Source organism: Myotis nattereri (assembly GCF_964212035.1).
Source record: "Myotis nattereri genome assembly, chromosome: 13".
Lineage (NCBI taxonomy): Eukaryota > Metazoa > Chordata > Mammalia > Chiroptera > Vespertilionidae > Myotis > Myotis nattereri.
The window spans coordinates 42,589,800-42,828,856 of record NC_138088.1 but is presented as its reverse complement, the minus strand read 5'-3'; the positions used below and the strand labels follow the sequence as shown (position 1 = coordinate 42,828,856).

The window sequence follows — 239,057 nt, the reverse complement described above, 5'->3', positions numbered from 1 at the left end:
TTAGATTATTTAAGCCAGATGATTTAGGTGTTTTCACCTAAACATTTGACCAGGTAACTTTATTACCCACTTGGGATCTTGAGTCTAGATCTATTCTAGACCAATCTTTATTTTGGATTCTTTTTTTGTTTTAAATATATTTTTATTGATTTCAGAGAGGAAGGGAAAGTTAGAAATATCAATGATGAGAGAGAATCACTGGTCGGCTGCCTCCTGCACACTCCACACTGGGGATTGAGCCTGCAACCCAGGCATGTGCTCTGACCGGGAATCGAACCGTGATCTTCTGGTTCATAGGTAGATGCTCAACCACTGAGCCACTCTGGCAGGGCTATTTTGGAATCCTTATTGCAAGGTGAGCTTGGGCAGTTTTGAGTCCCACACAAACAACTTTAGGTCCTTCTCTCCCCCCACCCCAACTTTATTGAGGTATAATTGACAGATAAAAATTGTATATATGCTGAAGCCGGTTTAGCTCAGTGGATAGAGCGTCGGCCTGCGAACTGAAGGGTCCCAGGTTCGATTCCGGTCAAGGGCATGTACCTGGGTTGCGGGCACATCCCCAGTGGGAGATGTGCAGGAGGCAGCTGATCGATGTTTCTCTCTCATCGATGTTTCTAACTCTCTATCTCTCTCCCTTCCTCTCTGTAAAAATATCAATAAAATATATATATTTTTAAAAAATTGTATATACTTAAGGTGTATAACTTTGTTGTGAGAAGAATTAAGATCTAGTCTCTTAGCAACTTTGAAGTTTATCTAATCTTCTTAAGCGCCTCTCATCTTTTCCAAAATCTAGCTCTGCAGTTTCCTCTCCGTCTCCTCAAATCAAGGGTTCCATGTAAAAAGGAACTACTTTGCATTATTCCTCTAAAAATGAATTATATAACATTATTCAATAACTTTTAATATTATATATATTTGAAAAGAAGATGTTCATAGGTCTCCTGGAGTTTTGTACCAACAACTGATATATTGAAGCATTTATAATCAATTTTCTTAATCTTCTTTCTACCCTAGTTTATTTTCTGAAGATGTTTGCTTGATATTATTATTTTAGACCTAAAAATGTGGAAACCAAGGCACAGGGCAGAAAAGCAAGTACTGAATACTCTAAGTAATACTACTCTTTAAATTATTATTTCTCTCCTCTGCTATTTTGTTTAATCCTTATTTAAAACTTTGATGGCAGTATATAAACTTTTTCCTGAGAAAACATGGAAATGATCATTTGTCTGTGTATTTAACTGGCAAAAACTTAATGGCCTCTGATGTGTCAGACCCTGTGTAGGTCCCTGAATTGTGGGGATAGAGGAGGCTGTCACCACATTTATAGTCTTTTGGAAGACACAGACTAGTAAATGCTCAAAAGTGCTAAGAGAGAGAAAAGCCGGGATCACTATGAAAGCAGAGAGGCCATACTAGTACACCTAAAGGAACGAAAGAGAGGCAGAAAGGCTCCCTAAGATGCAAAGACATGGTTGAATCTTAAAACAACAACAACAACAACGAAAAACACAACCAAATGAGTTACCAGTAGTGACAGAGAGGAAGGGGGTTCCACATAGAAGAAATAACAGTAGGTTTTACAAATCTGTGAAGCAACAGGTATGTTTGGAGAACTATAATGTGTCTGTTATGGCTGGAATGTGTATGACATGGAGATAGAAGGAAGGCCCAAGAAATCAGGTGGGATGCCGGTAGGGTAGGGCCTGTGCTAGGGAGTTTGTATTTTATCATAAAGGCGGTTGGACACCATCAAAGGGGATTAAGCAGATATGTGACATAAAATTTATAGATCAGATTGGGGGTGGGAATTTTCTTTTCTTTTCTTTTCTTTTCTTTTTTTTTTTTTTTTTTTGGCAGTGATGAAAAATGGCTTAGATAAGACTACAGGTAGCGACCGGTTAGGGCCAGTTGCAGAAATCCAGGTGAGAAGATACAAAGGCTGCCCTATGGTAGTGAAAAAAAGAGGGTGGAATTAGATAGCTATTTAATATCACAGAGGCTGCCATGATAGAATATTTGCTCATTAAGTAGCCAATATTCAGTTGTTAATATTTACTCTATTGTTCTCCAAAGTATTTTTAAAAATCTATAATTAAAGTTGATCTGAGGACAATTAATATTTAGGTAAAAAAATCCTTTTATATTTAACCAGGTATCCCCTCCCCCACCCCCCAAAAAACACCACTCTAGAAACAAAATAAAAATATCAATAGAAATATTTGCAATATATATTTTAAAAAGTGAATTTCTTTAATATGTAAAGAGTTACTATAAACCATTAGGATGAAAAAAACAACCCTATTTTACAATGGCTAATTCATATGAATAAGCTCTTCAAAAATGAAGGAATAAAAATATCCATAAGCCCCAACTGGTTTGGCTCAGTGGATAGAGCATCAGCCTGTGGACTGAAGGGTCCCAGGTTTGATTCGGTCAAAGGCACATGCCCGGGTTGTGGACTTGATCCCCAGTAGGGGGTGTGCAGGAGGCAGCCAATCAATGATTCTCTCTCATCATTGATGTTTCTATCATTCTCTCCTCTCCCTTCCTCTCGGAAATCAATAAAAATATATTTTAAAAATCCATAAAAATATTCAGCTTTGCCTAGCTGGTGTGGCTTAGTTGGTTGTGCATTGTCCTATGCACTAAGAGGTCGCTGGTTCAATTCCCAGTCAGGTTACATGCCAGGGTTGTGGGCTCTATCCCCAGTAGGGGCGTGCAGGGGGAAGCCAATAGATGATTCTTTCTTTCTTTCTTTCTTTCTTTCTTTCTTTCTTTCTTTCTTTCTTTCTCTTTATTGTTGAGATTATTACAGATGTCCCTCTTCCCCCCCACCCCATTGCCTCCCTCCACCCGGTTTCTGCCCAGCCCCAGGCCTTCACCACCCTATTGTCTGTGTCCATAGGTAATGCATATATGCATATAAGATCTTTGTTTAATCTTTTTCTACCCCCCACCCCCTTCTCTCTGAGAATCATCAGTCAATTCCATTTCCTTGCCTCTGATTCTATTTTATTCAGTTTATTCTGTTCATTAGATTTCCTATTTGTTTATTTTGATTTTTAGATTCAATTGTTGATAGGTATGTATTTGTTGCCATTTTGTTAATATTTTTATCTTTTTCTTCTTCTTTCTCTTCTTAAAGAATACCTTTCAGCATTTCATATAATACTGGTTTGGTGGTGATGAACTCCTTTAGCTTTTTCTTGTCTATGAAGCTCTTTATCTGACCGTCAATTCTAAATGATAGCTTTGCTGGGTATAGTAATCTTGGTTGTAGGTCCTTGCTATTCATCACTTTGAATATTTCTTGCCACTCCCTTCTGGTCTGCAGAGTTTCTGTTGAGAAATCAGCTGACAGTCATAGGCATTCCCTTGTAGGTAACTAACTGCTTTTTCTCTTGCTGCTTTTAAGATTCTCTCTTTGTCTTTAGCCTTTGGCATTTTAATTATGGTGTGTCTTGGTGTGGCCCTCTTTGGGTTCCTCTTGTTTGGGACTTGCTATGCTTCCTGGACTTGTAAGTCTATTTCCTTCACCAGGTAGGGGAAGTTTTCTGTCATTATTTCTTCAATTAGGTTTTCAATATCTTGCTCTCTCTCCTCTTCTGGCACCCCGATAATATGAATGTTGGTATGCTTGAAGTTGTCCCAGAGGCTCCTTACACTATCTTCATATTTTTGATTTCTATTTCTTTTTGTTCTTCTGGTTGGGTGTTTTTTGCTTTCTTATATTTCACATCATTGATTTGATTCTCAGAATCCTCTACTCTACTATTGAATCCCTGTGTATTATTCTTTACTTCAGCCAGTGTTTGCTTAATTTCTGACTGGTCCTTTTCCATGTGTTTGGCCTTCTCACTAAGATCCTTAAAAGTCTTACTAAGTCCCTTGGAGGTTTCTAGAAGATTCTTGAGTAGCCTTATAACTGTGGTTTTGAACTCTATATCCAGTAGTTTGCTTTCTTCCATTTCTTTCATTTGTGACATGTTTCTTTGTCTCCACATTTTGGTTGCTTCCCTGTGTTTGTTTCTATGTATTGGGTAGAGCTGCTATGTCTCCTTGAGTCGGTAGAGTGGCCTTGTCTAGTGGGTGTCCTATAGAGCCCAGTGGCTCAGCCTCCCCAGTCACCTGAGCTTGGAACTCTAGGTGCACCCCTTTGTGGGTTGTGAGCACAGTTTTGTTATAGTTGAGACTTAATTACTGTTGGTGTCACTCGGAGGAATTGACCTCTAGGCCAATTTGCTCTGAGGACCAGCTACAACTACAGTGGGAGAGTTGCTGTGCAGGAGACACCCATATGGAGCAGGACTTGCTTCAGTGGGGCTTTGGTGCTCACTGAGTCTGCCCCTTGAATGTGTCGCTTATGGATATGTAGAGTTGTAATCTGGTATGGTCTGAGACTGGCCACTGAGTACACTGGCTCTTGGGTCTCCTAGGAGATACAAGGTCAGCCACTGCCTGGGTCCACCCAGCAGGAACTACAGAGAGATCTGCAGATTCCTCCTCTTTGTATTGGGTTTGAAAGTGCCCTGACAATGCCCAGCTATGAAGCAAGGCAGGCTGGTGCTGGTGCCAAGTCTTGGGCCTTTTATTGATAGATTTGGAGCTCCCTGCCCCAGCTGTAGCTTGTTTTAGATTTTCAAGGACAGGCCATTCATATGCAAAAGCCACTGCAGGCAGCTTGGGTGGGGTTGTAAATTGGATGAGGCAAGGTCTTAGGTAATCTCCGGGGGGGGGGCGGGGGGGGGGGAGCAAACAGAAATGGCTGCCAGTCAGCCCTGCACAGGAACAATGATCCCTGCAATTACCTCTGTCTGGGAGAAAGCCGCCCTCAAGTTCCTGCCCCAATGCCAGACAAATGTGTCCCCCAGAGCCTCACCCTGGTGCTAGAGCTCAGAGGAAGTAGGACCTTATAAGTTCAGTTTGTGGTGCTCACCTTTTAAGAGGAACAGCTGGGTCTCCAGCAGCCTCTGTATCATTGAGCTCCAATCTGCACTGGTTTTTACAGCCCATAGTTATGGGGACTTCTTTTCCCAGCTCTGGGACCCTGGGTTGGGGGTCTGGTATGGCGCTGGGACCCCTTGCTCCTCCGGGTGGCCTCCGCAGAGGCAATCTCCCTCCTGATTAAAAAAGTGGCACATGTGGGTGCCAGACCAGCCCCTTCCACTCTCCGCACCTCCTACCAGTCTCAGTGTACTTTCTTCTTTACTTCTCTAGTTGTAGGACTTCCATTCAGCCAGCTTTACAGTGGTTCTGGATGATGGTTGTTCTGTATTTTAGTTGTAATTTTGATGTGGTTGTGGGAGGCAGCGAGTACAGGCATTTACCTATGCCACCATCTTGGTTCCCCTTAGATGGTGTTTCTTGATGTTTCTATCTCTCTCTTCCTCTCCCTTCATCTCTCTAAAAAAATAAAAAACATTTAAAAAATATTCAGCTTTACTGATTATAAGAAAAAGGCAGGTTTAAGTAATGAGATACCACCTTTATTCATCAAATTGGCAAATGTGTAAAATAATGAGATCCAGTATTAATAAATGTGTTGTTTCATCAAATGGTCATTCTATCTAATAAAGAAGGAATATGCTAATTGACCCTCATGCTGTTGCAAAGATAGCGGCACCCACAGCCAACAAGGAGGGAATATGCTAATTGACTGTCACACCCTCAAAGATGGTGGCACCCATAGCCAGTAAGGAGGGAATATGCTAATTGACTGCTCTGCCCTCAAAGATGGCGGTGCCCACAGCCACAAGATGGCCGGCAGGGAAGGGCAGTTGTGGGTGATCAGGCCATCAGGGGAGGGCAGTTGGGGGGCAATCGGGCTGGCAGGGGAGTGGTTAGGGGCAATCAGGCAAGCAGGCAGACGAGCGGTTGGGAGCCAGCAGTCCCGATTGTGAGAGGGATGTCCGACTGCTGGTTTAGGCCTGATCCCACAGGGATTGGGTCTAAACCGGCAGTCGGACATCCCCCAAGGGGTCCCAGATTGGAGAGGGTGCAGGCTTGGCTGAGGGATCACCCTCTTCCCCCCCACCCCCATGCACGAATTTCGTGCACCAGGCCTCTAGTTTTATATACTGCTGGTAGGAATGCGAAATAATTCAACCTTTGGAGAGCAATTTGATAACATGAATTTAAAACTTTAATCATACTAGTAATATATTTTGACCCAATAACTCCACCTTTAGGAATTTATCCTAAGGAATTAATCAGGTAATGTTTATCAGAATGTATGTATAAGGATATTCATTAAATTAGTATAAATAATAGCTTTAGTAGAACACTTGGAGTGTCTACCCAGCTCATAATGACTGCTTTTATGGACTATCTTATCTCCGATGGGAACCCTCCAGCAGATTTTGACCCACAGAGCAGCATTCCATTCTACTGAGCCAATCAGGTTTCCTTCCCTAGGAATTTGATGAGAGGGATGAAAGAGAAAATAGTATCTCTGTCAAGTTAAGCTTCTCACTGTATCCTGAATATTCCTTTTTTCCCCCCCAAACAGAGATAGCATGGGATAGCACAATGCTTTCTAAAATAAGTGACTTAGAGAATCTAGAACAGGGGTCCTCAAACTTTTTAAACAGTTCACTGTCCCTCAGACCATTGGAGGGCCGGACTATAGTTTAAAAAAAAACTATGAACAAATTCCTATGCACACTGCACATATCTTATTTTGAAGTAAAAAACAAAACTTCAAAAAAATAGGCCCTCCTAACTTCAAAAAAGAAGGCCCTACTAACTGCAAAATAAAAAAAAAATAGACCTCCTAACCTCAGGCAGCAGCAGGCTCTGCACAGGCAAGCTCGTGACTCGTCTGATCACACCCGAGCCTGAGAGGAGGAGGGAAGTCTGAGAGTGCGGCGCACATTCCACACATGGGCCGGGATGAGTCAGCTGCTGAGCAACAGGCAGCTGCGGCAAAAACACCCGACAGGCGGGATAAATGTTTTCGGTGGGCCGCATGTGGCTCGCGGCCGGTAGTTTGAGGACCCCTGATCTAGAAGTTCTATAAAAGTGGGTGGAAGGGGCCAAAGTCTTTGTACAACCAAAAAGGACTACATCAACTTTAAAAAAGTGATATCTGGCTGTTTAATGTTGATGAGCAACTTGTGGCTATGATCCTCTTTCATGGTAAACGACCCCTACTCAGAATTCTCTCTCTTTGTAGAGAAAGTCTACACAGGAACTAAATAGTAACCCAGGGGTTCAGTTTAACCCATCCCATTTTACTTTACTGTTTCATTTCCATTGGTTTTTCAAGGATGCTTAAGAGTGGAAGAAATGTGCCAAGGCTGAGAAAGAAAAATTGATATAGAGAACTAATGTATATTAGTTTCCTGAGGCTGCTATAACAAAGTACCATAAACTGGGAGGCTTAAAACAGAAATGTATTCTCTCACAGTTCAGGAAACAAAAGTCCAAAATTAAGGTGTTGGCTGCATTGGTTCCTTCTTGGGGGCTCATAGGAAGAATCTGTTCCAAGCCTTTTGTTTGTTTGTTTCTGGGGCTGTCAGAAATCCCTGGCGTTCCTTAACGTGTAGACACATCACTTCAGTCTCTGCCTCTGTGCTCCGATGGTGCACTCCCTCAGCGTCTGTGTCTCTTCTCTTCTTTTAATGATGCCAATCATATTGGATTAAGAGCCCCCCCTACTCCAGTATGTCTTCATCTTAACTAATTACATCTGCAGTTACCCTATTTCCAAATAAGGTTACATTTTAAGGTACAGGGGGTTAGGATTTCAACATACCTTTTTGGAATCACAACAGAACCCATAACACATGGTATATGTAGCTTTAAACATGTAACTCCAACAAAACTTGTACTCTTACTCAGATGTTGTATAATCTCAGATTTTAACACTTCTTTAAAATATATTTTTTATAAATTTCAGAGAAGGGAGAAAGAGAGAAACATTATGATGAGGAAAAATCATTGATCTGCTACCTCTTGTATGCCCCACACTGGGGATTGAGCCCACAACCCACACATGTGCCCTGACCAGGAATTGAACCATGACCTCCTGGTTCATAGGTCAACACTTAACCACTAAGCAACACTGGCTGGGCAGATTTTACCACTCTGACCCTTTCACTTCGGTGATCAAATCCCACACATCAGATGTTGAAAAAAGTTCTATAATTCTAGAGCCTACATTTTGCATATTGGATGCTTTCTCATTGAGCCATTTGATTTATTTTGTAGGTGGAATCATTGAAGGTCTTTTTGAACAAAGGAATAACATGATTAAACACTTTTACCAAAAAAAAATAAATGTTAATTTGGTAAAGAATGAATCAAAGGGCAGAGATTCCGGAGATAAGAGAACCACTTATAAAATTCAACATTACCAGGCGAGAAGTAATATGGATTTAGACTAGGGTAGAGAAAAGGGAGTGGAATGGAAGGGACTGATGAGATGAGAAACAATTTGGGGGCAGACTCAATTAACAGAACTTACTAGTGGAACTGATTGAAATTAGTAAGTGGCATAGAAGAAGTGGTCAAAGGTTATTTCTGAGATTTTTGAATTTGGATGCAAGGATGCTGTTAAGGGGATATGGAGTACAGAAAAAGAGATCATTTGGGGCAAGAGGAGGTAGGATAGATTGGATAGATTTATTTTACAACAAGGTGAATTATATTGAACACATCTGAATCATACACTTAAAATGGTTGAGATGGTAAATTTTATGTTATGGGTGTGGGTTTTTTTTACCACAATTTTTAAAAAAAGAGGAAATAGAATAAAGGAAAGTAATAAAGGCAAGGTATTCTGTGTCAGCAACAGTGATCTGCTAAAGGACAGGATGGAAAGAAAGAAGAATGCCTTAGTTTGGTGAATTGTAGGGCAAGTCAGGGAGACAAATGGCAGCTATTCAGCCCAAGTCCTACAAGAGTGAAACATGATGTCTAGAAACCACACGAGCCTGTCCACAGGCCAGCCCTCCAGGGAACTCGGGGATCTCATTTTCCTCCGGACTCTTGAAGATGTATGTTTTATATTTTTTAAAAATGAGCATCAAGTAATACACAAAGTGTCTTTACCCTACTGTGCGAGGGGAGGGATGATTAAATTACGCCTCACCTCGCATTATAAATGGCTACTTGTCAGACCATTGCCTCTATTGTTGTGCCACCTAAGTTTTCTGAGCACCAGCCTGGATGGATCCCTTGAGGGTGTTTTATTGGTGTGCTTCCCACCATCGTGGCTGTCTCTTCCTCATCAGTCATTCCCTAGTCTTTTTATTTTCTTCACGTTATTTGAATTACAGTTGGCAAATATCATTGTAAGATATTTTACATATAAATCCTGATGATTTGATAATATGTATGCTTGTGAAAGGCTTTCTCCCATCTAGTTAATTAACACATCCATCACCCCACATATGTACCTTTTTGAGGGTGTGAGAACATTGGTAAGTTCTACTCTCTTAGCAAATTTGAATTATACAATACAGTGTTATCAACTTCTGCTCCTCTCCAGCTTCCCATCCTATTTTCCAAACAGCTACTGATCTGCTTTCTATCACTATAGTTTGCATTTTCTAGAATTTTGTGTAAATGGATTGTGCAGTATGTACTCCTTTTGTCTGGGTTATTTCACTCAGTTTAATGTTTTTGAGATTCTTCCATGTTGCTCACTTATCAATAGCCCAACTGTTGTTTTTTTTTTTTTTTTAAAGCGTATTTATTTATTTCAGAGAGGAAGGGAGAGGGAGAGATAGAGATGATAGAGAATCATTGATCAGCTGCCTCCTGAACAGGGAATCGAGCCTGCCACCCGGGCATGTGCCCTGACCAGGAATTGAACCGTGACCTCCTGGTTGATAGGTTGATGCTCAACCACTGATCCACGCCGCCTGCAGCCCAACTCTTTTTATTGCTGAGCAGTACTCCATTGTATGAATATACCACATTTTATTTACACGTTCACCTGTTGATGGTCATATGTATTGTTCCCAGGTTTTAGCTATTACAAAGAAAGCTGCCATGAACATTAGGTGTAAGTCTTTGTATGACATGCATTTTCCTTTATTTTGGGTAAATACTTAGGAATGGAATGGCAGTTCGTGTGGCAGATGTATTCTTAACATTTTAAGAAACTGCCAAACTTTCCCAAAGTGGTTATATCATTTTACATTTCCACCAGCTACCTGGGGCACTGACACCACCAAATGCTGGTGCTGGTGGACATGCAAAATGGTACAGCCTCTTTGGAAGACAATGTGCAGTTTCTTACAAAACTAAACATACTCTTACCATACAGCCCAGCAATCCTGCTTCTTAATATTCACCAAAGGAATTGAAAACTTGTGTTCATACAAAACCTGCGCATGGATGTTTATAGCAGCTTTATGCGTAATTGCCGAAACTTGGAAGGAACCAAGATGTCCTTCAGGAGGTGAATAGATAAACTTTAGTGCTTGCAGACAGGGAAATATTATTCAGCTATAAAAAGAAATGAGTAATCAAGCCATTAAAAGACATGAAGGAAACTTCAGTGCATATTACATACTGAAAAGGGTACAGACTGTATGATTCAAACTATATGACATTCTTCAAAAAGCAGAACTGTGGAGACTGAGATCAGTGGTTGCCAGGGGTTGGGAAGAGGGGCGAACAGGTAGAGTACACAGGATTTCAGGACAGTGAAACTACTCTAGATGGTCCTGCAATGATGGATAATGTCATTATACATGTGTCTAAATGCATAGAATGTACAACCCCAAGGGTGAACCCTAATGTAAACTCTGGATTTGGGGTGATTATCATGTGCCAATGTAGATTCATCAATTGTAACAAATGCACCCTGAGGGGGGGAATGTTGATAATGGAAGAGGCTATGCATGTGTTGAGACATAGTGTGTACGGGAAATCTCTGTACCTTTCTTGTAATTTTGTTGTTGTAAATCTAAGTGCTTTAAAACAATAGTCTTTTAAAACAAATAATCAGCCAAAGCCGGTTTGGCTCAGCGGATAAAGCGTCGGCCTGCGAACTGAAGGGTCCCAGGTTCGATTCCGGTCAAGGGCATGTACCTGGGTTGCGGGCACATCCCCAGTGGGGGATGTGCAGGAGGCAGCTGATCGATGTTTCTCTCTCATCGATGTTTCTAACTCTCTATCTCTCTCCTTTCCTCTCTGTAAAAAATCAATAAAATATATTTAAAAAACAAACAAACAAATAATCAAAATTAAAAACACTAGAAGATAGCCTATCCTGGTATTAGAAGACATGAGCAGAAATGGATTTTTTTTTAATGAGGGCTTCCCAAATTCTATAAGCTATAGGATCCATAAAAATCTGGATCAGACCAAGATATTGGGGATCCCAGCGATCCAAGGTGTGCTGGTCCACATGACTTTCCAGCAGAGTGTCCTTTTTTGTAACGAGTCAGGATACCGTCCCTAGGACAGGGAGATTAGTGAAACAACTACAATAGAATTGAATGAACTTTCAATCTTTTTCGATTTTAATTAAACTAAAAAGTTAAAAATTATTTAAAAATGTATGTCCCCAATATAGTTGGGGTCCTTCCCAGTTCAGTATTTGTCAGTTTCTGTTTAATCTGTTCGATTTCTTTATGGTTTTTAAATTTTCCTTTTTTACCCACCTTCTATTTCTTGTAAGGCGTTATCAGTTGTACTTACTGGACTTACCCTGGATACTTTTCTGTTGTTTGTTATGATGTGCTGTTGATTTTCCTGAAGTTTTAGGACACATGAGGTGGTGTTTTAAAAGATGGTGGCTTGCTTTCTGCAACTTCCTGCCATTGTTTCCCTCCCCCACTTAATCCAGACTTTCTCTTTCCTTGTCTCTGTTATCCTAATCCTGCTTAATTATGATTCTTACCCAGAAGTTTCTCCTCTGTGTGTGGCCATGCCCTGGAAGGGAGCCCAGGTTGGTCAGTTTCAAGAGTTTATAGGAAAAAAACAAAAAGTTTATAGGAGCTAGATTGCCCTAGCCACTTCAGATTTTAGCATGGGCCTGTGCATTCATCCACGAATGGGATTAGGCCAAACTCCTCCAGGTTAGTCTCTTGTTCTTAAATTGACTCGCCTCACTTTCCTTTTGGCTATTTGGGGTCTTTCCAGTTTGGGGGCCTGTCTGACGCCCTGTGGCTTCCTCTGCTTCCTCCCACTCAGGTGCTGAAATTATACAGATGTGGCGGTGGGTGATTGTTCTCTCCTGGTGCACGGGGTTCACCGAGATGCCTCGTCACCTGGTCCACAGATGTTGGTTTTGCTGTTTGTTGCTCTCTTGGTTTTTATGTGGGGATTCAAAGAGGTTAAATAGCTATACTGTCATCATGGCCAGCTGTCTGATATCTGTATTTTTTTTTAAAATGTACAAAAATTATCCATTCTAGCTGTTTTAAAAAATTTGGAGATATATAGAATGAGAATGTTCTCTTCTTCCAGTTCCATTCTTCAGCGGTATTTACTGTTAAGAGTATACACCTGCCATGCTGGTGTGGCTCTGTGATTGAGCATTGACCCAGGAACCAGGAGGTCACGGTTCAATTTCCAGTTGGTATACATGCCCGGGTTGTGAGTTCAGTCCCCATTAAGGAGTGTGCAGGAGGCAGCCGATCGATGATTCTCTCTCATCATTGATGTTTCTATCTCTATTTCTCTGTCTCTTCCTCTCTCTGAAATCTATAAAAACATATTTTTAAAAAAGAGGTATATATATGTATTTCCTTTCACTGTTTGTATACACACACACACAAACACACACACACTCTAGAGGCCCGGTGCACGAATTCGTACAGGTGGGGTCCCTGGGGGTGGCCTCCTGCGGGAATTGGGCCCCAGCTTGTGTCCCCAGCCTTGCAGCCCCACAGCCACACCTGGCACCCCACCTTGGCCTGGTGCCACCCCCTCACCTGCTCCACCATCCCACCTGTGGGGTGATCAGTTGGGGTTGGGGCCCCCCACCCCAGCTCCCTCAGCACCTGGAAGCCGGGCGGTGGCCCCACTCCACACTGCCGCCAGTGGTCGTCGTCTGCGGGGTAATCAGGCCCCCACTGGCACCTGCCTTGGCCTGACACCACCTGCACACCTGTTCATTGGGGCCCATCAGGGCCGGCAGTGCCTCCACGGCTGCCCACTGCTGCCCGCTGCCAGCGCCACCTTGCCGATGCCCACCATGTTCTGCGCCATCCCCTGGTGGTCAGTGCACATCATAGGGAGTGGTCGAACTCCCAGCTGGACAATTTGCATATTAGGTTTTTATTATATAGGAATATATTTATATATATATATATCCTAATAATAGACAAACATGGTAATTGACCATACCTTTGCTACACCTCCCATTGGCTAATCAGCATGATATGCAAATTAATTGCCAACAAAGATGGCAGCTAATTTGCATACCGAAGACAGGGCAGGACAGTGTGAGCCGCCATCCGGCCCCCGTGTGCCGCCAAGCCCCACCCCCAGCCGGGACCCCTGTGGGCAGTCCTGGGCGGGCGGGACCCCCGTGTGCGACCCTGGGCAGTGGGGCTTGGTGGCGCAATCGGCCCGGGGGAGCCCTATTCTTGCAGGGGCTGCTGGGGTCCGGATCAGAGACACAAACATGCAGGCCCGGCCCCCAGCAGCCCCAAGGCCCACCACCTGGGTGCTGGGGCCTGATTGAAGACACATATCCGCAGCCCCAGCACCCAGCACACCCAAGCCCTGCCATCAAGGTGCTGGGGCTGCTGGGGGATCAGAGACACAAACCCGCAGGCCCGGCACCCAGCAGACCCAAGGCCAGCCACCTCGGTGCTGGGGCTGCCGGAGGCCGGATCAAAGGCACAAACCTGCAGGGGGGCCCTGAACCCAGCAGCACCAAGCCCCGCCACCACAGTGCTGGGGCTGCTGGGGGCAGGATCAGAGACACAAACCCGCTGGAGGGAAGGGGGCGGCACCCAGCAGCCCCAAAGCCCACCACCTCGGCACTGGGGCTGCTGAGGGCAGGATCAGAGACACAAACCCTGCAAACCCTGCACAGGACGGGTGCTCTGCTCCAGGCAAAGTGCTTTCCCTCCAACCCAGCTCTCCCTGGGAGTCTGGCATGGAGGGCGCTCTCCCTGGGAACCCGGAAATCTGCCTCTGGGGCGACTGTGCAGCAGCCACGCCTGGCGAGCCACGGAGAGGGTGCCTACCCATGCGGATGTGTACGCTGGCGGAGGCCACGCAGCTGCCATAGTTGAAGTCGTCCTGATGGAGGAGCGGGGATAGCAGGGATCAGAGTGGGCCAGGTTGGCAATGGAACCCCAGCTCCCCACCGGGGATCAACCCGAAACCTAAGTAGGTGCCCTGGCAGAATGGAACCCAAACCTTTGCTGTAGCAGAGGAGCTCCCACCACAGCAGGGGCCAGGGCAGCTGGCGAGTGCCGCGGCGGTGGCGGGAGCCTTCGGCAGCACTAAGGAGCAGCAAGCTGAGCGGTAGGAAGCAGCAAGCAGGTGGGCAGTAAGGAGGGAAGGGTCCCGGGCTGCGAGAGGGCACAGGCCGGGCTAAGGGACCCCCACCCTTCCCCAGTGCATGCATTTCGTGCACCAGGCCTCTAGAGTGTGTGTGTGTGTGTGTGTGTGTATGTATGTATGTGTGTGTATGTATGCATATATATATAATCTTTCCTTTTCTCTAAATTTATCTTCATTGTTGGAAGTATTACAGATGTGCCCTTTGCTTTCTTTTCTCATTGACCCATTCCATCCCGCACCCCATGCCTTCACCATACTATGTCTGTGTCCAGGTTATGATGCATATCCTATATAATAAAAGGCTAATATGCAAATAGAAAGAACAGCAGAACAACCAAACAACTGAACAGCCAAACACCAGACAATCAGTCGCTATGACATGTGCTGACCACCGGGGGGCGTGTGCAGAACATGGCAGGCATTGGCCACGGTGGGATGGTGGAGCAGGTGAGCAGGAGCACCAGACCAAGGCAGGGTGCTGGTCGCTGTCATAGGGGCGAGCTCTGGTGGTTACTGAAAATTCTTTGCTCCTGTGCCCCGCGGTCCTGCCTGGCGCTCTCACCTGCTGCTGGTGCCTGGCGCCGGCCCTGATTGCTTGGCTCTGTCAGTGAGTGTGAGTGACGGCTGCTGGCCCCGATTGCCCCTCAGGGCATCTCCATCTCCCCCTGCTCCTGAGGGGCAAGCAGGGCCATCAGTCACCTCTCACCCCACTGCTGGCAACGGCCCAGCTTGCACCTGCTGCCTCCCACCCACCCTCCCCCACCTTCCCTCCACACACTGGGAAATTGCACTTGTAATGTGTGCTCCTGGGAGTTCTATTGCTCACCAAAGGCTGAAATCCACTAAAGTAATTCCGACTATATCGTCCTAACATTATAGATAGAGAGAGGGGTGGGGAAGGGAATTGAGGATTGATAAGTATATTTATTTTATCTACCTGCTATCATTCTGAGGAGGGAAGGACACTTTCCTTACTTTCTTTTCTTTTTATTTTTTATACAAGTGTCCTATCTTTTTGTAAAAAAAAAGATATTAATTTTTTTACAGAGAGGAATGGAGAAGGATAGAGAGTTAGAAACATTGATGAGAGAGAAACATCAATCAGCTGCTTCCTGCACTCCCTACTGGGGATGTGCCAGCAGCCAAGGTACATGCCCTTGACTGGAATCGAACCTGGGACCCTTCAGTCTGCAGGTCGACGCTCTATCCACTGAGCCAAACCGGTTAGGGCTCCTAACTTTATTTTCATTACAGGTTATTGGTGGCAAGGCCAAGCAGCAGGGCATTAGGACACAGAAGGACCTACGTATACAGTGAGTCATTGGATTACATCGGTCTTGGAGAGAAGTTCTAGAAGTCAAGGTATCAGGTTAATATTAATACTACTAATAACATTTTTTGAACACCATGTGCCAGGCAAGGAGCAAAGGACTTTAAATTGTCTAATTTGAGTCCTATAACAACCTTCAGAGGCACGTATGGCTATCTCCTATTATAAATAAAGGTTCAGAAAGGGTTAGATACTTTTTTAATGTCCCATAGTTGATGAGTTGTTGAGTAAAATTCAAATTCAGTTCAAAAAAATTGTCAGGTCACCCCTATTCCCTAACTGGGTTGATAAGTACATAGAAGGGAGACAGTGAGGTCTGGACTCGGGAATCATGAATCTATTGGGTCATATTCTTTGCCCAAATGGATGGAAGAAAACACTGAACACAGGTGTAATTAGTAAGTTCCTTAGAGTATAGATGGGCTTATTCAATAAATTGTGCTTTTATTTCCTAGAGAACTCACTGTAAAGAATAGATTCTCACTACATTTGTTGTTATTGAATTGAGAAATGGAAGCTGAGTTTGCTGAATCCTGCAAGAACTCAGTCCCTTTAGAACATTTTCCCCTTCCCATCATCTATAAAAGAGACACCAGTGATCTTCGGGAGAACTTAAAAAAAAAAGTTTTGTTTTTTTTAACTGATTTCAGAGAGAGGAAGGTAGAGATAGAAACACCAATGATAACAGAGAATCATGGATTGGCTGTCCACTGCACTCCCCCTACTGGGGATTGAGCCTGCAACCACCCGGGAATCCAAGGGTGACCTCCTGGTTTATAAGTTGACGCTCAACCACTGAGCATGGGAGAACTTTTTAAAAAGACAGATGACTGTGCTGAAACCGGTTTGGCTCAGTGGATAGAGCATCGGCCTGCGGACTGAAGGGTCCCAGGTTCGATTCTGGTCAAGGGCATGTACCTGGGTTGCGGGCATATCCCCAGTGGGAGATGTGCAGGAGGCAGCTGATCGATGTTTCTCTCTCATCGATGTTTCTAACTCTCTCTCTCCCTTCCTCTCTGTAAAAAATCAATAAAATATATTAAAAAAAAAAAAAAGACAGATGACTGGGCCTCTTTCAAATTTTGGAATCAGTCTCTTGGGGTAGACTCTATGAATCTGTATCTTTAAAACAGTTTCCTTAGTGATTTTGTGGGTCAACCAGGTTTGGGAACTATTGAATTAAATAATCCCAAATGAACGCTTGGATGAGGGGATAACCCAATTGCAATAGGTCTGATTTGGGTTGGTAGGGAAGCCCTATCGGGCCAAAAGAGCCTGCTTTCTTGTTTAACCTCTCCTTCCTCCTAATTCTTTTGTGCTCCCACCCTGTATATCTCTCCTTGCTGTCACGTCGTCTTTTTCATGCTAAACTGGCTGTAAACGACACTTAGAACAGCAGCGCCACCTTGTGGAGAGAAACAATATAGTGCTACAGAAAGTAGAGGACACTGTCCTAATACATCACGGGCGCTGCAGTTTCCACATTGTCCTGCAGAGGGCACCATTTCCCTGCATTTTTAAAACGAGGACTTTTTTTTTTTTTTTTTTTTTCCTTCCCTACCTGTATGATCTCAGGAAACACCTCCTGGGAGAAGGCATGGGGTGGAACATCCTTGCCAGATCAGAAATCAAAAACCAACACGTTGTGAAACTAGAATAAACGGGGAAAGGGGCCAAGTGCATAGCAGGCACAAGCCTTCTGCTGAAGTTAAAAGTCAGTCTCTGAGACAGTCCTCATGTCCTGCAACCCAGGTACATGCCCTTGACTGGAATCGAACCTGGGACCTTTCAGTCCACAGGCCGACGCTCTATCCACTGAGCCAAACCGGTTTCGGCTTTTTTCTTTTCTTTTCTTTTTTTTTTACATCTATATTTTTTAAAGTTTTATAATGGGGGATGATCTTCCTAACCAGGCCATTGACAACTGACTCCTTTCTCCCTGCCTCTTCAATAAACCTGTTCTCACACTTCAGTCCATAACTCTTTAAATGTCTTCTAAGCTTGGCTGTCGTCTCCTTAAAATGTCCTTTTCTCCTGGACACCTACCACTTTAAAAGTCTTCAGTCTTGCACTAACCAGTTTGGCTCAGTGGATAGAGCGTCAGCCTGCAGACTGGAGCGTCCCGGGTTCGATTCCGGTCAAGGGCACGTACCTTGGTTGCGGGCACATCCCCAGTGGAGGGTGTGCAGGAAGCGGCTGATTGATGTTTCTCTCTCATCATCGATGTTTCTAACTCTCTATCCCTCTCCATTCCTCTCTGTAAAAAATTAATAAAATATATATTTTTTAAAAAGTCTTCAGTCTGGCCCTGGCTGGTTAGAATGTGGGCCCCATACATGGAAGGATGTTGGGTTTGATTCCTGGTTAAGGGCACACTAGGTTGTAGGTTCAATCTCTCTCTCTCTCTCCCCCTCCCTTTCCCTCTCTCTCCATCTGTCCCTCCTTCCCTCCCTTCCATTCTCTCTCTTAAAAAAAAAAAATCAATGAAAAAAAATCCTCAAACAAAAAAAGTTTTCAGTCTGCTAAGGTCCTCTCCTCAAGTGTCTGCTCTGTCTGGGCATCTACACTTTTAAATCTCTTCTCTTACCTGTACCTTAAATGTCTACCTTATCCTGGGCCTTGGACCCTTTATTTTTTCAAATAAAACTCAGAATTTTATCACTTTACTTGTATCTATTTCTTACTTAAATAATTGCTTTTCTGTCTCTGAAGTGAGGGTTTTGATGGAAGCATTTTATATTGTTTGAGGGAGAGATAAACCATGGATTTTAGTAGTATACACGTGAAATGGCTGGGATGTGGATCCGTGACTTGGTCATGGTTGTAAAGAAGAATACATAAGCCTAAAAACAGTAAAATCTTGGAGCAGAGCACACTGGTTAATTGGGTTTCTTATTAACTGTGGGTTAATGAGGAGACACTTTGTGTTTGAAATCTCTCTAAGTCACCTCAGTGCATTTTCTTGCTTTAATAAGTAGTCTAATGAACATAATTAGATCTTCTCTCACTGAGTCAGCATTCTGCAATGCCTTGGGATCATTAATCTGAACATAATATATAATTCTATACTGTATTGTTGCTACAAAAGGTATAGGAGTTTAAGATGACTCCTGAACATTTCTATAGTTTTAAAAGTTAAATCTCTGTGACCTGTGCATTCCACTCTATGTAAATTTGCCTAAATTAATTAATAAGTCAATGCCTACCATAGACACATAGACTATTCAATTCAGAAGAGACTTTTGAGATTATGAAACTCAATGCCATTATTTAACAGATAAGAAAACGAAGACCCAGAAAATACCAAGCTCCACTACAATGCCTCTTGATTGAAAATCCAATGGCCCTTGGGCTCTCTATGCTGCAACTTCCAAAAGATTTGGGATTCTTGTCTTTTGTCTCCCTTCCTCCATAAAAGTGGAGTCCATTCTCAAAATTGGTTATTTGGAATGTTTGATTAAATGAATGTAAACTCCCTAGGGGCAATACATTTTATTTGTGTGATTCACTGATGTATTCACAACATCTAGAATAGAACTGTGCCTGCCTCTGAAAAGGCTCTCAGTAAATGTTTGTTTAATGAAAGAATGAATGAAATTAAAATATTTATTATACATAAGATAACTTGATTTCAAGTTCATGGGCTACATATGGCTCTATGTTTATCTACTCAGTATCCATCAAGTATCCAGATTACAGGTTAGAATTATTATGGTCAAAACTTTGGCTTCATAATTAGAAAATAAAAGTAAAAGGATAAATATTAAATACTGTTGTGGTAAACCATTGTGAATTTTTGTCTTACTTTGAGTATCTCAGTTTCTTTTTTTTTTTTTAAATATATTTTATTGATTTTTTACAGAGAGGAAGGGAGAGAGATAGAGAGTCAGAAACATCGATGAGAGAGAAACATCGACCAGCCGCCCCCTGCACATCCCCCACCGGGGAAGCGCCCGCAACCCAGGTACATGCCCCTGACCGGAATCGAACCCAGGACCCCTCAGTCCGCAGGCCGACGCTCTATCCACTGAGCCAAACCGGTTTCGGCTGAGTATCTCAGTTTCAAACACCAAGTATTTGAAGTGAGGAACCGAGATATTAAATTGTAAAAATACTCTTTAGATAGTCAAATGAATCAACAAAATAGAAAATGTCACCACTCAGCTTTGCAAAGCTGTTTGTTAAATATGAATTCTACATAATATTTAAATACACCTCTTCAAACAAGGCCAAAAAAAAAAGCCATCAAAACTAGAGAGAATAAAAAAGTCTGGGACACTGTACCCTGTATTTATTAATCCTCACCTGAAGATATTTTCCCAATGATTTTTTTATTGTTGTTGTTGAGAGAGTGGAAGGGAGGGGGAGAGAAGAGAGAGAGAGAAACAAAGATGTGAGCGAGACACCTTGATTGATTGCCTCTTGCATAACAAGCCTGCAAAGAAAGTGCGCCTGACTGGAATTGAACCCATAACCCTTTAGTCTGTGGGGCCAATGCTCTATCCACTGAGCAGAACCAGCTTGGGCTGTACCCTGTACTTATTATCAGACATGCCCTTTGACTCTCAAAATCAGGGGGGCGGGGGGGCGGGGACGGGGGCGAGGGGTTGCTTAAATCATCTGATAAGTGCTTTCCTATTAAGAAATATCTCAGAAACAAACCCAAGAAAAATGAATTGCAAAAGCCCTCTACTTAAGGACCAGTTTAAAATTTAACAGTGTAAACATCTCAGGTTATGCATACACAGGTGTATTTAGACTCGGAGTCATGGTTTCAAGAAGGCAAAATGAGAAGATGGTACTTATCTACAAAAGTAGAACCCGTGTCTTATTACCTTTTTATTCCAGAAAATGCTTTAAGTCACCAGAATTCTTTGAATTTCTTTTTTCTTGAAACACCACGGAACGATTAACTTCCTTGAAGTTGAGGATCAGGTCTAATTCACATTTGTATCTGCAGTGCTTGGCATAATGTTGGAAAATAAAAGGAACTTTAGCAGTATTAGTTGAATGAATGAAAGTTAGGGATGGACTTCTGGGCCCTCTCCTAAATTATAATGATAGATGGAAAACTTAACTAGAATTGAAGAGATGGGTAAAGATGACATGAAATAAAGACATCTTTTTGGAGCTCCAATCCCGAGTATTTCTGAGCTTGCCTTAATCTTCATTATCTTGAATGTCCACTGGGAGCAGAGCTTTGTAACACACACACACACACACACACACACACACACACACACACACACGTTTGCTGTTGCCTGAGTACATTGAAAGGACAGCTTTCCTACAACTTCTTTATTCCTAATTTTGCCTACTTCCCGAACTAGCCCTCCTAGTAATAGGAGTTTTCTGTGCCATGAAATATTGCTTTCTGGGTAGAAATTTGACTTTCTACACTCAGATTGCTATTCATCAACTCTAACCTCTTTTGAACAAGAAATTATATGGTAGGAGTGACCACGCGGTGGTGACAATGATTGGACATAGCGAATGCAGAGAAGAGGCGAGGCTTCCCCATCCCCTTAAGTTAGGAAGATAACAGCCTCCAGGACGCAACGGGCTCGTCCTCCAAAGTGGATGGAGTGTGCAGCCTCCTCGCTGACGCGCTCTTAGAGTCCAAGGTCCCTTGGAGGTCAGGGCTGCTGGGAGGGTCTGCTTTTCTGAACTTATGGCTTCAAGGGGCATTCTTCAGGCCAGTTTTTCCTGACCTTATAATTCTAGAAATTTCAAGATCAGGGATGGAACCTGTACTTTATCTTCCCGTGTTTCTAGTTAGCAGGTGGGCTGAATGTATAAGCCTCGAGGAGTAAATGTCAGTTTAGGTTAATGTTTAATGCGTTAGCCCTCAGGAAAGGAAGGGTCTTCTTGTATTTTAAGCGTTGATTTTAAGCCTGACAGTAGATCCTTTGACCTTCTTTGAAGCTGAGGACTAGGGATGAAGCCAGGCAAAATGATGAAATAATCAAAGTTATCTACCCTGATCTCCTCTCATTTCTCTTCGCCCCGGGGACCGCCTCCTTAGCCCTGAACCTTCGTCTTATTGCCTCATCAAGGGCTTGGCTGTACTCCTGCTCTGCTCCCTCTTTTTAAAAATAGTCAAGTTCTTTGTTTTGTCCTCTTTGGATCATCAATTGTTTTTAAGAATGACAGTTCCCTAATCTGATAAATGAATTAACGATGTGCTGACATTTGCTAAGTCCATTTTCTCTCTCCACTTTCTCCTTAATTCACTCTGGCTTTTGTCCACCACTGTGTTGAAATTAAACTGTGTTGCCTCCACTGTTTGAGTTAGAAGCATGGGACACTATCGATTCCTTCTTTCTGAAACATTCTCCCCTTAAACCTCATTCCATTTTCTTCGGGACTTCCTCCTACCCAGAACACTCTGGCTCCGTTCCTTTGTTGGCTGCCACTCCTCTGCGCAAGCCTCAACTGTTACCTCCTCCAAGCGCTCTCTGAGGGTCTCTTTCTTATGCTACACCAGTGGTTCTCAACCTGTGGGTCGCGGCCATCAGAAAACACATACAGCATATCAGATATTTACATTACGATTCATAACAGTAGCAGAATTACAGTTATGACGTAGCAACGAAAATAATTTTATGGTTGGGGGTCACCACAACATGAGGAACTGTATTAAAGGGTTGCGGCATGAGGAAGGTTGAGAACCTTCTAATGAGGCTATCTCATATATCCTATGGCTCTGACTGCTTTTCTTATGCCCACCTCTGTCTCCTGAGGTTGAGACTTGCATTTCTAATCACTTCCAGGACATTTCCCCTTGGATGTTTCACAGGTACCTGCAACTCAGCATTGTCAAAACGCATCCCTCAAACTTCTCCTTTCTCCTCCATGTTCTCAACTCAGTGAATGATTCCACCATGAACCCATTTGCTTGCAACCAAAAATATAATTTAACCAACAAATGGTTTTTAAGCACCTTTATGTGCCACACATTGTGTAGAGCATGTGCACAGGGAGAAAGTGTTGAATAAGATTGGCCCTCGCCCTTGGGTTGCATATAATCCCATGGGGAAGGCAGAAGTTAAATCAGTAATTACACAAACAACTAATTAGTTATAGTTGTTATAAGCGCCGCCAAAGAAAAGACAAGGAATCATCTTTGACTCTTCCTCATTACTACCTTGTATCACCTATCATTCTATCTGTCCTGTCAGTTCTAACTCCTAAATATGTCTCCAGTTTGTCCTCCTTTCTCCATGCCATGGCACTCATATGCCTCACTTGGACTATTGAGATAGCTTCCTGACAGGTTTCCTCCTGTCTACCCTTGCGCCCACAGTCTATGTACCACACTATATCCATAGTGAACTCTTAAAAATGCAGATCTGCATGTTTAAAACCCTTCAGTGGAATAAAGTCTATGCAATTGTTCCCCAGTATCCAGGGGGTATTGGTTCCAGGACACCCCATATCAAAATATGCAGATGCTCAAGTCCTTTATATAAAACTAGAGGCCCGGTGCACAAAATTTGTGCAGGGGGCAGGATTCCCTCAGCCCGGCCTGCACCCTCTCACAATCCAGGACCACTTTGGGGATGTCCGACTGCCAGTTTAGGCCCCTGCGGGATCAGGCCTAAACTGGTAGTCGGACAGCCCTCTTGTAATCCAGGACTGCTGGCTCCTAACCACTCTGCCTGCCTGCCTCATTGCCCCTAACCACTCGCCTGCCTGTCTCATCACCCCTAACTGCTTGCCTGTCTGCCTCATCACCCCTGACCACCTCTGCCTCGGCCCCCGCCTCCAAGACTTCATCCAGAAGGATGTCTGGAAGGTCGTTCGGCTGTCTGGTCTAATTAGCATATTATGCTTTTATTATTATAAATGGTGTGGTATTTGCATATAACCTATGTGTACCCTCCTATATACTTTAAATCATCTCTAGATTACTTACAATAACGTATACAATGAAATGCTAAGTAAATAGTTGTTATACTGTATTGTTTAGGGAATAATGACAATTTAAAAAAGTCTGTACCTGCTCAATACAGATACAGTCACTGTAGGCTAACTACACAGTATACATCAGCAACAACATAACTCCCCCCCCCCCCAATATTTTTGAATTTGTGGATGTGGAACTCATGGATACGGAGGGCCAACTGCAGGTCTTATGATGGTTTACAAGGTCCTTCCTTGCTTGTAAATTTACCTTATCTCTGGCCACCCTTCTTGCTCTCTCTTCCAAGAATACGCTACGTTTTTAGCCTTAGCACATTCCTTTTCCTCTGTCTAGGCACTATGCCCCCCCTCTTTCTTCTTCCACTAGCCTTTCACTTAATTCCTATTTTCTTCGCGTCTCCAGAAAGTTGATTCTGCTCTCCATATGACATCCTCTCCCAACCCCCTGTGGCTTCTGTTTTTGTGACATTCATCATATTTGTACTGTGATGTTCCATGAAGAGAAGGACTGTGTCTGTCTCATTCACTGCCAACTCTCCAGTGGTACCTGGCCCAAGGGGTGTAGTTGTTGAGCTGCACTTGTCTCATAAACCACAACTAGGAGATGTTTAAAGGACTCACTCTTTAAAGCCTGCTGTCTTTCAGGCAATAAATGTGGGTTTAAATAAAGACTTCCTGCCCAGCGGGTGTAGCTCAGTGGTTGAGCGTGGACCTATGAACCAGAGGCCATGGGGGATGCAATGAGAACACAGCATCAGCACTTTTGTGATACTCCTGCCAAAGGCCCATACCCTGAATTTAATCATGAGGAAGTAGTAGACAAACCCAAATTCAGGAACATTCGAAAAAGTATGTGACCTTTAATCTTCTAATGTGTCAAGATCGCAGAAGTCAAGAAAATATTGTTCTAGATGGGAGGAAACTAACTCTGCAATGCATGATTCCAGATTGGACTCTTGTGCTAAGAGTCCAGTTGGGACAATTGGATGGAGCCCGAGGGTTGCTGATTGCCATGTAGTTGTATAATGCCCTTGCATGTTGGAAATGGCACACTAAAAAAATATAGGGGTGATGGTGTATCAGACTGGCAACTTACTTTCAAATGTTTCAGAAAAAAAGGTTTTTTGTGCCATACTTGCAATTTTTGTAGAGTTTATGGTTATGTATATAAAGAAGATAATGTCACACCAGAAATAATATACGCGCCCCTATGTTCAGATGAGTGGATAAAAAAAGATGTGGCACCTGACCAGCATGGCTCAGTGGTTGAGTGTTGACCTATGAACCAGGTGGGCACGGTTCCATTCCCGGTCAGGGCACATGCCTGGGTTGTGGGCTTGATCCCCAGTAGGGGGTATGCAAGAGGAAGCCAAGCAATGATTCTCATTGATGTTTCTATCTCTCTCTCCCTCTCCCTTCCTCTCTGAAATCAATTTTATATAAAATACATTTACACCATGGAATACTATGCAGCTGTGGAAAAGAAGGGTCTCTCATCCTTTGAGACAGCATGAGGGACCCGGAGAGTACTATGCTAAGAGAAATAAGCCAGTCAGAGAAAGTCAAGATCTCACTCATATGTGGAATCTAATGAACAAGATAAACGGATGAACAAGATAGGTCCAGAGACATAGAAGCATGGAACAGATTGAAGAATCTCAGAGGGAAGGCAGGGGTGGGTGGTGGGGTGGGGAGAGATTAACCAAAGAACTTATATGCATAGATGCATAACCCATGGACACAGACAATAGTGTGGTGAAGGCAGGGAGGGGACAGGGTGGAGGGGTTAAATGCGGGAAAAAGGGGGACAACTATACTAAAATTATCAAGATAAATTTAAAAAAGATAATGTCTAAAGATCAATTAATAAGTAGAGGTGAAAACGTAATCTAAGATTATTGAGGGAAATGCTAGAAGTGGTTCAAAGAGGTTCCCCCTGAAAAATGGTTGCAAAGAGGGAAGAGAATCTTTACTATTTGATCTGCTGTATGTACATGTATTCTTTTAATAAAAATAAATGAAAAATATTGAAAGTTAGTATACACTTAGACCCAGGCCAGAGCAGCCCCTGCCCTGAGCCCCAAGTTTTAGGGCCCTTTTAATCCTCTTTTGACATGTGAAGGCATCCATGGGACCAAGGGGATAGGTCCACCCTGATCTGTGTTCACCCCCATCTAGACTAGTCTCTGGGGACCTGGAACCCCAGCATTTCTTGCCCAAATGGCCCCCGAGCCCACTTCCAGAGGCAGTGTGGGCCTCTTCCTGGGATCTGTCCTCTAAGGGTGGACGGTGCACCCTGTGCGCACATCGCCAGCCCCCAGGCGTGGCTGTTTGAAGGGTGTGTGGCTGCACTGAGACATATGAGTTAGCAAGTTCACCTGGCTGAGCATGAGGGGAGAGGAGGGCTGGAGCCGGGGGGCGGGAGCCAGCGTTTCCCACGCTCTCTAGTGTGGCACTCTGAGCCGTCCGGGAATTCTAGATCCAGATCTAGCCTTCGAGAATATAAAGGCATATGTGTCAATGCAGAAGGGAAGACTATATCTTTATCCTATGCTATTTGACAGCGTGTTCATTTTCAGTATTTAACGAGTATGTGGGCCTTCATGTGTGCTCTTGTCATAGCTCTGCAAACCTGTTGAAACCTTCCTGGTAACCTTTGTTTCTACCTTATCGTTTAAAAACACACAAAGCAACACAACAGGAGATTTGGTTTTAAAGCCTCTGAGCCTGTCTGCACGTTCCCCCCAGAGCCTGAGGCTGCTGTAAACGCCCCATCAGCCACGGTAGCTCGGGGATAACTCAGCTGTGGAAAAACCCCGCCAAGCAGCTGCTCCAGAGAACCCAAGGGTCAGCGAGGAGCCGGCCTGGCCCGGTTAGAGGAGCCGCAGCTCCCGCTAACATTTCAGGCCGGGCCTGTTGCTGTCCTAACTCTACTCAGGATGAACCGAACTGCTCTTGTCTGTAGCTTCCAGATGACTTACCTTGTTCTACAAAAACAAAGCTATGTTCACTCCACTGAAGGCTTGTATTTCCAAACTGGCCTCAGGCTGTATTTTTGTAAGAGAGTTTGAATTTGAAATGACTCTGATTCTCTCTTTTCTTTCCTTCTCTCCCTTTTCCCTGAAGAGGGGGTACCTAGACATTTGTTCCCAGAAAATAAGTTATTGTCAATTTCTTTTGTCCTAGAAAGAAAGCAAGCTTTTTATAGGGAAGAAAGCAGGCTCGGGACTTTGATTTTTCATCTCGATTCTCAGAGGGTCTCATCATGCACTCTTAAGCAAATTCTGTAGATCTTATTTTTTTTTTTTAAGCAATAATTGCGCCTCCAATAAATCTCATTGGCTACGACACTGCCACTGCGCCAGCTCGTAGCTCTTTCTTAACCTCCAGCCACACAGAGCTGACCCTTCTCTCCCTCTGCCCAAAGGAAGTGGCTATCTGCACCAACTGAATAAGGACAGAAAAGTACAGAACGTCATGTGAATATGTTTTATTCATGAGAAACAGTATGAAAGCTGAGTACAGTGAAGAAAGAACTGTTGGTCACAGAGAGTACTTTTCTCCAGCCACACCCACGTACTGACAACAATCTCGGCCAGTTGTGTTTTCTCTGATTACAAAGAGGTAAAGACAAAAAGCTCTGGCTGCGCCGAGTCCCACTTCACATAAAAGGGACATTTTTGGAGGCAAGACTCACGGGGAAGCAAGACTGAAGGGTAGCCACAAAGACAAAGGTCCCTTCCTGTTCTAAAATTCTAGGATTTTAAGTCTTTGGAGTGTTTGGGAGTAGGGATGCTCAGTGAAACAGGAGAACTTTTCTATGTTAGTGTCAAAATTCTGGCCTAGCCCAGTCAGTTTGAGGTTGAATTTGATACTTTATCTTAATCTGGGCTTACGTCAGTTCTGGCTTTACAGTATTACAAGTGTAGGATTTTAAAAAATGTATTAGTTAAGTACAAGAGATAGGGAGCTAAGAAAAAATGTGTGCTTGTCTAGTGCTGCTTTAAAGTGTTCTGAGTCTTAATTCCCCCCCCCCCCAAATAAATATCAATATAACCTCCTCCCCGCCCCCCAAAAAAGAGATAGGAATATATCTTTTACTGGAATTGAAAAAATGTGACAAACACTTTTTCCTTTTATTGGATCACTCATTTACCAAGATTAGCAAAAGAAATATAGATTTCCAAAACTAAAGATAATTGAAGGTAGGTCTTTCATTGTTATACCAAGAACATTTACCATGGGCTATGAGGGGTCCGGCTGGTACCTCTCTCTTCCCGGACAGAAGGTGGAGTGGGATAAATAGGCTAAGCACTGACAGAAGTTTATGTTCACAGAAGGGAAAGGAAGAAGGACACAGAAACAGAGGCAGCTCCATTCATTCCTGCCATAGTGGTCATTCTGCCCTCTAGTGGGCGCCAGCCTATCACCACTCAATCTTAGAGCCCATACCTGGCTGGAGAGACTCACCTTTATCCTCTTTATTCCACACTACAGCCTTATAAAGTCCCTTATTGAATAAAATGTGAAGAGGTTCCCTTTCTTCACACAAGCCCAGAAAGGGACAGCAGTGTTAAACTCATCTTGAAGTTTGGGAAAATATTTGTAGACTAGGGGCCCAGTGCATGAATTCGTGTACCTTGAAAGAAAGGAACTGTGGGTCTTGGTCCATCCTCTATGACCCCGCCAGGCCCCTCCCGCCAGGCCCGCAGGTCTCCTCTCTGTTGGCAGCCCCGCTCCCACTGCTGCCACTCCCACTGCCACCGCTCTCATGCGCTGCGCCAGCCCCACTTGCACCTGCTGACAGCGTGGAGCAATTGGGGCCAGCGCCAGCAGCTGGTGCGAGCGGGGCCAGCGCTGTCAGTGGGTGCGAGTGGTGACTGCTGCCCCAATTGCTTCTCAGGAGCAGGGGGAGGTGGAGAAGCCCGCAGGGGCAATCGGGGCTGGCAGCCACTGCTCATAACTGCTAACAGTGCCAAGTGATCAGGACTGGCGCTGGGCACTGGTAGCGGGTGTGAGCAGCGGTGTCAGTTGCGGGTGCAAGTGGCGGCTCCAGCACTGGCAGTGGCTGTGAGCGGAGCCGTCACTGGCAGCGGGTGTGAGCAGTGGCTGCCGGCCCCGATCGCCCCTCAGGAGCAGGGGGATGTAGAGAAGTCCTGAGGGGCGATCCGGGCCAGCAGCCACCGCTTGTACCCGCTGATGGTGCCGAGTGATCATGGCTGGTGCTGGGCGCCAGCAGCGGGTGCGAGCGCCAGGCAAGATTGGGTGCATGGGAGCAAAAAATTTTCAGTAACCACCAGAGGCTCTCCCCGATGACAGCGACCAGCGCCCCGCCTTGGTCTGGCGCCCTCACTCACCTGCTCCACCATCCCACTGGGGCTGATGCCCAACATGTTCGGTGCTCTGCCACCTGCTGCCACACCCACCATGTTCTGCACACGCTCCCTGGTGGTCAGCGCACATCATAGCAACCGATTGTTCAGTTGTTCTGCCATTTGGTCTATTTGCATATTAGGGATATATATATATATATATATATATATATATATATATATATATATATATATATATATATACACGTACACACACACACACACACTAGATGCCTGGTGCACAAAATTTGTGCATTGGAGGGGGAGGTACCTCAGCCCAACCTGTGTTTTCTCGCTGTCTGGGACCCCTCGCCCCTTACCGCCTGCCTGCTCACTGCTCCTTACTGCTTGGCTCACTGCTTCTTAGAGCTGCCGTGGAGGCTGGAGAGGCTCCCACCACTGCCGCTGTGCTCATCAGCCATGAGCCTGGCTTCTGGCTGAGCAGAGCTCCCCCTGTGAGAGCACACTGACCACCAAGGGGCAGCTCCTGTATTGAGCGTCTGCCCCCTGGTGGTCAGTGTGCATCATAGCGACCGGTTGTTCTGCTGTAACAGTCGCTTAGGCTTTTTTTTTTTTTTTTAATATTTTTATTGACTTTAGAGAGGAAGGGAGAGGGAGATATAGAAACATCAATGATGGGAGAGAATCATTGATGGGCCGCCTCCTGCACGCCCCCTACCTGGGATCAAGCCCACAACCCAAGCATGTGGCCCTTGACTGGAATCGAACCCGGGAACCTCCAATCTGCAGACTGACACTCTATCCACTGAGTCAAACCAGCTAGGGCAAGTCTTTTATTATATAGATAGATTATGCATGCAGGTCCTCCATCATCAGAATGAAATGAGGGAATTCCTATGTGTTTCCTGATCATTGTAGTAACTAAATCATTGCAAAAATAGCTCTTTCTGTGAAATGTTTATAAAAAAATAAAAGATATTGCAGTTGTTATTGCAAATGTCTTCATGAAAAGAATCTTTTCTTTGCTCCAATCTCCCATCTTGGTCCTCAGAATAAATACAAATCGATTTCTCTCATGAACAAAAACTAAGAATTTTTGCTATGATATGCAAGTACTCACCAATTATCTTCCTTAATGAAAGATCGCCATTTTCCATTGTGATTCTTCATAAAGTCTCCTAAGGTACACATGTTAGTAAATTTTCACGCAAAACCCAACTTCCACAGATATATCCACATGACTAGTGTGGCTTGGCTGGCAACAAAGAACTTAAGGGATATCTTTGGTGTCTGCTCTATCTCTCTGTCAACCTAAAATCTGGGAAGTTTGTAGGTTAGTTTTTAACAAAGAGGGTTTATAAGACAACAGGAAAATATTTTCACCTAAGTTTATATAGCTTTCTGATTTCATTTCTATAGATAGTATCATTAAGTGGATATGTATAAAAAGCTATGAATAAAAATTATTTCATACAGGTCTGTTTGAACTGCATCCAGCATGGCCAAGGGTGAACCTGAGGAGGGGGGGTGAAGGGTTAAAGAAGACAAACAAGAGAAAACAGTTGGAACCAGGTGGCTCACTGCCTGGAGGAAAAGTGACCCAACCTGCAGGCCAAAGCTTTATTTTATAGTCAGATCACACAAAGCAAAACAAGGGGAGTGGTCAACATGTTTACAATGTTCTTGTGAGTTTCAAACCTATTTCCTTACACAAGCCTTATTTTGGCAGCACTTGCTGCACCTCCCACAGCCCATTAGCTACCTAGGAACAAGGGAGGACTATAAGGTCAAGCTTAATTGTGCTAGGAGGGCTCTGCCCTCCAAGCTGGAACTTGTATGTGGCTCTGCCACAGGTCAGTCTGAGGCTTGACCCTATAGCCGCTCCCGACATCTGTTGTTTAACGGTTAGTATGCATTTCTCACAAAATCCTGGAGCAGAATAAACGCCCTACTTCAGTGTGGAGTGGGATCTCAGTTTGGAGAACAAAGAGGAAGACTCATTATATAGAGAGTATAAAAGCCACCCGCTTCCAAGCCCTGAATTCTCCTGACCCCGTTTCTTCATTGCTATACCAAAGAGATATGCCAATATTTTCCATTGTGCTGATGGGTACAGTGGTAATGAATTAATGTTGGCAAGATCTTTTGAAATGACAGTGTAGAGTTTATTAAAGAAGCAAGAAACAGAAAACCAGAGAAAGTCCTCTCGATTGGCCAGATTTTGTAACGTTACATAACATGTTTTTTACACCCCAAAAATAGGGCAGACGACCTTAAAGTTTTTTTTTTAAGTCTTCCTGTTACTTTGACAATAGCAAAAAGCAGTCTGATTTAGCAATTACTAAAAATGTTTGAAGGGTCAAGCATCTGGGAGAATGGGAGTCAAATGATATAGCCTTTGTTTTACTCTTTCATTCAGCAAGCATTTACTGAATGCACGGTGCGTGTCAGCAACATTCTAGGCTGTGTGGGAGATGTAAAGATGTCTAAGAGGGCAACACCTTCCACTGATGAGTTTATAATTTATCATATATATATATATATATATATATACACACACACACACACACACACACACACACAAATATCTATAATACAGGACAATGTAATTTAGGCTATAAGAAAAGTGAAAAGTACAGTGTTTTCCTGGGCTGAATGGGATATTTTGTGGGGAGTTGGCCTCTGAGCTGGCCGTGAATAGAATGAGATCTTCCAGGGACAGGTGACTGCCTGAGTGAAAACATGATCAAACCACCTCCTCTGTGAGGCTTTCTCTGCTCCTCCCCCACTCCCTTTCTCTCCCTGCCCAGAGGTAGATTTGTGTGCTCCTTGTGCCTCACTGAACACTGTAATCTGTACAGATTTTCCTTTTGACAATTATATTCTAGTTGTTGTTAGCGAGTCTGTCTCTCCAGGAAACTGTAAAGTCCTAAAGTCAGGACCATGTCTTTTCACGTTTGTTTTCCTCGCAGGTAATAGGGTTTCTGACATAGGACACCTGCTCAATAAATACACGAGGGAGAAGGGAAATTAATTCAGGGATCAGTGAGTACTACCATTTGACTGGAATCAAAGATTCATGAAGGATAGCAGTGGGAATTAAAGCTACAAAAGTAAGTTGGAGAATAGGTCTGACACTACCAAGCGTTGGTAAGGGGAGCCATGGAAACTCTTCCACGCTGCTTGTGAGACTGTAAGTTGGCACAACCATTTTTGGAGAACAGTTTATCAATGTCTAATAAAGTCAAAGATGCTCATATCTTATGACCCCAATATTCTAATTCTAGAGAAACTCTCATGTATACAAGGAGACAGATATAGAATATTCATAGCAAAAAGTTGGAACAAAATCAATGTCCATTAGGAGAATGGAGGGATTACTATAGATATATTAATAGTAATGAACAACGAACTGTGCTATTAGTTTATGTTTTCTATTAATATTATGTAATGAATAATAATAAATAACTATAGCTATATCGACATGGTGAATATTACAAATATAATATTGAATGGAATAGAAAAACCAAGAAGAATTCCTATGTTATCTTTTATATAAAGATTAAAATACTGTAAGATAGTATTATGTATTACTTAGGGATATATATGTACATATATTACATATATATATATATATATATATATATATCCTCCTATATAATAAAAGGGTAATATGCAAATTGACTGAACAGCAGAATGACCAGTCACTACGACGCACACTGACCATCAGGGGTCAGATGCTCAACGCAGGAGCTTCCCCCTGGTGGTCAGTGGGGAGGGCAGTTGGGGGTGATTGGACTGGCAGGGGAGGACAGTTAGGAGCAACCCGGCCGGCAAGGGTGGGCAGCTGGGGGTGACTAGGCCTGTAGGGGAGGGCATTTGGGGGAGATTGGGCTGGCAGGGGAGCAGTTAGGGGGTGATTAGGCAGGCAGGCAGAAGCAGTTAGGGGCAATCAGGCAGGCAGGCAGGCGAGCGGTTAGTCCAGGATTGTGAGAGGGATGTTCAATCCCTGTGGGATTGGGCCTAAACCAGCAGTCAAACATCCCCCAAGGGGTCCCAGATTGGAGAGGGTGCGGGCCAGGCTGAGGGACACCCCACCACCACCTGTGCACGAATTTTGTTCACTGGGCCTCTAGTATATACATATTATGTTTGGCTAGAATGAATACCAAATCCACTTCTCTGATCATACACTGTTCCCTTAAGTCTTTAATAATCCACTTTCTTTTTTTTTTTTAATCCTCACCGAAGATATTTTTCCATTGGTTTTTAGAGAGAGTGGAAGAGAGAGGGAAAGACAGAGAAAAATATTGATGTGAGAGAAACACATCAATTGGTTGCCTCCTGCAAGTGCCCAGACCAGGGCCTGGGCCAGGTAGGAGCCTGCAACCGAGGTATGTGCCCTTGACTGGAATCAAACCTGGGACCCTTCAGTCCACAGGCTGATGCTCTATCCACTGAGCCAAACCAGCTAGGGCTCTTAAAAAAAAAAAAAAAGTCTAAGTATTTTTAATTATCTGGTCCCAGGTTCTTCTGTCAACTATTGATATTCTTTTCTGTTTCATCTGTCCTTATAAAATCCTCTGAACACTCACGCTGTCCAGTTTTTCTATTCTTACCTCCTGACCATTTATTATGTTATTACTATGTTGGAATATCTCATTTCCATCCTTTAAAGTTCTCCTAAATTTACCTTTGCTAAAAAGCTTTCTTTTATTAAATCAAAACCTTCAGTTAAAAATTTCCAAGATACATGTGTTTGCAACACAGTCGAAAACAAAGAACAATATTTATCCTACAATAGTAGCGAACTAATACTTATTAAGCACTTAGTATGTGTCAGACATTGTTCTAAACACTTTAGATGTAAAGTGTTTACATGTAAACACTCTTTTAATCCTCATAACAAACCCAGGAGATGTGTGCTATTATCATCCTCATTTAACAGATAAACTGAAGCAAAGAGAAGTTAAATAACTTGCTCAAATGCTAGAGCTTGGAGTCAAACCCAGGCAGAGTGGCTCAAGAGCCCATACAATTGATGCCACCTCATCAAGCTGTTTCTCCAAAGTGGGAGGTAAATGTAGGCTGTCCCGTGGGTGAGAAGCTCTGGTCTCATTAAAAAGGGCAATTCTAGTAACTGTCGGAAAGTAGCCATTATCCCTTTCGCTTCCTCAGATTTCTCTGACTTTCCAGTGAGACTTCTGTTCTTTGAGGACAAGACCTGTGTATAAGTTATCTTTGTATTTCCCATGCCTGGCACAATGTCAGGCCTATTGCAGGCATTTTATTAGTATGGAGCAAATAAATCAATTCTATGCAATTAAGTAAACATAAGTAATAGTTATAATCCTGTTCTTCAGGAAGTGCTATTTAGCTGAAGACACTTCAACTCTATCATTATCAGGATCAAATAACAGATTTGTAAAGTTAAGCTGACGAAACCACTTAGAAAGCCAAGTGAAAGAAAAGGGCATGGAAAAATAAAATAAAAAGGTTAAAAAACATAGAGGATCAATTCTGGAGATTAGAGAGAGTGAGAGAGAACAAAGGAAACGAAGGCGAAGAAAGTAATTAATTAGTTCCCCCCATCACCACCACCACCTGGGATTCTCAGAACAAGCGTTTCTAGATTGAAAGAATCGAAATGACCTTAATACTGGATGAAAATGGATCCATCCCGAGGCACATCACCAGGAAATTTTGGGAAACTGAGGACAAAGAGAATATCTTAAAAGTAGTATTTCTAAAAATGAGACTAGTAGAGAATGGACTTCTTCTTTTTTTTAATTAATCCTCACCCAAGGATAATTTTCCATTTATTTTTAGAGAGAGTGGAAAGGAGGGGGAGTGACAGAGAGAGATACATTGATGTGAGATACATCAATTGGTTGCCTCCCACAAGCACTCCGACACGGGGATTGGGCCTATAACCAAGGCCCTTGACCAGATTCGAACCCAGAACCCTTCAGTCCTCAGGCTAACAGTCTATCCACTGAACCAAACTGGCTAGCAGGGAGAGGGGGGAACGGATTTCTTTAAAATAAGGAGAACCAAGAAAGAGGAACACAAAGCATCCAGGAGCAGGGAATCCAACCTAGGAGGGTGGAAAAGAGCTTGTTTGTTTGTTTATTTGTTTGTTTTTGAAAAGAGCATCTTTAGGATGATGTTGAAGAGAATTCCCAGGACAACAACTGGGCAGCAGGCTTCGCAATCATCATTCCAGGTTGGAGCAGTGAGAAGTCTCCAGGAGAGATTTCTTTAAGAAGATGAAATTGATAGAATACCCAGTGTGACCAAATGTATTGAAAAGAGATGCAGACAACTAGGAGATGAGTATACAGAAAACTTAAAAAAAAAAAAAAAAAGACATATGAGATCCAGAGAAAACAAAAAGTTGTGTAAGAGAGAAATCACTTATCTATTACATGTCTATGTGTGAACAATATTTGCATAGTGACAGTAATATAAACACTGAATAGTGATATGACTAAAAATTACAACACAACTCTATCGAGAGGTCAGGGAGAGCGAAGCATGCACACGCCCGTGTGAACGAGTGAGTACGTGGTGGTGGCAACGGTGGGAAAGGTGAAACGCTCGTCGTCCATGGTGGGCAGTCAATAAGCATAAACATTTTTAAAATCGGTTAAGTAGCCATATAAGCATGTCATTTAGAGATACAGATGTAAATGCCAAGAGTCAACGAAAAAGAGTTGAAAGTGATTACCTCTGTCCGACCGGCATGGCTCAGTGGTTGAGCATTGACCTATGAACCAGGAGGTCATGGTTTGATTCCGGGTCAAGACATATACCCGGGTGGCCAGCCGTCTCAATCCCCAGTGGGAGGTGTGCAGGAGGCAGCCGATCAATGATTCCCTCATCATTGATGTTTCCCTCTCTCTCTCTCTCTCCCCCCGCCTTCCTCTCTGTAATCAATACAAATATATAATTTTTTAAAAAAAGAAATAAAATCGCCCTAACCGGTTTGGCTCAGTGGATAGAGCATCGGCCTGCGGACTCAAGGGTCCCAGGTTCGATTCCGGTCAAGGGCATGTACCTTGGTTGCGGGCACATACCCAGTGGGGAGTGTGCAGGAGGCAGCTGATTGATGTTTCTCCCTCATCGATGTTTCTAACTCTCTATCCCTCTCCCTTCCTCTCTGTGAAAAAATCAATAAAATATTTAAAAAAGAAAAAGAAATAGAAATAAAATGGTTACCTCTGAGGGGCAGAAAATAGTGACAAGAGGTGAATTGGGTACTGTTTTCAAAACAAGCCTTATAAAAATATTTGACTCTTTTAACTATGTACAAGTATAACTTAGGTATAAAATAAACACAAAATGCAAAGAAACTGTCAGAGACTTTTCAAGTAAACAGACCCCATTAGGACACCGCTCCCACCCATCCAAATATCAAAACCAGATTGTCTCTCCTAATGTAATTCCTTTTTCTTACATTCCACTTAATATCTTGATTCCTAATGCAACTTCTACTACTTCTTTCTCTAGGTTCTCCTACTTTAGAAGCAGGACTGGTCTCAGGGTTCATCTGCTTTTGGCAGGTACTCACATTTGCCAAATCTTTAACACTTGGGTAACAGACTATTTTGTTACTCTTTCACCTCACAGGGTGAAACATCCACCTGCAGACCGAAGGGTTGCAGGTTCAATTCCTGGTCAAGGGCAGGTATCTCGGTTGCAGATTCCTCAGCCCAGGTAGGGATGAGTCAGGGAGGTAGCCAATTGATGTTTCTTTCTATCTCTCTTTCCCTTCTGCCTTCCACCCTTCCACTCGCTAGAAAACAATGGAAAAAATATCCTCGGGTGAGGATTTTTTAAAAAAAGTCAAAAGACAACCCACAAAATGAGAAAAATATTTGCAAATTATATGTCTGATAAGGGAGTATTATCCAGAATACACAAAGAACTCTTATAATTCAACAGTTTAAAAGAACAATTCAATTTTAAATGGACAAAGAATTTGAATATACATTTCTCCAAAGAAGATATGCAAATGGCCAGTAAACACATGAAAAGATGCTCAACATCATTTGTCATTAGGGAAATGCCAATGTGGGGGAGGAAGACATTGTCTTCTACCCTTCTAGGTTATCCAGGCCGGTCTGAGAATTAAACTGACATGAGAGTAATAAGAGAAAATAACCAAGTGGGATTATATACCCACATGTGGGTTCCCACAAACACGAGAGAGTCAGAGACCCCATATACAGGAGAGGTTCAAAACAGAAAGGTAAATGAAGGACATGTGACTTCCTGAGCTCAGGAGTGAGGTCAGGAGCCTGAGGCTTCGGAGGGAAAGAAGGTCATTTGCGGGACCATAAGAAGAGCAGATGTCCAGTAATTAGATGTTTTCCATGCCTTATAAATAGATTTTTTTAAAAAAGTATTTCTGGCCCTAGCCGGTTTTGCTCAGTGGATAGAGCATTGGCCTGCGGACTGAAGGGTCCCAGGTTCTATTCCCGTCAAGGGCACATGCCTGGGTTTCGGGCTTGATCCCCAGTAGGGGGCGTGCAGGAGGCAGCTGATCAATTTTTTATGAAGTATTTCTGGTGATAACTCTTATTATGGGCAATTTAAATTACTTAAGTGAGAGGTAAAAGTTTCTCTTGAGCCCGCAGGGCCTTGCTTGCCTTCAGCTCAAAATAATCCATGTGCCAAGTAACACAACTTGGAGAGGCGTGTTCTGAACTCCTTCACCAATCAAAATTGCCAAGTGGCAATCAAAACCATAATGAGATATCACTTGACACTCACAATTTAGTATTGCTGTAATGAAAAAGATACTAACTAATGTTGGTAAGGATGCAAAGAAATTGAAATCCTCATACACTGCCAGTAAAAATGTAAAATGTTGCTGCTGCATTTGAAAACTGCTTGGCAGTTTCTCAAAGGTTAAACATAGAGTTACCATATGACCGAGTAATTCCTCCAGATATATACCCAAGAGAACTGAAAATATATATAAACACAAAAACTAATACATAAACGTTGATATCAGTATGATTCACAATAGCCAAAAAAAGTAGAATCAACCCAAATATTTATCAGCTGGTGAATGGATAAACAAAATGTGGCGTATGAATACAATAGAATATTATTCAGCAACTAGAAAAATTAATATATGCTACAACATGGATGAACCTTGAAAACATTATGCAAAGCGAGAAAAGCTAGTCCGGAAGACTGCATATTGTAGGATTCCATTTATATGAGTAGGGAAATCTATAGAGAAAAAAAGTGAAATAGTGAGGGACTAGGAGGGGTGTCATTATAACGATATAAGGAGTAATTATTAATGGATAGGGGGTTCCTTTGGGGAAATGAAATGTCCTAAAATTGATTGTGCTAATAGTTGCACAAATTCTGAATAGCCTTCAAACCTTTGAACTACACACTTTATTTTTATTTTTATTTTTTTATTAATATATTTTATTGATTTTTTTACAGAGAGGAAGGGAGAGAGATAGAGAGTCAGAAACATCGATGAGAGAGAAACATCGATCAGCTGCCTCCTGCACATCTACTGGGGATGTGCCCGCAACCCAGGTACATGCCCTTGACCGGAATCGAACCTGGGACCTTTCAGTCCGCAGGCCAACACTCTATCCACTGAGCCAAACCGGTTTCGGCTGAACTACACACTTTAAATGGTTAAATTTTATGGTGTGTGAATTATATCTCAGTAAAGCTGTTATGAAAAAAATTTGAGGACCCTAAAGAGTTTTTGTTTATGTGGGTTATATCTATTAAACATTCACCACATTGGAAATTAGAACATAAACGTTTTAAGTATTTATTTGTTTGAAATAATAATAGACCTATTGGGATATAGTTAGATTGAAAACATTTATTCCACAGACTGGAAATAAAACTTAACTCCTATCACCTCCTGTTATAAAGGGCTTTCATGTACTTGAAATCGTAGTCTTAAAACAAGGGGAAACCTAAGAGGTAATCTAGTCCATTACCACACAGGAACCTCCTCACAGCACTGGGGACAGGTTGAACAATTCTGGTGAGGAATGCTGATCCTTCCCAAGGTAGCATAAAAGCTCAAGTTATTTTGACTTGAATGGGATCCTACCTTCCCTGTTCTCCATGGCCACTCTCATTTCCTCATTCTTTATTCAGCCCTCAGGAACAGTAGGAATAGGTCTAGTTCCTCTTCTATGGCATATTTTAAATCAGCGACCCAGCCCTCCTAAACTTTCCTTTTTCAGTCTAAAAGTCCTCAGTTCTTCACCTTTCTGTTTTGTATGGACCCCCTCCACTGATTTTTGTTTGTCTGGTTTGTTTTTATTTGGATGGGCAGGTGCTGTCTTTCCACCTCTTTCCCAGTCTTGCTTCCAGTCTCACCTGCTCCATGCAGTGGTCTGGGTCACCCTTCCCCACTGATTGAATTCTTCTTGTATACCAGGCACCGTACTCTCTAGTGTCATTTAATTCCCAGAAGAACCCTATGAAGTAGGTACCATTAACACCCCCAACCTTTTAAGGTGCTACAGTTTTAGGATGTGGGGTAATTGTATACAGTTAACTAATACCCCAACAAGGTTTACAATAGCTCCCTCACCCTAAAAGTTTCCTAATGCCTTTTTGCAGTCACATGTGATTTTTTAAAAATGGAACAATTCTGTACATACTGTTTTTAACCCGCATGCTTCTCTTAACAAGTGTTGAACATATTTAAATGGCAATTAATATATTTTTACAATATAATGCCCTGACCGGCTTGGCTCAGTGGATAGAGCGCCGGCCTGCGGACTGAAAGGTCCCAGGTTCGATTCCGGTCAAAGGCATGTACCTTCGTTGCAGGCACATCCCCAGTAGGGGGCGTGCAGGAGGCAGCTGATCAATGTTTCTAACTCTCTGTCCCTCTCCCTTCCTCTCTGTAAAAAATCAATAAAATATATTTAAAATATATATATATATATTTTTACAATATAATGTTAATGTCTATATAGTAGTCCATTAAATGAGTGTTTCATAATTTAACCAATATCCTTTTGTCAGATACCTTTTTTTTTAATAATGTCCTGCTCCCTGTTCCTGGAATGTTCTACTTTTATTATACTATTCTAGTGGTTTGCTTTTCATACCTGATACTTTTTAGTCTGTTGTGTTAACTCTGTGTCCTCTTTGTACCTGTCACGTGTTGGTACTTCCCAAGATTCTGTCTTTTAACTTCTTGCTTCTAGAATCCATTCCTAAGTGATAGATTTGCTGCCTAGTTTCACTTTAAACTCTTTGGATCTCATCTCTACCTTTCTGAACACCACAATCCTTATTCCCAACTGTCTACTGGGAATTATTTCCACGCGGATATTCTTCTTGCAACTCAAACTCCACATGTTAAAAATTGAACTATCCCACCCTACCAGCAATTAAACTATTCCCTTTCCAGAATCTACTTCTCATTATTTTTAAACTTTTACTACCTATTTGGGTTAGCAGAGGTGCTACCCTTCCAGTCACTCAGGCTAGAAACCTCTGTCATCTTTGACTCCTCTCCCTGCCGGGAGCCGGTCCATCCTTGCTGCTTGACACAGTCGCTGCAGTGAAGAAACATCTGCACAGCATATGTTTCCAGGGACCTGGCGTATATGACATACTGTACTTAATACGTTTGCTCCCCTTCTTGGCGCTATGTGTTTTAACCAAGGTCACCTCTCCGAGAAAGGTTGTTTCCCCAGGTAGGGATTTTTCCCTGAAGTTAGGGAGGGAATAAAACCCCTTAACTAAGTGCCAGGCGGGTAGTTAATCACTTTAACTACGAACAATCACACTTAAGCTACATAATCTTTACTCCCTGGAATGGAGATAAGAAACGCCCTAACCTTTGGAATAGAGATTGATAGGATTAAAATCAACTGGTGTAAATACAGATGTAACAAGACAATAAAACACAGAACCTGGCTGGAGATCCACCTAGACCAGCCGTGGGCAAACTACGGCCCGTTTGAAATGAATAGAACTAAAAAAAAAAAAAAGACCGTACCCTTTTATGTAATGATGTTTACTTTGAATTTATATTAGTTCACACAAACACTCCATCCATGCTTTTGTTCCGGCCCTCCGGTCCATTTTAAGAACCCATTGTGGCCCTCGAGTCAAAAAGTATGCCCACCCCTGACCTAGACAGAACTTGGCTGGAGATCCTGGCTAGAGATCCTGGCTAGGCTGCTGATCAACTGAACACTGTCTCCATGTCATTCCTTCTTTGCCAACTCCGTCCACACCTTTGGGAACCCCTGGACCTGCTGGGGCTGGACCCCAAGATGTCCCCACATCTCACATATCCAATCAATGAAGTGCTATGGCTTTTATTCCCAAATGCCGCTCAGCTGGTGCCCTTCCTTTGCACTTCTGCCATTGCCACCCTAGATTCTAGGTCCCAGGACCTCTTGACTCATCGTGTTGTAATGTACCCCGCGAATCACAGAAGGACGCCTCAAGAAGTTCAATTAAAGAGTCACATTTATTGCAATCCGGGACTATGAGGGGCCATTCCCCAAATCTCATAGTCACAAGATGGTCGCAGCTCCAGGGTTACATAGGCAAAAAAATCACAAAGGTATTGATTACATCTCAAGGTTTGGAATGAGGAACCTGGTTTGCAAAAAAGCAGTTTACAGAAGCAGAAGCAGCATGTTAATTATAGTTTTGGGTCTCGGGGTCACTGAATTGACAGAAACACATTATCTAGAGCCCTCGGGTCTGGAATGAGGAACCTGGGTTAAACTTAGGCATGTTATTTAAATTACAGTTTTGGGCCTTGAGCCCTCTGACCTTGGGATAACTGTTCTGTCCTCCCCAGGTGAAGGAAAAATGTGCTTTCTAAGACCAGTATGACCACTACAAATGGGATTTCACATTACAATTAATAGGGTATTTAATCGAATGGGATGATTTATATAATTCAGAAAATCAAAATAACCTGTCCATTGTTAAACAAAGCAAATAGGTACCATACTTCAATCTCCCGGTCCTATTCGGGTCCTCCTTTGATCCGCTCTTTATGTTGCAACCAGAGTTAACTCTCCAAAACATGGAAGAGAAAAAACTTTTTCCTCTCTTGCTTAAAAAATACGTGATGGCTCCCTATCGCTTACAGACGCAAGTCCAAACTTCCCAGGCAGGCTTTCAAGGCTTGCCCTCCACGGTCACTTTCCTGTTCGGGTTACATCAGCCACGAACGTTCCTGAACGCACGTTCCAGCTCCTGCCCTGCCTCGCGCCTACCCACGCTTGCTGGTCCTTTGCTCTCTCGCCTCTTCCCGGATAGATGTTTGCACTATTGCAGACAAAACAGAAAACCAGCCCTGCCTACTGGCCCGGCCTGGTTAGCAAGGTCTCACCTCAAAGGCAGCTGTGGATTAAGAGCCCATAGGGGTAATCCCGCGTTAGGGAGGGGCTCGGCAGTGAGGGAGGCTAAAATCTCTCTGTACATGTATTTCTTCATATAGTGCTCTCTGTTCCGGGGTAAAACTCGCCTCGAGTTCGATAGTGCAGATGGGTCTCCCCCGCAACCGGGCGGGAGCTATTTCCGCAGGCCCCCCCATTCTAGAGAATAGCACCGCGAGACAGATTTAGGAGGGAACCCTGAGTCAGGCTCCCCCCGCCCCCCCCCCCCCCCCCCCAGCAGAGGCGGCGGCGGACCTTTGATTCAAAGGGAGAGAGCGAGGCTGTCCGGATAGCACCTCCTGATTGGAGCCGCCGGAGTCAGACAAGCTGGGCGGCTGCTGATTGGCTGCGCCGGAGTCAGGCGCTGTCGGGCTGTTGTCAATGTAAATAGCGCTGTGACCGGCAGTAACCCCGGCGAGAAGGGTGGGGAGGGCGGCTCTGCCTCTCCATTCACGTTTGCTGCGCGAGCCAGGCCCAGACAGGCAAGCCCTTGAGCAGAGGGGGCTGGGCCGGACCAGGCGAGAGGTGGTGTCTTTGCTGATCTTAAGCTTGAGCCGAGAGTGAAACACCCACTCGTCGGCCTGAGCCAGGGCTGGCAGCTTCCACACACAGCTGCTTCCTTCCTGCACTTAGCTCTGACGATTTAAGAGGGTTTAATGGCATGTTCTGTGTGAGGACGGAGGTGCTGGAGGGTGCTCGGAGGGCGGTTTTATGGGCTAACAGTAATGGCTGTGGTGGGTGTGCCACAGGGAGATGGGGCCTGTCCTGCCTGTTCCCCGCCACGGAACCTATTTGTGGAAAAGGCAGGAGGGAGGCAGGGTGTGAGGCCAGAGGGTTCCTGCTGCTGCTTTCTACTGGAGGCGCCACTTCTATCCTCTACACCGAGGGCTGTGGAAGTAGGGAGGAGGAAAAGAACAAAAGGGTGCAAGTTAAAAATAAAGGATGACCTTCACCCACGGTTGGTGGGAATGCAGCAGCCACCGTAGAAAAGTTGGGTGGTTCCACAACAAGTTAAACATAGAATTGCCACATGACCCAGCAACCCCACTCCTAGCTATCCATCCACATGAATTGAAAACATACTCAAGTACACACCAGTGTTCATAGCAACACTATTCGTAATAGCCAAAAGGTGGAAACAACTCAAATATTCATCAACAGATGAAGAGAGAAACCAATCGTGTTATATGCATACAATAGAATATTATTCGGCAATAAAAGGGAAAGAAGCGCCCTGACCGGTTTGGCTCAGTGGATAGAGCGTCGGCCTGCAGACTGAAGGGTTCCGGGTCGATTCCAGGCAAGGGCATGTACCTTGGTTGCAGGCACATCCCCAGTAGGGAGTGTGCAGGAGGCAGTTGATGGATGTTTCTCTCTCATCGATGTTTCTAACTCTCTATCCCTCTCCCTTCCTCTCTGTAAAAAAATCAATAAAATATTTTTTTTTTAAAAGGGAAAGAAGTACTGATACATGCTAAAATGTGGATGAAGCTCCAAAGCATTATGTTGAGAAGAGGAAGCAGACACAGAAGGCCATGTGTTGTAGGGTTCATTTATATAAACTACCCCTGAATAGGTAAATCCATAGAGATAGAAAGCAGACTGGTGGTTGCCAGGGCCTGGGAGAAAAGTAGGAAATGGAGAGTGACTGTTTAACAAGTACAAAGTCTTCCTTTGGGGTAAGGAAAAGGTTTTGGAGCTAGATAGAGGTCATGGTTGCAGAACGTTGGTGAGTGAACTTAAATGTCACTTTAAAATGGTTAATTTTCTGTGATGTAAATTTTACTTCAATTTTTATATATAACACGAAAAGACCGAAGGGGGAGACCTTACCGCTGTCCAGAATTCTCTACAGTAATGAGAAATTCTGAGCCCTCCCCGGCCTTTCACTTTCACTTTCTTCTCATTGCTCATTTGCTGTCGTTGAGCACAAACTCTAAAGCCTGGCATGGCCCTGGCTGCTCACTGCTCCTATGGGAAATGGCCAGCGGGGAGAGGACCTCTCTGGCCCCTCTGAGGCCATCGCAGCCGGGCCCAGAACCGTGGTGAGTCAGCACAGCAGACACTTGGCCTTTGTGAGCTCACTCTGGCCGGGCCGGACTGGATGGGGGAGGGACAGGCCTGGGTCCTGAAAAGGGGCAGGCTCTGCCTCACAGCCCCACTACAGAACCTCCGCTCCTGGGAGCCTGCAATTAAGGCCTGTGGCATTTGCCCCAAAGTCAGTACACAAGAATCAGCTCTTTGCCTGCAGCATAGAAAGTTAACTACAGGTCACCTACCGCGCCCTGTGACATTTCGCACAGTTTGGCAGAGAGAATTTAAAACAAGAGATCTTTCAATAATTTTTATCAAGCACTGGTTGTTTAGATGCAGGAGACGTTTCTAAAGAAAAAGATGCCCTGAAGGATCTCTAAACCTGACAGCAGGGTGGAGTATTGTTTGGAAAAGTAGAGGAAATGTCAAGTATGGTTCTACGGTGTGAGAGGAGAGCCTAAAACTCAGGTGTGGTTGAATGTTAAAATGGGTAATCAGGTGGAGCGAGTTGGGTTCTTCCAGAACAGAGGCCACTTCTGAAGTTTAACCTTGCATAAATTAAGCTCCCTGCCATTACAACCAGGCTTTGCCTGAGTATAATTAAATATCACCAGGTATCTACCTGAATATATGAGGGATTATGCATACTGGGCTATCTAGTTTGTCATCTATCCCACACCCAATATAGAGTCCCTAAAGACAGTTCTCTCTCACGGCTTACTTTCTCTCCAAGTAAACTCAGTTATCTCACCAATAAAATTGGGTTAATACTATCACCTGCTTCTGATACAGTGCGATAAGGCACTGCCAAGCGCGCCGTACAATGCCTGGCTATGGTAGGTGTTACTGTCACTGTTTCCACAGGTCTGCTGCACTCAGAACTTGGATTTCTCTGCATTGAAAGGTTGTTAGCTCTGTGTTTATGCAGTGGCCTCAATCCCTTTAACTAATGTAGAATTTGGTAAAGAAAGACCATCATCCCAGACTCTCTAGTTTATAGCAGCGTGCCTCTTCTCATGTGGCCGATACCTGCCTCCTTGTAGTTTGAGAGTAGAAACCGCGTCACTATATAAGAAAACATGGAATGCTCCTTGATTAGATTGGGTTTGAATCTTAGCTATTTGCAATTAGTGGTAAAAAACATTAAACACATGGAATTTTTTCTCATACTTTTTATTGAGGTATATTTCATATCCCATAAAATTACCCTTTAAAGCAGGGGTGGGGAACCTCCGGCCCGCAGGGCATATAAGGCCTGCGAAATCATTTGGTCCGGCCCTGCCAAGACATTAGGGGTGAGTTAATTAAATGTTTGACCAAATATAGCAGGCTAATTTTTAAGCTGATAATTTAGTGTGGCCCAAGAATGATGCTATAAATATTCAATATACCATTCTTATGTACTTCTTTTATTAGATTTATTTCTATCCACCTATTCTTTTTGATGCTATAAATGGAATTCTTTTAACTTTATTTGCATAGTATTTATTTTTAGTTCATATAAATACAATTGATTTTTGTATATTGATCTTGTACCCTGCAACTTTATTGAACTTGTTCTAATAGTTTTAATAGTTTAATAGTTAGTTCCAATAGTTTTTTTGTGAGGATTCTCTAGGGTTTTTTAATATACAAAATCATGTCTTCTGCATGCAGTCATCGTTTTACTTCTTCCTTTTCAAACTGGATGTCTTTTATGTCTTTTCATGCCCTGGCAGTTTTTTTTTAGGAACTATCTTGGTTTTTCCTCTAGGAAAAACTGGTGGCCCTTGGGCATCAGAAATTTGATTCCCGTGCTCTTCCCCATTATTTTCTGACATTATTTTTGTTCTTTGTCCCATGATTAAATCTTGATTATTAAATAGAGCCTTAACCTCTTCATACACCCATACAGAACATGTCAAGAACAAGAATTCACTGCTTCGTCCCCACGTGCTATTTTACAATTCGCCCTTAAAGGTAAACTCATACTCATTTCTCTTTCCCTCTCAATCTTGAACTCAACTGAACATATTAATCAAGTTTTAAGAATTCTTCCCTTTTCTTCTTTCTTGGAACTTTTGCATATAGGGATAAAAAGACAGCTCCAGGGTGAAATAACAAACATGAGATACAGAATGTCTGAAGAAAGCGTAGCAGTCTGCTTAACCAGAGGGAGGACAGCCAGGTATAAAACAGGAGGAAATGAAAAGTAGCAGAGCTTCGTGAGGATAAATTATTTTAACTTGGATGCAGGTTAGTGGGAAATAAAAACACTTGGAAGGAACAGCGCAATTAGAGAACTGGAAAAAAAAAAAAAAAAAGTCCAGCCTGAAACATTTTAAGCAAAACAGGGAAAGGGGTGGAAAGCCAGATATTGATGAAGAAAACGCCACCATCAGCGTAAGGCCTGGCAAGACCTTAATGAATACAGATTTGATTTTGGATGCGTTGAATTAACCTGAGAGAATCTTGCAACCTTACATTAGAAAGGAGGAGGAGTTGGTTCTAGGAAACTCTTAGAAGCCTAAGTATTGGCTCCTGGTGGAGGATAGGGCTTCTTCCAATTGTAAAAAGTCAGCCTTCTCTTTTCCGCCCGAGGATTCAGATAAAGCAGTGAAAGTTAAAGCCTTTTCCACCGTGGGTTTGTCCCTTCTTCCTGCTGTTGTTAATCAGCACTTCCAGGAAGCCACTTTACTCCAGGGTTGACCACATTTTGGAGGAATGACCTGGACACCTAGGCTGCCTGATAAAAACCTGCTTTTCCAGTGTTTTTCCTGCAGCTAACTTCCTCTTGGGCCCATGTGACCATGTGACACACAAGAGGCCTGGCTAGGGCCAAATGCCGGGGCTAAAGTGTCAGCTGGTATTAATGTGGTTGGTTTAATGGCAGCAGACTCCTGGTTTCCTGCTGCCAAGACTGAATTTAACCTAAAGTTACCCTTAGGAAAGACAGGGCGGGTTACTGGGGTATGAGTCAGTCATTGTAGCTTTTCCTTCTGTATTATTCTTAAAGGTACAGGAACAGGATGGTGGACCATAGAGATAAGTCCCAGGAGACTTTGAATCACACCCAAAAAACTCCCAGACACAGTGCAATCAGATTCGTGAAATTTTTATTATGAACAAACACAATGTTAGATAATACAACTAACTTCAGAGTTATTAATAGAAATTATTCCAAAATTATTCTTAGGTCACAAATAACTACTATCCCACATTTTAAAAAAAAAAGGAAAAATCCCACCCAATCAAGGAACAGGTATCCCGTGTCTGTTTCCATGACAATGAGTTTATGCATTCTCAAATTTTGTCTGGCTAGTTATCTACCACTTATCCAATGGACTTATTCAATTTCTCAGAGAAAACCATATAGATTAATGATAGCATCTGGGACACATGGTTCATGGTGGACACAAGTTCATGGTGGATACTGCTACTATAAAAATACTCAGGACTTAAGAGAATTTCTCTGCTGAAGGGTCCCAAAATGCTTTATACAAAGCATTAGTCACACCTCAAAACTGCCCTTTGAGGTAGGTCAGTATTATTACCCCCATTTTAACAGAAGGGAAACTGAGGCACATTATTATTAAGTGACTTGCCCAGGGTCACATAGCAAGTCAGTGGCACAGTGGTAGGAGAGGCCTCGGCCTTAACCACCTGGGTAACGTTGGTATCTTGCTTTCTGTAACCTTTCATGCTGACCCATTTGAGCTAGACTTACAGAGAATACACTCAGGATACTAGAAAACCAAGGAGAAAAAGTTTCCATTTTAAATGCTACAAGCATCTTTTAATCTAAAACAAAAATTTTTAAAAAATCAAATACATTCAAATTACTTCCACCCTCCATCAAATGTGGGCACTTAAGAAACACAGACCTAAGAAGAGTTTCCAAAACGAAGCCCGGGGGGAATCCTGCACACAGCTAACTCTCCAGCCAGGCCCCCTTCCACCAGCCACTCTGCAGGCTCTCAGTGCAGAGGAGCTCCACCGAGGAGCGCGGAGGGAGGGAGAGCAGGCTCATAGGCAACACTGATTAGAAAACATGTAAGGCACCCAAAGAAGTTGTCAGCACACCCACAAAGCAAGGACTGTTAGAAATTCACACTTGATCAGATCCGGGTTTCTGGATCATTAATGCATTATTTGAATTCAGCTTTAGAGTCTTGAGAAGTGTTCCTTATTCAGCAGAGACGCCCCCGACCCCACCCACACACCCACACGTACACGGGGGCCCTCAGCCTGAGGACCCCGATCAGCCTTGTGCAGGTAGGGCCATGGTGTGGGATCAGATCCATGGAACGTGATTAGAATAGAAAGATAAAGTTGTTTTTGATCATAAATTATAAAGCAGGCATCTGGTGACCTGTGGAGTTAAAACTATCCAATAGACATTTCCCGGGGGTAGGGGCACAGGTCAGCAGATGGAAACTACAGTGATCTTCCACGAGATTCTTTTCTACTGAGAGGAACAGCTCAAAAGACAAAGATGCCTTTGGACCAGGCTTACCCCTGCAGCCTCTCTCTACTCAGTAAATACAAAAGGCAAGGTCCTCCTCCCTTCCACCATTCGGTTTCAGCAGTGCACTGAGCATTTGGTATCATACATTTCCAATCCTGACAGAGAAAAGCCAGGCTTCTGCGTTGACAAACGGAGGTACAGGGACAGGAGCGGTCCAAGGTTCTCAAAACACTGAAATTTTTACTTTTTCCAGACCTCTTCTACACTATTGTCTACCCTAGGCTGTGTTGTGGGGAACGCTGGTTAGCTTGCTGAACAGAGACGCTGTTCAGCAAAGTTCATGGCATCTCAGATCCCGCGTCCCAGCCAAAGCTCTGCAATGTACCCTGGCTCCAGGGAATGAACAGGGCCTTCTTTCAAGTGAGGCACTTTGGAACTTGCCTTTGTTTCTTGTGCTTCCCAGTGAAGACTAGGCTCCCTCCTACTTCTACCAGCGCTGCAGTCAGCTGGGAGCACGGACTAAAGCTGGGCAGGGTAAATAAGCAAGCAGGGGGCGTCCAGTATGTTCTCTGGTTCTGACCCAGACAGAGGAGACTGAAAACAAACTCTCTTTTGCTCCAGGGCTGGCTCCCTGGCATGATGCAAGCATTCGCCTTGGCTGCGCCTCATGAGAGAGCGCGCCTGCGCCAGGGATGTTTCTGGGAGGGTTTGCCAGCCTGGTCTTGAGTCATCAGTGTGGGTGGAGAGACTCTGGAGGCAGGTGGAAGTGGCAACGAGGGCAACCTTATAAAGAGGAACAGTGGTTCAGTGACCCTGAGCATCCTGTCTGCCTGGACAGCAACAGCCATCACTGCCTCTGAATACACAACGGCAGCTGCCTGTCCAGAGAAAAAAGAAAACATCAGGGGAGAGACAGAACCGGTAGGAGAAATGGACAGACTGGGTCGAGCCAGGAACCGATAATCAGGGTGAAGACTTCTACTTGCCCCCAGGCAGTCCTATACTTTAGGCTAGATCAGCGATTTTCAACCGTTGTGCCACAGCCATTTTTAAAACATGCAACACCTGCCTATGTAGTCAGGAGCACTGACCTCTTTTTCCTTAGATTGTCAAAAAAAAATGACAACAGCCAACACAACAGTAGCCGTCTGGTGTGAATCACTCAAAAGTATACCTTTTTTTTGTTGTTAGATTGGCAAAAAATATTTTTTGGTGTGCTGCAGAATTTTAGTCATTAGTTTATGTGTGCCATGAGATAAAAAAGATTGAAAATCACTGGGCTACCTGTTAACAGAAGAAATGAGTGAAATAGTCTGACACTATGGCGAAAAGCCTTCTAGTTTTTATTTATTCCAAGGAGAAATGGGAGTCAATGAATGAACCTAACAACTAACTTATTTGGATAACCAGCTTTCCTATTATGACACCCAGGAATTTACTTAGTAAGCTTCTGAATCCAAATCCCCAGATAATGCATTCTCAAAGTCCTTCTTCTGTAAAATAATCTCTCAGGAGCTGCCACAGACCCTGTTCTTCAACCTCTCCAACCCCTGTCCTCTTCTTCAAGCATCCCTCTTTCAGAGGGAAATACTCTGAGTGAATTATTTAATATTCTAAGCAAAGTATATCTGTATATATATGTATCTGTTTGACCTACCTTCTAAAATCCTTCCTTTTTGGAATGCTCACCATTATACCACCAATACATTCCTTTTTTGGATGTCTGGAAATGCTGCAGCTACCTCGTTACTGAGTAGAGCTGACCAATATCCCAAGGGTCAGAGGGCAAAGCAGAAAGATGAAGGAATTTTGATAATTCCATGAATTGCTGGATTCATCAATTCTGGAAACAACCAACCTCAAGACTTTCTGATATATGAAATAAGAAATTTTCCTGTTATTAAAGGAAAAAGAACTCCATTGAAGATCATTTGTATTACAAACTAAATGCTTCTTCTTTATCTCTAGCCTAGAGTCTACTGGGACCTAGGATTTGCTTCTGTGGTCTCGTATTGCCAAGCTCCATGGCCATTCCCTACTCACAGTCAGGAGAGAAAGGAAGCATGCTGGGTGGTGGGGCTCAGTGTCCGCAGGAGGCAGGCAGCTGTATGTTTGGTCACATCAGGAGCTTCTTCTTGCTTTGTTTCCCACCTTACGTACCATGCATGCTAACTCTCTCCCCTGACAATTTACCTGCTTTAGAAGCTTTGTGCTAAATAAAGTTGTTTTTCCATTCCATCTAGCAAAAGTCTGAAATGAAAATAACTAATAGGGTCTTCCCAGAAGATGTTGTCAAATCTCTAGCTTGGGCCACCTACCTTGAAGCTCAGAACATCTCAGGGAAAGAGTTATCTGGGGAAAAACCACTAGTTTTGGATGATAGAAAGGTTGTCTAGACTTCAGAAGCTAGACACCCACCAATGAATGCCTCACCAGCTGCTTGTCTGGGAGGCAATGAGGGAGAAGAGAAAGGAAGGTGACAGGAGAAAAGCAAAGAAAAGGACAATGGGTCTAGAAAACAGGGAAGAAAAGAGAAGAAAGAAGAATATCAGCTTAGCATCATGAAGGCAGAGTTGTTGGCTTTCAATACTTTTGAATTTTAAAAGAATACTGGAATGGGTTAACCTCATCTTTAGCATTCTGGTAGCATATTCAGTAGTTAATAAAAAGAACATTAAAACTCTGCCTGGCTGGCTTTTGGAAAGGAGAGCGGAGGACCCAAAACTCAGCCACTCTTGTAGCTTCCATCTCCAGTTCTTTTAATCTTGGCCAAGACGGCCGCCTTGGATACTTTCTTCCGGTCGTAAGCCAGACCAAGGGCAGCCATGCAATCGATGAAGAACGTGGTCAGGTTGATGTGCCAGCGGTACTCACTGGTGGAGTAGTCATAGGGAAAGGAGTGATGGTAGTTGTGGAAGCCCTCACCTGAAACAAAAAACAAAGAAAAAAGTTATGGCACTCTACGGTGAATAGCTGTCTTCCTGATCTTGGAACATCAGTTACCTAGCAGAGTACCTGAAACCTAGCAGATACTGGCTGTTGTTGAATGAATGAATGAAACTGGTCTCTTATACTCTGAACCAAAGAGATCCACTCAGAGGCTTCTTAAGAAACACATGGGGAGCCCTGGCCAGTGTTTCTCAGTGGTTAGAGCATCCATCCTCGCATCAAAGGGTCTCAGGTTCCATTCCCAGTCAAGGGCAAGTACCTGGATTGCAGGTTCGATCTCCCTGCTGCAGTGGGAGGCAACCAATCAATGTGTCTCTCTCACATCGATGTTTCTTTCTGTCTCTACCTCTCTTCCTCCTCCCCTCCCTTCCACTCTCTCTGAAATCAATGGGGAAATATCCTTGGTGAGGATTTAAAAAAAAAAGAAACAAATAGGGAGACCTCGGTCACCCATGGCTTTCTGGGAGCTATTGTGCGAGGACTGGCAGTTTCTCTCAGAGGATAAGATGACTAAACAGAGACTATCACTGGAAATGGATTTTAGAACGAAAAATCCCAGAGCTTCACTAAATACTGGTCTGAGATCTTCCAGGCTGTGTGTGTGTGTGTGTGTGTGTGTGTGTGTGTTAGGGTGGGAAGAGGAGAGAGTCTGGAATGAAGAACTTTTGCTGTGTTTCTTACAAAGGTGAGCAAGGGAGTACACCGGCACTGGAACTGCCTACACGCGTGTGAGAGAACAGAATTGGGCAGCAACAGCCGAAAGTCAGAAGAGAGGAGGCCCAGCCCAGGGGCTCGAGTGTCCTCGGCCACTCCTCGCTTAGGAGACTCTGACTTCGAATTCTTTGAGCTTTGACCCTGGTGTGGTGGTGATGCAGAGAAAACAGAAGCTCTCTGAGGGAGTCAGAGGCAAAATGCTTAGAAACTCCCTTTAACTTCTGAGATGAGATGGAGGAAAACCAAAATTCTGGATTCAGGGTAATTTCTGTAACAGATAAAACTTTGGAAACTCCACAGAGAGTTCTCCAACCATTGGCAGAACTCTTTTTTTCTGAGCCACATTCAACAATAACAACACTGACCCTTCTGAGGCTGGGGTAAAGCCGGGTAAGTAATAGCTAGTAAAAGAGCATATCGAGTCCTTTGAAGATAAAAGAACCTCAGTAGAGCCATAACGATATTAATAACGAGCAAGTAGAGAGTCCTGCAAAGTAAATGACACCATCCAAGGCATCTCCAGGTGTGTCCTCTGTGACATGGGCTCTCTGTGACAGTGTGACCTGAGTAGGAGGATGGAATGAGAGGATTTCTCATTTCCATAAATGGCTTTGCACCAGGCTCTATATAAAGCACTAACCAGGCCTACACTTATCAGATTGAAAACTGAATCAGACACACACATAGCCAAGTGGGGGGTGGGGGTGGGAAAAGAAGGAGAGTCAATAGGGAGAAGAAGGACAAGACTTTGCAACTGGGGCAGCAAGATACAGCCCAAGAAAGGCTCCAGGGAGGTCAGCTTTGGCAGAGAGAAAATGAGCATGTGACTGTGGGGGAGGTAATTCAAGAAGAAAAGATTAGAAAGGCAGGAAGCGAGCTAGAGAACAAAAGGGGAGATGATAAGGGAGGAGAGCAGCAGGTACGGAGAAATAAATAACTGAGACAAAATAAGATATTGGGAGCCACTTTGTTTTTTTTGTGGGGGTTGTTTGTTTGGTTGTTTTTTTGCACAAAGGAGCCACTTGGAACTAATGGTCAGAAAGAGGCTGCAGTTAGGGAAGCTCACTATAGACCCATCTGCAGTACAGGATAAATCTCATTCCAGAGACTTCCATTTCTATGAAAATCTCAGACTTATAGGGCCTAGGTGAATTATTTCAAATGTGGTCCAGAGTAAAAACATGCACAATGGTAGAAAACATGCACAATGGTGCCTAAAAGTTAAAAAGACTGAGGGAAAAAAATACTGTTTGAGTACAGACAGTACCTAGTGAAGATGGTCAGGGTTGAGACTATAAAGAGAAAAGGGTGAATTTAGGCCAGGATATGCATAAACACGTGGAACAGTGAGGTTGCCTAGTTATGTTGTGTAACCAATAGTACTGATCAACGGTGAGGAACAAGAGGCCACTGGGCTTCCTTAAGGAAGGCTAATTCAGGCCTCAGTGATGGTCTCTATTTAGCTGAAAACAGTGACAGAAAAAACAACACCTGGAGACAGATAGTAGAACTCTGGCTATTAGAACTCAAATGATAGAGAAGTAACTCCATGAATAGCAAGCCTTAGATCAGCCAGCAGGCACTTGTGATTAAACTAACTGCTTTCTCAGGGGTTCCCTAGGCCATTCTTAGCACAGAATAAAGCAGAAGAGAGAAAAATCAAGGACAGGAGACGAGAATGGTGGGTGGTGGAGAAGGGCCATCAACAGTTGCTTTGATGCCCTTCTGATTGGCATCACCAGGCAATCAGGCATGGCATACACTTAACGTATGGCCTATCTAAATATAGCAAAAAAGATATATAAAAGAGAAGCTTACTGAATTAAATTACAAGTATTAATTCTACATTGGATATGACATATAGACCACTAGGCATATTGGCCACCCTGAGGGCCCTATCCTATTTATATCGATTTATACATTCCCTCCAGTCCAGCCCTGGAAAAAGGAAAACCCAAAGAGGCTCATTATATATAACATTTGGGAATTGTTCAAGAACCTGGAGTCAAAGGCACTGTTATATTTTACCTCTCCTTTCTATAGAAGACTTGTTGCCTGGCTCTCAAGAGTTTGCTAATATATTTTCCCTTCGTTCTAGGGGGGAAAAACAGATAGAAAGTGGTCATAAAACAAGTTGATCGGGTTTTTCTGGTTCCCAGCCTAACACCCGAACAGCAGACCCCTAGATGTGGTCTGGCCGTGGACCGCTGACTTACCCACAGCTCCCAGTGAAACCAGGATGTTCTCCCGTGGGTTAATGTTCTTGTCGTAGGGGCGATATCCGTAGAGGTGGGCAGCGCTGTTCACCAGCCAGGTGGCATTGAGCACGATGGCGTACCGCAAGAAAGTGGCAACGTACAAGCTGTGCTTGAAGGTTTCACCCCAGAAATACCAGGGCACAAGCGTGGGCAGGACGAAGCACATCAGCAGGACAGCGGGCTTGTAATGCCTGCATTGAGAGACCAGACACCGAGTCAGCAGAGGACTTAGACCTACCTGATGTCTGTCATCGCTGGGTTGGGCTGTCTCTCTCCTTCCACAAAGTGAGGACAGCATGGCAGGGAACAGAGCAAGAGGAACGGGGTGGGAAATCCTGTGAGAAGGCAGTGTCATTATCTCACTTTTTAGATGAGTTAATGAGGGGTTTAATGACTTTTCTAGGATTGCACCACAAGGAACCAGTGGAGCAAGGATTGGAATGCTGATCTCCTGATTCAAAAGTCATTGCTCTCTTTTTTTTTTTTTTTTTACTATAGCATAATTTCATGTGGGTAAAATAGGCAAGGTCCAGATTACAAATGAATACACTGAGCTCTCCTGCCCAGGCTGTTTTTCCATTCTGTCTTTGGGCTCCTTTCTCTTTCCAGGCAATGTTCTTTGCAGAGTCCATGTTTAGTGTCTTACCTCCATTTCCTGCCAGCCATCCCCTAACCATTCCTCTTCTTTCCCCACAGGATCTTTGATGCCTCCAGGTCTCCACTCCTCTGAAGGTCCTGTCCCATTATTCAATCTCTCCTTGAAGGTAAGGAGACCTGGCCATTGACTTGATTTCCTGCGTCTCTTCTGCAGTCAAGCCTTATGCTCTGATATCACTGGTATTCCTGCACCAACTCCTTTCCATTCTTGCCACTGCTTCCCTAGCAAGGATCCTCACTGCCTCCTAACTTGTGGCCCTGCTTCTCACCTCTTTGGCTCAATGGTTTCTTCACCTGTCATGAAAGTGATCTTTCTGAAGCACACCTCCAACCATCACAGATTCCCAATCAAAAAACTTATAATGGTGTCCCATTGCCTATCAAATTAAATCCAAAGTCTGCTTGTAATGGCACCAGTATCCCTCTCTCTAGTCTTAATCCTACCACACCCTATACTTCAAGCAAAAGGGACTCTGTTGCTAGAACATACTTCAGGTTTAGATCATTCTGTTCTGTTTGTACTGTTTGTCCCTCTCCCCTGGCACCTGTGAAAATCTCTACCCATCAGTGGATTCCAAAGCTACTTTCCTCACAAACCGTTCCCTGATGCTCCCCACCATGCAGTCTCCCTCCCCTTTGTCTCTGACTGGTACAGAAAACATTTTGCCATGTATCGTACTTATCGGACACTTGCCTTATCCTTTCAGTCGCCAGTAGGCTACAAACTCCTCGAACGTAAGGACTATGACACAGTCATCTTTGTATCCATGACTTCCTAGGTCAGTAAATATTAGCCGAATTTTATTGGTTTAATTAAGAAGTTCAGAAAGAATAATATTCTATGGCTGTAGACTTGGGGACTATTAAAAATTAGGGTTTTAAATTATGATTTTAAAATATACAAACCCAGTAAATTTCTCAGCTTATGTTTGTAAGGCCTAGGAGAAAAGGGGGGGGGATTCCCCCTAAACACCAAGTGCTCAGCTCCACCCCCACTCCACTCACCTCCTCTGGAACATCAGCAGCTTCTCGGCTTTTAGGTCAGACAAGTCTAGCAAACTGCCCTTCTCTTTGACAGCCGGGTGTTTGCGCACAAGCAGCCAACCCACGTGGGAGAAGAAAAAGCCACGCCGGGCATTGTGGGGGTCAGCATCCGTCTCTGAAAACTTGTGGTGAACACGGTGATCTCGGGCCCATTCATAAGCATCATTCTGGAGGGACAGAGAAGAAGACTGTAGGCCTGAGAGATACCCTCTTAGGGGAATCCCAGTGGATGGACCTCTTCAAGAGCCCATAGCTCTCAGCCCAGCCTCACAAAATACCCAGGAGCCAGGGATCCAAAGGAGGCTCACGGAGTAGCCTCCTCTTTCCCCCCAACTTGCCACTGAAGCTTAATTGGAAAAGCAGCTTAAAGTCCCAGGACCACAGGAATAGGGCTGGTTGCTTCGTAAAGATTATAGTGGGCGGGATGGAGATAGATCCAACAATCTCATCAGGAGAGAACATTGCAATTCCTCCAGCAAGAAATGCCGGAAAAGGCTTTCCTGGGGTGCCTAATCCCTGGGCAGGGAGAACAAGGCAGACAGGCTTGCATCCTCGGGCCCTGGTCAGTGGATAAAGCTGCAGGGAGCTTCACTCTGAAGCCTTGGCAAGAGACCGCGCACAACTCAGCAACACCAGGCACATAAATCGCGAGCCTGGCCACATTCCCCAATGACCTCTGGGACTCTTTCCATCCCTTACGCAATGTGTCAATATCTCTTTCTTACCTTCGTCCCAATATCAGGAGCCCTCAAGGTATAAAGGAACATGGCACAGATGCTTATGTAACCACGGTAACTACCTGGAATATTGCCACGAAGAAGGGAACACGGTCGGTGGCTTCTTTTTTCCCCTCTGCTCCAAGCTAAGCCCCACATCACAACCGATCGGTTGCCCACTGCCACCACTGAATAGCTGTGCGTTCCCTTTCCCCCGTTTCCTTCATTCTCTCTCTGCTATAAACTTTCTGCCTCAACAAACCTCCATGCTTGACTTAGCCAGCCTGGCAGCCCAAGGCAGGGCCACATGGTTGGTCTCCCTAACCTCTCCGTGACATAATTTTCTTATCTAGAAAGTGGGAATAAGACTAGTACCCACCTCCGAAGAGAATTTAATGAGGGAATCTCTGCCAAGTGCTCAGAATAGTACCAGGCACATACTCAGCGCTGTCAAGTATTTGCTGTCATCGCCGGAAAACAACAGAATTCCTGAGCCTGTGAAACATCCACTTCAGTCCCCGCAAGGTGGAGTCCTAAGCTATTAACCTAACATGGTGAGTCTACTGTCCAGGGCCTGCCCAGGAAATCAGCCCCATAAACTAAGGCTCCTGCCTTGTAGACCCTGAGGATGAAGGACCCCAACAGCCAGACTGTGTGGTAACAGAGGAACCTGAGGAATAGACAGGAATAAGTATTTCCTAGTTATCTCCTCTTCCTCTTTTCTAGACTCAGAAATGTGCTCATGCTTTATGGACCTACGGACTGGGCCTGCACCTGAGGTGACCACCGGAGAGAGGAAAGTGAGGTGGTTGTCCAGGCGTTGCTCCTCTGCAGGCGCTGATCTCCTCCATCCGCCCCTGGTCCCTGACAGAGTGGAGGCAAGGGCTGAGCAGAGCCGGCTTCCTACCTGGAATGCCATTGTGTTGGCGATGATCAAGAAGACCCGCAGGGGCAGCCGAGCTTTGTAGCTCCGGTGGCTCCACAGGCGGTGGGCTCCCGCTGTTATACCCAGGGCACTGATGATGTAGTAGAAGAACCCTGCCAGGCGGACACAGTGAGAGGTCAATAATCTGGAAAAACATTCACACATGGATCTCTGTATGTTGGCTGTGTCTTCAGAGGCGTTGGTTGAGGATCTACTTTTCCCTGAAGTACAAACACACCTTGGCCTCTTAGGTCTCTCCCATTTTATTACTTGAAAAAAAAAACAACCATCACCCCTCACCCTCTCCACCTAGGCATTGGAATAAGCTAAGAAGTTTCAGGAACTTTATTGATTTCAGAGAGGAACGGAGAGGGAGAGATAGAAACATCTATGATGAGAGAGAATCACTGATCGGTTGCCTCCTGTGTGCCACACACTGGGGATCAAGCCCACAACCCGGGCATGTGCCCCACCCAGGAATCGAACCGTGACCTCCTGGTTCACAGATTGGCACTCAACCACTGAGCCACGCCGGCCGGGCTGTTTCAGGAACTTTAGGAAGGCAGGACAGAGGAGAGGGAGCTTGCTACCCGGCCACTGGTCACTCTCAGTCATGAGGACCGTTTTCTCAAGTCCCATCTCCTCTGAACTTCAGCTAAGCTTCCCCCAGTTTTTAAGGACCACAGACCACTCCTCCAGAGCTTAGGACCCATAGCAAGGGCGGTCTTCAACAGTTTAACAGTCAGTCCAGTCTGGGCGCTCATCAATCCCAGGGGCTCTGGCTTCTAGAGGACACTCAGGGGCTCAGAACTGTGGCTGCTGACCAACTGGTACAAAAGCATTAGCAGGCAGTGTGACCATATCAGGGGACATATCTGCCCTACTCATAAGTCACATCTGCACAGCTTAGCTAAGAATGTTATATTCTCTGATTTTCTGGATCCTTTGAATGGCCTTTAATAGCCTCACTTTGCAGTTGAAGAAAAAGGCGCTCAGAGAGGTTGTGTTTAACTAGGGTCACAAGGCCAGTAAGCAATGGGGCCCTAGTTTGAAACGAAAAGTTCTGTCAACAAGCATTCATGTTCCAACTATACCATCCCGCTCCCCAGGATATGCACATAGTTCCTGCGTCTCTCCTTTGCCACACCCCTCTGTCGGCTCCTACTCTCTCAGGCAAGGCTAATTTTAGATGATGGTGGGATAGGCTCAGAGCTGTTGGTGGAACACCCCGACGCTGTCCTCCCTCACCTTCCTGGAGGCCTGCCAGCTCAGGAGGTGCCAGCTATAATCTCTAACTGGGCAGTGGGTTGCTGGGTATACCCATCTTCCTCTGTTCAGTAGCTCTAGGAGGCAGGGGCCGAGTGAGGCCTTGGTAGAGCAGTTGACTGTTGACAATGTTTCATTCCCAGGGATACAGCTCAAAACAATGGGTCCTCAGTGGCCACAGAATTTAGCTGCAGTTGGAGACACCACACATTGTAACAAATTGTCCTGTGTTCTTCTCCAGGCACACACAGCCGTTTCCCAAACAGCCCCCCCCCCCTCCCCATCTTCCTCCACCCTATCCTATTCCTCCTACAGGATCCCATGGGAGAGCGTGGAGCCAGAGTCCATCCCAATGAAAGTTCTGTCTCTAATCCCTTTGCTACATGAGTTGCTGGCCTTAAGCCATGTGACTATATCCTCCCAGTTGCAAAATCTACCTGCATCGGCAGCTGGAAGAATGACAGTTGAGCCACAACCACACGAATCAACAAGGAAGAAGAGAAATGGCTTTGGGCAAGGAAACAGAAGAACTTGGCTCAGAATGAAGAAAGCTACTAGGGTTGTTTCATGCCACAGATGACCCTGTGAGTTCACTCAGAAAGCACGTAAGATCCCAGCGTTAACGGGGAACTGGGAAAAGAATCCAAGCACTCTAGTCTGGCGCCTTTTCTATCAGCAGCTCTCAGCCTGTCACCTAGAAGGAGACTCATTCTCTACTGGTGTCCAAATTGATGGTTAAGCAAAATCTCATAGCTTTGGCCCTAAGAGAAGGGAAATTTTGCCCCTCGGCCCTCAGTGTTGCCAGAGATATGCCTTCAGGCTGCCCCTGAGGGCCCTTGTGGGAGACTCTCTAAATTGCTCAGTCATGAGAAATGCTGTAATCACAACCAGTTGCTACTTTAAGGCTGAGGCCGAGCTCCTAACCCAGGGGTGGGCAAACTTTTTGACTCGAGGGCCACAATGGGTTCTTAAACTGGACCGGAGGGCCGGAACAAAAGCAGGATGGAGTGTTTGTGTGAACTAATATAAATTCAAAGTAAACATCATTACATAAAAGGGTACGGTCTTTTTTTTTTTTTTTTTTAGTTTTATTCATTTCAAACGGGCTGTAGTTTGCCCAGGGCTGTTAAACTCTAAAAGTGGGGCCCCTGAGGGTCCCTCTCTCTTTCTTGTTTCTTAAAACAGAGGAGTTCTGTCACCCCCATACCAGGATGGTTATCAGTCAGCTAAGCCATCCGCCACAAGGCCCAGGGAAAGGAGTACAAAAGGTGACCGTCCAGTCTCTGTGTGCCACATTTCTCTGCCCAAAGGCACATGGGCAGGGCACAGGAAGGTAGTGGGCACAGCCTTGGATTGGGGATCGCACTCTGCCCCCTGCTCCAGCAGCCAAGGGTGGGGGGCAAGCAGAAGCAGCCTGGCCAAACTCTGGCCTTATCCAGGCCTACAGGGAGTGCTGAGGCTGGAAGGGACTCCTCTTTTGGGTAGGAGGGCAGAGAGCTGAAGTTTGGCTGGGGTCTCAGAGGGGCTAGAGAACAGATGGGCCCCTCCCCCACAAAGAGAAGAGCCTTCTGGTCTGCAGAAGAACTGGTCCTGTGCCTGCGCAGCCTCAGCAATGAGACACCTGCAACCTAAGGAGCACTACCTTCCTGACCCTAAAAAAGTACTGTTGTCCCAGTTTGTACCCGGAAGGATGGAGATCCTGAGAGAAGGGGTCTACCCAGTTGCCTTTCACTGTCTGAGGCACTGAGAGGATTTCCCAACACGAAGCTCTAGGGATCCCATCAGCTAACACTTGGCAGACTAGCCCTTCTACCTAACTATCCGCCAAGAGTGCAGCTCTCAGCCAGCACCCCACAGCCGAGACTCCTCCGGAAACCCTAACCACCCTGGGAGAGTGGCCGTGTGGGGCCCCTGGGTCCTTAGAGTTCCCTAGTCTCCCCCCCTAACTCAGGCTTATGGTGGCAGAGGTGAAAATGCCTGCAAAGCGCATGTGTGTTGCCAGGGGGCAGGGCCCTGCTATCAGCTCATACCCATGGGTCCCTGAAAAAGCTGAGCTAAGGGCAGGTCAGGGACGGATTTGGGACCTGCCTCCCTCACTGCAGCAGCCTCAAGGCCGGGGCTGCTTGGGGCTCTTTTCTGGCCTGGCCTGGCCATCCAGGCAAGGGGCGACCTCCTGGCATCAGGGGCCAGGAGCTGAGCAGGCTAGGTGGGGAGTGGGACATGAAACGTTGCTCCCACCTTATTTCCATCAAAGGACTTTTTCCCCTGAGTGGTGCATACAGTGCCCGGGAGACCTGCGGGGAGGCGCAGAGCACCACACCTGTTTAACTTGGTTCCTACAGGAGCTTCATCTTTCTCTCTAACAAAAGAGGCTGGTGGGCCAAGGGTCAGGGCAAGCACTTTTGCGGGTAACCACCTCTCGGTTCCTCCCTCTCCCACTCTCTTCCTGAGCAGTTTCTCTCGCTGTCCCCACGACTGTGCTCAGCATATACCCCTGAAACCACTGGTCTCATCCCATGCTCCCAGCGAGGGGCCTTGATTCTTTGGTGGATGGCGGGGCTGGGACAAGCAGCCCAGCAAATGGCTTGAAACAGAAAAGCTCTTTCAGGGGAAGCTGCCTCTCTGGCACAGGTGTATCCACTTCAAAGCCTGCAGCACGTGGTCTCGGGGCTCCCTCCCCAGCACCCACGTGAAAAGACCCCCCCAGCCTGGCCACTCCGGCTGCCCAGTCCCCCTAGCCTCTGCTCCCAGTCCACTCAGCCTCTGGGAAACTGTAGGGGCCGGTCCTTTCCATCCAGGGAAGCTCCCATCTTATTAAAGGGAGGAGAGAACCTGGCGTCCCAGGTCAGGAGGTCAAGAAACACTCTTACCCCAGAGCCAGGTGTAGACCTTGCAGGTGGGGATCAGTACGATCCCATACAGGGCGCCCAAGTGCAGCAGAGACATCAGGATGATGTTCCGCCACACGTACTCCAGCTTGGGCCTCGGGCCCTCCTTGTCCTTGTAACTTGGGTCGTAGATGTCGTCTTTCATTTCGGGGCGGATGTCTTCCTCCGCGTGCAGGAGATGCTTCTCCGAGTTGCCTTCTCCATTCTGCACGATCCTGGCGGGAGGCTCCGTGATGGTGGTGGTGGTGGTGGTGGTGTAGGAGCTAGACATCTGGAAGGGAGAGGCAGCGGAGGGTCAGGAGAGCGGAGACGGCACGTGGAGGTAGCAGGGGCCACGTCACTCTCCAACCCAGCGGGAGGGAGAGGGAAGGATCGGCACGGACCCTGCCCCAACACCCAGGGTAGCGGAAGGCGGAGTCCACCCCAGATGGAAGAAAAGGAAGTTCCCGGGAACGATGCAGAGAGCCCGGGGAGGGGGTGAAGCCTCCAGGTGAAGGGGCTAGAGGAAGGAGTGAGACCCTTTCACCCAGTCGGACACACAAAGGAACTCCCGCAGGCACACAGACAGACGCAAGGGAGCCGGCACGACCCGGGTTTTCTTTTCAGCTTAAGAAACAAAAGTTCAGAAACCAAGTCCCCAAATGACAATGCAGATGCCCAACAAATGACGGCAGTTCAACTCGCAAAAGATGGCTCTGTCCCCGCGGGGATCTCAACTCCTCCATCCACGCGAGTCACCGAGGAGCCCGGCCAGCTCCGGCGACTCCGCGCTCCGGGAGCCCAGGAGCCAACGCCGGGCAACTCACCTCCTCCTGCAGCAAGTGGGCCGGCATCTGGGCTCTCGGGTGCCTGGGGTCGCTCTCCCCGGGCTGAGGCTGCGGCGTGGAGTGCGGGGCAGCCGGGGCTGCGGACAGATTTCGGTGGCTGAACCCGCGTTTGCGCTCGGATGGTGGCCGTGCGCGCTGGGTCGGTGCCGGTGCGCCCGCTGTGCGTGGAGCTCCCACGGCTGCGGATTTAAAGGCTGGAGCTGGCAGGGGGTGAGCGCGTCCCGTATTTCCTCAGACGCCTTTTATTCGCTGCCAACAGGGGCAAAGTGCGCAGAGCTGGCTCGCGGTGGGACCCCCGCATGGGCGGGGAGGGGAGGAGACAGAGGCGAGGCGTGCTAGGGGCCGGACCCGCAAAAACTGGATGCTGCAGACATACCGCGGCTCAGCCGCCGCAGCGCCAGCCCCCGGGGAAATGCTAATGGGCTTCTGTAGACTCTGGAGCGCCATTGGCCAAAGGGAATTTGGTGCCACCTCGTCCTGCCGTTGCCATTGGCTCGGCGCAATCTGCTGTTCCCTCTGCCGCGAGCTCCTCGCTCCCCCTCCCATCCCTTTCTTCTCCGCTTCTCTTCCTCCGGCCGCCCGGCCTCCCGGCCCGGCACCCCGCGGCCTCGGAGGCGCTGGGGAGCTTTCTCTCTGGAAAGGACCCCGTCCGGGAGCGGGGGGTGGGTACCCGCCCAGGCCTGGCCCCCCAGCACTTCGCGAACGGAGGGGCCCTGGGGAAGTTTCACAGGAATCAGTAGAGAAGCCGTGGGGGGGATCACTACGCACAGCTGCATCCTGCTCTCCCTCCCCTTCCCAGGGACGCGCGGGGAGAGAAGACGTGGCTTTAGACCTGGGGTTGGGGTCGCAGGAGGGAGGCCCGTGCAGCCCGCCCCTCCCTAGCGAGCGCGGGGGGGCCGGATCAGCCGCGGAACAGCGGCCCCGCCCCGCCCACCGGCTCGGGGAGGCTACCCCGGGGCCGCGGGACCCGCCGAGTCTGGGGCGGGCGGTGGAGCAGACGCTCGCCCATCCCCGTATGTGCGGACCTGCACGCGCGCACGAGGTTCCGCCGTCGGCACGCCCCGCAGGGTGGGTCACCGCCAGGCACCCGGGAGCCATCCCACCCCTAAGTCCACGCCTACGGACCGCGAGCGGGTCAGGTGGGGTGGGGTGGGGGTGGGGGATGTTTTGGAGATTCTTCAGATAGTCGGGGTGTAATTTCCTTACTGGGAAACAGGCAGGAAGCATAGACGTGTGCTTGCCCCCAAAGCAGGAGGAAGGGTTATGTGCAGCCAGAATAGCTAACAGGTCTGGGATCATTACCGCAAGCCAGTTCACAAGAGTCATTTTCTTTCATCCTCACTGTGACCCTATGAGGTGGCTAGTCCATATTCCCTTTTGCAGGTGAGAAAAGAGAGGCGGAGAGATTATAATGAGTTAGGAGCTGAGCCCAGAAGCGTGATGATGGAGTGCGAACTCTGTTTCCCTGTACAGAAGCCTGGGTTCTTGAGCTGCTCCGACCTCACTGACGCACATGCCCCTCATGTCTTTCCTAGGCTGGTGGGATCCTCAAGAGAAAGCTGTGCGTTCTTCCAGCCTCCTTCCAGGGCTGTGCCTCCCCAAACACTAGCCCAGGATCCTTCTGGGAAGAAGGGAAAGTAAGAACTTGTGTGCCAACAATGGCTTCTCAGGAAGATGAGCACCTGGGATTGCCTGGGAGGAGAACTGAGAAGCTTCTTGTTGGCCACTGGTCTCAGGGTTGTTGTCCCCTTATTTATGCATCATTGGTTGATTCTTGTACATGCCCTGACCAGGGATCGAACCCCAAACCTTGGCATATCAGGACAATCCTCTAACCAACTCAGCTACCCGGCCAGGGCCAGTGCAGGAGTGTTGAATGAGATAGATATGGACAGCTTGTCTTCTCATGGCTCAGAAATGTTTGGCATGTGGAAGAGAAATCTGCTCTTCAGACTTTCTCAGCATGTTTGATTTTGCCTAATTCCTCTACCAACGACAGAGTTACTCTTCTAGGGAGAAGATTCACTGTTTCTTTTGGGGTGTGCTTTTAACTGTGGCTGAAGGTGGCTTTGCCATAGAGACGAGCTTTCTTTCTCTTTAACTGCCTAAGTATATTTGACCTTGCTTCCTCCAGACCCTGAACTTCATCAGGGAACAATCTGAAAACCTCAAGGTTTCCTGGAAACTGCTCCCCTCGCCCTTAAACTCTGACAGATACTATGGCTGGTATTGCTTAGTGCTGCCGTTAGTACTTAAGCCAGGAGCTGGTAATAATCTAGTTTCTGCCAGAGAAAGGGGAGGCCTGCCAAGACAAAAATGCTGAAGTGGAGTATTTTATTCCTCTCTAAAGATAAGAGGCTATCCTGTGGGACAAACTTTGGGAGTCTAGAGAAGGTCTGCCTTGGGAAGAGAGTTTCAGGGGAAAATGGTCAGAGCCATCTCACTGTTGATAACTACGACAGAAAGGAGGTCACTGGTGTTCTAGGGTGTGTTCCTCCCCGAAGTTCATCCGGGGCATGTCACGTGGCTATGAATGTGCCACCCATTACTCTAAAACTCTCAGGAACTTGCTGTTGCCCACGGAATATGCTGCCCGGTACAAGTAATGTGGGGAAGCATGAGCCTTGATATCAAGAAGTATTAGGCCTGCCCTAGCTAGTTTGGCTCAGTGGATAAAGCGTCGGCCTGCGGACTGAAATCAATAAAAATGTATATATAGTCCAGCCAGCATGGCTCAGTGGTTGAGCATCGACATATGAACCAGGAGGTCAGGGTTTGATTCCTGGTTGAGGCATATGCCCGGGTTGTGGGCTGGATCCCCAGTGTGGGGCATGCAGGGGGCAGCCGATCAATGATTCTCTCTCATCATTGATGTTTCTTTCTATCTCTCTCTCGCTCCCCCTTCCTCTCTGAAATCAATAAAAATATATGTTTTAAAAAAGTAAAAATATGTAAAAAAGAAGTATTAGGCCAATGGCAAAGTGGAAGTTGTAAATAAGTGTGTGATCGATATTTGTGTGCCATAGAGTTTCCATATAAGAGGATAGACATTTTAATATATAAGTACAACTATGCTTGGGAGATGGAGATTGGAATGATAAACCTTCCTCTATGAAAAGAGGTACGAGGCACCATGGCAATTTTTAAACTTCATTTTGATTCTTGAACTCAAAAGAGCGTGAAGAAACAGAGCCCCTTTAGCCATCTTACGTGAATAAGGTGCCAACAGCAAGAAGTCACAGAAAGCCATCTCCCTGTTCATTCAGCCCGTCTCAAGTGTTTCTGGGCTTGGCTACTATAGGCAAGGGATGGCTCACCCTCAGGACAGGGCCAGAAATGCAAATCAGTGCTTGGGAAAGTTCTCTGGTTCACCCCGTTTCTCTGGGTCTCCTGGTGCTTTGAGCCTGAAAATGCCGAGGCCCTCCTGTCCGGCATAGCCAGGTAACGTAATGGACCCAGCCGGTATTTCACTGCATCCGTTTGCCAGAATGATAATGGTTTTTCAGCCATAGCTTTGGGAAATTGCCACTACTTCTTAACACGAACCTGATGAAAACATAATTTAGAGTGGAACGATACAGCGTTTGCATTTGTTTCAGCTACCACTCCCTTTTTCTTTATGAGTATAAAAAAAATGAGAAGTGCTTATGCTGAGGGGGACAGCTACCTCGCATTAATCATATGAGAATATTTCCACTGTTTCCTGACCTGGGAATCGTTTCTCCGTGGAGCAGCGGTCACTTCCACTCCTGCGGCCCTGGTCATACCATGGCTCTCAAGTGACAATGGCCAAACCCACACACTGACTTGTATTCTACGTCTTTTCTTGGTCAAAGGGAAGAAAATGAAACAAATTGTCCCAACAGTTATCACAACAAACAGCCATTATGTGTAACAGGCTCATGCAGACTGATAAACTTAGCCGAAACCCAGAATGATAAGGGGGCAAAGGGACCGAAAGGGCACTTCATAAGAGAAGACAGATAGATGGCAAACAAACACTTAAACTTTACTAATTATTCAGTACAAAGTAACAATGATATGTAACTCATCTTTGGTAGGAGGGTAAGTTGATTCACAAACATATTCACAACATTATTTACAATATTAAAATAATTACAATTTTTTAAAAAATAATTTACAATATTAAAATAATAAAATAAAACCCATAAACTGTGATACAGGTTTGTGCTTGTCTTAAATATATTTTTATTGATTTCAGAGAGAAGAGAGAAGGACAGAGAGAGAGACACTTCAGTGATGAGAGAGAATCATTAATTGGCTGCCTCCTGCTCTGGGATCGAGCCCACAACCCAGGCATGGGCCCTTGACTGGAATTGAACCTGGGATGCTTAAGCCTGCAGGCTGACGTTCTATCCACTAAGCTAGGGCTGTTTGTTTGTTTGTTTGTTTTTATTATTGGTAGTATTATAGATGTTTCCCATTTTCTCCCTTTTTGTCCCCCTCCACCCAAACCCTGCCCCAACCCAGCCTTTCCCACACTATTGTCTGTGTCCATGGGTTTGCTCGTATGCATATATGTTCTTTGGTTAATCTCTTTCTATCCCTTCCCACCCCACACCCTCACTGAGATCTGTTATTTTGTTCTATGCATCCATATCTCTGGATCTATTTTGCTCATCAGTTTATTTTGTTCCTTAGATTCCACATAAAAGTGAGATCATATAACATTTGTCTTTCTCTAACTGGCTTATTTCGCTTCGCATAATTGTCTCTAGGTCCATCCAGGCTGTCTCAAAGAATAAGAGCTCCTTTTTTACAGCCCCATAATATTCCATTGTGTAGATGTACCACAGCTTTTTTATCCACTCATCTACTGATGGGCACTAGGGCTGTTTCCAGATCTTAGCTATTGTAAATTGTGCTGCTATGAACATAGGGGTGCATATATCCTTTCTGATCGGTGTTTCTGATTTCTTGGGATATATTCCTAGAAGTGGGATTACTGGGTCAAATGGAAGTTCCATTTTTAATTTTTTGAGGAAACTCCACACTTTTTCCACAGTGGCTGCACCAGTCTGCATTCCCACCAGCAATGTACTAGGGTTTCTTTTTCTCCACATCCTCGCCAGCACTTGTAGTTTGTTGATTTATTGATGGCAACCATTCTAGCAGGTATGAGGTGATACCTCATTCTAGTTTTAATTTGCATCTCTTGGATGATTAATGACATGGAACTTTTTTTCATATGTCTATTGGCTATCTGTATGTCCTCTTTGGAGAAGTGCCTATTCTGGTCTTTTGCCCATTTATTAATTGGATTGTTTGTCTTCCTGGTGTTGAATTGTATGAATTCTTTGTGTATTTTGAAAATTAACCCCTTATCAGATGTATTATTGGCAAATATGTTCTCCTATACCAGGGGTGGGCAAACTTTTTGACTCGAGGGCCACAATGGGTTCTTAAACTGGACTGGAGGGCCGGAACAAAAGCATGGATGGAGTGTTTGTGTGAACTAATATAAATTCAAAGTAAACATCATTACATAAAAGGGTACAGTCTTTTCTTTTTTTAGTTTTATTCATTTCAAACGGGCCGAATCCGGCCCACGGGCCGTAGTTTGCCCACGGCTGGCCTATACAGTGGGCTCCCTTTTCATTGTGTTGATGGTTTCTTTTGCTGTGCAGAAGCTTTTTATTTTGATGTAGCCCCATTTATTTATTTTCCCCTTAGTTTCCTTTGCCCTAGGAGATATCCGTAAACCTTTTGCTACAAGAGATGCCTATGGTTTCTTCTAGGATTTTTATGGTTTCACATCTTACATTTAAGTATTTTATCCATTTTTAGTTTATTCTTGTGTATGGTGTAAGTTGGTGGTCTAGTTCCATTTTTTTCATGTACCTGTCCAGTTTTCCCAACACCATTTAAAAAAATATATATTTTTATTGATTTCAGAGAGGGAGAGAGAAACATCAATGATGAGAGAGGATCATTGATTGGCTGCCTCCTGCATGCCCCTCACTGGGGATTGAGCCCACAACCCAAGCATGTGCCTTTGACTGGAATCGAACCAGGACCCTTCAGTCCACAGGCCAATGCTCTATCCACTGAGCCAAACCAGCTAGGACCCCAACACCATTTATTGAAGAGACTGTCTTTACTCCATTGAGTAAACATACCATTGTATGCTCTTGCCTCCTTTGTCAAATATTAATTGAGCGTAATGGCTTGGGTTGATTTCTGGGGTCTCTGTTCCATTCCATTGATCTTTATGACTGTTCTTGTGCCAGTGCCAGGCTGTTTTGATTACACTGGCTTTGTAGTATAGTTTGATATCTGGTATTGTGATCCTTCCAACTTTGTTCTTCTTTCTCAAGATTCCTGTGGCTCTTCAGGATCTTTTTGGGTTCCATATAAATTTTCGGAATATTTGTTCTAGACCCGTTAAATACACCATTGGTGTTTTAATAGAGATTGCACTGAATCTGTAGATTGCTTTAGGTAGTATGGACATTTTGATGATGTTCATTCTACTAATCCATGAACACTATATTCTTCCACTTATTATATCTTCCTTTATCTCTTTGTTTCAATGTCCTGTAGTTTTCTGAGTACAGGTCTTTTATCTCCTTGGTTAAGTTTATTCCCAGGTATCTTATTTTTGTTGTTCTTGCAATGGTAAATGGGATTGCTTTTTTTAGTTTCTCTTTCTGAGAGTTTATTATTGGTGTATAAAAATGCTGTCGATGTCCACATGTTAATTTTGTATCCTGCTATGTTGCCAAATTTGTTGATTAAATCTAGCAGTTTTTTAAAAAAATATTTTTTTATTTATTTTAGAGAGAGAAGGAGGGAGAGAGAGAGAGAAACATTGATCAGTTGCCTCTCATATGTGCCCCAACCAGGGGACTGAACCTGAAACCTGGGAATTGAATTGGTGACCTTTTGGTGCATGGGATGACACTCAACCAACTGAGCCACACCAGCCAGGGCCTATGATACAGTTTTCTGCAGCCAACACCAATAAAAACATTGTGTAAGAAACATTTGTAATGACATGGGAAAATGTCCATGCCATAATGGTAACAAGGTAGGACAAAAACGTATATTTATGTGATCCCAACGATGTAAACAAACATTGTACAAGGGAGAAAATAAAGAATTATTAGGCTGAGATACTGGTCCTGAAAATTTACTGAGACACTCGCTAACCTTGGTCAATTTACGTTGTCCTGTGAGCTTCAGTTTCCTCATTTCGTAACGTGAGGATAATAATACTATTTGTTTTGCAAAACTGTTGTGAGAGCCACGGGGATGTAAAATACAGCCTAGGGAATATGGTCAACGATATTGTAATTATATATGGTGTCAGATGGGCGATCACTTTGTAAGTTACAGAAATATCTAATCATTATGTTGTGTACCTGAAACTAATATATTATTGCATGTTAACTGTAAATAAAATAAATTTTTTTAAAAAAGATCACCTCTAAAAAGAACCCAAAATTGTTCTGAATATTAAAAATGTATTAAGGTGCTTAATACACTATTAGGCACATAGTAAGTTGCTATTATAGTATTCAAAGTGCTCCTGTTTCAGCTTTAATTCTCACTACCTGCTTGGTATAACTTACACCAGTGATGGCGAACCTATGACATGCATGTCAGAGGTGACACGTGAACTCATTTTTTTGGTCGATTTTTCTTTGTTAAATGGCATTTAAATATATAAAATAAATATCAAAAATATGCATCTTTGTTTTACTATGGTTGCAAATATCAAAAAATTTCTGTATGTGACACGGCACCAGAGTTAAGTTAGGGTTTTTCGAAATGCTGACATGCCGAGCTCAAATGGTTTGCCATCACTGACTTAGACCTTCATCAAATTGCTCTTTTACTGATTTCTAAACATGCTCCAATCCCCAACTTTTTCTCCCCCTCAATTCTGCCTGTCAAAATATTACTCATTCTTGCCCTGGCTGGTGTGACTTAGATGGTTGGAGCATCATTCCGTGGACCAAAGGGTCTCAAGTTCAGTTCTCTGTGGAGGCACATGTCTGGGTCTCGGGTTCAGTCCCCTGACTGGAGCTGTGCGGGAGGCGGGGGTCAATGTTTCTCTCTCGCATCAGCATCTCTCTCTCTCTCTCTCTCTCTCTCTTTCCCTCCCTCCCTCCCTCCCTCCCTCCCTCTCTCACCTGGGGTCTCCAGAGAGCTAACTCCATTGTTCATTGTTTATGGTACTTCTTACACAGATTTAAAAATAATTACCTGCATGTATCTTATTTCTTCTATCGAACTTCAAGCTCCTAGAGACAAGGCCCTGCTGTCAAAATTTTTAAGTGAATTTAGAAAGCTCACGAATACAAAGTCAATACAAAAAATTGCTTTATTCTATATACTATTACAGAGCAATTAGAGAATGAAATTTAAAATATACTGTTTGCAATACATCAGAAATATCAATACAAAGGAATAAATCTAACAAAATATGTGGTATGCCTACTCTGAAAACTACGAAACATTGCTGAGAGAAATTTTTAAAGAAATGGAGACATAACATGTTCATGGATACGAGGACTCAGTGCTAATCTATAGATTAATTTAATCCCTATAAAAATCCAGCAGGGCCCTAGCCAGTTTTGCTCAGTGGATAGAGCATCAGCCTTCGGACTGAAGGGTCCCCGGTTCAATTCCGGCCAAGGGCACGTGCCCGGGTTGCAGGCTGGATCCCCAGGGTGGGGCGTGCAGGAGGCAGCCCATCAGTGATTTCTCTCATCATTGATGTTTCTATCTCTCTCTCTCTCTCCCTCTCCCTTCCTCTCTGAAATCAATGAAAATATAATTTAAAAAAATCCAGCAGGTTTCTTTGAGGAGACAGACAAGCTGATTCTAAAATTTAAGTGGAAATGTAAAGAGTCTGGAATAGCCAAAATAATCTTGAAAAAGAAAAACAAAGGTGGAGAGATTCAACTGTTTCACTTCAGGATGTACTATAAAGTTAAAATAGTCAAGATAGTGTGGTGTTAGCAAAAGTGAACACAAGTCGATTAATGAAACAGATTAGAAATTTCAGAAATATACCAACATATATATAGTTAACTGATTTTTTATAAAGTTCCTTTGTCAATACAATGTGGAGGGGAAATTCTATTTAACAAATATGTCTGGAAAAACTTTTACATATACAATAAATAAACCTCAACCTCTTGCTTATTCTATACACAAAGATTAATTGGAGAGGGGTCATAGAGGTAAATGTACAATCCACAACCATAAAGCGTCTATATTAAACCACAGGAAAATATCTTTGTGACCTTGGGGTAGGCAAAGATTTTTTGGTCAGGACACAAAAGCAATGACTACAATTTTTTAAATGGATAAATTAAACTTTATGAAAGTTCTAGTTTTCTGCTATCAAAAGGAACTATTCAGAAAATAAAAACACAAGCCAGAGAATGAGAACATATACCACAGCACATGAAAATATAAATGACTCAGTTAAAAATGGCAAATGATTTGAACAGACATTTCACAAAAATGAGATAGAAATGGCCAATAAGCACATGAAAAATTGTTCATCGTTTGTCTTACATGTGACGCCCAAAGCATAAGCAACAAGAAAAAAATAGACAGATTGGACTTCATCACAATTTAAAAATTTGTGCTTCAGAGGACATTATCAAGAAAGTAAAAAGATAACCCACAGAATGGGAGAAAATGTCTACATATCATATACCTGATAAGAGACATACCTAGAACATCTGAAGAACTCTCACAACTCAATTGTAAAAAGCCAATAATCCAATTAAAAATTGAATACACATTTCTCCAAAGAAGATTCACAAATGGCATATATATATATATATATATATATATATATATACACATATATATATATATCTCCGAACAACCAGTCACTATGATGTGCGCTGACCACCAGGGGGTGCATGTGGAACATGTTGGGTGTCGGCCACAGCGGAATGGTGGAGCAGGTGTGTGGGGGTGCCAGAACAAGGCAGGGTGCCGGTCGCTGTCATCAGGGCAAGCCTCTGGTGGTTACTGAAAATTATTTGCTTCCACGCACCACAGTCCCGCCAGGCACTTGTCCTGGCGCCGGCCCTGATTGCTCGGTGCCTTCAGTGGGTGCAAGGGGCGGTTGCTGGCTCTGACCACCCCTCAGGGTTTCTCCACCTCCCCCTGCTCCTGAGGGGCGATCAGGGCAGCAGCCGCTGCTTGCACCTGCTGCTAGCACTGGCCCCAATCGCTCTGCGCCATCAGCAGGTGTGAGCAGGGCCAGCGCCGTCAGCACGGGAGCAGGGCTGGCAGCATACAGGGGACTGAGGGCCATGATGGGAGGGGCTGGGCAGGGGCGCAGAGGATGGGCCAAGACCCACCCCGGTGCCCACTGTAGCCTCATGGCTCACAGTTCCTTTCAAGGTGCAAGAATTCATGCACTGGGCCCCTAGTAAGCACATGAAAGATGCTCAACATTGTTAATCATCAGGGAAATGCAAGTCAAAACCAAAATGAGATACTTCATACTCATCGGGATGGCTTTATTAAAAAAGATAGATAATAACAAGTGTTGGTGAGGATGTGGAGATATTAGAACATTCATCACTGCTGTGGGAATGTGAAATGGTGCAGCCACTTTTGAGAACAATTTGGCAGCACCTCCAAAGGTTAAACATGGAGCTACCATGTGACCCAACAATTCCACTCCCAGGTATATACTTAAGAGAAATGAAAACATATGTCCACACAAAAACTTGTACACACATATATAGCAGCATTATTTATAATAGCCAAAAAGCAGAAACAACCAAATGTCCATCAACTGACTAAGGGATAAATAAGATGTGGCATAATTTTACCAAAGAGTATTATTCAGCAATGAAAAAGAATGAAATATTGGTACATGCCACAACATAAATGAACCTTGAAAATATAATGCAAAGTGAAGGAAACAGGTCACAGAAGACCACATATTGTATGATTCCATTTATGTAAAACTAGAGGCCCGGTGCAGAAAATTCTTGCGGGGGGGGCGGGGGGGTTCCTCAGCTCGGCCTGCACCCTCTTGCAATCCAGGACCATTGGCTCCTAACTGCTCACCTGCCTGCCTGCCTGATCACCCCTAACCACTCGCCTGCCTGCCTGATCACCCCTAACTGCCTCTGCCTCGGCCCCTGCCTTTGCGGCTTCATCCGGAAGGACATCTGGAAGGTCGTTCGGCTGTCTGGTCTAATTAGCATATTGCGCTTTTATTATTATAGATGTCCAGGATAGGGAAATCTAAGAAATGGAAGGTAAATTAATGATTGCCTAAGCCTTAGAGGGAGTAGTGTGGAAAGTGTAGGGGGTGAAGAGTACAGGGTTTTCTTTTTGGGGTAATGAAAATGTTCTAACATTGATTGTGGCATTGATTGTTCTAACAACGATTGATGCACAATATACTAAAAGCCACTGAATTGTATAATTTAAATGGATAAATTTGTGTGGTCGGACAATTATATCACCATAAAGCTATTAAAACAAAAACTATGAGATACCCCTACACACTATACTGACTAATTTTGAAACGACAGAACCACTAAGTGTAGGTAGACATGTAGGACAATTGAAACTCTCCTACATCGCTGGTGGAACATAAGACGGTACAATTACTTTGGAAATAGTTTGGCAGTGTCTTGTAACATGAAACATTCATCTATGCTAAGATCCAGTGATTCTATTCCCAGAAATTGCCTTAAGTGAAATAAAAATGTATGCCCACAAAATGACTTGCCCTAGAAAATTCATTGCAGTGAAGATATATTATAGCCTCAAATGGGACACATCTCAAAACTTCACCAATAAAAATCAAATAAACAATTGATGGCATAGTCATACAATAGATATTCAGAATCAAAGAGAATGAATTACAAATACATGCACAACACGAGTGATTCTCAAAAAACGTGCTCACCAAGGATGTTAATCACCACAAGTACGTACTCACTGATTCCGTTTGTATGAAATGCAGTGGCAGGAAAAGCCAATCTGTAATGAGAGAAATCAGAACATGGTTACCTAGGATAGGATGATTTGATTTGGAAAGGGACCTGAGGAGGATTTTAGTGATTGAAATGTTCTATATTTTGTTTTGGATGCTGGTTATCTGACTATATTCAGTTGTCAAGATTCATAAAACTGAACACGTATGATCTGCACTTGTTTTATCTACACATTTTATTGTACGGTAATTATACCTCAACGTAACTAGAAGGGGTTGGGAACCGGAGTATGAGCCCGGGAAAGGGAGTCCTAACATTTGCTTCTTCATTGCAATAAATATTTACTGAGCCCCTACTATAGAGCAGGCACTGATCCGGGAGCGGGGACACGGCTCAATAAGCCCCAGGTTCTCGGAGCTTATATTCTGGTGGGACGGACATGAAAGTAAATAGATATATAAGGTGAAGAGAAGAAGAAAAAAAAGCATTTAAAGTAAAATGTTCTACTAAATGTAGAAACTGGAGGTTCTAGGCGTCAGCTTTGCTCAAGAGGAACCCCAAGTCCATTTGTGTGTGTTTTTAATTGCTGCCCACTTGCCCTACAAGCTTGGGGCTTCCGTGTTTGTGCCTAATCATTTTCCTAATAGTTCCCACTTGGCGGGATTCTTCTAGCTCCCCTTGGGCCACAAACATGGTAATCAGGACTTGCTCTCCCGCACGCACGCACGTTCCAGGGCTGGGCTGAGTGTCCCTCAGGTGGTTTCTAGAGTGTTCCTTACAGCAGGCATCACCAGAGAGGCCTGCCTGGTTTCACATTCCATCCTGACCTCTTCAAGGGGTGGGGGTCTTTCTGAGGAATTCTGTGGCCTAGCTCTTATTTCATTTTGCACCTGCGTGCTTGCATGGATCTGACCTTTGTCTCACAGAGACACCTGACTGGAGGGAGGTCGGTTTGAGCAGTTCTCCACCTCTTCCCACGGCTAAGGAGGCAACCATGCTGATTGTCCTGTCAAAATTTCCTTCTACCGACAGAGAAAACAGGTGACCCAAGCAGGTCACGCCAAGACAGGTGAGAGAGAGAGAGCTGTGCCTCTTGAATGTGGAGGCACTTCTCAGAGCGGCCTCAGCACTCTCCTCCCCCTGGGTGGAGGCCTCCGTTTAATGACCTCACTGCTCGGAGCATGGATTGGGCGTCCCACTCTAAGCACCCCAGCGGCAGTGCAGTGGGCTTCCTAGGAAGGAAGTAGGCCCTGACCCCTCGGAAGGGGAGTCGGCCAGGCATGGTGGGCGGGGCGGATGGCCCACTCCCAGAGCTTTCAGATGGAAGCAGGCTTGTGGGGCATTGTTGCTTCTCTCTTTCTCACTTCCTGTGGCTGTGAGTCATTGTGGCCTGTCAAATCATCTGCCATGTCTATTTATTAAGATGTTCCCTTTTATTGACCCTGCCCTGGCCTGGGCAAGGGTTTTGAAATGGATGGACAGACTCAGTTTATTAGGTCTCTCTGCTTTCTAGATTCATGTCGAAGGCCCCAGCATCCTGGGTATTATACTACAGATGCTGCATTGTTTTGTGGCTGACAAAACAATCAACACCCTTTGTAGGTTTTAGCTGTTTTCCCTATGTCACAGTAGGCAAGGGGTGACACAGTAGCCGACCGTGCTCAGAAAATAAGCTGACACTTGGGAGGATGGAAAATAACAAGACTCCGGAGCCTGTTCCTTTCTCTTCCGACTGTAGTCTCTGACTTGCTTTTTCAATGCTTTGACCCTCAGTTTCTCTTCTGTGAAATGGGGACAAGCGGACTTCAGGGATCACCCATTGCTCTCACAGGTGGGAAGTCAACCTATCTGGCTCCGGTACTGGGGGGCGGGGGGGGGAGCGGGGGGAAGACGGGCCCCCCTGTGCTAGACTTTCTGCACGTAAGTGATCTTTTCCCAGGAAATCATGGGGTTCTCATGAATGCCCACTTATGACGTCCAGGGCCAGCACTGGGCACAGTTTCGGCCCCACTTTTCTCTTTTCCTGACATGTTTGGGAAGAGGGGGCCTGGGGACACATGCCTGGGATTATGGCATGGAAGAGGGAGATGGAGTGATAGCCCAGTGGCGGGGGATGGTCTCTGCATAACATCTCCCTTCAAGGTCTGTGACTGTCTCCAGCCAGACGTCAAAAGGAGGGCAGGATGTTCACTGCCAGCCTGCTTACTAGTAACATGCCCTCCCTTTTGCCCTCTGGGCTTCCTGCAAGGCCAGGCCAGCAGCAACCATAGGGCTCTGAGCCCGGGGGGGGGCAAGGCTCACAGAAGGGCCTGCTGGGAGCCTCAGAGATGCTCAGGGACCCAGGACTGTCTCCTGCCCCAGCCGCCCTCCAAACTCTGTCCTTCTCACCTACTCTTTCCTCATCCTCTTACATTTTAAAACACAGATCTCAGCCAGACTTCGGGTGTCCATAAGTAAAGATAATACATGCCCTTGACCTACAAGGCCCTACCCCATGAGTCACAGAAACGAGGCAGTCTCCTCCCCCGTAACTGCAGGTATTGAAGAAAGCACTCTCCAAGCCACTCTCCCTGCGGTCCCTTCAGATCCCGAGATTAAAGTGCCACCTCGCTCAAATAAACAAGCATACTGAGACAAGCTGAGATCTACTCAGCCCACAGATCTGCCCATCCAGGCTGTCCCAGGCAGGGCAGTGTCAGGGTAAAAGGCCAGAGCTGTACAAACTGTCCTCACAGCCCCACCTCAGGCTTTCCCATGGAACAGAGGGCGGTGTGAACAAGGGACGGAAGCCAGCTCCTAAGTCTGGGCCAGCGCTTGTCCTGTGCCAAGTTAAAGGGGCAGGACCCTCCCTGGCTCTGGGCTCCTCCCTGTCTTATGGTCCAAGCTGAGTCGCAGGCAGGAAAGCTAGTGTGATTGAGCTCCCCTCCTCCTGCCCAGAGAGGGGATTAGGCTGGTCTGTTCTTCTGGATCCCATCTGGGCACCGCTGGCTTCTGGAGAAGATAGAGTGGAACGAAGGATGGGGCCCCCACATCTCCATGAGTAAATTGGTTCATTCATTCATTCAGTAACTGTTTATGGCACACCACGTGGACCAGGCACACCGGTAAGCGCTAAGGGGGTCCTGACCTTTGGCAGTTCAGCACAGCGATGCTGGATCATGAAACTTACTTAGCACAGAATGCTGTAGACTCCAGAGGAGAGGCATACAGGACCAGCTTCAGAGAGTCAGGGAAGACCTCCTGGAGGAGGTGGCAGTGCTAAATCCCTAGGGGCCATTGAGATGTAGATATGGAGCAGGGCAGTTGACGAGTTTAGAGGCCCAGAAGGAGGAAAGAGACTCTAAATTGATACGCCGCTGATTAGGGTCCTCGAATACGGCTCCTCCTGGACTCCGGGCCCGACAGAAGGTGTGACAGGTCTTCTGCCGAGTGACCCTGGTCAAGAAGAAGCCAGTGCACTTGTCCCACCAGCTCCCTGTGTTCCACACTGTCCAGAGAGCTATGACCTACCTCTCTCTCCAGCCTTTCTCCCCGAGGTGCTCCCCTGTCAAGCAGAGAATGTGTGCGTGTGGGGAGGCGGGGGGGTGGGGGGCCGGTGTGCACACGTGCACACACTTGCATGTGCTGGTGTATGTCGCAGGGGAGGAGCATCTACCAGGTTATTACTGCCGATATCTCAGACCTGGGTGTACGTCTGCAGGTCAGATAGTGCATGTGACTGGGAACAGTTCATATCTTGGGGCAGAGTATATGGTTGACAGTCTGGGAGGGTGAGACTTGGAGACAAAATCTCCAAGGGCCAGCTGGAGATTTCTGTGGTGGCTTGACCTCCCACAGGGAATCTTTCTCCAGCCTGGGAAGCCAGCCCCACACCACACCAGAGCGTTCCATCTAGGACGGACATACAGAGAGGACAAGCAGATACAGGCCCAGGGTCTTCAAGAAATAAATGAGCTGAAAGGAACCTCTTTCTTGCCCTGACTGCTTTGGAGCCAAAGTGGGGAGAGGGGAGGGGCTTGCCCCCGCCTTGCCTTTGTGGTCAGAGAGAGATAGACCCCATTTGCTTTCTGTAGTTGCTAAGTGTCCTGAGGGAGGTCACAACTGGCTTCCAGAAGTTCAAACCAGGGCCTGTTCTCTCCCATCTGTGAAAGGTATCAGACCTTAGCCAATTCCAGCTCTTCACCCCTCAGTCTGTTTCTTTCTTCCCCTCTTTCCCTCCCTACAAGCAGGCCCCTGCCAGAACTCTCCCCTCCCCCCAAGGCAACCTTTTCCCAGTCCTGTAGCCTCCTGCTCAGGGAGGTGCACGGTCAGCCAGCCCACTCGCCCCTTGCCTTCCCTTTGCCTGACAGTAACCTCTTCCCCCGCTGATGTCACCCCTGCTTTGCGCTAACACAGCAGCTGAGTGGGGCTCAGCGGGGTTGCAAGGTCCAGAGGGCAGCTGGCTGTGTTCAGAGCCAAGCTTCCTTCTGTGTCCCCCTCCCACCCCCACCCCTTCCCCAACTCCTCGAGCTTTTTCCGGCCAAGTGTCTGCTGCTCTTCCATTTGGTCTCTCTGAGCCAATGTATCCACCTGGGGATTGAGTGTTGACTGGGCCCTCCGAGCGCCCAGGGGAAAGTCAATTAATTCCCTCCCAACTCTGTGGGAGGGAGAATGGAGCCAGAGTTCTGGGCCCACCCCTGGGGAGCTCCCAGATCTCCAAGAGAAACAGGACAAAGCACAATAGCCAACTGAGCAGGGTAGTATCTGATGTCGGCAAAGGGTAAACATACCATATTAAGTAGGGTACAGTTTCTGGGAAGGGAGAGGGGCCCTTTCTTATAGAGGGGCCCCTAGAGTTAGTTAGGGGAAGAGAATGGGTTTGAAGCAGACTCGTTAGGAATTTTTTAAATGTCTACGTATGTGCACTTATGTGCTTTGAAAATCTATTGACATTTACCCACGTATTTATCCCTCTTTTACAAGGCTCAGGAAAGTTGTACCAGCCTAGGTTACTGGGGTGGGGGACTGGGGACCATGTGGTGGGGAGGTATCAGGTACATCTGTTAGGTGCGTTGTAGCTACTTCACAGATTTTCTTTGAAGGGCACAGAAATAAACATGTTGAACAGACAGGAGGAAGGAGATTTGCTGGGTCCTGATCCTCCTCTGTCCTCCCACCACCCACCACTGCCCCCATGGCCCCATCCATCCTCCATAAACCCTGGAACCTAGGGTCCTGGCCCCTGGGCAAGTTCCAGTCTGAAAGGCCTCTGGGCGTCATCTTCCTGAGACTCCATTCCCCACCTCCACCTTCCTTCTCCACCTCTCCCTGCCCAAGAGAGGAAAGGGAAAATCCCACACTTGCCCTTAGCTTTACCTAAGATGTAAAATAACTATGTCTAAGGTGTAAAGTGATGTCATCATGTGGGATTCCAGGCTATTTCTCTGCAGTTTCCACACCAGAGGTTGGCTAGATCCCCTTTTACAGCCCCGGGTTATTTCCTCCTATTTCCCCAGGAGACTGGGTTTGCAATGCTTTCTGGCCCGGACATGCTCTTGCAGAATCCTTGGTTTCCCCATGTCCTTTCAAGCAGCAGCCAAGAGAGCCAACTATATTCATCCCTTCCCTCCCAAGCCTGTCTTCCAGCTGAGAACTGGCCAGGTGGAAAGAGAGATAGCAGTGCCTTCAAAACATGAGGGAATCCCACAGAGGCTATTGGCCCAGTCAGTCCCTGTCATGCCAGGCACCCAGCAGTCTTCTCCCTTCCCCAGACAAATGCCAACTTCTTCTTCCTGACCCCCAAGAGCTACCAGGCTTTCTGGACCATCTGGCAAATGTGTGGCTGTCCTATCATGTAATGGGCTTTGACTGAGGCCATAACTTGGTGCCAAGGGAGGGTCATCGGAGATAGTGGGATTTTAGTAAAGGGATGGGGCCTGGTGCTGGCTAGCTTCCTGTCAGGGTAGGTGGGCCTGTGGGTCAGGACTGAAGCCACCACCCACCTGATCCCATTATCTCGTTCACATTTCAGGGTTTATAAGCAAGAAGGGGCCAAAAGCAGAGTTATGGAAAAGGTAGGACTTGCTTGGGAAGGTGCAAGTACCTGGGTGCATCCAGACAAGCAGAAACGGAGTCAGATGCAGGGGATGGAGGAACCCATTCTTTGTTCACTGGGAGAGGGCTGGGCAGAGGAGAGTGAAATCAGCACATGAAGGGAGAGGTGGGGATTCAGTTGTCCCCTCAGTGGTGGCGAACACAGAAGGCCCTTGGTAGAGTCTCCTGAAGGCTGATGCTATGAAGTTGTGGAGGCCATAAGAATGGGCCTCGTAGACCTCCCAGTGGAATAACTGACCAACAGCATTCACCTGGGCCACCCTTCCAGGCGAGCAGCCTGGGATCGTCCCTGTGCTAGGAGCAGCCCAACCAATAATTGAACTTGGCAGGGATACCAAGGTAGGCTTCTTCCTGGGAAACGCAGAATTCCCCTGATGGTTTGTTTTGGTTCCCTGAAGGTCTTGCAAACCTTTCTTAGGCTAACTACACTGCGGAAAGCCACCCAACCTTCCTACCCCCTCTCCTTCGATCAGACAGACGTTCATCATGGTCTGACAGTTCTCCCTGCCTTCCTTGGCTCCCTGCCTATTTCCTCCCACAGGTGTTTTCCCCACTAAAACCATTATTCAGTCTTGGTGTCTGCTTCTCAGAGGACGCATACTAACATAGAAGACAGCCAGGTATATCTCCAGAATAATAACTACCCACAGCTTAAGACCTGTTAGCAGGGCCAGACATGAACCGTTAAAAAATTTTTTAAAATATGTTTTTATTGATTTCAGATAGAGGAAGGGAGAGGGGGAGAGAGATATAAACACCAATAAGAGAGAATCATTGATCGGCTGTCTCCTGCTGCCCCTTAGTGGGGATCGAGCCTGCAACCGTGACCTCTTGGTTCATGGGTCTATGCTCAACCACCTAGTCATACCAGCAGGGTGACATGAATCTTTAGAGTTACCCAGAAGAAAATAATAAGTAACAGGAAGGAACTGGGAATAAAAAAAATGGTCCCTAGGTTGGGGATCCTCTGAACACACAGGCCCTCAAACTGGTTCATCTACTTTTTCACTGACAGACAGGACATGGGTCTTGCTGCCACCTAGTGGCCAGTATGGGAAAAGCAACCTAGGCTGCCATTCGGTTCTGTGATTCTGCTCGAGGGTGCGAGTGGAGAATTTGTTCCGGTGTTTGGGGTCTTCTCTCTCTCTCATTTACAGCATATATTATAGGAATTGATTCCAAACTTTACATCCAAAGCGTTTCTCCTTAAAATCAGCACCATCATTGCATATATCTGTGAATATACTAAAAACCACTGAATTGTACACTTTGATTGGTTAAATTGTATGGTATGTGAACTATCTATCTATATACAAGCCTAAGTGACCATTTGACCAGTCGACCGGTCGACCAGTCGCTATGACACGTACTTACCACCAGGGGGCAGATGCTCAACACACAGAATCAGGCTCCCTCCTGTCAGGATCTGGCCTGTGGGGATAGGGCTAAAACTGGCTATCTGACATCCCCCTAGGGGTCCTGCATTGTGAGAGGGTGCAGGCCAGGCTGAGGGATCCCACTGGTGCACAAATCTGTGTACCAGGGCTCTAGTATCTCAATAAAGCTGTTTTTAAAAATCAGCACCAAAAGAGAAATTGGAATGAAATGACACTTTTAGAGCATGAAGATGAGAATGGTTAGTTTTAGTTTCATGGGACGTCCCCAAAAGATATGTAAGAAAGTCATATGTTGGGTGTTCAATAAATAATAAATTACTTGTGCAGTTAAATGGAGCCACTTCTTTCATTTCCTCACTACACCCCTTTAACCTCTACACCCCCAGTTCTCCAAATCAAGCATCTATACCCTTCTCACTTTCCAAGGTCACCTGAAAGATTCTAGTCTAAACATCCAAAGGCTTTTATGAGAACTCTTGACCTTTTAGCACCACTTGATACTGTCAATTGCCACCCCCTTCTTAAAATACTCCTCTGATTTTGTGTCTTGAAAATCCTTGGTTCTCCTCTGATTATGACTCATTCTCTCCCTTTCTGGCTCCTCTTTCTTCCCCAAACTCCTTAAGCTCATTTCTGTCTTTATTTAACCCTTTGACAATCTCAACTGTTTCTGTGACTCTAATAAACACATGATCCCCACCTCACTCTCCCCAGTCTTCCTTATGCTCTCAAGCTCTAACTCATCTGAATGTCCTATTAACACTTTAGACTCCAAAATACCTAAATCTGAATTTATCACCTTCCTGCTGAAACCTGCTCCTTTTTATCCTTCTCCCCCACCTCCTTTCAATAGCATCACTATCCTTCCAGTCATCCAGGTTTGAGACCTTAGACCAGTGATGGTGAACCTTTTGAGCTCAGCGTGTCAGCATTTTGAAAAACCCTAACTTAACTCTGGTGCCATGTCACATATAGAAATTTTTTGATATTTGCAACCATAGTAAAACAAAGATGTATATTTTTGATATTTATTTTATATATTTAAATGCCTTTAACAAGTTGTCCCAGAGGCTCCTTACACTATCTTCATATTTTTGGATTCTTTTTGCTTTTTGCTTTTTTGGTTGGGTATTTTTTGTTTCTTCGTATTTCAAATCTTTGACTTGATTCTTGGGATCCTCTTGTCTGCTGTTGGATCTCTGTATATTATTCTTTATTTCAGTCAGTGTATGCTTAATTTCTAGTTGGTCTTTTTTCATATCCTCCAGGGTCTCACTAAATTTATCGGCAGTTTCTAGAAAATTCTTGAAAAACCTTATAAACGTGGTTTTGAACTCTATATCCAGTCATTTGCTTTCCTCCATTTCTGTCATTTGTGACCTGTTTCTTTGTCTCCGCATTTTTTATGCTTCCCTGTGTTGGTAGAGTGGTTTTCTGTGCTAAGTGTCCTCTAGGGCCCAGTGGCTCAGCCTCCCCAGTTACCTGAGGTGGACACTCTTGGTGCACTCCCTTGTGGGCTTTGTGCACAGTCTTGTTGTAGTTATGCCTTGATTGTTGTTGGTATCACTGGGAGGAATTGACCTCCAGGCCAATTGGCTGTGAGAATCAGCTGTGTCTGAAGTGGGAGAACTTCTGTGCTGGAGACACCCCTCCGGGGCAAGACTTGCTTCAATGGGCTTTGGTGCTCACTGAGTCTGCCCCCTGAGTGTGTCCCTTATGAATCTGAGGAGTTGTAATCTGGATGGTCCCACTCTGACCACTGCGTACACTGGCTCTTGGATCTAAGGAGGTGCTAATTTAGCCTCTGCCTGAGGTTACCCAGCAGGAGCTACGAAGAGATCTGCAGATTCCCCTTCCTTTTTTGGAGTTTGGAGGTGCCCAGATGAGGCCCAGCTGTGAAGCAATGCAAGCTGCTGTGGGGCCTTGGGCCTTCTCTTGGAAGTTCTGGGTCTGTCTGGCCCAGCTGCAATTTGTTAGGTAATTTTCAGGTTGCAAAGGGCCAGGGCATTCATATGCAAAAGCCTCTGCCGCAGCCTGGGTGGGGCGGGGTCTCAAGGAATCAACAGGGTGGAGCAAGCAGCTATGGTGGATCCTCAGCCCTCCCCTAAGGGCCCGTGTGTCTCAGTGTCCTGATAATTGCTGCAAGCACCTCTGAGGGAAAGCTGCCCTCAAGTTCCGAGTTCTGCCTGCTGCCAGACAGTCCAGTTTCTCCCCGTTTGAGTCCTGTTCCCCAGAGACTTCCTGGAACCGGAGTTCAGAGCAGTCAGGAGCTTGTGACTCCCTCCTGATTCAAAAAGACAGCCGCGCCCTCAGGTGCCAGCCCCTTTCCGCTCGCGCTTGAGCCTCCGTACCTCTGCACTTTACTTCCACAGCTCCTCTGAGTCTCAGTATGCTTTTCTCTTTCCTTCTAGTTGTAGAATTTCCACTCAGCCAGCCTTCCTGTAATTCTGGATGATGTCCGTTTTGTCTTTTCATTGTATTTTTGAAGTAGTTGTGGGAGGCAGCAATTTCCGGTGTTTACCTATGCCGCCATCTTGGTTTTCTCCTCTCTTACTAATTTCTATCTCGGTTCCAGGAGTTGAGGAGATAACCAACTTTAGGAGTGAAGATGTGGTTGGATTCCATGTCTTAATAAAGAATCTAATGCAAGAGTTCAAGCTCAGCTCAACTCGCATTCCAGTGACCATGAGGGATAATGATTACTTAAGTCTTAACATTTTTTGCAGTGTTGCCATTTTCTCCTTGTTTGGTCTTTTAACTCGGTCCGTTTCCTTGAGCATATTAGCAGTGAAACATTTCTTAATCTCAGAAAACCATGTTTGACGCAGGGACCAGAAGCGGGGAGAGAGGTGGACATCATTGTTTCGTTTCTCAGCCTCAGAAATGCAGGTTTCCTGCTGTGTATCCTCATAGCACCCTGTACTTCTCCCTGGCAGAACTTTTTATGGTTAGAAATGATTTGTGTAGTTGTTTAGTGCCTATCTTCTTCAACAGAATGTAAGTATCTGGTGGTTTAATTTACTGCTTCATCACTAGAGTTAAGCATTGTCCCTACCGTGTAGTTGGCACGCAGTAAGCATCTGTGGAATGAGAACTCGGGATGGGAAAATATGTGTCTCCTGTACTGGGGGCCTCAGAACTGGGTCAAGGAGGTGCCTTGGGTGATTGCGTTGAGTCCCTGACACGATGCTGGAAGAGTGAGCACCAGAGGGATCTGCCCTGGTGCTCCAGTCTCCCTCTTCACAGGGACATTCAGTCACCCAGGCCTCATGTGAAATTTGGTGAGTGGCTCTGAGGGAAAGAAGGATCGCATTCTCTCAGGTCCTCTTTCCCTAGACTCTCTGTCATACATCCCCTTTCCTCTCCTGCCTTTCTTTCTCCTCCCTTCCCCTTTCTTTCTAGCCTGGTGTCTCAAACTCCCATGGAGCTCTTTTCTTCCCCACGCCACCACCTCCAGCAGGTGGCCTGACTTAGCACTCCACATCATCTACAGACCTCTGATTGCCACAGCTGAAGTTTTGCTGATGGATTGCATCAGGACCACGTGAACACTCCATGTCTGGACTACACTCAGCAAGGAGATGTGGTCATGGTTTCAGACCCAAATTTCCAGGCAACTAAAGATTAACTTCCTCATTTTTGTTGATGGTATCATCTGCCTCCCATCACATGAGTTAGATTGGTTCCCTCTATCTGTCAATCTTCTGTAAGAAGGCATAGACCAGTGGTTCTCAACCTGTGGGTCGCGACCCCTTTGGCGGTCGAATGACCCTTTCACAGGAGTCGCCTAAGACCATCCTGCATATCAGATATTTACATTATGATTCATAACAGTAGCAACATTACAGTTATGAAGTAGCAACGAAAATAATTTTATGGTTGGGTCACAACATGCGGAACTGTATTTAAAGGGCCAGAAGGTTGAGAACCACTGGCATAGACAAATGGACTTGGATGTCCAGGAGGGTCTTCTAGAATGGGAGGAAAGCTGAGGGTCTCATTCAAAAATTTCTTTTATTAAAAGATGGCAGATGCAAATAGTATTCCAGCAGGACTTGTGAAATCGGGGAGGTGCTAGGAAGGAAGTAAAAGGCTAAAGTGGGTCATTTTTATGGGGTTACCTACAGCTTCTCTTTGAGGCCCCTGATGAAGTAGAACAAAATGCCATTTTCTTGGCTTCGAACAAAATGCCATTTTCTTGGCTTCTGAGCTGGGACAACTGCAGTAGAACTTCTTTACACCCAAACCTTCCAATGAATCTGGCTTGTCCATTCTGATGTTTTGAGAAGCTAGGGCTTGTAGAAGCCCCTGGTGCAGTGCAGTGGTGTTTGTTATATAAAGACAGGCAGGGGAGGACTCTCTGGGGCTTAGCCTACTCTGGTCTGCTTGCTTGGTCCAAACTCACACATTTGTTGTTGCTGAAAACTTGGGCTACTCAAATTTCAGAATTTTTGCTATGCAGATGACTCTGGTGGTATATTGGTGAAGGTTAAGCTCTTATAGATAAGTGATTTCCAATGTCTTCCATTGAGAATAATTGCCATAGCGAGATAGCACTACTTAGAGAGTGTATCCTATTGTTTACGTTTATTGGGGTGAAAAAGTTGAGAGTCACTATGTGGAATACGGAAGGTGGTTTGCAGCTTGCTTCTTCCTGTCGAATCTGGACTATAAATGATCCCCAAATTCCTTCCTCTAGAACAGCGGTTCTCAACCTGTGGGTCGCAACCCCTTTGGCGGTTGAACGACCCTTTCACAGGGTCGCCTAAATACATCTTGTATATCAGATATTTACATTATGATTCCTAACAGTAGCATAATTACAGTTATGAAGTAGCAACTAAAATAATGTTATGGTTGGGGGTCACCACAACATGAGGAACTGTATTAAAGGGTTGCGGCATTAAGAAGGTTGAGAACCACTGCTCTAGAACAAGCATGTCAAACTCGCGGCTGGTGGGCTGCATGTGTGACATGCTTGCTCTAGAATATGGGAGGTGACTTATTCCAGGGGAACTTATATGGAGAGTTTACAGGGAGGTGGACCACAAGTTTTTATCCTACAGACTTTGATGTCCCTAGGCTCTTTGTCAGGGCCCAGTAGATCCAAATAGCACAAAGAATCTGTCTGGGAGGGGAATTGTGTAAAAAGGGAGCACAGTGATGGTAGAAATGGGGTAATTCTCTTCTCAATGCCTGAACTAGGAGAGCATGTGACCAAAAAATTCATCCCAGTGAAGCAATGGGACCAATGCACCAAGTGGACTAAGGGGCATCATCATTCAGATGTCTTTGGAATTTGATGGGCAACAAGAAGGTGCTTTCATTCCAGGACTTTTATAATACCCTCACACTGAAATGACCTTATTCTGTCTCATTGGTGTCAGCTGAAATGGAATGGGAGTGGATGCAGAAAGTTCTGGGACTCTTGTGCCCCTGGGAAAACAGCTGCAGCGTCCTGGATGAAGGTATATGCCTTAAACCTGAACTGCTGTGCATGAGCGGAATGCGCAAGGATGGATGCTATGGTAAGATGCATGTGTTGTGTGCTTGACAGTACACTAAAAGACTTCATCTTCTACTGTTTTAATCCTATAACAGTCCTCAGGGTAGGCAGGCAGGCTTTATTATCAACACTTCGCAGAGTGGTAAACTACGTCTCAAAAGGGACGGAGCCAGAACCAGATGGTTAGTAAAGAGCTAAGCCAAGAATTACACCCGGGAGTTTTGGTTTCAAGTTCAAGCCTCTTGGGTTTTGCAGTCTGAGCCATGAGACTCCTCTGAAGTTGGTTGCCCTCTTTAATAGGGTCACACAAGAAAAGTCAAGTGTCAGTAGAAACTTGAGGACCTGGAGAACTGCTGGGCACAAAATCTTTAGGAGATCCCACTTGATTACAAGATCAGCAACTTCTTGAGTAAGACTAAATATGCTAGAAATAAAGAGCATTTTGGGAGGAAATTTCTCAAGCTGTTACATAACCTGCACTCTTAGGGGTACGAAGGGTTGATCCACACACATGGAGAGTGCTCAGGACTGAGCAGCAAAAGGCATTGTTCAGGTAGACGGCCATAAATAAAAGCAGTCCCGCTCTGGCCATAAGCTCTCAGGAGTATGGGGCCTGTCATATGATGGGTCTACCCAAAGCCCTGCTGATCAAAGACCTCCCTCAGGTTATAGAATTATCCCCAAAGAAATCCGAAACCATCTCCTGTTCCCCTCCCCACTACTGTGGCCTATACTGTGAGCTTCCTCACCCTGTTCATCACCCCTGTCCCAATGTTCAGTTTTGCAAGCCGGAATCCTTTTGCAATTGTTTGAAAGCTTGTGGGTAAGAAGCACAAAATCAGCTGATTTTACACAATATAGTCAAGGCTGGCACCGTTCCTTATTTTTTTGTCTTCCCAAAGAAACCGAGCACCTTGGAAGGTGTCTCACTAGCCAATAAAGTGGAGAGACGGGCACTCCATCTGGGAGGGCTTGCAGAGAGGCCTTCGCTCCGGGCCAGGCAGAGAGTCCGTTCCCTTAACAGTGTCTGGGCTGAAGCAGGAGTTCCATATAGCAGCCCCAGTGGTAGGACAGCTGCTGCTTACTCAGCCCTGCCGCAGATGCTGGGTTGCACTTATTGATCAAGGAGCTGGCCCCGCCCTGGGTTGTCTAAAGTCAGGATCTCTTTATGAGGACATTCAGGACTGGTGACGTCCACCAGGCTGATTGATGTTTTACTGAGTGTGAAACGGGGGCTTCGGGCCAGTGCAGCCATAGAGTAGCCCAGATAGAGAGCCAGGAATCGGAGGAAGGGTAGCCCCGACTCCAGCCATCAGGAGGAGGTAACTACCTGCACTCGTGGGGCCAGCCCCATTCTGGGCCACAGCACATGCCTATATATGAGCCAGGGCAGGTGGTCAGAGGCCAGATGTGGGCCTAGTCAGAGGTGCGCTTGAGGGCTCATGCCAGGGTTTACATTCAGAGACCTGAGATTGGAAGGAAAGCAGGTCAGCCCTGATCTCTCTCATATTTCCGTTTTGTGCTCACCATAGTTCCAGGTCCAGTAGAAGCAGAGCCATAGGTAAGGTTGTCAGCTGAGCTGGGCCCAGTAATACACTCCCCTTAAGGAGTCCCAGGCCACCCTGTCCCCTCCTATCCATCCTCCCAATCAGGGCTTAGCCTTTCCCCAGGTTGAGACCCACATCCTTAAGGGGCACCTTTCTATAGGTATAGCTCTCTCCAAGCCATGAGCACAGCTGAGAAATGAGAACTTTCTACCAGACCTCAGGGAAAAGGATACAACCTGAAACTCTGCAGACATTCTCCCTTCCTCATCAGCAGTCAGAGACCCTGTCGCTTAGGTATCTGCAAACTGGGGGTCCTCTCCCACTATCCTTTCCCCCTAGCTATGGGGTGAAGGGAGGGAGGGGAGCTCCCTCTCTGTATCCCACCAGGGGACAGCTCAAGGTCAGAGGGTAAAGCATCCCCAGACACCATTGGCTGAGCCTGTTAGGGAGGCAGCACTTTTCAGTCTCTCTTCCCTGGCTGTGGTGCCCCCCCCCCCCCTTCCCAAACTATGTCAGCCCTTGCAGGAGCTTTTAGTGGAAATGAGCTCAGACCCACAATGGAGTCTGCCAGCCTCCTGCTCTCCCAGCTCCTCCCATTGCTCTTTCATCACCTCTTCTGTCTCACTGGGCTCAGGACCATCCCTCCATCAGGCCCCATCTGCAATCAGCCCCCCCACCACCCCTCCGCACCCCCCCCCCCCGCCGCCGCCCAGCACTCGCCTCTTTCACCCCTCCTTCCTTCCACCCGAGTCTTCACATCTTCATTTTCCCTTTTCTCAAAAAAAGAGTTCGTCAAACCCCTGCCTCACAGATCCCTCCCACCCCTTTCTCCTTCTCCCCTGGGACCTGCAGCAGAAGGGAGAGAAAGCGAGCCCCTGACAGGATTGATGGTCTCCCCCCACCCCTCCCCTCGCCTCCTCTGTTCCCTCCCCCCAGAGGCCACAGATTTTCCGCTACAAAAGGCAGGAGGCAGAGGCTGTGCGAGACCAGCTGCTCTCAGACTCCCTCTGCCCTCTGCTGGCCTAGCTGGGCTGGCCTTTGCTCCCTCTTTCTCAGGTGAGAGTGGGTACCTGAGGTGTCAGGTCCCCACCTCATTCCCCATGAATGCGATCGAAAGTCCGGAGGGGCAGGAGCTGCAAAATCTGGGGAGCGAAGCCTGGGACAACCCCGCCTACAGCGGCCCTCCCTCCCCACATGGGCCGCTGAGGGTCTGCACTGTCTCCAGTGCGGTGCCCCCCCAGCCCCAGCCCCAGCCCACGAAGCCTGAAGACAGACCCCAGGAGAAGGCTCACAGGACCCTGGTGTCCACCTGCTGCCTCCAGATTCGTCGGGGCATCAGAGGTAGCTGGTGGGGGAGGGTTTTCCGAGGGTTCTGGAGTCAGGGGGAGGGGTCACCAAAAGCTTGATGGTGGGGAGAAGTGATCTGAAGAAGAGGTGGACTCTCATGCCTCGTTGAGGTTTGTGGATTGTCTGTGTTAGAACTGCAGGCCCTAGAACACAGGAGCCAGCCCATGTTCCCCGGAGGGGAAGCCTGGCACAGTCATCACCCGGGGCCCAGAAGGGTACATGGGAGCTAGTTTAAGGAAAGACATGGATGTGATGATGCGCTAGACCAGCGGTTCTCAACCTGTGGGTCGCAACCCCTTTGGCGGTCGAACCACCCTTTCACAGGGGTCGCCTAAGACCATCCTGCATATCAGATATTTACATGACGATTCATAACAGTAGCAACATGACAGTTGTGAAGTAGCCACGAAAATAATTTTATGCTTGGGGGTCACCACGACATGAGGAACTGTATTTAAAGGGCCAGAAGGTTGAGAACCACTGCTCTAGACGGCCCCACCTGGAACAAGTGGGTCTTTCCATGCCTTCATTTGGGGACTTTGCTGGAGGAGGATAGGCCTGGTTAGAGTAGCTAGATTCAGCCAAGGGATAAGATGATGGGTGAGGAAAGGGGCTGGGATGGAAATGGGAGTAACATACAGGAACTGATGTGTGGGGATCACTGGGAGGGACCCTGCTGTTGGGGATCCTGGGCATCTCTCCAATGCCTCGTAGGACTTTGGGGGACAGCCCTGACTGAGAATACAGCTGAGAACCGGGAACTTTATGTCAAGACCACCCTGCGGGAGCTTTTGGTGTACATCGTGTTCCTGGTGGACATCTGTCTCTGTGAGTAACATCTGTCTCTGTGTACAATAACATCTGTCTGTGAGAAGCATCTAAGTGTACAGCATCTGTGTACGTACTTCTGCAGGGAACATCTTGGGGGAAGCATCTATCTGTGTGAGCAGGCTGTGTCCTGGGATCTTGATATTAATAACAAAATTCTATTTATGACCTTTTCAGCTGAAGATATTATGCTTAAAAAGTTGCTGAGTTTGGGAGAAGTCAGATAGATAGTTTAAAAGCCATTAATAGAAGTTGCTTTGTCCAGAGTTACAAGGGGAACCCAGTTTTTAAATTCAAGTTCCTGAAACTACTCAGCAGCCACTGTTCTCTATTGGCAGGTGGAAGCTTTTACCCTTTTGTAAAGAGCGGAAGGCCACTCCTTTCTGTTTGGGAAATATACTTTGGTGGGTTTCACATAGTTATTATACTATGTCTGCTCCATGTTTCTTTAGAGGCAGGAAGAAAAAGATTTAGCAGGTCTCAGAGCTCAGATCCCTGAAGAAAAAAAAAAGGGTTGGAGATGCAAATGGTGTGGTGATGGTCGATGCAGTCTAGGTTCTCCCATACAAGAGACCACCAGGCCACAGGCGAGATGCGAAGCTCTAGCTATAGACACAACTGAGGAGATTTGGTTTTGAGGGAAGCAAGTGAAAAAATAAAATGGTGAATCACAAAGGGATAGAAGCAAAGAAATGTAGATAATAATAAAGTTGGGCCCAACAGATTCTGTAAAGCCTATAGATAAGGGTGCTTTGTACTCAGGTAATTCCTTCTTTAAAAACTTGCACAAGTGAGGTTTGGCTAATTTTATAGAAGTGTGTGTGTGTGTGTGTGTGTGTGTTGTGTGTGTGTGCATGTGTGTGTGTGTGTGTTGATTAAAGCTGCTCCTTGGTTTGTACATCTAAGGTATCGCCATCAATAGGTACCTTATGCCCCACAGAAGGCTCTGGTTTTTGTTGTTGTTTTTAGGCTGCATGACTCTTTTGAAAGTGGAATCTGAAGGTCTGATATCAGTGTTGACAGATAAATTTGTTATCGTTGTGAGCCACCACATTTGTGTGAGCCCTCTAGGAAGCTGAGCACCTGCATCTACCTGTACTTTGGGACTCACTCCATGGGGACAGAGGGGGCAATTCTGTTTGCCATGGACCCTCAGCACAGACTGAAAAGAGACAGTGCATGTGGGGAACAATGGTCAACCCTACAGTGTGCATTTTGTGGGGCTCATTTGATCGCTTTCAGCAAACAACTGTCAGAAACTCATTTGTTGACATACTGATTTTTGTTCTCACCATCTGCTAGGAAGGAGTGTTCCTCTTCTTTTCAGCTCCCATGACAGCAGTTGAAACCCACAGGCAGAGCCTTTCTCTGAGTAAATGATTTGAACGTCTGTTTTTCCAGATTAGCCTTTGGAGCAAGATTGAGAGGTTCCTAGCTCCCCAGAGTTACGGTGAGCCACGCTGACTCCTCTGGAAGTGTGGGTTCTGGAACCCATAAGTTCTTTCTACCCATGTTCTCCACTTTTTAAGACCTTAATACACTGCTGAATGCTAGGTGAGCTGTGACTTTCCAAAGTCTGAGTCGTAGACTCAGTCCAATAATTATAGGACGTGTGAGATTTAGAGGTCATCAAGTTTAAGGATGCAAAAATCCCCTCTCTGTGATCCCTCTGTGGCAGGGGTGGGCAAACTTTTTGACTCGAGGGCCACAATGGGTTCTTAAACTGGACCGGAGGGCCGGAACAAAAGCATGGATGGAGTGTTTGTGTGAACTAATATAAATTCAAAGTAAACATCATTACTTAAAAGGGTACGGTCTTTTTTTTTTTTTTTTAGTTTTATTCATTTCAAACGGGCCGGATCCGGCCCGCGGGCCGTAGTTTGCCCACGGCTGCTATATGGTGCTCTATCTAGTGTCAAACCAGCCCTATTGTGGGGAGTATCCATAGGGATCTCACTGTTTCATGGGGAACCCATTCTACTGCAGGGCAGCTCTATTTCCATCCATCCATGGAGCCCCATCCTCTGTGCCAGATTTTGGACTGAGGGATTAAGAGATGGCTGATTCTTGGGCCTTTCAGGGGTTTACCTTCTTCTCTTTAGAACTTTCTTCTCTTCAGCCATCTACTTCCATGTGACTCTCTGAAGCCCGAATGGGTTCAAGGTCTGGCACTTTCAATTATCAGCTGTGTGATCTGGGGCAAGTTTGCTAACCTCTGCTAGTCTTGGAGAATGATCATACCCGGCTGACAAGACTGTTGTAAAGGTTAAATAAAATGGCCCACTAATATGCTTAGTGCAGTGCCTAGCACATGATAAATAATACCTACTATTATTTTTAACTCACAACAGACATCATAAAACTATTCTGCAGTGTCCTGAATCCAACATGTAATGGAGGGTGATAGAGAATTAACCTGATACCTTTAAACCTCTGAAAACCTCCAGCTCCTATGGAGTTGGGTTCTTAGCAAAAGACCTCGAAACCATTAAACTACCTGAGGATGTGTCATTAACTGCCTTTGACTTTGAGAATTCCCTGTCCACAAAGTGCCAGCCACCTCAAGAACTTTCTTATGAAAAAGAAATTGGAGGCTTTCATATTCTGATGGTTCCTACAACATTCAGTAAAAGAGTACTAATACTAGTTTCCGAGCCCCCGTCCTCTCCAGGCCTCTTCATTTTTTTCAGGCAAATCTTCAGACACCATCCAGCCTTGGACATTAACCTCACCTCACTGACATCTCAACATCCTGTCAGCCTCCCTAAATCCTAAGGGGGTGCAAATAGTTTCTTCAAAGGCAAAATAACTTAAGTTTTATAATAGTTTTGGGCCCTCTGAAAGGGCCACCACACACAAGCAAATAAGAGTATACATGTGGTATTAAAAGTTAATTGGGGAGGGGTATGATTAAAAAGAAAATGTCTAAAGAGGCTCTCGGGTTGGGGAATAATGCAGAAAGGTTCAGAAGCACGTAACTAGACCCATCTAAGTTGGCTAGTAATGTTCTGACAAGGTATACTGACTAAACTCTGCTGCCTAAGAATAGGGATGCAGCCCTAACTGGTTTGGCTCAGTGGATAGAGAGTCTGTCTGCGGACTGAGGGGTCCCAGGTTCGATTCTGGCCAAGGGCATGTACGTTGGTTGCAGGCACATCCCCAGTAGGGGGTGTGCAGGAGGCAGTCGGTAGATGTTTCTCTCTCATCGATGTCTCTAACTCTCTATCCCTCTCCCTCCCTCTCTGTAAAAAATCAATAAAATATAAAAAAAATAAAAATAAAAAAATAGTAAACATTAAAAAAAAAGATAGGGATGCAGGTCTGCAGGGTGGCTGCTGCGTTGCTCTATCAGGATGCTGTCTTCTAAGAGCTGCAGCGCCATGTGGTTGGACATGCACCTTCACCAGTGTGCTTTGCTCTGTCAGCTCCTGTGATGGGCTCAGATGCTCCAGGGCCCGTGTTCGGTATTACGGTAAACACTGTGGCATAATGAAAAGATGTGAACATTGAAGTCAGACAAACTAGATTCAGATACCAGCTCTGCCATTTACTGGTTTTGTGACCGTAGGTAGTTCCTTTTTTGGTAGAACAAGGATAATAACACTTACATTATGGAGATTACATGTACAAAGACTTTAACACAATTACTGGTAGTAATCATCTTTGTATTACCTAATGAAATTTCAAAACACTAACTTGAGCTTCTAGATGGTTGTAAAAATACCTTTCAAGGAAGAAGCCAATCTGAAAAGGCTATGTACTGTATGACTCCAACTATATAACATTCTGGAAAAGGAAATACTATGGAGAAAGTGAAAGGATCAGCCATTGCCAGGGGTCCAGGAGAGGGAGAGATGAATAAATGGGGATTTTAGGGCAGTGAAACTACTTCTATGATATGATAATGATGGATACGTATTGAACTTTTGTCCAAACCCATAGAATGTGCAACATTAAGAGTGAATCCTGATGTTAACTATGGGCTTTGGATGATAGCGCTGTGCCATTGTAGGTTCGCTGATTGTAACAGATGTGCCACTCTGGTGTGGGATTTTGATAGTGGAGGAGGCTAGGCTATATAGGAGGAAGGAGTGTATAGGAAATCTTTGTACCCCCCACACAATTTTGCATTGAACCTAAAACTGCTTTAAAAGGTAAAGTCTACCCTCATTGGTTTGGCTCAGTGGATAGAGCATCAGCCTGTGGACTGAAAGGTCCCAGGTTCGATTCCGGTCGAGGGCATGTACCTTGGTTGTGGGCACATCCCCAGTAGGAGGTGTGCAGGAGGCAGCTGATCGATGTTTCTCTCTCATCGATGTTTTTAACTTTCTATCCCTCTCCCTTCCCCTCTGTAAAAAATCAATAAAATATATTTTAAAAAAAGGTAAAGTCTATTTTTAAATATCTGGTTTGTAGTTTGCTCCTCATATAGGGATCGTGTCATTTGAGCAGCATCCACTTCTGACATTAGACCTTTAAGTTAAGGCATTTTTCTCCAGAAGACCCTATTTTTTTCACCACCACCACGACCACCACCACCATCATCATTAACAGCACAAACAACAAGCCTTTATTGAATAATTTTTCAATGTGCCTAGCACTATGCTATCTACATTATCTCATTGATTGCTCCGGGTGAGCCCATGAAATTGGCTCTGTTATCACTCCCATTGTACATATCAGGAAAGGTTTAGATATGCGAAATAGTTTGTCAAAAGCCACACAGCAATTGAGTGGCAGAAGCAGGAATCCAATTCAGTGTCTGTTGGCCTGACTCAAATTCTGAGGCTGTTATCTGCTAGAGTCTACTCCAGTCTCTCTGAAGATGTGACACACATGAGTCTCAACACCCATCAACATCTTAGCAAGAACAGCTCCCTGCCCTACCATAACAGAAGCAGAATCTTGATAGAATTCTACTACCTGATTACTTTCCTTTCTTTGTATTGCTGTAGTTACAAACTGATATAGACTGGCCAGTGTCGCTCAGTGGTTTGAGGTCACAGTTTGATTTCCCATCAGGGCACATGCCCGGGTTTGGGGCTCAATTCCCAGTGTGAGGCATGCAGGAGGCAGCTGATCAATTATTCTCTCTCATCATTGATGTTTCTATCTCTCTCTCCCTCTTCCTTCCTCTCTAAAATCAATAAAAATATGTTAAAAGCTGACATAAACATTTAAAAAAATCTTAAAATACAATTCACCTATAATTCACCACCACAACACCAAAGATACTTTCATATTACCAGTCCTTATCCATATATTTACACATTTTACCTAGTTGTATCATATTTTGCACTTTCACTTACATTTATATCATAAACATTTCCTCATGTTTGTAAGTAGTTTTTATATTTTCATTTTAATGATTACAGTCATTCCACAATTAACTAAAGCATTTCACTTGTTATTTCAGTATTTGCCTATTATAGGTAAATATACCTATCCTTGCTGCTTTTTTTTACTTTTGTTGAATTATTTCCTTGGGAATTTCCAGGGAGAGATGTTACTAGGCCAAAAGATAGGAATATCTTCTCGGTGCTTTCTCTGTGTTGTCATTTTACCTCTGTAAGGGACCATACACATTTATTATGCTGCCAGTACCAATTTTGTCACAAGCTCACCGATATTGTATATTTTCATTTATAGTTTTAATTATTACATAAGCATCAAATGGTGCAATTTGCCTTATTTGTCCTGATCACTAGTGAGGACGGACACTTTTCTCATGTTTTAATTTTACTGTGTGCATTTATTTTTGTGTTAATTGCATTAGGAAGGTAAGTGTTAAGAGGGGCAACGAAGCAGTTGGGGGATGAAGTTTGGAGCATTAGACCGTAGGTGTGGGACCAACCACCAGGGGGCTCCTTTCCAGGATCTGGGTTCCTGGGGCTGCAAACAGCCAAGGAAGTTAGACATCACCGGCACAGCGATTTGGCCTGGGATGGGCCCTCGAAAATTATAATGGCCAGCCATACCGACCACATTTCTTCTCCCTCATGCTTTATTCTAGGAACTGGGCGGAACTAGACGCCAGGGCTATTTGGTATCTCATCTGGCTAAAGTGGAGCTATCTTTTTTAATGCAGGCAATGTGGGTGAACCATCAGTCTTCGCATAATAACCTTATCAGTATGCAACCCTTTAAACCTTACAAAGAGCTTTCACAACTCTTATCTCACTCGATCCTGACAACAGACCTGTAAGAAATAGGTATGATTATTTCTGTCCCACAGATTAGGAAGCTGTTATTATTGTCATCATCAGTAGTTGAGGAGTGATCCATAATTCAGAATGGCCCCTGACAGGTGGAGTTGGTCCATTTCCTGGGCAGGGGACGTGCTGGAGAATGGCCGTTCTGCCTCCACCCTCCCCTCCCACCATCAGGACATTCATGAAACGGCTTCCATTCCTTTGTCTTCTGGGCAGGAAGGCTGTAGCCTTTTGTTGTTGGAGGAAACACTGGAGGTCTTTGTGTGGAAACAATAGCTGTTTGTTTTAGGAGACAGGATTGTCATCTCAAAGGTGCACCTGGGACTGGCCCTGTATAGGAGTGGCTCTGGGCCAGGACAAGGCTGGGTCTGATCACCGTGGAGTTGGGGAGGAGGGCAGAGACCCTTGGCCTTTGTGACTTGTGACTACATGCCAGTTAACATCAATTGGATGCTCTTTATCCATCACGGGTTATAAGCAAATGCCTGCCTATTATCACTCTACTTTCTTTTTTTTTTTTTAAATATATTTTTATTGATTTCAGAGAGGAAAAGAGAGGGATAGAGATAAATATCAGTGATGGGAGAGAATCATTGATCATTGATCGCTGTTTCCTGCACACCCCACACTGGGGATTGAGCCACAATCCAGGCATGTGCCCCAAACAGGAATTGAACTGTGACCTCCTGGTTCATAAGTCGATACTCAACCCCTGAGCTACACTGGCCAGGCTCATTCTACTTTCTTTTAGTGGATTTTAAGGTTCTGTCCATCAATTGGTGGAATCTTGCATTAACAAAAGAGGTTGAACTAAGCTTGGAGATCGGGAAGAAGATGACTTTCTTTTCTTATTGAGATATAATTGACATCTAATATTGTATTAACTTTAGGTGTGCAATCTGGTTTGATATATGTATGTATTGCAAAATAATTAGCACAATAAATTAACATCCATCAACATGCATAGTTAAACTTTTTTTTTGTCATGAGAACTTTTAAGATTTACTCTCCTAGCAACTTTCAAATATGTAATACAGGATTATTAACTGTAGTCCCCATGCTGTACATTACATCCCCCGGACTTTTTTATCTTATAACTGGAAGTTTGTACCTTTTGACCACCTTCACTATTTCACCCACCCCCCTCACTTCCTGCCTCTGACAACCATAGATCTGTTCTCTGCATCTATGAGTTTGGTGTTTTGGGGTGGGTTTTTTTTTTTTTTTTTTAAGATTCCACATATAAGTAAAATCATACAGTATTTGTCTTTCTCAGTCTGACTTATTTTACTTAACATAATGCCCTCAAAGTCTATCCATGTTGTTGAAAATGGTAGGATTTCCTTTTCTGATGGCTGAATAATATTCCATTGTATTTATATACAGCACATTTTCTTTATCCATTTATCTGTTGATGAATATAAAAGTTGTTTCCATGCTTTGGCTATTGTAAATAATGCTGCAGTGAACATAGGGGTGTAGATATCTTTTCAAGACAGTGATTTCATTTTCTTTGGATAACTACCCAGAAGTGGAATTTCTAGATCATAAGATATAGTGGTTTTATATTTACTTTTTGAAGAACCTTCAGAAAAGCTCTTATTTGAAGTTATCTTTCTTGACTGAGCATCCTTAGAATTGACAAGGGGAGAAACAGAAGTATATTGGAGGTTCAGGAAATTGTAGTTGAGCTTCTATTTCGTATGTGGCACAGCTACATAATGATGGCAGAAAATAATTGGTCACATAGAACTATGACATTAATGAAGGCACAATGGTAATGGAGAGAGCATGGAAACTGGAGTAAGATGCCTTGGTTTATCTGATAGTACAACCTGTTAACTTGGTATTAGCCATGTCCTTTGGCAAGGTAGGTCAAGATACTTAAATCTCTGGAAGCCTTGATTTCCTTATATATCAAATGAGAATAATGTGAGCTTGGTGAAAAACAAATAAGGTGCTTTGTATAGTGCCTAGCATAAGTGAGCTTTCAATAAATATCAGTTGTCATTTCACATCAAGGCATAAATTCTAAAAATATTGAAAAGTAAAATTTAACCCTCTAGAAAACGGAGATCTGTTTGAAAGCATCAGAATAACGCTTATGAAGGATCAGAAAGGCTAGCCCTCTAGAAGTGGTCGCCAAAGATTAGGAATGGCCATAGGAGGAGGATTTCACACCTTTCCTAGCATATTCAGTTTCCATGGCCCATCCAGACACAGAGAGTTATAAAGTTCTTTTCATATGAAGGTGAAGTGATCTGAGCCAGCTCAACCTTAATAATAGGGATTTAGCCCAGCCAGAGTGGCTCAGTGGTTGAGCGTTGTCCTATGAACCAGAAGGTCATGGTTTGATTCCCAGTCAGGCACATGCAGGGGTTGCAGGAAACAGCTAATCAACAGTTCTTTCTCATCAGTGATGTTTCTATCTCGCTCTCCCTCTCCCTTCCTCTCTGAAATCAATACAAATATATTTTTTAAAAAAGAAAAAAAAAAAAAAGAGTTGACAACCAGTTCAGAGCAATGTTAATTCTGAGCAGTAACAGATTTGGAGAATTAGAGAAAAAGCTATGGCAACCAGTACCACCTAGTGGCCATTCTGAAGGCGCAACAATTTAATCAGCCTATTGTCATTAGGAAAAGTTCAGCTCACTGACCATCAGCTCTAACTGTGTAATGGAATGGGCTCTCAGGAGGCAGAAATTTGTTTTCCAGCCCATTTTCCAGATCCAGAAAATTGAGCCCGAGTCTTCCAGATACTTAGGATAGGTAATCACAGATATGGGTTAAAGAGAAGTAAAGTCATTTATTGGACTTCATTGAATGGAATGGGGAAATGTGAAGTAACAAGCTTCCTTCTTTGCTGATGTCCCCCTTGGAAAAGTATGATGTTGCTTGTGTCTCATCTGAGGCCATAGTGGCCCCTTTTCCCTCCAAGATTATGAACAAGCTCCAGTCCACCCCTTTCCAGATGGAGTGGTAGGAGAAAATGTAACCCAAGATTTGAAGAGGAAAATTCTTAAAAGGGAATTGCTCATTAGAGGCCAGTAAATCCTATTTAAACATTTTTATGTAATTACAGACTTAAAGAAAAGCTGTAAGAGTAATACAAAGTATTCTGAGCTCCATGCACCCAGATTTCTCAAATATGAACATGTTACCATGCTTGCTTTCCCTTTATCATTCTCTCTATATATCTAGCTACATACACATACAACTGTTTGAGAGTAAATTGCAGACAAAAATGTCCCATTACTCCTATACTTTAATGTATATTTTCTGAAAACAAGGACATTCTTTTATCAAAGTCAGAAAATTATCCACGAATCAATACTATCATCTAATGAATAGACCTCATTATACTTTCACCAATTATTCCACTAATAGCTTTCATAGCAAAAGAAAAAAATATGGTCCAGTATATAATCCTAACTAAATGCACACATTGCATTCAGTTGTCATGTTTCTTTACTTTCTTTTAATCTACAACTATTCTTGAATCTTTCTTTCTCTTTCATGACCTAGCTAAAATATTTAGCAACAAAATAAATCACAATATTAGCAAATTACACACTACAGGAAAAAAGAATCCATTAAGGGTCAATCTGTAAAATAAATGGCTATACTCTTCAAATTCTGCCTTTTAACCAGAAAACTTATACTTTCCCTTGACAGCCCTACTTTAGACTGGGTGTCTGTCTTAGGGTGGTTGGTGGAGATCCAGTCCTTCAGGGCAAAGGTCAGGTCCCTTTTTTTTTATTTTTTTTAATCTGGAGATGCTCTGAGTTCCTCTCTCAGGAGACAGCTGTGCCCATCAGGATGCAATGGGGCCAGAGGTGCCATGCTTACCTCTGACCCCCATGGCTGCAAACTGACTCCAGGGTCCAGGAGACCACATCTCCATTGTAAGGTGTTTGGCCAAGGCCTTGGAGTCCTCTAGAATTTTCAGGCACTTTCCCAAGGGCATAAATATAAGGCAAATAAAATGAAGCACTATCTGACGCAGAAGATGACATCTTCTTGGCTCCAGGAAGTGAGAACTAGGAAGGTAAGCTGGTTCAGGAAGAGAAACGTGAATTTTCAGAATGGCAATGTCAAGAGACCATTACTGAGTGGAGTTCAGTCTCTCTGAGGTAAGTTAGGAGGGAAGGAGGAGACCTTGTAGCCACAACCCTTCCTTAATGCAGCCCCTGGTTTCCCCAGTGCCACCATCAGCCTCCCCAGTCAACGCTAGGGGGTGGGTCTGATAGACTTCCATCTAGGTAGCATTGCTGGCCCAAGGGCAATGGGTTTTCCTGTGTTTTTTGTTTGTTGTTGTTGTTGTTTCTGGAGAATGGAGATGGGAACAGTGAGAAGGATGCCTTTTGGTTCGGTTCCTAGTGACCTATGGAATGACAAGCTCCAGTGCCTATTACTACACCAAAGTCATGTCTGAGCTCTTCTTACATACCCCATCAGACACCAGAGTCTCCTTCCAGGCCGTCAGCAGCATGGCAGACTTCTGGGATGTAAGTATGACATAACCTCTACACTTCCCTCTCCTTCTCAATGGCCTGAAGGATGAGGCCACATACAGGCCAGAGTTCAGGTATGTCAGACAATGGATGAGGCCATATCCAGAGACTAGTATCAGGCTGAATCAAAGAGTCATGAAAGGATTAATGGGTCAGATTAGAGTTAAGGTAGAGGTAGGTGAGAGATCAGGATGATGATCAGGGCATCAAGCCAGTAATTAGACTAATATTGGAAGTCAGAGGTAAGACTGAACTTCTAAATACATATTAAATAAAGAGGAAGGCCACATTAGGCCAAGATCTGATTAAGGTTCATGGGTCAGCTGAGGAGTGCAACAGAAGCAGACTGGAGACAAGGTGGGGGAACAGGGACTGAGGGCAAAGGTCATTCTAAGGGTAGAGGTCAGGATGAGGCTGGGTCAGACTCAACCCTGCTTGTGGTCTAGTTTGCCCAGGGCCCACTACTGGACAGTTTGTATTGGACCAAATGGTACAACAACCAGAGCCTGGACCGTGGCTCCCACTCCTTCATCTATTATGAGAACTTGCTGCTGGGGGTTCCAAGGCTGCGGCAGCTGAGGGTCCGCAATGACTCCTGTGTGGTACATGAGGACTTCCGAGAGGACATTGTGAGCTGCTATGACGTCTACTCTCCGGACAAAGAAGAGCAGCTCCCCTTTGGGCCCCTCAATGGCACAGCGTGAGTTCCCACACCAATATTATAGGGCTTGCCCCTCTGGGCCGGACACCATCCCAAGGTTTGGAAACCACTTCCACAGAGCCATAGGGAAAAGTAGAGGTAGAGCCTTGGGGTACTCAGAGAAATGGGGAGGGGGATTTCTCCGAGTCCCAACTTTGGCTGTTTGGAGACTTTGGTCTGAGTCATTCAGGAACAGAGAAGGTTCATTAGCAGACTGAGCCCTAGCCTCAGGACTTGTTTCCACATACAGGTCACAGTCACATTTGCCTTACTCTGGAGGCATTCCTGCCAGAGACAGCACTTTTTTCCTTGCCCAGAAGTCACTTGAGAATATGGAGAATTGACGAAGCATCGATACTGTCATATGAGTCAGTATCGATGCTTCAGGGTTGGCAGTCCGACCCTTGGAACTGATAGGGAGAGCAGCAAGGAATCAAGTATCGATGACAAATTAGGAGAGAAAGGGAGAAAGTATGGCTAGGACAGGAAAGAAAGGGGTCCAGGGTAGAAAGTTTGTAATCAGAACAGTCATGAGGTTACCCAGCTAGGTACATGACCACAAGAACAGAAAGAGACTCTTTTGTATTATATGGGCCTGGTGCTTCCTGTAAAGGGCCTACTCAGGGTGGGGTCAAAAGTGGGGCTTGGGTATGTGATCCCTAGTCTTGGGTGACATCATGAAAAATTAGGAGATTTACACTTGAGTTTCAGTTTGGCCACTAACTAGCTGGATCATCTCAGACACCTCTGAGGCTCGGTTTCCTCATTTGCAAAATGTGGATAATGTTTATCGTCAGTTCTAAAACCGATGCTAAACACCCAACAAGATCATGTATGTGAAATATACATTCAGAGTGTCCCAAAAATGTATACTTATTCATTTCAATGGGTTAAATCAGAAAAGAAAGACACATTGGAATTACTTATTCAAAGTGTGTGTGCATTTTTTGGGAGACCTTATATATGTGAATGTATATATAATACGTATGGAACTGTAAAGCCCAGATAATCATAAAGTATTGCCGTTGCCTTGAGAGATCAGCGTTAGGCTGACTCAGACATCTGCTTAGATGGCTTCTTCCTCGACAGGTGGACATACCACTCACAGGATGAGCTGGGGGGCTCCTCTCACTGGGGCCAGCTCACAAGCTACAGTGGAGGTGGCTACTACCTGGACCTTCCGGGATCCCGGCAGGGCAGTGCGGAGGCACTCCGGGACCTTCAGGAGAGCCTGTGGCTAGACAGGGGCACTCGGGTGGTCTTCATCGACTTCTCAGTCTACAATGCCAACGTCAATCTTTTCTGTGTTCTGAGGTGGGTCCCCTTTCCCTACTGTATCCCTCCATCCATGATTCCTGGTTCTTTTCTCTGCTCGAGGCCCTTCCCTAAGCATGTAACCTGTGCTGGGGATAGGGAGAGAAGGGAATGGGAGTAACTGTCCCTGCCCAGGCCCCACCAGACATCTCGCCTCCCACAGACTGGTGGTGGAGTTTCCAGCTACAGGAGGTGCCATCCCATCCTGGCAAATCCGCACAGTTAAGCTGATTCGCTATGTCAGCAACTGGGACTTCTTTATCGTTGGCTGTGAGATCATCTTCTGCATCTTCATCTTCTACTACGTGGTGGAGGAGATCCTGGAGCTCCACGTCCACCGACTTCGCTACCTCAGCAGCATCTGGAACATTCTGGACCTGGTGGTCATTTTGGTGAGGAAGAGATATCTTGGACTTGGGACATATTGGGAGGAGATGGGGGATCAACCCTGATAGGGGCTCCGAGTCATTCCTTTGAGAGTCCCAAGTCCTCCTTATGACTTCTGGTCAAATCCCTCTGTAACAGCTCTCTGAGCAAGAGGCTGATGTTTCCCTGACTCAGCCCTGGGAAAGCCTTGTCTCCCACATCCCTCCTCCCTCTAGTTTTTAATCCAGACCCTGCTCTTTTCTTTATGTACTTGACACTCTGTTCCTCATCTGTCTCTTGCCTTTATGATCCCCTTTGAAACTCCTGCCTTTTCTCTCATATTAAAATATCCTGCCTCTTCATCTTTGTCTAATTACTATTAATAAGACACATTAATTTCCTGACCAAGGCTGGGAAGTGGTGGGGGAAATAAACTTACTTGGCTCCAGTTCTCTATGGTCCTTTACAACCTAGGTATTTACCATTGGCCCCAGAACCTTCTCTTGGGCTTGAAGACGCTCCCCAATAATCCTATCCAGTTCCATTTGAACCTGGGATAGTCAAGAACTCAGCAATGAAGCGTGTTTTGTTTCCCACCTGTGTTACCCCTATGACTTCATCGCTGACCTTCCCTTGAGATCTCCTTGACTTTTCTGACCCCTCAACCCCTGTGGTGACAGCTCTCCATTGTAGCCGTGGGCTTTCACATATTCCGAACTCTTGAGGTGAACAGGCTGATGGGGAAGCTCCTGCAGCAGCCAAATATATATGCCGACTTCGAGTTCCTCGCCTTCTGGCAGACACAGTACAACAACATGAATGCCGTCAACCTCTTCTTTGCCTGGATCAAGGTACCCTGGGAGTCCTTACTCCCAGTTTCACCTCAGTGCACTCATTCTCCCTTCCTCAATACTTGCCTCATTTTCCTTGCCTGTTTTGGCAACTCCTGTGACCTCCATAGTCCCCTGAAGTGGATTGTTTAAAGATTTTCTCTTTTCTTTCTTAATTGCTTGGTTCAACATGGTCCTACCAGATATTCAAGTACATCAGCTTCAACAAAACCATGACCCAGCTCTCCTCCACGCTGGCCCGCTGTGCCAAAGACATCCTGGGCTTCGCTGTCATGTTCTTCATCGTATTTTTCGCCTATGCCCAGCTCGGCTACCTGCTTTTCGGGACCCAAGTGGAAAACTTTAGTACTTTCATCAAGTGCATGTGTGTGTCCTGTCCCCTTCCCTCTTCCCTGGCCCCTCATCCTCTAACTCCATGGGTGTATGTAGCCTTGGGGAAGCTGGGTATATTCACGTGGGCATGTCTGTGCTTAAAGCATCTGTGTGAGGGTCTCTGGAGGCCCAGATGCGTGCGCTCAAGTATCCGTGCATCCTGTCCTGTCTCCATCGGATTGGGCTGGAGGTGCAGTGAGGCGTCTGTCTGAGTCCACTAAAGAGCAGTTAGGAAAGTGGATGGGGTATGGGTTGGGATCAGGGTTATGGTTAGGCTCTGGGTAAAACCCAGAGCCTGGTCTCTCAGTTTCACTCAGTTCCGGATCATCCTTGGGGACTTTGACTACAATGCTATCGACAATGCCAACCGCATCCTGGGACCTGCCTACTTTGTCACCTATGTCTTTTTCGTCTTCTTTGTGCTTCTGGTGAGGGTCCTTCTGAGAACAGGGTGGGGATTTGGGACCTGAGGGGGGAGATGTAGAAGGCCTGCAGGGTGGGGTTTTGACATCCCCCCACCCTGTTCTGCATTCAGGATTACAATGGGTTTTTTAAATCAAAGATGGGGAGTGTGTTGTGGGGGTGGACTGGATCTTCTGAGAGCTGGCTAATATGATTGGTCAGTGTGGTCAGCATGGTCAGGTAGTTTACTCAGTATAAGGGCATCTGCAGGCTACCTCACTAACATCAAACCTGTATTCCCAAGGATGGAGAGAGAAAAATGCCTCATTAGAAGGGGCTTCACCTAAAAGCTTCCAAAACTCCCCTTCCTGTGGGGATCGCTAGCTGTTTTTACTTCCACTGTTGTGTAGTTCTTTCTTCCTGACAACCATGAAACATCTGGGTTTGATTTTTATTAACAAAGTAGCAGGTTTCTTTATTTGATCAATAGATAGGGATACAGACATGGATTGATGATAAAGAGATCACAATTATATTAACACCTTGGAAAGTTTCTGGCTTCAGTGCCTGGTGGGCCCTTACATGAAGGGGCTGTGGCATATGTTGGGGTATCTTTCTGGTCAGGTTACTGTAGCAATAGAGTGAGGTCACCACTCCATGACCCATCACTAACAGGACTGCTCAAAGGCTGGGCTCTGGGGACCTTGAGATTCAGGGGTTAGTGGGCTGCAGATCTGGTGTCAAAAGCATGGCCCCTTTAGAACATGTATAGATCATTAATAGGGCCAGTGGGCTCCCTGCTGTTAGTGGGTCTGGGCATGAGGACCCACATCCCTGCCTTACCCTTCAGAACATGTTTCTTGCCATCATCAATGACACATATTCAGAGGTCAAGGAGGAGTTGGCTGGACAGAAGGATGAGCTACAGATTTCTGACTTCCTGAAACAGGTAACTACTAAGTCTCCTTGAGCTGCATATCTACAACAGGGCCCATGTCCAAGGCTCTGTGTCCTGGTCTGTTCCTGACTGATGTAGGGGCCTGTGCTCTTGTGTCCGTTCAATCTGTCCCTGGAAGCCTGGAATCCTGTGGATGGGGGTGAGGGGAAGGGATGAGGAGGAGGCTGTGGGAACTGGTGCCTGTTTCCCTTTCCAGGGCTACAACAAGACCCTACTGAGGCTGCGTCTCAGGAAGAAACAGGTTTCAGATGTGCAGAAGGTCCTGCAGGGTGGGGAGCAGAAGATCCAGTTTGAGGATTTCACAAACACCTTGAGGGAGTGAGCAATCAGAGATCCAGCTTTCTCTGATATTGGTCTATAAATCCTTGACCCTCAACCATACATCCTTTGCCTATAAGCCTCTGATCTTGGCCTATGGGTCTCTGCCCTTGGCTAATAGGCTTTTGACCTTGGCCTATATGTCTCTGATCCTGTCCTTCAGAATTGTGCCCTTGGTTTGAAGGTCTATGACCATGTTCTATAATGTTGTGGACTTTGTTGAACCAACTCTTGGGAGTAATGTAATATAATTCCATGATCATTGTATACATCCCTCACTCCCACAAAACTCTGATCTTGGTTCCATGCTCCCCCACAAACACTGGTTTATTTCCTTAGCTATGCTCTCCCAGCTTCCCAGTTAAACATATTAACAAACACTAAAGAAATATATTGTAAGTACCAGCTGTAGGCCAGGCACTGAATAATAAGCAGTTGCTCATTGCTAAGGTATCCAGTGAAAGGTGGGACATAGCAGGAGGTGAGGCCATAGAAATGGGCAAGGACCACAGTGGGAAAAGCCTCAAACACTACTACTCTATCCAAAGGATAGGATGCTCAAGAGGCATTTTAAGCAGGGAAGGGGTATATTTAGACCCATACTTTAGAAAGATCAATTACCCTACTTGCATTATAGAGAATGGATTTCAAGTAGGGAGTAAAGGGGAGGCTGAGGAAATGGAGGGCAGGTTATTTAAGGCAAAGAGATTTTGCATTGTAGGAGATCACAAGGGCCTGAACCAGGAGACAGGAATGAAAGAAATAGACTCAAGTGATTTCTTGGGGGTAAAATTGCTAGACCTTGGAGATCCCGGCTTTCCTATGAGGTGGTCCCTTTCTTCCCTAGAGAATGAGACTCCTGCTAGAGTCTGGCTAAACGAGTAGGGAGTCCATAATCAAGAGATCACAGCTACAGTTTGTCAGAAGTTATTTCATCATCCTGTTCTCCTCAGACTGGGGCACAGAGAGCACGAGATCACTGAGCTCGCAGCTACCTTCACCAAGTTCGACCAAGATGGGAATCATGTCCTGGATGAGAAGGAGCAAAAACAAATGCAACAGGACCTGGAGGAGGAGAGGGTGAGCTCAGCTGCTTGGTGGAGAGGTAGTACAAGGAAATTGCTCACCCTCCCCTCCCTGTCAACTTGCCCAGAACACAAACCCAAACTGAAAACCTTCCAATAGATGAGCAGGAAAGAGCTTTCTAGAATAGTAGTTCTCAAATTGCTGCATTTTAGAATGCATGGGAGCCTTTAAAAGTCCTCATACTCAGCCCTGGCCAGGTGGTTTAGTTGGTTGGAGCATCATCCCATGCACCTAAAGGTTATGGGTTTGATATCTGGTCAGAGTGCATATAGTAGGCAGCCCATCGATATTTATCTCTCATTGATATTTCTCCCCCCCCCCCCCGCTTCCTCTCTCTCTCTAAAATCAATAAAAAACATATCTTTGGGTGAGGCTTTTAAAAAAATCTTTATACTTAGGCCACACCCTAGACCAGAATCACTGTGTGTGAAAGTTGGGGACCCCAGAAATCAGTACTTTTTAAAACTTCCCAGGTGATTCCAATGCATAGCCAAGGTTGAGAACTATTGCTCTAAAATAGTCTTTAGGGGGAAAGGTCCAATTGCTCAAGAATCCCTGATGATTCCTTCTTTTTGAGATTTTTCAAACTCTTATCCTTAGCTGTCAGTAGTATTCCTGCTTCATCCCTTTCTAGTGTAGACCAAAAAGTCAAGGGCAGGAGGGACAGTACGAGGAATTCTGGTATTGTCCCTCCTTTCCCAAACTGAGTTGGCCTCTAGTGAACACCTCATTAATCAAGGCCTCAAGGAGCTTGCGTTTTGTTTCTTTGGGTTGTGATTCCTTTCCAGAGGTTGGGCCAGCTTTGTGTCCAGGGCCACTACTCTGATTCCATTGTCTCCAGAGTTTGAGAGGGAAGGGGGGCATAGCAAGAACTATAGCCCAAGGCCTATTCCTGAAAGCAAATTAGAACAAGAGCTGATGGCTTCCCAGAGTCATCTTCTCCTCTCTGACCTCTGACTTCCTGATCAGGTGGCCCTCAATGCTGAAATTGAGAACCTGGGCTGGTCCATTGTGAGGAGTTCACCAGGCAAATTGGGTCCAGAGGCTACCGGAGCAGGTGACTGGGTTTCAGGAGAAGAATTCTACACGTACGTGCAGCCAGGGACTGAGAGCTGGCTGTGTTTAAATATCCTACCTTGAACTTCTTTCACAACCTTCTAATCCTCTGTCCTAGCCTAGGAAGAACTTCTTCCCCCATTTAATTCTCCCTAAAGGCTGGGTCTTACCTTCTTTTCTTCCAGCTAGACACACACCATTCTGTTCTCCTTCCCCTGCAGACACTCAATCCCCCAAGCACATATTTCTGCTTCCTTGGTCTCTCTCAAATCCTGAACAGGCTCACAAGGAGAGTTCTGCAGCTGGAGTCTGTCCTGGAAGGAGTCCTGGCCCAGGTTGATGCTGTGGGCTCAAAGCTAAGCATGCTGGAGAGGAAGGGGCAGCTGGCTCCCTCCCCAGGCATGGTGAGTGGCCCTTCACCCGAGTCCTCTTGGCTCCCCACAGTTGAACTCTACCATCTTCTCCACTCAGTGGGTGGAGGCAAAACATTTTTGAGAGGTCTGTTTTCAGGCTATTGGGGTGACATGTGCTTCACAGTAGTCAGTGCATAGGGGAGGTTAGGGGTGGGGGCAAGGCCTACAGGTGGTTGCTCTGGCCTGAGGGATGCGTTGGCCTCTAGGAGATGGTCTGGGATTGGAGAATCAGATCCAGATAAAAGGAAAGTGGGAGACAAAGTCCCCTTTCTAATGACCTGTCTGTTCCTTTTTCTTCTAACAGGGGGAGCAGGCATTTGGGAACACCTGTAGCCAGCCCCAGCTGTGATTCCAGCCCCCTGGGGAGTCGAGGGTGGGCAGGACAATGGTGGGGGAGGGCTCCAAAAGCATCAGACAGCAGGCTCCTCTCTCACTGCCTTCCCAGAGGCCCCCTCTGCACATTCCCTCTATTTCTAGGGCTACAGTTCCCACCATTGCCACCGCCAAGTCCTACCCTGTGTCTGGCCTTTGAAGCCCACGTTTCTGTGTGTAACCGAGCGTCATGCTTAGGCTTGTGACTCCGTGTTTCTGTGTGTGGCTCGGCAGCTCTGCATAGCTCTGTGAAATAGTATCTTCCACGGGGCCTCTCACACCCTGTGCTTCCCATCTCTGCTGTAGTGATTAAACAAACCATCAAAGAGGTCAGTAACAAACAGAATAAAGGAAGGGAGGGTAATGATTTCCCCAAGCATCTGGATAGTCATGATTTCTGAAAAATATAGCATCCAAGAGTAGCAATATCTAGATGTCTTCCTACTTACCAGTGAGTCTTACCCATTGGACATCTAGAGACCTTCTTCTAGAACCTATTGGGTTCTTGTCTTCCCCCATAGGACTTCCCTGTAGAAGAGAAGGGGAAGTCATATAGGTGAGGAGACTCTCATGTGGGGAGATGACAATGTCGCAGGGGAGCTGGAGTGATTACCTCCCCAACCTGAGGAGACAGTCCATGAACGCTCAGTGGAGGATCCTACTCCCAACCTCCTCCAGAACACGGAACTGAAGGGGCTGTAAACCAGGATGAAGTTGGAGCCTGAGGAAGATCAGGCAAAGAAATGACCCCAAGATTCAGTGATCTTTGGATTAAGATGTGCTAGGCTCTGACTCTATTCTTCCATTGGACAGTGTGGGTTTCCCTGGTGACTATCAATAAAAATCCTTAGGAAAATCAAGTCTGTGCACTTGCTTCTGGGACTGTAAGGGGAAGAAAAGAGTTGGAACTGAGAGTCAACTTTGTCCTTGGGGTGGGGACAGCTCATCCCTGCTGGGAGGTCTGGAGTGGAGGCAGTGGCAAGATGAAGGAGCTGGCTGCTCCGGGAGTCCTGAAATAAGATCTGGCTCATAGGAATGGTTTGAACTGGTGGGCACTATGATTGTACCATTAGAGACTGGAGACAGTCACCTAGGAGACTGGTCCTCAGAATGAAGGGAATAAGGTAGCCCCCTTACTTTGGGGTGTGTGTGTGTGGGGGGGGGTAGTTGGTAAGTGGGGGAGGGTGAGAGGGTGCAGATGGAAGATAACCAGGGATAAGACCAAAAACTTCTACACCAAGATTTTGGGTGCACAGGTCTGCATCTCAGGACTTCCTATCTATCTCCTTTCCCTTCCCCTGTGATCCTCATCCCTTCCTCATTTTGCACCTCCCATTGCTCCCCAGTCGCTTTTTCTTATCCATTTCCGTCACCCATCTCACCAAGTACACTCTGTACACCGAGGAGACTTGTGAAATAGCACCACGCAGTAAAGAACCACCGTCTATCCTCAGCCCTAAAAAAAGTTACGATCTAAGCCTTCTTATAGAAAGGCCTCATCAGCAAGAGAAGGAGGTGCCAGCCTGCAGTTTAAGAAAAAGGGGCCAAGGAGTGGGGGTTAATCCAGGACATTGAAAGGGAGAGTATTTCGGCGCGGGGATCAACGCCGGAAGGTTTCCCTAAGCCTGAGTCCAAAAGCACGGATTTTCCGCGCAGTCGTTGGCGACTAACAGCAGCCGGGGCGGAGTCTCCGGGGAGGGGTGACCGGTCTCCGGTGCCTTCGATCCTCAGACGGACCGGACGGGTCGCGAGTTTCACCAGACGGGTGACCCCTCTAGGACGAGCGCATCCTCAGTTCCAGACGTCGCGACTCTTGGCAGTGGATCCACTCACGATAGCCTTTCTTAGCTTCAATGGTGGCTTCACGCTTACATTTTGTTACTCAAACTTGAGCGGCAAGACTTGGCGGAGAGAGGGCAGGGCGAACCCAGGGCGAACCCAGGGCGAACCCAGGGCGAACCCAGGGCGAACCCAGGGCGAACCCAGGGCGAACCCAGGGCTCCCGGTGCGCACGCGCAGGCACGCCCCAACCGGAAGCGGCGCGGGGCCCAGCATGGCGGCGGCGGCGGCGGCAGCGGCGGCGGTTGCGGCGCCCGAAGGTGTCCCTGCGAGCCAACGGGAGGAGCCGGTTAGAGGTCCGCCGAGTGGAGGGGGATGAAGTGCCCGGAGGGAGGCCTGGGAATGTGGGCTGGGCCCGGATGCCGGGGTCACCTGGTCGGAGGGGCGGACCCGTGTGTGCAGGCGTGTCCTGTGCCGGGTCGGGGCGAGTGAGATGGTAGCGGCGGAGTCGGTGGGCGCTGAAGCCGCGCGAGGGAGCAGAGTTGATGTGTCAGGGCGGCCCGGACGGAGCGAGGGGCCTGAAAGTACGGCTCATGGGGAATTTAGCCGACTCGATTGAATGAGGGCCGGTGGAGGGCCGCGGGAGCGGATGCCGGGGCTGGGTGGGGACCGGCCGTGGGCAGGACACTCGGCCATTCATTCTCCTTTGATCCAGACGATGCCGCGGTGGAGACAGCGGAGGAGGCCAAGGAGCCCGCGGAGGCTGACATCACTGAGCTCTGCCGGGACATGTTCTCCAAGATGGCAACTTACCTGACGGGGGAACTGACCGGTGAGGCGGGGCACCCCTCGCCGGAGCTGCGGTTTATCGTGGGGGGGACCTGGGAGGTGCTTCCGCAGCCTCGGTCTGCGCCCCCCTCTCCCGAACCCCACCTGCCCAGAAACATGCCTGTTGGAAGTTTGGCGCCGTCATGAATGGGAAGGAAAGAGGTTCATTCCTTCCCTGGAGAAATTCACGAACTGCCTTCAAAAACACATAAGAAGCCCGGCCGGTGTGGTTCAGTGGATAGAGCGTTGGCCTGTGGACTGAAGGGTCCCAGGTGCGGTTCCGGTCATGGGGTCAGGGCACGTGCCCAGGTTGCAGGCTCGATCCCCAGTAGGGGGCGTGCAGGAGGCAGCTGGTCCATGATTCTCTCTCATCATGGATGTGTCTTTCTCCCTCTCCCTTCCTCTCTGAAGTCAATAAATATATATATATATATATTTTTAAAAACCACACACATAAGAATACTTAATACAACTGAACAGGCCTCCGTATTGCAGAATAACGCTGAGAAAACAAAAAAGAATCAAGAAGTGCCGCCTTGGCGGAAGGGCATTTTGAGCAGGTTGTGAAGGGAATGAATGATTGGCCCAAAAGGAGGACAACCAGTGCGTGTGTGTATAAGTGAGGAATGTGTTTGGCCAAAACAGTTGTATTTATTGGGGCAGAGAGAAAAGGGGGTTGGGGAATGGGGACCTGTTAGGTTGGCCAGAGGATTTGGTGACACCCTTGGGTGGTTAAGGTTTTGGTTCCTGGTGTATTTCCAGATGAACACATGATCTGTGTGCTGAGGAGGGTCCAAAAGGTGAAGTCTGGCCCAGTGTGACGGAGTGGCTGTAAAAGGAATGGAAAGGAAGGCATGGGTGCAAGAACATTATAGAAGTGGGATTTGTAGAACTTGTTAAGGTGGGTGTTGAGGGATTGGGAGCAGCCCAAGATGGATGTACTAGTATTTGAGCTATTAAGCCTGGGTGGCACCATCAACCAAAATAGGGAAGTTGGAAAGAGGAACTATGCTTAGTGTGAAAATAGTATTTTCAGTTTGGGCTTGGCTGATTTTAGATATTACCAGGACACTCAGTTGACTACTATTAAGACACTCAGGTGACTTGAACACATGAGTCCAGATCTCAAAGAATGGTCAGAGCAGGAGAAACAGATTTTACTCTCGGGGGGCACCTGCATAGTGCTGTGAGCTGAGGCTGTGCAGGATGAGATTGGCAAGGAAGAGCTTAGACGTAGATCAGAGCAGGGAATGCCGGCATAGGGCAGTTAATTTGCTTTTAATAACAGTATTTTAAGTACCTAGTTTTCAGATGATTGATTAAATTTTTTTAAATTTAAAATATATATTGATTTCAGAGAGGAAGGGAGAGGGAGAGAGAGAGAGAGAGAGAGAAAAGCATGATGAGAGAGGGAATCATTGATTGGCCGCCCCCTGCACGCCCCCTGCTGCAACCCCGGCATGTGCCCTTGGCCAGAATCAAACCTGGGACCCTTCAGTCAGCAGGCTGACTCTCTATCCACTGAGCCAAACCGGCTAGGGCTGATTGATTAATTTTAAGCAGATTGTAATTTCTCCCGATTGTCATTTTTACTTGAATAAATACTTTTTTGAGTTTGAAAGGAACTACCATGGGAATGTGCCACCCGTGTAAACGTCAGTTATGTGTCACAGTTGAGAAAAGTTGAGAACTGACTGTTAATGAGGTTGGTTTAAAAAGGATCTGGCATAGAAACCAGAACAGTTAGAAGGAGATTTAAAAATCATTGTAATACAGTATACAATTCTATAGCAGCCAAGGGAGAATTTCCTGAAGAGAGGGAGAGCATAGTGTCAGACACTATAGAGAGGTTCAGGAGAATTAGAACTATGAATTTCATGGTTAGGAGACTGGGGCATGTAATTTCCCAGGATGGTAGGGGCAGAGGCCAGACTGCAGGGGTTCACATGAGTGAATGGTGAGGACGAGGAAGCAGTGAGTGTAAACTCTTCTTTCAAAAGAGTTAGCAGTGAAGCTCCTTTGCTTTCTTGAGCAAATGAGTACTTTTGGGCTGGAGGAAGCCTGGATATATTTCTAATAGAGAGGAAGATCCAGGATGGAAAGAGTTTGGAAATGTAAGAGAAAGGAGATGATTGAAGAGAGGCCCTGAAGAGATAGAAGAGTTGGGGATCAAGAACACAGCAGGTGGAGTTGTCTTGGCAGGAATAAAGCACTTGTTCCTCTTGGGAAGATATTAAGGTACAGAGAAATTTCTAAGTGAGGCAAAAAGGCTGGGGCAGCTTGAGAAAATTGGAGTAGAAGCCATGTGCTTTGAGTAGGGATGGGGCAAAGAATTGAGAATATGAGAAGCAGTCAAATGGTTTGGAAAAGTCAGTGCATAAAATGCAGTGTAGAATCATCACATAGTAACAAGTGAGTTACTAAGAAGTGGTAAGGTCCTAGTTGACTGTATATACAAATAATATTTATGGTGCAGTTCCCCAGTTTACATGTTTTCACACTGTAGAAATACCAAGTCTATTTCACTTCCCTTTTCTTAGGACATATGTTTATCATATCCCTTTCTAACCCAGATCCTGAAGTTTATGGATCTTATTTGGTTTAAATAATTTGCTGATTGTTGCCTGAGTTTCTACTTAGACATTTAGAGTACACAGGCTGAGTATAAATGTCATAGGTCAAAAGTGGCTTGCTCCTTTGACATTCCCTAGATCCTGCCTTGAACTACCATTTGGCCTCTAATTCCACATTCCAATTATCCAAGACAAATATTAAAGGCATTATATCTTCTGTTTGTTTTAAAGCCACCAGCGAAGACTATAAGCTCCTGGAAAATATGAATAAATTAACCAGCCTGAAGTATCTTGAAATGAAAGATATTGCTATAAACATTAGTAGAAACTTAAAGGACTTAAACCAGAAGTGTAAGTAATAATTTTTATAATTACACCTTTGTAATAAATGTTCTGTTATGATTGGGGCCATGGAGAAGGAGATGGAACATGGCCTCTGTACTCAGGGAGCTCATTTTCTAAGTGAATTACAAAGTTAAGGTGCATTTCTTCCATTCTGAGGAGCAGCATGTTTTGGTGGTATGGTTATTTCTGCTTCTGAATCTTGATTTAATCAGTTTATACCTGAAAAGTGATGGGGAAAAGACAGGGTGGCCAGATTGTGATTTAACAATGAAATCAATGAATTGATTTAACAGTGGAATCCATAAAGGATTACTCTTACGAACAGAAAACCAGAACATCTATAAATGGAAAATGCTCATTTAGGCTGGTAGACTGTATTTTTTCCCTTAGCTTATATTTGTGTTCCCTGTCTCTTTCCTGGTCTGGGAGTACCCAAGATATGGAATCTGTAATGGAAAGATTGCTTATAGAATAAGGAATTTAAGAGACAAAGTTAATGGATGAGAGAGACTTGTTTTGTCTAGGTCACAGTCATGCCTGATCAGCTAGTTACTGTCTTCTAAAGCGTTTGTCATCCCACCTTGTGTGTCTTAGGCAGAGCTGGAGAGACACTAACACTCTTACATTTTCACTCTTTTCTATTCCACTTGTTGAAGCCATAGAAACATGTGGCCTGTCTTTGTTTTCAAAGATGCTGAACTACAGCCTTATCTGGATCAAATCAATGTAATTGAGGAGCAAGTAGCAGCTCTTGAACAGGCAGCCTACAAATTGGATGCATATTCCAAAAAACTGGGTAACCCTTTTTATTTCTGTTTTGCTTAATAAGAGTACCTGCTGTTATGACCTTAGTTAATATGATAGTTAATATTGATGAGGTGCTTACAATGGTCTTTTTTTCTTTTTAATGCTTACCCGAGGATATGTTGAGAGGGCAGGAGGGAGGGAGAGGGAGAGGGAGGGAGGGAGAGGGAGAGGGAGAGGGAGGGAGGGAGGGAGGGAGGGAGGGAGGGAGGGAGAGAGAGAGAGAGAGAGAGAGAGAGAGAGAGAGAGAGAGAGAGAAAGAAAGAAACATCGATATGAGAGAGAACATTGATCAGTTACCTCCCATAGGTGCCCTGACTGAGGATTGAACCTGCAACTGACATATGTGCTCTGACCGGGAATCAAACCTGTCACCTTTTGGTGCGCAGGACAACTCTCCAACCAACTGAGCCATCTGGGCAGGGCTACAATGATTTATTTTAATCTTCACAAAAACCTAGTGAGAATAATTTCTTAGTAGTACTAGTAATTAACATTTCCTGGGTATTTGATATATCAGGCACTGTTCTTAGTGCTTTATATATATTATGTTTTTTATCCTCTCAATAACCTATGAGATAAGTACATGATTTTTATCCTTATTTTATAGAGGAGGAAACTGGTTGAAGAGGATAAATAGCTTATAAGGATACAAAGCTAGTATGTGGAAGAGCTGTATTCCAAACCAGGTCTGATTGATTACAAAGCTCAAGCTCTTAATTGTGGTTCAGCAGACTAGAGCTAGAGCATCTTTAATAATGTAGATACATATGTCTAATAAACAGGATAGTTATGCAAGGGTTTTCTTCAGTAATTACTTTTTCTTTAAGGAGGAAACAGTACTTTTAGTGTTGATGGCTTACTAACTGTTTCTGGCTCTTATAACCATGACTAAAAATAACAAAGTTGTTTTTATCCTAGATATAATTTACAGATTATTTTATTTTTATCAGAAACAATTGTTGACTACTTCGAGAGAGTAGTTTGTAGCAGACTGAGATTTGATGTGGGTGGTGATTCACAGTTTCATTGTCTAAAATTAAATTTTCTGAATGGTGACCTTGAACCTAACTATATAGGTGGCATTGTACTAAGGTGCTTTTAAAGTTTTAAAGACAAAGGGAATCCACTCCATTAAAAAGCCTATTTGATGGTCTTTTAAATCTTTGTATCTTTCAAAATTGCTTTCTGGGGATAAGACAATAAAAGGTAAAACATACATTTATACTTCCTGAGAGTTCCAGTCTGGCTCCCAGAGGGTGCCTGGCACAGTGCCTGGAGAGGCAATTTCCTACGCTCCTAGTGGCTCAAGTGCCCGTAGATCTGCTTACTCCCTGTGGAGCCATCTGAGCAGGTGCTGTTGACAGGGTTAGAACATAGTGAACTTGTGTCGGGTTCTTTATTCTATGTGTGTGTTTGACTTCTTACCTTAAGCTGTGCCTATCAATAAAATTTAGATAGATATTCAAATATCTGTCCTTAGCTAATATGGTAGTTAACATTTATGGTGTGCCTACAATTTGGACAGCTGATGAGATTGGGGCTAGTAAATTTTTTAAAAATGTAATAAACATTTTTGAACTTGCTAGGAAATATTAATGAAGAAGTATCTTTTAGGAGCCAGTTTTAAATATAACTCTCACCCTCGCAGAAGCCAAGTACAAGAAGCTGGAGAAGCGATGAAAAACTTATTTCTGTGGAACAAAGTCTTTTTTTAATGTGGAAGAATGAGACCTGAATCCTGAGGCTGATGAATTGTCACAACTCCTCAAAAGGAAACCATGCTGGCCGTCCCAGAAACATCCCGCCATTGGAGTAAACTGGAGAACTGTGGCTACTCCTGAATTTCTCTTGGGGCAGCATACCTCAGCAACGCACACTTATCTCCCCTACCTTTTACTTGAATGCTTAATTATCCACTTAGGACACCAAGTCTCTCAAAGTTCAGGATAAACCTGGGCTTTTCAGTCGAATCAAATGAGAGGGCTTATTTTCTAAGTGGCTGGATTTTGAGTTACTGTGTAAATGTTTTTTGTTTTTTTTTATTGAGCTAATGTATTGCTAACAAGAATCTAAATTTAAAAAGGAAAATAAAACAAACTTCTTCAGTTTCTCATCTTGTGTAATTTACTTTTCTGTAAAAGTAAATAATAATAAATAAAAAAATCTTAAAATAATTTCAGGCCGAGTCTTTTAGACTGAGCAGAAACGGTGAAAGGAGTGTTGTGATAGTTTGGTGTATATCATGGGCCCTCCTGTCTCTTCTTTGTGTGAATCAGATGTCTCAGGATGGATGACGTCTTGACATGTATTCCCCTTTGGAAATGTGATAAAGACAAAGACAGAATGTGTATGCGTATGTATGTATGAGGTGGGGGTGGGGCAGGTGGGGCTGCCACTCATAAAAAAAAGCATTTTATAAAATATGTTCCTACTTTTGTTTGCAGGATGAGGGGGGCTCCTGGGGACCTGATCATCTTCCTCCCAGACCAAGGACATCAGTAGGTGGATAATATGACTGACCAGTGTCGTTTAGAAGACAGGCAAGCTTATCCATAGTTGGGTGTTAGCTAGGAAGGTGGGTGAGGTCCTCAATTCCATCTCCCAAAACAGTTCTTAACTTTGTTTCCATCATTTCCCACTATCTGTGTTCCAGACCACCACTGTTTATACTCTGCTCCTCTGGACTGTTTCTGTTATTCTGCTCTAATCTTAATTATTCCCTGTCTTCTAACTTCAGGCTTAGTTTACTCTTTTTCTAGTTCCTTTGAGGTGTAATGTTAGGTTGTTTATTTGAGATAGTGTCTCTTAATAAAGACATTTATAGCTATAAACTTTCCTCTTAGAACTGCTTTTGCTACATCCGTAAGTTTTGGTATGTTGTGTTTCCATTTTCATTTGTCTCAAGATATTCTTTTATATTCCTTTTGATTTCTTTTTTTGGTCCATTGGTTGTTTAGGAGTGTGTTGCTTAATTTCTACATATTCATCAATTTTCTAATTTTCCTCCTGTTACTGAATTCTAGTTTCACACCTTTGTGGCTGGAAAGATACTTGATATAATTTCTGTCTTCTTGAATTTGTTGGAACTTGTTTTGTGCCCTAACCTATTCTGGAGAATGTTCCAAGTGCACTTGGGAAGAATGTGTATTCGAAAGCCAAACTTGGCATGCATACAAGGCTCCTGTTTTTTTCCCTTTTTTAAAATTTCATATTTTGTTACACTTACATTGTGTTTAACTATCTTGATCCACCTTCATTCCCAAGGATGAGTTTTCTTTTCATAAACTTTCTACTTTAGAATATAGTTTTATTTTTTTTAATATTTTATTGATTTTTTACAGAGAGGAAGGGAGAGAGACAGAGAGTCAGAAACATCGATGAGAGAGAAACAGCTGCCTCCTGCACAGCTCCCACTGGGGACATGCCCGCAACCCAGGTACATGCCCTTGACCGGAATCGAACCCGGGACCCTTCAGTCCGCAGGCCGACGCTCTATCCACTGAGCCAAACCGGTTTCGGCTAGAATATAGTTTTAGATTTGCAAAAAAGTTTTGAAGACAATGCAGAATTCCATGGATGCGTTTTCATTTCTTACTGTTGTTTCCTTTCTGAAATTATTATCCGTCCATGTTTGGCAAACTTCTACTCTTCTTCAAAATTCAGTCGATCTCCATTCCTGGACCGTGCTGCATTACCCCGAAGTGGAAAAACACATGCTTAGTTTGCCAGCGAAGCTGGGGCATCAATATTTATGAGGCAGGGAACTTGATATTGCCCCAAAAAGCATTGCAGAAGTTGTAAGGAAAACCAGAACTTTGTTGTTCTTCCTTAAACTTACTTTACGTTTTAGTTAATTTTGAATTGTTTGGCTGCCCCTTGATGAGTTTTCCATGTCCTTCAATTGTCAGGATCTCTCTGACCTTTGTTTCCATGTCTTTAAACATTGCTATCTCCTACCAACTGGCCTGAACTCTCCAAAAAAGTCAATGCCATGAAAACCAAAACCAAAATGTAGGTGGGCTATGGGAGGTTAAAGGAGACTAGAGATATAATTGAATGTAAGTGTGAAACTTGATTGGATCCCGACCGAAAACAAATAAAGGTATAAAATAAATTGTGTGTGTGTGTGTGTGTGTGGAGCGTGGGGGACAAATGAAGAACTTTAAATATGGATGTACTAGGTGATATTGAGTTAATGTTAATTTTCTTAGGTGTTAATGGTGTTATGGTTATGTAGGAGAATGGTCCTTATTCTTGGGAAATGCATGCAGAGGTCTTCTTGATGTCTGGAATTTACTTTCAGATGATTCAGTGAGAATAAAAGTGATTGTGCGCCTTGAAGGCGATGGCCATTCTTTCAATTTTTCAAAAGGTTCGAAACCTATGAATAGCGGGTGTGGAGGGAGCGTCTTGCTCTCCAGCGTGATATGGTTAGGTTAGGGCCCAACATTGTGCTGGGAACTTTCTGGCAGCTCAGACACTTACTCCCATTGCCCGGAAATAGAAAATCACAGTGGGATCCCTTTATGCTCTTTCCCCTTTCTCCTCTTTACTCGCTCAATTCCTCCTTGAGGAGAATGCACCTGCAAGAGGCTTCTTGACCCTCGCCGCTCCCCGTAGGTCGGAGAGCCCTCATTGGCGGGGGTGCGCTGACGTCTTATTGTGCTGCGACCGCACTGCCCAGAGGACCGGGGTGCGAGTCTCGAGCTTTGGCGGTGCCCACCCGGGGTTTGGCACCGATGGCCCAGAAACCGCTGCGCCTGTGAGTGGCCCCGAATCGGAAGCCTCTGGGTGTGCGTGTGCGCTCACGTGGCTGCCTGCGGGGGTGGGGGGGTTCTCCCGACGGGAACGGGAGATCCAGAGGCGGGGATGGGAGCGAGGCCGCGGCGGGTGCGCTCCTGCCACGTCTCTGCGGGCGGGGAGCTCCGATCCCGTCTTTCCCCGGCGGGGCGGCTCTTTCCCCGGCGGCTTGGCTCCCGGCGGGAACGGCTGGCGATCCTCGCGAGAGAAGCGGAAGCGCCCAGCTCCCGCGGCCTTTCCGGGTTCGGCCCCTCCGACCTCCGATGCCTCACTGGCCCCTCTTTCCTCCCGCGCTCCGTTGACTAAGCCAGACTTCCTAGGTGTGCGGCGGCTGCAGGGTCCGGGCCGCGGCGGGTGGTGGGTGGGTCCTCCGCCCCGGCTCGCGGAGGGAGGGAGCTGGAGGGCCGGGCGGCCGGGGCCGCGAGGAGAGGACTTCCATTCACCCACTCGTTCAGCTCACGTTTCCGGGACAGTTCGCCGCGTGCCGGGCACTGCACTGGGACATGGAGTGGCCGCCTGGACGGAACTTGTAGTGAAGAGAGAATCAGAGACATGTGAAGCCACGGTGGTGATCAGTGCAGGAGGACACGGTTCGCAGTTCCGCGAGGGGGTATAATAGGAGTATTTGGCTTAACGTGAGGATTGAGCCTGCATAATTTTGTCTTTATCCTAAGGAAGTCATTGAAATGTTTAAGAACAGCTTGGCATGCTCACATTTTCATTTCGGAGAGTGATTCCAGTTGCTACGCGGGGAACAAATGAGAGCCAGAATGGAGGGCCGCAGCTAGGGTTAGACGGAGCGAGGGCGGAGCAGAGTGCAGGGATTCTGGCTTATTGAGGAGATGGTCACCGGGTTTGGAGGTGCTTCGGTTGTAAGAAGGAGTCAGCACTGTTGGGGTCCTAGGTTTTTTTCTTTCTTCAATGGGCTAGGAGACGCTGGAAAAGGGCTCACACGAGGAGACGGTGAATTTTGAGGTGTCCTGTGATGTACAAGCTGGACCATGGCTGTCCCAGGAGTAACTGTAATTCCATGTGACTTCTATGGTAGAGGAAGTGCGGGATCCTGTGGGAGCACCGAGAATTGGTAACTGATGGGGACCAGAGGGCTCCCTAGAAGAGGTGCTGTGCTGCTCAGAAGGTAAAAATGCTTTATAGGTTATTGCAGAGCTTGCTTTGGGTTTTCCGAAGTTTTGAGAGTGACTTCCTGACCTGGTCAGGAAGACTTGAGAGATGTGCCAGGATTTGAAGCATGAGAAAAATTCAGACCCAGGATGGCTAGGGTGGGACTGTTAGGAGAACTAACGACCCCAGGGAATGGCAGAGGGAGAGAGCGATCAGACTGACAGTCGGGAAGGGTTCTGTTAGGGAAACTGGAGAAGTCTCTAGGAAGAGAGATGAGGGGCGTGTGGAAGGCTGTGGCTCTGCACGCAGTGGAGTTCTCTTGATGTTTTTGAGGAATGAACGTTGTTGGCTTTTTGTAGGATGGATAGGAAGATCAGGCATTAGAAGAAATGTAGGCGTGTTCTCTACTTTGTATCCATATCACAGGACTCAGTGGCTCAGCCTTGCAGCTGTCCTCCATTCTTCTCCCCCATTTCCCATGCTACTTCTCCACTTCAAATTGTGTTTCGGCCCTCAGAATTCTAAATTTCCCATCTGTTTCTCTCTTCCCCATCTTCATTTGACATTGCCATTTACACTGATAATTTTCTCCAGACCATCTTGCACTCTGTTACTGAAAGGATCTTTCTAAAACAGATAGGCTTATGTCTCTACCCAGCTTGAAAATGTTTGGTGATGTGGACAGTAAAAGCACACCAGAAAGAGATAATGGCAAAACAATAAGAAATATATTTCAAGATATGTTAAGACATTCATAAAATATGAGAAGTGGGAAAACCATGTAAATCAGAATTATAAAAATTCAGAAATGATATGATAGAACAAGTTAGTTCACAACTTAGGGCCAGTCTGCTTTATGAACCTTAATCCTACCAGACCTGAGACCCTGAACCTAACTGTACCCTATACCTGGGCTCCTGAGCATTAAAGAGAAAAAACCAACATGATATAGAAAAATGTTAGTTACATGCAAACAAGTGGTTAGAATAAGATGGAACTTGGAGACATTGTAGAAAATGTCTACCTTTCATCTAGCGCCAATATTCCACCGTTGTGTGGAAATTACCGAAAAATCGGTACAGCAGTCTGGTAGGGTTAAGCTCTTGCCACTTTCTACCTCCCTGCCCCATAGCACTTTACACATACCTCCTATTGTAGTCTCCCCCCCTTTTTTTTCCCTCACCCAAGGATACATTTCTATAGATATTTAGAGAGAGAGAGAAATACCAATGTGAGAGATAAACATCAATCGGTTGCCTTCTGCACACATCCCAACCCAGGATTGAACCCCCAACCTGGGTATGTGCCCTGACTGGGAATCGAACCTGCTACCTTTTGGTGTATTTGATGATGCTCCAACCAACTGAGTCACACCAGCCAGGGCTGTTGAAGCCCTTTTTATATAGGCTGAGACAAATGTACGTTTACAGTTGTAAGTACGTGAAACAGTTTATTTTTGTATTATTATTTATTAATTATTGTAGTTTTCATGCAGACAACTGAAAGCCTACTTTTGATCCACTCTGTATAAATTTATGACTACAACAGTATCTTCCCTTCCCTGATTGTAAACTCTGAGGTTTGAACTGTCTTACCCCTCTTTGTACTCCTAATACGTTCTTAGCATAGGACTTGGTATATTGCATTTAGCATATTATAGGTGTTCAGTATGTATTTATTGAATGGATTGAAGCTCTGGACTAAGATAATGACAATGGAAATAAAAAGGACAGGATGGATGTGCAAGATGTTTTGAAAAAGGGATTGATGTCACTTGGGGATTGGAGGGGAGATTTTTGATTCTTAGTGACCAGGTTGGTGAATGGCCGATCCACAATATTTGGGAAGTGAGGAGAAGCTGGTTCAGTTTTGGAGGAAAAGATAAGGTAAACGTTAGGTAGGGTGAGTTGAAGGTGTTGGTGAGACGGGTGAAGTTGCCCCTGGTCAGTAATAGTTCACATGCACTGAACCTGTCAGGTAGCCTCAGGAAGACTTGATCTCACGTCTGCGTGATCCAGGGAGACCTGGCCGGCCTGTTCATGTTTCCTGAATTGCCTTAACGTTTATCTCTTGTTTGCAGCTTGGCTTGTGGAGATGTTGAAGGAAAGTTTGATGTTTTATTCAATAGAGTTCGAGCAATTCAGAAGAAAAGTGGAAACTTTGACGTAAGATGTTTCCTTTTTCTGATTTAATTTTACTGTCAACATACAAATATAAAGTTTGGGCTCCTTTATTCATTTCTTGATTTAACACATGCTCCTTTTTTTGTTGTTAGATTGGGTACCTTTTGTGAGCACAGGAACTTAGTAGCTTCAGAGCAGTGGGGGACGGAGACCTGTTTACCTTTTTATACTTTTAAAATTTCAGTCTCGTTACTTTATTAATGTACACAAATATGAAAACAGACTAGCAGAACATCCTTAAATCATTCTTTTTTCCTTTTTATTGAGTTTATTAACAGAATTATACAGATTTCAGGTATACAATTCCACAACACATCATCTGTACACTGTATTGTGTGTTCACCACCCCAAGTGAGGTCTGTATCCATCTCCATTTATCTCCCCTATACATTCCTCCTCCCCCACCTAAGTAATTCTGACCACTGGGTTGGGAAGCACAGATGTATTTCATGAGTATATGGTATAGATTAAGTCAGATAACTTGAGCAAGTGCTTCACAAACCAAAGAGCCTTAAATGTTATGTGTGGTTGCCAACTAGACTGTAAACTCCTAGAGTACAGGAGAGTATTCTAGGTTTGGGGATTATATGCTGATTGGGTTAAAGGCTGAGTAAAGACCACAGGCAGCACATGTGTTTTTTATGCCCTGTATTTCTCAAGGTATCTAATATTTAAAGTTTTATTTTTCACAGAGGATTCTTCAAGGTTGATTTCTCCATCTTTCTCTGAACCCCCTCTTCCCCATTCCCAACTTGAATTTGACAGTAAGACAAAATGTAGTAATTTATACAACTGTTACTAAACAATTATGTATTGAAATTCTGCAAGTTGATTAAGGAAAAAAAACCTGGTTTGAGACCATTACTTAGGATAATTAGCTGAGTAATGTTACTATTAATTATGTATCATTTGATATAAAAAAACTCATATATCTGTTTAAAAAACTCATTTTAGCTGCTGTTGTGTGTAGGAAATTTCTTTGGCTCAACTCCAGATGCTGAATGGGAGGAGTATAAAACTGGCATCAAAAAAGGTATAGAAATTCTTTTTATCAAATGATTTCTAACAAAGTTTTAAGACTACACAGTCTCTTTTGGGTTGTTTTCACAAATGTTAGTTATTTTAGAATTTCCCTTTGAGCTCTGCATTGAGCTGATTCACATTTTGAATTTGGTTGGAATTAGTTCCAGAAAAATCATTCTTTTTCAAGTAGGCCAGAATTGAATAAATGAAATCATATGTGTTCTTTCCTTTTTCCAGTATCAGTAGATGTGTTTTTTAAGCTTTTTAGGGACTGTTTTTTCCCAATTATACATTGACCATCCTCTTTAAGATTTCACTTCATCATCCTAGTGATACCATTTAATAATCAGGCCTCAAGGTTGGGCGTAGGATATGCTAACTGGTGATCATATTCCACATGTAGGAGTGCAGACTCGTTACTTTTGCTATGATGATTTTTCCTATGTGGAGGCATTGCTCAAGTTCCAAAGCAGATCTGGTAACTGCGGTGCCATGTCTGTTTCTCTCACCAGCTCCTATTCAGACATGTGTGCTAGGTGCCAATAACCAGGAAACAGTAAAACATTTCCCAGATGCTGATGGCTGTGAATTAGCTGAGAACATTACTTATCTGGGTAAGTTGATATTTTTTGTTTGTAGTGAACATAATAAAGTCTCCTAGGAAATTTGTGGCTGGATTCTTCTGCTATTACTGCCTGACAGAATGAGGGTCAGGGGGGTTCTTTCCCAAAGTCTGTGTCTATACCCTTAAGACTAAGACTATAGTAATTACAGGAATGTTGGGAGAGGTAAGGGTATTATCTAGCTCAGACCTTTGTGGCCTGTTCCACCTCCCTCAAATCTTTGTTCCCACAACCAAATACGTACTCTTTCAGCCAAACAGAGGAATGAATTACTTGACTATGTATAGAGAGTAAAGTATAAATTATGTTTAAAATAATCCATGTATGTGGTCTCAGCTTACTTCATAGATTCCTTACTAGCTATAGCTCTAGGTCTCACTGAGCTTCTTGAAACTGAAGCTTCTAGTGCCGATCCTTGGGTTTTTCACTTCCCTTGTCCTTTTTCTGGTTCCAGGTCCACTCCTTAGTTTCACCTTCAAGTTGTTTCCTCCCACCCCCCTGCATCTCATTTAGTGGCTTTTCAGTGTTGGGCTATTTGTTTTCTCTTCACTTGTTTTCACTCCAAAGCCTCTTGGATCATTCAGCTCATTTTTCCCCTCTCAAATAGCGCGACTGCTCTTCACATTTCCTCTTTCTTGGTCTCTCATTTCTCTTCTACATTTTCTTTGTTGTAAATGCCCTTCTCCCTCCCCACCATAATCCATTTGGCCTTTATTTGATTCCCTACATCTGACTATGACCGTCTTGTAAGCAATCTCATCTTGTTTCAATCATGAGAGATTCTTTTAGGCAAAAAATCGAGGGACAGATTTTTATTTATTGTTTTTAACCACCATTGTGAGAAATACATTTTGAGATCCTTTTGTTGTAGCTCTTACTTTGGGCCTGACTTATGGCAATTCTCACTGTAGTTATTAGATTTGGATTAAGGCCACTGCTGTAGATATTTATGACAGCCATTTTACCATATGAAGTTAGTGCCAAGAGTGGAAAGAGCAGCTGAGGTATTTAGGTTATTTCTGTGAAAGAGAATTTTTGAGATCCAGTAGGAGGAGCAAACAATGAACTTAATAGTGAACATGTGATACTGAGCTTGAAGTGCTGGCAGAACATCCAACTTATAGTGGGACGTGATCTTTCTAGAGTTTATAAATGAGGTCAGTGTTGGAGAGTATAGGTTTTGGGGAGCTGGTCCCACAAAGATGAGAAATAAAGCTGAGAAGAGGATCAAATTGTTAAGAAATATGAGAAGGGAAGCAGGCAGATGATAGTTTCTTGTGGTCATATATCTTCACTTAGAAGGCAGGCAGACAGAGGTGAAAGTAATTGCAGGTGTGTTGGGAGAGGTAAAGATAGTATCTTTCATAGAGTAAGTGAAGAGAGAATAGTTTCAGGAGCAGAGACGATTGGTGATTAGTGACCTTTAAGAGAATGGTGGGAGAGGGAAACTAGATTGCAGTCGGTTAAACAGCTAATTAAAAGGTAAAGCACTTAGGACGGACTGCTCTTTTGAAAAATGTGAAAATGAAGAGGAAAAGGTTTCTTTATCAGTTAGTATGTGTGTTTATTAATTAGTATGTGCCTTTATTAGTATGTATATTCATTAGTATGTGTAATATTCTAGTTCCTGAATGGAAAGAGCCAGTTGAGAAGAAGAGACTATGTAGATGAGAGGAAGTTGAAAACTGATGGAGCAAGGTCTTGAAGGCACAACCAAGGAATAAATTCAGAAGAGTTGCCAATTTTTCCCAAATAGCTGCTCTTTTGAAACGTTTTCCTTCAATTGGCAGCTGCTGCCTGCATGAAGAGTACATCTATTCTAGACTTTACCTTCCTCAGAACTGCAGATAGCTTTTTCTTTTCATCACCTGTCATTATGTCCAGGTGTCTGGCTTTCTTTTAATCTATGCAGAATCTCCTCTAGGAGGCAGGAAGCCTTTTGCTTCCCATCTCTTTTCATTAGCACCTGGGTAAACAGACTGACCAGTGGGCTCCAGCAGCTGCTCTTACTGAACAGGAGTACCTTGTAGCCGTCCGACACTGAGACCAGCAGCCAGAAGGGGCTCTAGGGCTTTTCAGTGGACACGGAAGGCAGGGAGGTAGCAGAATTGTGGCGTGGGGAGAGATTTATCCCCATAATGACATTTCATTTTGCAGTTGTGACTAACCTTGTCCATTTTTCTTTGAACCCAGGGCGGAAAGGTGTCTTCACTGGAACCTCGGGGCTGCAGATTGTGTACCTCAGTGGGACAGAGTCCTTGAATGAGCCAGTCCCAGGTTACAGTTTTAGTCCCAAGGATGTCTCTTCCCTGAGAACAATGCTGTGTTCGACCCCTCAGTTTAAGGGTGTTGATATCCTGCTCACATCCCCGTGGCCCAAGTATGTGGGGAACTTTGGGAATTCTTCTGTGAGTAATGCTTGTTCAGTTGGAATTTCTAAAAGCAAATGGCTTAATTTGGGCTTTTTCTGCTCTTTATATTAAGTGTTTTAACTCTTAATATAATTCCTAATTTTTTTGTGAATTTTTTTGAGGGTACTTAAAGCTATATTAATTGACCAAAGCAAAAGTCAGTCTTATGAAAGTTTGATTCACAGTTGAGATTGCTGAAATCTTAATTATAAATGAATGGTTCTTTAAATTATATTCTCTGTTTCAGGTGCCCTCTTTCAAGCTTCCTCTTAATATGTTTTGAGGGTTCACTAATTTTCAGTGAAAAGATTTACAACAAGTGGCAGCTCAGCAGTTGTATTTTCTTCCCTTCCATTCCAGGTTATAGCTTTTTGGCTATCAAAATATTTTTTTAGATGGACTCATTATGGGATCAGAGGTAGTGATCTAAAGACCTAAAGTTAGGAAAAGATATGTTGAAAACTTGGTGCTTCTCTCAAGTGAAAGCTTTTTAAAAACGTTATTTTATTTTATGTGAAAGCTTTAATGTTGGATGCACTGGAGCTCACCATAGCATTTTTATAAGCAATCTAAAAGAGTGTGTACATCAGGCTGGTGAATGACAGCTACCGGGAAATATTATATTGGTGGAAATCAGCCTAAGGAAGACCTGGAAGGTTGTGTGTGAGGACAGAAATCATCAGCTGAGCCTCAGTGAAGGGAAATGATCCAGAAAAGGGTCTTGTAGAGCACTCTCTGCCGCTTTAGCACAATGTGTCTATGACCAAAAAGCCAACAAGATACCAGGCATTGTCAGGAAGGATGCTGACGGCAAAAGGACAATGCTCTCTCCCTTCCACAAATCCAGGGTTATTCTTCACCTGGAACTCAAGGGGGGCAGTGCTGACTACAGCCTAGAGAAGATACAGAGAAGCTAGGGAGGATCCAGAGGACTATTAAGCTGATGATAGAAGGGAGAAAGACACGTGTGATGCTCTGTAAGGAAGGAGAAGAAAGAGGCTCCTTCATTTTTGGGGTGCTAAAAAAGATTTTGATTCAAGTTTATAAATAACCATACAAGATACTTATAGGGAAGAAAATATAGTTCACCAGTCCCTAAGATACCACAACTAACCTCAAGGCCAATTCCCTGCCCCTCAGTAGAAACCTGAAGGAGGCAAACATAAAACAAAAAGGAGTTCTTGCTTTACTTAGTGGAAAATTAACTTTGGTAATTGATTTCCAGCTAATATCTTTACATTATGGATGAGAGATCACATAATTTGTTGTTAATTGAAGGTAGGGATTTTCTGGGAATGCCCCTAACTTTTGGCAGACTTTATAACAATGGCATGATGTGCTCGTCCACAAACTACACCTTCCTTAACTGAAGCAAAATAAAGGATTGCATGCTTATATGATGAAGTCCTTGAATATTTCATCCGAAGTATTCTGTAGGTTCTAGGGACTCTGAAAGCTAGCTTTAGTTCTATTTTGTGCATTGACTACGTGCATTGTCATAACTATAGGTGCACAACAAAGCAAATTATAGAAGTATAGTGGGCTTCAGACAGAGAGCTTACTTTCCAAGAAAGATTGATTGTTTTTAATCCTCTCTCTAGGATATTTTTCCATTGACTTTTAGAGAGAGAGAAAGAAACATTGATTGGTTGCCACCCGCACACCCTGACCCAAGCCAGGGATCGAGCCTACCACCAAGATATGTGCCCTTGAACAGGAATTGAACCCTGACTGTTCGGTCCATGGGCTGATGCTCTACCCACTGAACCACATTGGCAAGGGCCCCAAAAATATTTTAAGAGGTTTAATCACCCTGTTTTGGGTACTAGCATGGAGAACTTGCTTTTTAACCTCTGGCTCCCAACAGTTGTTTCTGTTTCTGCATTCATAGTAACCCAGTTCCATTTTTATGTTTGAGATTTCTTTGACTTCCATAGCATAGAATTTACTAAGCAAATTCTACTGCCCACATTTGTATCCACATACAAATTTCAAAGTGTCTTGTTATTTCTTTGCATTTCTTGGTTACTCTTGGGTCTGTTAAGATGACTGAGTTTCTATTTACTAGGGAGAAGTGGATACCAAAAAATGTGGCTCTGCTTTGGTCTCCAATCTTGCCACAGGCTTGAAACCAAGATATCATTTTGCTGCTCTGGAAAAGACCTATTACGAGAGGCTTCCATATCGGTGAGTAGCATTTCATTCTTTTTGACTTTTTGAAGAATTTACCTTGGATCTTTTGTGTTAACTTCTCATGTTCATTTCAGCCTTATAACAAACATCTTGGGGTTTTTTAGTTACTCGGGCTCTGAATGAGTGACTCTCAAAGTATTCAACTTTTCTGAGTTTGTTTCCTAATAAGGGATTGCACTTTATAGAGCCCTTTAAAGGTCTGAGGGTCTGAAGTAACAATGCTGTGTAATCTTCATAGCTTGATGTAACAGTAATTCCTATTTCGATCAGGTCAAACCGTACTCTTTGTATAATCTTAATCTTAGTATAATTACTTTAGAAGTATTTCAATTTGAGAATCAAGAACTTGCTTCAATTTATTTATGCTTTTAGTTTGAGTTTAAAGGTGGAATTTTTTAAGGATGTATTGCAGAGAAAATAAGCCCATTGATTTATAAGTGGTAGAGCTAAGTAAAGTTAACTCTGAATCATCTTCACTGTATAAGGCATGGGCAATCCCTAAAATAATTTATTAAAATAATTTTTTACACAAAAGTAATATATATGTTGTTGAAAGTTCAAAAAATGGAGCTGAGTGAAAAGAAGAAAATAACCTGCCTTTTCCACAGATTGTGGTGATAGTTACATAGCTCTCTGAATATACTAAAAATTATTAAATTGTATACTTTAAGTAATATAGTATTTGAATTAAATCTTAATAAAACTGTAATTTTTTAAACCAGAGCTGTAACAAAAACCCATATAATTATCATAATACAAATACTAGTATAGCTAAATCTCCACTAACATTTGCACCTAGAATTATGTCAGTCCATGCTTTGCATCCCTGTATTGTGAGTCTTATGTTTCCTCCTTTGAAGAGCTATTATGATTAAAAACACCATTCGGGGGTAGCATTCTGTATCAATCATTTTTTATTTTTTAATATATTTTTATTGATTTCAGAGAGGAGGGGAAAGGGAGAGAGATAGAAACATCAGTGGTGAAAGAGAATCACTGATTGGCTGCCTCCTGCACTCCCTCTACTGGGGACCGAGCTCTCATCTCTGGCATGTGCCCTGACCAGGAATCGAACATGTGACCTCCCGGTTCCTAGGTTGACACTCAACCACCGAGCCATGCTGGCTGGGCTGCATCAATCATTTTTATTTTAAAGTAATGAGGGAAACATCTTCCCAACTTTTTTATGTGTACTTGCAGTTTGCCTGTGGTGTTAGTTTTCTATTGCTACTATACCAAATTACCACAGACTTTATAGCTTAAAACAATACAAATCATTATCATACCGTTCTATAGGTCAGAAGTTTGACACAGGTCTCTTTGGGCTAAAATCAAGTGTTGACCAAGTTGTGTTCGTTTCTAGAGGCCCTAGTGGGCAGTCTGTTTGCTTGCCTTTTTCAGCTTCTAGGGGCCACCTACCTACACTCCTTGGCTCATGGCCCCTTTGATCCATCTTAAAGCCAGCAACTCTGGTTGAATCCTTCTTACTACTCTTACCTGGTTCAGTAGCCACTTCCCTCTGACTCTATATTGCTTCCCTCTTCTGTTAAGGACCTTTATGGTTATGTTGAGTCTACCCAGCTTATCCACAATCATCTTCCTATGTTAAGGCCAGTTGATTAGCAAGTTATTAAATCTGTCATCTTAATTGCCCTTTGCTGTATAAGCTAACATTCACAGGTTATGGGATTAGGACATTGACGTCTTTGGGGGCCATTATTTTGCGAACTACACCTAGATAGCTTAACAGTGGAAAGTATTAGCAGTTCTTGAGCTCACTGCACTACTTCCACGAAAAAATACATTTCTCAGGATATTTCTTAATGTCTTCATGTATTTTTAAAGCTTCCACTTAATTATGAGTAAACTTGTTATAATCATTTAAAATAGTTGGAGAAAGTTGTATATGAAATAGCATGACTTTCACCTTAATCTGACATCATTCCCATTTATCAATTATGAATGGATTTATTAAAAAAAAAGTAGCATACAGACTATATTTTGGTACATTTCTTTCAATAATGTGAATATGAAACGTATTTATGGATTTATTTATATAAAAATAGAGGCCCGGTGCATGAAATTCATGCATGGGTAGGGTCCCTAGGCCTGGCCAGCAATCAGGGCTGACCTGTGGGGCAACTGGCGGGGCAATTGGGGGGCCCTGCTTGCACCTGCCTTGGCTGGCCTGGCAGGCAGCGCCGGCTCTGCCGCCCGCCGCCACTGCCAGTTGGGGCCTGTGGGCTGGGGGCAGCTCCTGGACTGAGCGTTTGTCCCCTGGTGGTCAATGCACACCATAGCGACTGGTCGTTCTGCCGTTAGGTCGATTTGCATATTGGGGTTTTATATAGATAGATGGTATACTAGATTTTTTAAAAAGATATATTTTTATTGATTTCAGAGAGGAAGGGAGAGGGAGAGAGAGATAGAAACATCAATGATGAGAGAGAATCATTGATCGGCTGCCTCCTGCACACCCCCTACTGGGGACTGAGCCTGCAACCTGGGCATGTGCTCTTGACCAGAATTGAACCCGGGACCCTTCAGTCCACAGGCGAACGCTCTGCTCTGTCCACTGAGCCAAACCAGCTAGGGCTGCTATACTAGATTTTTAAAATAAAATTACATTTTTTGACAGATTCAGAAAATTTCTGAGGCATGAGGAAAGTAAAGAACTCTAAGGATTGGCATCTGTATTAGTGGTCAACTAACTCACTAAAAAATAAAAAATATGTATAATGCCATAACTTTTTAAAAAATTAAAAATAGTAAATTGCTCAGTGCAAATGCTTATAAACATAGAAAAGCTAAAAAAAATTTTGGTATATGCAATTCCCATATTTTTTTCTATGAAAAATAAACATTCATGTGTTTTTATATTTTTTCTAGGAAAATTAAATGATCCTATATATTATTATTTGAAGCATGTTTTTTTCCACTTCAAACTCATTTCCTTTTGATTTTCATTATTATAGCTTTTTATTACACTAGAGAGAATAGTTTAATGAACCCTCCTGTACCCATCACCTAGCTTTATCAATTATCAACATTTTTCTAATTTGACAACTCTTTTAAAGCCAAAAGTTGGAGTTTTATGCTTTTTAGATTTGTGATGTTATTCTTCTCCAACAACAGCCCTGGGAGGTGGGGGTGACTATCCTATTAGATGGACAGGTAACATGTGAGGTTATGTTATTGGTGGTGATGAACTTAGGACTCTTTTCATGGCTCCATGGAGTCTACGTATTTTAAGTTTTTTGGTAACCTGTCATCTCTCTAATATATTATAGAAACCACATTGTTCTACAGGAAAATGCACAGCATGCCACCAGGTTCATAGCACTGGCAAATGTTGGAAATCCAGAAAAGAAAAAGGTAAAGATGTTAGTATTTATGGGTAGGTTAATAATCATTGTCTGCCTGATAAATGTTTCTCTTTCCCTGTTTAGCATTCATGTCTTCTCTCCACCCTCCTCCCCAATCGCAGTGTCCCAGCACCTCAGTAACTATAATATGCCATACGCAGTGTACATGCAAAAGATAAGCGAATATATATTTTGTCTTTTACATAATATCTTAAGCTTAGTGCATTCTTACCAAGTTTAGATAGCTAAAATTTTTTGCTGCCTTATCAAGCAGGAGTATCACTCATAGTATTTTCAGTCTATTGCTTTACTCTCAGGGATGTGTTAGCCTCAGCCCTAAGCAACTCATACTTCAGTCAAAAAATATGCACATTTTTTAAATTTGGGAGGCATTATTAAATTCATCTCAAAATTTTGTTCCCATTTACACCCCCACCAGCAGTGTATGACTTTGTTTCCTGTCCACATTCTCACTGGGTAGTGCCAAATTTTTATTAGCTTCTGCCATTCTGATAGATGAAGATGGTGTATCATTGTTAATTAGTTAGATTTCTGTGATCAGTCGTGAGGTTAGGCATCTATTCATATCTCATCTAAAGTTCTCAATAACTGAGCAATTAGTCTGAAATTCTAGGTATCCATATGAATAGTTACCTTTTTGCTACTAAGAAAATGTACAGCATGTACAGCAGACTCTGTGTAATGTCAGAGCAAACACTAAGTTGTCCAGTTTAGTTTTCATTAGAAAAAAGAATGGCAGTGCCGTGGTTCTGTTGACGAAGTACACAAAGATACAGGTCTTAGGGACGAAGCAATGTCTTTGAAGTTTATGGAGCAAAGCCTTCTGGGCTTTGTAGTGATGGGTGTTTTGTGTAAGGGCGGGGACTTTGACTTGTTGCTCATTACTCGTCAGCCCTTGGTTAGCCCCTGCAGAGACCACTGAATTGGCATTTGATTTACTAAGTATTCTCTGAGCCACAGATGGATCAATTGCTGCTTTTCGAATTTTACTTAGTTTCAGAAGCCTCTGTGAAATCTTCACAATAAAAGAGATTGACTACATTTGGATAAACAGTATTTCCCTTAATGTTGTTGTGTTGTTTTTCTCCAAAGTATCTTTATGCATTCAGCATCGTTCCCATGAAACTGATGGATGCAGCAGAACTGGTAAAACAGCCTCCAGATGTCACTGAAAACCCTTACAGGAAATGCGGGAAGGAAGCATCCATCGGAAAGCAAGTTCCTGCCCCTGAGGTATGTTCTGATTGAGAGGTGGCATTTTCTGGGCAGGATTTCCCTTACTTGTGTTATAGTTTAATTTATAAGATAAGTTTAATCCTTAGAATTGAAATTTTCATTTCCTATTGGGAAAACGTGGTGTTTAGAAAGCTTTAGCTTTTAAGTAAGCTTGTTGTTGTTGTTGTTTTAATTGTAGTTTGAGCTTAACTTTTCATAGCTTAACTTTTCTTTTTAATCTAGTTGATTATTCTTAACTTTTCAGGCAAGGATCCAAACACTGCTTGATAGCAATGTAATTCGTGATTTTATAAGTGCTAGTAGGTAAATAAGATTCACTCTGAAGAAATTTCTAAATAGCCAACTCTCCTGAAATTAATTTCCCCTCACTACAGCAAGGAATGTCAAATGAGAGGAAAATTAGTATGCTTTCTCAGACATTTTTTCTTTATGAGCAACCTTCTTATCTTTTTAGTTAAATCTTAATTAGAGTTCTTTGACCTGGGGAGTGCAGGACTGCATTGAGAGAGAAAGGGAAAGGAATTTGGATGAGTCCATATTGTTATTTTAGGCAAGAATTGCTCTATAACTTGGATTTTAACTTACCTTTCCAAAGCGATGGATTTGGTGGCATCTGGGATGAATGCTGAGAAATATGACTGAGTCCAGACACTTCTCTAGAATAGGCAGAAAGGGCTGGGAGAAAAGATAGACATTACATGGCAGGAATGTTCCTTTGTATGTGAATGGTTGGCACTTGTCTAGAGGTTAAATAACATATACTTTTCTACCTTTGGCCATTCCAGGAAGAGTCAGCCTGTCAGTTTTTCTTTGATTTAAATGAAAGACAGGGAAGGAAGCGTTCATCTACAGGCAGAGAAAGCAAGTCTCCTCACCCAAAGCAGCCTCGCAAACCTCGTAAGTACCTCAGTTCCAGAGGTCTCCTTTGTGAGCAGTAATTGTTATTTTGGGTCTTGTTTGGGAAGCAGCATTACTAAGAGGGCCTCTTCTGGCAAAGGAAATTGTATAATGAGTCATTAGACCAATAATAAAAATGAAAAAATGCAAAAATGGCCTGACTCTGAGGCTGTCTGAGACTGTTCCTATGAGAACTATGGAAACAGCTCCTTTCATTCATGTCTGTAAAATGTGAGCTAAAGAGCCTATAAAAACTAATGTAGGTTCATAAAATAATAGGATAATCAAAATGGTAAAAGAGACTTTAAGGCTATTTCATTGAGATCCTTTTTTATTGCTTTAAAAATTTTTTAAAGTATGTTTTTATTGATTTTAGGGCAGTGTTTCTCAACCTTCTGGCCCTTTAAATACAGTTCCTCATGTTGTGACCCAACCATAAAATTATTTTCGTTGCTACTTCATAACTGTAATGTTGCTACTGTTATGAATTGTAATGTAAATATCTGATATGCAGGATGGTCTAAGGCGACCCCTGTGAAAGGGTCGTTCGACCGCTAAAGGGATTGCGACCGACAGGTTGAGAACCACTGCTTTAGAGGGAGGAAGGGAGAGGGATAGAAAGATAGAAACGTTGATGAGAGACATGATTGGCCCCTTCCTGCATGCTCCCAGAAGGCATGTGCCCTGACTGGGAATTGAACCTGTGACCTCTTGGTTCATGGGTCAGTGCTCAACCACTGAGCCATACCGGCCCGGTGAGATTCTTTTTATCCACCCTCTCATTTCAAAGATGAAGAAGCTGACCTTGGGAAAGCTTAGTGCTCAGGGTCATGTGGCTAGCTAGTGGCAAAGCTGGGGCTAAAATTGGGGTTCCTGACACCCAGTTCAGTGTTCTTTCATTGCAGCCTGTTGCCAGTCACATGCTTCTTTAGTCAATATGTGGTTATCAGTTGTGGATTACCTACCTGTGGAATGGTTACAAATTTCAGAATTTTTCTAATAGAGGTTTAGTTTCATCGATAGTGGTGATGGGGTAGTGGTCCTAGTGGGAGCACAACAGGCCCAGCCCATTGTGGCAGTGCTGAACACCAGTCTTTGCAGGATATAAAGATCAGACAAGGGTGGTTATATGCTGGAGTGTTTGGACCACAGTAACATTCGGCTTTCTTCCACATAAAGCTCAGCCTCTAGGACCCTGCTGGTTTTGTCTTGCCAGCCCTGAAGTGGAGAAGCATTTGGTGGTCAACATCGGCACACATGTAAGTTACTTTCATGGATCTTTTACAGAGAAGGAGACATCTGTTTGTTTTGTATCACTTTATTGAGTCCATAAACATACTGTAAAATTCACCCACTGTAAGTGTACAATTCAACATTTTTTAGTAAGCTTACCAAGTTGTGCAACCATCACATAATAGTTTTAGAACATGTCCATCACTCCAGTAAGATCCCACATGCCCATTTTCAGTACAGTTAATCCCCCTTTCCACCCTCATCCCCAAACACTAGTCTACTCTCTGTTTCCATGGGTGTACCTTTTCTGGATAGTTCATGCAAACGGAATCATAGAATATGTGATCTTTGTGTCTGGCTTCTTAGAGAGTAATATTCTTGAGGCTCATCCATGTTGTAGCATTGATCAGTATTTCTTTTCAAACAGTATCCTATTGTATGGATATGTACTACATTTGTTCTGTATATTTGTTAACAGATTGATATTTGGGTTGTTTCACTCTATGGCTATTAGGAATAATGCTGCTGTGAACATGTGCAGGCATGTGTGGACATTTGTGTTCATTTCTTCTGGAGAGACACCCAGGAATGGAATTTATATTTAACCTTTTAAGAAACTGCCAAACTATTTTCCAAAATGACTATATCATCTTAGATTCCCACCAGCAATATATAAGGGTTTCTGTTTTCTCACATCCTTGCCAACATTTGTTATTGTCTGTCTTTTTTATTATAGCAGTTCTCTTGCAGTTTTATAGTGCCAGTTGAACAAGATTGCTCCCCACTTTCCTCCCTCGCTGATAAATAGGAATGGATCTCCTATATTCTTTTCAAACTCTATTTTTATTCCATACTACTAAAAAGCGTTAAATTCTCAGTGTTGTATAGTAGTGGAGGAGATAGCTTCCTAATGACAAGAATCCCCATATCCACATTCCTGGCATGGGTATCCTTAGTAATAATTATAAGGTTGCTTGGTGAGTACCGAATCAGACTATCATCTTAAAGATGATTTTACTTAGGCTGTGGAAAACGCTAATGTATGTGTGTCTCATCCTATTTCGCATTTCCCTACTTTTCCTTGGGCAAGGCTCAATTAGGTATTGAATAATACTAGTCTTTGACCCTCATTTCACTGGGAACCATATAGACCATTATCCCTTTCATCTGCTTTGAATGAAAAAAGCTTATTTTCAGGGTTATAGTTACACCCTTGTCAGGAATGATTAGAACTGGCTGTTTCCTGAGGCTCCTGAAAGAAATATTTACAAACCATTTCTTTTCTTTTTTCTTTTTTTTAAAAATATATTTTATTGATTTTTTACAGAAAGGAAGGGAGAGAGATAAAGAGTTAGAAACATCGATCAGCTGCTTCCTGCACATCTCCTACCAGGGTTGTGCCCGCAACCCAGGTACATGCCCTTGACCGGAATTGAACCTGGGACCTTTCAGTCGCAGGCCGACGCTCTATCCACTGAGCCAGACTGGTTTCGGCTACAAACCATTTCTTAATGTGTGGTGCTTCTGCAGACAGATACTTTCATCTGTTTTCATTGATTTATTCTAATTTTGGTTTTTGAATGTGATCTTTTCCTCAGCTTCTCCTGATAATCTGAGGGCCCTTTATTGTGGCCTCCTACAGACTGCCGGACTAGAATCTCAATTTCATCTTACACTTTAAGTCACATCCCTTTCCTGCCTTTGCTGTTTCAGACTGAATAGTCCGTCTTTTACATTTAATTTTTATGTCTTTATTATTAGCATAAATCATGCTCCTTTCTCTAGGGGGAGCACTGACGGGGTCAAGGCCTGTGACACCATTGGACCATGGAGCCTGTGGATGACCCGTCAGTGAGAAGAAGAGCAAACTTGAAAAGCTCTCGCTTTTTACAAGAATGCCCTTCCTCTTTGGATTAGTTTATGCCATTCTCTCCCTCACACACTGAGTGGTAAGGCAGGCTTGTCACTGCCTTTCTATTTTGGAGGCTTCAATAGGCTCCAAATGCATGCAGGGAAAAAGAGATTTGTAATGTTAACTTAACCCAGTGCTGCTCTGGGCCTCAGGAAGAAATGGCCTTCCCTTCCCAGACACCTTTCTACTGCCCAGGGCGTGAACCTAGGCGATCATCAAGGAAACCTGTTTGTTTCTCATCTGGGCCTGAAGGTAGAAGGGGCAGAAAGCATTGTCTGAGGCCACGAGGATTTTAGCACCTACCTAGTAATCAGTCTACACTTACTTGTACTGGCCTTGGTCTGGTTGGAAACCTCTTGGGAACCTCTGGTGACCTTTGGTGTCTGGCAAAGGGTTTGCAATAATCTCCTCTCATTACTTTTTCCCTCTGGCTTTCTCTGTCTTTGCCAGGCCTTCCTCAAGGAACATACATACACCTATGCTAATGGCCCATGGCCACAAATTGGTAAAAGGAGGGGAAGCTGCCAAAAGTCCAAAATACTCCTTCAAAGTCCGTACATTTTACTATGGGGGAAGCATTCATTTAGGTCTTATTTATACATTTGAGATACATTTAGAGATAATTCAGTGTAGAACAGATTAGAAGGTGAGAGTTTGAAAAGGAAGGAGGAGATTGGACAAGTGTGAAACTATTCACAAGAACTGTAAGGTATTGCATTGGGGGTTGGTAGTGTAAACTAGAAAGCTTCCGTAGCCTCAATGCACATCACAGTATAAAAACTGCTATTTATGACAGTGACCCTTGGATATAAAGAAAACTCTAGAAGATTCAGGCTTCTGGAGTAAGCTTTAAAAAGAAACAACCAAAAATAGTTATTGTAAAAATTAAGAAAATGCATTAGTGCTTATGAGATTTTGATGAACTTTAGTCATCTGGAAAATTAACTGTAGATGTATTCAATTCTCTATGCCAAGGAGATCAAGGATGATCATACTTTAGTTTGTTTCCACTACCTATATTGTCATTCTACTGGACTTTCTCAGTGTAAATGAAAAATAAATAACTCCTACCTTCAGCCTTAACTTTGAACCCGCCACAGTAAAAGTATACTTTGGATTGTTCTTTCTAAAGCTCTGGTGCCTTCATTTGCCTGCATTGGTATGCATTGGCTTTTCTCTATTCACAGTGTTGTTTTCCTTTCAAAGAATGAGTGCAGAGAGGTCTTATATGTTTTGGTTTTGACAGATATATTTTTAGTTGCTTTTTAGCTGCCAGCATCCATTGTTGGGACAATAGTTTTCTACTTTTTTGGATACACTTGACTTTGAAGTTTTTTATTCTTCCTCCAACCCATTAGGTCTTATGTTTGCTTTCATTTTATAGAGGTTAGTCAGCAGCTTAAGGCTGTAGGACATTGGATGCTAATCATGTCACCTGAACTCTTTGTGAGCCTGGGTGTGTATTTGCGGTGGGATGGGTGTTACTGTGGGGCGAGTGGTCATTTTGGAAGAAGTGGGTGGGCTCTTTCTGTGGCTGAAGGTCATAGTAACTGAAAAATTGTTTTCTAAGTTTGGAGCCTAGAAAGGAAAACCAACTGTTCGTTCTGGTCCTTTATGGCTCTGGTGTGTTTGAAGACAAAAATCTGTTTGTGTGCTGCTCATTTGCTACCAATTCATTTGATACTTGCATAGACATTTGTTGCATCTAATCTCATTCTTCAGCAGGTACTTGGGAACATTGTTGTAATCTCTAAAATCAGACTTTTTGAAGTTGGAGAATTTCTGTTAGTAGCCTTGTGAGCTCTTTTTCCACACACCCCCAGGCTCACTCTTTGTACGGTATAGGCTTTCTCCCTGAAGAACCGTACATGCAGTATTGATGTCTCGCTTCTGTGTGCTTTATCTTCAGTGCTACCTTGCTCTGGCCAAAGGAGGCCTATCTGATGACCATGTCCTTATCCTGCCTATTGGACACTACCAGTCAGTGGTGGAGCTTCCAGCAGAGGTGGTGGAAGAGGTGGAGAAGTATAAGGCTACACTGAGGAAGTTTTTTAAGAGTCGAGGGAAACGATGTATTCTATTTGAGAGAAATTATAAGAGCCATCACCTCCAGCTACAGGTAGGTGGTCTCTGCCCAAGAACTTGGAAGGACCATATGGGGGCCTAGATACTGATAAATATTTAAATAATGTTAATTTTAAGAATTACTGTGATTAATATTTTAATATTAATCTAAATATAAACTAAATGTTTTATATTTAAAATTTTAACATGAATTTTCATATTAATACTTAGGTAATGTTCATTTAAAAGGTTAAAAGAGTCTCTGGTGATAACTCCAGAGAGTTCACAGGGAAGTGCACGGTCAGTATACGTGAACTGCACAGACAGTAAGTACCTTGTTTAGAAAAGGAATGGGTAGTGGAGGAAGGTTCCAAGAAAAATTTGGGCCTTGATAGGTAGAGTTTGGAAGAAATTAGGTATTTTATGTGAAGCCCAATGTGAGTGACTGTTCAGAGGTAGGAAGCAGTCTCAGAGCCTGTGGGGCTAGCAGCTAAGTCATTTGGAGATTGTTATGGCTAATTTCTTTGTAGTTGTGGTGGTTTTCTTTCTGGCACATTTGTTAAGTTTTCAGATGGGCCTGACTCTGCCACATATATTCTATAGGAGCTAGGAAAGGCTTGATGACAAAGAGATCTCTCTCTAGCCTTTCCCACATCAGAAATTGGCTCCCACATGGCAGGCTATCTCATAAGTTTAAGTCCTTACAGACAGGCTGACATGGACCTGTCTGGCCTGAGGAAAATCTCTGCTGAGGGGTGTTTCTCCACCCCTGTGATGGATTTGCTATTTCTCAGGAACTGCAGGAGGCATGACCTCTCTGGGACCTATATGAAAACTTTTTCCTATCCACCCCCACCCCCACCCCCAGGTCATTCCTGTGCCACTCAGCCGCTGCGCTACTGATGACATTAAAGACGCCTTCATTACCCAGGCACAGGAGCAGCAGATAGAGCTGTTGGAAATCCCAGAGCACTCTGACATCAAGCAGGTAAAACAGGAGGGCAAGGTGATGTTCAGGGAGAAGTAAAAACCTGGTTTCTGACACACTGAGCCTGAGGTACCATCAGGCATTCCAAAAATGTTAAAGACAGGTGACAATTTGGAACAAGAGCTTGAAGTATTGATTAGACTGGAGACAAAGATGGCATTACAGCAATGCCTCAGTGCTTTCCTGAAAATAAGAAATGAGAAACTTCCTAAGGCAGGAACTTAGAAAGATGGGTGCCACTGGGAGGGTCTTGCAATATCTGCCAGTTTGGCTTTTTAAACTCGAGTTCCACTGAGTGGCTTGGGATCTATAGCTGCTTACATCCTTTGTGCTGCTAGACTGAATTCTTTGCCAAATTAAAACTTTGAAGAGATGAACCAAGTTTTTTATTTTTAAAGCACTATTGTATGTCCTCATGCAACTCTGTTTACTTTAGATTGCACAGCCAGGAGCAGCATATTTTTATGTTGAACTTGACACAGGAGAGAAGCTTTTCCACAGAATTAAAAAGAGTTTTCCTTTGCAGTTTGGAAGGTTTGTATAGTTTACTTATTTTAAATGTATTTTCACTAGACCTACTCTGAACAAAGTAGTGGGCTGCATGGACAGTTAAATAAAAATCCAAATAAGAAAGAATTCTTGCCGAAACTGGTTTGGCTCAGTGGATAGAGCGTCGGCCTGCGGACTGAAAGGTCCCAGCTTCAATTCCGGTCAAGGGCATGTACCTGGGTTGCGGGCATATCCCCAGTAGGAGATGTGCAGGAGGCAGCTGATCGATGTTTCTCTCTCATCGATGTTTCTAACTCTCTATCTCTTTCCCTTCCTCTCTGTAAAAAATCAATAAAATATATTTTTTTTAAAAAAGAAAGAATTCTTGCCCTAAGAAAGTAATAGTCTTAGGGCAAGTCAGATATTTACATATATGACAGTAATGTGAAAAGTACCTTAATGAAGTTTTTAGAAACAATGTATTTCAGAAATTCAGAGACAATGAGCTCATGTCTAATCAGTGAAAGGCTTCATGAAAGGGTTGAGGCTGAGACTGAGAGATTTAGAGGATAAACTTTGGAATGTCAAAATTCTAGCCTGAGGGAATAAATGCCTCCATTAATTGAATATATGCTCTGCAAAAGGCATTGTGCCAAGAACTTTACATGCATTGTCTCATTTAATCTTCCCAATTCTGTAAGGTAGGTAGTGGTGTCTCAGTTTACCACTATGGAAAATGAGGCTTTAGAGCAGTACTCAATAGACTTTCTACCTAATGGAAAGACCCTATAAATCCCTAGCGACTAGCCTCCTTGCAGTTTCTTCAGCCCAGGAACACTACTTGCTTTATAGCCAGGTGGAAACATTTTACACTTTAACCAAATGTCTGTGAAGCATTTTCCCTTGTCTCATATCATTTGATCCTCACAGAAGTCCTGGAGTAAGCAGATAGGAGACTTGGTGGAATCCTATTTTCTTTTCATTAGCTGGAAAATGGAGATTTAGAAAGCTTAGAAACTTGACCCAGCTGAAAAGAAGATATGATGGACCTTGAAAATGATTTCAGGTTTTCTCACTGAGTAGAATATAGTCAAACACTGCTGCAGTTAAATATTTTACCCTTTGTCCTCCCTGCGTGATCTACAATAATAATCTGGTTCGTGTTGATATTTACTGCTGTGTTGCTGACAATTCCTGAACTAGAAGTTGGAGTGCTTCACTGGGCTGGAAAAAGTTCATCGGTTCTCAACCTGTGGTTCTCAACCCTTTGGCGGTTGAACGACCCTTTCACAGGGGTCGCCTAAGACCATCCTGCATATCAGATCTTTACATTATGATTCATAACAGTAGCAACATTACAGTTATGAAGTAGCAACAAAAATAATTTTATGGTTGGGTCACAACATGAGGAACTGTATTTAACCCTTTTCGGTCCAACCTTGAGGCTGACTCGACAGACCAGGCGCTAGGAGCAGGTCCAACGTCGAGCAATAAGAACATTAAAAAGTTCAACATTCGCCCTAACTGGTTTGGCTCAGCGGATAGAGCGTCGGCTTGGGGATTCAAGGGTCCCAGGTTCGATTCCGGTCAAGGGCATGTACCTTGGTTGCGGGCACATCCCCAGTGGGGGGTGTGCAGGAGGCAGCTGATCGATGTTTCTCTCTCATCGATGTTTCTAACTCTCTATCCCTCTCCCTTCCTCTCTGTAAAAAATCAATAAAATATATTAAAAAAAAAAAAAGTTCAACATTCAATCCTGTCAGTTAATTTGTACCAGACTGTTTGAATTCCAAAAAGAACATTGGACTGCAAAGGGTTAAAGGGCCAGAAGGTTGAGAACCATTGGAACTTTAGCTAAATCAGAAAGCAGGTCTAATTAAGTTTATTCTATATATATAAAAAGGCTAAGTTGACTTGCACATGTGCGATACATATAAAGCTCTCGCCAGTGCCAATTGCACACGTGTGTTTCCATCTGTCATTGTCGATCGTGAATTTGGTTGACACTTCTATTATAGAGAAAGGGCGAATAGCAATATTAAAATATTTCTTCTAATTTCCTTTCAGTGTGCATGAATTCGTGCACTGGGCTACTAGTTATACAATAAAGCTGGTTCTATATTCATTTTACAGATGAAGAGAAGTAGATTCAAGGTTTGCGTAGGCAGGTAGAAATTATGCTCAGGTCCTTTAACTTTTAGAAGATTCATGTGATTTGTTTTCAGCTCTTCTATTTATTGTAGCTTTAAAGTGAAAAATAAACCATATAAATGCACAAATAAAGTTATTCTAATATAGCAAAACAAATAATATATATAAAGCAGTGGCAATTAAAAGCTAGCTTGTATATGTGTCTGTAAGTAGTTATTTTTTAATTCTAAGAACCAAGATAAGTTGTTGTGGGTTTTTCGTTTGTTTTATGGAGCCTGTGCTATTGTGCCTATGTAGGCTTGAGTCCTCTAAAAGGAGGCATAAAGTCAGAGTGGGCTATGGTACTAGGTGCTTGACTCTGCACCATGCCCTTGGCAAACTCATGGTCTAATTCAGATGACAAAACTAGAGTTTAAGACAGGGTGTAATAATCACAGCTAGTTTGGTGCTTTGATTGTGTTATCTCTGTACCTCACAAAACCCTTAGTTTGCATTTCATAGGTGAGAACATCAAGATTCAGGGATGAAATCATTTGTTCAAGTCATAGACAGCAAGTGGCAGAACTAGGAATGGAACTGTCTCTGATATTTATGGCACCAGGGTCTGCCCTCATTCTCCTGTGCCATGTTGTTTCTCTAAGTACCGGTAAATGTAGTACCAAGTTGTTCAGAGAAGTAAATGGGATTTGAGGGTTTAATGAGGTAGGACCTGAGCTGGTCACTTAAAATGGGTATGATTTTGATAGAATGGCAGAGATGGCACTCAGGACAAGAGAAAATGGTACGAGTAAAGTCAGGAATTTGCATGCCTTCTTTGGGTGATGCTGAGGAAAGCTCTCCGGCAGGAGAGGAAGGTGGGAGCGTTAAAGTGATTCTATTATGACTTCTTTGTGCTCTTTCTGCAGGGAGGTCCTGGCAAGTGAAGCCATCCTTAATATTCCTGACAAGTCTGACTGGAGGCAGTGTCAGATCAGCAAGGAAGAGGAGGAGACCCTGGCTCGCCGCTTCCGCAAAGACTTTGAGCCCTTTGACTTCACTCTGGATGACTAAGCAAAGGGACAGGCACTTTATGAACTTCACAGGAAGTAGTAGCAGCCTGTGTTTTAAAGAAACTAGTCTCCCATGGGGACTGTTTCCCTGCCTCTTTTTGGTGCATTCCCATGGAACTTGTCTGCAGCAAGAGGCCTAAGATGGAATATTTTTCAGAAAAAGTCATTTGAGGATGAAAATTTTATGTTAAAAAGCATGTTTGTCATCCAACTCCAAGTACAGCTTTTGTTTATCAATATTTTCAAAAACACTGAAATTATCAAATAAAATCCAGATACTTTTCTATGCTTGGGAGGTGCCTTATCTTTATGTTATCTATAACCATTGAAATGAAGTAGGGTGTGTGTCTAATAGAAGGTATCAGGGCTTTAGGCCCAGCTGTTATTCCAGGATCTCACAGGTGGCTTCTCCTTGAGCATTTTAGGATGGAGAAGGGACCCAAAAGGGCCTTTGCCATTTTTCTTATAGCATTCATGTTACTGATACAAAAAAGCTTATTCAGTCTTTCAGCAAATACTTAACTCCTATGTGCCAGGCATTTTTCTAAGCTCTAGGAGTATAGCCATGTCCTAAGATGGTCTCTGTTGTCCCAGAATTTATAGTCTAATTAGGAAGATAAGGAACAGATTTAAGAAGAGTTCTGCTTTACATATGTTAAGTTTTGGTGTGCTGTTGGATAGTTAAACTCATGGAGATCTAGATTGGTTATAGGGCTTTGGGGCTCATCAGGGTATTGGCTGCAAGTGAAATTATGAGAAGGGATGAAAATAAGATACAGTGAATACAGTCCTAAGCTGAAGATGACTACCTTGGAAGTAGTGACCCAACAAGTATATGGAGAAGGAGCAGAATCCAACTTTACAGGAGAATGCCATATCTTGAGAGCTAAAAGAAAAGGAATTGCTCCTATATATTGGGCGCTTGTGGCCTAGACACTATTTCATTGAATCCTCAAAATATCTGTGAGGTAGGTACTATTACCTCCATTTTATGCACGAAAAAATAGATGGGCAAACTTGAATTTATGGAGCCCATCAATCAGCCCAGGAGTTAAAAAAACACACAAACCTATGCAATATCCATGTGAATGGGGATGTGCAAAGAGTGAGCTATAGGAAACCAGGTTCCTGCAAAGATCAGGGTCAGCCCAATCATCAGAGTCCTCAGGTCCTCAGCATGTCTCCCTGGCTCTTCCAAGTGATAATTAGATTTCAGCCACACCTGTGGAGATCCGACACTCCAGTGCTAGATATGCTGTACACCTAGCAAACGAAGGCCTCATACTATTAGTACAATCTACATCAGTCATCAGTGCAGACTGCCTAGCTCTAAGGTATGTATTAGAAGTGCCATTTGCAATCACCTCCAAGTCTGATACTCCAGCTCCATGGCTACCAAGCACATGGGAAACCAGAATTTCCAATACCATACACGTTACTGATGAACTATAACACGACTTGCTTTGTATCATGCAATGCTCAACAATCTGATTGCACTATTCAAGAATTTGGGGACAAGAGACACATTTGCTCTACCAGACGCAGATTCGGTGCTTTCAAAACACTGTGGTGCCAACAGTGTACCCACCTTTAAACATCTTACATCTGTGGTGGCACAACCGTGTGTCACAAAGTGTTAGTAGGAATTTCAAGTACTGAGTCCATGACAGTCCAAGAGTACATGATCTCAAAGGAGACTCAACGCAACTGATTTCTTCAGAGAATTTGATTCCATGCTGATTGTCATACCTGAAGTGATTAAGGAGCTGCCCCAATTATGGGCGTGTATGACCCACTCAAAGCAAAAATGGGGAGCTGGTTCCCTTATGCTAAAACAATCCGCCACTGGAAGCACTTCCTCGTGCACCAACAGTATTCCCGAAGCTTGCTTCTGCACCCTGGATCATGTGTGACACGATCCGCACCGTGAGAAACTAGGGCACTGGCAAACCCATAACTTGACAGCAAGCTCTGTGAGGCGTTTGGGGAAAAGCTCCCTAAGTCAGAAGCAACATTCTTTACTCTGGAACCGCATCACATCCTGGAATCGTTGGGGTTTACAGGGGATATCCTGGGACAGTATAGAAGTCCCGCAGAAGAGCTGAGCCTGACTAGTCTATGGAAGATGATTAATCATTTAATTTTAAAAAAGGTGAACCATGAAGGCTAATGCATCAGTGGGCCTGTTGGCGCAGGATTCTTTCTAGTTTTCAGATTCCGCAATATTTAAATCACTGACGGCCTCGGCCAGTGCCAGCTCAGCGGGTGACTGGTTGCCGAATAGACGGCAGAGCTGTGAAGGGGATGGGCAGACGGGTGGAGACGATGTGAGGGTTAGCAGGCCAAGACGGACAGACTGGCCTGGAGAGATCTTACACGTTTGGAGGCTGGAAAAAGAAATGTGGGTTCTCTCCGCTAGGCAAATGTCCGGGGTACTCACCGGCTGCAAAGCGCCCTCCTTGCCTCCCCACCTTCACTCCCGCTGGTTGGCGGCGGCTCCCGGGGGAAGCGTGGGCGGGGCTTTCCCTGTGGCGGTTACCGGAAGTGACGCGTCGATATCGCGAGAAGAGAGACGCGCGAGCCTCCGCGGCCCGGAACCGGCCTTGGAACAGCGGTGGAACCCGAGGCCGCTCGCCCTCCCGCCCCATGGAGCGGCCCCCGGGGCTGCGGCCGGGCGCGGGCGGGCCCTGGGAGATGCGGGAGCGGCTGGGCACCGGCGGCTTCGGAAACGTCTGCCTCTACCAGCACCGGGTGAGGCGGGGCGCGCGAGGGAGCGGCGGCGGCGGGGGTTTGTCTGAGCGTCTGTGGAACCCCGCGGCTGTCAGTTTGTGAAAGGTTGTCGGTGAGACCTTGGGCAGTACTGTGGGCCAGGGAGCGCGCGTGTGTTTGTGTGTGTGTGTGTGTGTGTGTGTGTGTGTGAGAGAGAGAGAGAGAGAGAGAGAGAGAGAGAGAGAGAGAGATTGTGAGCGTGTGAGAGAGAGAGAGAGAGAGAGAGAGAGAGAGATTGTGAGCGTGTGAGAGAAAGAGAGAGAGAGAGAGATTGTGAGCGTGTGAGAGAAAGAGAGAGAGAGAGAGAGAGAGAGAGAGAGAGAGAGAGATTGTGAGCCAGGTGACTGAGGTCCTAGGTGTGCGTGTGTGAGAACGATTAGGGAGAATTCGTAGCATAAGTGTCAAGATGGGGCAGGGTGTTTCCGAGTGTGACAGTGAACTGTGTGTGTGCCCCTGTGAATGGAGAGGGGCTTCCTGCTGGAATGTGTGTGCGCCTGTGTGTGCTTGGAGGCCATGCGATGTCAGTGGGGCTGGAGCGGACAAGGAAGGCTTCATGGGGGGCCACAGTTAAGCTTTTGGAAACATCGATCGGCTTTGGGATCGGGAGTGGGTTCCAGGTGGGGAGCAGTATGAGGAGCCACTGTTGAAAATGATCGTGGTTTCACCAGGGGAAGGAGATGGATTGAGGATGGAAGACCGCTAACATCCGACTTGGGAATTTTGCATTGATTTAATAAAAAATGTCTCACCAATGTAGCAGCAGTTAATAATCATGTGTGACCTTTTGATGCACTTATAAGAACAGAACCATTTTCCCACAAAAAATGCACAGAGGCACATCCACGCAACCTTATGCATTGCCATTTGAGGAAGTTCATGCTTTCCTGAAAGACATCCACAGATCTTTGTGATGTGTAGACCCTGGACTAAGGCCCCTGCCATACACCCTTTGTTTGGGCATCTGTAAAACGGTTTCAACAACGTGTGCGAGTCTGTTCGCGTGTTAAATAAGATAATGTGTGTAAAGCTAAGTACAGTTTCGGCCCATGACGAGCCCTTAGATGTTAGCTCCTGCTGCTGCGGTGTTGTTGGTATCGTCACCATCATTAATTGACATTAAACAAGGAAATGCAGGATAAAAGTGGTGTTCTCAGAAGATATCTTTTTTGTATGAAAGATAAATCTGAGTGGAAAAATGTATGGCTCAAGATGAGCAGTTAAGATATTACTAAAATGCTTGCAATTGGCCTGTGAATGGAGAAGTGAATTCAAGAGAACAAATCATGATTGATTGCCTTTTGTGTGTGTGTGTCTCATGATTTGTTGTCTTAAGACATCTGGTTGTGGGTGGAGAGCTCATAATATAGGGTGGGAAGTAGGGGAGATGGAAGTGTACCTGGTAGGGATAGGCACGTTTGTGTGACAGTTACAATGACAAATGTCACTGATAGAACTGAGAAAATTTTGTGAGGTTTGTTTCCAGATAGAGCATAGGAGGAGATCTTGGAGAGAGGGAGAATGGAAGGTGAGGACTAAGACATTAAGTACTTTGACAGTCAGGCAACTAACTAGTAAATTTAGCAATTCTCACCATCAGAGAGGACATAAAGGCACTCAAAGAGAAAAGAGGGGGAAGCCACGTACTTCCAGTGGATGTTGACTGTGGCCTTTTTATCAAAGCCTGACCATCAGAAAAAATTGTATGCATGCTGGCATGCTTCTTGGCTGCTTTTCTTGGTCCTTGGCTGAGGGTGGATGAATATATCACTTAAAAATTAATAAAATATATATGACATAAAGTTTGCCATGTTAAGTGTACAGTTCAGTGGCATTAAGTACATTGTTGTGCAGTCATCACCACCATTCATTTTCAGAACTTTTTCATCTTCTGAAACTGAAACTCTGTACCCATTAAACAGTAACTACCCATTTCTTCCTTCCTGGAACCCCTGTCAACCAACATTCTACTTTCGGTCTCTATGGAATTTATCACTTTTTAAATGGAAGAGATTTGAGTCCTCTAAAATCTTAGAAATTTCTCAGGAACTGTCTGGGTGTCCAGAGTGGACTTCCCCCAAACTGGGACATTTGACAGCTGATTCATCGGACCACATGACTTTTTTCCAATGCTCGACTGTCCAATCCAGAGGTCCTCAAACTTTTTAAACAGGGGGCCAGTTCACTGTCCCTCAGACATTCCACACATGCACACTGCAGGCCCGGGACGAGTTGGCTGCTAAGCAGGACAGGCAGCGGCGGCAAAAACACCCGGCGGGCCGGATAAATGTTTTAGGCGGTCCGCATGTGACCCACGGGCCGTAGTTTGAGGACCCCTGGCCAATCCTTGTGTTCCTGTGCGAATTGGAGACATTTTATCTTGGTAACTGCAGACAGCAAAGGTGTTCGAACAGGCCTTCGGCTTCCATATCCCATACAATGCAGTGTACGGCTAATTTGCCTACAAACGTCAGGTGGTCATAATATTCTGGCCACTCGGTGTATAATCCTTCATTTGGAGAGTCATAATCCACATTAGCATATTAAAAGTTCTCAGAATTCCTATAGTAAAGAAACTAATTTAATTTAGTATTTACCATTTTAACCATTTTTAAGTGTACAGTTATGTGGCAGTAAGTACGTTTACATTGTTGTACAACCATCACTATCTGTCTCTGGAATATTCCCATTTTTTTAAACAGAACTTTTTTTATTTTTTTTGCTAGACATCTATAAACTTTCCACCAAACATTCTTTGTGAAAAGGTAGAGTGAGGAAGGCATTTACGAGTAGGTGAAATAGAAGCTAAGGAGTTGAAGGATCTTACAGAATGGGATCTTTTTGAAATAGATAGCTTCCTGCCTCAGTCATATGAGAATCTGGGTTTAATGTTTATGTTTGTACCAAATTATTTCCATGGTGGTAAAAGCTTACTTGGGACCTGGCTGCAGTAAGGTACCTGATTAAAACAAAAGAAAGGCTGAAAGGCATGTGGACTGTGGTTGGGCTGGACCAGTGGTTCCCAACCTTTTACTGATCATGCCCTATATAAGCATCTCTAAAATCCTGATGCCTCCCCGCCCCCCCCGCCCGCCCCTCCATGACATACAATTCTTATTATTCAACAAGTGAACTCCTATTCATGTGGAGGAAGCCTAAAAGGCCATTAACTTGATCTAAACAGAGAACATGGTATCCTTGAAAGAGAAAAGTAAAAGTACAAAAGGTCAGTTGAAGTGCGGAAGAAGAATTCACTAAGAAATTGTTAAAAAAAAGAAGGGATATAAAAAAATAGCAAGTAAAGTTTTAAAACATAATAGAGAACTGAAATGCATAAATATGTCACAATATATATTTATATACTGTATTTGAGGCCCCTAGAACCATAAGAAATGCAAAAAATTCAATGTTAATAACATTCTCAAATTGCCCCCCTTAAAAATCAAATTGCCCCCCTGTGGGGCGTGTGCCCCACAATGGGAACCACTAAGTTAGACTATAGTTTTAGTTCCTGTCTTCTCTCTCCATACATCTACTATCTTATCTCTAGCTTCTCCCTCTCACCTTCCACTCCTCACCCCCATTTAGACTATCGCATACAAGTTATGTCTTGCTTCTTCATCTATATATTTTCTTTCCTCCTGTTTGGTCCCAACTGCTGTTCCTGGGCTGCATTATTTTTGTTGCCAGAATGTGATGAAGTCTGGCTATTTCCTGTAATGCACATTAGGTTGGGTTTAATTTCAGTCTGACTTGGGTAAATTACTAACCATAAGCAAGAGCTGTTAGGTTCATTTTATAAATATGAAATAGAAGTAGTTATTGTTAGGATTTTTTATGTCATTTGAAATGCAAAGAAAGCAGGAACTAATTTGGAGTTTTTTGTATTAGGTTTGGTCATATTAAAACTTGGTATGGAGGCCAGGGATCCCTGAATTGTCCTCTTCATTCTAGTTCTGCTAGAGGCTGGTGCCTTGTTAGCTGTCTAGACTAAGCCCAAAGAGGGGTTTGAAGGGGAGATAGGGTCTTTGCATTTTCTAGCAATATATTATGAGACAGTGTTCTGAAGAGACCTGTTATAGGATCAACCTCAGTCACTTTGCTTGTGTGCTTTGGTGTGTTTGCTCAGTTTTAAAGCATTGGTTCTCATGTTTTACCTAGTAAAAGCATTAATTCAAGAGAGCTAAGCTAAACAATTTTGTTTCCCCAGGTTGGTATTTCTTTGATAGCAAGTAAGTCTGCACAAGAACCTAATTTGTATTATTTTCTGTTGATTTTCTATTTTGGTAGGAACTTGATCTCAAAATAGCAATTAAGTCCTGTCGCCTAGAGCTGAGTACCAAAAACAGAGAACGGTGGTGCCATGAAATCCAGATCATGAAGAAGTAAGTATACTTGACTTATATTTCTCGAGTTCTGCAGCCCAGCCAGAGAACATGATAGAGAAGGAGGCCAGGAATCCATTGTTCATAGGATCTTTTTAGGAGTATATTTTTCTATTTTTCATTAAGTAGATGTGTTCTATTTCAAATAACAACATCACATTATGACTAATTTAGTTTAAAAAGTCAGCTAGGTATTATCAGATTCAGCTCTATGAGTACAGAATATGTTTCTTCTGGATCTTGGGGCAGTGCTCATCTATTTAACTTTCTGGTTAAATAACAATAACTATTCTCATTTCTTAGTTTCACCTAGTTTTGATAGTGTATCTATTGCTTTATAAAAGTTACCCCAAAACTTAATAGCTTAAAACAACAAACATTTAGAATTTCACAATTTCTGTGGTTAGGAATTTGGGGATGACTTAGCTGATAGTTTTAATGCAGATCTCTCCTGAAACATCCCAGAATGCTGAGTGGAGTTTTAGTCATCCAAAGGCTTGAGTGGGGCTGGAGTATCCACGTCCAGGCTCATTTATATGGCTATTGGTTAGAGGCATCAGTTTTTCACTATATGGGCTTCTTTATAGGGAAACTTAAATGTCTTCATGACATGGCAGCTAGCTTTCTCCAAAGTGAATGATCTGAGAGGGAGCAAGATGAAAGCTGACATACCCCTTAAGATCTTTCCTCAGAAGTTGTGCTCCATCCTTTCTGCCACATTCTATTTGTTAGAAATGAGTCACTAAATACAGCCCACACTCAAGGGGAGGAGTTAACCTCTTAAAGGGAGAAGTGGACATTTTAAAACCTTCACGGGTAGGATGCGAGCTGCTTCATAAATAATTCTTCTAGTTACCACAGCAACCCCTGTATTTAGGTATTATTGCTATTTTATAGATGAGGAAGTTGAAGCTCAAAGAGTCATAAAATTGGTAGGTAAGAGATTCTGGCTTTGAAATAAGCACTTTCTGACTTCGATATCTGTTGTCAATTCACTTTAATGCTTTTCAAACTCAGAATTGCCAGGAAAGCTTGGTAAAAATATAAACTTTCAGGTTCTACATGTAGAGATTCTGTTTCTTTAGGTCCCTAAGACCTGGGAATCTATTGCAGTTTTGAGATCCGCTGGATGATGATGGTGATGATGATGATGATGATGATGGCAGCTGGGATGATATATTTTAAGTTAAAAAAAGATGTTAGAAAACAATGTATAATGTGATGCAGTGTTTATTGAAAAATATATTTGTGTGCAACGGATTAAAATCTGGAAGGCAATTTGCCAAAATTTTTATAGTGTTCACCTCTGGGTAATTCTGTGATTATGGGAGAGGCAGCATGGTATATAGGCTTTGGAGTCAGACTGCCAGATTTTAATCGTTATTTGACCACCTACTTGCTGTGTCATCTTATGTTACTTAGCCAATTTGTGCTTTAGTTTTCTCCTGTGTGATGAGACTATTAGTAACTCTACACATAATAGAATTATATGACAAGTAAGTGCGCTAATGTATATTAAGGTGCTTACTACTTTGCATATAGAAGTATAATTGTAGTAATAGTGATAGTATTTTTATTTACTAATTTTTAATTATACAAATCATGCCAACCTTTCTTTCCTCACTGCCCCTCAGTTAACTACCATTTCAAACCCATTCCCTTTTTGTTGGAAAAAACAGTTGATTATAATTTTTCCCCCTTTTTGTTAGGTTGAACCACTCCAATGTTGTAAAGGCCTGTGACGTTCCCGAGGAACTGAATTTTTTGATTAACGATGTACCTCTTCTAGCAATGGAATACTGTTCTGGAGGAGACCTCCGGAAGGTAGTGTGGATGTTTTGAGATGATGAGATAGTAAATCATAAACTTTAACAGTGTTTGAATCACATTCAATATGATAATCTAGAATAATTTTCCGTAAACTGCAGTGGCAGTGCTGACTAGTTGTAACAGATACCACTGGCCTTCAAAGCCTAAACTATTTATTGCCTGTCTCTTTACAGGGAATGTTTGCTGACCTCTGATTTAGAACATGCATTCCTTTGTTAGTGGTGGTGTTTCTAGGGTGGGACTATATTCGTGGTGTTAGATTAAAACATCAATGTTTAATGTGTTTATAAAAAAGTCCCCCTGCCCCCATCTTGTCTATTGTAAATAATGCTGCTGTGGAACCAGAGGCATGGATACATGAAACACTGACAAATATCTGAGGGGGGGGGGGTGGTGGTGGTGGTGGTGGAGAGGACTGGATAAAGGAAGGTAAAGGAATTAGCTAAAGAATATATATGCATAGTCCTTGGACACAGACAGTAGTGTGATGAGGGCCAAGAGAGTAGGGGGTGGAGGCTGGGTGGTGGTGGGCAAAGGGGAGAAAATGGGGACATCTGCAGTAGTGTCAACAATAAAAAATTTAAATAAAAATGAAGGTGTATTTTTTTTCAATTACAGTTTATTTTCAATATTATTTCGTATTGGTTTCAGATGTACAGTATAGTGGTTAGACAATTATATACTTTACAATCACCTCGATATTTCCAGTACCCCACTGCCATCATGCATAGTTATCATAATATTATTAACTCTGTTCCCTAGGCTTTCCTTTACATCCCTGTGACTATTTTATAATTACCAATCTGTACTTCTTAATCCCTTCACTTCTTTCTCCCAGTCCCTCAACACCTCTCCTCAAAAAGTTTTTTCTTTTGTATTGCAAATCTTTCTTTCCCATCTTTTAAATCTGCCATATGGAATTTTTATATACATATCTGTGAGATTTTTCAACCTTTTTTATTTCAAATACTTGATCTTTACTTGTAAGCCTTGTCATGAAATTTACATGTTCTCTGTGTGGATTTGGTAATTTCCCCCCTTCTTATATTTTCTTAATCATGACTTATTTTCTTAGAGTATAGTGATTAATGTGTCACTGTTACTGCCCAGCAGCATTGGCAGTATACATTTTTAATCCTTTTTTATTTTCTTTAGCTACTCAACAAACCAGAAAATTGCTGCGGACTTAAAGAAAGCCAGATACTTTCTTTACTGAGTGATATAGGTATGTAATCAATATAAAAATACCATTATGATTTAATGCCACCTTGGTTCATAAAAGATTCTAAATGCTACTATAAAGCATAGATTTTAACATCTATAAGAAATTATCAGAAAATTTTAAGTGTTATTGTTGATGCTAAATTAAAACTAGGATATTTATTTTTTGTTTTGTTTTTGGTTAGGAGTCAATTTTTGGCTAATAGATGATCCAGTTGCTGACAAAAATGGTGTTATATGACCTCATTTAATTTTGCTCTCTCCCTCCTTAATTAACATAGTAATTTCATTTAACAGTGGCATTACATCTGTTAAATAGGTTGTCAAGTCAACTCTTAGGGTGATATCTCTTTTTAATCAATAATTCCTGAAAAATCCCTAAAATAATCAGTACATAGGCCCTTAGAGCAAGTTCAAAAGCCAAGAATATGTTTCCCTATGTATTTCCATTTTGCTTCTTTTCCTGGGTCATGGAGGCCAAAGCTTAGTTGAAAAGGGAGGGAAAGGCTACAAGGATAAGTATAGGGTTTTTCTAAATTGCTTTTTCCATTTCTTTTTAATGTTAATTCTCATAAATTAAATGAACATATTTCTGTAGTATTTGTTAAGTATTACTGGATTTTCTGTGGAGAAAATCTTAACTGCTGTAATATTAATTGAGTAGTTATGATGGTCCCTATAAATTTGAGCATTAGAGAAGTACACATTATGAGATGATTTTTTTTAATTCAGTGTTTTCTCTTACCTCAAATTACATTTTAAATTTTACTTAGGGTCTGGGATCCGATATTTGCATGAAAACAAAATTATACATCGTGATTTAAAACCTGAAAACATAGTTCTTCAGGATGTTGGTGGAAAGGTAGGTGAAAACTGACAGTTGAATACAGTATCCCTGTGGTAGTTAGCCTTTGAAGTTTGGTGCCCTTCCATAGCGCTCTTTTTCTACCCAGCCCTCACTATACTGAACTGTGGTTGTTTGTCTCCTCTGCTGCCACAGTAGCTCCATTAGAGAAGGAACTGCACCTGTCTTGTTCACTTCTGTTTTTCCAGCACAGTATCTAGCAGAAATGGTAGGCAGTGAGTAAATAATTTATTAATCTTTTCAAGGCACATTAAAAAGCACACACATGCATCCTGGGTCTGCATTACTTAAAGAAAAAAAACACACATTTAAGTATGTTTTATATATTTTTTTAAAAACCTCATTCTCCACAAAATCCCTAAGTTCTATATTTAATCAAAAATCAAAACTTGATTTCTCAGAGTCTTAAATGAGTCATCTTGAGAGGAACCAAAAATTGTGAATTGATTCCTGAAATATTTGTTTTTATCAGAATAATTTGAGCCGTTTGTTTGCTGTTAGCACTGAAGTTCCATCCCAATAAAGATGTAAAGCCAAGACTCTAAACCAGGGGTGGGCAAACTTTTTGACTTGAGGGCCACAATGGGTTCTTAAACTGGACCAGAAGGCTGGAACGAAAGCATGGATGGAGTGTTTGTGTGAACTAATATAAATTCAAAGTAAACATCATTACATAAAAGGGTACGGTCTTTTTTTTTTTTTTTTTTTTTTTTTTAGTTTTATTCATTTCAAACGGGCCGTAGTTTGCCCACGGCTGCTCTAAACTTTGAATTGGATTGTTTGGTCTTATGGTTAGTTAAGATGGTGGTCAGCTGGAAGTGATGAAACCTCGATGATGCTTCCTCCCTTAGGAGGCTTTCATGTGTGCTTGGCACCAACTATCTTTCCCTTCTTTTGAATCCAAAGACTTCAGCATATTTTTGAGGTTAGATGGGTATTTACTCACACTGATCCACTGTAAGATGATATGCTGCTTCTTCCTTTGGAAATCACCTTTACCTTTGCCTTTCAGTATAATGGATCAAGTTTATTTTGAATATACCAAAATAAAAATTGATAGCCAATCTATATTTAATTTTTATCATGTACAGGCACTGTGTTAAATTATTTTGGGGGGCTGTTTCTTTGAATCCTAATAACAGTTTTGTGAAGTGGGGATTGTTAGTAATATTATATAGGGAATCAAGAGACCTTTAGGTAACTTGATCAAGATCATAAGGCTAGCTAAGTGGTGAAGCTCAGGCCTGAATCACATTTGTGTTATTCCAGAGCTCAAGCTCTTCACCATCACCTTCTCCAGAACCTTATCAGGACATTGTTGCCTTTCCATTTCAAATTTCTCAACCATTTAATGCTTATTATTTTGTAGATTATACATAAAATAATTGATCTGGGATATGCCAAAGATGTTGATCAAGGAAGTCTGTGTACATCTTTTGTGGGAACATTGCAGTATTTGGTAAGACATGTATTGTTTCTTTGAATTTAAGTATTCCAAATTATCTTATTTATGAAGGTCATAAATATACATAGTAGTTCAAAAATAAAGTTCCTTTTCTCTTACAATATGACATTTAAAGCATTTCTTTTCTTTTTAAGGCCCCAGAGCTCTTTGAGAATAAACCTTATACAGCTACTGTTGATTATTGGAGCTTTGGGACCATGGTATTTGAGTGTATTGCTGGATATAGGCCTTTTTTACATCATCTGCAGCCATTTACCTGGTAAGAAATGGAAGAGTACCTTCAGTGTGCTTAATGTGAATGAAAATTTTCAGTAACTTGCTTTTTTTCTCTCCTCTCTTTAAGTGGTATAATTTCCTTTTAAACGCATAATTGAATAAAATGGCAAAAAGCTTAGAGATTTTTTGTGAGTCAGGTTGTCTACTGAGGTAGCTTTTGTTTTTTATAGGCATGAGAAAATTAAGAAGAAGGATCCAAAGTGTATATTTGCATGTGAAGAGATGACAGGAGAAGTTCGGTTTAGTAGTCATTTACCTCAACCAAATAGCCTTTGTAGGTAAGCATATTTCAGTTCACCTCAGTTTCTTCAGGGTTGTAAAAGGGCAGTAGAATTGTCTGTTTCAAGTATTATCATCCAGTAGAACTTTCTGCTATGATGGAAATGTTTTATATTTGCTGACCACATTAGGTTCTTGAGCACTGAAAGGTGAGTGATATGATTGAAGAACTAAATTTTAAATTTTTGTTTAATTTTAATTAACTTCAGTGTAAATGCAAATAGCCACTTGTGACTAGCGGCTCCCATGTTGGACAGCACAAGTCTAGTGGAAACAATAACTGCTGCCATTCAATCAATTGGCTTAGTTGCTAAGAAGACTCTTGGGATACTGAAGTAAATGTGTCCCTTGGAGAAAAGAACTGGACTTGCCTCTGGAGTTGCCAGCAGCTAACTTACATATGCGGGTTTTGGTTTGTTGTTTTTTTCTTAGAGAAGGGGAGAGAGAAAAACGTAGATGTGAGAGAGAAACATTCGGTTGCCTCCCATATGCACCATGTCTGGGGATTGAACCTGCAACTTGGATATGTGCCCTGACCAGGAATCGAACCTGGACGGGACAACATTCCAACCAATTGAGCTGCAATGGCCAGGCTGGGTTGTTTTTTTATGGGAAAAGTTTGTCCCCTATCATTTCATGAGTTATTTATTTTTATTATTATTTTTACCCAAGGATATTTTTTCCATTGATTTTCAGAGTGGAAGGGAGGGGGAGAGGGGAGATGGGAGGGATGGAGGTGAGGGGGGGAGGGAGAAAGGAGAGAGAGAAACACTGATATGAGAGAGACACACCAATTGGTTGCCTTCTGCAAATGTCCCGAATAGAGCCAGGAAGGACCTGCAACCCAGGTATGTGCCCTTGACTGGGAATCGAACCCGTGACCCTCTGATGCATAGGCTGGCGCTCTCACCATTGAGCCATGCTAGCCAGGACTATTTTTATTTATTTATTTTTTAGCCTTAACCAAGGAATGAGAGAGAGAGAAACATTGATCAGTTGCCTTCTGCACACATCCCAACTAGGGATTGAACCCACAACCCAGGCATGTGCCCTGACCGGGAATCGAATTGTTAACCTTTTGGTGCCCAGGATGATGTTCAACCAACTGACCCACTCTGGCTGGGCCATTTCATGAATTATTTGAAAGTAAGATACAGAATGGTACAGACAAGTAATGAGAAAGGAAATGGACAACCTATAAAATTAACTTTTTTACAGTACTAAAGGAATATTGGAACAAGGATTTTCACCCTTTTTTGTATGTTTTGTAGTTTAATAGTAGAACCTATGGAAAATTGGCTACAGTTGATGCTGAGTTGGGATCCTCAGCAGAGAGGAGGACCTATTGATCTTACTTTGAAGCAGCCAAGATGTTTTGTATTAATGGATCACATTCTGAATTTGAAGGTTAGTTTCTTATGAATGGGGTCTATTTCAGAAGACTTGAATTTAAATTTAACAAGTTTATTTGGAAAATTAGTATTAAATATATTTTAATAGTCTTTTCCGGATGCTTATTTGAAAAAGAAAATTATTTTTTTAGAGTAGATGTGTTTTTATTTTTTTAGTAAGCCTTCTCAGTTTTACTTTTAAGTGGTCTTTGTTTTGAAGCATCTTTTGGATTTTCCCCTTCCTCAGATTGGGGCCTCATTCATTTAGGTCTGGACTTGGTTTGGTGAGAAAGGTTTCTACCTGCCTTACATGCCTCTATAGTTCTACCCATTTTATAATCCATGCAGCATGAACTGCCCATCTCATCTTTTAAAAATACATTTTTATTTCCCTGTCCAAGAAACCAACATAGTTCTTCCTTGCCTGCCAAATCAACTTTAAAGATTCCCTTCTCTTCTCTTTTCCACCTTTTTTAAACATAAAGGGTTATTATATATTAAAGGAAAGTTAATGCTTTACCTCTGTAATAAGCATTTCCAGCAGATATAATTTTAATCTACAGGGGTGGGCAAAAATAAGTTTACAATTGTAAGTATGTGAAACAGAGTTTATTCTTGTAATATCATTTCCTTATTAATTATTATATTTCTAATTATTCTTATTAACCCCTTTTCCCACCCCCGTACACTGTCAATGTAAAGCATTGGAGAAACAAAGCTATTACTTTGTATAGCTTATCTAAGGACAGTGGGAGGAAGAGGATTTAAAATCATGTTAAAAAAACTGACCTCTAACTCTGTGGCCTCTAACTCTTGGTTATCTCACCTAACTCAGTTTCACACTTAGTTGGCCTGTATTAGGCTCCCCCTACCTTCAGTGGGTCTTTAGGTAAGAGTATTTTCTTCTTCTTTTTTTTTATTGCTTAAAGTATTACAAAGAGTATTACATATGTTTCCTCCCCCCCTTCCCTCCCCTTGACAGTTCCCCGGCCTCCCCTACCCCCCAGTGTCTTGCGTCCATTGGCTATGCTCATATGCATGCACACAAATCCTTCGGTCAATATCTTACCCCCCTTCCCGCCCCCCAACCCTCCCCGGCCTTCCTGCTGTAGTTTGACAGTCTGTTCGATGCTGCTCTGCCTCTATATCCATTTTTGTTCATCAGTTTATAATGGTCTTTATTATCCATAAAGGAGTGAGATCATGTGGTATTTTTCCTTCATTGACTGGCTTATTTCACTTAGCATAATCCTCTCAAGAGTATTTTCTTAATCTAACTTTGGGCCCTTAAGATATATCACTGCTATGGGATTTGGTTTCCTTATCCTATATAATAAAAACCTAATATGCTAAATGTCTGACCGTTCATTCGACCAGTCGCTATGACACGCACTGACCACCAGGAGGCAGATGGTCTGACTGGTAGGTTAGCTTGCTGCTGGGGTCCAGCCAATTGGAACTGGGCGAGATGGGCCGCACACACCCTGGACAAATCCGTGCACTGGGCCTCTAGTCTGAAAAATAAGACTAATAATACTTCTTGTTTAAAGAGAGGCCTATCTCTTCTATCATAATTATTTCTTTAGACAATGTAAGGTAGTCAGTTATTAGCTGTGTGATCCCTCAGAGTTCTGTTTTTTTTCCTGCCAGAATGGAGATTAGAAGATCTAATTCATGGTGTTATGTTAAGTATAACTTAGCTAATTAATGGGATGTTATATTAGCATAAAGCACTTAACTCTGTGGTTGGCATCTATTAGGTACTTCATAAATGGGAATGTTTCCTTCCAGGTCTGTGAAATGTTTCTAAGAATAAGTAAGTGTTGCCTTTTTAAATTGGGGGTTTTGTACATTCCTAGGACTTTGTGCATCCCTAGAATTTGAAATTTTATTCCTTGGAACTAACATTTGTTATAGTAGAAAAGTAAATTCTTGAGTTTTCACATGTCATTTTATAATTATAGAAGGAGATTACACTTTGGAAAATGATTGAACCTTGCATAGAACAAAGATAATGCCTTTTGCTCATATTCCCTTTATTATCTTGCCCTGAATTTTTTACGTAGCAGGTGGTTAATAATCATTTTTCTTTCTTCTTATATATACAGATAGTACACATCCTAAATATGACTTCTGCAAAGATAATTTCTTTTCTTTTACCACCTGATGAAAGTCTTCATTCACTGCAGTCTCGTATTGAGCGTGAAACTGGAATAAATACTGCTTCTCAAGAGCTTCTTTCGGAGACGGGAATTTCTCTTGATCCGCGGAAACCAGCCTCTCAATGTGTTCTAGATGGAGTAGTAAGTAAATTTTAATATATCTGAAATTCTAATATAAGAAATCTGTTTGCATAGAGAGATTGCATGCCCTGCATTTTTGGATGTGTATTTGAAATCCTCTGGGGGATAATTCTTTTACTTTTATCCCATTCATTTCTCCTACTGCTTTGCAAGATGAGCAAGATAGAAGTGAAACATTTGGTATTTTGAACGTACTATGACTTTTTCTTTGGTGCTAGCTCTCTCCTTTTTTTCCCTTTTTGTAATTGAAACCTAGAATCCTAAAATTAGACCAACAGTCTTATAGGTCCTGCCAGAGGATAGGTGGATGATAAAATATGATTGTGATCATGACTCTTTTTTCATTTTATTTGACTTTATTGAGGCATATTTAAATATTAAATAGCTTATCCATTTCAAGTGTATAATTTAGGGTTTTTTTGGTTTTTGTCTTAGCAAATTTACTTAGTTGTGTAGCCATCACCATGAATCAGCCTTAAAACATTTCCATCTCAGTAAGATTCTTCATGTCCATTAACTGTTAATCTCCATTCTGCCCACCCAAGGCAATCACTAATTTACTTTATATATCTATAGATTTGCCTTTTCTGAACATTTCACATAAAGGGACCATACAACCTATAGTCTCTTGTGTCAGACTCTTGAAGGTTCATTCTTGTCATAGTATGAATCTGTACTTCATTCCTTTCTATTACTAAATAATGTTCCAATTATATGGGTATATGTTATGACTTTTTTTGCTTTTGTCCTTTTGGGTCTGGTGATTGTTTTCACACTAACCCATACTAAAGTTATTTATTTTTCCTAAACAAAGTATGCTAATGAACATTGACCTTGTTCATTTGCATTTCACTGGTACTTGGAGAACCTATGATTATCAAGTGTATTTTAAAAAATTGTTTCTTTGTTTTTCAGAGAGGCTGTGATAGCTATATGGTTTATTTGTTTGATAAAAGTAAAACTGTATATGACGGACCATTTGCTTCCAGAAGTTTATCTGACTCTGTAAATTATATTGGTAAGTCTAGTCCATTTACTGATTGAGATTTAAACCTGAAATGATATCATTTGATTGAACATGATTAGTAGAAATGGTTTTTGGTGTTTTTGTTTTGTATCTCATACTTTAGCTTACTATTTATGGTGAAAAATTTCTATAGTTTGGAATGTGAAAAGGTAGGTTTTAAATCACCACCAGATCCCTCATTTGGGAAAAGACTTACTTTCCTTAGGATAGCCCTCTCACGGATGAATGAATCTCCATTATTCTTTAAGCCTACTTTTAGTTTATTTTTCATTATTTAAGCATGCTCAAATATTTCATTATATTCTATAAATACTGCTTAATGTTCAATTGTTTTCATTTATTCTGTGAGAATTATTCTTTACTTTTGAAGAAGGTAGCTGTCAATTTCTATCTACCCCAAACTAAAATCAAGCACAAAATTGTAAAATCAAGAAAATTGTGCATAACGGCTAAAATTATTTAATCTTTCTTTTGTTACTTTTTAATTAGTTTTTAAAGGACACATTTACAGAAAAAAATGATCAGGTAGTAGTACAGAGTTCTCATGTTATCCCTCTCCTCATTTGTAACATCTTACATCAGTGTTACAATAAATGAGCCAATATTTATTATTAACTAAAGTCCATATTTTATTCAGATTTCCTTAGTTTTTATCTGGTGTCCTTTATCTGTTCTAGGATCTCATCCAGGATACCACATTGCATTTTTAGTTGTCATTCTCCTTAGGCTTTTCTTGGCTGTGACAGTTTCTCAAACTTTCCTTGTTTTTTATGACTTTGACTGTTTTAGGGAGTACTGGTCAAGTATTTTGTAGGATGCCCCTCTGTTGCAATTTGTCTAATTTTCCCCCCTTCATGAATAGACTAAGATTATGGGTTTTTGAGAGAAAGATCACAGAAGTACCGTTCTTATCTATAACTAGGGGCCCGGTGCACGAAATTCGTGCACTGGGTGTGTGTGTGGGGGGGTGGGGGGGAGTTTCCCTCAGCCCAGCCTGCCCCCTCTCACATACTGGGAGCCCTCAGGTGTTGACCCCCATCACCCTCCAATCGCAGGATCGGCCCCTTGCCCAGGCCTGACACCTCTGACAGAGGCATAGACCCCCATCACCCTCCGATCGCCTGATCGGCCCCTTTGCCCAGGCCTGACGCCTCCGCCAGAGGTGTCAGGCTTGGACAGGGGACCCCCATCTCCCCCTGATCACTGTCTCTGACCCCTGCCCAGGCCTGAGGCCTCTGGCCCAGGAATCATGCCTGGGCAGGGGACCCCCATCTCCCTCTGATCGCTTGCTCCACCCCCCGCCCAAGCCTGACGCCTCTGGCCCAGGCATCAGGCCTGGGCAGGGGACCCCCAGCCCCCTCCAATTGCTGGCTCCGCCCCCCCGCCCAGGCCTGATGCCTCGGCCAGAGGAGTTGACCCTCATCACCCTCCCATCACCAATCACCAGATCGGCCCCTTGACCAGGCCTGAGGCCTCCGGCAGAGGTGTCAGGCCTGGGCAGGGGACCCCCAGCTCCCCACGGTTGCAGGCTCCGCCCCTGCCCAGGCCTAACGCCTCTGGCTGAGGCGTCCGGCCTGGGCAGTGGGGACCCGCAGCTGCAGTGGCCCTGCAATCGTGGGCTCCGCTTTAGGCCCAGGCAAGGGACCCCTAGCTCCTGGGACTACCAGCTTCGACCGTGCCCAGCTCCCATCACTGGCTCCACCCCTACTTCCTGCTATCACTGGCCAGGGCAGCAAAGGCGTCTGATTCTCCGATCATGGCTGGGGGGATCCGATCTTAGCTCCCCCCTGGGTTTCCGATCACTGTCAGTGGCAGGGGGCTTCTTCCTGCTTTCCCTTTTGCCTCCCTGCATTGTGCCTGCATATGCAAATTAGCTGCCATCTTGTTGGCAGTTAACTGCCAATCTTAGTTGGCAGTTAATTTGCATATAGCCCTGATTAGCCAATGAAAAGGGTAGCGTCGTACGCCAATTACCATTTTTCTCTTTTATTAGTGTAGATAATAAAAGTGTAATATGCTAAGTAGACTGGATGTCCTCCCGGACGACCTTCCAGACAAAGTTGGGGCTGTGATGGAAGCCCAGGTCCCGGTGCCTGTTGGTGGCCAGAGGGAAGCCCGGGTCCCAGGTGCTGGAGGGAAGCCAGTGCCCACAGCCGCGGAAAGGAAGTCCTACTCTTGCATGAATTTTGTGCATCGGGCCTCTAGTCACATTATATAAAGGGTACAAACCATCAACATTATGTATGCTGTTGTTGTGATCCTCGATCACTTGGCTAAAGTGGTGTTCGTCAAGTTTTCCCACTGTGTAGTTTAGTCTCCCCCAATCCTCCTTCCAATGCTGTACTCTTTGGAAGGAAGTCACTATATGGAACCCACATTTAAGGAGTGGGAAGTTATACTCCCCTTCCTTTAAGGTAGGACACCTACATAATTTATTTGAAATTTTTCTGGATACCAGATTTGTCTCTTCCATTTATTAATTTATTCAATTATATCAATCCTAGGGGGCCAGTGCACGAATTCGTGCACCTTGAAAGGAACTGTGGCTCTGAGGCTGCGGTAGGCACAGGGGCGGGTCTCAGCCCATCCTCCGTGCCCCCGCCCAGCCCCTCCTGCCACGCCCTCAGTTCCCTGTCTGCCAGCAGCCTCGCTCCCACCATTACTGCTCCCACATGCTGATGGCGCCAGCCCTGCTCCCACCCACTGACGGCGTGGAGTGATTGGGGCCAGTGCCAAGAGCAAGTGCGAGCGGGGCCAGCGCCATCAGTGGGTGAGAGCAGCAGCTCTGGCACCATCACCGGTGCAAGTGGGGTTGGCGCCAACAGCAGGTGCAAACGCTGGGCAGGACTGCAACACAGGGGAGCAAGGAATTTTCAGTAACTACCAGAGGCTCGCCCCGATGACAGCGACCAGCACCCCACCCTGGTCCGGTGCCCCCACTCATCTGCTCCTCCACTATCCTGCCACGGCCAATGCCTGCCATGTTCCTGCACGACCCCTGGTGGTCAGCGCACATCATAGCGACTGGTTGTTCAGTTCCGCTATTTGGTCTATTTGCATATTAGCCTGTTATTATATAGACAGGTAGATTCATAGATATTTATTTTATACTTTGAATTTTAATCTCATGCTAGTTTATTTATTTTATTAAAATCGCTGCAGCTTTGGCCAGTAGAAGTTTTTTTATTTTTTAAAAATATGTTTTTATTGATTTCAGAGAGGAATGGAGAGGGAGGGAGAGATAGAAACATAAATGATGAGAGATAATCATTGATCAGCTGACTCCTACACGCCCCACACTGGGGATCGAGCCTGCAACACGGGCATATACCCTGACCAGGAATGGAACCATGACCTTCTGGTTCATAGGTCAACACTCATACCACTGAGTATGCTGGCCGGGTGAGAAGCTCTTTTAATTGGCTTCCTTGCCTCTTTTACTTGCCTTATCAATGAGAATTTTCTTTCTTGTAGTACTTCCTTACTTCCTGGCACTAGACAATCTATTCCAGGCTCAGCTTGTATATTTCCTGCCCCAGTGCTAGAATCAGCCATTTTTCCAAGATACCTTGGTACCTTTTTTGGAGAACAGTATTAGAAAACAATTGGGACACTAGGTGCGCTTCTTGCTACTGGGTATGATTTCTTAAGTCCTTTCAGACTTTAGTGGGGGGGGGGGGGGGAAGAGATTGAAATTGTTTATTTTGGCCAGGCTTCCCTTCAAGACTTTTTTTAAAAAAGTGTTTTGTTTACTGTAGGAAACCTCAGCAATAAGTGTGATCATATAAGAAGAAAGATTAATCAAGGCTATTAATAATTATTAGGGAGGCAAAGATTTTTCTAGATATGGAACTTTATATTTTTGAAGTCTGCTTCAGATAATCTGTTTTTTCATTATGAACCCTAGTGTAGCAACCTTTCTCTGAAAGTTTTCATTCGAAAAGAATAACAATATAATTGCCACTTTAGAGTATAGGATAACTCTTTCACATCTACATAATTTCAAAACATTAAAATGGCATTTCATTGACCTTAACAAACATCCTCACTTGCCATGATTTTAGAAAGTACTATTCCCTTTACCAAAGAAAGAGCAAGAGAATTAAAAATAGATAAGAAAGCATCTCTTATTAAGCTGCTATTTACTCTGTATGTTTTCCTGAAGCTGAGTTGGTAGTTCAGGAGCTAACAGTTTATTATTCAGAGGCAGAAAAGACCATAGAAGATTGTGGAAGAGATGGGACTTGATTTAAAAATTGAAAGAATAAAGAATTTATATTGGCAAAAGAAAATAACAGTATTCCAGGTTGAAGGAAAGCAAGAAAAAGAAACAGATTATAGAAATAATCTCAAGCTTTGGGATTATGTAGTGATTATGTCTTATCTTTATTTTCCCTTCTATCGGGAGCAGGGTTTGTGTATTACAGGTGCTCAGTAAATGTATGTTGAACTTAATGAAACAGTGACAAGTGGTTCTTTCTAGCATCCATGGGAATGATATTTGTAAGGATTGGAAATCAAAGAATGATTAATGAACTCTAAAATCTTAAAAAGTAACTCGTCTCTTTTTCTCTCTTACCTATAGTACGGGACAGCAAAATACAGCTTCCAATTATACAGCTGCGTAAAGTATGGGCTGAAGCCGTGCACTATGTGTCTGGGCTAAAAGAGGACTACAGCAGGCTCTTTCAGGGACAAAGAGCAGCAATGTAAGTGGATTCTGTTGTTTACAGTGACAACGTCATGCACATTAACGTTCAAGAATTAATCTTGCCAGTTTTCACAAATAATTTTTTCATGCAATACTAAAATATTGGACCAATTTGAAATGTAATTTTCTGATCAGACTTATAGACTTCATACTAATGGTATGAAACCATTCAGTTGCAATGGCTTGAGAGTAGTTTTTGAGCAGAACATCTTAGTATAAAAGAAACTGTGTTGCCACAAACAGAAAGTCTTTAGAGATTAGATTCTATAGATCAGCTATTTCTCATAGATTGATAATAGAAACTTAGGCATTGGGCTTATGGCAATATAGTTTTTAAATTTTTGTTCAATATTTATGAAATGTTAATTTTTAAATCTTTTTTGGCTCTGGTTTAGGTTAAGTCTTCTTAGATATAATACTAACTTGACAAAAATGAAGAACGCTTTGATCTCAGCATCTCAGCAACTGAAAGCTAAACTGGAGTTTTTTCACAAAAGCATTCAGCTTGACTTGGAAAGATATAGTGAGCAGATGACTTATGGCATATGTAAGTTTTGGGGTAAAGTATTTGAAATAAGGGTCTAGTCTTTTGAAGCCCTCTGCTATTTTGCCTCCTTGCCTTGTATCAATTGTTTCTCTTGCATTCAAGATTAGAATAAGAGACATGTTTGTTTTGAATATTAGCTTTTATTTTAACGTTTAGTTGAACAACTTAACAGGAATCTTCCCCTCCCCCAATTGGACCAAAGTTAAGTTGTTTAGCTCCTGAAAAATACAAAAGTGATTTAAGAATTTATGATTTTCAAGCTCCATATAAAAAACTAGAGGCCCGGTGCACGGATTCGTGCACTGGTGGGGTCCCTTGGCCTGGCCTGCGGGGAACAAGCCAAAACCGGCTCTCCAACATCCCCTAAGGGGTCCTGGATTGTGAGAGGGCGATTGTTGGGTGATGCACCCCGGAATTGGGCTCCTTCCTCTCTGGTTCCAGGTGTGTCACCCAAGACTGCAGCTGTCAAGTCACCACAGCTTGGCAGCTCCTGTGTTGAGCGTCTGCCCCCTGGTGGTCAGTGCGCATCATAGCTACCAGTCAGACATTCGCTTAGGCTTTTATATAGATAGGTAGATACAAAATCCATATTGGAGTGACTTCTTAGCCAGGGAAATCCTAAACTACTTACCTTTCTGTAAGTAACAACACAAATAATTCTGTGTTTTTTCCCAAACCACCTACTATGTAAGTCCTACTTTTTTATTTTTCAGTATTTGACTTCAAGCTTATCTCCCTTCAGATACACTAAGGAAATGTAAAGAGCAGAGTTAAAATCAAATAATAAATTGAAGAGGTCACCACCAGCATTTCTGTTTGTTTTTTCCATTGAAACAAGTCCTTTTTTTATCTGGTTTGTATACTTGTCTTGAATAAAGTGTGTGTATCTTAGAATAAGTGATCAGCAGTGTCCAGGTGGGTGAATAAATTTACCCACTAGAGCTGGTTATGATTGATGTTTTATTTCTAGTTATGTATTATAGGTATTCTGGTCAATGGCAAAACATTATTTCATCAAATTATCTTGACTTATCTTATCAGTTGTATATCTGATACAGCGGTTAAAAGAAAGTAAAGTAGAAAGAATCCATATCAGCTCTATTTAAGATTAAATACATAGGTATCACTCAAAAAAAAAAAAAAGAGTGAGGTAGACATACATGTGCTGATATTAAAAGATCACTTGGATCTTTAATGGCAGTGATGTTTTAATTTGGGGAATAAAAGCAAAGAAAGGCAGGCATGTATAGATAGTCTCACTTGTGAAGGAAAGGGTATGCGTCTGTATAACATTAAATTAAGATCCCATAGGATGGAGTGTGGAGAGGAGGAAGAGTTTTCTTTTTTATATCCTTTTATAATGTTTGATTTTTAAAAAGTCATTTTCATGTATCATTTAAATAATTTTATTTCTTCTTTTGAAAGATAAAACCATCTGTATTAGTGTCCTAGGGATGCCATAACAAATTACTATGAATTGGGTGGCATAAAATAACAGAAATTGCCTAGCTGGGTATGGCTCAACTGTTGAGCATCGACCCAGGAACCAGGAGGTCACCTGTTTGATTCACAGTCAGGGCATATGCCTGGTGGGTGTGCAAGAGGCAGCCAACCAATGATTCGCTCTCATCACTGATATTTCTATCTCTTTCTCCCTCTCCCTTCCTCTCTAAAATCAATAAAAATATATATTTTTTAAAAACAGAAATTTAGCATCTGACAGTTCCAGAGGCTAAAAGTCTACTCTCAAGGTGTTGGCATGACCATGATCCCTCTGAAACTTGTGGAGAGGAATCCTTCCTTGCTTCTTCCTGGCTTCCGAGATGTTTATCAGCAGTCCTTGGCATTCCTCGGCTTGCAGCTGTAGCACTTTAGTCTCTGCCTCTGTCGTCAAATGGAACTCTCCCTTCATATATCTGCATCTCTGTGTCTCTTCTCTTCTTTTAAGGACCCTAGTTATACTGTCCACCTACTCCAGATTGACCTCACGTTAATTTAGCCAACTATCTGCAGTGACCCTATTTGTAAATAAGGGCACATTCTGATGTACTGAGTTAGGGTTTCAGCATAACTTTTGGGGGGACACAACCCATAACACCATTTTTGATGTTGACAGTCATGGAGGTGGGTAGGTCAGTAATTAAAACTATGACTGTTTCTGAAATAACCAATTAAAACTTTTTTTTTTTTTAGCCTCAGAAAAAATGTTAAAAGCATGGAAGGAAATGGAAGAAAAGGCTATCCATTATGCTGAGGTAAAATCACTGAGCTTGTTCTGTGTGTTTACTTATTTCTGAGGTCTCCCTTAGAAACTTTCTTTGGTTTTGATATGTAGAGTATCTTTCATGTCATTCCTGAATATCAACTATCTATAGTTGATATAGTGGAAAAAAATAAAGGTGTTTTGTGTATATAGTGGATAAAAATAAAGGTGTTGGGCAAATGAGACTACTAGTAAACTAAAGCCTCCATGAGCTTCAGTTTCCATATTATATCATGGGGACTATACATACCTTTTCTAGTAAGGTTATGCAGATTGAATGGTAATAAGTAATAAATGGCAGTTATCACTGTAAAACAACAGTGATATACGACTGGTTTAGGTAGGATGGCTGCACATCCTGATTTACCTGGGTCAGTCCATTTGCACCTGTCTTGCCATACTTATCAATGGTACTTTCATTGTCAACGTTATGCAGGTTTGGACAATAAATTATATGGTCACATTAGGTATAGGTTATTCTCTAGGTGACAGATTCCTTCCTTACATTTGTCTATGGTCCCACTAAATTGTTGTTGTCCTTGGTGTGAAAACTTACCCTAACAACACGAGTGGGACAGTTTGTATCCTGGGGTGGGAAATCCAGTGTCTTTATCATTCTTATTTCAAGGCAGTTGGGAAGAAGAGGCAATGAAAATCATAGAACTGAGATGAAGTGGTTTTGGTGGTCATTTTCTCTCTATGTTGTTAGTGACACATATTCTTTTACTTCTCAGGAGGAGAAAGTAAATGCTAGTAGTTTACTGTTGTTAGGAGAGAAAAGTGAGAAGCTAGGAATAAGTATGTTCTCGTGTGAAAGATTATCAGAATCTGAAAGATAAAAGACTTACATAAAATCAGTATTTCCTATTAAATCATTTATTTCTCCTCTTCAGGAGTCATTCTTTGTCTGCGTTCTTCTCTGTATTGTGTGGTGGTGAGCCTGTCATTCCTTTTACGTTTCATCATACTGTAGGTAGGTGTCATTGGATACCTGGAGGACCAGATCATGTGCCTGCACACTGAAATCATGGAGCTACAGAAAAGCCCTTATGGGAGACGTCAGGGAGACTTGATGGAATCTCTGTAAGGACATACTCATGTCGTTGGTATTGGTATTTATAATTTTTTGTAGCAGATCACTCCTTCTGTGTATTTCTGGCATATTTAGTCTATATCTGTTTATTTTCTATAGTTTTTCTTTCCCCAAATATCTTGGCATCATTTTTAAAAGGGAAGTTTTTTCTTCATCACTGGAAATTTTGGAAATAACTCTTAGGGTTGACCTCTGCTATTTTAATCAAAGAATCTTTTCAGTATGACTGTTAAGAATTTTTCAAGTATTCTAAGTTACAAACTATTTCCCTACTTACCATAGGTATTGCCTATTAAATGCCCTAAATGAGGTAAACTTCCTAAATGTTTGGATTAGAAACTTCAGATATTTGTCTCTAATCACAAGCCATAATTTTTGCACATTTAAGTGTTTCTGGTACAAGGATCAGATATGTGGTGGTAGACCACAGCAGATAAGAAGTGTATTACACTTTGCATTTAAGATCTTGCTTATCACTCAGTGAAATTCTCTGTAAAATATTCGTTGGCAATATATACTTTAAAATTGGATCATTATTCTCTTCAAATAATATTATTCATTTCAAGTTGTGGATCATTAGAGTCATTAAATTATCTTCACATAGAAACATATTTTCTCTTTTGTAGGGAACAGCGTGCCATTGATCTGTATAAGCAGTTAAAGCACAGACCTCCAGGTAAGACACTTTCATCATAGTACACAAAGGCATTTTAAGAAACCATCCCCAGCCTAACAAATCCTAGGGATTAGATTTTAAAACAGCTGCAGAATAAGTTCCAGTTTTGGTATTTCAATTGAGATATTTATATGTAACAGCTTTTAGTTTGTGAGAATTTAGGAGATTAGGAAGGCAAAGTTACAAGAAAATTGAGATTAAAAAAATTTTAAGGAAAACTTGAAAGGAAGGAATAAAAGAGGGAAAGGGGAATTCAAAGAGGAAGAGGAAACAAATGTGGGAAAGTTGGAAAAAAATAAGTGCTGCTTAACACATTTCGTACCGCTCAGGAGTTTTCTCGTGTTTCGCGCGCCATCTGTTAAGGACCACTCACGAGTGTTCTCGTTTTTCACGCCCATGGAAAAAGGACATCAACCGAAGGACTTGTATGCATGCATATAAGCATAACCAATGGACATAAGACACTGGGGGGTAGGGGAGGCCAGGGGATTGTCAAGGGCGGGGGAAAAAAAGGACACATATGTAATACCCTTTGTAATACTTTAAGCAATAAAACAATAAAAAAAAAAAGGAGCAAATCTAGATTCTTATGTAAATTTTGTTTGGTCCCTCTTCATAGAGGAAAATGTTTTACGCAGTACCATATGTACTAGGAACTTTTGATTGTTTAATTGTTTTTGTAAATAAAAATGTTATAATTATTGAAAAACAACAACTAAAGTGCATTATGATGATTTAAATAACGTGCAGTTTGCCCAAAAACGTGCGGTCCCGGGCGTATGTCTTAGAGATTTCTATGCGGTACGCAATATGTTAAGATTAGAGAGGATGGTAGGGAGTTGATGCTACAGGTTCAGGTGTGGAATGGTCAGAGAGAAGGCTCATGTGCTGGGCCAAAGCAGTTTACCTTGAAAATGAGGCTTTCACCTAACCTGGTCACTGGTTGCTTGCTTCATTGGCAAAACAATTCTTTTTGAACATCTGTTGAATACAGAACATAGGCTACTGGAAAGAACATAGGATTGGGAATTGGAAAGCTTGAATTCTAGATTGGACATTTTCCTGGCCAACTAACTTGGGCAAATTACCTAACCTCTCTCCATCTCCTTTCCCTTTTCTGCAATATGGGGTTGAAACCTAGCTTTACTAACTCAGTGCGTGTGTGTGTGGTATTGTATAATGCTTTAGAAACAAAAAGTATTATGTACCTTCAAGATAATAACCTTTAGTTAAAAATTGATTTGTTTTGAAGGGTATCTCTGGGTCCTTTCATTAGTGTATGAGATTTGGCTTAAGTCAGCTAGCTTTTTCTAAGTTTTTATGGGCAGTGAACAGATGAATAAACATGAAAATCCAAGCAATCTAGTTGAAGCAAGAGCCTCCTTCCTTCGAGGCAGTGAAAGTTATCCTGTTTCTAAATAAATGATGTTTATTCCCCAAGAAAGACTGATCTCTTGGCTAAAAGGCTGCATGTGTCTGAGGCTTGTGTTAGTATGGGTTAAAGGTGGCTGAGGATACAATGATAAATGTATATATCTATGTATGCACAAACACATACTTGTAGATATATAATTATAGATATATAATCTTAAAATCATCTCAGTTTTGAATTTAAGTGGAGATGTTATCAATTAAAACTAGTTTCAGATTTTTAGGCATTTTTGTTTGGAGGCTGACATGTTCATACAGAAGAGAGGTTATACCCACTGACTGAGGTCTTTTATAGATCACTCCTACAGTGACAGCACGGAGATGGTGAAGATCATTGTGCATACTGTGCAGAGTCAGGACCGGGTTCTGAAGGAGCTGTTTGGTCATCTGAGGTAGAAAAATAATTTTATTTCCTATTCAGAAGCCAGAGTATTTTTATCAGATTCCTTCCAAAGTATAATATTCCTTTTGATAAATACATTAGATTCAGGAAGAGTTCTGGCAGTGTCTTGGGTATCTTGACCACCCCTGTGTACATTTAGGTGTCCTGTCTTTGTGCATTGCTTTGGAGATCAGACATTAAATATGCCTCTGATTGTGGTTTATTTACTTACCTGGGTTTGGGAGTATGTTGTAGAGTCTTGGGGGATGTGTAAGGGTCTGACTTTGATTTCATCTCTCTAGCAAGTTGTTGGGCTGTAAGCAGAAGATTATTGATCTACTGCCCAAGGTGGAAATGGCCCTCAGTAACATCAAAGAAGCTGACAATTCTGTCATGTTTATGCAGGGAAAGAGGCAGAAAGAAATATGGCATCTCCTTAAAATTGCCTGTGTAAGTAACTTTTAGTGAATTATTTAATGTGACATTGATATGCTCTTATTCCCTGCAAAAGGAATTTTTGTCAGCATGACCTGGGTCCTCTTGAATGTGTATATTGTGTTGGGTTGATGCTTGTGTTCTTTCCTTGGTGCCTGACAGCAGTTCAGATGAAGGACTTCATGATCACCCTTCATTTGATCTTTCCTTTCCAGTCTCATGTTTTTATACACCTTCAAGCCCTAGACCACTGTATTATCCCAACCTGATTTGGGGTTAGACATGCCTGACTAATCAAAAAGATCTTTTGTTCAAGTGGGTTTTTTTTTCCTTCCAACTAAAGTGGAATAAGGTGGGTAGATACATTTGGTTTTAGTCAATGAAGAATGGGCTGGGGACAGGATAGTGATATGTAATACCCACGACTGGAAATAGTTTTGTGCAGAAATACTCTGGGTGTACATGTAAGTTGTGATAGAAATGTAAGTCTTAGGAATATGGTAGGAAGTTGTTTAAATTAGTGAAGATGCTTGTCTATAATCTTTTTTTTTCCCTTCAGACACAGAGTTCGGCTCGGTCCCTTGTAGGGTCCAGTCTAGATGGTGCAGTAACTACCCCTCAGGCATCAGCATGGCTGCCCCCGACTTCGGCAGAACGTGAACATCCTTTGTCATGTGTGGTAACTCCTCAAGATGGGTGGGTTCACTTTGTAACAAGATAGTTGTTTTTATAAGCAGTGATAGGAATGAGGCAGTAGAGCATAGTGGTTAAGGCATAGTCTTCGGTGCCCTATAGACTAGGGTTGAGTCCTGACTGTCCTTTTGTAATAAATAACCTTGTGCAATTAAGTTAACTCTTTTAATGTTCACATTTCCTCATCTGCAAAATGGGAATTGCTGTGAAAAGTCAATTAGACAACAAATGTAAAGTACTGGGAAGTAAATATGTATTCAGCAAATGTTACTTATTAGTTCAATTCATATTCTAAGTTCTCTCTCTGTTATTGGCTTATCAGTTCTTTTACCCAAACTTTATTCTTCCCATAATCATTTATCTCTGAGAAATTTTGCTGTCCTTTTGCATTTATCATTTTGGGGTCTTGATCACCCTTCTGATAAATGATTGAGTTTAATCTTCTGTATTTTATAACTTAGTGTGTCTAACATCAGACTTTTTTAATGCCTTAAATCAGTTTTGCAAATAAGAACTGAAGTTTGAAGCTCTATATTTTCTTTTATTAATTCCTACTCTTCTGCTAAAAGCTGAATGACTATTCATTTCTGTTATTTTTCTCAGCATAAGATGTGCCGTATCCAGAGCCAGTGGCTCTTTGCTAGCTTGTGTATTGTCGCTTTTCTCACAATTCATGGAGACCTCTACAGCACCAGCATTTCCTGGAAGCTCTGCCCATAATTAGTTTTGCAGAAGTGCAGCCATGTTACATCACTGCTCAGGAGGTCGTGCAGTTTACATATTCTGTACTCTACTTATATGAGAGAAAAGCACATGGCAGGAAGGCAAGCTGATAACAGGTATTTTATTTTTTTAAAGAAAGCAAGTTCCAGGTTACATCTTGGGGTCATTGTAGATTTGACCCGGTATACAATACATCCACAGCTATAGCACAGGCTATAATCAATTATATAGACTTTAGGAAATAATCTCATTAATCAGAGTTAAATCATGTAAATTTTAATACATTACGAACCTTTTTGCTTTCATTAAAGGCATGTAGTTTTGTTAGGGGATGCTAATGGTCCCAGATGTCAACTTTATACAGTGAATTTCATATTTGAGGTTGTGGTTATTTGCAAAACAAAATTCCTGTATCCGACAGGAATTTTAAATATACTTTTCAGTAGGAATACATTATAAAGAAAAACTGATTTCAATTATTATGTGGTACTTAACCTCCAGGGATTGGGAACTGTTGACCTCAATTTTTCCATCTGTTGAAAAGGAGCTGAATTAGAATTTAGTTCTAAGCTAATAGTGGCCATCATCCATAGCCTCAAGCTGATTCTAATAGGGCAGGAACTCTGAGGGGCGGTAAAAGGCGAGAATAGGGGCCATATGGAAGGTGGAAACCAGAATCAGGATTGCCTGCAAATGTAAACTTCCAGGAATCTTCTCGGTTCTGGTCAGCTCCCCTGTCACACTGTTTCCTTCTGCTCTCCTCAGGAATCAGCTTGCTTGTTTCATTTTTTCGTTGCTGTCATCTGTAGTTTCCAACCAGCTTTTCACCTTCCCTGATCTTTGCAGAACAGATTATACTTTTGTATCTTCTCCCCTGCATTTCTTTCTCTGAAAAGTCAGCATGGTGATGTGCTTCCTAATTGTAATGAAAGGGAAATATTCCAGAAACAAAAAGAGATCTTTTATCTGTCTGTGCCACAAGGACCTACCCCCACACCCCCATCCAGTTTGCATTTCTGGGGTAGGGTGTGTGTGTGTGTGTTGTATATAAGTGTCACTTTTATTTCAGAGTAAAATCAGATTGGAATTATAGTGGACTTATTGGTAAAGCTGGGCAGAGGCAACAATTGGAGTAATAGGCAGGACTATGCCTCTGGGTGGGAAGGATAAGGAAACTGAAGCCTACAGGAATCAGCTGCATTGGGGTGCAGGGGTGCAGGAAGGGCATTGATCATCCTGACCCTGAAGACCAAAAAGTAGAGAAAATTCATATGTTCTTTTGCAGAATTTGAAAAGGTTTTTTTTTTTCTTTTTTTTTCTTCTTCATTTCACAGGGAGACTTTGGCACAAATTATAGAAGAAAATGTGAACTGTCTTGGCCATTTAAGCACTATTATTCATGAAGTAAATGAGGAGCAGAGCAGTAGAATGATGGTAAGTTTTATATGGACATGGATGTGTGTTTTAGGTATTTTGCAAAGGGTTTAACTTTCCTTAACTGGCATTTGGGATGCATATGAGGAACAGAACTGAGAGGAAAGAGAAAGAGCATTTGAGGAATATCCTTGACCTCAAATCCCCATCTTCTCTTACTCGTGCATATACCAGGATTATGTCATCAATCATCTTCAACAGTAGCATTTTTGGGCAAATTAAATGATTGATAAACTTTCTTTGCAATATGATCTCTGAAATTAAATGGTTTGTACTTTTCTGCTTCAATAATCAATTTTCTCCAATAAGATGAAGCAGGATTTATATTTGAATTATAACTAATTCAAATATAGTAACTGTTGCATACAAATGAATACTGTAATTATAGTTGTAATTAATAGAAGTATTTATATTAATAAGATTTAGTTATTGTGAATTACTGATTTAAAACTTGGAGAAACTGCAATAAAATGTTTACTGGATTAACTTTTACTACATTTAGTCTCAACATCAACTCTTTATATTTCCTCTTTAATTATTTGCTTCAAATATTTATGAAAACTCTGAAGTATCTTTTTAATTAGCAGAAAATAAGGCAAACTAAATTCTAATTGCAACTTATTTATGCTTTTAATTTTTAAACTTTTGACTATAAAATGTACGGACATACTTAGAAAACTTGCAAAAATGAACACCCAAAACCTACCACTTATAGTCAACATCTAATTGTAATTTTTCATGCCTGGTTTTAGAGTCTTGATTGGAGCTGGTTAACAGAATGACTTACCACTTATTCACTGTGCCCAAACCAATGGAAGTTGTTGCTGCACATGTTCGAAATTTGTTTTTTCCCATGAAACCATTCTTCAAACGCCATTCAGTGGAAGAAATGGCTGTGATCAAAAACTACATATGGTTTTACAAAGGCTATATTTTGGCTTTGGGTAATTTTAACTCCTGAACAGATATAATTTTATGTTGGTGAACTTGTTTAAAAACTACAGCTAGTTAGGAGCATCATTGACATCTATTTGTTTTTAAACTTTGTAAAACATTACTTATTTAACTGACTAAAAATACCTTATAACTTTTGGACATAAGGCCAAACATAATATATACAGAGAAGAAACCTCCATTAATGTGTTCCAAGTACACATTGTCTGCCTATGTTTCTGTGGCAGAGATTGCTCACAAGTAAAATTGTACTTCTTGAAAAATAAACCCTACCTCCTTGTGTTGCACTCAACAGTGCTCTTTCTGGCATCATAAGGAGTTGGGTCAATCCCATTTTCAATTTTATTACACATTGGATAGTGCATCTGTGCCTTCAATACCAGTGGACTGTCCAAAGTGTGCTATGTGTATATGTATTTAAGATGTACATTTAGTAATATCAAAGAAGAAATGTTAATTTATAATGTATTTGAAAACATCTGTCTATTTTCATTTGTAAAAATGAGTCATTTGTTTTAAGAATCTTACATGTCTTGTCATACCAATATAAAGGTCTGCACTCCCTTATCTGTAAATCCAAAATCCAAAAAGCTCTGAAAACAAGGTTTTTCATAAGCTTGGTGACAAAACTCATTTGCTTTCAAATCCAACTTGAACTGACAATTGAATCAACTTATCCCATCTAGTGTGAATCTTCATTTATTTTGCTGCAAAAATATTAACATGTTTAATTATTTAGTGGGGAAACTGCTGCCATAGACTGTGTTGGGTGTGTATGTAGTATGCACTGAATTACCTTTCTAAAATCTAAAAATTTCATAATTCTAAAACATCTGGCTCTAACAATTTCAGATAAAGGATTGTGGATCTATTACCTGTTAGGTAATTTAGAAGATACTTGTTTTTTAAAAATGTGAAATGCTTTTGTATTATAGACAGTTTTTCACTTTGTGTATTAAATGATTTTTAAATTACTTTTTGATTCTCCTTTCATTAAAATCAGATGAATATAGTTACCCTTGAACAAAGTAGGGGTTAGGGGCGTCAATACCCACACAGTAAAAAATCTGAGTATCACTTTAGCTTCTATAGTTGGCCCCTAACATCTGTGAATTCAGCTAACAGGTTGGGAATGTGAAAATACTGTTTCGAGTCATGGCTGGTTGAATCTGCAGACATGAAACCACCAAATAAGAAGGGCTAACTATTTTTAAAAAACTGTGTACAGGACTTTTGGGCAAGGTGGTGGCATAGGTAAACGTGATACTTGCCTCCTCCCACAACCACATCAAAATTTCAGCTAAACTGCAGAACCACCATCATTCAGAACCACCTGAAACCTGGTTGAATGAAGTCCTACAACTAGGGGATGAAAGAAGCCACATCGAGACCAAGACCGGTAGGAGGAGCAGAGATGCAGAATGGGCTGGTCCCACACCCCGTGTGGTGGGTAAAAATTGGGAAGGACATCTCACCTGCAGAGGTCCCCCTGAGGAGCAAGAGTTCCCAGCCCCATACCGAGGGCCATTTGGATATTTATAACATCATTCACGGGCCACAGAAAATTATCAACTTAAAAATTAGCCTGCTATATTTGGTCAAACATTTAACTCACCCCTAATGCCTGGGCAGGGCCAGAACAAATTATTTTGTGGGCCTTAGATGGCCTGTGGGCCAGACATTCCCCACCCCTGGTTGATCTGGAACAGACAAGGTCCCAGACAGTCCTAGGTAATAAAAGGCAAATGAATGGCACAGGTAAAGAAGAGGATAGAGTGGTCTGGGGGGGGGGGGGGGGGGCGGCTTGCTTTAATGACTCGAAGTCTATTTACCCCTTCCCATTTCCCGTTATCACCATTATAACTTTGGACCTCACTTTCTAACCACTTTGCTTCCCTGCCTCCAATCTCTCTCCACTGTAAACCATTTTGCAGACTCACCGGCCCTAAAGCACTGCCCAAGAGGTTACAGAGCCCTCCTACCCTAGTCTACTTGTACAGTTATGGTCCCACTGCTAGCCTTTGAAGGCTTACAGTAACCATAACTGCCCAACCTACTCTAATTTTTCCTGTGTTCGTTCATCTCATTCCTTTCTCTGCTCTTTAACTTTATCCTTTTTGTGTTCGGTAGCATAAGCACATAATGCCTATTTTAAAAGAAGAGAAGAATATACAGTAAAAAGAAAGTCCGTGTCTATTTTCTAGCCACCCAGTACCCTCTCCCTACAGAAAAGGTGCTTTGAGCCTTTCAAAATCTGGGACTAGCCGACCATCCCACTCCTTTCCATCATAATGGCTTCACAGGCGCTCTAATGCTCCCTGTTCCTTTTCATTTTCCTAGGACCCGTTCCTATTGCTTGGATGGCCATCAAGTCCTCGCTAGGTTAGCTTGATGAGTGACTCTGCAATTAAATTTAATACCTTCCTCTTCAGAACTTCCACTTCCAACAAGTCTGGCTGCTCCTGAATTCGGTGCAGGGCCCGCGCATGAAGCATGTGCCTGCCACGTGGGCTTCGGAATAAACCACAAAAAAGACAAACAGAACACTGGAGTGAGACAGTGGGTTTTTGCACTAGAAGAACTGACCGGTTCCTTGTTCCAGAAGCCCTCTTCTAACTCAGCATCCCCGCTCACTCTAGATCACCGGCTTGTTTTCCAGAGCAGGAAACCAGAAGTGCGTAGAAAAGAGTCCGCGCACTTTTACGGGAAATCGCGCTGCAGGCAGCCGGAGAATTTTGTCCCCTCCGCTCCCCGTCTCTCGAGTCGCGGGGCGAGCACTGCGTCGGCCTGCGTGCCCGCGCAGCCGCAGAGCGGGGAGAGTGGGCGGGGCCGGCTGTCGGCGGCGGTTGGCCCCGGGAAGCAGCCGCACGTGCGGGGCGGGGGCGATGCGTCACTGATCGGTGAGGCGCGGTGGAGGGGTGGGCCTCCCTTCGGACTCTGCGGCTGGACCCCCCCCCCGCCCCCTTAGTACCTTCTGCCGCGGGACGGCCATTGGGAGAGGGGGTGTCACGACGCTAAGTGAGCAGGGGCGACCCGCGGGCCGTTTTGCGCGGAGGGGGGTGTAGGGGAGTAAACGCGTCCTGCAAAAAGGAATGAATGAGGAAGAAGGGGCACCAGACTTCCCCGCGCGGCGTGCGGAAGGGAGCCAGTTGTGCGACGCGGAGGGTGGAAACCGCACAGGATAGGCCTGTCTCTCACGGGGCTGGGCGTCCTTTCCTCCCTTGTTCAGGAGAAACAGGATGAATATGACTCAAGTCCGGGTTCTGGTGGCTGCCGTGGTGGGTGTGGTGGTCGCCTTTCTCTATGCCTCCATCCACAAAATCGAGGAAGGACACCTGGCTGTGTACTACAGGTGAGCGGCGTGTGCGGTCGGCTTGGGCTGCGCGCGCACTCCCGGCGGAGTTGTTGCCCCTGCAGAGTCGGGGGAGCCCTCTCCCGTCCTCGGCAGGGACTTCCGTCCTGGCTCTTGGGGGCCGAGGCAGGCTTTTGCAGAGCACCCTGCAGCTCTTGGACAATTTTAGTGCTATGTGTGTTTTGTGCAGAGGTCGGGTCCCTACCTATTCCTTGTAAGCTCAATTTTTGCAGGAAAAAGTGAATGAAGGCAGGCAGTGGCCACTCCACCTGTAACTGAAGAGATGGGTAAATCGTTGTAGCCCATACACCTGTACAGGCCTTCAGTTTGAACTTTACGTGCCGTTTAGAAACGCCGGTCCTATTAGGGATGGCTCTTTACACCCCCTCCTTCCCCCCTTAAAATCACCTAGTGTCTGGTTTTGGCTTCTAAGGCCAAAACATGACCACCATGACAGTTGTACATCCCTGGACCTGGAGACACAGAAACTCAGCATTGACGGACCCCCCTCCTCCCACCTTACCCTTCCTTCCAGGTTGAGGAAAGGAATTGTGTGGGATGTGTTGCTCTCTAGTTGGGCTCCAATGGCTTTTCCTTCAACATGGTACCACCAGTTCCTTTTGGCCTAGACACAGAGAGGGTAATCTGGAGAAATTGCGATAATAATGTATTGGAAAGGGCTTCAACTTTTTACTTGTTTCCATCATCCCCCCAAAATGATATTTCTACTTTTAAATCCATCCTGAGTCTTAGAAACAGTCTTCCCTGTGAAACGCTAGTTTCAAATGCAATTTCAGTGATATGTCTTAGTAGACGAGTAACAGGTTAGTTCATATTTCCATCTAGTTCAGCATTGCCTTTGGCTTTCCTGGGAGAGGAGTTAGGGACACAGCTATCAGTTCCGTTCTGTCCTTTCACCGTCCTGGTAGTAAAATCAAGGAAAGAGCTTTTCAACCTGTGGCTCTCAAAGAATTAGGGCTATACCTCAAACAGTTCATATTTTCCTAGTTATTTGTTATTAATCCTTTTCATACCTATTTATATTTTCAAATAGAAAGCTAAGTTCTATGAAGTTATTCTTCACTGCGTACAAAAGGACTTCTTTGTAATATTTGTCTCTCAAATGCCTTTTTTTTTTTTTTTAATAATTTCCAAGATGTGCTGTCCTAGTTCACACATTCCAGAATTTGGTGAACAAGTCCACAGTTATATTCTCTCTACTTTTAATCTTATTCCCTCACCCTTTATATTGCTATGCTACTTTTTCATGTTTTTAAAAAATAAACTTTATACACCCAGTATTTTAATTGCTTTATTATATAGGTAGATTAAAAGCATCTTGAGCCTCTGAAATTTTCTCCTTCCTTGAAAGTTTGTGTTATCTTCTTTTTTAACCTGGTGACTAAATGTATTATGTTTTGATCTGGTTAGTGTTATGCACAATCTAAATATAGCAACTGAGAGCCATTAGAATTTTTTTACAAGTATTTTTCAGACTGTTAAAAACCATTGAAAATCCTTTGTACCTGTGAGCAGTGCTGGAAACCCAGAGGTATAGTTGGTTCATCTTATGAAACAAGGTGTAACATCAGCAGTTTAATGTGATTTTTTTTTACCTTCTTAGCTGTGGCAGATATTTTAGGGACCAGCAGTTGTTCATCATGTGTAATTCATATTAGCGAGGCTTTAATAGGTCAATAGCATGAGTAAGTGAATACTTATTACAGCATTTTAGATTTGGAAAGAGAATTTCTCTCTATAATTTTGTCTATTTGAAACATCTTTTGGCAGGGGAGGAGCTTTACTAACTACCCCCAGTGGACCAGGCTATCACATCATGTTGCCTTTCATTACTACGTTCAGATCTGTGCAGGTAAGCGATTTCTAAGGCAGCCCCGACACTGGATTGACAGGCGTGACAGGAACAGTTGCCACATTTGTGGGTGGAGACGGGTTTCCTGTTGCTTAATCAATGGCGGTATTTACTTAAATAAGGAGTTAGAGGACAGAGTGCAGGTGTCACAGTGCAGTTTGTGCTTTTGAACCACCTCACTCTCTTGCAGTCTGTTAGACGTAAGAGCTCAGCAACTTGGAAGAACTGACTTCTCACATGTGGATAGTGGTATGCAGCAGGTGTTCTGTTGCTGCTGTCAAAATAAAAGCAGGTCTTCAGCGCACAACTAGAAAAACAAACCAGTGATTACTGGTTTACAACGGTGTTTGGTTTCCATAGGGGCCAGCTCCTGGACTACTGTTAACATGGAGGATCTGAATTTTTATACACAGCTTTTCTGCCTCACATTTTTGCCTGGGGACATTAAGCACAATTTTATGTGGAACCTTAGGGGATGTTTTATTTTGATAGCATTTCAGGATATTTGAAGTAGCATCTTATCATTGAGAACAGTGTCTTGATCGTGGGAAATAGTAAAATATCTTTTGACATAAGATGATAAAATAGGATTAATCAGTATGATCATAAATCTATGGATTCATAGTTTGTCTACTATCTGCTAATTTTTTAGAACTGAAGAAAATGTATTATAGTTAAACTTGGAATTTAACACATTGCGTACCGCATAGAAATCTCTAAGACATACGCCAGGGACCGCACGTTTTTGGGCAAACTGCACGTTATTTAAATCATCATAATGCACTTTAGGTGTTGTTTTTCAATAATTATATCATTTTTATTTAGTTAAACAATTAAAGTTCCTAGTACTTTTTTAACGTATGGTACTGCGTAAAACATTTTCCTCTATGAAGAGGGACCAAACAAAATTTACATAAGTATCTAGATTCGCTCCTTTTTCCATGGGCGTGAAAAACGAGAACACTCGTGAGCGGTCCTTAACAGATGGCGCGCGAAACACGAGGAAACTCCTGAGCGGTACGAAATGTGTTAAATCTAGTCTTCTTGATAAGTGAGAGTTTCATTATAAATACTTAAATCTTCCAGGTTTCCTTCCAAGTTGTTTTTCAGTGGCTTAGGGAAAGAATTTGTATCTGTTGAAGTGAAATGTGTTCTTCCTTTAGCTGGACTGATTTCCATATTTTCTCTATTTTATTCACTCTTGCCTTCCTTCATGCTGTCACCTCTTCTCTCCTCATCTTTCCCTTCATTTCTTCTTTCCTATCTAAATCTTGCCAGCCTTCTTAAGGCTTATCGCAAATCCCTCTTTTAATCTATAGCTCTGAAAGTCTGTACTATAAATTTTGGCCTTTGGTCTTATTTCTTTTAGTAATATTGTCTTGTTTGTTCTCTAAGTTTTTGTGTGTATTTTCTTTCCAGAAAATCTCCAAGCTTCTTGAAGGCAGGGATTGTAACCCATTTATATTTCTGACCTTTCTACTTGTGAACATTGTTAAATTGAGCAGTAGGGTGTAGTGAACACATGGGGTCAGAAACCTGGAGACTTCAGTTCTGGTTAACACCAATTAATTATATGACTTTGCAAAAATCACTTCACTGCTGTAGACTTCAGTTATTCCTTTGTGAAAGAAGGAGTTTTAATTACATGATCTCACCAACAGCCTAAACAGTTTATGATGATGTTATCAATGGCAGCATCACACCCTTAGAGATTAGGGTATTTTGTAGGTCTGTTCAAAGCCAAGCAAATCTATCTCTGCCTTCTTGGAGCTTAGCATGTTGAGTCACACTGATGCAGAGATATATAGAAGAGATACAGATAATAAACATTAAATAGGTTTTAGAGTTTAATTGCAGATATAACAAATACAGTATATAGTTTGTATACAAGTATGCAGACAGTCCTCGGGTTACATCGGACTCGACGACGTACGTCTTTTCGTGGTTATGTCGCCTTCTCCCATTTATTTATAAAAAAAAAGTTCCATCATTTCGACGTATGTACATATGTGCTTTATGCTTTTTATTTATTTACCACAAGTAAAGGCCAGGAATTGTTATCTTTTAAATGTTTTTTACTGTTTCACTTCATTACTGCTATGTATGTGCTCCATGTGAGTGACGTAGATGCTTATGTAGGTGGGTTCTGAATTACAGCAAAAATCGCGTATGTCGTGCCGTAGGAACGGATCTCCGATGTAACCCGGGGATCTACTGTATTTATATATTGCAATAAACTATCATACTTAATGGAAATGAAATTAGTAAAGAGATTTCCATGTCAACAATATACTTTGACTTTACAAAAAAATTAAATGGTGGAGCCAGTGTGACTTAATAGGAATGTTCTTTTTTAATATGTGAAGCAGTAACATTCTAGGAAAAAAATTATATTTATAAAACCCTTTTTAAAAATTGTTCTTATTCAAATGAGACATGAAATATTTACTTTTATGAAATTTTGGAACACCTTAGAAGATATAGCCTTCTGTGTTGGTATAGAATATGACTAATGTTTTGAAGAAAATACAGTTAAATTGAGCTCATCTCTTCAACTTTTCTCTATCTACTTAGAACCTGTCACTATGTTTACCATCACCCTATTTCTCAACCCCTGAATTAAACTCAATTCTCTTCCTTTCTGGAATTTTATATGCAACCAGTTTTTTAATCCTTTCTCTATGATGACTCCTGGACTGACAGCTTTTAATTTCCACACCCTTTACTAAATCAGCCTAAATAAATTAATACTTTAGCTTCCTAGCTGGTTTTCTTGCCTCTAAATATGATGGATACTGAGATTGGCACCACATATGAGCAAAGGAATTAAAGAAAAACATATTTTTGAAAGGTTTATTTTGTGACTGTATATAAGATAGATTAGGGAGGGCTCAAGCCCCTCCCTCCCTCCTTTGAACATGCAGGGCTCTCTACCTAATATCACCATGTTCACTTCTCAGAAAATCAACTTTCATCTATATCGCCCCTTCTGCTGCAGGCAAGCCCATCTGCTTCCTGTCACTTGTACTAGTATGTACAGTTTGTTCTCAACTGTGTATATTTGAATAGGATATTTATTGAACCTAAAATGTTCCTCTGCCTCGTCTGTTCTTATTCTTGTCTCTGTAGACCTAAGTTATAAATACTTCACTTTAGAGAGCTTTTCAACCTATCACTTTACTCTCTGCTATTTAATACCTAACAATTCTGTTTATACGCTGTTGTTTTATACCTGTTATAGATTGCTTTGTAAGGATTTTATCTCCTGTGTTGGATAATGAGCTCTTTGGAAACAGGGACTATACTTTCCTTCTCCTTTGTATTCCATAAAGTAATATGTTGCTGAGTACTTCATAAGATGCAGTGTGTCTAGAATACACTCATTAGTTATTCACCTATTGGAGGCCTTAGAGTGCAATAGAGAATCACTATGGATGCAAACAAAGGGGCAAAGTAAATAAATACCAGATTGTTGGAAGGAAGCACCGCTGGTGGTGGCAGTTCTGTTAAAAAGGAAATTGAACAGACCATTTGAGAAATTACTAGGGCCTAAACTAAAATATTGACTACATCTTCAGAGAAAAAGATTGCTTTTCAGTTCAAGGGTACCTTTGAGTTGTATGCATAAAATAGTTATCTTTTATTTTCGTCATAAGCAGTAATATTAGCAGTGGAATCAAAGTTCAGAGCACAAGTCCTCGTAGTAGTATCCTTGTGGGAAAGCCATGTAGTTTGTAATCCCAGGCCAGCTCTAGGCAAATCAGGGACTCTGAGAGGTTGAACATTGAAACTTTCCTAGTGCATCCTGATTCAGACATTAACTGTAAAATATTTTGTCTCAAAACTTTCATGTCTGCTGGGATACAAAAAGAAATTACTTTGATAGCTAATGTTTGGTGACTAGAACTGTAATGGCGTGCTCCTATATTTACCTCTCAGTACTTCTCCAGAGGTTTTCCCTCTGGGACCAGTAGTTCTTTGACAATATGTGTCCTGAGTATTGAGATTTTTTTTCCTCCCCAGACAACACTACAAACTGATGAAGTTAAAAATGTGCCTTGTGGAACAAGGTAAGCTTTCCCCTCACTAACCAACCTCCCTCTAGTTCAGATGGAGTTTCTGTTCATAAGCTATAATCAGTTAAACATCTTTCAAATGGCATGAAAGTAACTCCAGGAGTTTTCTCTTCTAGGCATTATATGAGGAAAGTCCTCTCTCCAGCAGGAGCTTTTTATCTTAAGAGTCATTAGGGTGTTATTGAAAAGAACCAGCAGACCTAACTTCATACATATATCAGCACTGCCACAGCTGCTTTATTGGGTTTTGTTTTTTTAACTAGACTTTATTTTTTAGTGCATTTTTAGGTTCATAGCTAAATTGAGCGGAAAGAACAGAGTTTACATATACTCCTTGCTGCCACACATGCCTTTATTGACTTTGCTAAGCTCAGTTCCTTCATTTGTAAAAATCAGGTAATAAGACCTATCTTGCAGTTATACCAAGGGACAGAATTAGTGTATATGAAGTGCCTAACCCAGCACTTGATCCAGAGTAAGTACTCAATAACAGGTAGTTTAAAATGAAATCGTCTCACCTGTCATCTGTAGTATTAACCCTTTGCGGTCGTATTAAATTTGGACATGGGTGTCGTACTGGTCGGAATTAATTTCCATTGAAAGAGCAGTGATATATAACGCAAGATTATGAAGGATAAACAAGATTTATTAATTCTTTTTTGGAACTACGTCACTACTAGTAGAATCACTACAAACGTTATCACTTTCTACGTCAGAGTCAGTATTCAAGGTGCCAAAATAAAACTCTTCATCGTTACTTTCAGATTCGCAGTACACTTCTTTTGGTAACTTTCTTTTTGCCATTTTGGAGTACTATTTTGAAATATCTTAACAAGCGAGAATGCCTAATTACAGTTAAATGTAATTTGTAAAGCTTTATTTGAAATTCTGCGAAGTATCTCCGAAGCTTGTCGATTTCTTCACTCTCAAAAGGCGACTGACTCGCCACGGTGTTTTGCCTGGCGAGTGTGGAACGACTGCGTTCGTTTATATTGAGTTTCGATATCTCCGATTTGTCGGGGCAATGTTTTGGTTCGTGACAAGGTCGCTAAGACACTTAAGAACTTTCAGAGAAATTATGAACTGATACATGAATGAATAGAGTTAAGATTCGTACGGTTCCTTGCTGTGGTGGCTGAGAGCAGACATACGACCGGAACGGTAAAAAAGCTTTGGTGGCTGAGAGTAGACAAACGACCGCAAAGGGTTAAAAGCCATCTAGAGTTTCTGATTCAGTAGGTCTAGAATGAGGCCTGAGAATTTGCATTTCTAGCAGAAGTTCTCAGGTGATGTAATGCTATTTCTGGTTTTAGGACCTTTGAAAATCGCTACACTAAAGAGTTTTAAGGAAAGAAAGGCAAGCAAGGCATATATTATTTCTAGAATATAATCAGTACATTAAATTGTATCAAAAGAATAATGTAAAATTGAAGGTATTTTTTAAATGCTTTATTTTAAATGACTAAAATATTTATTACAAGCCTATATAAAAGAGGCTTTGACATCAGTGGAAGGACACATGCTTTTTAAAAGGTAGCAAATTTCCTGTGTTTTAAGTTATTTGATAAGTTCTCTCTAGGTCTGTCTGTCAATTTTTTTTTATGGATTCCCTTTTAGAGATGACTCAAAATTGGCAGCTAGTGAGATTTTTGGTAAATTTCATGTTAATCTTTTTTGCTTTCCTATCTTTTTCAGGTTTTTGTTTGTTTTTTTTTAGTGAGCATGTATTACTCTTTTCTTGTGGAGAGGGGAATGTCATTGTAAGTTGGTAGGAAGGCTTAGTTGTTTAGTTTCAAAATCTCTAATTTCATGTACCTCAAGTTGAAGTTCACATGTCCCTCATGGTAGCCCAGGAAGTATAGGAACCACTAATTAACAAGACCTATCTTTCTAGTGTGTCAGTTTTACTTGAGGAGCAAATTTTTTTTATACAAGAATAAATATGGATAAAACATAAAAACTCTTCGATTAATTATTAAGATAAAGCAGGAAACCCAAAGGATTTTAGAGTGTGGCTGGCCTTCATACCTCCTGAGGAACCATTTTACTTGGTTTCTTGATGGAAGACTTTGAGAAGAGCACTGCGTTATCTGTTGGCCAGTTAATAAGGACAAAGTACTAAGTAGCTTTAGGTTATAGGTTTGGTCTTCATGTGAGCTGAATTGATCACAACAGTTAGAGGTGAACCTTTGTTATGAGAGGAACTGGGTAAGTGTGTAGGGTTATTTGAGTAGTGATTAGTGGAGTCAATAATATATGTCTTTAGATTTTCCTTCTAAATTTCTATCTTGTGGGATATATTTGATGGTCTGGGATTATAATAGAATTTGTATTTGGCTCATGCTTTTTCCTTTTTTTTTTTTTCTTTAGTGGTGGGGTCATGATCTATATTGATCGAATAGAAGTGGTTAATATGTTGGCCCCTTATGCAGGTATGGTACTGATCTGTTCTGTTGTTTTAAAGTTATAATCAGAGTATTTATAACTGAGAGAGTCCCTGAAGAATAGAAAGGTGCTTTTAAAGTTTTATGACCTCATTTATTTATATATGTATAGAAAAATAATCACTGGAATATTTTCCATTTCGAGAGAATGTTGGCAGAAATAGGCTACAAGTTCTAGACCAGGGGTGGGCAAACTTTTTGACTCGAGGGCCACAATGGGTTCTTAAACTGGACCGGAGGGCTGGAACAAAAGCATGGATGGAGTGTTTGTGTGAACTAATATAAATTCAAAATAAACATCATTACATAAAAGGGTACGGTCTTTTTTTTTTTTTTTTTCCTTTAGTTTTATTCATTTCAAACGGGCCGGGGCCCACTGGCCGTAGTTTGCCCACGGCTGTTCTAGACAGAGTTGACTTTTCTGCAACTGTATGGGTTACTCTTTGTTTTTAAAGAGCAAGACAGTCATTGATTATTTCTAGAATTTCTAGAAAGTAGCATTTTATCCAGTCAGGATGAGAGATCATTTTCATGCATGCTAAAAACCTATAATTGATTAAGTCCTAGACCACATTGATTTGTGACCATAGAAAAATCTTTTCTGGTTGTGAGTTATGCTATTACCTGCAAAGCAATCTGAAAGTCCTCGTTGTGGGGAAAACATTTTCTTGGTAAAAGATGAAAACGTAGAGATGGAGTGGGTACTGTTAAAAAAACGTAAGAAAATCTGTCTTTGTTTGGTTTGAACCCTCCCCCCAATTTTTTTTTTTGTAGCAGAATACACAAAAAATAAGTCATCTTAACCATTTTTTAAGTGTACAGTTCAGTGGTATTAAACACATTCAGATTGTTGAACAACCGTCACCAACTCTATCTTAACTCTTCATTTTGCAAAATGAAACTCGATAAACATTGAACAATAATTCCCATTTCCCCTTCTCTTCAGCCCCTGGTAATTACCAATGTCCTTTTTAAGGTTGAATAATATTCCATTGTATGTATATACCACATTTTGTATATCCATTCATCCATCAATGGACATTTGGGTTGCCTTTACGTTTTAGCTGTTGTGAATAATCTGTGAACATGGATGTACGTCGGTCTCTTTTAGTGGAAAGATCTGCCATTCCACCTTTATCCTTCTTATTAAAATTGGCATGCCCAGTATGTACAGGAGACTATTTGTTGGAAACAATTTTAAAAGGTGAAGTTAGAATCTTTTCCCTAAGCAGTTTTTATTTTACTTAAGAAGACATAATACCAAATATATATTGGAATGTAAGGTCATGCTAAATTTGATGTCACTGGATCAGGCACAAATAGCAAAAGGATTTCATACCAGAGAACAGGCTGTATTACTGCCAAGTGGATTTGGATTCTGTTTTTCAGTGATTAAGTGTTTTCATTGTCCTTTTTCATCTACTTTCCCTGGCAACAAATCAGTGGGATGAATTGTGATTGGAAAAATAGAAGAAAGGGAGATTGCTTTTCTCTGGCCAAAGATAAAGAGGAAACTATTGGTTCACCAGTTCATTTAGAAATGACCAAGCAAATGAATTAGTCAACAAATATTTATTAGTGGCGTATCTATCGAGGAAAGGCTAGTGGAGCAAGTCCTTGGGTCTGAACAGAGAAAGCAGCATGTGTTGTTGTTGTTGTTTTTTATTTTTTACTTTTCAATTACAGTTAATGAACAGTATTAGTTTCAGGTTTACAACCCAGTGATTAGACCTTTATATACATTACAAAGTGATCACCCCAATAAATCTAGTTCCCATCTGACATACATAGTTAATAAAATATTATTGACTATATTCCCTATGCTGTACTTTACATCCTGATGATTATTCTGTAATTGCCAATTTGTACTTCTTAATTCCTTCACCTTTCCCACCCATCCTCCAACCCCCATGTTTGAATAGTAAAGCACAGGTTCAGGTATGGCCTGTTAGTAGGTGCCCTTAAGCACATTTCTGAAATGCTCTGTTTCTCAGTTTCCTCAATTAGATTTTTTGTGATAATTAAATTCTAATATATGTAAATTGCCTGGCATAAAGCCTGGCCCAATAAATGTTTGCTTCTTTCCCTTCTAGCCTGGTATCTTTTTTAACAGCCTTTAAAAACTGCCTTTTTGAAAATGGCCTTCTGCAGCTGCTTCCTTCTTTTATTCCCACTGTTCCTCAATTAGTTAAGGCCCTCTTTACCTCTTAGCTAAACTTTTGCTTTGTAGTAATTGCTTTACACTTTCCTGCCTCTGATCTTTGTGCCTCCCAATTCATCTTCATACTGCTGCCAAAGTACAAATCTGATTGTGTCATGCCTTCGCTTGAAAACTGTCAGTTCCTTATACCTCTAAGATATGTATACTCTTCTTAGTATGGAATTCGAAGTTTGCCTACTAGAATTATATCAGTGTAACTTTTACCTTGGCTGAATTAGGAGATACATGAGTAAACATGGATTGTACCTCTCCTTCAGTGTTTGATATTGTGAGGAACTACACTGCAGACTATGACAAGACCTTAATCTTCAATAAAATCCACCATGAGCTGAACCAGTTTTGCAGCGCCCACACACTTCAAGAAGTTTACATTGAATTGTTTGGTAAGTGTCTTACTTGTTTTGAATATGTAAGTAACCAATTGGAAATCTTGTTCAACTTGTTTATGGATGCTATAACAAAATTAGTAAACATGCTATTTGAGCATGCCTTCTGAATTTAAAATAAGAGCAATTGTCTTTAAAATATTCTTTATCTTAAGCTTAAATTTCTTATGATTAGATTAATTGGTTGCTCAGACAAGCTATTTTAAGAATGACGAAATTAGTGCACTGAGAAGGTGGACCCTTAGCCCGGCCTGTGCCCTCTCATAGTCCAGGACCCCTCTGGGGGAGTGGCCCTAAGCAGGCGGACATCCCTCTTGCAGTCCGGGATCCCTCGCTCCTTACCTCTGGGCTTGCTGCTCCTTAGCGCTGCTATGGAGGCCAGAGAGGCTCCCGCCACCACTGCTGTGCTCGCCAGCTGTGAGCCCAGCTTCGGGCTGAGCACCGCTCCCCCTGTGGGAGTGCACTGACCACCAGAGGGCAGCTCCTGCATTGAGCGTCTGCCCCCTGGTGGTCAGTACACGTCATAGTGACCAGTTGTTCTGCTGTTTGGTCGATTTGCATATTAGGGTTTTATTATATAGGATATCCATTTTCTGAAATGCGTAATACATCACTATATCCTGTTTTTACTATGATAACTTACTAAAAAATAGCTTCATTGCTATTTTAATAGATAATTTAGGGAAATTTAGAAGTCTGTGTCCTGGAGTTTACCAAGACCCACCTCCAGGTTTTATGATTTGCTAGGAGGTCTGACAGGACTCATTATATCAGTGGTTCTCAACCTTCTGGCCCTTTAAATACAGTTCCTCATGTTGTGACCCACCCATAAAATTATTTTCGTTGCTACTTCATAACTGTAATGTTGCTACTGTTATGAATCGTAATGTAAATATCTGATATGCAGGATGGTCTTAGGTGACCCCTCTGAAAGGGTCGTTCGACTGCCAAAGGGTTCGTGACCCACAGGTTAAGAACCTCTGCATTATATAGTTGTACTCTCAGCTAAGATGCATTAACAGCAAAACAATAAGGGACATGGTTGAAGTCTGAAGGCAACCAGGCACAAGCTTTCAAGAGTGTTCTCCCAGTGGAGTCAAGCAGCATACACTTAATTACTCCAGCACAGAATTGCGACATGTGTGAAAACGTTGTCTACTTAGGGAAGCTCATTAGAGACTCACTGCCCAGGATTTTTGTTGGGGGCTGGTCATATAGGCACCCTCTGCATGGTATATATCAAAATTCTAGACTCCCAGAAGGAAAGCAGGTATTTGGCATAAACCACATTATTTGTATGAACAATTTAGGTGCAGTGAGTTATTCTTATCAATTATGGGGTTGATGGAAATCCTCTCTAAGTCCCAGTTCCCAGGTGACAAGCCAAGGCTAACTTGCAGACAGGTTTTTCTAAGGACGTCAGCTTCAGGCCTCCTACATTTACTCTTTTTCTGCATAAATTACCTTTTTTGTTCATTCTCGCCTACAATATTTTTTCCCCATTGATTTTGGGAGACAGAGTGGAAGAGGAAGAGAAAGAAAGAGAGAGAGAGAGAAACATCAATGTGAGAGAGACATAGCAATCGATGGCCTTTCGCATGCCCTTCCGCACCTGCAATCCGGATACGTGCCCTTGACTGGGAATCAAACCCAAGACCCTTTGATGTGCGGGCCAGCGCTCTAACTATTTAGCAACACTGGCCAGGGCTGCACAAATAACTTTTCATTTATAACAGTGAAAGCTCTGACCAGTGATTAGGTTGTTGCTGTTGGCTCCTTACTTCTTCCTGGAATTCTTAGTGAATTTCTTAGAAGCAGGCATAGGGATGATTAATCAGTTTGGAAATCTACCAGTTGATTCATCAATGATTCACAACTATTGGGATGGTGTCTGAGAAAACTGTTCTGTCCTGATTTGTCACGTCACCCATCTTTATAATAAATGGTGAATGTACTGTTGGGGTGGATCCAGAATTCATGAGTTATAAGGCCAAATGAAGTGTGACATGTCTGTTGTCCATTTTTGTGGGCTTCAAAGACCTTCCTGTGAGCCATTCCACCCACCTTGTTCTCTCTATTTTTAAATCCAACCTAATAGGCAGAGGTCCATGGAAATGAAATTTAGTTATTTGGATGTTTGGGGTAAAGACTGAAGAAAAAATTTTTTTTAAATGAGAAGCAGGACATGTGTTAATTAAAAACAATGAATTGATATTAGCGACCTAGATTCTCTATTTATTGGATCAACTTAATTTCTTTGATAATTCCTCACACTTTCTCCCACACAAAAGGAAAACTAAATATATATATATATGTATATATATATACATATATATATTATACATATATTTATTTATATATATGTATATATGTATATATGTGAAGCACTTTAAGCTCTATGAAACAATAGTACCATGGGAACTTTAGATCTAATAATTGGTTTTGTTTCAATATTAAGACAATGTAAAAAAAAATTTTTGAGTGTCATGAGAGTTGTTTTTGGCTTCAAAAACAGATCAAATAGATGAAAACCTGAAGCAAGCTCTGCAGAAAGATTTAAATGTCATGGCACCAGGCCTCACCATACAGGTAAGCCTTTTTCCTAGAGAAATTACCTGGGAATTTTGAGAGCTTTGAATTTAAAACAGTAAATCATACTGTTTATTCTGCAATTATTTAGTTGAAGTGCTATAGTGAGTTATAGAATACCTTTCTCAGTTTGACTTTAGGTCTCTGCCAAAATAAAATACTCTTATAGCTAATCATGAATTCCTAGAGGGAACAGATAAGCTGAGGCTCTTACAAGGAAATAAAATACACATACTGATAGTGTGAGGCATTACTAAGTTACAGTAATGGTTATAAATCAGTGTAAGAGTATCCCTTATGAAAGGAATTTCAAGTATAAGGTTTGGACAAGAATTCTACACAAAGTAGATGTCCTGAAGCATTAATTGACAGGGAAATTGATTGGGTTATTGCTGTAAGAGTTTAAGAGAACATTGCAGGAGAGTCTGCCTAGAAATGACTGTGATTGAGTTAGGATTTTAGGTATGTCTGGAATAATAGGACTTCTAGGGGGAAAAGGAGTAAAGAAGGTATTTCAAGTGGGTGGAATGCCCTGAGTAAAGAAAGGCAAGGTAGCAGCTGAAATTAGTGGTGGTGGTAGCAGCAGTGGTGGTGGCAGTGGCAGTGGTGGCAGTGGCGGCAGCAGCAACAGCGTTGGGAGATAGAATGGTGAGAGGCTATATGCCTGCTTGTTTTAGTCAGTAATTTTTTAGATTTAATTGAAATCCATTAGTGGATTCTAAAATCAGTTTTAGTGGGTCATGACCAGCATTTTAAGTAAAATGGAATTAAATAGGAAAATAAATCAGTAAATGCCATGTAGTAAGTTTAAGTCATTCTGTAAAATTTTTGTGTTACGTAAATGGGGGTAGGTTTTTGTATTGGGTCTCACTGTAAAATGTGTTTGTGCTGTGGTCATATCATGGGCAATAACATTTGAAAGCCTTGGTTCTGGATCTGGATTCCTCGAGAAGTGGTAATATGGCTTCTCCAGCGCCCTTTTTCGGAGTTACTAGGAGGCCAGTTGATCGTGTGCTGAACGTTACTACAGCGAAAGCTGACGCCTGGTTTGGTGTCGCATGTCTCACATGTCTGTCTCATTGCTGCTGAGAGTGCGCATTCACTTTTGCGTGATCGTGTGTTATCACGTAAACAAGACTGGAAAGATGGCTAGCGTTTTTCCTATCCTCATTCATATTGCGCCATTATCTCTGATGGGTGCCTGAGGGGAAACCACCAAAGTTAAGGGGTCATTTGAAATGTCCAGAGTTAACTGCAAAATTCTCTTGGTTGTACATTCAGTTGTGGCTGGAGTAGCTTTTCAGGTTTAAAGATAATAAATGTGAATATCACAGAGTCTTAGATTCTGCCCAGTTTGTTACTTGGAGATGTAGCTCATTCTTTTTAACAGCTGCCTAGAATTTCTTGTCATTATTATATAACCACTAGAGGCCTGGTGCACGACATTCATGCACTGGAGGAGGGGGTCCCTCAGCCCAGCCTGTGCCCTCGGCAGGTGGACATCCCCCGAGGGGTCCTTAGTGCTGCCGTGGAGGCGGGAGAGGCTCCTGCCACCGCTGCTGTGCTTGCCAGCCATGAGCCCAGCTTCTGGCTGAGTGGCGCTCCTCCTGTGGGAGTGCACTGACCACCAGGGGGCAGCTCCTGCATTGAGCATCTGCTCCCTGGTGGTCATTGTGTGTCATAGCGACCAGTCATTCCACCATCCAGTCAATTTGCATACGAGGGTTTTATTATATATGAGTTCCCTGTTCTCCCCCTCTTTTTTTTTGCTGTTAGTAAACAATAATGTAGGGAACATTATTGACACATCTCCTTATATGTAAAAATTATCTTTCAATTGGCTGTACAATTCTACATTCTTACCAGTAGTATGTGTGAATACTTATTTGTCTACAACTTATTAGATTTGAAGCAATCAGATGTTATTTTTGCTAAATGGCTGATAGATTTGAAGTTATCTCTCTCTTCGATTTGCATTTCCTTAGTTATTAAATGAGGGTGAGCATCTTTCTAGTTTTTATTTTTGTAGCCATTCCTATTCTCCTCCCTGAATTGCCCACTTATCTGTTAGAGTTTTTCTTACTGATTTGTTAGTAAAACTTTGTATATTCTGGATATTTTGTACACATGTTATGCAGTATGTTGTAAAATATTAAATATTAGGAAAAAGATGAATAATAAAGTGAAATTAGCCACTAATCTTACTATGCAGAGATAAGAGTTTATTGTATCTTTCCAGATTCTTCTTAATAAGCATATTGTTTATAAGTATAAGTAATGTTAAACTAAAGTAGAATTATGCCATAGCTGTTTTTTTCACTAGCAGTATATATAAACATCTTTTCAAGTCAAAAATAAAGATTTGCTGCATTATCTCTTTTAATGGTTTTACTTAATTAATCTCTATGGCTTCCAATTTTTACTACTATATGCATCTTTAATGACCAAGCTTATAAATACATCTTTTAAAATCCTTTCCTTAGGATAAGTTCTTAAATGTAGGATTGACAGGTCAAAGTGTATGCCCTGTTTGGCACTTTTTGATACATAATGCCAAATTGCCTTTCAGTATAACTAGCAGCTTATAATCTCTCATCAGCAGTGTTAGCTGACATTTCTGCCAGAGGAGTTTCATTATTGATATTTTTATGGCATATCAGGTACCTCAATTGGTGTATAAGTTTTAAAATTGGGAGCATAGGTCCCAGTCATTGTGTCTCAGTGGTTGAGCATCGACGCATAGGCTTGATCCCCAGTAGAGGGCATGCAGGAGGCAGCTGATCAGTAATTCTCTCTCATCATTGATGTTTCTCTCTCTCTCCCCCTCTGTTCCTGTCTCTGAAATCAAGAAAAATATATTATAAATAAATAAAATTGGGAGCATAGTTTATGGCTTTTAAGTAAACACATCATCATTTTTGTTTCTTTTAGAACTTCTGATCTAGGTTAGAAACTCATATGCCAAATTAAATTCATACTCATGAATTTAATGAGTCTTAATGCTGTTAAATATGTAGTCCTTTTTCTAAGCATTGATGTATGCAAATGATTCTTGGTGAATTCACCATCTTTACTAATTTTTTGGTTAATGTCCTTAGGGTGAGGTGTGTGTGTATGTGTGTGTTAAAAACATTTAACATGAGATCTACCCTCTTAACAAATTTTTAATACATTATTATTGACTATAAGTAAAATAAATGTTGTACAGCAGATCTCAAGAACTATTTATCTTGCTTGACTGAAACTTTATAAATTTCCTTAGATCTTTTTAGTTACATAATTATGCCAAAAAAATCTTGATTTCGCCTTCCACAATCTAGTATTTCCCAGTCCCCAAATCATCCTATTTTAATTCTTTACCTAACACTTCTAATTATCTGAAATTCTCTTGTTCATTTATTTGCTTTTTGTTCTTGTCTGATGTGTTTTCTCCTCCTTAAATTTTAAATTTCATGAGAGCAGTCTTGCCTTGTTTATTGATGTATCCAAGGTGCCTAGATCAGTAGCACTTGGCACAGACTGGGTACCCAATTATTATTTGTTGTTAAGTGAATATTCTCTGTAACAATCGCTATTTTAATTTTTCCATTCTCATTTTTCTTGAACAACTACTATGGCAAATTAGAGTGGTGAAAAATAACATCCTTGATATTTATTTAGTGGTGTGACTATATTATATGCTGACTTTTGGTTTAAAATACATGTTTATAACCCAGGGGTCAGTTTCAACAGATAAATTTATTTCATCAGTTTGTGGGGTTGTTTTTCTCCTTACTCCATGTGTATGTTAATTTTGGTCAGTGTCTTTGGATATGCTTTTATTTTTAATTCTTTTAAAATATGTATACACACACACATTATTTCAGAGAGGAAGAGGGAAAGAGAGATGGAAACATCAATGATGAGAGAGAATCATTGATCTGCTATCTCCTGCACACCCCCTACTGGGGATCGAGCCCTTGACCAGAATTGAACCCGGGACCCCTTAGTCCACAGGTCGACGCTCTATCCACTGAGCAAAACAAGCTAGGGATTTTTTTTTATTTCTTAAATCTCATAATGCAACTTATTCATGGTATCTGTTACAAGTCTTTACAATGTCACATATTTGAAAATGACAAGGTTTCCCAAGATTGGCAAGCATGTAGTATGTTCTTCAGGCTCATATAGCAAGATAGACATCTATAGAAAACAGTTCTATTTTATGCTTCTTTTTGTAAGACTAAAAAGATAAATAGCTAGTTTCTTACTCAAATGCAATATGACAATGCTTTTCTTTGAATCATATTAAAATGACTTGCTTTTTGTTGTTGTCTGATGTGTCATCAGTATTCTGATAGTCACATGGTGAAATCTGGCATCTCTCACAAATTCTGGTTCTAAATTTTTGTCTTCTGGATATCTCCATGAGTTGTTGTTTATGGTCTTACAGGCCTCACCTTCAGCTTGTAATGAGTGTTTTCACCACAGTACCCAGTTTCTTAAGCCATTTCACTCTAATTTTTGTATTAAGTTATGATAGTTCTCAAAATTATGTGCAGATTTGACTGTTCACTTTCACATAAGGGAGGCTATGTTGCTTAAACATTGTAAAAAGTCTTTTTTCAAATGCCTTAAAAGAAGGGCATATGTTTAAAGTCTTTGTTGCTTAAAAGTTTAGCCAGTTTAATAAGTAAATGAATGAATGAGTGAATAAGGAAGGAGGGGAAGGGAAGGGGAAGGGGGAAAAAGAAGGGAAAGGAAGAGGAGGGAAGGGAAAAACAAAGGGAGGGGAGGAGGACGGCAGGTGGGGGGGGGCGCGGGGGATGTGAAGAAGTCCTAGCCAATGTGGCTCAGTTGGTTGGGCATTGTCCCATGCATTGAAAGGTGCAAGTTTGATTCCTGCGCATGCCTTGGTTTCCAGCTTGATCCCTGGTAGGGGATGAGCAGGAGGGAGCCAATTGATGTTTGGCTTTCACATCGATGTTTCTCTCCCCTTCTCCCTCTCTCTCTAAAACTCAGTTTTAAAAAAAGTAAAAGTTTAACGAATTTTCAGAGGAAAATTAACTTTCAGATCAGCAAAGTGTTTTGTGTATGCTTGCAGTGTAGAAGGGAGTGAGGGATGTTTAACTAGTAAAACCAAAATGTGGTGAGAGATCAAGTCCTATATGTAGGAAAGTCAGCCTTCAAAAGCTACACTTCCCAAGTATGTCAAAGTACACTGGTTAGGAAAACAAAGTTTCTAGCAAAAAGTGTCTACAAAGTGAGATTCTAGAAAGCATATAAGCTATTAATTGGTATTTGTTTTCCTTCTGTCTTTGGCTGTTTGTTTATCGCCAGTACTGAGTGATTGCTGGTTTAGAAAGTGGTAAATTCATTTACTACTCACTGTGTTAAGTTGCATGTACCCACCTGGGTTTTTTGTTTTCATTTTTTTTTTGGTTGTTTTCTACTTAACAATTTAAATCTGGGAATTTTACCTGTCTTTTATTTCTTTGGTTTGCAAATTGGAAAAGGAATCAAAATATCCAACTAAAGAGCTTTGTGAAAAGTCTTTTAAGAGAGAACTTTTTCCCACAGAAGTTTATTTCCTCAACTGGTAGAATGGTTTTCCTGTAGTCAGGCTTTTTTTTTTTTTTTTTTAAACAAGAGGCTGCTTATCCTTGATTATTGGTGTGATGCTGAAAAGTAGATTTTTCTCGTGGGATCCCCACGGGTGTTAGTAGGCAGCTAGCCATGTCGTAGTTGTTTTGTTAGTCTCACTTGAGGAGCTCTTCTATAGAAGATTTAGTTTGAAGATTCATTTTTCAAATATACTTTGGCTTTTTCACTTTTATTTTTTAGGCTGTGCGTGTTACAAAACCCAAAATCCCAGAAGCCATAAGAAGAAATTTTGAGTTAATGTGAGTAATGGATCCCAATATTTTATTTAGGGCTGTCTACATATTAATATACCAGTCTGAAGGAAATGTCTGTTTGAGATATTACACTCTGGGGTGTGTTATGTGTTTATATTCCATACTTTAATTCTAGTAATACAGTCAAACCTCGGTTCTCGAACATCTCCCATCTTGAACAATTTTGGTTCACAGAAAATGTCTCAGTTGTCAAACAAAACTTGGGTTCTCAACCCAACAACCCTTTCATGATCAGTTACTCATCTCTTAGGCAACAAAGGAGAGAATGTGCAATTTTAGGTCATTTTACCGCTAAACCTCCTGTTAACATCTCAGGAAATTGTGCTGTGAATATTTTCATGTTTTTTGCTTTTGTGGCTGCTTATTATTATTAAACACGTACAGTAAGTCACCATGGGTCCTAAGAAATTAAGTGATAGCAGCAAAGTGAAAAGGAAAGTTGTGAGAACACGACAGAGTTTTAAAAAGGCATAATTACAAAGCATGATAGAAGTGTTTGCATATCTGATCTGTATATTTCATTTCATTTCTGTTAAATTTTCATTTACATTTCATGTCCTTTTTGTTTTTATAGTATTTACTTATAGCTTAAACAGTACCTTAGACATGTACTGTATGTATGTAGCAAAGATTAAAACAGAATCATTGAGGGTCTGGAACAGATTAATTCAATTTACATTATTTCTACTGGTAAAAAATATTTTGGTTTTCTAACAAATCTCTTCTTGAACAGCCTTCTGGAACGAATTAAGTTCCAGAACCGAGGTTCCACCGTATTGCCTATTCTAGTGTCCTAATTCCCCCTAGACTCTTACTAGTTTTCTCTCTATGGACATTTTAGGAGCAGCTTCAGTGACTAAGGGTGCAGATGGCTGTAGAACTATGGTTGGAAGCCTAAGGAGCTATAATTGTGTTGTGAATAATACCTTGAATTAAATATTAATAGGGGAGAAAAAGAGTTCTAGCTGTTAAGGTTGAAGAGAATGCCTACATTTTGTTACTGTGTTATAATGATAAGAATAGACTCCTTATTGGTATAAGGTTTGGTTTGTATGTGCTTGTGTATCTAAGTTTAGACCTGGGTCTTTACAATTTGCCCATGGGAAAGCTTTTCCTGAGTTGACTCCTGAGTATTATTTTCTTTTTTATGTGTCCAGGGCTGACTGGGTATGACAAGTTACTTGCTTGACATGAAATTAGTTTCTAAGCGTTTTTAGAATATTCTTTTTAGAGGGATACTTACCGTAGTCAAAATGGCAATATTATTCTCATACGACAGTACCGAGAAGAAGAAATAAGTCTAGAAAATTTGGCTGACATGTTAAGAGGAAAAATATGAAATGCTGGAAAAGTGACTTTGTAAAAGTTAGGAATACAACAGATGTATAAATACAAGGGGTCCAACATGTAATAATACTATTACTTTATGGAGTGATATACTTCTAAGTCCTATTGTTCCTCAGTCTTTTATTATGCAGAGTTTTATTTTCCCTTTTTTCATTGTAGAAAAGGAACTATTTTTAAAAACTGTAAAGCATTGCCCGGCTGGTATTGCTCAGTGGTTGAGCATCGACCTATGAACCAGGAGGTCATGGTTAAATTCTGGTCAGGGCACATGCCCAGGTTGCTGGCTCAGGAGGCAGCTGATCAATGATTCTCTCTCATCATTGATGTTTCTATCTTTTTCTCCCTCTCCCTTCCTCTCTGAAATCAATAAAAATATATTTTAGAAAAACAAAAGAAAACTGTAAAGCACAGAGTGCCACGCTGAATAGATCATGGGTCTGATCCATTCATAGGAAAAAATATTTATTGAAGGCTCAGTATGGTGTTAGGCTTTCAATATGGTGGCTTCTGGTGATGGAAAGGTGAATACTATGTGTTCTCTGCTCTCAAATTCCTCATAGTATCCAGTATGTCATTTTATGTCTTCATTAGTGTTGGCAGGAGGAAAGGCGAGAGCTTTGGGTAAATGTTTTGGGGAAATCATTGGAGTTACTTTTCAGATAATTCTGGATCTTTCCTAATTTTATAGACTATTGGATTTCCAGAATTAAAGCCATCTTGAGATCATCCAAGCTAACCGCTCACCTAATAGTAATTTTTAAAATATCATTCCTGCCATGTGGTCACCCAATTGCCACTTGTGCATACTTTTAGTGATAGGCTAGCCATTTCTATTATTAGAAAACTCAGATTCTTAGAAAAATTTTTCTTATATTGAGCCCCAGTTCAACACCTAGTAAACTGCCATCTAGTTATACAGCAAATAAGGCCACTGCACAAGGGTGTATGCCTGAGGAGGGACTGAAATCCAGCCCCGTTCTACTTGCAAAACCATGCACCTAAGGACTGCATCTACCCAGAAGTTGGTGCCTTTTGCTAATTGGCCCAGAGATGCTGTATGGCAGTGGTTCTCAACCTGTGGATCGCAACCCCTTTGGGGGTTGAACGACCCTTTCACAGGGGTCAAATTGTAACAGTGACAATACATCCTGCATATCAGATATTTACATTACGATTCATAACAGTAGCAAAATTACAGTTATGAAGTAGCAACGAAAATAATTTTATGGTTGCGGGTCACCACAACATGAGGAACTGTATTAAAGGGTCGCGGCATTAGGAAGATTGAGAACCACTGCTGTATGGGCTAGCCAGAGGCCTAACAACAAAGGAGCATTTATATACTCCAGATACTTCCAAATCACAGGCCTTTCCATCATACAGTTAGAGGAAAAAGTCAAGTTAAAATTCAAAGGTGCTAAATTTGATTCCTATCTGTAGGTAACTTCGGGCAAATCATTTAACATTTCAACCTCAGATTCATTATATATAAAACTAGAGGCCTGGTGCACGAAATTTGTGCTGGGGGGGGGGGGGGATGTCCCTCAGCCCAGCCTGCACCCTCTCCAATCCGGGACCCCTCAGGTGATGTCCGACTAAGGCTCTATCCTTGCAGGATTGGTCCTAAACCGGCAATCGGACAGCCCTCTCACAATCTGGGGCCGCTGGCTCCTAACCGCTTTCCTGCCTGATTGCCCCCTAACTGCTCCCCTGTTGGCCTGGTCGCCCCCTAACTGGTCCCCCACCAGCCTGGTTGCCCCCTAACTGCTCCCCTGCCAGCCTGATCGTCCCCTAACTGCCCCCTTATCGGTCTGGTCGTCCCCTAGCTGCATCCCTGCTGGCCTGGTCCCCCCGTAACCCCCCATCCCGGCCTGGTCATCCCCTAACTGCCCCCCTGCTGGCCTGGATGCCCCCTAACTGCCCCCCTTCTGGCCAGGTCCCCCCTAACTACCTCCTTGCTGGCCTGGTACCCCCCCCCCCAACTACCCCCCTGCTGGTCAGGTCCCCCCCTAATTACCCCCCTGCTGGCCTGGTTCCCCCCCCTAACTATCCCTCTGCTGGCCTGGTTGCCCCCTAACTGCCCCCCTGCCAGCCTGGTCACCCCCTAACTGCCCCTCTGCCAGCCTGGTACTCTCCCTAACTGCTCTCTGCTGGTCTGGATGCCCCCTAACTGCCCCCTTGGCAGTCAGGTCCCCCCCTAATACCCCCCTGCTGGCCTGGTTGCCCCCCAACTGTCCGGAAGGGAGTCAGACATCCAGATGATGTCCTGCTGACCTGGTCTAATTAACATATTACCCTTTTATTAGTACAGATAGGGTAACACCTCTCTTTGCCTATCTTAATGATTCAGAAAGTTCTTGTTGAAGATGGTTCTCTGACCCACTGTAGAGTCAGAACTACTGCCTGTGCCTGCATGTCATTTCTAATTTTTATAATAATTTGTCCACAGGGAGGCTGAGAAGACAAAACTTCTTATAGCTACCCAGAAACAAAAGGTGGTGGAGAAAGAAGCTGAGACAGAGCGGAAAAAGGCTATTATAGGTACTTGGATTTCTTTCCAAAATGGCTGTCTCTAAGTACATGTGTTGTGAGTTTGTCCTGTTGTTCTTTGTCAGCTTCATATTAGATATTGATGGGACTCAAATAAGATTGAATCATTCATATTTAGAATTCTGGAAACTTCTTTATACAGTCAGATTTTCTAAAGCCTTTAAAAGCAGACGAGGCCAGTATGTAATGAAGTTCTTTGGCTCTCCACCATGTCATTGGCTGCCACGACTATTGTCTTTTTTAAGGACAGGGAAAGTAGACAGGATCTGGGGGCAGCTCTAGCCTCTATGGAATAGGGTTTTTGTTTATACAGATTTAGGAGAGAGAAGTTTTTGGCAAAAGCTCAAGATTATAGTATGTATCCTTGCTGCTGACATGCACATAGTTTTATCTGGATAGATGAATAATACCACCTCCGAAAGCAGCAAGATTGCTTACAGCTCACTTTGAATCAGTGACTTCCCTAACACTCCAGGTACTGTATATTAGACTGCCATTTTAGGCCCCCAGTTGTTTGTTCCTTGGATGCTGAAAGCTTAAGGAATCTTTCATTGAATATTTCAATTATGCAGAATATACAGAGAACAATATAATGAAGGCTTAACTTTTTGCCATATTTTCCTCAAATCGTATTTGCTTTAAGAAAATTATATATCTGTTTGAAGTCTCCTTTATACTCTTCCCTGGTCTTATTTTTTGACCCGTCTTCACAGAGTAGCTTCTATTCTAAAGTTGATGTATATCTTTCTGCCCATATTTTCATACACTGAAAGTATGTGATAATTCACAGATTCTTTTAAACTACAAAAAAATGCCATCAGACTCTACTTTTATTTCATAACTTGTTTTTTGTTGTTGTTAATTCTCACCTTGACTTTAAGAGAGAGAGGAAGGGATGGGGAGGGAAAGAGAGAAAGAAACGTGGATGTGAGAGATCGGCTGCCTCCCACCCACACCTGTCCGGGGTGGGGATCGAGCCTGCAACCAAGGTATGTACCCTTGGCCAGAATCGAACCCACGACCCTTCAGTCCTGGGGCTGACACTCTAACCATTGAACAAACTGTCCAGGGTCACAACTTGCTTTTTTAAACCAACATTGTTTGAGTTTTATTCATATTGATACATGATCTACTTCGTTTTTAATTACTGTGTATTTTCATGAGTAAACCTTGATTTATTCTGATAGATCACTAATGAAAATTAGGTAGTTTCTAGTTTTTCCTTATTAGAAAGAGTGCTGCAGTAATGCCCTTATCCAGGTCTCTGTGAACACATGCAAGCATTTTCTTAGAGTAGTGTTTGTCACCAGCTTTTTGTTTCTGATCCACAATGAGAGGACTACAGAAATGGAGAATGGGTGTTTAAAAATTTTGTTTTTTTTTAATTTATTGATTTTTTTACAGAGAGGAAGGGAGAGGGATAGAGAGTTAGAAATATTGATGAGAGAGAAACATCGATCAGCTGCCTCCTGCACACTCCCTACTGGGGATGTGCCTGCAACCAAGGTACATGCCCTTGACCGGAATCGAACCTGGGACCCTTGAGTCCGCAGGCTGATGCTCTATCCACTGAGCCAAACTGGTTAGGGCTTCCTACAGCTTTTTTTTTATGTTTGTTGAATCTAATTGAAAACTTGAGCTTGTGCTTTTGTTTTTAATATTTTTCTTAGTACTTCATTTTTTTAATAATTTATAAAATATTGATTCCTAACAGATTGAAATACCCCAAAACAAGTGTGCTTTCCCACAGATTCCTCTAGAATACATATCTCGAAGCAGAATTGCTGGGTCACAGAGTATACACATCTTCAAATTTATAATCTATTGCCAAATCACTCTCCGAAGTGATTTTTCCATTCCACCTTCTGTTCAGCAGTATTTGAGTTCCAGTATATGTGTGGCCATATTGAATCACATTTCTGTGCATCCTCCTCAACCCTTGGAGTTATCAAACTTTAAAAAATTTATGCCAGTTTGATGGGGGACATTGTATCACATAATTTCAGTTGAATTTCCCTCAATACTGTAAAGTTGAATATTGTTATTGATCATTCAGGTTTCCCTTTTTTTGTGGTATGTGAACTGTATGTTAATATCATCAGTCCATTATTTGATTATGTTTTCTGAACTGACTTGTAGAAGTTCTTTATATCTTCTGGATTTTAATCCTTTCCCATGTTTATACACTGCAGATATCTTCTCTCAATTTGTGGCTTTCTTTGAACTTTATGATGTTTTTGACATACACATATATTTAATTTTCAACAAGTTAGATTCATCAATTTTTTCCTTTCTGGTTTGTGCTTTTCTCATCTTGTTTAGGAATTCTTTCTTAGCCCCCAAATAATGGTTTTATTCTAAAAGTTTTGTAGTTTTGCTTTTTATATTTAGGTCTTGAATCCATTTGGAATTTATTTTAGTGTTTAGTGTGACATAAGAATTCAGTTTTATTTTTTTCAAATGGCAAACCAATTGACTTCAGACTTAAATAGTTCATTATTTCCTCTACTTGTTTCTCATGCCACATTGGTCATACTACAAGATTCTATATATGGTTTGTTCTGTTGCTTGAGTCTCTATTTTGTTTTAATTTCTTGGTCTAGCTTTCTCCAATATTACTCTGTTTTAAATATTGTAGGTTTTATGTTAAGTCTTACAATCTGGGAGAGCAAGTTTCTCCTTAACTATTTCTCTTAACTGTTCCTAACTATTACTAAAATTGGCTTGAAAACAATCCCAAGCCCTTTATTCCTCCATATACATTTTAGAACCAGTGCCTCAAGTTCTGTAAAATACAGTATTGGGGTTTTGATTGGAATTGTATTACTTGTATATATCACTTTATAGAGAATTATAATATTTATGATATTGAGTCTTATAAATCTGTTGTATTTCTCCATTTATGAGAAATGTCTTTCAAAAACTCATTTTCTTAAAGTTCTTGCATATTCTTTGTTAGAGATTTATTTCTTATGTTAACTTCTTTGCTATTATAAATATGGTTTTTTGAAGGTACTTTTTCTGACTTTTTTGCTTTTGTATAGGTATACTGTTGGTTTTTTCACTTAGCAACCTTGTTCAAAATGATATTTCTAATCTCTTGGATTTCCCATGTGAGCAGTCATACTGTCTTCAAATCAGTTCTGTTTTTTCCTTTGTAGTCCCACACTTTTTAGTTCTATCTTACTGCTTTAGGCTATGCCTTGTTGAAAAGAAAGATGGTAATTGGCATTCTTGTCTTGTTCCTAACTTTACATAGTCCCAATGATGTTGGCTGCACTTAACTTTTATTGGGTTAGTGAAGTTTCCTTCTGCCTCTTGCTTGACAAGAGATTTTATCATTAATGGCTGTTAAAACTTTTAGAATTTTTTATTTAACTGTTGAAATGACCATATACTTTTTCTTTTTAAAGCTGTTAACATGGTGAATTATAGTAATAGATTTTCTATTATTGGATAATTTTGTCTTCCTGGGATAAATCCACTTGGTCATAATGGAAGAGGTTCACCCCAATACATTTCCTTATATGGTTTGCTGGTTATTTCTGTAAAATGTTTTTATTTCAATAATTGAGATCAGCTTATAATTTTTTCCTTCTAAATGTCAGGTTTTGTATCATGGTTATATTAGCCTCAAAATGAGATGCAGAACACTTCTTTTCTAGAACATTTTGTATAAACTACATATTATCTCTTCTTTGTAGCTTTGGCGGAACTCACTTGTAAAAGCCATCTTGGTCCAGTGGGGTTTCTGTTTGTTTTTTGGTTGTTTGTTTGTGTGCTTGTTGTATGCTTGGTTTTTTGTGGTAATAGTTAACTTACTGTTTTAATTTCTTTAATGCATATAGGCCTACTCAAGATATTTGTTTCTTTTTGAGTTCTGGTAGTTAAATTTTTCTAGAAAATTATCTATTTCATCTGTTATTTCAAATTTGGGGGCATAAATTTGTAGAATTTTTTTTTTTTTTAAAACCCTCTACCAAATCGATATGCTGCTCCCTTTTTATTTTTAATATTATTTACTGTGCCTTTTTTTTCCTGAATCAATTTTGCCAGAGGTCTGTCTTATTTTACTCATCTTTTCAGAGAACTGGATTTTAATTTGGTTGATTCTATTGTCACTTTTTAAAAAATAATATCACTTACACTTAGTTTTATTATTACTTCTACCTTTTTGAGCTTACTTATTGGTTCTTTTCTAACTTACTGGGTTAATTCTTTAGTTTTCAGTCTTTTCTAATGAAAATATGTAAGATTATATGTTTTCTTGTAAGTTCTGCTTTAGGTGTATCTCAAATTTTGAAATGTAGTTTATTATTGGTTTTCAGTTTTAATTTAGAAAAAAATTTTCATTATGATTTCTTTGCCTGATGAATTATTAAAAGGGTTTTTAGAGGCTACCTTTTCAGTGTTGATTTCCAATAGTCAGAAAATGTTACCTGTTATATGAATTCTTCAGTATTTGTTGACATTTGCTTCGTGGCCTATCGATACATGGCCCTTTTTTGGTGAATGTCTGCCCGCCTACAAAGGCTGAATGTACATTCTCTGTATGCTGGATGCAGGTTTCTCTGTATAACCATTAGCTGAGGCTGGTGTTGTTCACACCTGTGTTCTTCCAGTTTTGCCCTTCTTGAGCTGTCCGTTTCTGAGGAAGGTGTGTTAAATCCCACTATGACTATGGATTTGTTAACTTAAATTTCTTTCTTTATGTGTTTTGGGGCTATGTCATTAAGAGCATTCAGGTTTAGATTGTTACATCTCCCAGGATAATTGCACCCATTATGTAGCAACCCTCTTTATCCCAAACATGTTTTTGGCTTAAGGTCTATTTTTTCTGATGATAATATAGCTATACCAATTTCTCTTGATTAGTTATTTTCTTGTTGTATCTTTTCACATCCTTTTACTTTCAACTTTTCTATGTCATTATGTTTTAGGTGTGTCTCTTGTAAACAGCATATAGCTGGATTTTGTTATCTTATCCAATGTGAGACTGTCTTTTAACTGGTGAGTTTAGTCTTTTTATATTTATTGTGGTTACTGCTATGTTTGGGTTTGTTCATATTATTTAATTTTGTGCTATTTATCATGCATCTTTTTCTCTGCTAATTTTCCCCCTCTTTTCTGATGGATATTGAATTGATTGGATTTTCTTTATTCTTTTACTTGATTGGAAGTTTTACATTTAATTTTTAGAATTATAACTAGTCATGACCTGTAAAATGTTTAACAAGCATACCTGACTTGACAAAGTCTAAAGTTATTCTATTCTCTTCTTGAATAATACCTTAGAATACTTTAATTCTTATCACTGTCCTCCAATTTTTCATATTACTGTTGTCTAGTATTTTAGTTTCATGTTGTTTTTATTCCCCCATTAATTATTATAATAATCATTGATTCTTACAGTAAATATTTCAATTTACATGTATTATGTAATTTTTTCTTCTCCATTGTTTCTGGCAATTCATTTTTTTTTCCCTGCTAGTTTTTTTCAGTAAAGGTTTAGAGTGGAAACTTACTTAGTCTTCCTTGGTCTGAAATGCTTTTGTTTCATTCTTGAATGATAATTTAGCCTATAATTCTAAATCCAATTATTATTCTTTGTTACTTTGGTAGTATTATTTTATTTTTGTTTAGCCTTTCTCTTTATACTTTTAAGATTTTTCTCTTTGTCTTTGGGTATTCTCCAGTTTCACTATGATGTGTCCAGGTAGAGAAAAGCTTACTTCTCATTGGGCTGGTAGAGTTTTTATTAATTAATTTATTTATTATAGTTTTGTTGATTTCAGAGAGGAAGGGAGAGAAACATAGAAACATCAATGATGAGAGAGAATCAACAATCGGCTGCCTCCTGCACGCCCCCTACTGGGGATCAAGCATGCAACCCAGGCATGTGCCCTGAGTATGCATTGAACCATGACTTCCTCATTCATAGGTTGATCAGTCACTGAGCCATACTGGTCAGGCAAGGTAGAGTTTTTTAGTCTCACTGGAGTTGTAGTTCTGTAGCTGTCTCTCTATTGTATACAGGAGTCTCAGTTCCAGCATCTCAAGTCCTCATCTTCTGACCCCCCTGCTTGGGCAATACCCAAAGTTCTTCTCCCTTACTTGTCTGATAACCACCCCTGGGCTGCCACTATGCAGGCTCTCAGCTCTCCCTTTGCTTATGTCTCTTGAGTAGCTCCCATTCTTTTCTTAGAATCTCCGCCCTGGGTTAAAAAACAAATTCTTACTTAGAATCTCAGTCATGCGTTAAAAAACAAATTTGTTATATTTTATCTATCACTTTAAAGCAGTTATTTTCAACCAGTGTGCCGAGGCAGGAACACTTGCGTGCTGTACGAATTTTTAATACCTGAATATTTAGTCAGGGCACTGACCTCTATCCCTTAGATTGTCAAATAAAAAAATCACAACAGCAAACACAACAATAGTTGTCCGATATGAATGAATCAATAGTATACCCTTTTTTTTTGTCAGATTGACAAAAAATATAGTTTTTGGTGTGTTGCAGAATTTTGGTAATGAGTTTATGTGTGCCATGAGATGAAAAGGTTGAAAGTTGCTGCTTTAAGGTGTTGGTAGCTGAAGGATTTTTCTCACTAGCCTACTGCACCATTTTTCTAGACTAGAAGTTTAGTCATACTCTTTATGGCTTTATCCACACACATTAAAGAGCAGTGTTAAATGGGATTATGGCAGCAGTTCCCTAATGTTGAAACACCGGTCTCGGGGTTCTAGCTGCAGATGCCAGATCCCCCCACCTTTTATTCAAGTTTTATCTTCAGTTTCTGCTTATCGCTAAATTTCTAGCCCAGTTGAATATAGCCTATCTTTGGGATGGTATGATATAAATTGACTTTATGGCTGATAGGAAAATGTGCCCTGAAGTAGTTGAGAAAGGCTACTGTCTTCTAGAAAGAAAAAACCACTTGGAAATTTTTTTAACATTATGCATTTCCCCTGGGAAGTGCATAAAATGTGTTAAAATATTCGCCTTCTTTGTCTGAAAAGGAGAGTTGAGAACGTTCTTCAAGAAATGCAGTGATTGAAATAAAAGTTTAATTAGAGTCTTTCTCCCTTGGTCCTGGATCCTTTGATTGGGCCAGAGTTTTACTAAGAATGTTTCTCATTTTCCCCGCCTGTAACAGCCTGCTGCAGCTAAGTTGTCCACTCCCAACACTGTTTGTACATCCTCAGATGAATTGTCCTTCTTTCTCTTTTACCTTCCATGGCAGTCAGTATTCCTTCTCTGATATTTTCATCGTGTTATTTCCTTCATGGCAATTTAACAGTTGATCCTGAGCATATTAAAGCCTAAATTCCTTAGGCTGTCACTCAAGACAGGTGTCTTCTAGCCCTCTTTCTATTCTTACTTTTTGTTGTATCTCTTGTCAGCTGACTCTGTATTACCTCTCACTTGCTCATTTCGTACCTTCTTGTCTTTGTTTACACCTTCTGCCTTGTCCTCCTAGGTCATGTCCATTATTTTCTTTAAGATTTCTTCTAGAAGGCCTTCCTTGATGTAACTTACCTTTCTTTCTCCTACCACATTATATTAATTGTCCTACCTTGCCATGCATTTATGTTGCTATGTTTTTGTGTTGAGTACTTTGATGAAGTATCCCCCTTCCCCCCACCCCCCATTAGCTTGTGGACCATTGCTATTTAATCCCTTAAAGGACTGGAACTGTTAACTTTTGTATTCCCCTTTCCACAAAATTAGCACTGTCAAAACAGAACAGTAAAGTAGGAAATAAACTCCCTTCTATTCCATTGAGTTGTTTACTATGTGGTTAGATAAAACTTAATGAAATAGTCCATAACACCTTATGTAAGTAAACGTTAGACTGTGTGCTGCTGGTTCTAAGTACCTGTGGAGCTAGGGAAATGTTTTTGAATGTGTCTTCTTTTGTATGATTATAGAAGCAGAGAAGATTGCACAAGTGGCAAAAATTTGGTTTCAGCAGAAGGTGATGGAGAAAGAAACTGAAAAACGCATTTCTGAAATTGAAGGTACATCAGGAAAAAAGAGGCTCTGACTATCCTAATCTGCCTCTCTGCCCCAGGGGTTGGGCTCTATGGTGGGTAGGAAGGCCATAGACAGAATAGTCTGAAGGAAGTGGCTGACTTGATATTCTAGATAATTTTTTTTTAAATTGCCATTACATATCTAGCTCTTGGTTTGGTTTGTGACTTTGACTAACTCAGCCTTTCCTTTTCCTACTTAAAATAGGGCTTATTAGCTCCCACTTTGTTCTCAGGCAGTATGATAATTACCCATAATCAGTTGGAAAGAATGTATAAGATGAGAAACCCCAACACAACCAGTTTCTTTCCTACCTGTCAACGAAAAAAACACACCATAAAAATTAGCTGGGAAAAAAGAAGCCACGGTTTTCACAGAGCTCTCAAACTCCTTGATTTCACAGTGAGATGTTCTTAGCTCATAGTCTTGAAGACCAAACATTCAACCTCTTCTGCTTATATACTGCTGCTTTCTATTGTTTAGATCAAATGCGGGGGTGGGGTGGGGGGGGGGATTCAGTAAATAGAGCAGAGCTTTTGTGTCTGGATTTAGTTATTTCACTTGAAGCTCAGAGTGGGGTGGGGTGTGATGCTTTGGGTGATGGGGGTGGAGGAAAGAAAGAGCACTTTTAGGTGGAAACTGAAGTGGGCTCAGCTGAGCTGGGAGTTGTTCAACATTGACAAGAGTATTCCCAGTGAAGTCCTCAGAAGCTGTCTGAAGACTGGGATTTGGAAACTGCTAGAGTTGTTACTGGTATATGCTTTTAAAGTAAAGAAGTGATCAAAATATCAGGCAGTGGAGAATGGGACTATTACCTAAAGTAGAGTCTGAACTTGTTACCCAGCTGAGGAAATAGATCACAAGTTTCCTTTGTTTTAAATACCCTGTGTTGTTTTGCTAGATGCCGCATTCCTGGCCCGAGAAAAGGCAAAAGCAGATGCTGAATATTATGCTGCACATAAATATGCCACGTCGAACAAGGTGACTGGCTCTCTGTACCACTCTCCTAGTAACACAGTTTGGGGTTTTGATTTCTCTTGTGGGCTCTGATGTGATAAAGGAGATTGATCCAGTGTCAAGAAAGGATAGTTACTGTCACACCCTCTAGAATCAGCCAATCACTTGGATAGGGAATTGGATAGGGAATTTTGTATATTTGCATATAAAAATGGGGAGCTCTGACAAAGGCAAGCAGATAGATAAAAATACATGCCATATAGCAAGCACGTCAAACTCACAGCCCATGGACCACATGCGGCCCACAATGAACATTTTTGCAGTCCAGCTAACATAACGGTATGCAAGAAACGATTTAATAAAAATTTCATGACTTAATTTTTATAATATCCTGTTATATATAATTATTAATAACGAACTACTACATTCGCTATTGACTGATTACTGTAATCATGTTACATTCATTTCCCTTACATGCCTTAAGCACAGGCACACCATTTCTCTCCACTAATACCAGCAGCGAATATTTTAGCAGCCGATTGCATGCCATTAGTCTTGTACTGACTTGTTTGGTGTGCACAACAGGAAATAGTTCGCTTTCAGAGAATAAGAAAAATAGAAATTTGCATTACGCTTTTTAATTGTGCAGATATTCAGTGTCTGGTAAGAAAAAATACAATTTTTATTAAAATGTTCTATTCTTTTATATTAACGATTACTCATTTATTTCAGCCCTTTGTATTCAGTATGTCTCTATCGAAATAAACCTATGTTTCTATGAAAATTGAAGCTTTTGTTTTTTGTGGCCCACATAAACTTAAACCTTGTTTATTTGGCCCATGTTAGCCTTTGAGTTTGACATGCTTGCCATATAGCCCTTCATTTGTCCTGCTATATAAGAATTCAGTAATCAAGAAAATTGAGGGGCTTCTGAAATGACAAAAAGAACAGAAGAGTAAAGTTTACTTAGAATTGCTTCCCAGAGAAGGTAGGTTTTTTGAGTAAGCTCGTTTATAGCAGTGTTTCTCATCAGAGACTTTCTTGGCATTTTAGAGTGAGATAGTTCTTAATTGTTGAAGATCATCTCATGCATTATGGGATATTTTGCATCCCAGGCCCTCGCCTACTAAATGTCAGTGGTGTTTGCCAATTATTTTAATAGTCACCACCCCTCCCCACACACACACGTGTTTCCAAATGCTACCAACTGAGTATTGCTTGTTTACTGGGCTTTTTAAATGTTCTAGTCATGAGGCATTTTATGTGTAATAACTTGAGAAAGGAGGTTGGGTGATGTATGAGTGACCAATTTTTGTTTAGGGTCTGGGGTAAGTTTAGGTCTAGAGACTACAGGCCTAGTTAGCAGGAATTATTTAATTAAGAAGCAGCTAGAACCCCTATGGCTTTCTGAGAAGGGAAGGATCTAACCAAGGTTTATAAGGTTATTAGTTGTAGAATAGATTGGACAGAAAGAATGGAGACAGAGATTGCTAAGGTATAGGATACAGTTTCCAGGATTAGAGTAAAGATTGAAGGTAGAGACAGAGCTTAAACTCTTTTGATTTAGAAAATAGCCAAATAATCCGTATTCAGAAGAAATGATAAGATTTGAAATTCAGTATGAATTTAGAAATACATTTAACATATTGGAGGACACAGCTCTATAGAAACAGAATGGAGTTTGGTCAAGATGAAGACGAGATGAGAAACTTCAGTTTACAAAACTAACAATTCAAATCTGTCATGGGAGAGGCTGACTAGGCACAAATATCTAGATCTTGTCATGAAGTCAGCCTATGCCAAAAGGGCAGCAAGTAGTTTTATGTCACTTTGAAAATGAAAAATGCTATTCAGATATTGACCTATAATAATAAGACTTTAGAAAGTAATTTGTTTATACACAGTGAGCAGATTGGATGGCAGTGTTTCAGCAGGGATGTGAGTCAGCTGGAGAAGGTGTAGGTGCAGGAGTGGAAGATGTCAGAGGGCTATGAAGAACAAGATGGGCTTTTGCCTGGAGGACAGGCTGGGACTTGAGATGAAGAGAGAATCGCTAGGGAAGGCTCTGAGAGGCCTTGGAGTATATTTTAAGGATCATTGGAAATGAATACGTTTTAATCAAACCCAGAGAGATTGTGATTGGATATATCTTAGGATCACAATTTAAACAAGACACTGTGATGGAGAGAAACCTGATGATTGACAAATATCTGTCCATCACAAACAGATTAAACATCCAGTTTCTGGGTAGAGGCAAGAGGCCAGACCAGGTGATTTCTTGAGATATTTTCTAGTTCTGGAATGTGATCAAGAAAAGCAGAATCAAAGGTGGTTGATTAGAAGGTTCTGAGCCCAGGCCCTTCCTTTGAAGCTCTGCCACTCCCATCCATTGACCTGTTCATATATCAGGAGAGCCAGGAGAAATTCCAGACTGACCCCAGGTTGATTCAGCTGGATGAAATGAGAAAGTACATATGGAAGTACTTCATCAGGCACAAGTCACTATGGAAATGTTATCATCATTACTTAGTGAGTTATCATTCATTGTTCCTCAAAACCACCCCCAACCTTTTTTTCTTCTTAATTAAAAAATAAACAGCTTCTCCTACATTATAACAGCTTGTTGAAGGAACTTCAAGTCTGGAATATAACTATTAATGTGATAGCCACACTTCAAAGTGAGAGAGGGTCATTGGCAACAATTCAGATTTGAGTAATTTTATCAGTAGTGCAATAGGGAAATGTGTGTAAGGAAATAGAGGGATGAATATTGCACCAAAGTGTCCTGATGCCTCTGCTCCTGTTTGCCCCCACACAGCACAAATTGACCCCGGAGTATCTGGAGCTCAGAAGGTACCAGGCCATTGCTTCTAACAGTAAGATCTACTTTGGCAGCAACATTCCGAGCATGTTCGTGGACGCCTCTTGTGCTGTGAAATACTCAGATGTTAGGACTGGAAGGAAAAGCTCTCCTCTCCTCTCTAAGGATGCTGCTGAACCCTCTGGAGAGAGCCCTGTCCAAAAGAAGGAGAGCATAGGTTGATGCAAGAGATGGAAATGTTCTCCCATATCAAGATGTGGCCCAAGGGGTTCAATGGGAATAATGGTTACGCGACTCCCTGTGCTCGTGTGTTCTGCCTCTCCTGTGGTAGTCCTGGCTTACCAGCTGATTCCAGGATAGAGCCAGCTGTCTGGCACCCAAATGGTCTTTTCAACCACAGTTTTATCAAGTATGCTGTGTGTGATCCTTGCTAAATTGGTACTCATGAAAGAAGGAAAGTCTAATGCTAAGATACTGCCTGCACTGGAATGTTAAACACTAAATACATAACAAGCTGTGTTTTCCTAAGCTGAGATCTATTGAATAATGTTTACATTGGTCCCAGGGGAAGTGTGTGCTCGGCCATTCAAGAGATAGAAGGCCAGAGAGAAGATGGCCAGGATGTGGTAAGTGTAAAGAAGACTCACTGCACCTCGGACCCGGGCTCTCTTTAGGGTCTGCAGTGTACATCCATGTGATTAGCATCTAGTCCGCTGAAGTTCCCCAGGAAATGATCTTCCAGTTGAGCAACCATTTCCTTGATACAATTTGTACCTTTTTGTTTTCCTACAGTCAAGTTGGTGGCCTGCTGGGACATGCACCTTGCCACTCAACCCGATTCCTTGTAGAGGTTCTTAATCACTAGTTTATTGCATTAGTAGGCTGAGATAGAGCTTGGTTTCAAGTTTTGGATGAGATGAAACCTTTGCTTTGAGTCAAAGTTCTGGGGATTTGAATTCTCCTCCATTGGGTCATGACTGTCTGTGTCACTGCCTCAGGCTGTGTGTGACTAAGGTACTTGGTTTCTTGTCACAGACTACTCCTTATAAGTCACCTCTCAGCTCTGGCTGGCCAAGAGCAAGACAGGGCTTTACCAGAAATAGGAGCAGCATACAATTCCTAGCCATTCACTGCACAGTGTTGTATCATAACTGCAGGAAGTTTTTAAACTGGATTTGGGGTACATTCATTTGCCCTAGTACCTCTGCCTAAAGGCTGTATTCTAGGCTGCCATGATGACTAGCACACGAATTCTCCTCAGTATTGTTCATCAGGAGCCTACATAGTGTGGAACAAAGAGTAACGCGGTCATTTTTGTCTCCTTCCCTATTGGCCCTGAGATGCTGAAATCAAAGTTGTTCTCCAGCTTCACCTTCCCTAGGAGATTAGGATTCCACTGACTTCCTGGGCAGCCAGTGGATTTAATCTCCCATGAGATGATGACATTAATCTGTGGCTATGAGAGACCTGTTTCACCTGGACATTTTTTCCTTAAAGATTAACTTTCTTAAAAAAGTGTGCCCCATAGATAGGCCTGAGTATGTGCAGCTTGTTAAGACCTTTTGTGTAGACTTTGTTCAAGCCAGACAGAAAAGTCTTGGGATCCTTCCAGCAACCTCTCAGCTGACTCTCAGTCTCATGACAGTTGTGAGTTGTGCCAAACACTTTATGGGAATGGAATCCCAGATTTGAGTGGGTCTTTTCCTTGGGCCTTATCCTATAAAAGCATTTGTAATATGGAGAGAATCATTTTTTCATTTTTGCTCATTAATTGTATGCGTTCTCTTTTTGAGTGAATTTTGTGTTCTCCAGCCCTCAAAAGAACTTTTGAACTAAAAATAAACTCTTCACCTGTCATATATTGTTGCTGCAGATAATGATTGTTGTGGGAAACTTGGATCATTGGTTTTTGTGCTTTCATTACTAGAGATGTTTTCTATTCCCATGAGCTAAAAGTTGCTGCCCCAAAGTGATGGATGTGGGTTATCTTACAAGCCACAGCCCTGGTGCAGAGTTGAGGAGCAGGGAAATCACATGGTGAACTTTTAAAGAAAGTACTTCCACTTGAAGTGTGCTTCCCTGGGCTCACTCGAGCACTAGGTCTAGCCCTCCTTCAGGGATGTTCCTTTTGGCAAATATATACTGTAATCTTGAGTCTAAATTTATATGTGAAATGCTAGCTTTTTTTAAAAAAAGAAACTAAATAAAATTATTTTACTATCAGTGATTTGTGTTTTCCATATGTCTCTGTTCTTTTCTGTTGTCCTAATATGCTTCCAAGGCTTTCTTGCCCATTTCACTAGGTAGCCACTTTATTTAGTAGTTTTACTTAACTGTAGAGGCTTTCCTTATACTCCTCCCAGAACACTGCCTCCCTAGTATGAGAATTTTAAAATAATTTTTAAATATTTTTTAATTATAGTTGATGTATTAATTTCAGCTATATAATAGTGAGTAGACATTTCTATAACTTATGAAGTGATCGCTAGTACCTGGCATAAGAATTTTGAAAGCAGTTTCCATTCTTGACTGGTGGAATTTACTAGGTGTACCGGTTAATCGGATTTTTTCAATAGATGGACTTACTCATATGTTGATATATATGCGATTTGATATGTATGCTATTTTGTTGTATTGCTCCTTCAGATTACCACTTGTTCTGATCAATGGCACACGCACTTTCTGAGCAGCACTTCAAAACGTACGAAGAAGTGGAAAATTGGGTCTCTGAATGGTCCGCCTCAAAACAAGAAAAGTTCTGTTGGGACGGTGTCCACAAATTACCTGAAAGATGGGGGAAATGTGTAACTAGCAATGGACACTACTTTGAGTAAAGCACTTTTGATGTTTCTCTTGAAATTATTGTGTTTTCTTTGGATTACAAAATCCGTATTATTAACCGGTTAATAGTTAACCCGCATTTTAACCGGTTAATACGGATTTTGTAATCTAAAGAAAGCACTATAATTTCAAGAGAAACATCAAAAGTGCTCTATTCAAAGTAATGTCCATCGCTAGCTACACATTTCCCCCATCTTTCAGGTAACTTGTGGACACCGTCCCAATAGAACTTTTCTTGTTTTGAGGCGGACCATTCAGAGACCCAATTTTCCACTTCTTCATACGTTTGAAGTGCTGCTCAGAAAGTGCGTGTGCCATGGATTGGAATGTAATCTGAAGGAGCAAGGTCTGGTGAATACAGCATGTGGGTTAATACTTCCCAGGCAAGAGCTTTTAGCATGTCTTTAACTGGTTTTGAAGTGTGTGATGCTGCGTTACCATGAAGCAAAATTACTTTGCAGTGTCTTCTGGCCCATTCTGGTTGTTTTACGATCACAGCATGGTTCAAATTGATTATTTGTTGTCGGTAATGATCAATACAGTGGGGCCTTGACTTACGAGTGTCCCGACTAACGGGTTTTTTTGAGATACGAGCCGTCTCTAGGCCGATTTTTTGCTTTGAGTTGCAAGGTCAAAAAAATTCAGGTTACGAGCCAGCTTCAGATACCCCACCGCTAGTTGGCGCAGCGAACGTCACAGTGATTTGACATATGAGTAATTTGAGTTATGAGCTCCGTCACGGAACGAATTAAACTCGTAAGTCAAGGCCCCACTGTATTAACGGTTTCACCTGGTTTTAAAAGCTCATAATACACCACACCTTCCTGATCTCACCAAACGCAGAGCATTGTCTTCTTTCCGAAGCGATTTGGCCTTGCAGTGGATGTTGATGGTGGACCTGGATCAACCCATGATTTTGTGTGTGTGGGATTCTCAAATTAAATCCACTTTTCATCGCCAGTCACAATTCGATGCAAAAAAGACTTTCTTTCCTGCTGTTGAAGCAACATTTTACTGAGGACTGTTCGGTTTTCCATTTGTCTTTTGTTCAGTTGGCGTGGCAACCCTTTTCTTCCTTTAAAGTCTTTCCCATTGCTTGTAAACGATCGGAGATTGTTTGCTGAGCAACGTTTAATCTTTCTGCAAGTTGTTTTTGAGTTTGACGCGCATCTTCACCCAATAATGCTGGTAATTGTTGGTCTTCAAACTTTTTCGGTTGGCCTGGACGCTCTTTGTCTTTCACATCAAAATCATCACTTTTAAAGCGTTTAAACCAGCGTCACAAGTATCTTGAGGTTGAGCATGTTCACCATAAGCTTCCTGAAGTATATGATAACTTTCAGCAGGACTTTCCTTCAAAATAAAGTAATGAATTAAAACTTCCCGCAAATGCTGTTATTTTTTGGCATGAAATTCAACATTTTTAAGCATACAAATATGATGTTAACACCTTCAGAAAATTTCACACATGAAGTTTTGAAGCTTGCTGTCAATACAACAAAATAGCATACATATCAAATTGCATATATATCAGCCTATGTGTAACTCCATCTATTGAAAAAATGCGCATTATTAACTGGTACACCTAGTAAGGATGTTCTGATTCATTGTGGGATGCAGCCAGCTACAGAGGGGGGAAGGGGAAGGATGGGGTGTGCCCTGCAGAGGCTGCCTGAGAGCTGGGGGAAGGGAGGAGACACCTTGAAGCAGAGGAAGGACAAGTTGTATACATTATCACTCGCAATGATGATGTTAGCCCAGGAGCCAGGTTGGACCTGCTCTTCCCATGCTCTCGACATTCCCTTCTGGGGACAATTTCATAGTAATGTTGGGACAGCAGGGCTTGGTAATTGGGAGTTTTGAGGACAGCAGCACTTTACTCACTTTCCTGTAGGATCCAACCCCATAGTATCCTACATCTGAGACTGTAGACCAGGGAAGTTTAATTGGAAGCAATTATCCTGTAAGTGTTTGGTAGGTATTAAATTGAAGTCAGACTTTCCTTTTTGCTGTGGGGAAGGAATGTTGTGATCAGATGTTGACTGACTTCTAATTACTTCAGGATTAAGTCTCAGATGTGTGTATACAAGGCTTTTTGTTTTGGGGGGGGGGGTTTTGGCCCCCACTGACCTGCTTGCCCAGATCCTTGATTGTACCTTCTCTCTATCTCTGCATATATTGTTCCATCTGCCCAGCTCACTTTTTCTTCCTCAAAGCTCCAACTTTCCTTTGCTAACTCCTGATGGTGTCTCCACTTCTTCAGACAGGTCACCCTGCATGCTTGCCCAGGTCAGTACCCCACATGTCCCCCTCCGTAACATTTCACACGCCTTACATTACCTGCTTAATGTCTTTCCCACAAATAATGCAGCTCTCCAGGGGGCAGGACTGTGACCATGGTCTTCCCTGGGGTAGTAGTATTGCTCATACCTAACATAATACCTGGCCCATATGAGTTATTCCTTGGTGTTGCATGAAAGAACGAAAGGATGAATGTGAAATGCAGGCTAAGTGACTAGTGGGGGGAAAAGACATAGAAGTTAGGTTAGAGTGTCCATGTCAGGACTTAATGTGAGCAATGAGCAGTTACCAAACATCTCTGAACCTGTTAACCCATCCTTGCAGTGCTCGCTCCTCAGTGGATTCAGCAAAACGAGTTTATGCACCTAGTATAGTGGCAATTATTGGGTGAGTTAGTTCACCCACGCTATGGGAATCAACATGTTTCTGTCTCTGAGTAGACTTTAAGTTTCTGTAGTGGAGAGAGCACAGGGCCTGATATATACACGAGTGCATCATAAAAGACATTGAATTGTGTCTTCAGCAGCAGTGAGCTAAGCTAGCTGGATTTTAAACCTTGACCACAGCCCTCCAGGAAAATCTGAACAAGCTGCCCCAGCCCCTCAGCTTTCACCTGGTCTCCTGTCTTTGAATAAGCATTTAGATTCTACAGGTGGCCCTTGAGCAACCCTGCAAGTCAAAACTCTGCGTATAATTTTTGACTCCTCCCAAAAGTTTACGGATAACAGTTGATTAACATATTTGTATGTTAATATGTATTACATATTACTACAATAAGGTAAGGTAGAGAAAAGAAAATGTTATTAAGAACATCGTAAGGGCCCTAGCTGGTTTGGCTCATTGGATAGAGCAGGGCTCCTCAAACTTTAAACAGGGGGCCAGTTCACTGTCCCTCAGACCGTTGGAGGGCCAGACTATAGTTTAAAAAAAAACTATGAACAAATTCCTATGCACACTGCACATATCTTATTTTGAAGTAAAAATACAAAACGGGAACAAATACAATATTTGTATTTGCATGTGGCCTGCGGGCCGTAGTTTGAGGACCCCTGGGATAGAGCATCAGCCTGCAGACTGAAGGTTCCTGGTTCGATTCTGGTCAAGGGCACATGCCAAGGTTGCAGGCTCAATCCCTAGTAGGGGAAGTGCAGGAGGCAGCCAATCAATGACTCTCATCATTGATGTTTCTGTCTCTCTCCCTCTCCTTTCCTCTCTAAATTCAATCAAAAATATTTTTTTAAGAAAGAAAATCATAAGGAAAATACAGAGTATTTATTGAAAAAAAAATCCATGTGCAAGTGGACCCATGCAACTCAAACCCACGTTGTTCAGGGGTCAGCTGTAGATGCTGTTGATTCGTTGCTCACTCCAAGTGCCCATTATTATATAGACCATAACACAGATGACATTTTACTTGTTTTCCGTACCATGTCTCTGGAATTCGTACCATTCTCTTTTTTTTCCTATTTATTCATTTTTCTACTTTCCATCGCCTATAAACCGAATGTGCCTCCCTGAAGCATATATGTTGAAGCCCTAATCCCCACTGTGATGGTATTTGGAGGGGCGGCTTTGGGGAGGTGAACAGGTTGTGAGGGTGGAGCCCTCGTAAATGGAATTGGTTCCCTTATGAGAAGACACACACGAGAGAGATGCCTGTCTCTTGGCAATGTGAGGACACAGCAGCAAGGCAGCCATTTGCAAACAAGGAAGAGGGCTCTTGCCAGACACCAAGTCTCTGGCACGTGATCCTGGCTTCCCAGCCTCCAGAACGAAGAGAAATAAGTCGTTTAGGACACCCAGTTGATGGCATTTTGTTACAACAGCCTGAGCAGGCTAAGGCACCATCTACTTCTATTTTTTTTTAAATATATTTTATTGATTTTTCACAGAGAGGAAGGGAGAGAGACAGAGAGTTAGAAACATCAATGAGAGAGAAACATGGATCAGCTGCCTCCTGCACATCTACTGGGAATATGCCCGCAACCCAGGTACATGCCCTTGACCGGAATCGAACCTGGGACCTTTCAGTCCGCAAGCCGACGCTCTATCCACTGAGCCAAACCGGTTTCGGCTACTTCTATTTTTTATCTTCTATTTTTTTCTTTCCTTCCCTTCTTCCTTTAAGTAATTATTGGGCATCTAGAATGTGCTAATTGCCAAGGTAACAATGAGGCTTATACCCTTGTGTGGGTGGGGGTCGGGGGTCTGGCAAGCAAATAAAAGGCACTTACAGTGTAAATAACACTGCCGAGTGGTCACTGGATGCAAGGGGCACAAATGAGGGTCAGACCAGCCTAGTGGTTTCTAGGAGGCAATGTCAGATTTTAGCCAAATTTTAAGGTTGGACAGGAGGTAGCCAGCCAGCTAGAGAGGTGGTGATGGTGTAATGTGTTCCAGGCAGTGGGAGCACCAGATGGTATTTTAAAATGCAATTCACTCTCTCCCCTTGCCCCAACAGTGCCATGCCTGCACATCACCTGTGTTTCACTGCAGGGATCCTCCCGCACTATGGAAGCTGCAGGCATTCTGCACATATATTCAACTCAGATATGCACAAAACTGTCTCCAGGAACAACCCTCAACCAGTGGGAGGCAGGAGCCCAAGTGGTCAGGGAGGAGGTGACCTTTAAAACCTTTCCAATGGAAACAGTTACCCTCCTGACACAATACAAGAAACAATGTGAGCCGAAACCGGTTTGGCTCAGTGGATAGAGCGTCGGCCTGCGGACTGAAAGGTCCCAGGTTCGATTCCGGTCAAGGGCATGTACCTGGGTTGCGGTCACATCCCCAGTAGGAGATGTGCAGGAGGCGGCTGATCGATGTTTCTCTCCCATCGATGTTTCTATCTATCTCTCTCCTTTCCTCTCTGTAAAAAATCAATAAAATATATTAAAAAAAAAAAAAGAAACAATGTGAATATCAAGCATAATTCAACCCATGTTTGAGTGCCTGGTATGTATGAGGAAACCTAAATTGTGTAAAGTATTGGACCAACAGAACAAAATAGTGAATAAGACAGATGCCATCTCTGCTCCAAGAGTGAGCAGTAATGTCAGCTATGGACTTAGCTGCTGGTTCATGGGTTGTAACAAACAACCACTCCGGTGCAGGATTTTGATGGTGGGGGGTGGGGGGGATACATGGGAACTCTGTATCTTCCACTCAGTTTTGCTGTGAATCCAAAACTATTCTAAACCATAAAGTGTTGTTAATAAAAGAAACAGTATTTTTTAAAAAGTCCTTTCAAGATGTTTAAGCCAGGGAATGATATGCTTACATTGTTTTAAAACTGTCCTTTCCCAACATGTTTCCAACATCTCACCATATTTCTTCACCTACTTTCAACATCCAAAGCAACACTAAAGTCCTAACTGTTCAAACATTTCCAGGTCAATAATTTACCTCACTGTGAAATGTCTACAAATGAATACCTGGAAACAACTTAGCAAAAGTATCAGTGGACAGGTTCCACAGAAGGTGCTGGAAGGAATACAGAAACATATCAGAGGCCCTTAAACTAATGACCTCTGCCTGAGTTCTCCCTGTGCAAACCCATCAGAGACTGTGCTCCATAAAAGCTCAGAAGACCCAAAGCTAATGGATCCACGAATGCAGGCTAATGAGCAATTCTGTAGTCTGTTGTGAGAAATACAGAGAGATGGCCCTGAAATAAGTGAAAAGTAAAAAAAAAAACATTTAATGAATTTTTGTGCTTCATACATATTTAATGTTTGTAATAATAAGTAATAGAAAACCACAGTAGACTTCTTAGATTTTAGAAAAAAATTTATTACAGTAAAAATTCCCCATAAAATAATGTATAAACATTATTGTTAATAGTAAGACTTACTTCAAAGAAGAAGAGTATCTTAAATGTAAATACAAATGAGATAACATTTTTCAAAAATCACGTTAGTGAATGTTTTCTTTTTCTTCATTGTGGTAAAATATACATAAAATTTACAATTTTTACAGTTTAAGATGTACATTTCAGTGGTATTAAGAGCATTCACAATTTTTAAAATATATTTTTATTGATTTCAGAGAGGAAGGAAGAAGGACAGAGAGAAAGAAACATCAATGATGAGAGCGAATAATTGATTGGCTGCCTCCTGCATGCCACACTGGAGATCAAGCCCGAAACCCAAGCACGTGCCCTTGACCAGAATCAAACCCGGGACCCTTCAGTCCACAGGCTGATGCTCTATCCACTGAGCCAAACCTGCTAGGGCCATTCACAACTTTTGATGAGAGCATCATTGATCAGCTGCCTCCTGCGTGCCTCCTGGGGATTGAGCCCACAACCCAGGTATGTGAACTCTGGTTCATAGGTCGATGCTCAACCATTGAGACACACTGGCCGGGCTCCAGAATTTTTTAATCATTCCAAACAAACTTTGTACCCATTAAACAGTGACACTCCATTTCTTCCTCCCCTAGGCCCTAGCAACTTCTAGTCCACTTTCCATGTCCATGAATTGAGTGTCTCTAAGTACCTCATGTAAGTGTAATCATACAATACTTGTACTTTGTGTCTGGCTTATTTCACTTAGTACCATGTCTTCAAGGTTCATTCATGCTGTAGCAAATTTTAGAACTTCATCCCTTTTTATTTTTAAAAAAATATATTTTATTGATTTCAGAGAGGAAGGGAGAGGGAGAGAGAGAAACATCAGTGATGAGAGAGAATCATTATTTTGCTGTCTCCTGCACACCCCCTACTACTAGGGATTGAGCCCACAACCCAGGCATGTGCCCTTGACTGGAATCGAACCTGGGACTCTTCAGTCCACAGGCCGATGCTCTATCCACTGAACCAAACCAGCTATGGGTCTTCATCCCTTTTTAAAAGTGACTAATATTTTATTGTATGTATATATACTATCTTCTTTTTAACCATTCATCTGCTGATAGACATAGTAGACTCTTAACTGATGAGAAACATGATAAAAAAATCATGTTTGAGGAGGACGACTCTGACAGCTGTGCTTTTCCAAATCAGATCTCAGGATATATGATCTATTTTTTTTTCAAATTTATCAATTTAATTATTTTAACAGTTTCAGAAAGTTATAAAAAATAAATGCAACTTTATAGTTAATTATCAGTAGTGCTGTAAGAAGAAAAGTATATGCCATGGAGATGCTTAGAAAATCCCAAGTTGCAGATTTTGTTATGAGAGGGAGGGGTCATGAGTTTTGATCTCAAGCTTCAGCAAAGTAAATAAAGCCAAAGTCAATTTCCAGGGGTTTGTATGTCTGTTTGTTTGCTTGGTGGCTTTTTGTTTTTTTCCCCCAGATCCAAGAACTGCCAAGTCACACCCCTGCACAAGACTTTGCCTCCTAACAAGCACTCGGACAGTTCCTCACGCTGAGTAGCTGAGATGGAGATGCTGGGAGTCACGACTCCTGTTTTTATTATTTTTGTCATTTGCCTGGTTTTCCTTTGGGTGTGGAAAGAAGGTCGTAAATGGGGACGGCTACCACCGGGCCCCACTCCCCTGCCCATCATTGGGAATCTGATGCAGCTAAACCTGAAGGACATCCCTGCATCTCTCAGCAAGGTAAGGGGGTTTCATTCTGGGGCTGGCCATCTTCACCTTCTGGCTCTGCACCTGAGACCAGTGCAGGCTGGCTCTCCTCCCTCAATCTTCCTTTTTTAAAAAAATATATTTTATTGGTTTTATACAGAGAGGAAGGGAGAGGGATAGAGAGCTAGAGACATCAATGAGAGAGAAACAACGATCAGCTGCCTCCTGCACACCCCACCGGGGATGTGCCTGCAACCTTCAGTCTGCAGGCCGACGCTCTGTCAACTGAGCCAAACCGGGTAGGGCTTCAGTCTTTCTTTCTTTGACTCACCACTGAGGCACTTTGGAATGTCTACTTCGTATTATAAGACATATCCTCTTTCTTTCTGGACTGGACACTTGCAAGCAGGGAGTGAGGTATGTTGACCAGAAATATAGGTTGGATTTCAGTGCATAAGAACATTCTGCAATCAGAAATTAATATTATAAAAAAAAAAAGAAATTAATATAAAGGCTTCCAATCCCTTCAGCATATAACACCAAAAGGCAAGCCCAGCAAATGTAAGAATGTGTCAAGTGTCCTATATGATTATTGTTGTTGCGTCTGTTTTACACTAAATGATCTAGAGGAGGTGTCGTGTTCCTCACTCCCCTCCCCAGCATCTTGCTCTGATACAGCCCAGCTCTGCTACCCTGACTGACATTCATTCCTTGGCATTTATGAGAAAAGATACTATCACCAGCAGTTTATCTTGCAAGAATATATTCTCCAGAACAGCCTAATGTCTATCAATGTCTATCAATGGATAAATAAAGGAAATGTGGGATATCTGTCATCTATCATCTATCACCTGTTCTGTCTCACACACATGGAATATTATTTAGCCTTAAAGCAGCGGTTCTCAACCTGTGGGTCGTGACCCCTTTGTCGGTCGAATGACCCTTTCACAGGGGTTGCCTAAGACCATCCTGCATATCAGATATTTATATTATGATTCACAACAGTAGCAACATTACAGTTATGAAGTAGCAATGAAAATAATTTTATGGTTGGGTCACAATATGAGGAACTGTATTTAAAGGGCCAGAAGGTTGAGAACCACTGCCTTAAAAGAAGGAAATCCTGCTATTTACAACATGGATGAACCTAGAAGACATGATCCTAAGTAATATATCAGACACAGAAAGACAAATACGGCGTGATCTCACTTACATGTGGGATCCAAAATACTCAAACTTATAGAAGTAGAGAGCAGAATGGTGTTTAAAAACTCTACCCCAATTGTTGGCTGTTTTATTTTTTTTATTGTTTAAAGTATTACAAATAGTAGTACATATGTCTCCTTCCGCCCCCTCATTGACCTCCCCCTGGCCTCCCCCACCCCTGGCATATGCCCTAACCCCCCTCCCCCCCACCCTTGTCTGTTTCCATTGGTTATGCTTATATGCATGCATACAAGTCCTTTGGTTGGTCTCTTACCCCCACCCCCACCCCACCCCACCCCTGCAAACCTCCCCTGCCTTCCCAGTGAAGTTTGATGCTCTCTTTTTCTTCTTGGAACAATGCTATCAGAAATATATAGGCTTCTTCCTTTTTCATATCTGCTTACTGAGCTTCCCGCGAGCTCATGTTCTGGCTGCTTCCTACTCATCTTTAGTTGAACCTTAAATCTTACCTCCTCATAGATTCCTAACCTCTCTGTTTTGTTAAGTTTTCCCATTATCATCCAACATAGTGCACTCTATCCCTTTCATAGAATTATGCTCAATTTGTATTGCAAATATCATTTGCTGCCTGTCACTTTCACTAGACTCTAAATTCAGTGGGGGCTCCTGGGCTGTACAGAGTGTCTGACACAGTACAGGTGCTTAGTAAATATTTGCTTAATGGTTGCATACTATAAATGAAGGAAAGGGTGAACCCATGACTATAACCTGGGTTAAATTTCTAAAATGAAATGGATGGGGCAAAGTCTAAGTTATATATAAATTATTACTTAATTTCTACCCAAGTCTACAGTGGAGAGATTTTGCAATAGTGTTTATGTACCTGCTTGAATCTTTTTCCAGTTAGCCAAAGAGTACGGCCCTGTTTACACGTTGTATGTTGGATCCAAGCCCACTGTGGTCTTGCATGGATACGAGGCGGTGAAGGAAGCTCTGATCGATCATGGTGATGAATTCCTTGGCAGAGGACCTATTCCAATTATTTCAGATTTCCAAAAAGGACATGGTATGTATAAATCAAAATGTGGGTTCATTTTCTTTAGCAAAAAATGACTAACAGTAAGTGTCTGATCTGCACCAAGCAACTGATTAGATGCTACAATACTGCAATGTAATTCTGAGTTAGTGCAGACTCCATAGGTTAAGGGCGTTTTCCCCAACAACACTGAGCTCACTTCGGAGGCTAGCCATAAGTTCAGGGATTCCCAGGTCATCCATACTTCTGACCAACTGGTGAAAAATTCCGGGGTTCCCATGACCTCCGCCGGTTTAATAATTGGTAAAATAATTCACAGAACTCAGGAAGGTGCTAGCTTGTAATTACAGTTTTATCATATGAAGGATGCAAATGAAGAGACACTGAGGGCACGGTTTGAGAGGGTCCCAAATGCAGAGCTTCTGTTTCTGTGTCCTCTCGCTAGAAATGAGAATGTTACCCATTGATGTGTTCGGCAGCCAGGAGCTCACCTGGGCTTTGGTGTTCAGAGCTATTCCATGGCCATGATGGACTGAGCCATTGATTACAATCTCTAGTTCCTTCCACTCCCTGAAAGTTGAGGGATCAGTTGATATCCTTCGGTTCAAAACCCCAACCTTCTAAATCCATAGTTGGTCTTTTTGGCATAGCCAGCTCCATCTTTGTTTTTATTTTTATTGTGTAATACTTGATATATGTAAAGAAATATGTGTACTATATACCTCAAAAACCACTTAAAATTATAAAATTGCAAGTCCCAGAGAAATGTAAACTGAATTCCATTAAACAACAAAATTCAACTGAGGAAAGTTGAAGCTCTAATTGGTTTTATGAAGCTGTTCATGTATTGGACAACACCCCACATATATGAGGAGGACCTCTGAGAGGTTGTACAAAATGGAAGGCTTTAATAGATGGGTGTGGGAGGGGAGTTAATAGCAAAAGGAAAGAAATAATTATTTGTAGGCCAGGTCGTCTACTGTTTTTTGGAGAAAGGGAATGGCAGGAGTTTTATCATGCAGATTACCTTGCTGGAATAAATCAGGAAATTCTGTGCTGATTGGTTAAAAATTCCTCTCCTGGGAGAGGCTGAAACTGCAATCAGGTTATTAAGTTTTGGTTTGGTGACTGGCTTAGCAAAAGTGACTCCATTTCGGCCTGTATTTCTTTTATTAACAATTCCCTCCTTTTGACCAAACTTCAGTCCGAGAGATAAAGGCAAATTGTCAGTCATTAGTGCCACTCTCCACGCCTGCTCTGTAGTTATGGAAGCTTTTATTGAACCTCTGTGTGATAGGCACAGGTCACGATGTTTTTGTTTAACCCGTGTGATACTCATAGGTCACATCTTCGGATTCGTAGTCCTTAAATAGGTGTTGGTGTGTGTTTTGATGTTCCAGTCTTAGGTCATTTGCTTAGATCAGTTAGCAGCTGCCAATGGGCATTGACTTTTGAGAGGATACAACATGCTGATGAAACTGATGGTGCATCAGGAGAAATATGAAATTCAGACTAAGTAACAGGTTTTGTACAGAGGAAGAAATTAGAACGCATTGGTATGGAACATATGGGGTTCCTTTGCTCCTTTCTTCGTCTCTTTTGGATGAGGCTAACATTCATTGTAGTAAATTCACAGAAGATTAAGATCCTAAATCCCATATTGCTTTGCTTTGCTTATCCTCTCAGAGAAAATCACAGCGAGAACTACACCACACGTTGGAGGCGTATGAAGTATAAAAACAGACACCCAGGAAAGGAGTGTGTGAGAATACGTGCCACTTTTGACCATTTTTAAGAAAACCAGACAGAGGGCTCTTCCCACGTTTGGGAATGTTTTCCCCTGGCCAAGGATTCCCCTGCCCCGTCCCATCGTCTCAGCCCCCTGTTGGCCAGAGCATGGGTTTTCTTTTCTTTGTGACAAATAAATATTTCACCCAAACCCCGAATAGGTTGTGCTTTTCAATTGCCATTTGCTGAATCCCTGCCAAGGGGCCCTGGGAAGAGATCAGCTTTGAGGAAAACCCCGCTCCTTGCTCTCCCTAGGAATCCTTTTCAGCAATGGAGAGACGTGGAAGCAGATGCGGCGCTTCTCCCTCATGACCCTGAGGAACTTCGGGATGGGGAAGAGGAGCATCGAGGAGAGGGTCCAGGAGGAAGCCCAGTTCCTGGTGGAGGAGCTCAGAAAGACAGAGGGTGAATCCCACTGATCAGCCCTCTGGGGGCAAGGGGGCTTCCTGCACCCCCCCACCCACACCCCTCACCCCACCCCCGGCAAAGCTCCTTCTTTCAGAATCACTCCGAGGCCCACAACCTGCTCTATTCACAGGGAGCTGGCTGGGAAAAGGGGTGGGAGAAAGTGACACAGAGCTTTCAGGTAGGACTCTCACGCCCTTTAGTCTGGACTCATTTCCCACCCTCAGCACTTACTGGACACGGAAATTTGGACAAGTTTCTTAACTTTTCTAAGGTGCACTTTCCACATCTGAAAAACGGAGCTAAAAAAGTCAAACCTCCAAATGAGAGTTCAATAAGGTAGTTTGTGAGACAATTACACAGTATCCAACGTGTACATGCTCTATAATGTCAGTTGTTGCTCTTATGACTATGAAAGTACTGTATTCCTATAATAACATAATCGATATTATTAGTAGCATAGTGTAATATTATCTAGTGTCAGCATTATTAGAAGGTGTTTACATCCTAATCTGGGGAAGTTTAGAGGAAATCCATCCTACGTATAAGTCTGAGCAGGAAGAAGGTGCTGTTCTTGATGAAAATCCTAAATGTTAAGAGTTGTTCGTTTCTCATGTCAGCTCAGCCCTTTGACCCTACTTTGATCCTTTCACTTGCTCCCTGCAATGTGATCTGCTCCACCCTCTTCAACGAGCGTTTCCAGTACGACGATGAGAAGTTACTTTACCTGATGCGTTTGTTAAATGAAAATTTTAAGAAATTAAGCTCTCCATGGAACCAGGTAAGGCGGAGGCTGCATCTGTAGGGTGGTTGATCTCATTGGGCCAGGCTGAGTAAAGGGCTATGACCTCACCTATTCCAGGAACAAGGGTTGATGTCAGCATTCACTGTCACCTTCCCTCCACGTATGTCAAGTGAATGAATGCAATGGCAGTTATCCCAGCACCATTGGGGGGTTGCCCTCTGCTTGCCTCTATGGCTTTACTCACACAAAAGAGGACGGATAAAACATTCTCAGTTGCCTGGGTTTCTTTTCATTCTCTCCTGTATGACTCAGGGGTTGGCCCAAGCCTGGACGAGCAAGGAGACGGGCAGGGCCGCTCTCCTGTATGTTGTGATTGTCCTCCCTTCTCTTCTGCTTGGAAGTTGGAGGAAGGGATTGTGTCTGGCCAGACCACAGAGAGGGTTAGGCAGCCCATTCAGGAGCTCTGGTCCCCCTTCACAAACTGAATTTCCAGTGTCTCTCCCCTCCCCTCACTTTCAGATGTACAATCTGTGGCCAAAACTCATAAAGCATCTCCCTGGAGAGCACAGAGCATTTTCCAAAAGGCTCTCAAATGTTAAAAATTTCATTCTGGAAAAAGTGAAGGAGCATCAGGAGTCCCTGGATCAGAATAGCCCTCGAGACTACATCGATTGTTTCCTCAGCAAGATGGAGCAGGTACTGTATGCACCGTCTCTCCCCAGCACCGCATCCTACCCTCCCATGGGAGTGCATGAGAGCACAGTCACACCATGGAGGGAATTCTTGATTGTTATGGCAATGGGGCACACTATTATCAGTAATTATAGAACTTCCTCTCCACGTCTATTTTCCTGTAAGATAACTATCAATAGAAGTGTTTTTGAAGTGTTTCTGCTTTCCTATAAGGTTTGTTTCCCTCTGTTTTAAATTAAGTTAATATTAAATCTATATAATCTTACTGCATAATAGATTTGGCTTATGCTAAGAATTAAATAAAACAATGGAATTCATCCTAGTTACTAAAATAATAAGTAGAACATAAATAAAATATATGTTAACATTTCCATTTTCTCCTTAACGCTCTTCATCAGCAAAGACTTTTAAAAACTAACTGAACTGTCCTGGCTGGTATTGCTCAGTTGGTTGAACATTGTCCCATGCACTGAAGGGTTGCTGGTTGGATTCCTGGTTGGATTCCAGGTTTCAGGCTGGATCCCTGGTCAGGCTCAATGTTTTGCTCTCACGTTGATGTTTCCCTCTCTTTCCCCCTTCCTCTCTCTTTAAAAATCATTAAAAATGTTTAAAACAACAATAACAACAAAAATGAACTGAACTTTCTCTTGTGAGGGAGTTTTAGATACTCAACATTCTTGATTCCAGATAAAGACAGTGAGGACTATAGGTAGGAAACGACAATGTGCCAAAAAATTTGGATTTCCACATGCAGACATAAGTCCATTTTGAAATGAATAGAAGGGACATAGTATAAAGAAACTGAGTGGAAAAAAAATGACTCAGAGTTTTAAAAATAAAGCGAATTTAAAAACAAGTAGGCTAGTACTTTCCTCAAATTTAAAAATCAGTGGTATTAAAAGCCCACCAAAAATAATCAGCAATGAAAATAATTTAAATATATAGGAATATAGAAATTTTATTTTATTATTTTTATTTTTTTAAATTAAATCTTTATTGTTCAGATTATTACATTTGTTCCTCTTTTTTCCCCCCATAACTCCCCTCCACCCAGTTCCCACCCCACCTTCCGCCCTCACTCCCCCTCCACTGTCCTCATCCATGGGTGCACGATTTTTGTCCAGTCTCTTCCCTCATCTCCCAGACCCCTTTCCCCCGAAGAATAGTCAGTCCATTCCCTTTCTATGTCCCTGATTCTATTATAATCACCAGTTCATTCTGTTCATCAGATTATTTATTCACTTGATTCTTAGATTCACTTGTTGATAGATGTGTATTTGTTGTTCATAATTTGTATCTTTACCTTTTTCTTCTCCTTCCTCTTCTTAAAGGATACCTTTCAGCATTTCATATAATACTGGTTTGGTGGTGATGAACTCCTTTAGCATTTTCTTATCTGTGAAGCTCTTTATCTGACCTTCAATTCTGAATGATAGCTTTGCTGGATAAAGTAATCTTGGTTGTAGGTTCTTGGTATTCATCACTTTGAATACTTCTTGCCACTCCCTTCTGGCCTGCAAAGTTTCTGTTGAGAAATCAGCTGACAGTCGTATGGGTACTCCCTTGTAGGTAACTGACTGTCTTTCTCTTGCTGCTTTTAGGATACTCTCTTTGTCTTTTGCTCTTGGCATTTTAATTATGATGTGTCTTGGTGTGGTCCTCTTTGGATTCCTTTTGTTTGGGGTTCTCTGCACTTCCTGGACTTAGAAGTCTATTTCTTTCACCAGGTAGGGTAAGTTTTCTGTCATTATTTCTTCAAATAGGTTTTCAATATCTTGCTCTCTCTCATCTCCTGGCACCCCTATAATTCGGATGTTGGTATGCTTGAAGCTGTCCCAGAGGCTCCTTACACTATCTTTGTATTTTCGGATTCTTTTTTCATTTTGATTTTCCGGTTGGGTGTTTTTTGCTTCTTCGCATTTCAAATCTTTGACTTGATTCTTGCGCTCCTCTGGTCTGCTGTTGGGAGTCTGTATAATATTCTTTATTTCAGTCAGTGTATGCTTAATTTCTAGTTGGTCCTTTATCACAACATTGAGGGTCTCACTAGATTCCTTGAGGATCTCACTACATTTATCGGCAGTATCACCAGTCTTTTCGAGGGTCTTACTAAATTTATCGGTGGCTTCTAGACAGTTCTTTAAAGACCTTAAAAGTGTGGTTTTGAACTTTATATCCAGCAGTTTGCTTTCCTCCATTTCTGTCATTTGTGTCCTGTTGTTTTGTCTCGGCATTTTTTAGCTTTGCTGTGTCGATAGAGTGCCTTTCTGTGCTAAGGGTCCCAATTACCTGAGGTAGACTCTCTTGGTGCACCCCCTTGTGGGCTTTGTGCACAGTCTTGTTGTACTTAAGCCTTGATTGTTGTAGTTATCACTGGGAGGAATTGAACTCCAGGCCAATTGGCTGTGAGAATCAGCTGTGTCTGCAGTGGGAGAACTTCTGTGCTGGAGACACCCCTCTGCAGCAAGACTTGCTTCAATGGGGCTTTGGTGCTCACTGAGTCTGACCCCTGTGTGTGTCCTTTATGGTTCCATGGATCTGCAAACTGGATGGTCCCACTCTGACCTCTGGGTTTCCTGGCTCCTGGATCTCTAGGGAGGTGCTAATCTAGCATTTGCCTGAGGCTATCCAGCAAAAGCCTCCCTGCAGGGCTTGGGCAGGGCAGGTCCCACGGGATCAACAGGTCGGGGCTAGCAGTTATGGGTGCTCTCAGTCTTGCCCTCAGAGGCTCTGCTTCTCAGTGTCCCGGTAATCGCTGCAAGCCTCTTGGAGAGAAAGCTGCCTTCGGGTTCCGACCAATGCCAGACAGTCCCGCTTCTCCCATATGAGTCTGGGTCCCTAGAGACTCACCCAGAACTGGAGCTCAGAGCCTGAGACTCCCTCCTGATTGAAACAGACAACAGTGCCCTCAGCCGCCAGCCCTCTCCGCATGCACCTGCGCACCTTAGTATTTCACTTCCGCACTGTGCCTCCTCTGAGTCTCGGTATGCTTTTCTCTTTCCTTCTAGTTGTGGAATTTCCCCTCAACCAGCCTTCTGGATGATGTCCCTTCCGTCTTTTAGTTGTATTTTTGAAGTGGTTGTGTGAGGCAGCAAACTCCTGTGTTTACCTATGCCGCCATCTTGGTTTCCCCTTAGAAATTTTATTAACTAGTGTAATAGCATTAAACATTCAAATGTTTAGTGCCCATTTTTATGCCAGGTGTGCAGGATACATCCACAAAGACTTAATCCCTATTATTTTTACTAGAATCATTTTAAAATAGGAAGCTCACTCACTATTTTTAAGCCCTGGATCAATTTATTGTCTAAACACTTTGTAGACCCCATGTAAAAAGTTATGAGAGCCCTAGCTGGTTTGGCTCCATGGATAGAGTGTCAGCCTGCGGACTCAAGGGTCCCAGGTTCGATTATGGTCAAGGGCATGTACCTTGGTTGCGGGCACATCCCCAGTAGGGAGTGTGCAGGAGGCTGCTGATCGATGGTTCTCTCTCATTGATGTTTTTAAGTCTCTATCCCTCTTCCTCTCCCTTTCTTTCTGTAAAAAATCAATAAAATATATTTTAAAAATTATGAGTGGAAATGCCCTACAAGTAGTTTTCATATTAGAAATGCCATTATAATGATGAATTGACAATCATCATTATATTGGAGTAGGTGGGGCCAAAAGCATCTAAGTCAGTGTAAGTGAAGGAAACAGACCAGTTATAAATCAGTGCTTTCTCTACATTGTGTTTGCATAGAGTTTATCATCTGGTCTTTTTCATTAAATATAATAAAAGCAGATACCGTTCACTGAGTATTTGTATATTTGAGGCAGAGTTCCAAGAGTTTCCACCCATTCATTAACTCTTTTCATCATTATAATAAGCCTATGGAGCATGTTCTATTTTTTTTTTTATCTCCGTTTCAA

General features: G+C 42.5%; 7 protein-coding genes across 15 annotated transcripts in view; 6 read left to right on the top strand and 1 right to left on the bottom strand.

Annotated features, from left to right (window-relative positions):
* Positions 1-47,621: 47,621 nt before the first annotated feature.
* Positions 47,622-63,627, bottom strand: SCD (stearoyl-CoA desaturase). Of its 2 annotated transcripts, XR_013996735.1 has the most exons (7): positions 63,214-63,602; positions 62,390-62,678; positions 58,236-58,366; positions 56,574-56,779; positions 54,870-55,102; positions 51,472-51,915; positions 50,305-51,056 (listed from the first exon to the last, which is right to left on the bottom strand). XR_013996735.1 is itself a non-coding variant. In XM_081104610.1 (6 exons), the coding sequence occupies exons 1-6, from the start codon at positions 63,238-63,240 to the stop codon at positions 51,716-51,718; spliced, it is 1,086 nt and encodes a 361-aa protein (XP_080960736.1). In that variant the 5' UTR covers positions 63,241-63,627; the 3' UTR covers positions 47,622-51,715. The 2 variants fall into 2 exon arrangements, 1 of the variants encoding a protein (XP_080960736.1); XM_081104610.1 differs by having other exon boundaries at positions 47,622-51,915; positions 63,214-63,627.
* Positions 63,628-91,680: 28,053 nt separating this feature from the next.
* PKD2L1 (polycystin 2 like 1, transient receptor potential cation channel) lies at positions 91,681-111,698 on the top strand (the record flags this gene model as incomplete). Its single annotated transcript, XM_081105225.1, has 14 exons — positions 91,681-91,912; positions 102,505-102,632; positions 103,085-103,338; positions 104,428-104,652; positions 104,816-105,044; positions 105,699-105,869; positions 106,052-106,233; positions 106,549-106,669; positions 107,494-107,592; positions 107,798-107,919; positions 108,873-108,999; positions 109,975-110,093; positions 110,342-110,465; positions 110,779-111,698. The coding sequence occupies 14 exons, from the start codon at positions 91,681-91,683 to the stop codon at positions 110,821-110,823; spliced, it is 2,178 nt and encodes a 725-aa protein (XP_080961351.1). The 3' UTR covers positions 110,824-111,698.
* A 633-nt stretch (positions 111,699-112,331) lies between these two features.
* On the top strand, positions 112,332-119,286 carry BLOC1S2 (biogenesis of lysosomal organelles complex 1 subunit 2). Of its 3 annotated transcripts, none has more exons than XM_081105420.1 (5): positions 112,332-112,981; positions 113,341-113,457; positions 116,258-116,377; positions 117,063-117,167; positions 118,827-119,286. In XM_081105420.1, exons 1-5 carry the CDS (start codon positions 112,900-112,902, stop codon positions 118,856-118,858), a joined length of 456 nt encoding a protein of 151 aa, XP_080961546.1. In that variant the 5' UTR covers positions 112,332-112,899; the 3' UTR covers positions 118,859-119,286. The 3 variants fall into 3 exon arrangements, with proteins under 3 accessions (XP_080961546.1, XP_080961547.1, XP_080961545.1); XM_081105421.1 differs by having other exon boundaries at positions 112,576-112,974; XM_081105419.1 differs by lacking the exon at positions 112,332-112,981 and adding an exon at positions 112,989-113,209.
* Positions 119,287-121,826: 2,540 nt separating this feature from the next.
* CWF19L1 (CWF19 like cell cycle control factor 1) lies at positions 121,827-147,222 on the top strand. 4 transcript variants are annotated; one of them, XM_081104688.1, is made up of 15 exons: positions 121,841-121,940; positions 122,909-123,116; positions 125,181-125,265; positions 126,238-126,316; positions 126,819-126,920; positions 129,123-129,337; positions 131,409-131,527; positions 134,824-134,908; positions 136,012-136,152; positions 136,941-137,052; positions 138,232-138,311; positions 142,107-142,316; positions 143,130-143,249; positions 143,686-143,783; positions 146,795-147,222. In XM_081104688.1, exons 2-15 carry the CDS (start codon positions 123,070-123,072, stop codon positions 146,937-146,939), a joined length of 1,638 nt encoding a protein of 545 aa, XP_080960814.1. In that variant the 5' UTR covers positions 121,841-121,940; positions 122,909-123,069; the 3' UTR covers positions 146,940-147,222. The 4 variants fall into 4 exon arrangements, with proteins under 4 accessions (XP_080960815.1, XP_080960814.1, XP_080960816.1 ...); XM_081104689.1 differs by lacking the exon at positions 122,909-123,116 and having other exon boundaries at positions 121,827-121,940; XM_081104690.1 differs by lacking the exon at positions 122,909-123,116 and having other exon boundaries at positions 121,861-121,940; positions 126,254-126,316.
* Positions 147,223-149,537: 2,315 nt separating this feature from the next.
* Positions 149,538-181,063, top strand: CHUK (component of inhibitor of nuclear factor kappa B kinase complex; the record flags this gene model as incomplete). 3 transcript variants are annotated; one of them, XM_081104579.1, is made up of 21 exons in its annotated part: positions 149,550-149,689; positions 153,995-154,089; positions 155,799-155,913; positions 157,075-157,144; positions 157,914-158,002; positions 159,375-159,464; positions 159,605-159,729; positions 159,917-160,024; positions 161,297-161,432; positions 163,525-163,719; positions 164,635-164,737; positions 169,332-169,455; positions 169,853-170,004; positions 172,198-172,259; positions 173,241-173,350; positions 173,987-174,036; positions 175,763-175,859; positions 176,152-176,299; positions 176,844-176,980; positions 179,035-179,134; positions 179,887-181,063. In XM_081104579.1, the coding sequence occupies exons 1-21, from the start codon at positions 149,585-149,587 to the stop codon at positions 179,914-179,916; spliced, it is 2,241 nt and encodes a 746-aa protein (XP_080960705.1). In that variant the 5' UTR covers positions 149,550-149,584. The 3 variants fall into 3 exon arrangements, with proteins under 3 accessions (XP_080960706.1, XP_080960705.1, XP_080960707.1); XM_081104581.1 differs by lacking the exon at positions 179,887-181,063 and having other exon boundaries at positions 176,844-176,963; positions 179,035-179,103; XM_081104580.1 differs by lacking the exons at positions 175,763-175,859; positions 176,152-176,299; positions 176,844-176,980; positions 179,035-179,134; positions 179,887-181,063 and adding an exon at positions 174,366-174,740 and having other exon boundaries at positions 149,538-149,689.
* Positions 181,064-182,909: 1,846 nt separating this feature from the next.
* Positions 182,910-220,863, top strand: ERLIN1 (ER lipid raft associated 1). Its single transcript, XM_081105123.1, has 12 exons — positions 182,910-182,988; positions 183,318-183,440; positions 185,232-185,313; positions 189,337-189,383; positions 191,760-191,821; positions 194,312-194,437; positions 196,956-197,029; positions 202,853-202,911; positions 206,723-206,814; positions 214,756-214,845; positions 215,760-215,839; positions 218,634-220,863. The coding sequence occupies exons 2-12, from the start codon at positions 183,328-183,330 to the stop codon at positions 218,856-218,858; spliced, it is 1,050 nt and encodes a 349-aa protein (XP_080961249.1). The 5' UTR covers positions 182,910-182,988; positions 183,318-183,327; the 3' UTR covers positions 218,859-220,863.
* Positions 220,864-229,164: 8,301 nt separating this feature from the next.
* The window catches only part of LOC308528990 (cytochrome P450 2C44-like), a gene marked incomplete at both ends in the record, with an annotated part of 19,588 nt that continues 9,695 nt past the window's right edge, over positions 229,165-239,057 (top strand). Inside the window, 5 exons of the mRNA XM_081104951.1 lie at positions 229,165-229,344; positions 231,382-231,544; positions 233,558-233,707; positions 234,328-234,488; positions 234,972-235,148. Coding sequence (XP_080961077.1) covers positions 229,165-229,344; positions 231,382-231,544; positions 233,558-233,707; positions 234,328-234,488; positions 234,972-235,148 — 831 coding nt within the window. The remainder of the gene's footprint in view (positions 229,345-231,381; positions 231,545-233,557; positions 233,708-234,327; positions 234,489-234,971; positions 235,149-239,057) is intronic.

What these genes read in the sequence shown, in the direction of transcription:
- SCD (XM_081104610.1), bottom strand. Translation starts at nt 63,240, where the DNA reads ATGCCGGCCCACTTGCTGCAGGAGGAG. An exon ending in CCCACTTGCTGCAGGAGGAG is followed by an intron (nt 62,679 to 63,213) that starts GTGAGTTGCCCG and finishes TCTCCCTTCCAG; the next exon opens with ATGTCTAGCTCCTACACCAC. An exon ending in CTGCTGATGTTCCAGAGGAG is followed by an intron (nt 55,103 to 56,573) that starts GTGAGTGGAGTG and finishes CTCTCAATGCAG; the next exon opens with GCATTACAAGCCCGCTGTCC.
- BLOC1S2 (XM_081105419.1), top strand. Translation starts at nt 113,119, where the DNA reads ATGGTAGCGGCGGAGTCGGTGGGCGCTGAAGCCGCGCGAGGGAGCAGA. An exon ending in ACGGAGCGAGGGGCCTGAAA is followed by an intron (nt 113,210 to 113,340) that starts GTACGGCTCATG and finishes CCTTTGATCCAG; the next exon opens with ACGATGCCGCGGTGGAGACA. An exon ending in TGCATATTCCAAAAAACTGG is followed by an intron (nt 117,168 to 118,826) that starts GTAACCCTTTTT and finishes TCACCCTCGCAG; the next exon opens with AAGCCAAGTACAAGAAGCTG.
- CWF19L1 (XM_081104688.1), top strand. Translation starts at nt 123,070, where the DNA reads ATGGGGACCAGAGGGCTCCCTAGAAGAGGTGCTGTGCTGCTCAGAAG. An exon ending in GGTGCTGTGCTGCTCAGAAG is followed by an intron (nt 123,117 to 125,180) that starts GTAAAAATGCTT and finishes TCTTGTTTGCAG; the next exon opens with CTTGGCTTGTGGAGATGTTG. An exon ending in AGCAAGTTCCTGCCCCTGAG is followed by an intron (nt 136,153 to 136,940) that starts GTATGTTCTGAT and finishes TGGCCATTCCAG; the next exon opens with GAAGAGTCAGCCTGTCAGTT.
- ERLIN1 (XM_081105123.1), top strand. Translation starts at nt 183,328, where the DNA reads ATGAATATGACTCAAGTCCGGGTTCTGGTGGCTGCCGTGGTGGGTGTG. An exon ending in TATGTTGGCCCCTTATGCAG is followed by an intron (nt 191,822 to 194,311) that starts GTATGGTACTGA and finishes CCTCTCCTTCAG; the next exon opens with TGTTTGATATTGTGAGGAAC. An exon ending in ACGCATTTCTGAAATTGAAG is followed by an intron (nt 214,846 to 215,759) that starts GTACATCAGGAA and finishes TTGTTTTGCTAG; the next exon opens with ATGCCGCATTCCTGGCCCGA.